The following is a 247793-nucleotide window of genomic DNA, read 5'->3' on the forward strand; positions in this document are numbered from 1 at the left end:
CAACACCCAGCAGCTGCTGCCCCCAGGACTCCTCCTCTCTTATCACCAAGACCTGGGCCTCTGTGCAGCCAGGGTGGGTGGGGCTCTGACACCCCCCACCCAGGGCAGGTTCCCAGAGGGAGAGATAAAGGCTCAGAGTCAACCAGGGACCCAAAGTCAAACAGGAAAATGAAGTGAGTAAACAGGAGACTGGATAAAAGCCAGAGCTATTGAGAAATAGGAAGGGGGGGGGGGCCTACAAGGGGTGAGAGCTTTGGGGAGAGGGGTGCCTGGGTCCCTGAAGAGTCTGGGGGTGGGGAGAGGGGTCATCTGAGTTGCCAAGGGAAAAAGGGAGGGGGCTTCTGGGATTCCTAAGGAGGAAGCAGCTATTGCAAACCAAGATGTCAAAATCTATGTCAGATACTTCTCTTATAGTCTGAGGCACTCAGAGAAATGAGGAGGGGAGGGAGACAGACAATTAGGGTAAGTCTCAGGGGTGATTTTACACCCCCCCCCCCCCCCCCCGCCAATCTCCTCCAAGCTTGACTCCAGAGAGAAACCTTCCCCCTTCAAAATCTGCCATTGCTCTTTGCAGACTGAGTCCCCAGGTGAGATGGGGGTGGGAAATCTTTTATATTTTGTATTTGAAACCCCTGGGACCTTTTTGGTCTTTTCAGGGTGTGTGTGTGAGGGGGGTGTATAGTGTCCTGGACCCTGTGCCTTACTCCATATCATATATATTCTCAGATATCCCACTGATGGGGTAAAGATAACCTGTGGGGACATTTTCTTATGGTCGGAGATGTAGGGAGTGGCTCTAGGGCCAAGCCTCGGTCTGGCCTGTGGCAGGGCCACAAACAAGTCCCAGCCTGGAGGGCAGAGCTGTCCTAGCATAACTAAGCCTGACCTTGTAGCCCTCCCTAATTCCTTCCTAAGTAGCTAATGGGCTGTGGGAGGTGCAGCGAGTGTTGCCAAAACAAGAACATTTGTATACATGTTAATCTACCCTTGTTTTAACCAGACTATAAAATAAAGCATCGGCTTGCAGGCTGGGTCTTTTATGTCCTCATCCAGGCATGGGAGATCCACCGAGCCCCAGCTGTATTCTCTTGTCTGTCTTTTCTTCAATCCTTCACCGCCCCTCCTCAGGTTCACCCTTGGCCATGCTGGAGCAGCTCACGGAGAAACCACCTCTGTCCCACCACTGGCAGCCCAAACAAGGGGTGGTTGTGCATCTGAGCCTTCTGACCTCTCCCTGCAGGCAGGATCTGCAGGGGGCAGATCTGCACTGGTCATACCAGTTCAGACCCCTGGAACCCGCTGGAGGGAATTTACTCTCTGCAGCTAAATTCAGATTTGCCAGCAATTTCTAACTTCCTTCTTACATGCTCTGGATTCCACAAGGGGGTCTCTTTTTTTCTTAAATATATTTTATTGATTTTTTTACAGAGAGGAAGGGAGAGGGATAGAAAGTTAGAAACATCAATGAGAGAAACATCAATCAGCTGCCTCCTGCACACCCCCTACTGGGGATGTGCCCGCAACCGAGGTACATGCCCCACAAGGGGGTCTCTTTACTCCTTTGGGGGAACTTCTCTATCTTGCCAAAGCTCAAGAACATCCCATGCTTCCCTGTCCCTGTGAATGCAAATCCTCACTGTTGGCAGGAGGATCCCAAGTCCTGGTGCTCCATTTCCTGCACTGTTCACCTCACCATTGCTGTGCAGTTCCTTCCTCTTGGTGCACCTTCCCCACAACCTACCTGCTGACTCCTTATCTGGAATCCAAACATCATCACTTTCTGCATGGGTCATTGACCAAGAACCCACGCTGAGGCTAATCTCTTTAATTCCTCTTATATGACACTGGCTATCTGCTCCTGTACTTAATGGAAATCCCCTTGTTTTGTTTTAGCTACTTGGAACTGAGAGTTCTGCTACATCTATCTTCTGTTCTATACCTCCCCACCAATCTCTCTTCCACCCACCACAATCTGACCTCCATGTGCATTAAAACTGTTTTTGCTAAAAGAATGGCCCAATGCACTGGGGAGGAGAGGGAGAAGGGAAAGACAAGGCATGCTTCTGAGAGGGAGAGTGCCTTGTTTAACATTTTATGAAAAAACCAACATGTTTTTCAAAGTGGTTGCACCATTTTACATTCGTTCCAGCAGTGTATTAGTAGAAAGACACTCCTCCATGGGTCTCTGGCATTCCTGCATATTTTGCACGCCCCCCACTGGGGATTGAGCCCACAACCCGGGCCTGTGCCCTTGACTGGAATCGAACCTGGGATCCTTCAGTCCACAGGCCAACGCTCTATCCCCTGAGCCAAACGAGCCAGGGCTGAACAATAAAGATTTTAAAAAATAAAAATAAATTTTAAAAAGAAGAAATAACATGAATTCTAAAAACTTTTCCAGAAAATAAATAGGAACACTTTCTAACTCACTTTATGGTGATAGTATTGCCTTGATACAGAAGCCAGACAAAGACATTACAAAAAAGAAAACTACATTACCCTAGACAGTTTGGCTCAGTGGATAGAGCATAGGCCTGGGGACCGAAGGGTCCCGGGTTTGATTCCGGTCAAGGGCACATGCCTGGGTTGCGAGCTCAATCTCCAGCAGGGGGCATGCAGGAGGCAGCCAATCAATGATTCTCTCTCATCACTTATGTTTCTATCTCTCTCTCCCTCTCTCTCTCTCTCCCTCTCCTTTCCTCTCTGAAATCAATAAAAATATATTTTTTTAAAAGAAAGAAAACTGCCGAAACCGGTTTGGCTCAGTGGATAGAGCGTCGGCCTGCGGACTCAAGGGTCCCAGGTTCGATTCCGGTCAAGGGCATGTACCTTGGTTGCGGGCACATCCCCAGTGGGGGGTGTGCAGGAGGCAGCTGATGGATGTTTCTCTCTCGTGGATGTTTCTAACTCTCTCTCCCTCTCTCTTCCTCTCTGTAAAAAATCAATAAAATATATTTTGAAAAAGAAAAAAAAAAAAGAAAGAAAACTATAAATCAGTATCCCCCATGAATACCGACACAAAAATCCTTAACAAAATATCAACAAACTAAATCCAACAACATATAATAGTAAAAAGGGTAATACATCACAGTCAAGTAGGGTTTATCCTGGAAATAAAAAGTTCCTTTTACATTCAAAAAGTAGTCAATGAAATTCATCATATTAACAGAATAATGATTAAACACTGCATAATCTTATCAATAGATGCAGAAAACATTCGACATACAGATGGCCAACAGCACACCAAAAGATGCTCAACAACACTAATAATCAGTGAAATACGAATCAAAACCATAATGAGATGTTGCTTCACACCTGTCAGAATGGCTATTATAAAAAAAGACAACAAAGAATAAGTGAGGATGGGGAGAAAAGGGAACCCTTGTGCATTGCTGAATAGAATGTAAATTGATGCAGCCACTATGGAAAATAGTATGGAGGTTCAAAATGACCATATGTGCCATATGACCATATTCCACTTCTGGGTATTTATCCAAAGAAATGGAACACTAATTTAAAAAGATATATGTATTTCTATATTCATTGCAGCATTATTTACAATAGCCAAGTTATGGAAGCAACCTTATCCGTGGATAGGTGTCCATGGGTAGATGATAAATAATATGCTTTCTATATGTGTGTGAATATATATGTGTGTGTGTGTGTGTGTATATATATATGTGTGTGTGCATATACATATAGTGAGCAAAAGTAGGTTTACAGTTGTGAGTACACAACATACAAAGTTTATTCTTGTATTATTATTTATTCTTGTATTTTCCATACAACAACTGTAAACCTACTTTTGCCCACTCCTGTATATTACTCAGACATAAAAAAGAATGAAATCTTGCCATTTGTGATAACATTGATGGACCTAGAGTGTATTATGCTAAATGAAATAAATCAGACAGAGAAAGATAAATACTGTAATGTAGGGAGTGCTATAAGGTTAAGGCTCAGACTGACCTGTTGGCAAAGCCACAAACAAGTCCCAGCTTAGAGGGTACAACCCTCTTAGCATAATAAATCTTGACCTTGTGATGCTCCCTAGATCCTTCCTGGGTAGCTAATGGGCTGTTGGAGGTGCAGCAAGTGCTGCCAAAACAAGTGAAATTCACAAGAACATTGTAACTATGGTGACCACTACCTTGTTTGCCTCTGGCTATAAAATAAAGGCTCAGCTTGCCGTCTGGATCTCTCTCTGTGGCCTCAGCCAGGCACAGGAGATCCACCTAGACCCAGTTTATTCTCTTTGTCTGTCTTTTCTTTAATCCTTTGCTGCCCCGCCCCCTCAGGCTCACTGAACCCTTGGCTGTGCTGGCACAGCACACTGTATGATTTCATTTATATGTGGAATCTAAAAAACTAGACAAATGAACAACCAAAAAAAAAACAGAAACAAACTCAGATCCAGAGAACAAACTGATGGTTACCAATGGAAGGGTTGGGGGATGGACAAAAAGTGAAGGAGATTAATAAGTATAAACTACCAGTTATAAAACAAGTCACAGGGATGCAATATACAGCATAGGGGATATATAACTCAAACTAATATTATATTATATGTCAATTATAATTTTCAAAAAATTAAAGTAGATTCTCAATAAATATTTGATAAATTTAAAAAACAATGAATAAATGAATTCTACACAAAGTGATATAGATATGTTCATTATCTTGATCCTGGTGATGATTTCATGTGTGTGTACTAATGCCAAAATCTATCAAATTGTATACTTTAAATATGAACACACAAAAAATATGAACAGTTTCTTGTACATCAACTATACCTGTTTTTATAAAGGTACTATTTTAAATAGCTTGAAAAAATGAAATAGGTATAAATCTACCAAGACATGTATAAAACACATGTATGCTGAAAGTGACAAAACACTAAAGAAGGAAATAAAAGAACTAAATAGAGAGACATACCACAGTCATGAATGGAAGACTCAATATTAACATTAAGATGCGAATTCTCCCCAAGTTGATCTATAAATTTAATGCAATTCAATGAAAACCCCAGTAGTAGGTTTTTCTTAAATATATATATAGCTACATATTAGTATATGTATAATATGTATGTGTATATAGACATATACACACACATAAGGATACATATATAGAGAAAAAGAGAATGATAATGCAAATGTTAACATTTGAACCATTCTTAAAAGTTTCCTGTAATTGGGATTTCAAAATAAAAAAGGTTTCTAAGAGGGTTTGTACTTTATTGTTTTGTCATCTATTTCTTCTTTTAGATATTGCACATCTTGTGAATACATCGCATATGATTAAATACTCTACACCACTTTTTATTAAAACCATGTCATAGTCTATAATGGATGGATGGTTCAAAGTTTATTGAACCAATCAGCTATTGCTAGACATCTACATTTGCTTCTCCCTGCATTTAATCCTTTATCTCATATTCTTGCTACCTTCCGAATGACTCAGACTCCTCCCACACTTCCACCCTGGGACTGAGTAAAGCTATTCATTCCTGGGCCGTTAATAATACTGGGGAGAGAGTGTGCCTAGGCCAGGCAGGGGTCCTCTATCTGCTGTATGAAGCCCACAGATGGATTTTGTTTGGCCTGCATGGTGTTTTTAAGTATTTGAATTTATTGTCAACATTAATGAGATTTCACTTGAAAGTGGATTTTTGACTTCTCTTGAACATCAGATCTGGCAACAATGGGCCCACATTCAGGTATGGCTGTCATGGCTGAAGTTGAGCTGCTCTCTAGACTTACGGAATAGGTTCTCTGTCAGCCCAGTTGACTTTAGTTACTTGTCTGCTCGCGTCTGCATGCCCTCAGCCTCTCTGGGGGTTCTTAAGACCCAGATTTGAGAACACCCTCATTCAAAACAAGAGCTGCATCGGACAAGAGCTGCGTGGGGCTTCTTTTGGAAGTCAATGTAGTTGACAAGAAAGCTCTGAGCTTAAATCAGGAGAGATAACTATATTCAACTGGGCTGGACCTGGCTCTAGTTAAATGACCATGTAATTATTATTATTTTTTTGTTAAGCCATTTGCAAGTATTTATTTAGGTAAGAGATCATAGACCATGTAATTAAATACCCATCTGTTAAGTGACCTATATGGCTAGTTCTTAACTGAAGGATGGGAGGGAAGGTCAAAATGATAGGGTGCAGTTAAAGATGGATCTAACTTGATAAAACTCCCTAAGTGATTTGATATCCACTTCCTTGAGAATGACTAGCTTACCTGTCAAAGATCATCAAATCTAAATAATAATTATTACAGGAGGTTAAGAGCTCAGGCTCTGGATTTGAATCCCAGCTCTATCATTTACTTGCTGCATGATCTTGGGCAAGTGACTTTACCTCTCTGAGCCTCGTTTCTCATGTAGGACCTGAAAAGTAGGAAAACAAGATTTCCCTCTTCAAATCCCACTTTAATCTGAGATTAAGTTAGGATGCCCTGTCATAAGGTAAGGACCCTGTATGAATGTTGATTACTTTTACTATCCACTTCCCAAGGTGGTTGTATTAAATGAGATGACAAACCAGGTATATAGTCAGTGTTTCAGAAATGGTTATTTATTATTATTTTCACAGAAAGTCCAGAGGGATACATTGATTTGTCATTGCCAAAGGGGGAAGAGAGAACTTGGTGATGATTTGACTGGGCTTGGTTGCAATAAAGGCAAACCTCTCACATAGGTTTGAGTCTGAAGCCTGGAAACTGGGAAGATGAGGAATGGGAGACAAGGAGGAAAATGATGGATTCCCTGTGAAGTGATAGGTCTAAACCTGAAGTAGGAATCTGAGATGCCTTTTGGGTAGAGACCTGGAAGACAGAACTAAGAGCTCTCAATGCAAAAACAAAAGAAGAGTTCTCCAACATAGACTGATGAACAAGAACAGAACCAGAAACAAGGAGGCATCGATCGGACTATCGGGCCTCAGAGGGAGGATAGGGAAGGGTGGGGGGAGGGGAGAGAGATCAACCAAAGGACTTGTGTGCATGCATATGAGCCTAACCAATGGTTAAGTTCAACAGGGGGTTGGGGCATCCGTGGGGAGGGGTGTGGGATGGGAATGGGGGGATGAGGACAAATATGTGACACCTTAATCAATAAAGAAATTTAAAAAAAAAAGAGTTCTCAATGCAGAGAAAAAAATGAAGCATTTGTTTTCATTGTTGTTTTCCTTTTTTGTGGAAATAAAATACTAGGACCTTAAACAATGAAGGCAGGAATCATATCTGATTAATCTTTGAGTTCCCTCCGCATAGGGCTGGCACTGAGTAGGAGCCACCAATTTTCTTTGTGACTTAGTAGAAATTACTTTCCTCTGTCTGAGCCTTAATCTCCTTATCTGAGAAATAAGAAAAAGCATACCTACTTCTGAGAGTGTTTTAAGAATTCAGAAATCATGGTTTGGAAATTGCCTGGCTAGAAGTAAATGGTGCCTGGTGTGACAACTCACAATACATCCACCAGAATGGAAAAAAATTTTTTTAGGACGGACAATATTAAATGTATGCACAATTGGGTGATAGTGTAAGTTAGTATAGTTTGACAGTATCCACTAAAGCTAAACACATACCTGCCTTATGACCAGCAATCTTGAATATATTCCCATATGTTCATCAAAGAAATGTACTAGAATATTTATAGCAACAGGATAACTCCAAACGGGAACCTATTCCATTTTAGGCATATTTTGTATGGAAACCAGACATAAATGAAAATGAAAGAACTATTCCTATACACGATATGAATTTTGGAAACATAATAGTAAGTAAAGGAAGCCAGATATTCAATACACACTATACAGGCCTATCGGGAGTTCAAAACAGACCCAATTAATCCATGCCGTTAGAAATCAGCTACGTGATAACTTTCAGAGGAGACGGGTGGCAGAAAGAGCATGTGCAGGAATTCTGGGGGGCTGCTAATGTTTGGTGTCTTGACCTGAGTACTGGTTGTACAGGTGTATTCACCTTGTGTGAATCATTGAACTATAAACTACAAATTGTACATGTCTCTATTTATACTTCAGTGTGGTTTACAGGTACACCTCATTTTTATTGTGCTTTGTTTTACTGTGTCTCACAGATATTGCTTTTTTCTTTTTTTTTTTGAGGTCACACTATTTATTCCCCACACATTACTCTTGTCACCCTGGCTAGCACTCAAGAGTTGGGGCCACCTTGCCTGAGTCCAAGTGATGACTGCAGCGGCGGGTGGTGGCCCTTCTTCCTACTAGTTTCCTATGACACACGGCACTGGGTCAACTTTGCAGGCCAGCGGGGAGCCTCCCACACTGCTGCCAGCACAGGGTCTCAGCTGATTCACCCGGAGACCCCGCCCAAGCAGGGAATGCAGGGGTGTCCACGGTGGCCTTGCGCCTTAGGCAGGCGACCCATCCCTGGCTTGTGTGTTTGCCCTCCCTGGAGGCAGCTCTGGCCTGCTTGGCAATTGCAGGCTGAGGAGGGGGACACCAAGGGCCCCAGAACAGGAGGGGGAGCCCGCTGGGAGTCCATTGGCCAGAACACACAGGCAGGTTGGGACAGGTATTGCTTTTTCAAGTTGTGGCAACCTTTCCTGGAGCAAGTCAATCAGCACCATTTCTCCAACAGCATTTGCTCACTTGTGTCTCTGTCTCATTTTGGTAATTCTCTCGATAGTTCAAACTTTTCATTATTATTATATTTATGGTCATCTGTAATCGGTGATTTTTGATATCAGTATTGTCATTGTTTTTGAGGCACCATAAACTGCGCCCATATTGATGGTGAACTTAAGTGATAAATGTGTGTGTTCTGATAAATGTTGTGTGTGTTCTGATTGCTTCACCGACCAGCTGTTCCCCAACCTCTCTCTCTGTCCTTGAACCTCCCCGTTCCCGGATACAACAGTATTAAAATTAGGTCAATTAATAACTGTGCAATAGCTTCTAAATGTATTAGTGAAAGGAAAAGTCGCACGTCTACCGCTGGTGAAGATGAAGTGAAAATTGTTGAAATGACAACAAAGGATTTAGAATATTACATAAATTTAGTGGATCAAACAGTGACAGGATTTGAGAGGATTGACTCCAATTTTGGAAGTCCTACTGTGGGTAAAATACTATTACACAATATGGCGTGTTACAGAGACATCATCTGTGACGAGTCAATTGATGTGGCAAACTGCATTGTTGTCTTATTTTAAGAAATTGCCGCAGCTACCCCAACCTTCAGCCACCAACACCCTGATCAGTATCAGCCTTTAACATGGAGGCAAGACCTCCACCAGCAAAGAGATTAGGACTCGAGGAAGGCTCAGATGATGATTAGCATTTTTAGTAATATTGTTTTAATTATGTATGTACATTTCTTAGACATAATGCTATTGGACACTTAGACTACAATATAGTTAAATATAACTTTTTTAAAAATATATATTTTATTGATTTTTTACAGAGAGCAAGAGAGAGGGATAGAAAGTTAGAAACATCGATGAGAGAGAAACATCGATCAGCTGCCTCTTGCACACCCCCCACTGGGGATGTGCCCGCAACCAAGGCACATGCCCTTGACCGGAATCGAACCTGGGACCCTTGAGTCCGGAGGCCGATGCTCTATCCACTGAGCCAAACCGGTCTCGGCTAGTTAAATATAACTTTTATAGGCACTGGGAAACCAAAAAAAAAAAATCATGTCACTTGCTTTATTTCGATATTTGCTTTATTGTGGTGGTCTAGAACCAAACCCAGTGTCTCGCAGGTATACCTGGACTTAATCACTGTAGCTGGTGTGGCGGCGACAGTGTATCCCGGGAACCAGAAGCACTGGCTTTGGGGACAGACAGATTTGCGGCCCGTGATCTGGCCTTTGTGACTGGCAAGTGGCTTCAGGGCTCTAAGTCTGTTTCCTTCTTTGTAAAACAGGAAACAATGTCAAGATTCAATTAGTTGATGCTCAGAATGTAACCGGACAATCAGTGGGTTCTGCCTGTCACTACTGGAGCCAATTAAGCAGGGACAGGGTTGAATCATATATGAGTGTTTATTCCAATCCTGCCGGCAGTGTGGGAGAGCAGCAGGTCATCCACAGAAATCTGCTCTGCAGCCCTCTGCGCCCCCCACCCTGGCCCCCCCCCATAAACCAATTGCTTATATGGGGTAGGACAAGGATTACATGGGGAAGTAGGGATTACAGGCATGGGGAAGTGGGCTATGCAGGCTGGGGCGGGACTCCATTGTTTGGGCAACAAGGCTGTTAATCTTTCCATGATAATATATTGGCCGTTCTTGAATGAGAATGGCTCCAAGGTTGACTCCCAGGTCCCGGGGGGTGTACAACTCCTAACCAGGTCAGAATGTCCTTTTTTTAAACACAAGGCATTCGTGGTTCACAGAGCGTGATAATATGTCCCATAACCAAAGCTAGTCCCCAATACTCTATTTTGTGCCCTAACAATAAGACTTAAGTACAGGGCCTAGCATAGGGCTGCAGTTCCCAAGGTAAAGAACAAAACTCGACCCAGTACATTTGTTTACCGAATTGGCTTTATTAGCGATTTGTGAATTGGGCAGCATCTCACCTAGCAACTGGAAGGGCACTCAGGTGAGGTGTAAGGTTTTACTAATGGAAGGTTTTAATAGGCAGAGAGATGGTGGGACTAAGAAGTTAAAAGAGCAGACTCTTCCAGGCCAGGAAACTCCTGGGAGAGGCTAAAACTGCAATTAGGTTAGCTACTAAGTTTTGGCTTGGTAACGGGTCTAGCAAAAACAACTCCATTTTGGATCCTTCCTTCCTTCCTTCCTTCCTTCCTTCCTTCCTTCCTTCCTTCCTTCCTTCCTTCCTTCCTTCCTTCCTTCCTTCCTTCCTTCCTTCCTTCCTTCCTTCCTTCCTTCCTTCCTTCCTTCCTTCCTTCCTTCCTTCCTTCCTTCCTTCCTCCCTTCCTTCCTTCCTCCCTTCCTTCCTTTTTAACACCTGCGCGACCCAACTCCTGGCACCGCTGCCTCACCTGCCTGGGGCACACTCGCCTGGGGCACACTCGCCTGGGGCACACTCGATTCATCGATAACGCTAAGCAGGGTCTGCGCCCCCGGGTCACACGCAGGGCGAGCCAGGCCTTCTCGCCCCTCCGGGGACAATCCTCCGGAATCCTCCGGCGCAGCCCACGTGGAGCTCCCCAGAAAGAAGCCCCGCCTCCAAAACAGAGCGGAGAGACTAGGCCACCAAACCCCCGGCAGATTTCTGACAAGCTCTTCAACCCCAAGAGCAACAGGGGGCGCCCTAACTGGTTTGGCTCAGTGCATAGAACATCGGCCTGCGGACTCAAGGGTCTCAGGTTCGATTCCGGTCAAGGGCATGTACCTTGGTTGCGGGCACATCCCCAGTAGGGAGTGTGCAGGAGGCAGCTGATCGATGTTTCTAGCTCTCTATCCCTCTCCCTTCCTCTCTGTAAAAAATCAATAAAATATATTAAAAAAAAAAAAAGAAAAGAAAAGAGCGACAGGGACGCCCGCCAGGTGGCGCTATGCAGGCTGCTGCGCACGCGCACCGCCTGCCGGAGGCTCGGAGAGCGCCCGGCGCGCCTGGGGGCGGAGCCCAGGGCCACGCCCTCCTTTCCCTCCGTCCAACCCCGCCCGTGGGCATCTTAAACTACGTTTCCCACCATCTACCTAGGCCCGCCCCTTCCGGTGGCGGCAGCGGAAGCGGTGACTGGGTCAGACCACACTCCGGCGGGCTTGGTCACTATGGAGGAGATCGGCATCCTGGTGGAGAAAGCTCAGGTCCGGTGGGGGCTCGCGGGGACGGGGCGACACTGGTCTGAGCGAGGTGCCGAGTGGCTGCAGGGATCCAGCCCGGGTCGGGGTGATTTCGGAGCCCTCAGTGGCAAGTTTTGTGCCGTTCCGAGGCCTGGGCGGCCCAGCGATGTTAGGAGGGGAGGAAGGCTCGGACCGCGGGGCCAGGGGGATGAGTGCGTTAGAAGTTCTTGGGGCGGAGTGATGGAGAGATCTAGCTGGCAGTGCCTAGTGGCCTCCGGGCCCGGCGGGGCTGGAGGTGGGTCAGGTGGTGAGTGCTGTGTGGGACTCGGCTGTGGGGCTGAATGGTGCCGGAGGCTGGACTGGGTGCTGACTGATGGTCGGGCTTGATTGGCGGTGGAGGGCCAATGAATAACTGTGGTCTGGCCCACGGACATTGGGGGCCTACCGGGGGAGCTGGATGACAGGAGAGCCTAATTATTGTGAGTTGGGGTTCTGTGACACGAGGGATCTTTTGGGGGTAACGGTAATTCCAGAACTATTTGAAGGCACGGTGACTTAGCCTGTGTGAGAGCCATGTGACGTTAGGAACCTGTTGAGGGGGGGCTGGAGGGCATTGGAGTCTGATAAGGAGTTGCTGAGACATTTAGGCCCTAGTTGGGTGACACTTGGGGACATGTTACAAGTGGCATACGGTAGCAAAATATCTGTGTGGAAGGCTCGTTGACGTAAGGGTCCTACAAAGGGGCTGGAAGTTTCCAGGGTCTATTTAGCGGGGCTGAATGATGTCAGGAGCCGGCTAGGGAATGAGCGACTTCATGGTTAAATCAGATTTTTTTTTTCATGCGGGGACTCTTCTTCCAACCTGTGTTTCCCACCGTGGTCTAGGATGAGATCCCAGCACTGTCAGTGACCCGGCCCCAGACTGGCCTGTCCTTCCTGGGGCCTGAGCCTGAGGACCTGGAGGACCTGTACAGCCGCTACAAGGTACATTCAGCCCCAACCCAGGCCCTGCACCGGGCCCAATGTCCCATACTCCCGCCACCTTCCCCGACTCCCTGGCTCAGCGAGGCCTAGAGCCACCCCCTCCCCTCCTCTCCCCTTTCTGCTCACAGAAGCTGCAACAAGAGCTGGAGTTCCTGGAAGTGCAGGAGGAGTACATCAAGGACGAGCAAAAGAACCTGAAGAAGGAATTCCTCCATGCCCAGGAGGAGGTGAAGCGAATCCAGAGCATCCCACTGGTTATCGGGCAGTTTCTGGAGGCTGTGGATCAGAACACAGCCATCGTGGGCTCCACCACAGGTATGGGAGGGTAGGGGGGGCACCTCACTCACTCACTGGCATGTGCCCGGAACTGGGCTAGGGTTGTACAACAGAAAACAAGGCAAGACAGTGTAATGGTGTTTTTCAGAGTATTTTGCAAAAATGGAACTAGCTTTTACATTCTTTCCCTCTGTTTGTATATATGTAATTTATATAGTAAAAGTTTGACCAAATGGTATGTAGCCTTACAATGAGTGACATCCTCTAATTGCCTTTCCATCCTGTTCTAGTCTTTTACTTTAAACCATGTTCTGGTCATGACTCTCTAAATTGATTTCATGACCACTTCTGGGTTAGGACCTGCACTTTGAAACCATGGGTGAAATGTTAAGAGATTGGGTTCTGGTCAGGACTCAGTATACAGTAGCTGCTGTTATTAACACAGGTCCAGGCCTTGCCTTGATAATGGTCACTGACTCTGTATCTTATCTGGCTTTCTTGCTTCTGGCCGCTGCTCCTCTGGACCAAGCCATGTCCTTATAAAGGTTGTAGGGAAAAGTGTGTGGTTGGGCCTGGAATTGGACTGATGGGCTGATAGTGAAGTAGTGAAGGGAGGGAGAGATCCGTAATGTGTCTCTGACCTTTGGACATAGGGGGACAGTGAGGCTATCCCTGAAGTGGCCACATGGTCAGAGGAGTAGATTTAGAAGGAGACAGTGAGTGCAGTCCAGGAGATCACAGGGAGGGCCTGGGTGGCTACTGGACAGCCAAGCCTGAAGGTCAGGAGAGAGGCTGAGTCTGGAAAGAGATGTATACATCACCACCATCAATGGACAAAGTGGACTGGAGAGGTGAGATAAGTCTGAGTGAGCAGGAAAGAGTCTGGTACAGAGATCTAGATGGGAGGACTGAAACAGGGCAGGACCCAGGGGAAAGAAGAGAGATGGGTAGAGGGTCATAGTGACTGATGGGCTATGGAGGGAAGAGGAGAAAAGTCCGGGATGAAGCTTGGGGCTCTTGCTGGTGACTAGGGACTGGGGGCCTGCCTGAGACAGATCCAGGAGGAGAAGGACAGTTTGGGGGGGAGATGTGAACACATAGGGACACAGTAGGTGAGAGATACACGAAGGAAATCCGGGGTGGGGCGGAGGGGGGGATTCCAGGAGTTCGCTGGTCACCGGGTCTGTGTGAACATGGGGGACAGACTAGGGGAGGCAGGCTAGAGGTGGGGGAGCAGCCTGGGGATGAGTGAGAGATACTGGTGGCCTGGACAGCACAACTGTGAGGTCATGGGGAGAGGACAGTTCCGGCACTTCTCTTTTTCCCTGCTCCCTTTCTGTCTTCCTCCCAAAGGCTCCAATTACTATGTGCGCATCCTGAGCACCATCGATCGGGAGCTGCTCAAGCCCAACGCCTCGGTGGCCCTCCACAAGCACAGCAACGCCCTGGTGGATGTGCTGCCCCCCGAAGCGGACAGCAGTATCATGATGCTCACTTCAGGTGAGGGGGAGCCTGGGGCCGGGGAGGCTGAGAGGACCCTGGGCACCAGGCTGGGAGTCCCAGCTCTGCTCTCCCCCCAGACCAGAAGCCAGACGTGATGTATGCAGACATCGGGGGCATGGACATCCAGAAGCAGGAGGTGCGGGAGGCTGTGGAGCTCCCGCTTACACACTTTGAGCTCTACAAGCAGGTGAGGGACTGGAGGTGTCAGGGAAGGAAGAGGCCCTGCTGAGTCTCATGTTAGTGACAGGATTCCCTGGCTCATCCTTCTTTCTCCACTTCTGCGTTTCAGATCGGTATCGATCCTCCCCGAGGCGTCCTTATGTACGGCCCACCCGGCTGCGGGAAGACCATGTTGGCAAAGGCCGTGGCTCATCATACCACTGGTGAGCTGCTAGTCCCTCCCAGAGCTCTGACCTTCTGGGCTTTTCCCATCTGTCTCTCTGCTCTCTCATCCTCCCCAGGAAATGGCACAGCACAGTGATTTAGAGCACACGTTATGGGGTCAAAGCCCCATTGTGCTTCTTAGTCATTGGCTGTGCAGTCTTGGACAGGTGACTTTACCACATGCCTCAATTTCCTCATCTAATAGAAAACTCCACAGCATTATTGTGAAAAATAATAAAGTAAGTCAGTGTTTTATTATAGTGGGTTGTGACCCATTAGGAATTCCAATTCATGGGTTGCATCCAGCATTTTAAACAATGAAACAGAACAGAAGATATAAGAGTTTATCCCATACTAGTGGCCCGGTGCACGAAATTCATAATCCCTCAGCCCGGCCTGCACCCTCTCCAATCTGGGACCCCTCAAGGGATGTCCGACTGCTGGTTAAGCCCCGATCCCATCTCGCAATGGGACATCTATCTCACAATCCAGGACCTCTGGCTCCTAACCACTCACCTCCTGCCTGCCTGCCTGATCGCCCCTAACCACTCTGCCTGCCGGCCTGATCACCCCAACTACCCCCCCTTCTGGCCTGATCACCCGTAACTCCCCCACCACCACCAGCAACCTGATCGCCCCCAACTATCTCCCCTGCTGGCCTGATCACCTCCAACTGCCCCTCCTGCCAGCCTGCTCGCCCCCAACTGCCCCCACTGCCAACCTGCTTGCCCCCACTGCCCCCACCCCCGCCAGCCTGATCGCCCCTAACAGCCTCTGCCTCAGCCCCACCACCATGGCTTTGTCCGGAAGGACGCCTGGAAGGTCTCCTGGTCTAATTAGCATATTACTCTTTTATTAGTATAGATAGGAAGATGTCATACTGTTTTGAGAAACTTGTTTCACACACACGTGCACACACACATATATATATAGGGTGTCCCCCAAAAATGTATGCACAGTCTAAATGATTATAAAGTCAGTGTTTATTAACATACAGTCATTTACAAAATTGAAAAGGATCTATAGAAATGCATAATTTTTTTTGGTCAATGTCCTGTTTTCAAACTGATGACCATTCTGGTCCAGGCACTGCTGATAATGTGAACATCAAGAATCATTTCATTCAATATTTGTTCGCCCGCAGTTCGTTGACAGTTGCTGGTTTTGTACCATAAATTTTATCTTTTATGTATCCCCATAAAAAAAAAAAAAAAAAAAAAAACAGTATAGTGGCACCTTAGGATAAATTTTCTTTGTTCAAAGCTTAGTTTGGCTTCACCCATTATTTCAAATCAGTTAAACCTGAAAAGGAGTGAAAATTAAATGAGTTGTCAGCTGCTAAAGTGTGTATAAATTTTTTTGGACACCGTATATATTGTGGTTGTTTATAAATGTATTCCTGTAGGTTCCAGGCAGAATGTCTGGAAATCAATGTATTGCTATTTATAAAGCCTAAAGACAGGGCTCAGCACATCTTAAAAATCTTCATACACGTGAGGCAGGGAGCAGTAGAGAGCAGTGGTTTAGCAGTGGGTTTTTTGGACCAGACTGCTGGGTTTGAAATCTGGCTTCCCTACAGCTACTTATGTAAGTTAGTTTATGTAACTACTCAGTAAGCTAACCTCTCTGTGACTCCCGTTTCCTATTTTCCTGGGTGGTTCCGAGGATGAGGTCAATATAAAGCTTTTAGAAGCTTACCTGGCATATAGTAAGTAGGCAGTGAATATTAGCCATTGTCAAGATTGTTCATTTGCTTAGCAGTTCATTTGACTTCTGCTCTCCAATGCCCGGTGCTGGGATATGACAATGAGTCAAACTTGTCCCTGCCTTAGAGAAGCTCCCAGCCTTGCTGGAGAAAAAGAACTAAACACTTATAACTTAGTCATTTAGTTAATATTTACTGAGCACCTAATACGTGCTAAGCTGAGTTGTAGGTGCTGGGAACATGGCAGTGAACAGAGTAGAGTCTCCATTCCTCATGGTCATGGAGGTGGTATCTTAGTTGGGGAAGCTCTTGAACAAATAAGTGAATAGATTATGTCACGTGGTGCTAAATTCATGAAGAGGAACAGCTAACAGAATAAGGGACAGAGAATAATAGAGGCTGCAACTTCTCATGTTAAACTTTAAGAAACAAATTAAAAACGAGGGGCCCAGAACAAACCTGTTTTCAACCCCACTGCTAGTTGTCGATTATGTCAGAAGATGTGCCTGTGGGCCCTTATTGCAAAGGGGAAGTCGGAGCCCATGGTGAGGTAGCATGATTCCTTTGTGTATGGCAGCCTATCTGCTTTCTTACTGATTTTACAACTGCTCTACAAATCAGATTTTTTTTTCTTTTTTTTTTTAAATATATTTTATTGATTTTTTTACAGAGAGGAAGGGAGAGTGATAGAGTTAGAAACATCAATGGGAGAGAAACATCGATCAGCTGCCTCCTGCACACCTCCTACAGGGGATGTGCCCGCAACCAAGGTACATGCCTTTGACTGGAATCGAACCTGGGACCTTTCAGTCTGCAGGCCAACGCTCTATCCACTGAGCTAAACTGTTTAGGGCTCAGATTTTTTTTTCTGTATCTTGGTCCATGCATGTCTCGAGCTCTTCTCCACAGATATGTTGAGGCACAGATGCATTTGTTCTTTGTTTGTTTTTATAATGTGCTGATAGTTAAAAGTTGGACCAAAAAAACAACACATCTGTGCACAGGGTTCATGACTTGTGCTGCTGGGTTGTTACGGGATGCAAGCAGATGGCTGGTCCTTGTCGCTGGATCTGGGACCCAGTCCAGGGTGTAAGAGAATAACCTGGCTACTTGGAATGGGCATCCAAAGGAGGGGCTGTTCTCAGGAAATCCCCAATTTCAGTTAAAGCAGAATGGCCCTACAGGAAGCCCATCCGCATCTAACCGTTGTCATCCTACTATCAGCTGCATTTATCCGGGTCGTGGGCTCGGAGTTTGTACAGAAGTACCTGGGTGAGGGCCCCCGCATGGTCCGGGATGTGTTCCGCCTGGCCAAGGAGAATGCACCCGCCATCATCTTCATAGATGAGATCGATGCCATCGCCACCAAAAGATTTGATGCCCAGACAGGGGGTGAGTGTTACCCAAATAGGGTCTGGGGTCTCGGACAGGCCTGTCGTACATAATGCCCTGGACTAACTGTTGCATACTCCAGCTGACAGGGAGGTTCAGAGAATCCTGCTGGAGCTGCTAAATCAAATGGATGGATTCGACCAGAACGTCAATGTCAAGGTTCGGGGTTTGGGATGGACAAGGGCAGGTGTGGTATGAGAATCGGGAAAGTAGGGCTGGCATGTGAGGGGGCAGTTTTGGTGGGAAGGAGGGTGTAGTGGGGAGAGAGGTCTGAGCCAGCCTGTTTCCAATGCCAGGTAATCATGGCAACGAACAGAGCAGACACCCTGGATCCTGCCCTGCTGCGGCCAGGACGCCTTGACCGTAAAATCGAATTCCCCCTCCCTGACCGCCGCCAGAAGAGATTGATTTTCTCCACTATCACCAGCAAGATGAATCTCTCTGAGGAGGTTGACTTGGAAGATTGTATCCTGCTCTGGAAGTGAGGGGAGGGCCACAGTTCGGAATGGGAATTGGATCTTCACCTCCACCTCTGCCTTCACCATGACCCAGATTGTACGGGGGCGGGGAGGGGGGAGGAGGGACACCAAAGTCCTGGAAGGAGTGGTGGTGACAGACAGCCCCAGGATGACTTCCTGCTCCAGGCATTCGCCCCCTCATGCAGGGAATGGTTTCCTTAACTCACCCGCTGCAGATGTGGCCAGGCCAGATAAGATTTCAGGAGCAGATATCAATTCTATCTGTCAGGAGGTGAGTGATGGTTTTTCCCTGGATCCAGGCGTCCTGGCCGCAGAGGGGGTGAAGATCCTTCCTCTTTCTGATCACTCTATTGCAATCCTGTCCCTCGTTGCCTCCCTGGGGTAGTGGGCCCTGCTGTCTCTTCCTCCACCATCACTGGGGTGGGGGGTGCGGGGAGTACATTTTAACTCTCGTCCCTTACAGAGTGGAATGCTAGCTGTCCGAGAGAACCGTTACATTGTTCTGGCGAAGGACTTCGAGAAAGCATACAAGACAGTCATCAAGAAAGATGAGCAGGAGCATGAGTTTTACAAGTGACCCCTCCCCTAACCACAGGACCCAGGGACTTCCCTCACCTCCCCAACCTCTGCCCCCAAACCAGTTCTCCTTTCTCTTTACCCAGGGTTGATTTATTCAATAAATACACAAGTTGAGTCAATCTAGTTTCTTCTTTTTTTTTTTTTAGTTTCTTAGCAGTTTAACTCCTTTAGTATCCTGGACCTTGAATAGGATCCTCTGTGCCCCTCCTGTTCTGACAGATGAGTGGGGGAGGTACAAGGCCTGGGCTACAGCTTAAGAAGCAAAGAACTCAAAATGACTTCAGAAACGTGGGGAAAGGGAAGGAAAGTGAACTTCAGATCACAGCCTTGACCACAAAGTAAAGCCCCGTACATCTTCCACCCCCATTTCCTACAGGTAGAAGACCCTTTGAGTCTTTGGTGAGCCCTGCCTTCCTCACATTCAGGGAATACCAATGAAAGACAAACCCACAGTCTCCCTGAGCAGGGATGGGAGGATATAAGAGGGGAGGTTGATTGTCCAGGATCTGTGACTATCTCTGGTTCTTGTCCATATTGTCTTGTCAGGGTATAGATGCATTTGGTTGGACCAATTCCCACTCTTGAGGTCTCTGTTCAGATACCTCTCCCTCTGGGCAGCCTTCCCTGGTGCCCCAGTTTGGGAAGGAGCCCTTCCTGTGTACATCCCTGGCATTATGCAAGTACTCTGCTTGGCTAGACTTTGTCATGTGCTTGCCTGTCCCCCAGACTGAAAGCCTGTATAGGAGTCAGGGATTATAGCTTGACCACACAACAATTCCAGTCTCAGTCAGCACTTACACATGGTAGACATTCAGTTGATTGAACAAATATATGAATGTCACTGTATACTTAGGAGCAAGATGGGAAGAAGGTGTATGGGGAATCATGAATCATTGAAGGACAGGTGATTCCTCCATTAATGGGCAGAGCAGAGAAAATTCTCCTTCCTGAAACCTCACTAAAAGGAGACTCACAAGGACACAGCAGAGAGGAGATGGTAGCAGTGCAGTTTTGGAAAGAGGCAGATCTGGGGAGGCATGAACCTGAACTAAAGGGAAGCACAGAAACGGATTCCCAGTTCAGAAATCAGAGGTGCCAGGTTCTGAAGCGGGGCTGGAAACAGGACTACCTGACAGGTTATATAAGAACCCGAATTCATACATCCAGTGTGATTAGAACCTGGTGTGTACTAAGTAAACAAGCTGTGTGATTCCAGGCCCATGACCCTTCTCCAGCCTGGCTGAAGACCTCAGGTTTATTCGGAAAATGCTGACGCAGTGATCTCTGGGCCAGTGGGCCTGGAGCATGGATGAGAGGGGGTTCCATGCTCAAGACAGGATTAAGTGAGAGCCTGGGCAGGCAACTGAAAGCTCTTCTGAGGAAATGGCAGCATGAGAGGAAAGTGAGCTAGTAAGACACCTGAAGTGAGCTAGTAAGACATCTTTCACAGTCAGTCGCCATTAATACCTAAGACTGATGAGTTCACAAAAGCATATAATTTAGCAACACGGAACTAAATTTCCAAAGAAAGAGGATGGGAAGTCATCGCCTCTTGGAAGCAGGGAAATAAGGGGTGAGGGTGCCATGGGAATGCGTTCTGTTTGTTTCGTTCTATACTTTCTACAATATTTGACCTTTTTATTTTTTAAATATATTTTTATTGATTTCAGAGAGGAAGGGAGAGAGAGAGAAACATCAATGATGAGAAAGAATCATTGACTGGCTAGCTCCTGCAACTCCGGAATGTGCCCTGACCAGAATTGAACCCTGACCTTGTTCATGGGTCAACACTCAACCACTGAGCCGTGCCGACCCGGCAATATTTGACCTTTTAAATGAGGCACTTAAAAATCACAGAAAAAAGAAAAGGATCTTACAAGCCAGTAGATACTTGGAAGGAGAAAGATAAAAGAGAGAAACTGGCCAAGTGACCAAACACCCTAACAGGGAAGGGTAGAGATTGGGCAAAGCTCATGCTGTGTACCAGAGCTGGGACTACCTCTGGGAAAGAAACTGACAAAACCCGCCTCCCAGCTCCTGCACGCGCGGCCTCAGGGCTGCACCCACAGATGCATTCGGCGGCCCAGCACTGTGGCAGTCGCCCAGACAGCACCCGGGTGTGAGCTCCCCTCGTTACATGTGTGAGATTAGAGCAGATGTGGCCTGGAGGCGATTTTCTCCGTCTATCTGTGGTGTCTCATGAGTTCCTTCTTCCCCAGTCCTGCAATCTCCCAAACAAGGCTCCTGAGGAAGAGGGAGTTGTTGCACACCTGAAAGTCCAGATCCGGTGAGTTGGTATTTCCTCTTTGTTCGTACCTGCATTTTTGTTTTTAGGAAATGGAAACATTGCGCCAGGCTGGTGTGGCTCAATGGTTGCGCATCGACCTATGAAGCAGGAGGTCAGGGTTCAATTCCCAGACAGGGCACATGCGCAGGATGCGGCTGGATCCCTAGTGGGGGGCGTGTAGGAGGCAGCTGACTTATGATTCTCTCTCATCATGGATGTTTCTCTCATTCTCTCCCTCTCCCTTTGTCTCTGAAATCAATAAAAATATATTTTAAAAAAGGAAATGGAAACATTGCTTTTATTTTCCTGAAATGTCCAGTGGCCTATCCTAGGCCTTTTTTTCCCAGTGGCTGATGGCCGTGTAGATCCTCTCCTCATTGGCCTTCACATGCTCCCTCCTCATTTTTCAGTTCATTCCTCTACACTCACTTTTGTTGTTGTTGTTGATATTGCTGTGTTAATCCTCACCCGAGGATATTTTTTCCATTGATTTTTAGAGAGAGTGGAAGAGAGAGGGAGAGACAGAGAGAGAGAAACATTGATGTGCGAGAGACACATCGATTTGTTGCCTCCAGCATGTCAGGGAACCAGCCTGCAACCGAGGTATGTGCCCTTGACCAGATGCACTCACTTTTTTAAAACAGTAAGAAATGCTTATTCTAGAGTCTAAAGGTAAAGATTTGTTTTATTGAGATTAGTGTGGAATCACATCATTGACCCCCAAAAACTCAGTTTAAAAGTGAGGCAAGATCAGTCCTACTTGGTTTGGCTCAGTGGATAGAGCGTTGGCCTGCGGACCAAAGGGTCCCAGGTTCGATTCTGGTCAAGGGCACATACCTTGGTTGCAGGCTCCTCCCTGGCCCAAGTCTGAGCTCATGCAGGAGGCAACTAATCGATGTGTTTCTCTCATATCAATATTTCTCTTTCCCTCTCTCTTCCACTCTCGGGTGAGGATTTAAAAAAAAAAAAAAGTAAGCAAGATCAAAAGTGGTTTAACTAGTGTCAGTAAGTGACATGAACATCTGCTTTTTAAGGCTTTGGGGAGCAGGAATGTGATTGGAAGTCTGAGCATGGAAATCTGTGTCATCATGGGCAGGGGTTTTTCTAAGGAATCAATGGGTTGAGATTTATTTCTGTTTATAAAGAGTTTGTCATTAAAAAAGTACACGTGCCCTGGCCGCTGGCTCAGTTGGTTGGAGCATGGTTCCATACACCAAAAAGTTTGTGGGTTCGATTTTTTTATATGTTATTATTGATTTCAGAGAGAAAGAGGGAGAGAGAGATAGAAACATGAATGATGAGAGAGAATCATTAATTGGCTGCCTCCTGCACGCCCCCTACTGGGCATGGAGCCTGAAACCCAGGCATGTGCCCTGACTGGGAATTGAACCCTGACCTCCTGGTTCATAGGTTGACGCTCAACCACTGAGTCACACTGGCCAGGCGTGGGTTCAATTCTTGGTCATGGTGCATACCTGGGTTGCAGATTCAATCCCTGGTCTAGGCACCTTTGGGAGGCAACCGATCAATGTTTCTTTCTCACATCGATATTTCTCTCTCTCTCTCAAATCAGTAAACATATCCTCAGTGAGAATATTTTTTAAAAAGTACACATGAATAAAGTAATATTGTATAGTTAAGAGTATGGGATTAATGCTCATTTTTTTTTCAAAAAGAATCATTTATTTAGTTATATTACATGAAGGACTTATGAAGAAAGTTAAAATAGCCCCAGCACCAGTATTAATATTTAGGGAAGGTTTATTTTAGCAAAATTTTTCTTTGCACCTGTTTGTGTGTGTGTGTTTCTGCAGAATAGAAATTGTACTCATTGAACATTCAAAGGACACAGAGACTCTGCCCTGGCTAGTATGGCTCAGTTGGTTGAGCGTCGTCCTTTGCATCGGAAGGTCACAGGTTCGGTTCTCAGTCAGGGCACATGCTGGGTTGCAGGCTTAATCCCAGCAGGAGGCAGCCAATGGATGTATCTCTTTCACATCAATGTTTCTCTCTTTTTCTCTTTAAAATCAATAAAACAAACAAACAAAAACAGAAGACACAGACTGTCTATCTCCTGTTTAGAAAAACTGATTCTGTTTAACCATAGGTTTCTTATACTTTCACTAGAGGCCCAATGCACGAAATTGGTGCAAGAGGCTGGGTCCTCGCAGCCCTGGCTGCCTCGGCCCTCACAGCCCCAGCTTTGTCTGGAAGGTCGTCTGGACGGTTGGTCATTCCTCTGTTCGGCCGTTCAGTCAATTTGCATATTACGCTTTTATTATTATAGATGAATATAGGAAAAAGAGGAAAGTGCTAGTGAACCCCTCTAGTTTGATTAACCTTCTAGGTAACACCTTTTAGGGTTATATAAATCAATTAAGAGTAATTTTTATAGCACAATTTATCAAATAAAATAGGCCTTCAGATGCATGCATATAAGCATAACCAATGGATGCAAAACACTGGGGGTGAGGGCATGTATGGGAGTGGGGTAGGGAGGGGCAATGGTAAGATACGTACACATATAATACCTTAATTTAAAAAATGGGGGGAAAATCTTGAGACAAATAAAAATTGAAAATAAATAAATAAATAAAATAGGCCTTCAGGATTACCCATTTTTTAGATTTTAAGGTTGCTTTCATAGGACATAGCAATACCCTCTCCTGTCCAAGTATCTTTATATATAGAGAGAGATTGATTTCAGAGAGGAAGGGAGAGGGAGAGAGAGATAGAAACATCAATGATGAGAGAGAATCATTAATTGGGTGCCTCCTGCACTCCCCCTACTGGGGACCAAGCCCTCATCCTGGGCATGTGCCCTGACTGGAATCCAACCGTGGCCTTCTGGTTCATAGGTCGACACTCAACCACTGAGTCACAATGGCCGGGCCCAAGTATCTTTTAAAGCCCCATTATGCAAATAATATTTTGTAGGACAGATTTATAATAGTAGAAATCAAAATAAGATGGTAATAACTATAAATATTTATATAAACCTTTACATAGGACAGGAGAATAAGATTGAAACTCTTATTAAAGTTCTCCATTTAATGTCTTATTAGGTTCTTTTGGTAAGTTTTATGTTGAATAGCTAAAGGCCCGGTGCACGAAATTTGTGCATGGGTAGGGTCCCTAGGCCTGGCTGGAGATCAGGGCCAAGCAGGGCCTTCTGGCTGCTGGCCGGGGCCTGCCTTTGTTCTGTCCACACTGCTCCCTGGTGGTCAGCACATGTCATAGCAAGCAATTGAACGCTCGGTCAAATTCCCGAGGGGACACTTTGCATATTAGCCTTTTACATATATAGATGGTATCTCCTCTTTGGTAGCTGTAGGGACAAGAGTAGACTTCTTAAAATATTTTAAATGTCACTATGAAAAAAAGAATGGGCATGAGACTCAAATTTTAGTACATTGGGAGAGCTGCTATGCAGGAAACACCCCTATGGAACAGTGGAACTCTGGTGCTCAATATGCCAAATTTGTGGGCTCACTTCTTGGTCAGGGCACATACAAGAATCAACTAATGGATGCTTGAAAAAGTGGAAAAACAAATTGATGTTTCTCTCTTCCTTTCTATCTCTCTTAAAAAAAAAAAAAAGAAAAAAAGAAGAAGAAAGGAACACCTGGGATTCCAGCAGCCTTCCATCTCACTCAGTCACAATCACTGTTGGTTTTCACAGCCAGAACTTAACTTCTGGGGTGAGGGGCCTGGTGTGGGGGCTGGGACCCCTCACTCCTTAGGGTGGACCTCTGCAGCTGACAACCCCCTCCCAATTTTAATCTGACACACATGGGTGTGGGACCAGCCCCTTCTGCACCTCTGTCCCTCTTACCAGTCTTGATGTGGCTTCTTCTTTATATCCTTAGTTGTAGGACTTCTGTTCAGATAGATTTCAGGTGGTTCTGAATGGTGGTTGTTCTGTAGTTTAGTTGTAGTTTTGATGTGGTTGCAGGAGAATGAGAGTACTGCATTTACCTACGCTACCATCGTGACTGGAAGCTCAGCCATCTGCCCCCTTGAAGACTCAGTTTTTCTGTACCATCAGAGGCTTGGCCCATTCTTGTTATTTTGTTAAAAGAAAAATATTAATTTCATTGGGAAACTTTGACTTTATTAATTCCTCGACCCTTGGATAATTATGTTATCTCTTTATATACAGGATATTTTATATAGGTACTCTATTTTTGAAATACTAATTTCCTTATTTTTTCCTACATGACACAGGCTTGAACCCCGGTTTACCTGCTTGCTATGTTGCCTCATTCCTAAAAGCAGTTTTCCCTCTTGAAAATACATTCAAAACAATGGGTCTCTCATTTCAGATGTCTGTGACATTCAGGGATGTGGCCATAGAGCTCTCCCAGGAGGAATGGGAATGCCTGAACCCTGTACAGAGGGCCTTGTACAGGGATGTGATGTTGGAGAACTACAGCAACCTGGTCTCATTGGGTAAGGATAAGTGTGCAACTAATTTACAATCTATTTTCTGGAATATTCGTTTTTTCCATTGTTGGATTTCAAAGCTGTGTTTAAGAAATCAATTGACCTTCTGCCCCCTATTTCAAAATAAATGGTTTGAATGCTGTTGGATTGAAAATGAATGCTTTCATTAAAAGCCTTCCTCTTCCCCATCTATCAGTGACCTTCACTCCTCCTTCTGGCCCTTCCTGCAACTACCTATTTTTCTAAATTATTCCCAAATTGGTTTCTACAACATTTTCAGAAAAGCCAGCTTTCATTATATTTTTATATAATGTGTATGCTCAGAATTCCTGTAGCTGCTCTGTGTTAATGTCTGGACCACCAGCAAAGAAATAGCTAGTCTCTAGGGTTCTGTTTTTCTTTGATCATCAAAAGAGCCTCTACATTATATAGTGGTGGATTGAGTTATGATATTCATTTAAAATTTAATCAAATGCATCCCTAGAAAAGAAGTCCTAGAAAAGGGGTCTCGTTAACATACTTTGTTACAGTCTGTGAAGTTTCCTAAAACTCTCCTAAGTTCTTCCTCAGATATTCTTTCATTGGAAAAATGCAAAATTGATAGGATTCCATCTTGAATAGCCCTCAGGCAATCATCCACAGGTGTGGCAAGAGTTTTTTCAACAGGGTGGGGCAATTGCTTCTGCCTGGAGACTAATTGTTATCCTCAATCTCTTAATGGGCCTCAGAAACTCTGCAATGTGGGGCAAGATGTTTTCCAATAGGGTGGGTGTCAACTGTCTTCCCCTTGGCAAAGCCCCCTCAATAGCAAATGTCTGTCTCTATGCAGTCTCCACTTTCCGTCCTCTGTTATAAGGGTTCTCTCCAGTGAGTCTTCAGTTGATTATTCAGGAAGTTTTTCTATATTTTAATTGTAATTCCAGTTTGGTCCTGGGAGTGTATCTATTCAGCATCCACTTACACCACTGCCATTTTTAATCTCCTGGCCAATGTATTCACTGCGGGGGCTTCCATCCAGAACCATCCAGAGAAGCCAACTCCCCTGGATACCAGACTCACACAAAGTATATGATAAATGTTTCTTGCTTTAAACTGCCCTTTTTAGAGAAAACATTGCTGTTGTGCATATGACCACCAGATGGCGCCTGGATTCCAAGGATGGAAACGTAAAGGCTGCCATTATGCGAGGTAAATTCAACATATTGTAGTCCTGAAGGCAGCTGATCAATGATTCTCTTTCATCATTGATATCTATCTCTTTCTCCTTCCCCTTTCCTCTCTGAAATCAATAAAAATAATTTTTTTAATAAATCAAAATGTATCACAGTCCTAATAAAAATGTCATTAGACAATTTGATTCTTAGGTTAATTTGGAAGGATAATGGGCAAAAAAGGAGGGGGAGAAGTGAAGTGTTTTTAATACCAGATATTAAAAACAATACAATGTTATTAGTGCAGAAATAAGCATAAAGATTAAGTGAAGGACTAGAAAACCCAGAAATAGAAACAATTGCTTATGGAAATGTATTATATGATTGTATAATAGTTTTTAATTTAGCGATGGACTTTTTAAAAAACACATTTTTTATTTTAGAGACGAAGGGAGAGGGAGAGAGAGATAGAAACATCAATGATGAGAGAGAATCATTGATCGGCTGCCTCCTGCACGTCCCCTACTGTGAATCAAGCTCACAACCCAGACATATGCCCTTGACTGGAATTGAACCCGGACCCTTCAGTTCACAGGTTGATGCTCTATCCACTGAGCCAAACCAGCTAGGGCGTGATGGACTTTAGAGAAGTTTTTAACATAGTAGGGTCAGAGCAACTAGATAACCAAAAAGAAGAGCTTGAATCCATTTCTCACACTGGTACCAGATTAAATCCCAAGTGTATCAAAGATCTAAGTGAAAAAACACAACCTCACAAACAATAAAAAAAAAATTCTGGTGAGTCCTGACAATAGGGTAAATTTTCCAAACTATTCATCAAAATCCAGAAGTAATAAAAGAGAATTTTGTTAAATGGCCAAACAAAACTGAAACCTTTGTGCTGTTCCAAAACACAAACCCTCCAGACACAAGTTGAAAACTTCAGATAACAAAATAAGAAAAATATGTTCAACTTATATCACAAAGGACTAGTATTCCTAAAATGTGAAGAGCATCTAAAAATTGAGTGGGAAAAGACCAAGAAATCTCTTAAAACTGGGAAAGATATGTGAACAGAGAGTTAACTTAAAAAGAAATGCAAATGTCTCCACATATATAAAGATATGCTCAACTTCATTCATAATAAAAAAATTAAAACTGTACTGAAATCCTTTTTCTCACCTACCTGACTAGCAAAAGTCTAAATGTTTGACAACACTCCATTGGCAATGCTGTGGGGAAAGAGGGATTCTCACACTTTGCTGGTGAAATGCAAAAAAGTAAAAAAATAAAAACAAAACAAACAAAAACCCTCATCTAGGATTCTATTGCAAAGACCTGCAGATGGAAAAATAAAATGCCACATAAGTGTGCTTCTTCATTGCAAAAAACTGGAAACTTTTGATGTGTCCATCTATATATATATATAAAAGGCTAATAGACAAAGTGTCCCCTCGGGAGTTTGACTGGGAGACTGAGAGTTCGATCGCTTGCTATAATGTGTGCTGACCGCCAGGGGGGGTGCAGAACAAAGAAAGGTCCTGGCAGGCAGCCAGTAGCTGGCAGCCAGAGGCCCCCATCGGCCCTGATCACCTGCCAGGCCTAGGGACCCTACCCGTGCATGAATTTCATGCACTGGGCCTCTAGTGAATAATAAAGTACTGGTTAAATCAACTATGCACATCCATAGAAATAGAATACAACAGAGCTGTAAAAAGAAATATATTAGGATTATATATACACTAGAGGCCCAGTGCATGAATTCGTGCACTGGGTGGGGTCCCTCAGCCTGGCTGGCAATCGGGGCCAATTAGGGCCAGCCAGGGGAGGGACCGTGGGAGGTTGGCTGTAGGAGCCCACTGACCACCAGGGGGCAGCTCCTGCATTGAGCATCTGCCTCCTGATGGTCAGTGTGCATCATAACTACCAGCCAGTCGTCTGGTCATAACGGTTACTTAGGCTTTTATATAGATAAGGCGGGGGGGCGGGTAGTTACCTCCAAGATTCAGTAATTCCTCACTTAATATTATCAATAGGTTCTGTGACTAAGCAAAACAGCTTATAATAAAATCATTTTACCATGAATTAATTGATATAAACAAGAATTAATTTCTGAACATTATATAAAAAACGACATTGATTAAAATGATGTTATTCAAGGATCTGCTATATAGTTAAGTGGAAAATAAAGCAAGTTGCAAATTGGTGTGCAAAGTATGCTACATTTTGTGCAATGACAATGTATAGGGCCTTCCCTAGTTGTCTGGGACCTGGCCCTGAGTGATTAGGACAGACGGATAGTGGCCCAGAGCCTGATAGAGGAGGTGGTGGGGGTACGGGCTCTGGATTGGTTGGTTTGTACATGAAAAGCATCCTCACTGGTGAATCATTTACTGTCTTTAGGAATTGGCTAGTCCTGGCTGGGGCAGTACCTCCAGAGTCAGCAAGGCCCCAGATGTCAAAGCATCAGATTAGAGGAGGGAGGCTGGTTAATACACCTCCTTGGCCCAGCCAGCATGGCTCAGTGGTTGAGCTTTGACCTACGAACCAGAAGGTCACAGTTTGATTCCCAAATCCTGGTCAGGGCACATGCCTGAGTTGTGGGCTCGATCCCCTGAGTGGGGCATGCAGGAAATAGTCAATCAATGATTCTCATCATTGATGTTTCTATCTCTCCCTCTCCCTTTCTCTCTGAAATATATATATATATTTTAATACACCTCCTTGGCCTCTATACTACATTTGACCCAGCTTCTTGAACCTCCCTCATTCCTCCCTTTCTTTCTTTTTTTTAAAATATATTTTATTGATTTTTTTACAGAGAGGGAGGGAGAGGGATAGAGAGTTAGAAACATCGATGAGAGAGAAACATCGATCAGCTGCCTCCTGCACACCTCCTACTGGGGATGTGTCCGCAACTAAGGTACATGCCCTTGACCAGAATCGAACCTGGGACCCTCTATCCACTGAGCCAAACCGTTTAGGGCATTCCTCCCTTTCTATAACTCCTCACCCCTCCCACTCTCCTCCACCTACCCTGCCTGTCCCTTCTCAGTGTCTATTCCTACAACACCTGGCTAGGGGATCTCCTTCTCATGCCACTTGTCTCCCTGGGGAGATGTGTCCAGGCCCATGGCTTCAGCTGTCACCTAAATGCTGATTATTCCCAAATCTCAGTTTCTATTCAGACCTCTCTCCTAAGCTCAAGACCTTAGAGCCAACCACTTCCGGGATGTCTGCAGCTGAGTGTCTCACTTGGAACCTGATCAAATCCCAAGGCAAACCCAGCATCTCCATTGTCCTCCCCCGCCCCACCCCTCCTTCTATAGTGCCTATATTTTGTGAATGGGCACCACAGTCTACCTAGGTCCCAGGCCAGAAACCCAGGCGCTGTCCTGGACTCCTTCCTCCTCCCAAGCAGTAATCAAGGCCTTCTGAACGTCTTCTGTCACCTTTTCTCACCCCACCCCCCACGGCTCTGGTCTGAAGAGTCTCCACCTCTAACTGGTATTACTGTAGCTCTGGGTCAGTCAGGGTCCGGTGAGGAGACAGAAGCCACACCAGTTACCAGCTCGATATAAAGTTGTTATCTAGATAACTGACCGGGTGAAAAGAGAGCTCGAAGGCAGCAGTTCTTCGACTTGAACAGACTTGCCTGGAGGACTTGTCCAAGTACAGACTGCTGAGCCTGACACCGAGTCTCTGATGGGTCTGGGATGGGCCTGGAGTTTTGCGTCTCTAACCAGGTCCCAGCTGATGCTGACACTGCTGGTCTGGGGACCGCACCCGGAGACCCACAGCTCTGAGGTATCAGGGAAGTAACAACTGCAGGAAGCAGCGGAGCTGGGGGAACAGACTGCGCCTGGCGCCTGGCGCTGACGTTGCTGATGGAACTGGTTTTGCAAGTGTTAGAAAATGACGAACTGGATTCAGCTGTTGCTACAGGAAGGCACTGCCAAGGCTGCCGCCCGCCCGGGAAGTGAAATGTCGCTCACAGTAACAGCTGGCCAGTCCCTTCTGGGGGAGGTGTGCAACCGTGCAGGGAAGGGGTTCCCGGAGGCAGGACTTTCAATGATAAAATTGGGAGAGTCCTGGGCAAACCGGGAGGAGTTGGTCCCCCTGCTGCTGACGTCTGCCCTTGACTAGACATTGAACCCATGATCCTTCGTGTGTGGGCTGATGCTCTAACCATTGAGCTACATGGGCAAGGGCACAGCTGTGTTATTTTCACAGCAGTGCTGTATTATTGTTGAGCTGTTTGCACTAAAGTTTCCTTCACCGCACCCCAAATTGGGGATTCCTGTTGGCATCTGAATTGGGCCATCGTCCATCAGCTGGCACTTCCAACTTTTACCTTAACTAAAGCCAGCTCCTTCCCTGGAGATAATGACTACAATCCTAATTGAAGGCTCTTCATTCCCTGCACTTGCCAAACAGCTCAAGGTCGAAAGCAGTGGTTCTCAACCTTCCGAATGCCGCGACCCTTTGATACAGTTCCTCACGTTGTGGTGACCCCCAACCATAAAATTATTTTCGTCGCTACTTCATAACTGTCATTTTGCTACTGTTATGAATCGTAATGTAAATATCTGTGTTTTCCGATGGTCTTAGGCGACCCTGCTAGCGGTTCTCAACCTGTGGGCCGCTGCTGTAGAGCCTAAGACCATCGGAAAACACAGATATTTACATTACGATTCATTGACAGTAGCAAAATGACAGTTATGAAGTAGCGACGAAAATAATTTTATGGCTGGGGGTCACCACAACACGAGGAACTGTATTAAAGGGCCGCGGCGTTGGGAAGGTTGAGGACCCCTGGGCTAAAGGAAGAGAGAGGTAGTATGCCTGCCCTGTCCATCCCGTGTAGGCTGGGCTCTGCTCCACGTCTTCACTCACGGGCGCACTCATTCACGGGGCCGCCTCTGAAGCATTGCCAATCACATGGCAGAGAGGAAGGACACCTGGACAGCCATGAACTGGCTCTTGATGCTTTCACTCATGTGTCACTTCCGTTCACATTTCATTGCCTAAAGCAAGTCATATGGCCAAGGCTGATATCACCTGGGGAGACTCGGCAAATACTGTGAACCATGGTACACTCTGCCATCCCTTGGTACCCCAATGCTGTTTACAGATATTATTCCTTCTCCATATTCTTTTTTTTTTTTTAATGTCCTGTTTCCCATAGACAGGCCTCCCAGAATAACATGTGGACCCTCTCCTCGCTCTTCACCGTCTTCCTACAAACCTGCTAAGGCACACTTTGCTCTTCTCTGTCCTGACCCCATATCAGATCCTTTAGGATGTTCCAGAGTTTCTAAGTCTGTCACTTTTCTCAGTCCCCACAAAAGCTACCCTCTTCCAAGCCACCGTCCTCTCTCGCCGGAACTACTACTGCCACAGCCTTGCAAACATGATCCACCCAACAACCTGGGTAGACCGAGTCACACTACTAAATCCTTCTGTAGTTTCCATCGGCCTTCAGGGAGAGTCTAAAATCCTTACCCTGAAGAGCGCTTACCCGCAGGCTTCTGCTTGCAGCCTCAGCCCTGCCACAGTCCAGCCCCTGGGCTTTTTCAGTACCTTGAACTGACACTTGAATTACTTTAAGGCTTTGATAACATGGTTCTCTTTGCCTGGAACTTACTCTCTCACCGTCCTCTTCATCTTTCAGGTCAACTTCCCCACTGATGCCTTCAGATCTGGTTGGTTCTTTCTGCAGCGCCCTCTACTGCCCCTTTGTCATATATAAAGGGTGGGGGAGCCCTAACTGGTTTGGCTCAGTGGATAGAGCATCGGTCTGCGGACTGAAGGGTCCCAGGTTCGATTCCTGGTCAAGGGCATATACCTTGGTTGCAGGCACATCCCCAGTGGTGGGTGTGCAGGAGACGGCTGATCGATGTTTCTCTCTCATCGATGTTTCTAACTCTCTATCCCTCTCCCTTCCTCTCTGTGAAAAATCAATAAAATATGTTTAAAAAAAAAAAGGTGGGGGAAGAAATGAATAAAGGTTAACAGATGGAATAATCTGTGACTGAATTAGCCTCCTGACTTAAGAGGCAGAAGAGGGCTGGGACACTTGTTTCTAGACTCATCAGACATCGCTCTCTTCCTGCATTTGCCTCTATGTCTGCAGACCTCATAAAATGCCTTCTTCACCCATACCTATCGAGAGAAATCTGGTTTCAGGAGAGAGTGCTTCTTCCCTCCTCCCTCTTTCTAACGCCTGCTGCTCTCACCTCTCCCCCAGTCCTTCTCAGCACATCCCACAGCTCCTCTAAACTAAGTCATCTGGAAGCGATGGTAACATCACCAAGAGGTTGCCTGTCCTCACGTTCCTTCTTGAGCAGAAGGCCGTGGATGACACCCTGAAGAGAGAAGCGTAATGACGCATGATGAGACACATCCTCGGCCTGGGCGGCTCCCTCCGTCTGCCAACCAGACTGTACTGTGGGGGTGACGGGAACCGCTTTGGAAAGGCCCCCAGGTGCAACCATGGTTCCTCCCTCTGGGCTGAGATGCTGTCTGAGATTATGGCATGGAAGACAGTGTTAGTCTGTGCAGGAGGCTGCAGTAACCAAGTACCACAGACTGAGTGACTTAAGCAACAACAGGGACTTATTTTCTCACAGTTCTGGAGACTAGACAGCCAAGATCAAGGTGTAGGCAGGTTTCGCTTCTGGGGTCTCTCTCTTGGGCACACACATCCCTGGCGTCTCTGTGCTCAAATACCCTCTTCTTACAAGGACACCAGTCCGATTGAATTTGGGCCCATCCCAGCAGCCTCATTTTAACTTAATCATATTGTTAAAGGCCCTGTCTCCAAACATTAGGGGCAGAAATAGAATAGTGGGGACTAGCTATAGTTATAAGAAATATTTTAGTATATGTGCTGCCGAAGCGAGCACAAGTTATAAGAAATATTAATCATGCTCTGTTAACCATAACTGTTCTGTCCTGATTAGAGAAAGCACCTTCTGACCTTAGCTGAGAGTTGTATGCCCCGGATATGGGAGTTAACCTTGAAATGCAGTCCATTCTCCTTTTCTGAGAACTGCCTATCATCATGAAAAGATGAACAACCTTCTTGCTGAAACAATCTGGTTTTAGAGGTGCCTACCCTTTGCGATCCCCAGCCGGCATTGACTGTAACCTATAACCATTATACCTTGTCTACTTCCTCATGCCTGCAATTCCTACTACTTTCCCGTGTAATCTTTGCCTTTCTACCCAATATAAGCAGCTGGCTTATTGGGGTGGGGGGTGGGGCTGAAGCAGATTTTCATGGATCACCTGCTGATCCCTCATACTGTGGACATTATTGGAATCAACGCTCATACATGATTCAACCCTGTCTCTGCTTAATTGGCTCAAGTAGTGACAGCACCCAGACCCATTGGTTATCCAGTTTCACAAACAGAGTCATTTTGAAGCACCAAGGGTTAGAGCATCCACATATGATTTTGTGTGTGAGAGTAGGTGGAAACGATTCAACCGTAACAGACATTCCTTGGTTTTAGGATTTACCAGTCTTTTGGGGCAATGAATAAGGGCAGTAACTGCTGGATGAATAAGTAAATGGATTTGTTGTCCATGAAAGCAAGGGACAGGATATAATTAATTTAAAAATGAATGGGTGCAATTAATTATATGTAAATTAGCTCTCTACTTCAGTGAAGGACTGCAGAGGAGGCATGGGGCCCAGACACCCAGGTTCTTCCTCTCAGCTGTCCCACTCTTGAACTACATCCTCACAGACTGAAAACAAGAAGCATGAGCCCAGAGATGTAAAGAGAGCTCTAGGCTCATCACTCTTCTGGGGGTATCTGCCTTAAGCCTGGGTCTAATAGGCCGTTCTCACAGAAGAAGAACCCTGGGACTCAAGCAGAGGGAGAAGAAAGGTCAGAGACCTACATAGAACATTCCAGAACCTGAGAGCCAACCCTGAGTTTGTGCCTTTTTTTTTTTTTTAACCTTCTCCTTGGAAAAAGATGGCGGTAAACTGTTTGTCTCTGCCTCTCTAATGAGTAAAGTGAGAGAGTTTCCCCTGAGAATTCCTACTAGGTAATGGTAAGCCCACAATCCTGTGGGATTAGAACCTAAATGTGTACTTCCTGTGTAGCCAGAATGACCTCCAGGCAACATTTTAGAATGTTTCCAAGTCAGCTATTCTCACAGGTCCATGGTATAAGCAAACACTAACTCTATCCAGAGAAATACATTTTAAACTCAGACTTGAAAGAATTTCCACAGATAAAATCCCAAGGAACATGAGTTCCACAAACAACAAAAGCAGAAGCAATAAATCTCAGCCTCAGACCTACAAATGGCATAAATATTGGAATTATGAGGTACATGATATAAAATAAATACATTAAATTTTTATTTTAATTTTAATGTTTTATTTTTTTATTAATCCTCACCTGAGGATATTTTTCCATTGATTTTTAGAGAGAGTGGAAGGAAAGGAGGGAGGGAGAGAGAAACATCGATGTAAGAAAGACACATCAATTGGTTGCCGCCCACACGTGCCTCAACCAGGGCAAGATCAAACCTGCAATCTAGGTACATCCTTGACCGGGAATCAAACCCAGGACCCTTCCATGTGCTAGCTGACTCTCTAACTGCTAAACCATCCCGGCCAGGGCAATATATATTAAATTTTTTAAGAAATTAAAGATGGAAAAAAAAAAGGAAAGAAATTAAAAATGGAGCTGAAACCGGTTTGGCTCAGTGGATAGAGCGTCGGTCTGCGGGCTGAAAGGTCCCAGGTTCGATTCCGTTCAAGGGCATGTACATTGGTTGCGGGCACATCCCCGGTAGGGGGTGTACAGGAGGCAGCTGGTCGATGTATCTCATCGATGTTTCTAGCTCTCTATCCCTCTCCCTTTCTCTCTGTGAAAAATCAATAAAATATATATTTTAAAAAAAAGAAATTAAAGATGGAGTTTGAAAACTATTGAAGGAAAAGAGACTATCAAGATTGATGAGGAAGATTTGAATAAGAAAACTTAGAAATTACTGAGGTGAGAAATTAAAAACCCAGTAGAGCCCGGCTGACATGGCTCAGTGGTTGAGCATCAACCTATGAACTAGAAGGTCACGGTTCAATTCCCAGTCAGGGCACATGCCCAGGTTGCAGGCTTGATCCCCAGTGTGGGGCATGCAGGAGGTAGCTGATCAATGATTCTCTCTCATTATTGATGTTTCTATCTCTCTCTCCTTTCCCTTCCTCTATGAAATCAATATATAATTAATTTTAAAATGAATGGGTGCAATTAATTATATGTAAATTAGCTCTCTAAATAAATCAAAATAATATATATATATATTAAAACCCAGTAGACAAATTAAATAGATTATATCACAGCAGAAAGGAAAAGAAACTAGAAAACAGTATTTTAAGAAGTTACACAGGTTGCAGCACAGGGGACAGAAGGAGGGAAATTACAGACAATGGGTTAAGAAATATGAAACAGAGTGGGAAGGTCCAACATACATCTAATTTATGTGGGTGTTTTTAATGATAGAAGGGAGAGAAGCACATTTGAAGAGATAATCTGAGAATTTTTTAAAATTGATGACTATTCCTCAAATTTAGGAAATCCAATTAATCCCACACAGGATATTTAAAAATAGATCTACACAAGACATAGAGTAAACCTTAGCACACTAAAGGGAAAATCATCACCATAGCCAGAAGTGTTACTTCTTATTTCTCAATGGCAATGGGATAATAGTAGCCAGAAGACAGTAGAATGAGATACCAGAAGTGCTGAGAGTGCTGAAATAAAAGAACTGTCCCTCAGAATTGTATGTGCAGCAAAGCTACCTTTTGAGAGCAAAAATAAAATTATTGTTTAGATACATCAAAAACTAGGGAACAATTCCTAAGATACCCTCTTCCAAAGAACTTCTAAAAGATAAACTTCAGAAAGAACGAAGAAAATTTTAGACTGAAGGTAGGAAACGTAAGATAGCCTGTCCGGTGTCTCAGTGGTTAGAGCATTGGCCCACAGACCGAAGGGTCCTAGGTTCTATTTCCAGTCAAGGGCACATACCTCGGTTGCAGGTTCCCCAGCCCTGGTTGATCAGGGCGCATGTGGGAGGCAAACAATTGATATGTCTCTCACATCAATGTTTCTCTCTCTCTCCTCCTCCTCCCTCCTTTCCACTCTCTCTAGACATCAATGGGAAAAATATTCTCAGGTGAGGATTTTTTTTAAAAAGAAACATAAAAATGTATGGAGAGAAAAAAATAGGAAACCAAAGTGAAAGGTAAACATATATTTACTCTATCAAAAGTATAGCAATAACCCATGGACACAGACAATAGGGTGGTGACAGCTTGGGGTGGTGGGTGTAGGTGGGCAATAATGGGTCAATGGGAAAAAGGGGGGGACATATGTAATACTTTAGTTTTTTAATTTAATAAATCTTTATTGTTCAGATTATTACAATTGTTTCTCTTTTTTCCCCCATAGCTCCCCTCCACCCGGTTCCCACCCCACCCTCTGCCCTTACCCCACCACACTGTCCTCATCCATAGGTGTATGATTTTTGTCCAGTCTCTTCCCGCAACCCCCACACCCCTTTCTCCCTGAGAATTATCAGTCCACTCCCTTTCTATGCCCCTGATTCTATTATATTCACCAGTTTATTCTGTTCCTCAGATTTTTTTATTCACTTGATTTTTAGATTTGATAGATATGTATTTGTTGTTCATAATGTTTATCTTTACCTTTTTTTTTCTTCTTCCTCTTCTTAAAGAATACCTTTCAGCATTTCATAGAATACTGGTTTGGTGGTGATGAACTCCTTTAGCTTTTTCTTATCCGTGAAGCTCTTTATCTGCCCTTCAATTATGAATGATAGCTTTGCTGGGTAGAGTAATCTTGGTTGTAGGTTCTTGCTATTCATTACTTTGAATATTTCTTGCCACTCCCGTCTGGCCTGCATAGTTTCTGTTGAGAAATGCGCTGACAATCGTATGGGTGCTCCCTTGTATGTAACTAACTGCTTTTCTGCTTTTAATATTCTCTCTTTGTCTTTTGCTCTTGGCATTTTAATTATGATGTGTCTTGGTGTGGTCCTCTTTGGATTCCTTTTGTTTGGGGTTCTCTGTGATTCCTGGACTTGTAAGTCTATTTCTTTCACCAGGTAGGGGAAGTTTTTGGTCATTATTTCTTCAAATAGCTTTTCAGTATCTTGCTCTCTCTCTTTTTCTGGCACCCCCATAATTCAGATGTTGGTACCCTTGAAGTTGTCCCAGAGGCTCCTTACACTATCTTCATATTTTTGGATTCTTTTTTCTTTTTGCTTTTCTGGTTGAGTGTTTTTTGCTTCTTTGTATTTCAAATCTTTGACTTGATTCTTGTGATCCTCTAGTCTGCTGTTAGATCTCTGTATAATATTTTTTATTTCAGCCAGTGTATGCTTAATTTCTAGTTGATCCTTTTTCATATCCTTGAGGGTCTCACTAAATTTATTGGCCTTTTCTAGAAAATTCTTGAAAAACCTTATAACCATGATTTTGAACTCTATATCTAGTTGATTGCTTTCCTCCATTTCTTTCATTTGTGATCTGTTTTTTTTTTTGTCTCCGCATTTTGGCTGCTTCCCTGTGTTGATAGAGTGGCTTTGTGTGCTAGGTGTCCTATAGGGCCCAGCGGCTCAGCCTCCCCAGTTACCTGAGGTAGACACTCTTGGTGCACTCCTTTGTGGGCTGTGTGCACAGTCTTGTTGTAGTTAAGCCTTGATTGTTGTTGGTATCACTGGGAGGAATTGACCTCCAGGCCAATTGGCTGTGAGGATCAGCTGTGTCTATGCTGGGAGAACTTCTGTGCTGGAGACACCCTTATGAGACAAGACTTGCAAAAGCCTCTGTGCTCAGGTTGGATGGGGCAGAGTCTCAGGGAAGAGCAGACAGCATTGGTTTCCCGTCAGCCCTGCCCTAATAGGCCCCTGTGTCTCAGTGTCCCGTGGTAATCGCTGCAAGCATCTCTGAGAGAAAGCCACTCTCGAGTTCCGCCCACTGCCAGACAATCCAGTTTCACCCCGTATGAGTCTGGATCCCCAGAGTCTCGCCCGGAACTGGAGTTCAGAGCTGTCGGGAGCTTTTGTCTCCCTCCCGCTTGAGAAAGCCAGCCGCATACTCAGTTGCCAGCCTTTTCTGCGCACGCGCACGCGCACGCGTCTTAGTACCTCTGCCTCCTGCAGCTCCTCTGAGTCTCAATGTGCTTTTCTCTTTCCTTCTAGTTGTAGAATTTCCACTCAGCCAGCCTTCCTGTGGTTCTGGATGATGTCCATTTTGTCTTTTAGTTGTAGTTTTGAAATTGTTGTGTGAGGCAGCAGTTCAGGTGTTTACCTATGCCGCCATCTTGGTTTCTCCCATATGTAATACTTTCAACAATAAAGATTCTTTAAAGTACAGCAATAATGTCAAATGTTAGTGTTAAAAAAAAAGAACCACAGTCAAAGAACTTATAAATGGAGAGGATTTTGTTAAATACACATAATGTTAGAGTAACCACCAAATGAAGAGAAACTAAGTATAAAACTTTCAATATAGTAGAGAGGGGAAATGGATTTGTTGGGAGGAGACTCGGGCCAAACAAAGGCAAGAAGCTTAAGGAAAATAATAGAGAAAATGAAACAAGGGTGGGTAGAATGACTGGAGAACTGGGGAGCAGATGAAAGCTTCTTTGTTCAAGGTTAGGTGAAACATGACATTGTTTGGTTGTTAAATGGAAGATCAACTATGTATAGAAAGGTATGTATGGATGCTGAGTAGTCAAAAGGATGGATGGACTGTATAGGTTACTAATTCATTGTTTCTTAGCCCAACCTCACCCATTTATACTGGGCTTTGTGTTGCTGAGGCTGGGAGTCTACAAATCACATTTCTCCTTTGCCAGATGGCTCCCTATTAGATTTTGCCAAAAGAGAGCACAGAACGAGACAAGAAAAGTTCCTGCTGCTTCCTGTTTTGCTCTCTGTTCCTGTCTGCACCATCCCATGGCTCTCCCCCCTCACAGTGGCAGTGGCCTCCTGTTTTCTCCATACTCCCAGTCTCATGTTCTGTCCCCGACATACCAGTACCAGCTGTCTGATGGCCCCTTGTCAGAGGTCTGGGTCTTGGCTTCACAGGAGTATCCATTCAGCCTTCTAGATTCCATATCCCAACCTCATTCCTTTGTTGCCCAGGCTTAGAGAATGAAAACTGACTTCTGCATTTATTATCTTTGGTTAGTACATATTCCCACTTTGTCATCTCAGCATCAACTTAACCAACTCCTTATGTTGAAGTCTGTCTGCTGCTACTAGTAAATTGATTAGTTCAGTTTCATTTTTCTTTTTCTGACCAAGCCCTGACTGATACAGATATAAATATTTTTAAATAATAAAATAGCCCAGCTGGTATGGCTCAGCAGTTGAGCATCAACCTATGAATCAGGAGGTCATGGTCAGATTCCCTGTCAGAGCACATGCCCGGGGTTGCAGCTTGATCCCCAGTGAGGGGAGTGCAGGAGGCAGCTGATCAATGACTCTTTCTCATCATTGATGTTTCTATCTCTCTTTCCCTCTCCCTGCCTCTCTGAAATCAATAAAAATATATTAAAATAATAATAAAATAAAATTTTGAAATATATAAACGAATACATTTCAAAATCTTGACAAAATGGATAAATTTCTGCAAGCATAGAAAATGCCAGTACTGAAATAAGAGAAAACAGTAAACTATGGCTAGGCCGATAACTATTAAAGACCTTGAAATTTTAATTAAAAGGAGCTCCAGAAAGTTTAACAAGGGAGTTCCACCAAACCTTCAAGAAACAAATAGCACCTGCAACATACAAATCATTACAGGAGAAAAAAAAATTATTTTATGAAGCTGGTATATCCTTGATTCCTAGACCAAATAGGGACAATTTGGGGAAAGAATATTAGAGGCTCATTTGACTGTCTAAATGTACATACACTTCCTAAATAAAATATTAGGTAAGAAAATAAAATAATGTATTAAAAATAAAAATAAAACATCATCAAGTGGGTTTTAGTAAGCAAACATTAACAATGCAATAAATGCATTCCATCCTATCTAATAAAGAGGGAATATGCTAATTGACCCTCATGCCATTGGAAAGATGGCAGCGTCCACAGCCAATAAGGAGGGATATGCTAATTGACTGCCTGCCCTCAGAGATGACGGCACTTGAATTATCAGAGGGAACACTTTGTAACCTATTTAAGTGTTTATCGCTATGCTGTACACCTGAAACTAATATTTTTAATCAAAAAATAAAATTAAACATAAATAAAATAAAACAATTGTGATGGCATTTTTTTTTTTCTTGTGTGATGGCATTTTTATTTTTATTTATTGGTTTCAGAGAGGCAGGGAGAGGGAGAGATAGAAACATCAATAATGAGAGAGAATCATTGATTAGCTGTGGAATGGCATTTTTAATCATGTTTTTGTTTTCTAATTTAAAAATCTGCCTTTGATTCTTGCCTTGTCGTTTATAGTTCTGGACCTGGACTTCACTCCTCTATTCGTCATCTGTAAAATGGGGCCTTTGCAAAGATTTAATGATACCAAGCATGCAAAGCACAAGTTGTACTTTAAGCCCTCTCCACCCCCAAACCCTCAGTCCAGTGGTCGGCAAACCGTGGCTCTCGAGCCACATGCGGCTCTTTGGCCCCTTGAGTGTTCTAACGCCACTTCTTCAAAATAGACTCACCCAGGCCGAAAACCGACTTCTGCGCATGGGCCACGAAGTTTCAATCGCACTGTATGTGCGCGCCCACACGTGGTATTTTGTGGAAGAGCCACACTCAAGGGGCTCGCGAGCCGCAGTTTGCCGACCACTGCTTCAGTCCAAGTTCCTTTTATGGGAGAAGAGGATTGTCCAGGGTATGAGTGCTGACTGCGGAGGTAGAGGACACCATAGCTGGAGAAGAAGGCAGAGGTGGCTGTGTTATCCCCAGGGGCAGTAAACACATCCTCCCAGCCCTGTCTTCCCCTCCGAGGCCTTACCATGGGTCAGACTCGGAAACCCGAGGTTTGTGGGCTGCCTCCCGCTGTGCGGGTCCGAGCGCGGACTACATTTCCCCGCGTGCACTTCGGCACCCCCCCCCGCCCCGCCCCGCGCACGCGGCCGTCCCGCGGGGACCGCGTCCTTGCTTCGTTAAGAGGCTTGGGGCAGTAACCATCATTTACGCAGCTCCTATCTTTCGCTTTGCGAAGGGCATCCGTCACCATCAACCCCACCTTGGACCCCGGCCCCCCGCAGGGTCTGTGAGGCCTCCAGTGCTTTTGCTCTCCTTCAGACGTCCGGCTACCGGGTCCCAGGGAGGATCCGAAGTCAAATTTCTCCCCCGGAGGGTTCCTTCGACCCACGAAATTCCCACAGCGGCCCGCGGCTGGCAGCGGGGTTCTGGGGGCTAAGGGACTGGGGCGGGCCTCGAAGCCGCGCGGCGGGAGACTACAACTCCCAGGCGGCACCGCGGCGGCGACGTTCACGTCACTCAGGCACCGCCCGCGGCCCGGGGAAGCGGCGCGGGCGGGGCCGGGGGCGGGGACGCGGGCGGGGGCGGGGGCCGGGGCCGGGGCCCACCCGGAGGCTGGTGCAAAAGATGGGGTCCGCCGGGCCATCCCGCGCGTGAGGAAGCCTAGGGGCGCGCCACCCCGTCCCGGGCGGGGCGGGCGCCCCACGGGCCCCGCCACTCCCGCCCCGCCCGGCAGTTGTGGCCCGGGATGCGGAGCCGGGGGCCGCCGGTGGTGCTTCGCGGGGTGAGAGGCGCCGGGAAGGGGGCTGCCTGCTGCCCTCGCCCTCGTCCCCCACCGGCGGGCCCCGGAAGGAATTCGGGGGCCGGGCGGCTAGGCCTTCTTAGCGCCCTGACGTTTGAGGGGGACCGGTGAGCCCGCCGCCTCACCCCCGCCCCGCCTGGACGGCTGAATCGGAGCGGCTTCTTCCTGCTCCTGCGGAGGGCCCCCAGCCATGGCCCCCAGGAGCCCCCTAGCACCTGCAGGGACTGCCCCCCACCCCGGCCGCCTGGGCCTGCCCTCTGCATCCCGCGGGCAGCCCGTGTGAGCGGCCTCCGCAGCCCCCGCCCCTCCCCCATGGAGGAAGCGGAGGGGGGCGCGGCGGCTGAGGAGTGGGGCACCACCCCCGCGGGGCCCGTCTGGACCGCGGTGTTCGACTACGAGGCGACGGGCGACGAGGAGCTGACCCTGCGGAGGGGCGACCGCGTCCAGGTGCTTTCCCAGGACTGTGCGGTGTCGGGCGACGAGGGCTGGTGGACCGGGCAGCTCCCCAGCGGCCGCGTGGGCGTCTTCCCCAGCAACTACGTGGCCCCCGCCGCGCCCGCCGCGCCCGCCGGCCTCCAGCTGCCCCAGGAGATCCCCTTCCACGAGCTGCGGCTAGAGGAGATCATCGGTGTCGGGGGCTTTGGCAAGGTCTATCGGGCCCTATGGCGTGGCGAGGAGGTGGCCGTCAAGGCCGCCAGGCTGGACCCTGAGCAGGACCCGGCAGTGACCGCAGAGCAGGTGCGCCAAGAGGCCCGGCTCTTCGGAGCTCTTCAGCACCCCAACATCATTGCCCTCAGGGGCGCCTGCCTCAGCCCCCCACACCTCTGCCTGGTGATGGAGTATGCCAGGGGGGGCGCACTGAGCAGGGTGCTGGCAGGTCGCCGGGTGCCCCCTCATGTACTGGTCAACTGGGCTGTGCAGGTGGCCCGGGGCATGAACTACCTACACAATGATGCCCCTGTGCCCATCATCCACCGGGACCTCAAGTCCATCAACAGTAAGTGGTGTCATCCCCCCCCCCCCCCCAAACCTGCTTCCATAGAACTTTAGGAGGCCAAGCCTAGGTGGTGGGAAATGGGAATACCAGCAAACACCGCCTGGGACAAGAAGGGGCAGCAGGAAACCTTCGGAGCCGGGTGAGACAGGCCTTGCCCCATGGAGGGAGGAAAGGGTGGCTCAGAGAGGTTGAAGGACTCCCTGCCTCCCAGGCTAGAGTCACAGTAGCTCAATAGATATGTATCTGTAAACACTGTGACAGACCCTGCATTCCCAGTGTGAACAGGAATGCCCTCAAGGCACCCCTGCCCGACCAGGACACCAGAATCCACCAGAGACAGAGAGAACCTGGCCTGGAGTGAGGGTTTCTCAACATGGGCACTAGTGACGGACGCCTGGGGAGGGTGATCATAGGGTCCGTCTTGTGTGTGGTAGGTTGTTGAGCAGCCTCCACGGTCTCTACCCACTAGATGCCACGAGGCATTCCTCGCTCCAACCCCACCTCCAGTTATGAAAAGCAAAAATGTCTCCAGACATTGCCAAGTGTCCCCTGGGGGGCAAAATTGCCCCTGCTGGAGTCCGCCTATGCCTCTGGTCCAGCTAGCTGAGGCAAACTGGAAAAGATGAGGAAGGAGGAAAAGGAGTGTGCCTTATGTAAAAGCTTCCGGGCTGCCAGGCCTATCACGGGCTCTCAGAAGTTGATTGGTTGTTGAATGAGGACCGAGGCCTGGTAGAAGGGAAGGTTCCCGAGGACCCACATCTAGATCAAGGAGCTTCTCGTGATGTCAGCAAATATTCACCGAGCACCTATCATGTGGGAGCAAAGCAGGGACGAAGATGGCCATGATTTCTGCCCTAATAATACCTACAAACAAGAGATTTCATTCATTCCCAGAGATTTCAGGAGCACCTGTTGTATGCCAGACCCTGTTGTGGGTCTTACGGATACAGCAGGGGCAAAATCCTCCTCTCCTATCTTCCTCCGTCCCTTCTCACTTCCTCTCATTTCTGCATTTATTTATTCATTCTTTAGTTTGGTGTTTACTGGGCTGGATCATGTGCTAAGCTAGAGGGATCAATGAGAAATGAGACCTGCATGTTCCCTGCCCTCACATGAACTGTGAAGGGCTCCCCTTGACCCTCACATCTCATCTATTTCTGATCCCTGTCAATTCTACGTCTTGAAATTTGTTTGAATCCATCCCACTATTTTTGATAAGTTTGTTGCTATGCCCCTCCCCCCCCACCACCACCACCTAGAACAGAGAGGTGAGTCTTCCTTACCTCCCAGGCCTGGCATTCATAGACTCAACAGAGAGCTACCTAGAGTTCAAGGTGTGCCAGGCCCTGAGCCATGGCTGGGGGATGAAGCAAGACATAGATGGTCCCTGCCTTCATAGATGCTCGAGCTCTACTCCTCGGAAACGCTGGGTAAATGGAGGCAGGACTACGGGCATGCTCCTCTTGAAGGCTAGGGCACCTTCTAGGTTCTTCCTCACCCCTGCTGATTTCACAGCCTGCAGCTGGGTATAAAGACACCGCTCCCACACCCCCAAGTTTTTGTGTAGCCAGTGCCACCCGAACAGAGGGTTGGTAAGACTCTAGGCCAGGACTTCCTGCTCCGGCAATGGGCCTGCTCCATGCCTGAGACAGAGGATACAGGGCCTCCACAGCACAGCTTCCCCCAGTCATCCTTCCCTAAGGAGCTCCTCATCTGATGTATCGCACGCACTGGTTCTTTCAACCAATAATTCTTAAGCAGAATTAAGCATACTAGGCACTGTCCGAGGTCGGGGATTACAGAAGTGAACAAGGCAAGATTCCCCCCTTATGGAAGTTACAGTCTAGTGAACAGAAATAAGTGATTGATATTTATAATTTTTTAAAAATATTTTTATTGATTTTTTACAGAGAGGAAGGGAGAGGGATAGAGAGTTAGAAACATCGATGAGAGAGAAACATCGATCAGCTGCCTCCTGCACACTCCTTACTGGGATGTGCGCGCAACCAAGGTACATGCCCTTGACCAGAATCGAACCTGGGACCCTTCAGTCCCCAGGCTGACGCTCTATCCACTGAGCCAAACCGGCCAGGGCGATATTTATAAATTCTTAAAAATATATATATTTTTAAATTTACTTTATTGGTATTTTACAGAGAGGAAGGGAGAGAGATAGAGTTAGAAACATCGATGAGAGAAAAACAGAGAATTAGAAACATCGATCAGCTGCCTCCTGCACACTCCCCACTGGGGATGTGCCCGCAACCAAGGTATATGCCCTTAACCAGAATCGAACCTGGGACCCTTCAGTCCGCAGGCCGACGCTCTATCCACCGAGCCAAACCGGCTAGGGCTAAAAATATTTTTAATTTTTTTCAGAGAGGAAGGGAGAGGGAGAGCGAGAAACATCAATGATGAGAGAGAATGATTGATTGGCTGCCACCTGCATGTCCCCTACTGGGGCTCGAGCCCACAACCCGGGCATGTGCCCTGACCGTGTCCTCCTGGTTCATAGGTCAGTGTTCAACCACTGACTCACACCAGTGATTGATATTTAGATAAAGTTTCAGAGAGTACCCAGCTCCGAAGGAAATAAAGCAGATTAAGGATGGGGCAGAGAGAGCTCTCAGCTGGTCAGGGAAGGCAACATTTGGACAGAGACCTGAACCAAAAGGATCCAGCCTGACAAAGACGTGGGCAGGGCAGAGGACATGAGGAGGGAAGGAGAGACTGCAAGACCCAAGGGGTTGCAAGAGTAGGAGTGAGGCAAAGGTGGAAAGGTAGGCAGGGGCCAGATCCTGTTGACCTTGGGGGCTATGGTGAAGACTTTGGGCATTTTACTCAATGTAGTGGATGCCATTAGAAGGTTTTAAGCAGGGGAATGACATGATCAGATATATTTTTTTAAAGGGAACTGATTTAGGCCCAGCCTGGAAGGTACAGAAATAAAGTGTATGACCATGGGATTGTTCCCTCTGTCACAGGATCACTCCACAGACAGGAGCGGTGGGGACCCAAGAAGGGAGTATTTCTAGTAGTTGGAGTCACAGGCTAGAGAGTCACGAGAGGCTGCCAGGAGGAGGTGGCATTTGAATCAGGCTTTAAAATATTGACAAGATTACCAGCTATGTGACCTTGGGAAATGTACTGATCTCTCTAACCCCCAGTTTCTTCATCTGCCAAATGGACATGATGGTAGAATTACCTCATTGTTATTGTGACTGGAGAAGTAACTGGGAAGGGTCAAAGATAAAGGTGGAGAAATAAGAAACAATTATGGTGGCATCACACACTAACAGTAATAGCTAACACTCTTAAAGGACCTACTGTTGCTTCAGGCAATAAATCTTTGCTACAACCCTGTAAGGTAAATACTATTATTATTATCATCTCCATATAAGAGAGGAGAAATCTTAGTGTTAATAAAAATAAATTATACAAGGTTATGCAGCTAATAAGTGGCAGAGCTGTAATTCCAACCCAGGCTGTACACTGTACACTTTGGGGCCTTTGTTTGATAGAAGGTAGTAGAATATCATAGCAGTTAAAAGACGGGGCTTTGATGACACATCTGGGCTTTACCTCACCATTTTTAAGCTGTGTGATCTTGGCCAAGTGACCTCATTGCTCTGAGCCTTGGTTTGCTAGTCAGCAAAATGGGTTGCTTGCTAGTTAATTTATGTAAATGAATATAATGAAATGAATATAAGTGAAACACTTCATGTAGTTCTTGGGGTGCTTAGCACTGTGCCTGCCACATAATAGTGTCCTGATAAACACCAGCCATGATTATTATTATTAGTATTGACGGTAGGCAGCAAGTAAGTTGGAACCATCATGCACTAGCAGGCCAGCTGGAGGGTAAATGATGTAGGCGGCATCAGCTGGAGAGGCTTTGCTCTGAGGACCTCATCTTCCTTGGACCAGCAAGGCATGTTCTGCTGATGGCAGAAGTGCAAGAGGGCAAGCCAGCACACGAGGTGACTTAGGGCCTAGGCTTGGCACCCTCACTTCTGCCTCACTCTACTGGCTAAAGCAAGTCACATGGCCAACCCAGAGGAAAGGATGGGGAAATGCACTCTTCGTCTTTAGTGGGAAGATTTGCGAAGTCATGTGGCAAAGAGTATGCACAGAAAGGAGTAGAATTGGGGCCATGAGTGCAGTGACCACAGGGATGACAAAGACAAAGGAAACCTTGTTCATCCCTTTGGCTCATGGTTTGTAGCTTCTACTTCTGGGGAGGTTGGGAATTCAAGGCCTGGACCAAGGCGAACCAAGGCCTTGGCCATCGACCTTTTACTGAGCTCCCCAGCGTCCAGGATGGAGTCAAGAAGTACTCCTGGAAGCTGTAGGGATTAGACCGGCCACTTGAGGTGGGGGGCAGAAAACAAGTAAAAAGAAGTCCAGCTGAGGCAGGGCCAGGACATGCAGTCTACAGCCCTCCAGATCTGGGGTGACCCCTTTCTCCCTATCCCACAGTCCTTATTCTGGAGGCCATCGAGAACCACAACCTCGCGGACACGGTGCTCAAGATCACGGACTTCGGCCTCGCCCGAGAGTGGCACAAGACCACCAAAATGAGCGCGGCGGGGACTTACGCCTGGATGGCCCCGGAGGTTATTCGTCTCTCCCTCTTCTCCAAAAGCAGTGACGTCTGGAGGTGCTGATGGGGCTTGGGAGGCCTCTTGGAAATGGGGGAGTGAGCAGGGGTGAGGGCAGAGTTGGAGGGACAGTCTCCCACTGAAGCCAGGTTCTGGGCCTGGCAAAGTACTGGCCACGTCAGACCAATAGACAGGCACCAAAGCAGGTCTCTGCTCTGATAGCAAAAGTGGCAGCTGAGGAGGCCTTGGATTGCAGTAAAACACAAACACAAAAAAGCAAAAGCAAAGATGTAGAGATTGATGTTGTCAGCACTAAAGGCCCTTCAGACACCATCCATTACAATTACACAGCCCCAACTTGTCAAACAGGAAGTTGAGACCTTTGGAGACAACCATTCATGCATGCGCCCATCCATCCAACTGCGATGGGTGCTAGGGATACAGCAGAAATAAAAGCAGACACATTCCCTGCTTGCAGGGATAGTAAACAAGTACATGAGAAGCTGAAAAAAAAAGGCTGTTTTTAAGAAAATTGTAAAGTAATATTAAAAGATAAGTTAATTCACCAGAAAAAGTGTCAGATAGCATTATGTGTCAGGAGGTTGACGGAAAAGAACTCTGAAGGCTGGAGGACTTCTTGCAGAAGGCTTTTATGAGAAGTGATAATTGAGCTGCATCCTGGATGACAAGACAGAGCCAACTGTGCAGAGTTTGGGGGAAGAAGCTTCCCAGGCAGAGGGAACAGCTCACACAAAGGAGGTGCTGTGGTGAGAATAAGATTAGTGGAACCAGAAACAGCTACGAGGCCCTGGGCGCTTGGCTAGAGCAGACAAGGAGGAAAGGGATAGGAAATGACGGAACGAGAGCTGGAGGGCTTCTTGGATGAGGCACCAGACTCGGGTTTTATTCTAAGCATAATGGAGCGCCATTAGAGGCATTTATGAATGATGCGATCTGGTTCAGCCTTGGAAAGGCTGCCTCCAGTTGTAGGGTGGAAAATGGATTGTAGGGGAAGGAATGGGAGTGAGAGGCCAGTGAGGAGGCTGTTGCCATCACCAACAAGACTTTGCGGTGGCAGCAAAGCTCTTTAACCCAGGCATTCATTTGTGGTCCCAGACATTTAGCAGAGCCAGGTTTCAGTGGCAAGGAACAGAAACCCCAAAATAAAAACAAGGCTGAAGTTTTTGCTGTCATGTGAAGCCAAGACTGATGCAGTGTTAGAGATCCAAGGTCCTATGTCAGGGCTCCTTAATGGGGGTGTCGTTGACATTAGCAGGATAACTCTTGCTTGTGTAATACTGTCCTGTACTTTTCAGGACAAAGGTATCCATGGTTCGAAGCAGCCCAACATCAGTAGCACTCCCCGGTCGGTCACCGTGACAATCAGACATCCCCACAGGTTTCCAGGGACATAGGAAAGGTGGAGGATCATGCCGCTAATTATAAGCCACTCTTACGTTCCTCCACCTTGCATGGCCTCCATTCCCAAGTTCACTTCATGGTCCAAAATAGCTTCTTGAGCTCCAGCTTTTGTGTCCACATCCCAATCAGTAGAAAGGAGAAACGATGAGGGGGCACCTCCCTTAAAGGATCCTTCCTGGAAGTGAGTTGCACACTACACACCCTCCTACATCCCTCTGGCCAGAACCAATGTCATGTGGACATAATGAGCTGCAACGGAAGATGGAGAAATTATCTCAGGCAGCATATGCCCAGCACAAATTCACCAGCACTGCCGCTGAGAGAGAAGGGGAGGCTGTCAGCTGCATGAGGGCAGGGGTCGTGTCTATCTTGTTCCAGCGCCTAGAACAGTGTCTGGCACAGTGTGGATACTTCATGGGGGTCTGTTGAATGAATGCACGTGTGGATATGGGGGACATGGTAGGCCCTGCACACAGCAGTCATCACGATCCAGAGGAGCACAGCTTACTGGAGAGGATGGGCACGCAGGTGGTTGCAGCAGAGATGCACGCTCTGGTGCTGTGGAGCATGAAGGACATTGCCGCGGGCATCAGGCAAACCTGAGGTTGAGTGTGGCTCTGCTGCTTACTGCTGTGTGACTAGGTGAGCAGCTTAACCTTTCTGAGCCTACAACTCTGCTCATCAGATAAAGCGGGGGTCATACCAAGACCTGCCTTCCAGGGCTGTTGTGAGGATTACTGAGCGCCTAGGACAGTGCTAGCCGTAGGAAGTACTTTATAAACGTTAAAGAGTGTTAACTTGTTTTTATGGGCAAGTGCCAGAGGTTCTATGGGAGCATAGAGGAGGGACCTCCAACCCAGCTTTGGAGGCTGTGGAATCAAGAAAGGCTTCCTGGGAGAGGGAGCACCTGAGCTGAGACTTAAGGGACAGTTACACAAAGGGAAAAGTGTTCTTGACAAAGGGAACAGCCTATGCAAAGGCCAGATGTTAGGAAGAACAGGGCTTGTTCAACTCAAGTGTGGCTGCAAGATGAAGCTGGGTAGATATGCAGGCTGAGAGTGCTTACAGGGGAGGCTGCAGCGGTCACCGAAGGTCAGGGCTAAGAAGGGTGGATTTGCTCAGTGGGCACGGGGGACCCACTGAAGGTTTCCAGGCAGGGGCAGGGGAAGAGAGAGCAAAAGCAAGACATCGGAGAGCAACGTTAGCACATCTATTTGAGATCAGGGCAGTGGAGGTCAAATTAGATTGTTGTGGCCTCTTTGGCCAGGCTGGATGTTGGGGTGAGGGGGGCGCACCAGGGAACTGGAGGCAGGGCTGGGGTATAAGAGGATTGGGGTGGATTGTGGCATCACCCCTCCCTCTCCCCCACCTGCAGCTTCGGGGTGCTGCTCTGGGAGCTGCTGACGGGTGAGGTCCCCTACCGTGAAATCGACGCCTTGGCTGTGGCATATGGCGTGGCTATGAACAAGCTGACACTGCCCATCCCCTCCACATGCCCCGAGCCCTTTGCCCGCCTACTGGAGGGTGAGCCAGGGCCCCACGGAGAGGGAAGGTTCAGTTTGGGTGGCAGGGGCCCGTGGGTCCAGACCTCGCCCCTTCACACTCATCTATACCAGTCGGCCCAGGAGTGAGAGAGAAGGGGCTGGACCCATCAGACAATGACTCCCCCACAGTTGGCTCCATGGACCCCCGACCCTTACTCTGGCCAGGCCCACAGTTCTTGAGGGCAATCTTTAAGATTCATTGGCCCTAGGATCCCTCCCTGATCGCTGATTCTACCAGCAGTCAGAGATCAGGTCCCAGAGTTTCAGAGTGAAATATTGCCAGGAGTTTGGGTTTGAATTTCTCCCCCTCAGCTCCATGGAAGCTGTCTGTGTACAGCCCCTTAAAGTCCTGCCTTTCACTGAGCGGGCTGATGCCCCCGAGCATGACCCCTGACATCTCCACTCCCACCCCAGAGTGCTGGGACCCAGACCCCCACGGGCGGCCAGACTTCGGCAGCATCTTGAAGCAGCTTGAAGTCATAGAACAGTCAGCCCTATTCCAGATGCCACTGGAGTCCTTCCACTCACTGCAGGAAGACTGGAAGCTGGAGATTCAGCACATGTTCAATGATCTCCGAACCAAGGAGAAGGTGAAGGCGAGGGGCAAGGTGGTGGGGGAGGGACAAGACCCCTGAGTTCTGATGCCTTGGGTGGGGTAGAGTCCCTTCCGAGCCGGGGCTCAGGGACCCTTTTTTGTCTAAGAAAAGACAGCCTCCTGTTAGGATTAATAAGAAAAAGGCACCCTGCCCCGAAGTACTTACAAGTGATACTACCTGAAATCTGGGATTAGTTTTAAATACTACAGCAAAATGAGAGGGGAGAGGTGAGAAGGAAGGGGAAGATTTGCAAAGTACAGACAATTGTTGGATGATGGGCGCATGGGGACAGACTATTCTCTCTGCTTTCATGGATGTTTGAAGTTTTCCTAATTGAAGAGTTAAAAAATTAAAAATCAAAGAGAGAAAAAAAAAGACATTCTTTCTTTGGGCTAACACAGTCCCCGGCCCTGGCACCCAACTTTTGTGCCCCCAATTTGCTCACACAAGCAGGACACTCTTGGCAGGGCCCCAGCCAGACCCCTCAGCCCTGGGTTCATCCTAGGGGCCGAGAAGCCAAGCCCCTCCCTCAGCCCCGTCTCCTCTCCAGGAGCTCCGCAGCCGTGAGGAGGAGCTACTGCGGGCGGCCCAGGAGCAGCGCTGCCAGGAGGAGCAGCTGCGGCGGCGAGAGCAGGAGCTGGCGCAGCGTGAGATGGACATCGTGGAGCGGGAGCTGCACCTGCTGATGTGCCAGCTGAGCCAGGAGAAGCCCCGTGTCCGCAGACGCAAGGGCAACTTCAGGCGCACCCGCCTTCTCAAGCTGCGGGAAGGCGGCAGCCACATCAGCCTGCCCTCTGGTACTCCTGTCTGTCAGCTGGGAGCGTCCCTAACCCAGAGCTTATCGCTTCCTTTTTTCTTTACTTTTTAAAATATATTTTTTATTTATTTCAGAGAGGGAGAGTGAGAGAAACATCAATGAGAGAGAATCATTGATTGGCTGCCTCCTGCACACCCCCTACTGGGGATTGAGCCCACAACCTGGGCATGTGCCCTCGACCAGAATCAAACCCAGGACCCTGTCCGCAGATGCTCTATCCATTGAGCCAAACCAGCTAGGGCTTTTTAAAAAAATATTTTTTAATGCTAAATATCACACACACACAAAAACCACCAAAAAAACTGTACAGCTTAAAGCAATATATAATCACCCGCATGAAAGCAGAGACCCTACAGCCACCCAGGTGCCCCTCCACGTGCCCCCTCCAACGCCCTGCAGCCCCTGAGAGTAACCCGTCTTGACTTTCAGGGCAGTCACTTCCTTACTGTATAGTTTTGTCTCCCAACTATTTGCTTAATATCTTTTACTCTGCCTCGTTTTCCTCCTTGCCAATAATTTGTTGAGGCTACATCGTTTATCCTGTAGCATTTCCCACAGTCTAGATTTTGCTGCTTGAATTGCCTGGGTTTCACTTCACATGTCCCTATGTCTCCTGAATTTCCTATAAATTGGTATTAGGTTAAAGTTCCAGTGGTCGGCAAACTCATTAGTCAACAGAGCCAAATATCAACAGTACCACGATTGAAATTTCTTTTGAGAGCCAAATGTTTTAAACTTAAACTTCTTCTAACGCCACTTCTTCAAAATAGACTCACCCAGGCCGTGGTATTTTGTGGAAGAGCCGCACTCAAGGGGCCAAAGAGCCGCATGTGGCTCGCGAGCCGCAGTTTGCCAACCATGGGGTTAAACCATGTGAAATTGCTGATGTTCAGCCATTTTTGATCTCCAAACAGGTTTCACATGGATCTCAAGGCTTAATTAGTTTCACGTTTAAGTTTGATTTTTTTTTTTCTTCAAAGACTGCTTCCTGGGTGATACCAGAGGCTCATTATGCTGGTTGTCTCTCTCTGATGTTACAGCCACAGTACAGTGCCTAGAACAGCACCAGCTCACAGAAATGCAAGCCACATGTGTGATTTTAAATTTTCTAATAGCTACATTAAGAAAGGGAAAGAGCCTGGCCTATGTGGCTCAGTGGTGAGTATCAACCTATGAACCAAGGGGTCACAGTTGGATTCCGGGTCAGGGCACATGCCGGAGTTGCAGGCTCGATCCCCAGTTGGGGGCATGCAGGAGGCAGCCAATCAATGATTCTCTTTCATCATTAATGTTTCTATCTCTCCTTCTCTCTTCCTCTCTGAAATAAAGAAAAAATACACACACACACACACACACACACACGGGAAAGAGAAGTGAAATTTTAATAATTTATTTAGCCCAATATATCTAAAATGTTATGGTTTCACATGTAATAAATACAAGAAAGACTTGTCAAAGGAATATTCCTTCTTTTTTCCATACTAAATGTATGAAATCCAGTATGTATTTTATATTTACAGTGCATCTCAATCCAAGGGCTGAATTTTCATCAAAAATACTTGACCTGCATTTAGACTTCATAAAATGTTGAAAAAGCAGATTTATACACCAAAGTTGTTCCATACATGCTTGTTTCTAATGACCAAATTTGCATATTCACCTTTAAAAGTAAAGTTAATTACAGTTAAATAAATAAAGGTAAAACTCTCCAGTTCCTCGGTTGTACAAGCCACATTTCAAGTGCTCAGTTGCCACATGTGGCTGATGGCCACCAGAGTGGGCACTCAGGCCTAGGTTCTTAGTGCGGGCAGCAGCTCTCAAACCTGAATGTGTACCGGGGTCCCAGGAGCGCTTGTCCCTCCAGTTAGACCGATGTGCCTTACCCTCAAGGCGCTGATGCAGGAAGGGCCGGGACGTGCATTGCAGGACGCTTCCACTCAGTGTTGATGCTGCGAGTCTGGGAGCCAACTTGGAGAGCCACTGCGTTACAGAATACAAAACGGTGGCACTGCTTCTGTGCCTCTAGAGCCGTGGTCGGCAAACTGCGGCTCGCGAGCCACATGCGGCTCTTTGGCCCCTTGAGTGCGGCTCTTCCACAAAATACCACGGCCTGGGCGAGTCTATTTTGAAGAAGTGGCGTTAGAAGAAGTTTAAGTTTAACAAATTTGGCTCTCAAAAGAAATTTCAATCGTGGTACTGTTGATATTTGGCTCTCTTGACTAATGACTTTGCCGACCACTGTTCTAGACTCTAGAATCTAGAGGGAACTGCCCTTCTGTACAGGGAACTGCTCGGGTGACCCATGGAACCGTTTGCTCAGGGAAGTCTCTGTTTTGCAGGCTTTGAGCACAAGATCACAGTCCAGGCCTCTCCAACCTTGGACAAGCGGAAAGGGTCTGATGGGACGAGCCCCCCAGCAAGCCCCAGCATCATCCCCCGGCTGAGGGCCATTCGCTGTGAGTACCTCCCGAGGCCCTGGCCAACCCACCTGTCAGCAGACTTCTCTGAGCACACTCCTCGCACCAAGCAGGGAACGAGACAGGCAGGGTCCCCGCCCTCATCCTCATGGGGAAGAAACAGACAGTGAACACATCAGCGAGCAGACAGGGTCACTCTTAGGGATAAGCACTGAAAGGAAACCAGGGGAGGGAATAAAAGAGAAGAGTTGCTGTTTTGTCAGGAGGGCCTGTTAGAGGCGCCGGGGTTTGAGCAGGGACTAGGTGGTAAGGAGCAAGAGAGACATGCAGAGATCTGGAGGAAGAGTGTCCCTGGCAAAGGGAACAGCCACGGCAAAGTTCCGGAGGCGGGAACAAGCGTGGCACGTGTGTAGGCCCGAAAGGCCACTTGGCTGGAGTAGAATGACTGGGGTGCAGAGCAGTAGCTGTGGTCAGGGGTTCAACAAGGGCCAGATCATGCTGGGCCTGGAGAGCTGGATAAAGAACCTAGATTTCACTTTAAAGGTGACAGGGAGCTCTGGAGGGCTGTGAACAAGGCAGCGATGTGATAACACATACCTTTCCCTCTGGCTGCCATGGGGATGTGCACGGTAAGAGCGCAGGAGACAAGTGAGATGATGGGGCTGAACCGGGGTAGGGCCTTGGAGGGAGAGATGGTCACAGTAGGGGCTGCCTGGCAGAGGTGTGGCGCATGGGTTTGCTGATGAATTGGAGGCTATAGGGCTGACTCCCGACTCTGCTCTGCCCCATCATTCACCCCCAGCCTTGCCCCACACACTGTCTCCTGCACACCTCTGTTTGGGCACCAGCTTTGTGCACCAGGCCTGGAGGTCATTCTCATGGGGGACACAAAGACCAATGGCAGCCATGCGGGGGAGTCAGTACTGGTATCAGGGTGCATCCAAAGTGTGGTAGGAACAGAGAAGACGCAGGCTTCTGACTCTCCAGGGAACAAACTACCACAGAGCTGGAGGCTTGAAGGGCAAACAGCCAACCCCGTCAGGGAAGGGCCTGAAAAGGCCCAGGATTCCCGGTGAAGGGAACAGCCTGTGCAAAGGCATGGAGGTGTGAAAGCACCCCCTCCCCTCCCCCCCGGGAATCTGTGGACATGGGGTTCCAACCATGGCACTTACACCGCTGCCTGCATATCTCCACTCCAGCTCTCCTCCCTCTGGCCCTCCCTCCACACCAGCCACACTGGCCTCCGGGCTGTTCTGTGCACATTCCGTGCTGTCCAGTCTCAGGGCCCCGGCATTTGCTGTTCCCTCTGCCTGAAATGCTCCGCTCCCTTGTATCTTCCTGACTCCCTCACCACCTGGTCTTTGCTCAGACTTCTCCTCCCACGTGAAGCCTTCCCCAGCCACCAGGCCCTTTCCTGCATCATGTTCCCTGCGGCACTTGCCACCTGCACAGGTGACTTACCTGTGGGGAGTCTCGTTGACCATCTGAGGGCTGGGGGTTTGTCTGCGCTGTCCACTCCTGTCTCTTCAGCACCTGCCACAGGTCTTGGCAGAACAGGTGCCCAGTAAACACTTGAGAATGAGTGGATGATTGAAGGGTGAGGCTGTGAGGAGCGATGGCAATGAGGCTGAGGAAGTCAGCTGGGAATGACATGAAGGGCCTTGAATGCTGACTGAGGAGCTGGGCTGGCGTCCTGGGCCGTGGGGCGCTGTGGAAGGATTTCGAGCAGAGAAGGGTCATGATTGGAGTTAGAGTCCAAGATCCCTGGAGCTTCCAGGTGGAGGAGGAATCCCAGGTGGGGAAAGTAAAGCTGGGAACCCAGCGGGGACAGACGCTCCAAGACCCAGTAACCAAGTGGCTTTTCTCGGCCCAGTGACCCCTGTGGATGGCGGTGGCGGCGGCAGCAGTGGCAGCAGCAGTAGTGGCAGTGGTACCTGGGGCCGCAGCGGGCCCCCAAAGAAGGAAGAACTGGTTGGGGGCAAGAAGAAAGGCCGGACCTGGGGACCCAGCTCCACCCTACAGAAGGAGCAGGCTGAAGAGGAGAGGTATTGGTGGCGGGAGCCCACCCCGTGCCCCACCCCAGGCCCGTGGCCACCAGAAGGCCCACCCCCCGCCCCAACTCTGTCCCCTGCAGGCTGAAGGCCCTAGGGGAAGGAAGCAAACTGTGGTCATCCAGCGCCCCCAACCTGGGCAAGTCCCCCAAACACACCCCCATCGCCCCGGGCTTCGCCAGCCTCAATGAGATGGGTAAGAGGACCAGGGTGCCTTCCCAGGGGAAGGGAGAGGACAGCCCCTGGCTGGAGGGGACACTGCCAAGACGAAGGGGTTACCATTCCCCAGGGTTTCGGGGAGGGAGGGATTTCACTGGGCCCGAGTGTGGAAAGCGTTCCCAGAAGGGGGACAGCTCCCCCCCCTGGGGTGTGGGCATCACTCCCAGGGTCAGGGGGCTTCGGGGAAGTAGAACCGAAAGCCATGCTTAGAGGACCTGGTGGGCTTGCTGTTTGAGGGATCGTTGGGGGCAGTCCCTTGCCGCCAAGTCCCCAGGGACCGCCTGGAGTCCAGTGCCGGCCCTCTCCGGTTGCAGAGGAGTTCGCGGAGGCAGATGGAAGCAGCAGCGGGCCCCACTCCCCCCACAGCACCCTGGCCTACCTCGAGGTGCCGCTGCCCACCCAGCCCTCCCCTGGCGCGCCGCTGCCCCCCACACCCACCCGATCCGCGCTGGGCGCCCGGCGGAGGCGCTGCGAATTTGCGCTGCTGAGCTGTGCCACGCTGCTGGGCGCCGTGGGCCTGGGCGCTGACGTGGCGGAAGCGCGCGCAGCAGATGGTGAGGAGCAGCGGCGATGGCTCGACAGCCTCTTCTTCCACCGCGCTGGCCGCTTCCCACGGGGCCTCAGCCCGCCTGCACGCTCCCCTGGACGCCCCAACGCAGCCCCCGCCGGCCCTGGCCTGGCGCCTTCGGCCACCCTGGTATCGCTGTCCTCCGTGTCCGACTGCAACTCCACGCGTTCACTGCTGCGCTCCGACAGCGACGAGGCCGCGCCAGCCGCACCCTCCCCGACACCCTCTCCTCTTGCGCCCTCGCCCAACACCAACCCCCTGGTGGATCTGGAGCTGGAGAGTTTCAAGAAGGACCCCCGCCAGTCACTGACGCCCACCCACGTCACAGTCACTGCCACACGCGCTGTGAACCGCGGGCACCGGAGGACCCCGTCGGACGGGGCGCTAGGGCAGCGGGGGGCGCCAGAGCCCACAGGCCCCGGCCCTGGTGAGTGAGGCACCCTGTGCCCGGTGTGCAGAAAACGGCCCTTCTTCCCTGCCCTTCCAAGGTCTGGTGCCCCAGTCCAGCTGCCACCCCTAAGATGCCAAGGTGGCCATCTCCTGCTCAGCAGGGGGAGGAAGGGGCTGTGTCCCCCTGGCCCTCACTGCTAGAGGCATTGTGGGGCCCCAGGTGACTGTGACAGGGATGAAGCAGAGGTGGCAAACTCTAATGCCCACAGGGGCAAGCAGGTGACATTAATGGCAGCAGTAACTAGAGCTAACACAAAAATTATAGCCACAGTCATGGCCAGGCCCTGTTCTCTGTGCCTTTGTAGACCCTGCAAAGGTGATGGAAACAAAAGGAGTTAGGTACCTACCTCCCAGCAGGCACTGAGCTGTTTCTCCATTGTTTTTATTTGACTTACTCCCACCTTTGTGGGAGGTGCTGTTATCCCCATTTGGAGCTGCTGTCAGGCCTCAGGCCTCTCCATAGCCCTGAGCTCTGTCTGACCTTAGCCCAGTGTGAGAGAGTTGGGAGGGATGAGGGCTTTTTCTCCAGCAGGTTTTTTGAGAAAAGTCAGAAATTCCAATTTTCATGTCAATGCTCCTGGCTTTTCAATACCACCCTCCGCTCCACCTCACTCACCTCCTCTGATCCTCTCTTACCAGGCCCTCGAGATCCCCTGGACTTCCCCCACCTGCCTAAACCCCAGGCTCTGTTTCACACCCACCTCCAGCCCCCCGAGTTTCCTGGCCGCCCCACCACCCTGACCTTCACCCCGAGACCCCGGCCTGCTGCCAGCCGCCCCTGCCTGGACCCCTGGAAGCTGGTCTCCTTCGGCCGGACACTCAGCATCTCGCCTCCCAATAGGGTGGACATTCCAGAGAGCCCCGGGCCCCCCAGCATGCAGCCCACACTGCTTGACGTGGACATGGAGGGGCAGAGCCAGGACAGTACAGTGCCCCTGTGTGGGGCCCGTGGCTCCCGCTGAGGCCTGCGCACTGCCACCTGCCTGGGCAGCCATGAATGTAGTACCCCAGGCCCTGCCCCAGGCCACAAGGCAGGGGAGGCCCTGGATACTCTATTTATTGGGGAAGGGGAGTGGGGAGAACACTTAATTTATTCCTTTGTACCTGTGCTCGCCCTGCAGCATGGGGGAAGGTGGGCAGGGATACTCAGGGACAGGGCACTGTGGGGGATTTGGCACAAAATGCAGCATTAAAGGTAACCCCTGCCCCCTGCCATGCTTGCTGTGTATCTTTCCCTAATCCTGACTCATCCCCAATGGGGTGTCCCCCCACCCTTGCTTCCTCCTAGGCCCCTCTGGATTTCTGAGGTCCAGAGGGTGAGGCCCAAACCTATGTCCCCTCTCTGGTTCCCACAAGAACATCACACACAGAGGTTATGATAAGTTCTTTACCAGCAAACACATGAGTCAGGAAAGTTACACAGTGAGGTGGGGAGAGAGGGGGAGGGGGAGGAGGGGCAGTCCCCATAGGGTGGCCTCAGCCAATGACATCCCGAGGCTGGGCCCCACTGTCTTCCTTCTGCAGGCTGCACCGGCTCATCTTCAGCTGGGTCAACTGGATGTAGCGTAGGACATTGGTGTCTGCGGGGACGGTGGGCAGGGCATTATCTGGGTGTCCTGGGTGACGTCTGTAGCACCTCAGTTCATACCTCACTGTCCCCAGCCTTCAGTGGCTCCCCAGCTGGTATTGCCAGACCCCTTCCTCAAAAGCCCCAGCCCCCACAAGGGAGGGGTAGGTCACACCTCCAGAACAGCTTTGCTATTCCCCTGCCAGGAATGCTCGGCTCAGATTCCTGTTATACTCTAACCCTCCAGTGACTTCTGCGCAAAGCCTGTTCCCCAAACCATTTACCTGCCTCCACTCCCCTGTACAGCCCAGGTCATGCAGGCTGGGCTCCTCCTCACTGGCTCTTAATACAAAATCTCATGTTGTTCTCTCTGCACCCCAACACACCCAGAGGGCAGGGAGCGAGTCTCCAGCTCTGCCTTCCCTGTCCCACCCCAGCAAACGCCCTGCCACTTCCCACCGGGGGTCTAACTCCCAGCAAGCGCTTCACAAGTGGTGGCTGGGAGAACAGGTGGGTGTGGGGGTGGGTGTGGGGGTGGGTCAGTGAGGGAGTGGATGGATGAATGTGTGTTGGGGGGGGGGGGGCATGGAGTGAGTGCATAGGGAATGGGCTAAATGGGAAGCACCAAAGTGAGTCGATAAATAGATGAGAGGTGGTGGGTGGGTGGGTGAGTAGGAGGAGGTGGAGGGAGCTGTGCCCTGGCCTTCCTGCCCTGTTTGCTCTGTTCCAGCCCCTCTCCCTGCTCCGCCCAGCCGCCACCCCACTCACCTGTGGGCTCCCGGTTTCGGGCCTCCTGCAGGTAGCGCAACGCATGCGCATAGTCACCCAGATGGTAGAAGGCAATGCCAGCGCGGTAGGTGGCCTTGAAGTTGCCCTGCTGCTTCTCCAGCACCTTGAGACAGTACTCGCGCACCCGCTCGTAATTCACCAGCTCCGACTGCAACAGGCAGGCTGCGGGGGCGCCGGGACCGGGGCTCTCAGAGCCTGCCGGCAACCCCAGACTTCACATCCCCGAGGGAACCCCCCACCCTGTCGCACGGCTGAGCCGGGCCTAAGGGCTTTTTCAGGCCACCAGGGGCTGCCGAGCCTCTGACCAATCAGAATGGAATCAACCTGCACTGCCGCTAGAGGGTGTGAAAACAGACTAGAGCTCAGGCTATTTTCGTAGGGGGAGGGGGGGAGTACTGAGGCCGAGCTCAGGTGAGGGATGAGGCTTTAAATGGTGCATCCAGGGCAAGGCTTTCTCACCTGAGGTTCGCGGTGGCAGCCCAAAGCCCATTTCCTGCATCCCAGCTCCTTCCATCCCGTGGTCCCCTACTTCCCCAAGCCCCCTCTTTGATAAGTCCTGCTGTCCCCGCCACACACACACACAGACCCCAGCGCCTCCGCTCACCCCACCCCGCCCAAGGCTTCAGGATTGCCCCTCACTCCCACCCCGTCACAGAAGCACCCTCTGCGCTCCCGACGGCCGGCCGCATACCCGTGAGAGAGTCATAACATTCCACCTCCGTGTTCTCCACCAGGCGCCGCTGCTCCTCGCTGAGGCGGGCTGGCCCCGGGCTGGTGGGGGGCCCGGGGGCGGGGGTGGGCAGGCCTCCAGCGCGGGACCCCTGCGCCGCCTTCAGCTGCAGCAGCGCGCGGTGATACTTGCCAATGGCTTCCCGGAACTTCTTCTCTCGGTAACAGCGCTGACCCTCCGCCTTAAACGCCACAGCGGCCCGAAGGCTGCTATCGAGCGCCGCGCCCAGGCCCCCCGACGGTTCTGGGGCAGGACCAGGCCGAGCGGAGCCATGACGGGGACCCGGGCCCGGCGGGGAGAGTGCGGGAGGTGGACGCGGTGGAGGCTCCGGGGCTGCGCTGAGCATCAGCACCGGGGACAGCGCGCCGCGCTGCATTGTGGGAAACTCCTGCAGACCGCTGCTGCAGCTATCGCTGCGCCCCGGCGCGGGCCTGTCCCCACCCTTTCCCCGCCCCTCACCTCCGGTGGCCGACTCCGGCTGCCCCCTATGGGTCTAGAGAAACCCCTCAAGACTTCCCCACGCTTTTCTTCGAATCAGCCCCAGCCCTCATTCTCCAGCCCACCTTTTCCTCCTCTCCACTCACCCCACGCCCCTACCCTTCTGCCTGCTCTCCTTCCTCGTGCCCAAAGCTCCCAAAGCTTTCTAGAAGGAAAGGGTACGTCTGGGGAAAAGAACAGGAAGATTTCAACCTCGTGAAAAGCTGGTTTTCAGCCCACGAGGCATTTGGCATGTTGGATAAGGATACAGGCTTTGGAATCAAGGTGCCCAGATTCAATTCCTGGGTTTTTCCTCACTAGTTACATATGACTTGGACAAATCACCTAAATTACCCAGGATTCTATATCCTCCTCAGTAACATGGAAGGGACAATGATAGCAACTTTGAAACTCATTTGTTTATCTATGCAACAGGCAAATATTCACTGATATCTTTTCTGTGCCAAGCTTTGGGCCGGGCGATGCTGGGATATAGCGGGGAAGGAGGGAGCCTCGGGCCCTATCCTCATGGAGCCTCTAGTCCCGTGAGGAGACAAACCAGTAGCCAGTGACAGCCCAGAGTGGGCTAGCCTGGGAAGCTCAGGCAAAGTGGTCAGGGCAGGATGGGGGAGGTGCAGGCAGAGGGCCCAAGCCCCGGATGGAGGCCACACAACAGGCTCTGAGGGCCCCGAGGAGGTGTCTGCCCTGGACTGCAGTGGTGAGTGAAGACAACATTTGTCATGAATCAATGGGTCTCCTAGAGGAGGAGATAACTATGAACAAGAGAGATCTGCTTCTCGCCCTCATCGAGCTCACTGGGTAGAAAAACCAGTGGGAATGCAGGTGACAGCCCAGAGTGAGTGGTGCAAGCATAGGAATGAACAGAAAATAAAACATGTGAGAACCTTTGGGAAGAAAAACTGAGGCTGAAAGAGATGGCTGTCCTTCCGCTCGCCTTAGCCACTCACTTAGCAGTGGGACCTTGGGCAAGCTCCTCACTCTGCCTCCACCTTGCCTTCCTTCTGTGCAACGTGAGGATTACAGGTGAGCTTGCTTCAGAGTAGTGGCAGGGACTGAATTTTGCAGACAAAGCACTTAGCACAAGGCCTGGTACATGCTTGGCAACTAACAATCTGTGTTTATCATCGGTGAGACTATGAGATAGGTGAGCATAAGTGTCTGGCTCTGAGTCAGCATCCATATTGGTTGTTGAATGAATGAATAACTTTATGTATTACACCCCCCACCCCCACAAGACCCTAGCTTGGTCCTCAGCCCCAAGAACCAAGCTTGTGCTTCCATTGTCCCTTTCCCCTCCCATCCCACATCTCCCCCAGGAGGTCCCATGGCAGGCCCCACACCACATCCCCCAAACCTGAACAAGGCACCTTCCATTCCAATAGCAGCATCTGCTTTTACCTCTTATTGCACTTTGCTGAGTGAGGCTCTCCCCCATCCTGTCCAACCTTGACCATCTTAGGACAGGAACTTCTCTTCCCTGCACCTTCAAAACCTGGCTTGGTTAAGAATCTAATCTTCCTGCAGTTGAATTCCAGAGCAGTGAAGTCATCTTTCTGTACCTCAGGTGTGTTTTGTTTTAATTAAAAACATGGCGATCCACTGATTGATAACAAATATTTTCTGAGCACCTACTAAATGGCTAGGTGCCGGGGATTTGGTAGACACAGGGCCACTGCCACTAACTCACAGTCCTGCTAGGGTGCAATGCTGGCACTTTCGCAGCACCTACTAGGTGTCAAGCAACGTCCTAAAACTTTGTGAACATTTAACTTACAATCTAAATACACCACAATGAAGTTAAGTAAATCAGATCCCACTTATAAAACTCTTGCTATCAAAGACCCATAAAGCCACAGATGACCCTCGCAGGCGATGTGTTGGGCTTGTGCAACCATTCAAAAATATTGAATTAGTTGCCAACATAGGAAAGCAGAGGTATTTAAGGAATTGCAGGTTTTCAGCTTCACTTGAACAAAATCTGAAAACCTGGTAAACATCTAGGTAGAATTCATGCCTGGGGCAGACATTCTGTTTCCCATAGCCCATCCCTCCTAGATTCTTCCCAACTCTGAGACGGAGGGCCATTCAGGTTGCACTGGAATTTTCCTCTTCGCCTCCCTGTCCATCTATCTCCCGAAAATGTTGGCGCTTGGGATCCCAGTTTGATCTTGTTGAGCCTTCTGGGCGGAAGCCCACCAGTGCCCCCTCGCGGAAGAGTTCGGAATTTCATCTTTAAGGAAGTTAGTGAGAACATCCAACCCAAGGGATGAGGCCCGGAAAGTAACCAATCAAAAGCAAGAGATGGACCAGCATTTGACCAATAAGGACAGAGAGCGCTCGGAATAAAAGAAACTCTTTTATTGAAGTGGGAGACAGACACACATTGAGTCTTTTTTGACGGGTTTCGGGGCTCAAGGGGGTCCCGGCTGGGGACAGCAGAGCAGGCGGGCAGCAAAGAAGCTGGTGCCCCGACGCTGTGGCCTCGCATACTTGAGGAAGATGGCAGCACGGCCGGGTGCGGGGCCTCGGAGCACCGCGCGGGCCATGCACGGCTCCAGCGGGTCCAACTCCGCGGGGCTGCGGGGGAAAGACGGAGAAACTAAGATGGATGCAAGGGGTGGCGGTGGAGATTACCTGTCCTCGGAGCTGGGGCTCGAGGCGGAGAAGACACATTGACTTGGGCCCCCGGAAACCTTCCAGGGCACGTGGCCCATCATCCAGACTAGAAAGTGACTGGAGGGGCCGGCAGACCCTCGATTCTCCCCACAGGACGCAGTTAGAGAACGCCAGGGCCCTGGAGGAGGGAAGGACTGGGGCTGAAGATGGACTGGCATCCAGCTCTACCCGGTGGGCGCGGCTGGGAACAAAGACAATTCGCCCGGCCCCTTGGTGGCATGGTTAACAGGGACAGGGGCTCTAGCAGCTAAAGGGACACCTCATTTGCGGTTAGTGGCTAGCAGACCTCTCATTCTCAGCCCTGAAACACAGCTAGAGCATCTTGCGGGCTTGGGGAGATCCTATATTCCACCCTAGACAAGATTAAGGGTCCCCAAATCTGGACAATACCCCACTCTCTCAGACCCGCCCAGAGAAAAGCAAATGGGATAACCCAAGGCTAGGCAAATACCCCATTCTCTCTTACACCCAGAAAACTCAAGTCTGGGTGCCATCGTGCCCTCCCCCCAATAATTATTTCTCACTCTCTGAGACAGTAAAGACAACGATCAGGAAGGCAGATCCTGAAGCCACCACCTGGGTTGGGGGGGGGGGGCCCTCCTCTGTGGCCATACCTGTAAAGTGCCGGCTCCAACCCAGAGCCCGCCTCGTGGAGCACACGGTGCGCCAGGCTCAGCGCCGCAGCTGCGCAGCGACTGGGCTCCCACCCAGCTGCCTCGACCTCCAGTAGAGACAGTTCCAGGAAGTAGGTGGCAAGAAGTATCACCTGCCAAAGCATCATCACCTGCCAGATCGTCAGGCCACGCCCCTAGCCGCGCAGGCCACGCCCCTGCTCCCCTCCCCTCGCACCTGGGGTTTGCTCCCGGCCAGAGCAGCCAGTAGCTCCAGGCAGAGGAGTGGACCTGGGTGGTGCAGGCGGAAATCCAAGCGGCTCAGGATGCGGCGCTCGGCTCGCAGAAGCTCGGCCTGGGAGAAGGAGCCAGCGCCCAGGAGGCAGAGGGAGGCGGGCTGCGGGTTGGGGAGGAAGAGGTGGGGGAGTCTTGGACCTTGGCTGTTACTCCCTGCCCTGGGTTCGGGTCCGTCCCCGTTCTGGACCTCAGTTTTCTGGTCTGTAAAATGGGACTATTGATGTGTTGTGCGGAAGTCTTAGGGAATATGGGCTTCGGAGTCAGAAAAACCTGGATTCGAGCTCAAACCCTACCACGTCCGCACTGTGTGACATGGACATTCAGGGCGCTCTGAGACTCAGTTTCTTGATCTGTAAAACGGGGATATTGCTCCTACTTCACCAGGCAGTTGTGGTAATGCACCGAGTTCACACGTGCTAACTGTAACGACTCACTAAGGATTATAACTACGTAACCAAGTCCAAGTCCCAACTACTTGACTTTGGGCAAATGTCTTCCTCTCTCTGGGTCTTAGTCTCCTGTTAAAAGGACACACGGACAGCCCCGACCTCATCAGAGCTACTGGGATTCCAAGACAATATGAAGTGTTTGCTGGGCACGGTGCTTGGCACACAGTTCAGCCTGTGCCTGCGGCCAGGAGAAAGCGCGCCCTCTCCTGGCCCCGCCCCGGAAGTACCTCGGGAAGCACGCACTCTTCCATTTTGCACGCCACGAACAGGCAGGCCATGCCCAGCAGCTGCAGGCGGTGTAGGCGCACCCGGCTGGAGCGCAGGTAGGAATCGAGCAGGTGCACGGCCAGGTAGAGCGTGTCCCCCGCCAGGCCCAGGTACTCCTGGGGAGGGGCGCAGGTTACACTCAGGCTGCCACGCAGGCCCAGCCCCACCCCCTTCTTGGTACCTACGTACATGCACCTGGACCAGCCAGTCCACCACGAGTGCGCGCATCTCTGGGGTCACGGTGCGGGGCAGGGTCGTCTGGGGCAGCGCAGGGCACACCTGGGGTTAGGTAGGGACGGCCTAACTCTCCACACCTGTGCCGCCGCCTCGCTCCTAAACGCCAGCCCTGGGTGCGGCAGCCTCCTCACACCTGGTGGAGGCAGATGATGCGCTCCTCTTCCGTCACCATCTAGAACCCGGGACTCTCTCCTGATGTTTCCCTAGCCACCCTCCCAGCGCCCTGCCACAGCATCTCCCCCTGCTTCCCAGGCAAATCCATCCTCAGAACACCCGTTTTCTAGAGTATAAGCCTGACCAAGGAACTCCCAGCTTACAACACTTCCCCGGCTTCCAGGACCCTCAGGAGAAAATCCAATTCCTCTCAGACTCTCCCAGGCCCCGTCCTTGCTCCAACATCACCTCTTCCCTCTCTCTCCTCACACTCCAGCTGCCCCAGCCTTCTTTCGGCCCTGGGCTATGCCAACCGTATCCCTCCCTCAGTACCTATGCAATACGTACTATGCCCTCCACCTGAAATGGTCCCTCCCCAGCTCCTGGCACTGCTGACTTCTGTCATTCATGCATCAGCTAAAACGTCCCTGACTCTTTCCCTGTCCCATCACTTTATCTCCCTCATGTTACTTCCACTCTGGAGATGGCTATGTTTCATTGTGTATTTTGTTTGTCCACACGAACAGGGATTTCTGTCCAAATCCCAGCTGTGTCTCAGCTCGTCACAGAGACCCTGGCCCCGAAGAGATGTTCACAAGACGCGTGTTAAATAAACTCATCCCCTGAGCGTTTCCTCTGACAGCGTGTCTCGGCCTGTCTCGGTCTTTATGGCCCTTCTGAAGTTACACTACACTTGCTTTGCCTTCCACAGTGAAGACAGACTATTCATCACCACATGCCCGGCGCCTGGAGCATGCTCAAAAACAGTTGTTAAAGTTACTTTGAAACTCTGTAATTCGTTAAGGCACAGGGAGGATAGAAAAAAACATTTGTTGATAAATTGCTAAATATTTGTTGAACGAATAAGTGTGAGGGACGAGTAGGAGGGGTCTGAAGTACCAGGGGAGGAACTGCAAACAGCCTGGGAGGTGGGAACAGTCATTCGAAGGTAACCGTTTAGGAAAAACCAGCCGGGAACCTGGGGTGGGGTTGGGAAGGGGCGGACAGGCTGGCCGGGAGGGAGTTCAGAAATGCCCATCACACGGGCTCTAGGCGAGCCCGGCCGCTCTGGCCTGGGCCAACCCACCCCCTCGCTGCCCTCCGGGCTGGGGCGGCTTCCAGGGAGTGTCCCACCCGCCTCACCATGACCTCGGCGAAGATGTCCCCGGCGTACGCGCGTTCTCCCTGCAGCCCCAGCGCGCTCAGAGCCTCCTCCAGCCCCGGCGGCGCGCGCCGTCCCGCGGGCCTTTCCGGGGGTCCTGGGGCGGCGCTCGTGCCCGCGGGGACGTTGTCGGGGACTGGGGCGCTCGCAGGCTCTGGGTCAAGGGAGGCTGCCGGACTCTGCAGGGGAGAAGGATTGGGGTCAGCGCCTGGAGCGCCGGGAGCGGGACCCGGGCTCCCGTAGCTCACCAGCATCTTCTAGGCTGGCGTCGAGGGCGAAGCCAAGAGCCCACCTCTTCCTACTGGAGCGAGGATCCGCGCCGCCGGCGCTTTAAACAAGTCTGGGCGCATGCGCGCGGAGTAAGCTTCACCTGGGCAGGCGGGCAGGTGCGTGGTCAATGGCGAAGAGCACTGCAGACCCTAGAGGGTCAGGCAGCTGGGGTCCAGCTCTCATCCTCCACTTACCGCATGGCGAGGAGTCTCCTGGAGCCTCACGCTCTTCTGCTATGAAGTAGGGATTGTTTCCATTGACCGTTGTCCCGAGGATTTTCTAAGACTGTGTTTGTTAAGTGGCCAGCTCGGGGCTTAATAGAATCAAAGCTTAGTTCATAGGAGCTACAAGTCACTTCACCACTATGGAGAGAAGGCCTCTGTGCTCCGGGCAGTGGATTCGGGGTGAGCAAATCCCCTGTAGCCGCCGCCTGTAGGCCCAGAGCGGCGGGCGGTGGGGAGAAGGCGCCAGGATCGCTGGGCCTGGCCTGGTGCAGCAGCTCCTCGCTGCTCTCCGTCCCGGACATGCCACAGGGATCCTGTGCACACCCGAGCCAGGTCTCACTTGGCCTCTGCTCCGAACTCCATTGCAGCTCCCATCCGCTCAGAGTGAAAGTCCACGAGGTTCTACGTTATCTTCCCACAGGTGAGCACACACCTGTGCGCTCATCTCCTACCCGACCTCCCTCACTCCTCCCTCTCCCGCCGCACTGGCCTCCCCGCTCATCCTCAACCTCACCTCGGGGCCTCTGCTGTTCCTCTGCCTGACGTTCCCTCACCTCAGATACCCCTCACTTCCTTTAAGGTGTTCACTCAGATGTCACCCTCTCCATGAACAGCATCGCCCTGAACACGTCCTGTCCCCATCTCTGTACTTATTCTCTCCCTCCTGACTAGAACGTGAACCCCATGAGAGCAGGCGTGTCTGTTTTTCATGGCTGTGTCCCCGATGCCTAGAACAAAGTATCTGCTAATGAATGAGTGGAAAGGCTGGGTTTGTAACTTAGAGTTGTCTGGAAGGACCTCTTGGAGGTGACATTGGAGCTAAAATCTGGGAAAGGAGCCAGGAAAGCAAAGGCCGGGGAGATGCCCCAAGTGGAGGGCACAGCGGAGTCAGAGAGGCTGGCAACGCAAACAGAACGAGATGCTGGACCAATGGCTGCCTGTCATACATACAGTGCAACCAGACCCCTCCCCCACCAGGTCCCGTGGGCCCTCTCTAACCTCATCTCCTTCTGCTCTCCGTCTCCTCCCCTCCACTTGAAACACCCTGTCCTCTTCATGGTCCTTAAACACATCAGGCACCCGCCTGGCTCAGGGCTTTGGTGAGCTGGTGGTGAGAACCGGGGTATTTACATTCTCCAAGTGTCTCTGTACAATACACTAACTACAAAGAGACGTTGTAACGTGACCGAGGAGACACCTGACCAACGCCACCTTAACCACCTTAACCATGGGAGTAGTCACCCTGCTCATGGGCTGTTTGGAACCGCCCGGTAAGTTGCACTGAGAAGGGCACATCATTTCTGGGAATTCCTGTCAAAATAGCTTGAACATAGCCATAAGAAAGCATCAGGCAGTAACCCCTCATTGAGGGGCATTCTGCAAAATAACTGCCCGTGAGCTTCAACCCTGACAACGGGGCTCAACAGCGAGCCGGACTGAGTCACGAGCCAGGAAATTGTTCCCTTTTTGGTACACAAGGACATCAGTGTGACCACTGCAAAGCCTGATGAAGGTCTGAGAAGAACATTGTTTCACTGTTAACGTCCTGACCTTGATCACTGGGTTGTGGTTGAGACAATGTTCTCATTATAGGACAGATATGTAGATGTGGAGGGGGAGGGACTAGAGTAAATGTAAAACACTGTGGGAACCTGCGTGGAGACAAGACTTACTTGTACTTTTTAAAATAAAAAAACAGCTTTATGAAAAGTTGCAGACATAGTAGTGTTCCCAAGTACCCCACACCCAATTTCCCCTATTAACATCTTATACATCACTAGAGGCCCGGTGCACGAAATTCATGCACTGGGGGGGGGGGGGGTCCCCTCAGCCCGGCCTGTGCCCTCTTGCAGTCTGGGAGCCCTCGGGGGATGTGTTCAGTCGGACATCCTTAGCGCTGCCCAGAGGCAGGAGAGGCTCCCGCCACCGCCGCTGCACTCACCAGCCGTGAGCCCTGCTTCTGGCTGAGTGGTGCTCCCTGTGGGAGCACACTGACCACCAGGAGGCAGCTGCTACATTTAGCGTCTGCCCCCTGGTGGTCAGTGCGTGTCATAGCAACCAGTCATTCTGCCATTTGGTTAATTTGCATATTAGCCCTTTATTATATAAAAGGATTAGTGTGGTAATTCGTCACAATTTAATGAACCATAGAAATGTTATTCAAGTCCATGCCTTATTCAGATTTCCTATCTACCTAATGTCCTTTCTCTGTTCTGGGACCCCATTCAGGATACATTACACTGAGTCTCCTTGTCTCCTAAAGCTTTTCCTGGCTGTTTCTCAGGCTTTCCTTGTTTTGAACCACCCTGACAGTTTGAGAACTAGTGCAGGTCTTTTGTAGAACATCCCTCAGTTGGGATTTGCCTGGTGTCTGTTTTCTTCTAGACTGGGGAGTCTGTTCTAGAGGAAGGCCACAGAGACAGGGTACCATCCTCACTGCATCGTATCAGACACGCTGCCAACATGACTGTCACTGCTGTTGACTCTGATCACCGGCTGATGTGGTCTTTGCCAGGCGTTGCCCCTCCTCCACTGTACTCTTTGGAAGAAGTCGCTCTGCAGCCCACACCGGAGGGACATGCTCCCTGGAGGCAGAGCATCTACAGGAAGTATGGGACTTCCGTACAGATCTGGCTGTCCTCACCACTTTGGGTATAACCAATACTACACTATTTTGGTGCTCGAACTGCGTTCAGCTTTGGCCACTAGCAGCTCTTCCCATTGGCTCCTGTGTCCCTTTACATGCCATTAGTGAGGTTTTCTTTTCTTTTAGGTCCTTAATTCTGGGCACGACTGGATGCTCCAGGTTCATCCTGTGTATTTCCTGCTCTAACCCTAGAGTCATTTTAGCACTATTTTTAAAAGTTTCAAAGTTTTCTACCAGTCTGAAATGATTTCTAATCAACGTTAGAAATACGTGAATCACACTTTTTTGGAAAGCCATCTGACACATTAAAATGCAGCAACCCTGGAATGTAGGCCACAGAAATGAAAGCACAAGCACAGTAAGGGGGTTGTTATGTTTCCTTCAGTACTGTGGGAGCAGCACAAACCAACAAAAACACCTGGAAACAAGTAAATCCTTGTCAACAGGGGAGCAGACTCAGCTGAGGTGTGTCCACCCTGAAGGACCCTGTGAAGTGACTGGAAAGCATCACAGCCACGTCCACAGGAGCTCCTCCAAATGAAGGGACTAAGAAAGAACCTCATCGTTACCGGTGACCCCACGTCCTCCGAATGAACACGAGGTGGTGGGAGTGTGGGTTCCATGTGGCAGGACACAGCCCAGGGGCGTGGCCGGATTACCTGGGAGGAGAGCTGTACCGGAGCCAGCCTGTCGCGATGCCACGCCCATCTGTGCAGAAGGTGACTGAGAACCTTCAGGGCCCCGGGTCTGGGATCGGGTGATTTTTACCTCCTTCTGCACACTTTTGCTTTGTTGCATTATTCTTTACACACACACACAAAACTTGTGACATTTTCTACATGCACATGACAAAAAACAGATGACTCAAAATTTAATTCTTCTAATTGGTAAAATTTTATTAAAATCTTTTCACCTAAAACTCCCAGTTTGGGAGAAGTCCTACAGGAATAAGAAGCACCACTGCATCTAAGGACATTAAGTTCAATGGAGGAAGCAGCTGATTAACCTACAGGAATCTGCCCAAGGACTGTGACAGGTCCCCAGGGACAGACCACACGGAGAGCCGTGACGGTTCTTGAAAGGACTCTCTAACACCGGCCCCTCAGACTACGACTAGAGGGGAGGGGAAGGCTTTTCTTCATAAGCCTGTTTATCTGATTCTCACCAAGGCATACTTTTATAATTAAAAAAATGTCCATATGAAATTAGGAAGAAATCCAAAAAATTCCTCAAGTCTTGGACGCAGGAAACAAAGACTTCCTGGACTCAGCTTTTCTGCTCCCCTCACTTAAGACCTCAAACACTCCGTGTGGGAAGCCCCAACAGCTTCTGCAAAACCGGCCTGCAGTCCCCTGTGCGTAGCACGGAGCCTGGGCCCCACGTCTGGGAAGGGACTCAAGCAGGGGAACCAGCTGTCAGAGGACTCCCGAACGAAGGGGCTGTGGCCCAACCTGAGGTGCTCCCAGCTGACAGCCACCACAAATGCGTGGTAGACCAAGGAATCTGTAGGGAACTGGGGGCCTGGAGGCTCCCAGTTTAGCATAAATGGGGGCTGGGGGTGCAGATGCACAGGCAACGCCTGCTCTAGGGCTCAAGCACCTCGGGAGTGAACATGCTCCCTCTCAGCCCTGCCAGGGCCCAGTGACCCCTCACATACCTTTTTGTCCAGAGCCACCTGGCCCTCCACCCCATCTTTTTGCCTAACAGTTCCTGAGCACCTGGGGTGACCTCTGTCCACCACACCCCACCACAGGCCCCGAGTTTCCTAAACTCAACAGCTCCCACTCCCAGCAGTCCCCTCCCTCTCCAGCCTGAGCGGACACCACCTCCCCCCCCCCGCCCCCGCCCCCAGGACGCCTTCTCTGCCTCCACAACTTAAAGGGCCCCGACAGCAATGGGAGCGGGAGGCAGGGGGCACTTGGGGCCACTCCATAAGCAAGGCAAGGCCCAGGTGGTGGGCCCGGTCTGAAACGAGTCTTTATTGCTTGTACCGTACAAATATGAGGAACAGGGAAAGGCCAGTGGGGAAGAGGGAGAACTGTCAGATAAATGACATACACACACAAAAAGGAGAGACCTCCCACCCCCCAGACCAGCCCCACCCCCCCCAGATGTCTCTCTGTGAACTACCTAGTACAGGAGGTGGGAAGATCAAAACCACAAAAGTTACGTTCCAAACACCCGGAGATGCTGGTGGGGAAGGGGGAGAGACAGTGCGGCAAGGGGACCTCACGTGTGGCTCTCCCACTAGGCCAGCACCCCTCCCCCTGGGATGAAATGCTGGGGTCAGGGCCAGGGGCCCGAGTCCACACACATACGCACACACACCACACACCTGAGGCCGGGACACGCTTGCTCACACACATACATACCCAGCACACATGCACACACACACACCCCATGTGCACTTAGATGCACAAGGACACCAACAGCACACAGTCCAAGCACGCACGCACGCGAGTGCCCATAGCACTGACACGTTCACCTTAAGGCTGCAGAACGTGGGGCTGGGGGAGGGGGGTGGCCTGGAGCCTCCTCCTCAGAGGCCCCACCCCAGTACGTACCAGAGACACCCTTCCCCGGCCCCTCCTCAACCAAGTTCATGGGGCCCAATACTGTCTCGGTGCGAGATGTGTAACAGCCGAGGCTGGCACCCCTCCACCCCAGGCAGAGAGAAGGGGCAATGCTGGCCCCCATCCTGGGAGGGGCCAGGGCCAGGCCCAGGTCCAGCAGGAGGTAAGGCTGGCTGGAAGGAAGCCCTGGTAAGGCACGGGGCTTGGGGGTGGGCAGACTAGGCCCCAATGTTCCTCCTACTTCGTCCACAGGGTCAGGAGAGCAGCGTGGGGCACAGGGAGGCAGCGTCCATCCCCCTGGCCGCTCTGGGTTCCCCACCAGGTAACCGACCCCAGCCCGAGGGAGCCCTAGACCTCTGCTCCTGCAGCTCCCGAAGGCCCCGCCTGGCCCTGGACTTCACTGCTTTTCCGCTGCTGTGTGGGGAGGGGCTGGACTGTCCCCTCACCAGGCCACTCGGAGCCTGAGGACAGGCACGGAAGGCTGCCCCAGAGCGCTGTCCGCATCTGAGGGCGGCACAGCACACAGCAGGCAGCCTCAGGCAGGCCCCCGACTTCCGCTCCCACTGGGACTTGTTCATCAAAAACCAAAATCTTCCCAGCTGCCCAAAGGCCAGGTCCTGGGGCCGCGGCACAGTCTCCCCAGTCCTGATCTGGGCGCAAAAGTGAGGGCAGACAGGGTCCTGGAGGCAGGGCCACTGGGTCCACTGAGAGGAGTTTGGCAGAGGGCTGAAAACTAGAAATGGGGGGAAGGGGTGAGGGGTGGAGATGCAAACAAAAAAGACGGAAAAAAAAAACACAAAAAGACGAAGCCCCCGGCGGCGTCGGCAGCCATGCATGTCCGTGGTGGTGGCGGTGGCGGTGGCGGCGGTGGGCAGGCGGGCGGCACTGCTCACTCGCGGATGCTGGCCGAGTAGGAGAACTGGGGGAAGTGAGTCCGCTGGTCCAGGTCAAGAGAGCCCAGGCTGTCATCTGCAGGGGTCAGTGGAGGTGGATTGGGAAGACGGGCTTTCAGAGGGCCCAGCACCCCGGCCAGACTCCCGGGGAGGGGGACAGAGGGGAATGAATCTCAGGAAGGACCACAGGCAGAAACGCCAGCTGGTGAGGTGTCCACAGACTTCCTCCCCGACAGAGACCCTGTGGTCATAGCCTGGCTCCCAGGTCTTGGAGCTGCTCACTCAGCCACCTCGGCATCCCACCAGCTCCCTGCTCTCCTCCTCCTCCCCTTCCACACCGGTCTGCCCAGACCTCTTTTGCCCAGCTCCTGCCCAGGCCACCACTCCCACCCACACAAACCCTCCACATGCAGCCAAAGGTCTTGCTGAAACCCTGATGCAACCCTGTTCCTCTTTAAAAAGCCCTTCCACAGCCCCTGTACAATCGCCACTCCTCCCAGGGGACAAGACCCTCCTGCTCGTCCACGCCCTCTCCTCTCGCCTCCCCATCTGCTCTGACCTCTGCAACGCTCTCATTTCTAGACGTCCCACAGCCATTCCTTCTGCCAGGACTGAGTCTCACTGCCACGTCTCCCCCTCCCTGACCTGCAGTCAGGCATTTCCTCCGAGTTTCCCCAGTCCCTGTGGTCCTACACACTGTCCTGACCACTCTGGGCTGCCACCCCACCTGGACTGAGCGCTCCCTGAGGGCCAGGCCCAGGGCTATCTCCATCACTGCCTTGTCTCCAGCAGAGCCCAGCACTGGGCGGGTGAGAGTAAGAACTCAAACAGCTACAGAGTCAGTGAATAATCCGGCTCCAAAGACCTGGGTGGTCTGCGAATACAACTATGGATCTGCCATCTCGGTACCGACGACTCCCCAAGCATCTCCTACCCAGACCTCTGCCTGGACCACAGGGACAGGCTGGACCCAGGGCTGTGGTGAGCTCACTGGGCCCGCAGACGACTAAGAGCAAAAGCCCTGCGAGCTTCCTCCTGGAGAACTGGGTCAGCAGCAGACGCCCTCCACCGCCCGGCCAGCCCACAGGACGCGGGCCGCAGACACTCACAGCGGTCCGGGGGTGTGATTGTGATGGACTGGGCAGTGAACTCATCATCGAAGTACCTGGTGTCGACCTCAGATGTGACCTGAGGTTTGAAGGGTGGTGGGAGCTGTGGAGGAGAGGAGCCCAGGCTCAGGACCCGGAGGCCAGGAGGCTTTGGCCCAGGCCACCACAGCGGCCGAGCGCCTGCTGAAGCAGTGGTGGTGGCACTCACCTTCTTCTGTACCACATCCTGCCAGTTGATGCTGAGGAAGAACCTGTGCTCCATGACCTCCTTGGCATCGCTGGGCCCCCCGCCGAGCCTGGGCAGAGACGGCCATGAGCACCCGCCTCCCGGGGCAGCCAGGTTCTGGGAGACGCTTTCGGTGCAGGCCTGGGCCTGTGACACGCAGGCCCTGAACAGCCTTCACAAGCCTGTCCCGGCCACAGACCCCCGCCTCGCAGAGGAGGAAAGTGAGGCCAGGAGGGAACGCGTGCCTAGGGCCAGAGCCAGGACACTGCAACTGGGGCCAAGACCAGAATGTGAACCGAGGGGGCATTTGGCCACCTCACATCCCGGCTCTGCCACGTATGACTGGGCCACCATGGCCAGGGCAGGGTTGCCCTGCTCCTCAGCATCCCCATAAAACAGGGGAGTGCGGGCAGAGAACCAGGCGGCCTGACCCCAGGGAGCGCTCCAAGTGCCAGCTGTGGGGACCACACAGCACACCCACCAGTGCGTGCGCCTGTGGGCGCTGCCCCTTTGGGCGGAGGGAGCAGCGGCAGCAGGTGGTGCTGGGCAGCGCAGGGCAGTGGCCAGCCCTCACCTCTGCTTGGGGTCCTTCTTCAGCAGCCCAGCCAGCAGGGACTTGGCCTCGGGGCTGAGCGTGCGCGGGAAGCGGATCTCCTCCATGAGGATGAGCTCGAAGAGGCGCTCGTGGTCCTGGTTGTAGAAAGGCAGGCGGCCGCACATCATCTCGTACATGACCACGCCCAGCCCCCACCAGTCCACAGCCCGGCCGTAGTCGTTGTCCTCCAGGACCTGAGGGGGAGGGGCAATGAGGGGCCAGGCCCATACTCTGGGGCCTAGGAGCTGACTGGTCCAGTGGGGACAAGGCTCTGCCTGGGGCTGGGGAGGCCAATCTAAGGAATTGGAGCCCGGCCCTCAGAGCGTCTAGGTGGGGGAAGCACCCGGTCCCGGGGCCCCGCCTCCCTCAGCATCACAGCCCCAGACACCTCGGGTGCCAGATATTCGGGGGTCCCGCAGAAGGTTTTCATGGTGGCCCCATCACTGATGCCCTCTTTGCACAGGCCAAAGTCAGTGATCTTGATGTGGCCATCTTTGTCCAGCATGAGGTTTTCCAGCTGTAGGAACAGTCAGTGTATCAGGAACATGTCTTCCCGGGCTTCCTGCCACCTCCCTGAACCCCACGTGCCAGCCCTGCCCTGGAAGGGGCTGTCACATCACGGGCTCCAGGCTGAGCTACGGGATACACCCCAGCACAGGGTTAAGCCCTCACCCTCTGAGGCTCACACCTCCCCAGTCCCTGGCCACCCCTCAGGGGAGCTGAGTCCTGTCCCAACCTGCCTCCCCTCCCCTCCCCCACTTTGGATGGAGGGACAGTATCTCTCTCCTTTTTCCTAAACGTCACACAATGGGCCATTTGGTGGGCCTTTGTGCAACCTCCCCCAGGTCAAGACAGATCACCTCCAGTCCCTCAGACACCCCATGTGCCCCTTCCCTGTGACTAGCCATCCCCTGCTCCAGACAGAGAAGTAATTTTACTTCCTTCTCTCTTTTGCAGTTTCCCCTGCCTATACCTACACCTGTCAACACAGACTCGTCCTGTCTGTTCTGGCTTTCCCAACGTCAGCCTGTGGGACGTATCCACGCTGCTGTGTGTGGCTGAGTGTGGTCTCTTTAACTGCTGTGCAGCCCGTGTGCGAGCACACCACCTGGACTTCATCCATGTTCCGACAGCGGACCCCTGGGGTTAGGATGACTAGTGCTGCGAGGAGTGTGTCCACACTCTGAGGTGCACACAGGTACCTGTTCCTGTGGTGCACACGCCTCGGGCACAATGGCTGGCTCACAGTGCGCACGCGTCCACTGCTGGTGGCTGCTGCAAACTGCCCGCTAAAGTGCCTGCACCAGTTTACACCCTCCACTGCTCAGCAGCCTCTGCCCACAGGAGGCTCAGAAGGGACCTGACGCTGGGCTGCCTGCTGTGGAACCACTACTAGGGGCCAGAGCAGAAGGGTTTGAGCCCCAGAGGGAGCTAGACACAGGCACGTGGACAGGACAGACCCTCCCTGGTGGGGGAAGCTCGGCCTCCCTGACTCCCTGGGGTGAGTCCTGCATGTGTGCCCTGGGGCAGCCGGGCCCTCCACAGGAGGCGGCCACGCACTCACCTTGATGTCGCGGTACACCACATCCCTCGAGTGCAGGTACTCCAGGGCCGAGACGATCTCTGCACCATAAAAGCGGGCCCGCTCCTCCGTGAAGACGCGCTCCCGGGACAGGTGGAAGAACAGCTGCCGGAGGAGGGAAAGGGGACAGGACATCAGGCCCCTGGCCCAGAGGAGGGAAGGATGGAACCCTGCCTGGCGGTCCAGGGAAAACGTCAAATCTACTCCATGAACCGGCAAGTGACAACCAAAAAGGACCAACTGAGAGAAGAGTTCACGTGAAGGACTGGCCGCAGGGAGAGAGGGGACCGTCCTGGGCCATCCTGCATGAAGGGGATAGTGAATGAGGGAGTGACAGCAAGGAAGCAGAGGACACAGTCATGAGCAGGTGGCCACAGCGGTGAGCCCAGAGGGGCAGACGAAGCCCACGGTCATGAGGCAGAGTCACACCGCGAGAGAGGAGGAAGGGTCACGGAGTGGGTGCCAGCAAGGGGCTGACTGCTCTGCACAGACTCGGGAAAGCAGAAGGCCTGCGTACGCTTTCTCTGCAGGTCATCCTCCAAGAACATCCGCCACACTGTCGTCCAACCTCCCGCACAGCCCCCTCCACCCCGCGGGACCTCGGCGTGTGTCCTACCCACGGGCTGTGTGAATCTGAGCAAGCCACTGACCTCTCTGAGTGTTTCCCCACCGGTAAAGTGAAGACGGTGATGCCTTCCTCAAGGAGCGGGGGACGGGACCAGCGGACCCCGGTAAGTCTCCCCTACCCTCCATCTCACTCCCCCCACACTTGGGAACGAGACACCCAGATGCCAGGCGGGGCAGCGCAGCTCACCTCCCCACCATTGGCGTACTCCATCACGAAGCACAGGCGGTCATGGGTCTGGAAGGCGTACTTCAGCGCCTGCGGGGAAGGAAAGTGGCTGGGGCACCGCCGATTCAGCCTAGACACTCCCCCGCTGGCCTGGCCACAGGAGTCGGGCAGCGGGGTTCAAACCTCAGCTTCGCCTTTTGGGGTATGTGAGTGGGCTCATGGCCCTGGGGGCCGGGAGAGGTTACTAGGCTGAACAATCTGTCCTCTGCCTGCCACTGAGCTTCCAAGAAGCAAGGTCAGGAGAGAGACTATTTTGAGCAAGCAGAGCCATTTCACATCTCTCTTCCTCCTCTATTTTACAGTCAAATGCATTAAGCGCGCGCACGCTCTCTCCCCCTCCCTCTCCCTCCCTCCTCCCCCCCCCCCCACACACACTCACACACACACACACACACACACACACACACACACACACACACACACACACGAGGTCTGCTGGCTGGGAGTTGGAGCTGATCTCGACCTGGAGCTGGCCCCAAAGACGGCTTGGACAAGCGATCTGCCGACGAAGAGTAGCTCTCACACTGCTCTGAGGAGCTCTAAAGAGGGTTGCTCAGAACCCTTCACTGCTCCTCTGCTCACAACTCCACTGTTTCCTGTCTGCTGCATGGAAGTACCTCGGAAGATCTTATTTGAACAAGTATTGTGGCTTAACAGAACACCTAGAAAGCAACTGAGGTACAGAAACAACCCATAAGCCATCCTCAACCTGGTCCATTTAACTAATAGCTGTAGCCCAAAGAGGCATCATCTGCTCAGCGTAAGTTGACAGGCAGCACAATGATACATCTGCTTCTAGCATTACATTGTAAAATAAAAACAAAAAATAACGTTCCCATTTGACCAGCGGGGCTAAGTGCCTCGAACTCATAAAGACGGCCGCCATGCTCCCTGGGCCATCCTGCAGTGTCACTGCACCTGTCGTCTGAGGTGCTGACATGACGCCATTGTCTAGGAAGAAGCTGCCACCTCTGGGTTTTGGTTCAGGCCACCTGGGGAGCCCAGCAACACCTGGCCCAGTCACCTGGCCAACACTACGTCTGTGCTTCCCAGCAGCAGGGCTGGGCTTGCTCCCAGTCTGTCCAAAGGGGCTGGCCTGGGGCTCCCCTGTGCACAGGTCTGAGGGAGTACCACTCACAGTGAGGAACGGGTGCCTGGTGTTCTGGAGGACCCGGCTCTCGGTGACTGTGTGGGCGACTTCATCCTGCAGACAGAGAGAGGCCAGGTGAGGGGTTGGTGGGCGACAGCACGCATGCCCCCAACCTAAGGGATGGGGCAACATCTTGGAGAAAGACAACTCCGTTCCTAGCCATTATGCAGAGCGAGAAGGGCAGGAGTGGCACGTTACCATCCACAAGCCCTAAGGAACAAGGGACCACGGCAAGGACACTCAGTGGCTTGCTCTCAAAACCACAAGGCGAGAGGCTGATGGGGACTTCACAATGAAGGGATCAGGCTGTCACCTCCCGAGCCCACAGGACAATTTTAACACCCCTAAGAGGGAGCAAGCAGACATCGTGAGATCCCTGAGGCATGTCACAGGCCCAGGGAATCACCACCTGTAAATGTTCTGCCAGAAGAACTCGATCTAGAATTAGGACTCCAGGCTGTGGAGTAACGGTCCTGTGTGGTCCCCACAGGGGCAGCATCAGTGTCACCTTGGAACTGGAGAAAAGCGGATTCTTGGGCCCCTCCTCGGACCCACCAGGAACAGAGTGGGCCCAGCAGTGGTTGCACAAGCCCTCCCGCTGACTCTAACACAGGCTCCGCAGTCACCAAGAGCTGCTGACAGTCCTGAGCCACCTACAGCCCAGACATGCCTCTCCCTCTGGGAAAGTCCATGCCCAGGGCACAATTGGTAACAATGGCTGAAGACATTTTTGATTGTTACAACTCAGGGGGAAGGGAGCTACTGCTTTCCTGGGTGGAGACGGTCACTGCTCCACACCACAGTACACAGCATGACCCATAGCAGAGAACAGTCAGCCCAAATGTCTGAGGCTGAGAAACCCTGCCTTGGACAGTGACATTGGGATTGTTCATCTTGTTGAACATGGCCACAGTACCACAATTATAGTATTTAAAATCTTCACCTGTGGAAGATACCTCTCCAAGTACGTGTGGGTAAATTATACGCTGTCTAAAACATGCCTTAAAATACTCCAGAAGAAAGAAGGGGGAGGGCAGAGCTAACAAAACAAGATTGACCAAATGTTGATCATCGTTGATGCTGAATGAAGGCTACATGGGAGTCCATTATATTTATTTTTCTTTTAAAAATTTTGTGTATGTTAGGAATTTTCCATTTAAAGAAAAAAAAAAAAGAATAAAATTCCATTCCTGGCCAGCCTCCTATTGAGACACCCTGAGCCAAGCTCCCACCCTCATGGCCTATGGGGACACCTCCTTTCAGGCCTTGACAGTGCCTGCTGGATGAGGCCAGTCAGACTCTCCACATCCCTCCCCAGGCGCCCAGAGCGTGGGGTGGGGGCTCAGCAGGCAGGCCAGCCGGGGGATCTACAGGACTGAACCCAGAGGAATGGGTTGGTGGAGAAATGAGACGTTGGCAGCAGAAGGCACAAGTAAGTGTCCCGGCCCTGTGTGTGTGTGTGTGTGTGTGTGTGTGTGTGTGTGTGTGGCGCCCCCAGGCCAGCCAAGGGCAGCCTGGGAAGCACCCACCTTGGCGATGATGACCTCCTTCCGCAGGATCTTCATGGCGTAGTAGCGGCCGGTGGCCTTCTCCCGCACCAGGATGACTTTGCCGAAGGTGCCCTTGCCGAGGAGCTTGAGATAGTCGAAGTCATTCATGGTCTGCCAGGGATGGGGAGAGAGCAGGGCCATCAGTGCAACTTGGCACACGGCCCGTGGGAGAAAATTTTCACAAAGGAAAAGGAAAATCAAAGGACACTGTTGCCAAAATGCTCCAGCATGAGCAGGAAGGAGGCTCTGGGCAGCAACTGCTGGTTCTGAAGTGGCCTTCAGACCAGGGCTCTCTCTCCCAGCACTCAACTCTCCCAGACATGAGGCCCTGGGAGGGCTCTGATGTGGGGTGAGTGGGTCTTTCTTGTTGTTATTAATCCTCATCTGAGGATAAGGATATTTTTTCACTGATTTTTTTTTTTTTTTTTTTTTAGAGAGAGTGGAAAGGAGGGGGAGACACAAAGAGAGAGAAACATCGCTGTGAGAGAGACACATCAATTGGTTACTTCCCACACAAGCCTTAATCAGGGCCAGGGATAGAGCCTGCAACCGAGATACGTGCCCTTGACCAGAATCGAACCCAGGACCTTTCAGTCCGAGGGCAGACGCTCTATCCACTAAACCAAACTGGCTAGGGTGAGGGGTGGACAAGTCTTAATGACTTCTCAGGAGGAGGTGGGCACAGAGCAGCCCTGGGGCATCTACACCGTGAGATCACCCATGCTACAGGGCAGTCATGGCAGGGCCGGGGCCCCTCACACTTGGCATGGAAACCAATGGTGATAGGGCCAACCTTGTAGGGGCGGCGAGCTCACAGACGGGCAGCTCTGCCCCCCAAGCACTTACCACCTTGGCCCGTGCCTTGCTAACTGCCACTTCCATCTCCTCAGCTGCAGAAGAGTCACTCGGGGAGCCACACTTGTATTCCATGGGGTCCTCGCCTGGGCCCCGCTGCTTGAGGCTGTTGGCGACCATCTGGATGGCCCGCATCCACTCTTCCCTGTGTGGGGACAGATCAGGAGAGCCATGAGTCCTGGGCAGGAAGGCCGGGGTCCCACCATCTCCAAACACCTTTGGGCATTTGGGGCACAATCTGTCTGAGCTGGGGAGCTGACAGGACCTCTGGGTGGGAGAGAGCAAGAGTGCAATAAGGACAGAGACCATCTATGTCCCAGGAATGGCCACCCGAAGTCAGGCAGCCATTAAATGATCAAAGAGGGGCAACCACCTTCTTTCTCAGCCCCCTGAAAATGAGCTGCCACCCTGAGCCCTGAATGAGGAAGAGACAGTGCTAAATTTCTTCCGAACAAATGACAAGCTCAAGTGTACAAGTGACCAATGTTTTGTTAAAGAAAACCAAGAGTAAAAGGAAGCATTCATTAGCCAGAGAAGCTAAAGATCTTAAAAGGCAAGAGCCACCGACCTAACTCCCTGGAGGGGGCTCTGCCAGGAGGACTGGTCAGGGCAGAGGTTCCCACTGGGGCAGGGGCGTGGAGGAGGAGGAGCAGTCCCAGCAAAAGGGAGCCTGGCTTCAGAGCAATTAGCTAGTCTGTTGTTCATGATTTAGGATTCACTGGGGAAGAGTTTGCTTCAGATATTTGCAAACTGTTCTGTCTGGAGAGAGGGGAGAATAGGTAAAAGTGACCAGAGACAAGAAGAAGAAGAAAAAAAGGAGGCTGAACAAAATTGTCCACACCCCCCATTTTTCACCCACCCCACAAATTTTCTTTTTCACTCCACAAATTTTTAAGTGGCAGTATCTGTTGAAACCCCTATGGATTTTGCTTATGTCTATAAAACAGCCACATGAGCAGCTGGAAAAACATAACATTTGCTAGGAATACGAGAATTCAGGGAGCACAAGCAGGCAACCTCCCAAATCACAGCGATGTAAATAAGCCCGAGAATTGCCCTCCCCCCGCTCCCCCCACCCACCAGGCAGCATGTGTTACCGTCTGTGCTCCTGAGGCCCCTGCCCAAGGTCATGCCGGGCCAAGCCGGGCCACCCTGCTGTGCTGCTCGCCTGGGAGTCTCCATTTCCACACACACCGAACAGCACTGCAGGTGACCCCTGACTAACCCCCTGCGAGGCTGAAAATCCACTTAACTTTATTTTTTATCCTCACTCAAGAATATGTTTTTATTGATTTTTAGAGAGAGAGAAAAGAAGAGGGGGAGAGAGAAAGGGAGAAAAACACCCATCAGTTGCCTCTAGTATGTGCCTTAACTAAGGATCGAACTGCAACCTAGATATGTGCCCTGAGGGGAACTGGATCTGCAAACCCAACTGCAAACCTTCAGTGTAGAGATGACACACCGACCAACTGAGCCTCCTGGAGAGGGCCACGTACTAACTATTAACTCCCCAAAACTTAACTACTAATACGAGCCTATTGTTGACTGGAAGCTTTACCAATAACATAGTTAATTAAAACCTATTCTGTGTGCTATATGTATTATACACTATATTCTTACAATAAAGTAAACTAGAGAGAAGAAAATCGTAAGGAATCTTGGCAACAGTATTGAGCTCACAGGGCTCTGTAAGGTGGAGAGGGAACATCCTGCAGCTGAAAGAATGAGGCAGTTCTATTTGTGGACTTGGAATGACCTAAGATATCTTAAGTGAAAAAGGGAAGGTGCGGACAGAGCATAGTACCATGCTATTGGAGTTAGAAACAAAACAAAAGGAATTTATGCACACACGCTCACATAAGCGCAAACACCTCATAAGCACAAACACCTCTGAAAAGGATGGTCTTGATACAGGGCCCTGGTTGCCTCTGGGGAGAGCACTCACCCTTCCTCCTGCATTACACATGGGGAGCACACCGAGGCCCGGTGCACAATCAGAGGGAGTACGCCCAGGCCCGTGCACATCCCGATGGAGCTCACTGAGGCCGTGCACATCCCGATGGAGCACACTGAGGCCCAGTGCACAATCAGAGGGAGCACCCCAAGGCCCGGTGCACAATCAGAGGGAGTACGCCCAGGCCCGTGCACATCCCGATGGAGCTCACTGAGGCCCGTGCACATCCCGATGGAGCTCACTGAGGCCCGTGCACACCCCGATGGAGCTCACTGAGGCCCGTGCACATCCCGATGGAGCTCACTGAGGCCCGTGCACACCCCGATGGAGCTCACTGAGGCCCGTGCACACCCCGATGGAGCTCACTGAGGCCCAGTGCACATCCCTATGGAGCTCACTGAGGCCCGTGCACATCCCTATGGAGCACACTGAGGCCGGTGCACACCCCAATGGAGCTCACTGAAGCCCGTGCACACCCCGATGGAGCTCACTGAGGCCCGGTGCACAATCAGAGGGAGTACACCCAGGCCCGTGCACATCCCTATGGAGCTCACTGAGGCCGGTGCACACCCCAATGGAGCTCACTGAAGCCCGTGCACATCCCGATGGAGCACACTGAGGCCCGGTGCACAATCAGAGGGAGCACCCCAAGGCCCGTGCACATCCCGATGGAGCTCACTGAGGCCCGTGCACACCCCGATGGAGCTCACTGAGGCCGTGCACACCCCGATGGAGCTCACTGAGGCCCGTGCACATCCCTATGGAGCTCACTGAGGCCCGTGCACATCCCTATGGAGCACACCAAGGCCCAATGCACACCCCGATGGAGCTCACTGAGGCCCGTGCACATCCCTATGGAGCTCACTGAGGCCCGTGCACATCCCTATGGAGCTCACTGAGGCCCGTGCACACCCCGATGGAGCTCACTGAGGCCCGTGCACACCCCGATGGAGCTCACTGAGGCCCGTGCACATCCCTATGGAGCTCACTGAGGCCCGTGCACACCCCGATGGAGCTCACTGAGGCCCGTGCACATCCCTATGGAGCTCACTGAGGCCCGTGCACATCCCTATGGAGCTCACTGAGGCCGTGCACACCCCGATGGAGCTCACTGAGGCCCGTGCACATCCCTATGGAGCTCACTGAGGCCCGTGCACATCCCTATGGAGCACACTGAGGTCCGTGCACATCCCTATGGAGCTCACTGAGGCCCGTGCACATCCCTATGGAGCACACTGAGGCCGTGCACACCCCGATGGAGCACACTGAGGCCCGTGCACATCCCTATGGAGCTCACTGAGGCCCGTGCACACCCCTATGGAGCTCACTGAGGCCCGTGCATACCCCAATGGAGCACATTGAGGTCCGTGCACATCCCTATGGAGCACACCAAGGCCCAGTGCACACCCCGATGGAGCACACTGAGGCCCGTGCACATCCCTATGGAGCACACCAAGGCCCAATGCACACCCCGATGGAGCACACTGAGGCCCGTGCACATCCCTATGGAGCACACCAAGGCCCAATGCACACCCCGATGGAGCACACTGAGGCCCGTGCACATCCCTATGGAGCACACCAAGGCCCAATGCACATCCCTATGGAGCTCACTGAGGCCCGTGCACATCCCTATGGAGCTCACTGAGGCCCGTTGCACATCCCTATGGAGCACACTGAGGCCGTGCACATCCCTATGGAGCACACCAAGGCCCAATGCACACCCCGATGGAGCTCACTGAGGCCGTGCACATCCCTATGGAGCTCACTGAGGCCCGTGCACATCCCTATGGAGCTCACTGAGGCCCGTGCACACCCCGATGGAGCACACTGAGGCCCGTGCACACCGCGATGGAGCACACTGAGGCCCGTGCACATCCCGATGGAGCTCACTGAGGCCCGTGCACATCCCGATGGAGCTCACTGAGGCCCGTGCACATCCCTATGGAGCACACTGAGGCCCGTGCACATCCCTATGGAGCTCACTGAGGTCCGTGCACATCCCTATGGAGCTCACTGAGGCCCGTTGCACATCCCTATGGAGCACACTGAGGCCGTGCACATCCCTATGGAGCACACCAAGGCCCAATGCACACCCCGATGGAGCTCACTGAGGCCGTGCACATCCCGATGGAGCTCACTGAGGCCCGTGCACATCCCTATGGAGCTCACTGAGGCCCGTGCACATCCCTATGGAGCTCACTGAGGCCCGTGCACATCCCTATGGAGCTCACTGAGGCCCGTGCACACCCCGATGGAGCTCACTGAGGCCCGTGCACATCCCTATGGAGCACACTAAGGCCCAATGCACACCCCGATGGAGCACACTGAGGCCCGTGCACACCCCGATGGAGCTCACTGAGGCCCGTGCACATCCCTATGGAGCTCACTGAGGCCGTGCACATCCCGATGGAGCACACTGAGGCCCACTGCACAATGGCTCAGGCAGGCATTTCTCAACTTGTTTCACCCTGTGCCCTCTTTGGAACCAATTACAATATAAATTCCTGTGCCTACATTAATATTTCTGTATTTTGAAAAATAATTAACTTTATCAGATCATAACTGTTTTCTTAGAAAATTAACAATGCGTATTAAAAAATCACCAATCTCCTAAGAGATATGTTGATATATATATTTTTAAATGTCTCTATCTCATACACAGAGACTGTCACATGAAAAGCAGCAAGTTGCCGACTAAGATGCATAGCTCACGCTTGTCTTTGTTTATAAGGGAGAACACTGACAGCCCATCAACAGCAGCCTGAATAAACCAACACGCACCCGCACCACAGGAGCTCTGGAAGCAGCTCCAAGGGACTCCTCTGGAGCCACCTCTCTGGGCTGCCGAGTTGCTGATCAGGAGCATGGGATCCAGGGCCACACAGGCTGGGGCTCAAATAGTAACTCTGCCACCAGGCAAGCTCACCCCTCCCAGTCCGCCCCCCTGTGCGGTAGGCTGGGGACACTGCGATACTGGTGAGCTGCATGTGCAAAGCACCGCATACGTAGAAAGTGCTCAACTCAAGAAATGCTAACTACATCCACCTTGACTCAGCTGCCCAGCCCCACAGGGATCCTAGGGACCCTCAGGGATACAGAAGGTTGGACGAGGGTAACTAGGGCTCTCCCAACGCCTGACAAGCTCCCCATCCTGTTCCAACTGGACCGAGGTTGCAAGGTTGCAGCACTCAGAATTCAGAGAAAAAGCAAGGGCCTTGGTCCAGGATATTCCTCAAGGGTTTGCAACATGGTGTCTGGGGCAGAGGGGAGCTCCCACCCAGAGTTGGAGCTGATGTGCCTTCCATGCCTCAAAAGCTCCCAGGGGAACCAACCTCCTTCCCGCCAAGAGACATGAGAACAGTAACAGCTCCACAGAAACCACCTCATGCCATCTCTCTTAAGAGCAGTGGAGGAATGGGCATACTTCTGATGTGGAAACTGAGGTGCACGGTCACCTTGGAGGGCACACAGCCAGGCTGTGGTGGAGCCACCCGGCTCCTGGCACCACCCCACTGCTCCCTGATGAAAGCTACCGCTTCCCAGGAGAGGCCCAGGGAATGAGCAGGGCACTCTCCCACAGGCTCGGGAATAAGGAACACCATGTAACCGAACTCAGGAGCCAAGGGAAGGAAAGCCACGCCTTGGGACTTGACCTTTTCGAGAGGGACCTCCCCCCCCTCCAAGGCAGCAACACAAAGGCCTTCCACTCACACAGGTGCACTCTATTTCTTTCTTTTTTTTTTTTTTTTTAATATATTTTATTGATTTTTACAGGGAGGAAGAGAGAGGGATAGAGAGCTAGAAACGTCGATGAGAGAGAAACATCGACCAGCCGCCTCCTGCACACCCCCCACTGGGGATGTGCCTGCAACCAAGGCATATGCCCCTGACCGGAATCGAACCCGGGACCCTCCAGTCCGCAGGCCGACGCTCTATCCACTAAGCCAAACCGGTTTGGGCCACTCTATTTCTTTAATCCACACCCCAAGATATATGGGTTTGTTTTTTTCTGGCCTGAAATTCACCAAGCCATGTTTTTTTTGTTTGTTGTTTTTTTAGAGAGAGAGAAACATCAATGTGAGAGCACAACATCGAATGGCTGCCTCCTGCATGTCCCTCATGGGGATCAAACCAGCACAGTAAGACGCTCAACCAACTGAGCCACACCGGCCAGGGCAAGATATGTTTTTATTTATTTTATTTTTTTCCCAGAGAGACAGAAAAGGAGAGGGAGAGAAAGAGGGAGAGAGACGGTGTGAGGGAGGGAGAGAGGAAACATCATCGGCTGCCTCCCTTACACACCTAAACCAGGGGTCAAACCCACAACCTGAGTGTGTGCCCTAACTGGGAATCGAACCTGCCAACTTTCAATGTACAGGGCAATGCCCAATCAACTGGGGCTTCACTGTTTCTTTAATCCAAGGTCATACACACACAGTGAGCATTTTAAAATTTGTAAAAGGACACTTTACCGGAGGTAACCCCATGAGACCTCCTGACTCCCCTATGAAGTCGGTATGATGAACTTCCTTCTATGAATGAGGAGGCTGAGACACAGAGAGGCTGACATGCCCCGTTACACAGCCAGCAAGCAGAGGCCCAGGGACCCAGGGGGCCCTACCACCCCCAAAGCACTTCTCCCCTCAGGGGAACTATCAGGAGCCTTCCTATCCCTCACTTGGGCTCTGAGGCCAGGAAGACACATTTGGTGGATCCAAGCTCCCCCAGGCAGCACCAGCTGTGTGCAGCATAGACTCGGAACCCGGGAGCCAGAGCCTGGAGCTCAGCTCTGCTGCAAACCAGCTGTGCAGGGGGCTGAGTGGCCTCCCTTCTCCAGCCTCTGTCTGCCTCCCACATATACTCGGCATCACACAGTGGCTGGGCACACAAACTCTGGAGCCGGGTGGCCTGGCATGATCTTAGGTCTGTCCCTCCCGGCGGCAACACTGGGTAGGTGATTTAACTTCCCTGTGCCTCAGCTGCTGCCACGTACAGCAGGGACCAGAGGGTTGTGTAAAGGTGCAATGCCACCTGACAGAAAGCATTAGGGCAGTGCCTAGCACAGCAAGTACCTCAAGGAGTGGTTGTAAGAATTGGCCCAGCCAGCCAGCCAGCAATACTTCCTGCCTTCTGGGCGCCAGCCTGGTTCTGGGCACTGAGGCTGCAGCAGAAAACAAGCCCCATGGAGCTCCTAGCCTGATGGAGGAGATAAGTGTATCAGGTTTCCAAGGCAGGGGTTAGAACGGGAAGCTCCTTCTCAGAGGGTGGTCTGGGAAGGCCTCTCCGAGGAGGTGTGTCTAAGCCAGGGCTTGAAAGAAGTTCCTGGAACATGGGCAATCCCAGCACCGAGAAGAGGCACTGGGCACCTGGCTATGAAATGAAATGGAGGGAAGGAGGCAGCCAAGCAAAGTGCCAGGAGGGAAAGGAAGCCGTGTGGCCCTGAGCAGGAGGGAGCCGGGGTGTTCTAGAGCTGACAGAGAGGGGCATGGAGCAGATGAGCGTAGGACGGAGGACAGGCTCATCCCAATAGGCTGCATGTGCCGCTGTGTTAAGATTTACATCTTAACATCATGGGAAGTCACTGAAGGTTTACTAGGGATGACAGGACCCGATTTCTGTTTTAAACCAGCAGCTGCTGTGTGGGGTACAGATTGGGGCAGTGAGAGGGCATGAGCAGACCACAGCAGTTCTCCGGGCAGAGGAGCTGGAGAAGAGAAAAGGTGCCAACAAGCAGGATTCCATGGGGCAGCCCCAGGCAGGCGCTTTCACATTTACTTCCTCCTTTGCTCCTCATGACAGTCAGGGAACTGAGCCCCGCTGAGAACATGGCACAGTGCTGGTCTGACTCCAGAGCCTGGGCCGCAACCCCGAGATACCCAGCTGAGCAGGATTCAGTGCACCCCAGAGGGAAGCCCAGTAAACCAGAAGTGGCAGGTCTATCCTCAGCACACAGGCCTGTCCTCTTCACAGCTTCAGGAGTAACAACTCACTGCTGGTCTGATGACGGATCGGGGCCTCTCTCCCTCCCAGGCCGTCCTCTGACCCAGAGTGGTGTTTACAGCTGGAGGACATCTGAATCCCCCTCTGTTCACAGATACCCTCAGGTGGCTGAGTTGGTCGATCCAGACCCAGCTTTGCCTGGTGGCGAAAACCCAGGCCCTTCAGATCTTTCGCTTATTCTATAATTCCCTGTGCCTCCATTTCACTATCATCATCCCTGTTTAACAGGTGAGGAACTGCCTCCTAGAAATGTTCTGAGGATGAGTTAATATATGTAAAGATCTTAGGACAGGGTGTGGGCCAACAGAGAATTAGTTTTAGTTATCCTTTATTCATTCCACAAGCATGTACTGAACACCTATTCATGCTCCCAGCACATATAAACATACAGGTGCTATGGAGGAGGACAAGCAGGGGAAGGGTAACAGAGATGTGGGGGAAGGCAGAACACTCTGAGACGGTGACATCTGAGCAGAGACCTCATGGAGTCAGGGAGAGAGTCCTAATGACATCTGGGAGAAGAAGACGCCAAGCAAAGGGAACAACGAGTGCGAAGGCCCTCAGGTGGAAAGTGCGTTGGGCCTACTTCAGGAACAGTGAGGAGACAGCGTGGCTACCGGGAGAAAACGAGGCAGGAAATGATTGTGGAGAGGGGGCCAGACCATGAAGGACTTTGTAGAATACCGTATTGACTTTGTAGTTTATTCCAAGTGGGACTAAAAGCCACTCAGCTTTCTAAGAAGAGAAATTACATTATAAGATTTACATTTAAAAGATCACACTAATGTAATACACTATTAAGCATACCTGCCAAGACCAGGGGTCTACAAACTTCTGTAAATCGCCAAACAGTAAATATTTTAGGCTTTGCAGGCCACATGGTCTCTATCACAACTATTCAACTATACCACAGTAGGGAAAAAGCATCCATGGGCATGGTCATGTTCTAATAAAACTTTATTTACAAAACAGGAGGCTAAGCTATAGTTTGCCAACCCTGCTCCAGACTTAATTCCTGGTTTACAGGAAATACGGGTATAGAAGACCAAAGTAAACAGTGCCAAAAGTCAGTAAGATAACATGTCCATAGTGTGGCATTCTACAAGACAACTAGCCTGGTTTACCTAAAAAAACACACAACACTATCATGTGGGGGAAAGAGAAAGACCTGAACTACATTAAAATAGGCCAAAGAGACATGTACCTTGAATAAATCCTGGTTTACAAAACATTTTGAGGACAATTGGGGAAATCCAAGTATGGCATGGCTATGGGGAGGATGTTACTAGATATCATATATAATAAAAGGCTAATATGCCAATCAAATGAATGGCAGAACGACCAGTCGCTATGATGTGCACTGACCAACGAGGGGGCGGGGGGGGGGGGGGGGGGGTGGGGGGCAGACGCTCAAAGCAGGAGCTGCCCCCTTGTGGTCAGTGCACTCCCACAGGGGGAGCACCGCTCAGCCAGAGCCCGAGGTGGCAGGCGCCTCTCCCGCCTCCACAACAGTCGGACATCCCCCGAGGGTTCCCGGACTGTGAGAGGGCGCAAGCCAGGCTGAGGGACCCCACCCCCCAAGAGTGCACGAATTTCGTGCACCGGGGCCTCTAGTATATTATAAAGAATCACCTCAGGCGTGATAATGGTACCATGATTCTGTAGGAGAACGTCCTTACTCTTAGGAGATGCCTGCTGAGGTGTTAAGGAGGTAAGTGTCATAATATGAACAGAAGTTCAAGATTCAGCATGAGGCAAACATGGCAAATGCTGAATTGCTGACTCAGGGCACAGGAATCTGAACCTTTTTTTTTTTAATCTTTATTGTTGAAAATATTACATATGTCCCTCCTTTTTCCCCTGGACCTTCATTTATTATACTAAATGTGCATTAGAAATAAGTTGGCAGGGCGGGGCTCAGGGGATCCCTCTAGCTGACCAGGAGAGCCAACTGGGGAGCAGGAGAGGCTACCAGGAGCAGTGAGCAGGCCACTGCAGCATCTAGGCAAGGACCAGCCACCAGTGTGACCCCTGTCGGCTCTCTGTCGCCACCCCTCACCTCTCTCCAGGCTCGGGCCTACGTGGCTGGGGCAGTGAGGACAGCCCATAGCAGAGCAGGCTCCCTTTCACTGGGTTTCTGGCTCACGCCTCCCTGGGTTGAAGGTCAGGAAGCTGGGGGTTTGCTTTCAGAGCAGCCCCAGCCCCACCGCCCTATCCCCCAGTCTTGAGAAAGGGACTTCCCCACACTGAAGGGCATGGTATCTTATTAAAATGAAAACCAGAGCCGGTCTCTTGCCTAAGCAAACACTTCGCCAGCTCCCCACTGCTCCTTTCCCAGGCTTGCACACCATGTGCCAGGTACCGCTGAATCAAGGGCTTCCTGTTTGTCAGCCCCCTGAACCTTTTAGCGACCTGTGACAAACCCCAACTACGTCACCACCTGCCAAGCCCCCTGGGGACCTCCACCGGGAGTCCAGGCCCTGGCTGAACTCACCAGCTTCAGGGTTCTCCCCTCCTCCCCTTCCAAAACCTCTGGTGCTTGATTCTTTGGTGACACAAAACCCTCGATGTTCCTGGAATGACAAGGTGTCCCTCCTCCAGGCCTCTACATGTGCTGGTCCCTCTTCCTGGAGTCACATTCTCCTTCCTACCTCTGTGGCCAACGCCTTCCTACCTATACTTCCAAAACTCCGCCAACCCTCAGGTCCTACGTATTTATTGGTCTGAATCAGCTTTTACTGACAGTCTGTTTTGGTTCCCAGTTTTCAGCTGAGTAACCTCAGCTGGCCTGAGATGGTAATTCTGTTCCCCTTGAAGGGGCGAATATATTTTTGATCTTGGGAAGGTATGCAACAATAATCACAGTATAGATTGTGGCATATGTCTTGTGATATTATTTTGTGTATGCTCCAGAAATGCACTAAGAGTATAGCCACTAGTCATATGTGGCTATTTAAATTAATTAAATAAAATAAAGAATTTTATTCCTCAGTTGCACCAACCACATTTCAAATGCACCACGGGCACCCACTTGGGCACTGCAAGTATAGAACATTCCTATCACAGCAGAAAATTCTCTTGGATGGCACTGTTTTAGGGTTCTCCGGAGGGTCGGCTGAATCCTCACCCCAGAGACAAGTTAAAGGAGTATTTCTCAAAGAGAGGCTCACAGGGACAAAGTGGGAGGAATATTTGCCACTCATTACAAAGGGCTAAGCTCCTAAAGCACAAAGAGCTTTCAGAAATAAATAAGAAAAAGACTACCCAATAGAAACATAGGCAACGGATATGAGCAAGCAGTTCAGAAAGAGAAATTCACATGGCCCCTGAATATATGAAAGGAACTCTAACCCAGAGGAAAGGCCAATGAAAACCACCCTCAGGTGCCATTTCCCACTGATCAGACTGGTGAAAATCCAAACATCTGAAAAACACAAAGCTGTGGATTCTTAGACATAGCCTCATGGGAACATTTCTAACATTAAATACATGTCCCCTACAGCCCAGCAAGCCTCCATCTACGAATTCATCTTGCAAATTTAGCAGCACATATGCCCACAAGACAAGCACAGGTACTGCACTGTGGCGCTGCTTGTACCGAGCCCAAGGTTGGAAACAAGCCCAGTCACCATCCATAAAGAATTGCTCTACAAACTTGGGAGCACACAAGTGCAGCTGTTTGAGAAAACAAAAATGCAGCAGCAGCTCACTATAGACTGAAGCAGGAGCATTCCCCAAGACAAGTTCAGTAAAAGAGCTCAAGTGCATGTACTTTTGTGTAACAAGGAAAAACCAGGGGAGTCGGGCGTGAAAAGCCCGATTGGAGTGAGCGAGCCCGTCCCCCTGGAAGAAGCTCTTGGAGGGCACATAAGAAGAGCAGTTAACCTGGGGGTGGGGTGGGGCGGGACAGAGGGAGAGGGAAGCTAGACACCTCCCTTATACTGTGTGATTTTTAAACTAGGCAAACCTATATCATCTCTTCTGATTAAGTCTCTGACCGCCTGCCTCAAAAGCAAGGGAGATGCGCATTAACAATGTAGCTCCCTGACCCTCCACCCATCTCCAGATAATCAGAGGCCCTGATGTGGCCTGAGCTCCACCTGTTAAGAACTGGGGTACAGGGGAGTCTGTCCATTTGGACCCCTTCCCCTCATCAGGCCTGCCACTCTCAAAGGGCAGCCACACAGAGGCTCAGACTCGCCTCTCATCTGGAGAGTCTACATGGAAGGTCCTCTCGATGACTGTGGTCCACTGCAAGCAGCGTATGACAAACGTGTTGGGCCGCGGTCTCTCCGTCTTCATCAGCTGGCATTCTGTAGGCAGAGGAGGGACAGAGACGGGAGGGTAAGGGGACAGCCCTGCTGGCCTGCAGCCCACATCCCCTAAGCCACCTCCTGCGTGCCAACTGCATGCCAGATGGTGTTAAGGACACCTTAGTGACAGAGATAGCTCTGGACTTGCCCCCATGGGGCACAAGATCGTGTGTGTGTGTGTGTGTGTGTGTCTACTAGACAATGACGGCTCAGTGGTCAGAACTGTGATGGGGGGACCTAGGGGCATCTTCTTCTGGAGGAAGGGGCATTCTACACTGAACCCTGAAGGAAGAGGGAACATGGTCAGTCAGACAGATGGGTACGTTGTGTACAGAGACCGGAGGTGCCAGAGGGCCCAGCATACTTAGGGAATGGCAGATTCTTTTTTTTTTTTAATTTTTCATTTTTTTATTAAGGTGTTATATGTGTACATATCTTACCATTGCCCCCCCCCCCCACACTCCACTCCCATACATGCCCTCACCCCCCAGAGTTTTGCGTCCATCCATTATGCTTATATGCATGCCTACAAGTCCTTCGGTTGATCTCTTATCTCCCCCACCTCTCCCTAACCTTCCCGCTGTAATTTGACAGTCTGTTTGATGCTTTACTGTCTCTGTATCTATCTTTTGGTTCATCAGTTTATAATATTTTTTATTATCCATAAATGAGTGAGATCATGTGGTATTTTTCTTTCATTGACTGGCTTATTTCACTTAGCACAATGTTCTCCAATTCCATCCAGCTTGCTGCAAATGGTAAGAATTCCTTCTTTTTATGGCAGCATAGTATTCCATTGTGTAGATGTACCACAGTTTTCTGATCCAGTTATCTGCTGACGGGCACCTAGGCTGTTTCCAAATCTTAGCTATTGTAAATTGTGCTGCTATGAACATAGGGGTACATATATCCTTTCTGATTGGTGTTTCTAGTTTCTTAGTATATAGGGAATGGCAAATTCTGCTCATGGTGTGAGGAGCAGGGAAGCGAGACTGGCTGGAGAGGTGGGTAGGGGCCCGCCTGCAGGGCTCAGGAGAATGGTGAGAATCTGGACTTTGTCCTGAGGGCAATAGAGGGCTATGGAAGGCTTAAATAGGGAATGGGCATGGATAGATTCAAACAGATCCCTCTAGCTGCCATGTAGAGGATGAGAGAGGATGGAGGCTGGGAGCTCAGGGAGAAGGCTGGGGCTACACAGAGTGGAGCCATGGAGAGGGGAGGAAAAGGCAGATAGACAGGCCAGAGGGAGGCAGAGAGAGGCACCTAGGATGAGGCCGAGGCCTGTGGCCTGAGGACTAGGAGACAATAGGGCCCTCCCTGAAAGGAGATAGGGAGTGGGAGGTTGGGGGAGGAAAGGGGAGACTAGATGGCCAATTTGGGACATGGTGGACCTAGGGGACACCCAGGAAGAAATGAGGAGGAAGCTGCTCAAGACAGGCTGGAGTTCAGGTGAGAAGCCAGGACTGGCAGCAGCCATGTCAGAGTCACCAGCATACGGGGAAAACAACCAGGACAAGGCTTAAGCAGGACAGAGGGGACCAGGACTGGGTTCCAGAGACAGTGGGTAGGGTGAGACTTGACAAGAGGCTGGAGCAGGAACTAGGTGGGAAAGAATGGTGGTCTGTGCTAAGGAGTGACAGTGGAGATGGGGTGTCTTTGAAATGTGCTTAGGATGTGGTAACCAATCAGGTCAGCAGGGAAGGAAGGAAGCGGGGGGTGGGGGCAGAGAGATGGAGGCAGGACAAGGGCTTTGGGCCTGCCAAGCTTCCACTGGCCAGGGTCCAGCTGGTAGGCATCACTTCGGATACCACAGAGGGGATGGAGGATGCGGCGTTAGCCCTGCGGTCAGCTGAAAGGGCGGCCATGGATGCCTCTAGTTTAGAGGGACAGAGAAACAGGCTATTACCAGAATGCAGAGGCTCGTGATCCCAGCCAGACCCCAGGGCCTGGCCAGCAGCAGCTAGAACCACAGAGGCAGTGCTGCCTGGGGGCGAGGCTGGGGAAAATGTCTGGTTCTTCCCTCTTCCCACTTTACCTCACCCAACTGACACACAGGAGGAGCAGGGGAAGGGGAAGAATAGGGCAAACGGTCCAAGAACAGCCGATCCCCATGTGCCCGCAAGACCAGCCAGTCCTCCTTGGAGCACCCAAACTCTGGCCCACCCACTTGCCCTAAGACGTACCCGCAACGGAGAAGTTGTTTAAAGGGGGCAGGGTCTGGTCAGGGGCCTCGGGCCGCTCCTTATAGCCAATGAAGGAACCATCACTCTTCAGCAGGAAGTACCGGGGCCTCCACGTCTTGATGTATTCACCTGAGCAAAGGTAGAGGAGAGGGAGAGAGGTCAGGGCAGACAGCCCGGTGTAACAGCGCCTCACAAGGGGCGCCTGGGTGGGAGGAGGGTGGATGAGGGTAGGCAGGAGAGTGCCTCTCCAAGAGAAACCCTTGAGGGAGCCCCTGCTGATGAAGGCTGGTGCCGGGCTGGGCCCAGTGATTAAGAGGTCATGCCTGGCAGGAAGGTGCCTGCTGCAGTGGCCCAGGTCACCAGCTGCCTCAGCGTGTGGCCAGCAGCAAGCCACCCTTGCCAGCACGTGGCCCAATCCCAGGAGAGGCCCAAGCTTCCAAACACACATGCCCTGTGGCCCTGTAAGGCCAAATCCCATGGGCTGGTATTCACCAGTACAGCCGTGCAGATGGATCAAATGTCACAACACTGTGCCAGGCCGGGTATAGCTGTTGCTGTGCCCTCCAAGTGTCCCTTGGCCTCTTCTATTTGTTCTAACCGTGACTATCCAAGCACCCCGTGTATATATGTGTGTCCGTGTGCGCATCAAGAACCCACTCCTCACAAGTCTGCTGAAGAAAATGAGATGGGCTGCGAAATAGATGAAGGAAATTAAGAGGCACAAACTTCCAGTTATAAAATAAATAAATCATGGGGATATAAAGTACAGCATAGGAGATACAGTCAATAAATATTGTAATTACTTTGTAAGGTGACATGGTAACTAGACTTATCATGGGGATCATTTCATAATGTATGTAAATATCAAATCCCTGATGTACAACTGAAACAAATAGGATAGTGTAAGTCAATTATGTGTCAATAAAATAAATAAAAACTTTTCAATAAAATAAAATGTTATTTAAGTCCTCAAAAAATAGAGATGGTGAAACAAAACTTGTACATAAATGTCCATAGCAACATTATTCATAATAGTAAAAAGTGAAAACAACCTAAAAGTCCATCAACTAATGAATGGATAAACAAAACATGGCATATCCACATACTATAATACTATTCAATCATAAAAAGAAACAAAATATGAACACACGCTATAACACAGATGAACCGTAACTAAAAGAACCACAGATTAGATTAGCATATTTACACAAAATGTCCAGATTAGGCAAAGCCATAGACATGAACAGCAGGGTATGACAGCCTCACAAGAGGCACGTGGGTGGGAGGAGGGAGGACAGGAAAGCAGGCAGGAGCACGGTAATAAAATGTGTTAATATTAATTGTGGAGATGGTTGCACACTCTGAATACTAAAAGCCACTGAACTGTACAGTTTAAAAGGCTGAACTGCACCCGGCTGGCATGGCTCAGTGGTTGAACATCAACCTATGAACCAGGAGGTCACGGTTCAATTCCCGGGCAGGGCACATTCCCAGGTTGTGGGCTCGATCCCCAGTCTGGGGTGTGCAGGAGGCAGCAGATCAATGATTCTCTCTCATCATTGATGTTTCTATCTCTCTCTCACTCTCTTGCTTTCTGAAATCAATACAAGTATATTTTTAAATAAATAAATAAAAGGCTGAATTGTATAGTATGTAAATTCTACCTGAAACTGTTAAAAACTATGCAATCACCAGCATAAAGCCTCCAGCTTAGGGCTCAGCACACACCGCAGGCACTCAATAAATGCTCTTATCATCAGCTTACTTTGCAAAGAGTGTGCCAAGCCCTCAACTCACATGGCACATGTGAAATAGGATGGCAGGGTGGGGATCTGGCTTATATTTGCTGTGCGGCCGCCAGTTAAGTCACTTCACTTCTGAATCTTTATTTCCTCTTAAGGGGCTATCCATTAAATGACACTGATGATGATATAAACATTATATTGGTACTTTGTGCCACATACTGTCCTAAGTATATCTTACAGGTTTTAACTTACTAAATTCTTTCAAATTTAGATACTAAATGATTTCATGTACATAAAGTTCAAAAACTAGCAAAACTCCAAGTTTAACCACAATTTAAAAGGATTACGCACCATGACCAAGCGGGTTTTATCCCAGAAATGCAAGGGTGGTTCAATATATGAAAATCAATCAATTTAATACACATTAATAGAATGAAGGAAAAAAGACACATGATCATTTCGATTGAGGCAGAAATAGCATTTGACAAAATCCTACAACCTTTCATAATAAAAATACTCAGCAAACGAGGAATGGAAGGGAAGTTCCTCCACATGATAGAGAGGATCTGTGAAACACCCGCAGCTAACATCATACTCAGTGATGAAAAGACCGAAAGCTTCCCCTAAGATCAGGAACAAGACAAGGATGTCCACTTTCACCACTGGTATTAAACATGTTATTGGATGTTTTAGTCAGAGAAAAATAAAACGATAAAAGGCATCCAATGTGAAAGAATAAATATAACTATCTTTATTTGAAGACTAGAGGCCCGGTGCACGAATTTGTGCACCAGTGGGATCCCTCGGCCTGGCATGTGGGATCGGGGCTCTCCAACATCCCCTGAGGGGTCCTGGATTGCAAGAGGGTGCAGGCCAGGCCTAGGGACCCCACCGGTGCACGATTGGGGCTGAGGAGGGACGCAGAACGTTGGCCTGCCTTGGAGGGACCTCAGGAGGGCTCCAGGGCGTGTCCGGCTCATCTCACTCAGTCCCGATCAGCCGGACCTCAGCAGCAAGCTAACCTACCAATCGGAGTGTCTGCCCCCTGGTGGTCAGTGCACATCATAGCAACTGGCCGACCAGTCGACTGTCTGCCCCCTGGTGGTCAGTGCATGTCGATTGGTTGAATGGCCGACCAGTTGACCAAATACTTAGCATATTGGGCTTTTATTATATAGGACTAGTGGCCTGGTGCACGAAATTCATGCACGGGGGTGGAGGGGTGTCCCTCAGCCCGGCCTGCACCCTCTCCAATCTGGGACCCCTAGGGGGATGTCCGACTACCGGTTTAGGCCCGATCCCACCCTCTCGCAATCCGAGACCGCTGGCTCCTAACCACTCACCTGTCTGCCTGCCTGATCACCCCTAACCACTCTGCCTGCCAGCCTGCTCACCCCCAACTGCCCCCCGCACTGGCCTTCTCGCCCCCAACTGCCCCCCCCCACCGGCCTGCTAGTCCCCAACTGACCCCCCTGCCGGCCTGCTCACCCCCAACTGCCCCCGCCCCACCGGCCTGATCACCCCCAACTGCCATCTGCTTCTGACCTGATCACCCCTAACTGCCTCTGCCTCGGCCCTGCCACCATGGCTTTGTCTGGAAGGTTGTCCGGAAGGTCTCCCGGAAGGTCTCCTGGTCTAATTAGCAATATTACCCTTTTATTAGTATAGATGGCATGATCCTATATATTTAGAAAATCACAAAGAATCCACAAAACAATTACTAGAGCTAATAAACAAATTCAGCAAAAGAACAGGCTAATCAGTTGTGGTTCTATATACCAGCAGTAAACAACCCAAAAAAGATTAAGACAACAATTCCACTTACAATAGCATAAGGAGGTAAAAGATTTATGCATTAAAAACTACAAAACATTGCTGAAAGAAATGATATACCTAAATAATTCAAAGACATCTTGTGTTCACAGATTGAAAGATTTGATATATTTAAAATGAAAACACTACCAAAGTGATCTAGAGTCAGCACATCCCCTAACAAAATTTCAACATCCTTTTCTGCAGAAATTGAAAAGCCAATCCTCAAATTTACATGGAATTCAAATTCACATGGCAAGGGACCCCAAATAGCCAAACAATATTGAAAAAGAACAACAAAGTAAAAGTACTCATACTTCCTGATTTCACTACAAAGCCACAGTAATTGAATCAATGTAGCATAAAGATTGACCTAGACCAATGGAATAGAATTGTCAAAAACAAACAAACAACAACAAAAAACAACCATGGTCAACTGATTTTCAACAGGAGTCTTAAGACCATTGAATAAATGGTACTGGGACAACTGAATATTCACATGCAAAAAACAAAAAACAAAACTAGAGTTGGATGCTTACCTCACACCATATCACAGATACAAAAATTAACTCAAAAGGATCTACTTAAATATAAGAATTAAAACTATAAAACTCTTAGAAGAATACATTGGGGTAGATCTTCTTGACCTTGGACCTGGCTGGGTAGCTAAGTGGGTAAGAGTGTTGTCCTGATACGCCAAAGTTGAGGGTTTGTTTTCCAGTCAGGGCACATACAAGAATCAACCAATGAATGCATCAGTAAGTGGAACAACAAATCAATGTTCCTCTCCCCCTCAATCTCTCTCTCCCTTTGGTTCTCTCTCAAAAAAAAAAAAAAAATCAATAATTTTTTTTTTTAATTCTCACCTGAGGATATGTTCTTCATTGACTCTAGAGAGAGGAAGGGAGAGCGGGAAGGGGCAGGGGAAGGAGAAACATCAATGTGAAAAGCATCCACCAGCTGTCTAGTTGCCTCCCCTACCAGGGATAGAACCCACCCACAACCTGGGTATCGAACCTGTGACCCTTTGCTTCATGGGACAACACTCTAACCAACTGAGCCACACTTGCAGGGCTATAAAAATTTTTTTTTTTATCTTCTTGGCCCTGGATTTGACAATGGATTTTTAGATATGACATCCAAAATACAAGCAACCAAAGAAAAAATAAAGTAGACTCACTGAAATTAAAAACTTTTATGCAAAGAACAATATCAAGAAACTAAAAGGACAAAAAATGGGCAAAAATATTTGCAAATCATATATCTGATAAGAGTTTAGTATCTAGAATACATAAAGAATTCTTATAACTCAACAACAAAAAGACAAATAGCCTGATTATACAATGGGCAAAGAACTTGACTAGACAGTTCTCCAAAGAGATAAAAATGGGCAACAAGCACAGCAAAGATGCTCAACATCATTAGTCATTAGGGAAATGCAAATCGAAACCATGAGATAACTCTTCACACCCACTAGGATGGCTGCAATTAAAAAAAGAAAAGAAAAAGAACAATGTTGGTGAAGATGTGGAGAAACTCAAATCTGGTGGAAATGTAAAATGGTGCAGCCATATGGAAAAGTTTGGCACTTCTTCTAAAAGTTAAATATAGAATACACTGAAGATTATAAATATATAACCCAGATTATTTACAACTACATGTTATCTAATTGTATAGACTTTTAGTATATAAATATAGGATATTAGATCTAATTTGTGTAATTTACATAAATATGGATTATAAATATAGAATATATGACCCAGCAATTCCATTCCTAGGTGTATACCCCAAAGAACTGAAAACAAGTACTCAAATACTTATACACAAATATTCACTGCAGTACTGTAGCCAAAAGGCAGAAATAACTCAAATGTCCATCAACAGACATATGGATAAACAAAATGCTATATATTTGTACAATGGAATATTATTTGGACATAAAAAGGAATGAAATACTGATCCATGCTACAGCATGGATGAACCTCAAAAACATTATGCTAAGTGAAAAACGCCAGACACAAAAGGCCACCAATTGTATGATTCATTTACATGAAATATCCAGAATAAGTAAATCCATAAAGACAGAAAACAAACTGGTGGCTGCCAGGGGTCGGAGGGGGAATGGGAACTGAGTGCTTAATGAGTACAGGGCTTTCTTTTAGGGTGATGAAAATGTTTTGGAACTAGACGGAGGTAGCGGTTACACAACACTGTGAATGTACTAAAGGCCACTGAATTGTACACTTCAAAATAGTTAATTTTGTGTTATGTAAATTTCACCTCAATTAAAAAAAAACAAAAACAAAACTCGAAAACCTCACTTATGCTATTGGAAATTAGGAGAGTTACCGCTTGGGAGTGGCAGGGGCTTCTGGAGACTGTCTTGTTCTATTTCTTGATCTGAAACTAGTTTGGGGGTGAGCTTATGATCCAGGCACTCACCTATAGTGTTTTATGCTAAGAACAAGCTAAGAAGACAAAAGAAACCTAGAAGGAAAGAAAAGAACATTCCCACAACAATCCCAGTTTACAAATGAGGAAACTGAGGCACAGAGAGGTTCCATTACTTGCCCAAGGCTCATAGCTGTTGACCAGAATAGCTAGGATGGAGCCAGGGTTTGCTTTGTCCATGCTCCTGACCACAACACTGTCTGCCTCTAAACTGGCAGACAGGACCAGGCCCGGTGGAAAGGAGACCAGCACATAGCATGTGTCACTGCAATAACAGTGCTCTTGCTCTCACTTCACCCATTCCTTGAACAGACCTTGCTAGGCAAGAAGCAGCCTGTGGGTCAGGCCTTGAAAGCACTGGTTCAAAGTCAGAGGACGCAGCGCTGCCATCTTCTCAATGAAACCTCCAGAGTCGGTCTTCCTGCTTAGTCTCAGCGTCCTGGTAAGAAGCCTGCCTCACAGGCAGCTAAGAAAATGCAACAAAATCAAGCTTGCCTACAGCACAGCCCATGCCTGGCACAGAATGGGCACAAAGTAAACTGGGACTGCTATTATTGTAACCACCAGGGGTGGGATGGTGCAGGTGCCAAAACAGTTGCAGTCAGCAGAAGCCACCTTGCCTTGCACATCTCTGCCAGCTGCTGCTCAGAAGCCCAGGAGTGAATTATATGAGTGTGGTGCAAACCCAAGGCAAGTGTGTCCCAGGTAGGCCATCTCAACAGCTCATCTGGCCTCCCTGCAGCACAAACGAAGACAGTGAAGGCCTGAGAGGGGCTGAGGTCCACTTACTGCTATCAGCAGACCTGGACTAGAGACAACCCCCTCTCCCTCCCCCTGCACAGTCCTCCAGCCACCTCCAGGGCACCCATACCCTAGCCCACACCCATGGGCCTTGGGAAAATCAGGAGCATGAGACTCTGGCCCACAGACCACAATGGTGTCCCCCTCACCGCACCCCACCCCCCACCCACACACACACAATCTCAACCATTCATTCAACAATCAGTTACTGAGCACCTACTGCATGCCATGTCTTTTCTAGGCACTGGGGCTACCGCAGCAAACAAGCTGGATCAAACCCCTGCCCTCAAGGAGCTCACAGCGTCAGAGGCCTGCATTGTTAACCCGTTTTACAAATGTGCAACCAAGGCTCAGAGGTGACAGCTTACTCACAGTCACACCAAGCGGAAGTGGCAGAGCCAGGGTTAGAACCCTGACATCTGCCCAGGTTCAGAAAGTTCCATCGATGGCCCCAAACACAAGGCCCAATCTGAGAGGTAGACTGACATGTCCTGAATGACACCCCTGTCTTTTGAGGGCAAGAGGAATAGCTCTCCCCTGCTCAGTCTGATGGGGAAGGCCTGGCCCTGGGGAACTGCCTCTGCCCCTCATCACTGCGGTCTGCAGCCTGGGATAGGGCAGGAGGGGTGGGCATTACTCCCTATTCCCTAAAGGCCAGCCCCATCAGCCTCCCTGCCCTCTTCAAACATGCCGGTCCACTCCCCTCTCCACTCACGGGCTGTCCCCTGCACCCTCATGCTCTTGCCTCAGTTAGCCATGGGGTTCACTCCCTTGCCTCCCTCAGCTCTTTATTCAAAAGGCCCACTCTCAGCGAGGCTCTCTCTGGACACCCCATTTATGACAGTGTTCACAGCCCCTCCTTTACATGTTGCTTGGTTTTTCTCCATGGCACTTACCACCAGTGGACACAGATGCCTACTCCAGTGCCACTGCCCTCCCCATTAGATGTAAGACATGAACATGAAGACGGGGATTTGCCTGTTTGGCTCACTGCTATATACCCAGTGCCTAGATACGTGCCTGGAGCACGGCAGCTGCTCAATAAATGTCTGCTGAATGAATGAAAGTACACAAAGAGCAGCTATCAGCAGGCCTGAAACCCTCCCTCCCTAGAGGAAGATCCAGGAAGGGAGGACAGCCTGCCTCCTTCTCCTCAGTCTGGACAAGCCAGCTCTCAGCACTGCTTCTTCCCAGCTGCACGCAGCAGCAGAGCTGGTAAGTGCCACAGTTTTGTGGACAGGCAGCCCGGGATCTAGGGGTCTAGTCTCTTAGTCTTTACCCAGTAAATAACTTCAGTTCTCTGGCTTGGCTGCTCACCAGTACAACCAGATCAGGTCACACCACGATTCACAACCTCCTCGGCTTCCAATCACCTAGAGAGTTCCATTGTGCCACTTCCTCCTGCTCTCCCTCCCTCACTCTCTGCTCCAGCCACACTTCCACCTTTGTCCTTGCTGTCACCCTTACCCGGCTCCCTTACCTGCTCCAGCCTCTGTTCATCTCCTCTGGACGACTTCCCCTGACCACCCATCTCTCTCCAGCCCCTTCCCTCTCAGAGTTCCTATTTTCACAACAGTACTTATCACCACTACCATCACATGTCTGCATATTTGTTTGTCTCCACCTCCCAATGGGATGGAAACTCCCTAAGGCCACCACACTGTCCCCAGAGCCTGGAACACCCTGGCATACCCCACACATTCGATGAGTATTTGCTGAATGAGTGTGTTACTTCAATTAAGTGACTTCCCTTCTCTGAGCCTCAGTTTCTTTACCTATAAAATGGGGCTATGAATGAAATCACTAGTGCAGAAGCAGAGCTCAAGGCTTGGCCTGTGGGCTCATGCAGAGTATCTAGGTAGACCTGGAGACTTGGCCCAGGCAGAGCCACAGCTCCCCTGCCCAGACTGCTGCTGAAGGATTTCACGAAATGGGTGGTAAAGAGCTACTGGCCGGGATGCTGGCTCTGGGGGGCTGTGAAGACCCTGCATCTCTGCTTCTCACAACATCAGCTGCCAGGAAGAGAGGGAGATGGAGAGGAAAAGGGAGATGGAGATTGGAGGTGGGGAGATGGGGGGGGGGAGAGAGGGAGAGAGAGAGAGAGAGAGAGAGAGAGATGCACAATCCCACAGGCACAAGCAGCCCCTTACCACGCTTGTGGAGCCAGCCTTCTTTGATGACGGACACCTCGTTCATGGTGGCAGCGTGACACGCTGTCACCGAGCTCAGGACAGTTCAGGGCAGCAGGACATGCAGGAACAGAGCACAATCTGCAAGACAAGAGAGAAACTCATCATAGTTGGAGGGAGATTGGGCCCCAACCCCTTCCCTGGGGACCTCCAGGCTCTGAGGCCCCTGTGGATGCTGTTTGTTCTGCACGTGGTGAAGCCAGTGAGAGTGGGAGAGCCCTGCTCCTGGGACCCAGTGGATGGGAGTGGGGGAGGGGGGATATGGCTGTGTCCCCAGGGACCCCAATCTGGGGGGGGGGGTAGTAAGGACACAACCCTGGCCACAGAGTCCTACTCTGCAGGGATCAGAGCTCCCTGCCTATGTGCAGGCCAGACCCTGTGCTCAACACCCACAACACCCACTCTGAGCAGAGGCAGCCCACCCACCCACCCTCACTCCAGGCTGGGATGGTGGTAAGGGAGCTCTGGCCCCGCCCCCAGCATCACTCCCAAGCCCCAACACTGAGGGAACCTGGATGAATCAGACAGCCCTGGACACCTGAGGGAGTGCTCAAAGCCAAAAGCATCTGCCTGCCACCCCCCAGCACACACACACTCTCACTCACTCTCCTTTCCAAGCCAGGCCAACAACCTGCCATCTTTAGCAAACTAAGTACTCCCACTCCCCCGCGACAGGCCACCCCATGTCGCTCGCAGCCTCAGGTCCCTCCCTGTCCCTATTTAAAAAAAAAAAAAAAAGAGGGCATCAGGTGCTCCAGGAAAGCAACCTACTGTGCAGACACTTGTCTGGGGCCCAGAAGCCAGTCCTGGGGGCTTGATCAAGGCCCTGGTCCCTTCCCCAAGACCTCCCTTTCTGTCCTCAGGGACCAGCAGCTGATAGACTGACAGACGCCGAGGCTGCTGATTCTGTCTCAGGTTCCCAGGCGGGCGGGTGGAGGGGAGAAGGGCGGGAGGCAACCACCAGCTGGGCCCCTACCTGGAGCCGCAGGCCTGGATAGCAGCCATGAGCCCAAGGCGCCTTTTCGCCTTTCCTGGCCTAGGGTTATTTGCGGACAGCAGGTCAGGAGCTACGGTGGCCCCCAGAGAAGTGGCAGCTGGCTCTAGGGACACTGTGGGCATCAGCTTTCTCCCGTGCCCCAGGGGAGCTGGTGGGCCGGACACACGACTGCCTGGCATGTGACCGTGGCAGACTGCCGGGCCGGGCAGAGGGAAGAAGGTAAGTGGCAGGAAGCAGGGGGAAGACAAGATGAACAGTGACGGGGAAGTAAACAGCGGGCTGAGAAATCCTGTTCTGAACTCCAACCTGCAAAGGCAGGGCCAGAAACAGCAACAGGGGCTCCCCTCACCAGCAGGCATGACAGGCACCCCAAAGGACTCACACCCCATGAACCCAATACCCAGGACTGTCAGGCCTTCAATCCTAAACATCCCACCAGTCTGTTTTACTCACTAATGTGGCCAGTTTCTCCACCCAGCCCTCCCTGGGTCTGGCTCAGGTCCAGCGCTATCCTTTCCCAGCAGGGTCCCGCTATACCTGCTCCCTAGACTCCTCCCCTTCCATCCGTCCCTCATTCCACAACTAGTAGGACCCTCAAACCTAACCCTGTCCTTCCCCTACTCAAAACCCTCCCATGGCTTCCCACTGGCCTCGGGAAAGAGACAAGTTCCTAGGCTTGGGATTCAAGGCCCTTCAGGACCCGGCCTCCGCCCGCCTGTACTCCACTGTCTCCTACCCTGCTGACCAGGGTGGGCCCCACTGCCCAGCCACCAGCTTCCTAACCACTTCTCCCACGGGGCCCCGCCTTCCCTCCCCTCCCATCACCTCCTCTCCTCTCCCCTACCAGCCTTCTCCCTGGCTTCTGGACCTCTGCACTCAGCCCCTACATTCCATCTAAATCCGGCCTTCTCGCCCTGTGAGCCAAGAGGCACCTAGAAAGCCCTCAGTGAAGGCTAACGGCCATGACAATGATTACAGCTGGCACCACCTCCCCAATCCCTCTTCCCCCATCCCACTCTCTGCCTGCTTGTCACTTAGGCCCTTCCCTGGCTTCCATCCCCCACACCTTGGTGAGTTCTCCCTCCTCGAGGTCTCGGCTGAACCAATTCCTCCTCCAAAAAGCCTTCCTGACCTCAGAAGCTTCACTGGGTGCTCTCTGTGCACTTCCTCAACCAATTCTCCCCACGCCTACTGGGCTCACACAGTGAGCCAGCACAACGTCTGGCAACTACTGAGTACACAATGAATGAATCCAAGTCTCCCCAGTAGACCCCCTCCCCCAGCCCAGGACCAGACACAGCCACAGTACCACTTCCACAGTCTAACCATGCCACCAAGTTGTTTGAGGGTGGCCTAAGCTCTAGAGACTATCCTGGGTGCCAGACATAGAGCATCACTAAGACGTAGTCCCTGCCTCCATGAAGCGCACATTTCAGTGGGGGAAGCAGACACATAACAATGGCAGGTGGTGGGGACCCCGCGGAGAATAAATTTAAAGCAAGAGAAAAGGATGGCAGGGAAAGGCGCTATGTTAGCCACATGCTGTGGGGGACATGTGAGCAGGCGGGAGTCCTCATATGTAGGGAAAAGAATGTCAGGCAGGGGAACAGCAAGTGCAAAGCCCCTGAAGCAGGAAGGAGCTTGGTGAGCATGGAGAACTGCCGAGGGGTCCACGTGGCTACGGGGTGGGAAGCCAGGAGAGGTGCGTGGGAGAAGACTTAGGGCCTGGCAGCTGTGGTGGGAACTCAGGGAATTCCTCCCCAACACAGGGGCCAATATTGCACTTCCCCAGGAGGGAGTTCAGTTTGGAATAGTTCCCAAAGGGCTGGGATGGACCCAGAGTCCAAAGGAAGGGTGATGTGGGAGGAAAGGACAGGGCCTGGTGTCCAATCTCAGCACTCCTCTCCCCTCCCCTTCCCAACCCAGCAACTTCACCTCAAGGAGCCTCCATGATTCAGCACTGACGCACCCAGTGTGTACAAAGGTTCAGCCCGCACGCAGCCGAGCCCCCGAGAACCCCCGAACACATGGCTGCCATGATCGGAAAGAGAAGTGAAGGCAGCCACGTGTGACCTGGAGTGGTCAGGGTTGCAGAGTCCGGGAGTCACTGCCAGCTGCGTGGCTGTGAGCAGGGTGACAGCGTTCCCATGGAGTCTCTCTTAAACGCTCCCAACCACCCCACCAGAGAGGCAATGACCACACCTAGGGCAGGCAGAGGCACAGAGAGGGAAAGCCGGTTACCTTGGGTCTCCCAGCTAAGCAGTGGTGGAGGCCCTGGCCCATGCTCGGCACACCAGAGTCACTTTTTACTTTCTCATTTCAGCGACTAAGAGCCGGCAGTAGCTTGGGCTAGGGCAGGGGGAGGAACTGGAAGATCCCTAGTCGTCCCGCCTGGATCCTGCCCTGTCCTCCCACTGAGGGTGGCGCCTCAGCGGAGGTGTCTGTGACGCAGTCCTGTGATGATGAAACACCAGGCACCTCAGCCAAGAGGGTGGCCTGCTCCCTGGGAGCTGCGATGGAGGTCAGCGACCAGCCTCCGGAGGCCAAGCGTCCGCACACAGGGGCCTGCCCCGGCCAATGACTTGAAAGCAGCATGCCCCGCAGCGGGGAGCACCTGCATGGCCCCATCCCCACTCCCTGCTGCTCCCGGGGCTGTCGGGATCTGAGTCTGCGGAAGCCTGGGCCAGAGCAGTAGCTGTCAGCTAGAGAACCACCTGGGTGAAAAGAACAAGGGCACCTCACAGGAAGGGACACCGCACAACCCAGGAACGCTCCATCTCATTCGTTACCGGGAAACGCAAGTTAAACCCACTCACCAGGAGGGCGACAGCCATGGTAAGGAATAGCTGCTAGTCGGAGTATCACAGGGTCAGCCACTATGGAAAACTGCTTTTCAGTAAGAACTAAAACTCAACACATGCCTACACCATAACCCAGCAAGTCACAGCCCCCAATAGAGATAGTGTATTTGTTTACCAAAAACCATGCACTAGCATGTTCCTAGCAGCATACAGTGACCCCAAAACTGGGAACAGATTGGGTGTCCACCACAAAAGAGTGGATAAACAAACCGAGGTAAATTCATACAACAATAAAAAGGACCAAACTACTGACACATACAACAGGGATGAAGTGTAAGAATGATGCTGAATGACAGAAGCCAGACACAAAATAACACACCAAGTAAGGGTGCATTCATGCAAGTGCAGAACAGGCGATGTAAACTAGCGATGCCTTTCTAGCTTGTGAACTAGGCAGAAAGAAAATCAAGAACAAATATCCACAAGTCAGGAGAGCGGTGAGATTTGGGAGTAACTGCGAGGGGGCGCTATTTCTGGGAGCTGCCGATGTTCTGTGGTGATCACACCAGGCTCTGCTTTGCAGTCACTTGTTATACCATACCGGATAAAATGCATTTAACATATTTTTCTGTATTTCCTTGGGGATCCAGAAGATACAGGGGAGCCAGAAGTGGGCCTCCTGGCTTCCAGGACTCCCCTGACTCCAAGGCTGGTCTGCCTGGATTTTCCCCTCAAGAAGGCTGGATCACCAATGAGTGAGGAGGAGGAATCTGGAGTCGAGGGTCCAAATTTCAACCCCAGGCTCTGCAGCTTTTAGGCTATGTGGTTGTAGGCAAGTGCACCACAGTGCACCCATCTGTATAACGACCCAGACCCTGCTGGAGGAGGGACAGGCACCCCAGGAGGGAACAGGGAAGCCCAGAAAAGGTGGGGGGGGGGGAGTGCTGGAGTTTTAGGGAGTACATTTAACTTTGCACAGAAGAAAGCTGAATGGGAACGAGACTCACCGTACTCTATGATCAGCTCTGAGCAGGGAGGAGGAGGGAATGAACAGGGGGTTCTGACTGCACTGGCAGGTTTTATTTTTTTATTTTTATTTTTTTTATTGATTTCAGAGAGAAAGGGAGAGAGACAAACATCAATGGTGAAAGAGAATCACTGATGGGCTGCCCCCTGCACACCCCACTGGGGACCGAGCCCGCAGCCCAGGCATGTGCCCTGGCCTGGAACCAAATCGAGACATCCTGGTTCATAGCTTGACGCTCAACCACTGAGCAACACTGGCTGGGCAGGTTTTATTTTTTAAAGCAGTCACTGAGTACCTGGGTATCACTCACTTACTCTATCATTTGGTCTCAAACACTGTATAATTAATTATTTTAAAATTTCTTTAAGACATTTTTACTTCCATCTGTCTTATTTCTTAATGGTATCCAAACTGTAGCTCCTGCAGAAGCTGTATCTCACAGCGCTGGGGGTCAGATTCACGAGAGGCTCCATATGGTGATGCAGGGCCAAGCGGAGAGAGGCCCTGGATGACGGCCGTGTCCTAGCTGGCAGTCTTGGGAAGGGTCCGTCCAAACCTGTTTCCTCATCTGCAAAATTAGCTGGGTGGTTCCTGCCACTCAGTACGGTTGTGAGGCCTAGATGAACTCTAGTGCTTCTGTCCTCACTCCTATAGTCTGGGGCCCTGGGCCCACCTGAGTCAGAGCCCATCCCTCCTCTGCTCGAACCCTCTGGTGTCCCCATGTAGCCCAGCGTAAAAGCCGAAGTCCTTAACAGGAGCCCCAGGACCCTATGAGGTCTGCACTGTCACCCCTTTACTTCTCCAAACACATTCCATTTCAGTGGTACCTGCTCACACCCCTACTTCTGGGCCCTCGCACCTGCTGTCCCTGTCAGGAGGTTCTTCTCCAGGCATCCCCACAGCCCCGGCCCACTTTCTTCAATCTCTGCCCACTGACTTTGAGAAGCCTTCCTAACATCCTTAGACAAAAGTACATCCATCCTGCCTCCCGTTAACCTTCATTTTTCTCCATAAGCGCTTATCGTCACTCACGTGGTTGTACATGTTTACCAGTGTATCAGTTTATTGTCGACCTCTCCCCACTGTGATGTCAGCATGGCAAGGGCAGGAGCTCTGGTTACCTTGGGCAGCACTGGATCTCAAAGCCTTGCACAGTACAGTGCAGGGTACACAGTGACCACGTAATATATATTTGTGGAATGAATGTGTACCAAGTAAAGCTCTGTGCCCAGAACAGGCTCAAAATAAGTTAAATTCATTTCTTTGCCATTTGTCAGATCCTTTTTCTCTCGCCTCCTCTTCCTGACCTGCTTTCTACACCAGGCAGCAGGACAGATGGGATGAGGGAGGCAGAAGAGGAGGCTGAGGCTCTGCGTCTCCAGGCACTTGCGAGAGAAGGGTGAGAGCTCCTTCTTGGCGCTGGGATACCCTCCGGAGCTCCTTCACCTGCCTCCGATCTGCGCCTCACCTGCAGCTCCCAGAGGACTTGCTCAGGAAATAACGTCAAGGATCAGCATCTGCTTGCGGGAATGGGGAGGAAAGGCACGCGGTGGGCAGAGGGAAATGACTCCCTCCCTCACTCTCCATCCGCAGCTCCGCAAACTGCTACCGTGTTTATAAGAGCACTTTAGCAAAACTGATCATGTGGAAAACACGCATGTCCTTGGAGGAACTTCTGCAGAAAATGCTTATGACAGAGCACAGAGGTGTTTCTCAACCCCAGCAATAATACTGTTTGGAACGGAGTAATTCTGGCTGCGGGACTGCTCTGTGCACGGCAGGAGGTTTAGCAGCATCTCGGGTCTCTGCTTGCTAAAGCCAACAGCACACCCTCCCCTGAACTGGGACCATCAAAAACGTCTTCAGACAATACCAAATACTCCCTGGGTCAAGCCACCCCTTTGGAGAACTGCTCTTCTGAGAGTATTCTTGCTGGACTCGTAAAACCCTGGAAGCAACCTAATGTCCACAACAGGGGTCTAGTATTGTCATAATGGTTCGTATGATGTTACTACTAAAAGAGGGAATGCCCATATAGCATTTACCACATGCCAGGCACACCTTAGTGCTTTGGACATGCAAATTCCACCCTCACAGCAACCCTGTGTCCACCCCCTGGCAGACACTTATACTATTAGCTCCATTTTAATGAAAAACTAAGTCACAGATGTGAAATGACTTGCTCCCATCACTGGACCAGAATGTATGGAGCTGGGATGGGACCCCAGGCAGCCTGGCTTCCCCACCACAATGCACCACATCATGGCCTCTGGAGTGAGGCAGACTCAGACTCAAGTCCCTGCTCCCTGACTTTACAGCCTTCCCAAGTCTCCGTTTCCTCCTCTGTGTAATGGGGCTGTGAGCAGTACCTCCTTCAAAGGCTCATTCAAGGAAATCGCTCAGCACAGTACCCAGCCCTCAATGAGGGTCCAACTGACAGAACACAACATAGCATCTCATGCACAAGAACCACTTGATGGGCTGACACTGACCATCAGCATTCAGTGTGCCCACCAAGCAAGAGAATATCCAACCTGATCCCTTTTCTGAAACAAATGTCACCTCAACTCTGACACACATTTTTTCACCTGCTGACATTACTGAGATTGACATGCATCTGACAATTCATGTACAAATTTCATCTAAAGCATCCTTTTCAGAAAAGCAGTTATACGATCAACAATGGAACTTATGGGAAACAGTATCACAGACTGGGGGGCAAGAGACAGTCTATGTTTAACCATCACATGCAGAGAAGGAATTGTGCCCAAGAGCCAATAGAGGAAGAGTAATAGGTCCAGCAGTCAGGGAGGCCTCAGGAACCAAATGCATTTCAACCTCAGTTGTGAGGTTGGGCTGTGTGACTTTGGACAAATCACTTCCCCTTTCTCTGCCTCAGTTTCCTCATCTGTATATTAGATATAATAATAGTACACACTGCCAAGGCTGTTGTGAGGATTAAATGAGTTAATTCACATTAAGTTCTTCAAACAGAAGCCAATACAGCAACTGCTCATCACCTTTCCAGTATCACTATTTCCTCTGATGGGTGGAGACCTAGGGACCTTCACTTCCTATATTACACATTTCTGTAATATGTGAGTTTTTTTACCTATTCCTCCTTGGTAAGAAGGCAGCATTAAAGATACTTTTTTTCCTCTTAAACAGCACACACTCCCCCCAGCTGCCCCATCTGTTTACTTGGAGCAGGTAGGACTGGAGGCAGACTGCAGATGTGGGTGGGTGGCAAATGATACCGGGACAAGAATAAGTACCAGAGCAGATTTCTTCTCTTCCCTGCCACCCGCCCCGACACCTACCCCCTCACCCTGCCACCCAAGGCCTTACAGCACCCACAGAAATTGTGTCGATTATTTGGGTCTAAACATGCTGAGAGCACCATACCACAGTCAGAGGGGCCCCACAAACACTCTGCCCCTCCCCCGCTCAGGGGTCACATCCCAGGCCTTTATGGAGGCCACACAAGTACATCTGAAAGTGGCCCCTCCTGTTCTCCAGCCTCAGGGATCACTGTGCTTCCCCCACACACACTGTACCTCTCAGTCCCTGAACACTCCTTGCTCTTGCTCACCTGAGGGCCTGTGCACGTACTAGTCCATCCCCCCCCTGGCACACTGCTCACTCATCTCTACCTGCTAAATCCTCCTTTCCTCAGGGGAGCCTCCCAACAGCCCCCTGGCCTACAACGATTCAGACTCAGAGCTCAGCCTTCCTGTCCCCTCACAGCACTTACCTCTACTGTGCTCAGTCACATGTATGATCATCTGAGTATCGGTCCCCCCCGCCCACCTCCCACCCCCGCAATGGAGAGCTCCACAAAGTAGGGACAGGGTCTGTCCTGGTCCCCACTGTGTCCCTAGTCACACCCAGCACAGGGCCAGGCCCAGAGCATTCACTAATGCAAGGTAAGGGTGGCAAACAGAACCACAGCTTTTGAGCTCAGTGAAGGTGAAGCAAAAAATCCTGCATTCATTTATTTTACAAATAGGGCACCCATGCTGTGTCAACACTGCTCTGGTCACCAGGGAGGCAGCAGTGACCAAAACCAGAACTCTCTGCCCTGGGGGAGCTTACAGTACAGGGGTGGGGATGGGGATGGGGATGAAGGGTGGTCAGGCATTAAAATAAATAAGTAGGCAAATTATACAGTATATCAGAAGTTGACAAATGCTATGGAGAAAAGCAGCATATGGAGGACTAGGGGCTGGGAAGGGGGCGAGGGTTTCTGATTTTGTATACAGTTAGCAGGAAAGACTCATGGAGATGGTGAAATCTGAGCAGAAACCTGAGAGACTGGGCAGCCATGTGGAGACCTGGGAAAGAGTGTGCCAGGCCCAGGAAGAGCAGTGCCAAGGTGTGGCCGGCGTGAGACACAGTCAGGAGGGGGTGGAGGGGAGTGAGGCACATATGGCTACAGAGGAAGCTAGGGGCCTGGCTGGGCAGGAACTGGGAAGCCACCATAAGGGCTGTGGCTATTTCTGGTAGAGGGATGGGGAACTGTCGGCTTGAGGAGCAGCAGCAATGGAATCCCCTGACCCCAAGGAGGCAGGGGCTGTACCACAGCCTTCTTCTTAGGAGTTGACCCCAAAAGAAGCCCTGTGCACTGGCCTGACACTCCCACCACCTGGCTCACCTGGGGACCATGAGGACATACTCTCTACAGATGGGGAAACTGAGGCTGGGAAGGATTCAGTGAGTACCCAAGGCCAGGCAGCCAGGACACAACCAAGACTGGATCACACTGTCCTAGCTGAGACTCCTCTGCCTCCCTCTGCTCTCACTCCCAAGACACCAAGCCCTCCCACCTCCTAGCCAGCCCGCCCTTACCATCCGACACCCTGCAGACCTGGGCTGTCCCTGACAAACACATGTGCATACGTACTTACGCACGCACACACACAAACACACACACACACACACACACACACACACACACACAGCGCCCCCAGCCTGGCTGAGGGGTTCCTCCCTCACAGGCACTGTGCCACAGCATCACCTGCTGCCTCCCTGGCCAGCAGCTCTGAGGCAGGGTCTGGTGGCCTGCGTCCCATCCCATCAACAGGACACCTGGGAGCAAACAAGCAGGGTTCCATCCACAGCTAGCATTTCCTGAGTACTCACAACATGCCTGGTCTGGATTAATACCAACCTCACAGCCACCCTGAGAGGTAGATGCTGTTACTATCCCCATTCTTCAGAAGAGGAAACTGAGACCCAAATCACATGGCCAAGATCACAGGCGAGTGCAGGAGTTGGCTGATTTAGCCAGCAGAACTTCCTGTAATAATGAAAATGTGGCTGCTATGGAGCAGATTTTGTGGATGACCCGCTGCTCTCCCATACTGCCAGCAGTATTGGAATGAACACTCATATATGATTTTTTAAAAAAATGTGGCTGCTATGGCTAGTACAACCAAAGAAGTGAATTTTCACTTTTATTTAATTTTAATTATTTGAACTTTAAGTGGCCCCACATGGCTAGTGGCTAACAGATTGGAGATTCAACTCTGTAGAACCTGTGCTAATGAAGCAGCAAGAGCCTGAAGGCAGGAGGGGTGCGGGAAGGGGAGCACCATGGCGCTCACAGGCTGGAGGGGCCAACGAGAAGCACCCACGCAACGGCCCCCTCGAGTCCTGACACACTCAGCCCAGCGAGCCCAAACCCACACCGGAGTCTGGTTGATTCGCACCCTGACTACTACTTCTAGGCTGCGTGAGTCACCCTGAACCTTAGCATCCTCATCTATGAAACGGGATCTTAATACAACCTGACCCAGGATATACATATGTTATTTCAAAAGATGTGTTTTCTTGCCCGGCTGGCATGGCTCAGTGATTGAGCATTGACCTCGGAACCAGGAAGTCATGGTTTGATTCCTGGTCAGGGCACATGCCTGGGTTTCAGTCTCGATCTCCAATAGCGGGCGTGCAGGAAGCAACCAATCAATGATTCTCTCTCATCACTGATGTTTCTATCTCTCTCTCTCTCCCTTCCTCTCTCTGAAATCAATAAAAACTTTTTCTTTTTTAAGATGATTTTTCTTACCAACCCAGGGTCATCATGGGGACCCAATGAGTCATGCTTCACCCACAGCTGGGGATGAGGCCAGCATTTTGGAAGACAGGCAGCAATTACACAAAGGCGAACCCCAAAGTCAAGGGACCACCTGAGCCTCAGTCAGTTAGCGCTATGGAAGTGGCAGCTCTGTGAATACTGTCACTAGTTGACTAAAAGAAATTATCCAGGTGATTTACAACATGCCTATATTAACTTTCTGAAAATATCATCTAAATGAAAATACAGTTTAAAAAGTACACAACCTGCAAACACTATCTCAAATCACATGCTCAACACCCGCGCGGCCACCCCCATGTCTTTAGAAACCAGACTGCACGCAGGACCTGTGCCCTGCCACCCTCCTCTCTTCTGCTCCAGCCCCAGTAGCCTATTCCAAGTGTTACCACCACATCGAGGTACCTTTCCCGTGCTGCAGCCTTGCCTGGCCCACTCCTTTGGGCTTTCATGTTCATGGCCTGATGCCTCCCCTCAGGAGCTTTCTCCAAGCTCCCCTCCTGCCAACCACGGCCACCTAGATAGATCTCCGTTCCCTTCCTCAGCCACAGCCACACTGAGCTCTCGAAAGGCAAATGCTACTTCTCTGCCTCCTCCACTAGACTGTGTGCCACTCCCTGGCATCCAAAACTATACACGGCACATAACAGGGACTCAGAAACTATTTGGTGAGCAAATGGAATATACAAATGACCAAAAACAGCCAAGGGCTGACACCAGAGGCCATTCAGGAACCAGACGCCAAGGGCAGAAGGTGGGGAGTGCCTCCCACCCTCACCCCTTCCGCCTGGCTCTGGGGAAGGAAGGGACTGGCCAAGGCCAGGGCTCCATGAGCATCGGGGGTGGAGAGAGGCCGCCGCATCCATCTCCTAAGCAAGCATCAAATGGAGCAAATTCAGTCATTTCTGGGACAACTGAGGTCTACTTTGTGCCAGCTCTACCTAGGAGAAAAGAAAGCAAAACGATCACTAAAAATGACAGAAACCACCCCAGAAACAGTGATCATGACACTGGCAAGAGGCAGAAAAGAGTCAGTCTGACCCCAGCCAGATAGAGTTGGGTTCAAATTTTATGCCTGTCACCTATGAACACTTTGGGCAAATTCAATCCCGTCCCTGGGCCTTCCTGTCCTCACGGGTGAAAGGGGGAGAACAGCTGTGCTGAGCTCCCTGGTTGTGGTGAGTACTGGTGAGAGCACCACAGAAAACCTTGGAGCGGTGCCTGGCCTCGAGTACGTAGTTTTCTGTGCCACAGATTCCTATCTACAAAATGGAGGTGACTACTACCCACCTCCCAGGCTACTGTGCGTCTGCGCTAACATGCACCAAGTGCTCGGAGCCATGTCTGGCTGAGCAGGGGCTCAGCAATGACTAATTTTTCAGTGCGGAGTGCTCCCCAGCAGGGAACCTCAGCTAACTGGCCTGCCACCCCCTCCCAAGGCTCTAAGCACAAACCCACTCTGCCCACCAGCACGCCCAGGCTGGTGCATCCAGAGCCCGTGCTGCTCTCAGCCTCACAACCTCCAACCGCGGAGGCGGCAGCAGCTCGGCTCCATCAGCACCGTCTCAGGAGGCCCAAGACGCACTCTCTAACGCGTTAGCTCCGATTCCTCCCTCCAGCCCTGGCAGGAAGGGACCCATTTCAGCTGAGCAGGATGCACCTTAGAGCAGTGCTTCCCAACCTTTTTCGGGCCATGCCCCACCTAAGCATCTCTGAAATCCTGATGCCCCCCTGTGGCACACAATTCTTATTCAAAAAGTGAGCTCCTATTCACGTGCAGGAAGCCTAAAAGGCCATTAACTTGGTCTAAACAAGCTTCCAAAGAACGTGGCATCCATGAAAGAGAAAAATAAAAAAAACGAAAGGATAGTTAAAGTACTGAGGAAGAAATCACTAAGAAATTATTAAAAAAAAGAATATGAAGTGATATGAAAAATAGCAAGTTTCAAAACATAATAGAAAACTGAAATGCATAAATATGTCACAGTATATATTTATATACTGTATATGAGGCCCCTAGGACCCTAAGAAATGCAAAAAGTTCACTGTTAATAACTCATTCTCGAATTGCCCCCCTTAAAAATCAAATTGCCCCCCGGGGGGGGTGCCCCACGTTGGGAACCACTGCCTTAGAGATGAAATAATGTCCCCAGGGATCCCCGTCACCCAAGGGGGGAGCCAGGAGTAGAGTGCACACCCAGGCTGGCTGCCCCAGCCCAGACCACTTCACAAGGAGCCACCAGAAGACCACCTGAAACCGGGCTGGGAGGGGTTAGGGAGGGGGCAAGGGAGTGGCAGCCACCCGGTCCATTCGGAAAGGGCCCGTGAGGTGACAGACCAAGACAGGCTTAGAGTTCTGGCCTCACCCTTAGAACATCTGTGGACGAGCTTCCTGGGCAGGACAGCTTCCCGCAGGGACCTCTGACATGTCTCCCCTCAGCCAGCCCTGGCTCGCTGCTCCCTGCTCCACAAGCCCAGCACAGCTGGGCCTTGCTGTGGGTGCCGAGTTGGCAGTGGGTCCTGCCCCCAAGGGGGCCAGGCTGAGATCCCACCCCACCGCCCCTCCCACACCCGTTCCCTCTCTCCCTCCCTCCTGGTCCTGCTCCCAGGGCCGTCTCCCCAAGCTGGGCCTCTCACTGCTTGGCTGGTTGTCCAGAAGAGCCTGCCACGGAACCACCCCAGCGTGCAGCCCAGAGGCCTGGTGGTTGGGAAGTCAAAGAAGAGGCCCAGGAAGGGGTGTCCCCGGGTCCCCCAGAGGCTTGGAGATCAACTGCAAAGGACATACTTTCTCCATCCTCCCAATCCAAGGAAATTCTGAGACCCCAAGCATGTGCTCTGAGGGGCTCTACTCCTTCCGGGAAGACACGCCAGATCGAGCCTGGGGAAAACAACAGCAAGGTCTTGCTCACTGTGCTAACCCTTAGGACTGAGGCTCAGGTGCAGAATTAGAAGCTCTCCTCACCCACCGTTACCAAGAGCCTTCCTGGGCCGGGGGCACTGTCCAAATTCAGAGCTTGGTCCCAATATCGCCAGGTTGGGGGACCCAGCACAAGTTACCGAGACTTTCCAGGCCTCCGTTCTCACCACTGAGAAGTAAGAATCATAGCTAATTCCTCTTTGATCTGAGGGGTCCTCATTAAGTCCTCCCATGGCTCCTTCACCACACACCAGTCCCTACCTACACGTCACCTCCTCCGGGAGGCCATCCTTGACCATCCCAGCTAAAACATACTATCAAAGAATAATAAAGAAAAAATTAAAAATGAAGTCAATCAATAAAACATACTAATATACCCACCCTCTCCTTCCCCTGACCCCATTCTCTTTGCTTTCCTAACACTGATTGCGACTTAACGTCCTATCACAGGTGTGTTTGCTGGGCAGCTGTCTCCACTAGAAGGTAGGCCCACAAGGCCTGGTCTCCCAAGTTCTAGAGCAGCACCAGGAACAGTGCAGGCTCTCGAGCACAAGCTGAGTGGAAGGCAGAAGCAGCAAGTATGGTTTTTATCAGGTGTTACTATTGTTCTGCATTGTTACTTGATATTAGCCCAACTATCTGGGTTGGGAGGGGTGGGCGGCAAATCAGCCCATTGAGCCTCCCCCCATCTGTCCCCAAAGGGAACAGCCATGGGCCCTGGGGAACACAGTGTGAAAACCACAGAGGGAGGCGACCATCAGGCCTTCAGCATTTCTAAGGCAATGATTCTACTCAAGGGGGAAGTAGGAGGCATGTGAAACTCCCTGACTGGCTCTAAAATCTATCCCTGCCTCAGCCAGAAGCCTGAGAACCTCTCTTATGGCAAAAGGCACCTGCTAACACTCTACATCTGACCAGTTTGCTCCTCAGGGTGGGCTGCAAGGCTCTGAATGACCCAGCCCCTGGCCCCCCCTCCCCTTCCCTCCCTCACTCACCCAGCCCCTGCACCTCACCAAGCTTGACCACCCTGGGTCTGTTGCACTGTTGTCTTCCCCCCCCCCCCACCCCCCGCCCCATAACCCAAGGCTATACCTTCTCCGCACGTCTCCTGGTCAATCTCAGAGGTTTCCTGCCAGCCCAGCTAAAGCACCAGTCACACCTGATTTTAATTCACTGCCTAGCCCCTCTCTTTACCCTGTCCCTAGTTTTTTCACCAAGGGTTTGTCTCCCCTGACTCCGTGGGGGTAGGGCCTTTGTCAAGTACACCCTGTATCTCCAACACCTGAAGCGATGCCTTTCCTCAGCTCCGCAATGCCTTCAGGATCAAGTCCATCCTTCTCGACTAGACCTACCAGGCTCTACGAAGCCTGGCCCAAATCCATGAACACTTCTCCAACTCTCCCTACCCAACCTTCCACCTTACAGCCTTCAAAAAGCCTATTCTTCATCTGGGCCAAGGCCATCCCCACCACTCCTGGTGGCTGTGGTGAAGACTCAAGAAAAAACACATGTAAGAAGGAAGAGGAGTTAGCAGAGGCCGGCATCTGGAAAGGAGCTGGAATTTTTACTTCGAAGGGACTCTGAGCAGCAACTATGTGGAACATAGATGGGCCCAGGGCACTGCATTTGCCAGTTTTTATTTGATTATATGGCCCTCCCACTCCCAACCCTCATCTTGAAACCGGAGATGCTCATTTGGGCCAAGTCCTCCTCCTGATGTTATCTGACAAGGCTCTGTAACCTGAAAAGGGCCTTCAAGATTCCAGCAGAAACAATAAGACTTACAATTGCTAAGATATCCTAGGGCTCACCATGTGTCATATACTCTTCTTCGATATGTTACTTGTTATGCCTTCCCAATTATGAATGCTTTCCACAAATTAACCCATTAAATCTTCACAACAACCTATCAACGGAGAGTTATCATCATCTTATGACACAGATGGTAAAAAGGGCTCAGAAGGGTTGAGGAACCCGCTCAAGGTCACACAACCAGCAAGTGAAAGGGCTGAATTTGAACCCTGTGCTCTGATTCCCTTCAATGCAGCTCTTTATAGAGGTTACAGATCAAGACACCAGATTCTTGGATCCTAGCTGGGCCAAGCTGAAAGGCTGGATAGCAGGGTGCCAGAAAGAACTGGGAATAGGGGTGGGGGGTGCGGAGGTGGGGGGGTGTTTGAAGCCCTCGGTACTGCTGACTAAGCATTTACACAGTGCCAGGCACTCTTGGAGGAGCTTCTCATGAATGAACTTCTTTAACCCTCACAATAGCCTGAGGTGGTTGCTGTTTTGAGCCCACTGCACAGAGACGATCACTGTGGCCCAAATCACACAGTCAGACATGGAAGTGCCAGAACTGGCATACGTGCCCACTACACCATCCTGTGTACAGACCTCTAACAAGGTGCCCTGGTAGCTGGGTCACCCCCTGCGTATCACTCTGTCTTTCCCCAGTTCCCAGCACATAGCCTGCCCTGGTTGATAAATGCCCTGGCTCAAATCTGAAGAGGGACCAACTTCCACCAGCAAGCCAGGACCGCTGGACTGGCTGCCAACAGAGGTGCTCACAGTAGCTCTATGCAGCTGGCAGGGTCCAGGGCAGGAGCTTTGAGGTGACAGAGACCCACTCCAGCTTGGGACCCAGTGAGCTAGGAGTACATGACACCAAGGACAAGCCGACAGGCATTCAAACCCCGGCTTGACCCCCTAGGTCTGAAGGACCTAGGGCAAGGTAATTACACCTCTGAGCCCCAATTTCTGACTCTGCGAAATGGACAGAAACACCGTATTCACCCCTGGGTACAAATAAACCAATGTCCCAGTTACTTGTTGACAAGAGGTTCACTCCGAGGCCCAACAGGGCCAGGGATTCACATCCCAACTCTACCACTTCTGGCTGTGAGACCTGGGGCAAATCACTTCACTTCACAGCAACTCAGTTTCCTCATCTGTAAAACAGGCATCACACTTCTCCTTACCTCATAGGGATCTATAAAATGGACACAACCAATACCCAGCCATAGAAGTATTTTGAGATTTAAATTAGATCATGTGTATAAAAGGCCTGTCACATGCCTGACATATGGTGAATAGTCAATAAACACTGGCTATTCACTAGCTCTGGAAATTATCTGCCTCTCTGTGCCTCAGTTTCCCCTTCTAAAATGGATCATAACAACAGTACCTATGGTTCTAGGATGTGAGTATTCAGCCAGTTAATCCATGTGAAGCATTTTAAACAGCATGTGGCACACAGAATGCTCTCCATAAATGTCAGCCATCAATCCCATGGTTATTGTTTTTATTGCTGCTGTTATCCCCATCAGGCAAACCCTCTAAAATTAGCAGAAGGAAACCAGAGAAACAAACTTCTAGAGGAGAAAAATTCTACAGAGCCCCCACGGCCTTGAGGCCTTGAACAGCCTCAGCAACCATTCTCTCCCCAGAAACCACAATCCAGGAAAGCCCACCAGCTTCGAAGCTGATGCTGTAGACCAGAAGCAACCGCCTGTCCCTTCTGACCACATCACCAGCTCACATTTGCTGGGTCAATCAGGGACTGCAGCCTGCCTTCAGGAACTCCAGACCCAAGTGCAAAGGTTACCAGGCAAGCCAAGGTCACAAGCTGGCCTGGAGAGAAGGGGCAGTGGCCTCCCATCTGGAGTTGGCTGCTCCAAGCACCCACCCAGCAGCCACAGTGAGGAAGCAGAGCTGTGGAAAACTTGGCTGTCCCAAGTCCTTCAAAAGAGCAGTCTTCCTCCCTGGCTCAGGCTGGGCCAGGGCACCCCCAACACAAGTCCCCTTGGCTATGCAAAGAGGAACAGCTGGGAACACAGTGCTCAGCCTCATTGCTGCCTAATGGTGAGGCCAACTGCTATCACCTGGTAGGGAGCGTAACCACGATGGGCGCCTGGAATGCTAACCAGGGAGACACAGCCTCACTGAGGACAGAGGGGCCTGCTGTGTGGGTGGTGCCTGGATCCTTCACATCCACCGTCAACCAAGGTCAGGCCCTGACTAAACTGCCCATGCTTGTCTGAGGCAGGAAAAGGGGACAAGATTGAATGGCAGCCCGTGGAGGACCTAAGTACTCCGGTCCCCGCCTCTTGCTGAGCCCAAGTGGCCTCCAAATTAGAGAAAGGGGGTCCTCAGAATCCCAAGGAGCAAGATGTCCCCAGCCACCTTGCCCTGGGAGAGAGGTGTCCCACCAAACACTCCTTCCTCCAAAGTCTTAAGTCCAGGAGTACAGCTCCTTAAATCCAAGCTCAAGACCCCTTCTGCTCCCTAAATGAAGCCAAAAGCTCAGAAAACTTCCAACAGTGGCTTCTAAGACATCTCCCCACAACCCATAGAAAGATCGAACCTGCCACAGAGGTGTCTGTCCCACACCCCTTACCAGTAAAATGGTGTGATAATATGAAAGGGTTCATGAAATGGTGTGATAATATGAAAGCAGTTGTGTCCATCCAGTTCCCCACCAAAGTTAAGTTCAATAAAGGATGATCCTCCTCCAGCTCAGTGTAAACCCCAAGCCCCACCCACCAAACACAGAGGCAGAAGCCCCTCCTGATCACTAGCGTCACTGTCCTCCCAAAACACTGCCCTAGCACCCACCTGAGCCTGCCCTGTCCCTCACTCCAAGACCCTAAACATCACAGTCCTCCTACTTGGATGTACGGCTGTGTTCTAAGGGTGGCTCCCCCGCAGCACCCAGTGGTATAACCCAGACGGCACTACCAGGACCACACTTGGTACAGCTCCCTCCCCAAAACCCCCCACCTCGCTCAACGCGTTACTGGAACCGTTCCCACGTCTCCGAGTAGGTACAGCCTCCTACGCTGGGTAAGGCGCGCCCCTACAATGGCTTAGCGCTCGCCCACCAGGCACGCTCTCACTTCACACCCCACGAGTTCAACCCCAAGCCCACACATGCTAGGGCGCGCGTCCCTAGCCCTTCAGTGGTTCGGTCCTCGCACTTGGGTAGGCGTCTCCTCTCCCCCCCCCCCCGCCGCTTCAGTGGTACGACCCGCCGCCCCCGCCTCTGGCCCCTCAGGGCTAGAACTACCGCCCCCGCGCAGCCGCCCACTCGGTCCCGGAAGGGGGGGGGGGGCGGCTCAAGGACCGCGATCCCCGCCCGGCAGGCACTGGTGGTACGGCCCAACACGGCACTGAGGGGGGGGGACCGGACGAGACCACCGCGGGGGGGGGGGCGTTCGGGGACACGCACTGGCGCACTCACCTGTCACCGGCAGCCGCCCAGCCTCTCCGGCGGGGCTCTACTCCCGCCCATCGCCGCGCTGCGCTTGGTCCCGCTCCTGTGTTTCCTGCCGGCGGTGGCGGCTGCGGCAGCAGCAACGCCTTCTCCGAGCCAGACCCAACGGCTCGCGCGGCGCGGCCCCCCCGCCCCCTCCCCCGAGCCCCCGCTTACCGCCCCGTCCCACCCTCTGGCCGGAAATACCGCCTTCTCCCGCCACAACAGGAACTGACGTAGAAGCGAGACCTAGACTCGGAGAGCGCTAGAGCGCAAGCGCAAGGAAAGGGAAGAGGCGGACTCAGAGCCGAGCGCCTTCGTACAATAGGCGAGTTTGGGCCGGTGTGCGTTAGGGATGTGCCTCGCGCAGGCGCAAGACGGAAAGAACGGATGGGAATGAGCAGGCGCTGTAGCTGACTGACGCCCGCTTTCCCCAGAGGCTCGCCGCAGTGATGTTTCCCGGCAGCCCCTGTTCCTTATTTGCATAGGCTTTGATCTCGTTTTACGCGGCGCTCGCTCTTCTTCCTGGGTTCAAGGCTCTTAAAGAGCCCTGGACTTGGGGGTCAGGAGAGGTTGCCTTTTCAGTATGTCCCTCATGGTTGAGCTCAGGCTCTGAAACCACACAAACCCAGCTTTGCATTTTCTTGCTGGGCAGAAGGCTGGACGGTTTTTTTTCTGTGCCTCAGTATTCTCATCTGCAAAATGGAAACAGTCATATCTATGTAACTGGGCTATTGGACTATTTTATGTAAACAGAATAGTTTATATCAATTAGACATTCTAGGACTCCAAAATATTCTTATCTGCTCATCACAGATGCAATTAAATATGGAATATCACTTTTTTTATGGGGTAACTTGGACCTACAAAGGCCTTAAAATCACCCTGCAAGAGGAGAGTTGCACAAAATTCTGACCCATTTATTAGCTGTCTAGAGGCCCAGTGCACGAAATTCGTGCATGGGGTGGGGGTGGGGTGTCCCTCTGCCCAGCCTGCACCCTCTCCAATCTGGGACCCCTTGAGGGATGTCTGACTGCCCGTTTAGGCCCGATCCCACCAGGACTCACAATCCGTGACTGCTGGCTCCCAACCTCTCACCTGCCTGCCTGCCTGCCTGATTGACCCTAACCGCTTCTGCCTGCCAGCCTGATCACCTCCTAATCACTCCACTGCCAGCCTGATCGACGCCTAACTGCTCCTCTGCCAGCCAGGTCACCCCTAACTGCCCTCCCCTGCAGGCCTGGTTGCCCCCAACTGCCCTCCCTTGCAGGCCTGGTCCCTCCCAACTGCCCTCTCCTGCCGGCCATCTTGTGGCAGCCATCTTTTGTCCACATGGGGGCGGCCATCTTGTGTGTTGGAGTGATGGTCAATTTGCATATTACTCTTTTATTAGATAACTAGAGGACCGGTGCATGCATTCATGCATGGGTGGAGTCTGGCTGGCCTGTCCCAATGGGGCCGATTGGGAGCTGTGGGAGGTTGGCCGGCTGGCCTTGCTCTGGGATCAGGGGCAAAGGTGATCAGGGGCGGGGCCAGCTGGGGGGAGGAGCCACAGGAGGTTGGCTAGCCGGCCCCACCCCCAATCGGGCCTGTTGGCCGGCCACAGTGGGCATCATAGTGACTGGTCGTTCCAGTCGTTCTGGTCATTCCGACGTTCTGGTTGCTGGCTTTTTATATAGAGAGATATGTACCAGACAGCTGTGAGACATCTGACTCTCAATCCCTTCTCTCGTACAGGTTGAATAGAGCCTGTTAGATTGTGAATTTGTGTTCTAGTATACCACACAGCTTGGCAAGTATACGTTGGTTAGTGCACACTTCCCCTAGAAGGCCTGGTTGGGATTGAAGAATCCTGGGTTCACCTAAGTGTGAGAGTGTCTTGCACAAATCCTGCTCAGGGGTGAGCCTTAGATAAACCTAATGCTGGAACTAGCCCTTAACTACGGGTTTCCAGCTTGGAACTCACAGCCCTGTATTCCTAATTCATGGTGTTGCCCCATCTCAGTGTTGATAACTCTGACCAATGCTTACGCCCCCACAGCCCTGACCATTTCAGTCTTACTATCTGGTGACGGGTTTCTCTCCTTCACTACAGCGTCCCAAGACTGAAAAGACCAGGACAGCCTCAGTCATCACTGTGTACTTAGCAAAGGGCCTGGCACAGAGTGGGCCCTTGGGGAATATTTGTTTCAAGAATTAGCCCTTCTGCTCCAATCTAGGCTCAAGGTTACTGTGGCCTGCCCTCTTTGCTCCTCTGCATGCTGAACAGCTCACAGCCCATTCCCCTACCTCTCAGTCTTCTTGGGCAATGCAAATCCCAGCCCCTCCTAGGGCACAGGATGGATTATCTCACTGAAAGCTCCAGTGCACTTGTGTATAAACCGTTGGAGTCCTAGTAGTCAAAGGTAATGACTTTCAAACTATTTTAATATAGACATATGTGTACTGACAGTGTAATGAAACAAAAGTCACCAAATACTATTTACTCTTATGAATGATGCTCTCTGATATTTTTTTCCAGTGCTGTTTGAGACCCTGTTGAACTGATTTTTCTGACCCACTATTGGGTCATACCTTGAAGTTTGTAAAACCACTAGTCTGAAGGTGAACAGTTCACTGGCTTTGGAGATGGGCAGGCCCTAGTTCTAATCATGCCTTTCCTATGTCCTTGTCAAAATAACTTCACTTCTCTGGCCCGGCCAGTGTAGCTCAGTGGATAGAGCACCAGCCTTCAATTCCTGGTCGAGGCACATGCCCAGGTTGCGACTCGATCCCCACTTGGGGGCATGCAGGAGGCAGCCGATCAAAGATTCTCTCTCGCCGAAACCAGTTTGGCTCAGTGGATAGAGCGTCGGCCTGCGGACTGAAAGGTCCTGGGTTCGATTCCATTCAAGGGCATGTACCTTGGTTGCGGGCACATCCTCAGTAGGGGTTGTGCAGGAGGCAGCTGATTGATGTATCTCTCTCATCGATGTTTCTAACTCTCTACCTCTCTCCCTTCCTCTCTGTAAAAAATCAATAAAATATATTTTAAAAAATAAAATAAAATACATTGCACTAAACATTTAAAAAATACGATAAAAAAAGATTCTCTCTCATCATTGATGTTTCTCTCTCTCTTCCTCCCTTCCTCTCTGAAATCAATAAAAAGTATATATTTAAAAATATACATTTTTTTTTTAAATCACTTCTCTGAGCCTACCTTTCCTCATTGCAAAATATCAATAGAATGTATTTAGCAGTTGTTACGGGGCAGGTTCTGTTCTTAACATAGTCCTGCTGGTGCTATCCTGCTGCTATCAACATAATCTCAGAGGTTCGTGCAGCAGTACTCTTCCCAGGACCAGTTGGGGGTAGAGGTGGAATTTGAACCTGACAGTCTGATACAAGAACCTGTGTTCTGCACTTACGTCATGCAGAACAATGGGAAGTATTGGCCCTACTCTGGTCCCCTGTGTTGCTTTGGGAAACCCCTTAATTAGGATACTCAGCCTCACTCTCTCAATTTCCACATCAAGGGTGATTGAGGAGAAAATTCCCTAAAACCACAAATGGTTCTCGACCCTCTAATCTGTTCTGCGAACTTCCCTCCCATAGCTATAAATATGGGCTGCCTGCGCATTTTTCTGGGGAGAAGGGTTGGTAACTTTTCATCTGAAGTCTACTCAAAGGCCTCTCAATTCAGAAAAAAAATGACTAAAGGATCCTGCCTTGAGGGATGAAGAAGGCATCTCTTCAAAGCCCCCTTATGTCCCCAGGGAGCAGACATCAGCCCCTGGAGTCCATTTCAACCCTTCCCACAAGAATTTGGGCTCCCAGTGGAGACTGGACAAGCTGCAGGGACCGGACCAGCTCTTAGGATCCCCAAGTGGGGAGGCTCCTACTCCATTCCCAGGAGGCCTGGGGGTCTATCCCTGGCAGTGGTGGAGGTGGCCATGAGGCGGGAACCCTCCCTGACACATGGACACACGGGAGATGAAAGCAAGAGGAATGAGAAGTCCCCCTTTCTTCATCCTACACAGAGCTTTTTCAGGGGAGAAATCCCATAGCATTGACCAAATTCTCAAAGTCTGGCACTGTTAAGAACAAGTTTTTATTTAAAAGCCTTTCCTGCGTTATACAGAAATGTTGAAATATCTTTGACTCCCCAGCCAGAAGTTACTAAGTTCCACCCTAGATGCTACTGTTTGGGGAAGAGCCTTTAAAGTCATTTTAAGTGTTTGGCAGAAGTACAGATAAGGCTCAGGGGTTCTGTAAATGTTGGTTCCAATGTTCTTTTCATGAAATATGGTTCTCTTTCAAAAATTGTAATAGAAGACACCATGCACATTCAATTTTTTAACACACAGGAGATTCCCAGGACATTTTGGTGGTTGTGCTATGCTAATGCACTTGGGGGCAGACCTTAGAGTAAAACTCTTTCTACCCTCATTAAGACTGAACACCTGTGGATCTGCTCAAACACACAGATGGCTTCCCCTCCCAGGTGGGATACGAGCTAAAGACTTCACCATGGCCTTCGGGATCCTGTGATCTGCTCCTGCCGATCTTTCTAACTTCATCTTAAGCTACTCTTGCCCTTGACCACTATGTTCTAGGCACACTGGCCTCTCCTGTGCCCCTCTAAGAAGACAAGCTTATTCTCACCTCAGGGCCTTTGCACTTGCTGTTCCTTTTGCATGACTGGCTCCTCCTTGTTTTTCAGAACTCAGTTCAAATCTCACCTCTCTGGACTTCCCCTGGCCATCCCAAATCCAAAGAGCCAGGCTGTCACTATCTCTTTAGACTTTCTGAATCCCCTACCTAGCATTTAACACTAAATAATTTTTTTGTCTATTTTATACTTGTCTTCCCCCAAACCAGAATATAAATTTTCCCAGGAGGACAAAGACCTTGTCATGGGCACCACTGTCTTCCCAGCTCCTAGAACAATGCCCAGCACATAGTTAGGAATTGGGGATCCAGAAATATCTGTTGACTGACTGTGGTTTTAATTAGGGAGGTTAAAGTTCTGAACTGGGGTGATTTTTACTTCAGGTTTGAACTTGTCTACTCACAAAAAGTTGAACACATAGTAATAATCTCTTCACCTTCATTGAAGAACTCCTACATAGCAGGCACAATGCTGGGAACTATACATGCCCTTGTTAAATGTTCCTGCAGGCAGACGTCTATGTAAAGCCTATTTTGCAGAAGTAAATTTAGGCCCAGAGAGGCCAAGTATCCCACAGACAGAATACTGTGGCGCCTAAATCCACTCCCCAAGATGTCTCAGGCCAAGCCCACACTTTAACCCACAGCACTGGACTTAGCCTGCGTGGGTCCAGAGCTGAGATACAGTAAAGTCACTTTATAGTAAGCTAAAGTATGTGGATTTGAAACAGCAAAGTACTTAAAACACAGTTTCCCAATTTATTAAGAAAAATTGAGACGATATGAATATCATCTCTTTTTTAGGTCATCAGGAAGGGCATCATCGTCATTCTGTTGGAGCATCATCCTCATACCCCAAGATTGCCAGTTTGATCCCTGGCCAGGGTACATACAAGAGTCAACCAGTGAGTGAATGCACAAGTAAGTGGAACAACAAAACAATGTCTCTCACTCCCCCCCCCCCGCCCCACTTCCTCTCTCTCTCTAAAATCAATTAATAAAAATAATGCCCAGCCGGGGTGGCTCAGTGGTTGAGCATCGACCTATGAATCAGGTCACAGTTCAATTCTGGTCAGGGCTGTCAGGGCACATGCCTGGGTTGCAGGCTTGATCCCCAGGAGGCAGCCGATCAATGATTCTCGTATCATTAATGTTTCTATCTCCCCTCCCCTCTTCCTTCCTCTCTGAAATCAATAAAAATATATTTAAACAAACAAACAAACAAATAAGATTCTTTCACAGCGGCTCTACGAGGTGATTGATAAACTCTATTTGAGCTGTTGCCACAAGATGGCACCACATGCGCTAGTCATCCAGGCTGGAGCCCCTGCTGAGTTGTAGGTTGGCGTCGGCCGCAAGATGAGAGGCCTTTGCACGGTTATTTAAACATTCACTCTTGAAAAGTAAACTGAAACCACTCCTACAAGCACCACCAACACGTTTTGTTGGCAGTTTCTTTTGCTGTGCAGAAGCTGTTAGTCCCATTCATTTATTTTTGCCTTTATTTCCATTGCCTTTGGGGTCAAGTTCATAAAATCTCTAAGACCAAGGTCCATAAGTTTAGTTCCTATGTTTTCTTCCATGTAATTTATTGTTTCAGGTCTTATATTTATGTCTTTGATCCATTTTGAATTAATTTTCGTACATGGAGACAAATAGTAGTCTAGTTTCCTCCTCTTACATGTGGCTTTCCAGTTTTCCCAGAACCATTTATTGAAGAGGCTTTCTTTCCTCCATTGTGTGCTTTTGGACCCTTTATCAAAAATTATCTACCGTATACATGTGTTTTGGAGGTTTTTGTTGTTGTTGTTAATCTTCACCTGATGATATTTTTCCATTGATTTTTTAAAAATTTAATTTAATTTTTTTCCATTGGTATTTTTAAAGAGAGGGGGAGAGACACAAGAAAGAAAAACATTGATTGATTGCCTCCCACATGTGCCCTGACTGGGCCCACGGAGACTGAGCCTGCAACTGAGGGACGTGTCCTAGACCAGAATTGAACCCGTGCCCTTGACCGGAATTGAACCCAGGACTCTTCAGTAGCAGACTGATGCTCTATCCACTGAGCCAAACCATTGGTCTCTGTGTGTGTTTTTCTGCCAATATCATGCTTTTTTATTACCGTTGCTCTGTAGTATAATTTGAAGCCTGGTAGTATGGTACTTTCGGCTTCGTTCTTTTTTCTCAGGATTGCTTTGGCTATTCGGGGTCTTTTGTGGTTTCATACAAATCTGATGATTTTTTATTCTATTTCTTTAAAAAGAGTCATTGGGATTTTGATGGGATTGAATTAAATCTGTATATTGCTTTGGGTAATATGAACATTTTAACTATGTTGATTCTTCCAACCCATAAATACTGAAACAAAAAGGCAACCAACCGAATAGAAGTATTTGCAAACAATAGCTCCAACAAGGGGTTAATACCCAAAACAGATAAAGAACTCATATCACTCAGTATCAATGGGCAGAGAAAAAAAAATGGGCAGAGGACCTGAAGAGACACTTCTCCCAAGTAGACATACAAATGGCCAATAGATACATGATCAACTTCACTCGCTATTAGGGAAATGCAAGTCCAACTCACAATGAGATACCATGTCACACCTACTAGAATGGCTATCATCAATAAGGCAAGTAATAACAAGTGCTGGAGAGATCATGGAGAAAAAGGAACCTTCATTCACTGCTAATGGGAATGTAAACTGGTATAACCACTATGGAAAACAGTATGTAGGCCCCTCAAAAAATTAAGAATAGAGTTACCATATCACCCAGCAATCCCTCTTCTGGGTATCTACCTGAAAATTTTGAAAACATTCATTCACAAAGATATATGTACCCCTATGTTCATTGCAGCAATATTCACAGTGGCCAAGACATGGAAACAATCCAAGTGTCCTTGGATAGAAGATTGGATAAAGAAGAAGTGGTGCATATATACAATGGAATACTACTCAGCCATAAGAAAAGATGAAATATTGCCATCCGTAACAACATGGGTGAACTCTGGACATATTATGCTAAGTGAAATAAGTCAGTCGGAAACAACTAAGACCCATATGATTTCAGTCATATGTGGGATATAAAACTGAAACTCATCGACACAGACAGCAGCATGGTGGTTACCAGAGGGAAGCGGGTGAAGGGGTAGTAAAAGGTAAAGGGGGCAAATATATGGTGACAGAAGATGATTTGACTTTGGCTGGTGAGCACACGATGCAATATACAGGTCATGTATCATAGAAATGTACACTTGAAACCTATATAATGTTTTAAAACAATATCACCCCAATAAATTTCATTTAAAAATTAAAAATAACCCAAAAGCGCAACATGTGATCGCAATCAGATTCTGAGCCAGAGGGGAAAATGGCAATAAGGAACATTATTGGGAAAATTAATGAATCTGGGGTTTAGATAAAAATATTTTATCCGCCCTAGCCAGTTTGGCTCAGTAGATAGAGCGTCGGCCTGCAACCTGAAAGGTCCCAGGTTCGATTCCAGTCTAGGGCACATGCCTGGGTTGTGGGCTCCATCCCCAGTGGGGGACTTGCAGGAGGCAGCCGATCCATGATTCTCTCTCATCATGGATGTTTCTATCTCTCTCTCCCTCTTCCTTCCTCTCTGAAATCAATAAAAATATATTTTAAAAAATATTTTATCCATGTTAAATTTCTTTGATTTGATAGTTGTACTATGTTTATGAAAGAGAATGTTCTTGTTCTTAGGAAATATGCACTGACGTATTCTGAGGTAAAAGGGCAGGATATTCTCCAACCTAACTCTCAAATGGCTCAAAAACACAACATATGTATATGTACCTATGTATGTATGCATGCTTACAGAGAGGAGGAGGGGAGAGGAGGGAATAAGGCAAATGAGCAAACAACTGGCAAATCTGAATACAAAGTAGATAGAAAACACTTGTACTATTCTTGCTACTTTTCTATAAGTTCACAATTATCAATATGCAAGTCGACCAAACAGCAGAACGACCCGGTCGAGCGGGTGGTGCCAGGCCAGCCAAGGCAAGTGCCAGCAGGCAGAGGGAGGGGATAGCGATGGGGAGGGGGGTGGCGTGGTGATGGAGGGTGGGCTGGCCACTCACTCAGAGGGAGGTCAGACTGCAGCTTAGGCCCGCTCCCTACAGGGAACAAGCCTAAGCTGTCAGTCGGACATCCCCTGAGGGCTCCCAGAATGTGAGAGGGCGCAGGCCGGGCTGAGGGACCCCCCTGAGTGCATGAATTTTTATGCACCAGGCCTCTAGTATAAAAACAAAGAGTTACCCAGCCCTGGCTGGGTAGCTCAGTTGATTAGAGCTGAGGTTATGGGTTCAATCCCCGGTCAGGGCACACACAGAAGCAAACAATGAATGCATAAATGGGTGGAGCAACAGGTCAATGTTTCTCTCTCCCTCTCTCTCAAATCAATCAATCAATAAAATAAAATAAATGTTACCCAAAATGCTCTTTTTTTGTAGCCCATGAGAATGTCATAAAAGGGTTTCTTATGTGGTGGTTCTAATTATTGCTGGTGCTGAATATCTTCCCTGAAAACCATCAATTTCAGAGATAAAATTAGATAACACTGTACCAGGCACTGTTTTAAGCCCTTTAGGTGAACTGACTCATGTAATCTTCACAATCACCCTGGGACGTAGGCGCTACTATTACTCCATCTTAGTGAAGCGGAAACTGAAGCAAAGATTACACAGCTGCAGAGGTCAAGCTCTTAATCCTAACAGATCATCAAGAAGGCCACACGATCTCCAGGACATCTATGTTGATCACTTAGGAGCAAGCCCTGTGCTCAATATGAGGAGCAGAAAGGCAGCTTTAGGGGATGATTTTGGAACAATGAATTAGGTTTATGTGTTCTGAACCCCTGCCTCAACCTGAAATCAAGTCTATGCAAAAGTAACCAAAACAAAATAAGAGAAATAAAGTGGCTGCTGATTCTGATGTGACTGAACCTGCTAGATGTTAACACTGGAGGGAAAATTAGAATGTTCTTCAAACAACTCTGATTATTCTCAATATTTACTTCTAAGTACACAAATGGCATAAATTCAAACTTATAAAACATAGGTACTCCCTTTTACCCTGCAATTTAACTCCTAGGTACTTACCCTATGGATATGTTCACACATGAGTAAAATGTGGTATACACGAGAGGCACTGTTTTAGAAAAAGACTTAGAAACTACGTGTCCACAAAAAGGGACTGGTTTGATACATCAAGGTGCATACACACAAGGGAACACTACGCAATTACTTTAAAAGTCAGCTCTTTCCAAAAAGCACAGTAAAATAAGTTTAACATGGCCCAGGCTGTGTGACTCGGTGGTTGAGCACTGACCCATGAACCAAGAGGTCACTGGTTTGATTCCCAGTCAGGGCACATGCCTGGGTTTCAGGCTCAATCCCCAGTAGGGGGCATGCAGAAGGCAGCCAATTGATGATGTTTCTCTCTCATTTGATGTTTTTATCTCCTTTCCCTCTCCCTTCCTCTCTCTCTAAAAATCAATTTTAAAAACATATTTAAAAGATGTTTAACATCATTAGCCATCAGGGAAATGCAAATCAAAACCATAATGATGCAATATTATTTCACACCAACTAGGATGGCAGTAATAAAAAAGACAGGTGGCAAGAATATGGAGAACTCAGAACCCTAATGCACTGCTGGTGGGAATGTAAAATGGTGCAAACACTTTGGAAAACAGTTCGGCAGTTCCTCAAATGATTAAAAATAGGATTAACATATGACCCAACAACTGGACTTCTAGATATATACCCAAAAGAATTGAAAATATGTCCACACAGAAGTTCACAGAGGCATCTTACCTAATAATAGACAAACATGTAAAGTGACCGTACCTCCGCTATGCCCACAGCCAATCAGAGTGAGTATGCAAATTAACCCAACAAAGATGGAGGTTAATTTGCATACGTACCTGGGTCCCGGGAACATCCTCGGCACCCAGGTCACTCTGAGCCGGCCATCGGAGGGGAAGGGGGGGGTCCCTGCCCAAGCCTAAAGCCTGGGCGGCCCGAGCCGGCGATCAGAGGGGCAGAGCCGGGGGGGGGGGCCTCCTGCCCAAGCCTAAAGCCTCCGGTTAAGGCTTTAGGCTTGGGCAGGGGCCGAGCCTGCAATCGGAGGGAAGGGGAAAAAAAAATCAATGGAAATATATCCTCAGGTGAGGATAAAAAAAGAAAGAAATGTCATATCCTATGAAAGACATATCTTGAAAATGCCTAAAGAAAGTTGTCATTTTTTTCATGGTGAAGGGACTGGAGTCTGTGTTGATGAAAATACCTTGGCGGCTGCGGTGACTGGCAGTGGCTGCAGCAGTGGGGAGATGGGGCTGGTGCCTTCCCCTGATCAGCCCGGTCACCTAAGCCATCAGTAGGACATCCCCTGAGGGCTCCCAGTATGTGAGAGGGGGCAGGCTGGGCTGAGGGACCCTTCCCCCAGTGCACGAATTTCATGCACCGGGCCCCTAGTTATTCATAATAGCCCCAAAGTGGAACCAACCCAAATATCCATCAATAAAATAAACAAACTATAATACACACAATGCATTATTATTCATCAATAAAAATGAAGTACTGACACATGCTACAACATGAACCTTGAAAACACGCTAAGTGAAAGAAGCCAGACACAAAAGGCCACATATTATATGACTCAATTTATAGGAAACATCTGTAAGAGGCAAATCTATAGAGACAGCAGATTCATGGTTGCCAAGGGCTTGAAGTGGGGGGCAGAGTATGGGAAGACTTGGGGAATGATGGTTAAGGAATGTGGGGTTTCTTTTTGGGGTAAAAACATTTTCTAAAATGTAGTGATGAATGCATAATTCTGTGAATTGTGTCCTTTAAGTGGGTGAATTGTCTGGTATGTGAACTATATCTCAAGAAACTGGGCTTTTTGTTTGTTTGTTTTTTGGTGTGTTTTTTTGTTAATCCTCATCCGAGAATATTTTTCCATTGATTTTGAGAGTGGAAGGGAGGGGAGAAACAGGGAGAAACATCAATGTGAGAGACACATCGACTGGTTGCCTCCCACATGAGCCCCGACCAGGGCTTGGGATCGATCCTGCAACTTAGGTAAGTGCCCTTGACTGGAATCCCTTCAGGCTGCAAGCCAATGCTCTAACCACTGGGCAACCGGCCAGGGCTTAATAAAGTGGTGTTTTATTTTTTTAAAAAGCTCTTTCTGCCCTAGCTGGTTTTTCTCAGTGGGTAGAGTGTTGGCCTGCAGATTGGAGGATCCCAGGTTCGATTCCGGTCAGGGGCACATGCCCAGTTTGCGGGCTCGATCCCCAGAAGGGGCGGGCAGGAGGCAGCCAGTCAATGATTCTCTCTCATCATTGATGTTTCTATCTCTCTCTCCCTCTCCCTTCCTCTCTGAAATCAATAAAAATATACTAAAATTTTTTAAAAAGCTCTTTATGTGGTTGATACCACCTGACATTCCTACTGCAGGGTACATACTCCCATTTCTCCACATCTTCCCCAACACTGAGGCTTGGAATATCTTGTCAGTCTACTGGGCACAGAACAGTCTTATTGTATATATCCTTTTGTACCTTTGAATTTTGTACTGTTTGCATGAATTAATTTAAAAAGCACTTAAATGCTAGTAAATTATTGCTTTTCTGTTTTGTTTGCTTGTTTGTTTTTGCTTTTCTGTTTTAAACATGCTTCCTATAATGGGTTTCTATATTAAATCTCATCCATAGATCTTGGTTTCTAATACTATTCTACAATAAAAGGCACTAAGGCTCCTTGTAGAAATGGCTCACTCTAGGACCAGGCCAGGACATATACAAGATGAGCCTGGAGTACCTATAGTGCCAGAAACTAAAGAAGTGCCAACAAACAAACTCCCCCCCCAAAAAAATACCCAGTACCCAATGATGGAGGTATGTCAAAGGGACACAGGAGAGAACTGAAAGAACTCCCAATGGCCACAGCTGAAATAATGTAAACAATGAAATAAATAAGGTAGCACTGGGTTACAACCCAAAGTCTAAAATAAACATCCATAAGTCCATACTGATGAAAAAAATAAAAGATTGAATAAATTAATACATAGGAAGAACAGACAAGTCTCCCTGGCAGAAGAATTCCAGATAATTCATGTGGGTTTTTCCTTCAAGGACGTAGAGCATGAGCCCCCCAACTCCTACGTGAGGGCTGTGCGGACTGACTTCCTTTCAGAGTCCACATGGAGAGAAAGAACAACTTTATAGTGTAGATATCTGACAAATAAATGGTCGGTAATCAAGCCAGGTGATCAAGGTTAATGAAAACAGTGATAAATCATGTTAACAGTATGCACCCTAGACATAGGGTGACAAAATGGCACTTTACCTCTGAGCTCTTCCTCTGAACAACATGTAACCCCACTATAATCAGGAGAAAAAAATCCCTATTAAGAGCCATCCTATAATACACCTGACCAGTATTCTTCAAAATGTCAAGGTCATACAAATAACAAAAAATAATAATAAAGCAAGAAAAGATTAAAAAACAAAAAAAAAACTAAATGTCAAGATCATAAAAAACAAGTCTGAGAAACTCCCACAACCAGGAGGAGACTGAGACACAACACCACCTCGTTTGCCAACATAAATGTAACACGGTATCCCAGAACAGAAAACGGTGTTAAAACTACGGAAATCTGAGTAACTATGGACTTCAATTAATATTAAGGTATCCATATTGGTTCATTAATTATAACAAATACATCATACTAATTTAAGATACCACTAATAGGGGAAATTGGATGTGGTGTACATGGGAACTTTGTACTAAATGTACTCTATTTTTTTGTAATTCTACTAAAACTGTTCTAAAAAATAAAGACTGTTCCTGTTTGATGAAGTTTGCAAAGGCCTGGCTTGGAGTTCACAAATTAGATCAAGTTCAGGGTAGGTAATGGTCAGGCCTTCAAAGTCAGGTCTATAGGAGCAGAGCTCACCAAACTAAGTCAGCTGAGAGCCCAAAGGTCACTGTGACCCAACTCCTTGCACATCTCACCAAACCAGGCTCAGGCACTGGAGGAAGGGTGTTGGATCTGGCCAAGACCTTGCCGCCGCCGCAGCACTGCAGATTCCCGTCTTGCTTTGCATCCACTGGTGGGAGCTGCCAGAAGAGGTAATGTGTCCAGAGGTAACCTCATCCAAAGACCACATTCAAAGACAATCACCCGCCTGCGCTGGCTCAGATCTGGCTTTGTGATTTAGCCAGAGCCATGGGCTCATTGCCCCTCCACTTCCATGTCAGTTTACAGCATGAGAATATGAAGTCCCTGACCTTCATGGTGATCCCCTGGCCCTGAGGAGTCAACAAGTCCATCAACTTAGCAAAGCCTTTTAGTACTTCCTGGCAGAAGTCAATGTTAGCTCTTAGCATCTCCTGTCCCGCTTCCTCCAGCACTCTCCAATTAAATGAGTCCAACTGCTCTTAAGTCCTTTGGGAATGGGTGATAAATGTATAAATAAATCACTTGAAGAATGCCAATAGTCTTGGGGGAGAGCCTAGTTCAGATATGCTATTGATCCAGTAGAGTATTTGCACTGAATTGCTGTCATTAGAACTCTTCAATTTCACCACTGAAGGGACTCCACGTGAGAACAAGGTTATTCCTGCAGCTTTTCACATAATAGCAAGAGACTGGACACAACTTGAATTCCCTTCCAGAAAGAACTGGTTAAGTAGAGTAGGCCATTAAGATGTGAGTGCTTAGCCCGGCTGGTGTGGCTCAGCGGTTGAACATTGACCTATGAACCAGGAGGTCACAGTTCAATTCCCAGTCAGAGCACGTGCCTGGGTTACAGGCTTGATCCTGGTTGGAGGCATGCAGGAGGCAGCCAATCAATGATTCTCTCTCATCATTGATGTTTCTATTTCTCTCTACCTCTCTGAAATCAATAAAAATATATACTTTAAAAAAGATGTGTGTACATGTCCCTCTGCGCGTGTGTATGTGTGTGTGTGTGCTGGCACACACATACACACATCTCTGGCTGGAAGAATTACCAATACATTGGTGACAGTAGTGGCGCCTCTGAGGAGAGGACTTGAGGGCCAGAAGACTCAAGAAGAAACTTTTCACTGTAAAAGCCTTTTGTATCTTTTGCATTTTGAACCATGTGTATTATTTATGCTCAAAAATATTTAAGAAAACCAGGGGGGGAAATGATGCATCGCTGGGGTCACAGCTGTTGGGCTGGTTTGGGCGTAATCACCAAATGAAATGAGTGGGACACTGGGGCTCTAGAGAGGCTGGCAGCAGAGGAGGCATCCAGCTTGGGTCCCTCTGGCCAAGGGTGGCAGGATGGGATGTGACTCTCATGGCCCATGGCATACCAGAGCTGCAAATGCTTGAGCGCAAGTTGACCAGGCAGGGAACACAGATTACTCTAGAAAATCCAAAACTACTCTCCTAGGACCGCCCTTACCCTTTCCAAAAGAACCCTGTGTCAAATCTGTACCTGAGACAGCACACAGGGTAGGGGATATGGGGCCAGGATCCTGGTCAGCTCCCTGACGTCTAGCCCAGGCTGGGTGAGGTCACTCTGGCTGGGTGAGGCCTTCCAGTCTGCTTCCCTCTGAGCCTCTGTGCAGAGCACAGTGACATGACTGACCCACGCAGGCAAACTGCTCATGGTCAATGAGCTATACATTTGTTTACATTATCGTAGTTCCTATTACACATCAAGAAATTACCGTGCTCTTAAATTTAGTAACTGAAACACTTCCAATTAACCTTGGCAGTTGATAAAATTATCCATGAAGTGGGGCGGGGGCAGGGGGATGAAGAGCAGCAAGGCAAGTGCATGTGTGTGTGAGCTCCTCCTTATGGCTCGGGCATGAGGGAGGACTCTGCAACCCTGGCATCACCACCACTTGCTGTCCCTCTGAGGTCCAGCCTCAGTCCCATGAGGGCCAAGCCCGGGCCCTCACCAGGAGAGGGGTCTATGGCTGCTCTCTCTACCACTGTCCCTCATACTGAAATCCAGCCCTTCACACCCCAGGCCCAGTGCTTGGGACACTGCCTGACACACAGTAGCTTCCCAATATGACATTACACCCAAAAAAACTAAAAATAAATGGGTGATGGGTTTGGGCAAACAAAAATAGATCTGGAGATGGATGGTGGTGGTGGTGGTTATACAACAATGTGAATGTACTTAACACCAGTGAACAGTATATTTAAAAATGGGCCTTGGCCCGTTTCTCAGGGGTTAGAGCATGGGCCTGTGGACGGAAGGGTCGCAGGTTTGATTCCCAGTCAAGAGCATGTATCTCAGTTGTAGGTTCCCCAGCCCCAGTAGGGGTGCTGGAGTGAGGCAACCAATCCATGTATCTCTCTCACCTCAATGTTTCTCTCTTTCTCTCTCCCACTCCTCCTTCCCTTCCACTCTCTCTAGTAATCAATGGGAAAAAATACCCTTGGGTGAGGATTTTATTTTTTTTTAAAAAAAAGGTTAAAATGGTAATTAAAAATATATATATATATTATTCTTATTGATTTCAGAGAGGAAGGGAGAGGGAGAGAGATATATAAACATCAATGATGAGAGAGAATCATTGATCGGCTACCTCCCACACGTCCCACACAGGGGATCAAGCCCGAAACCCGGGCATGTGCTCTGACTGGGAATCAAACCGTGACCTCCTGGTTCATAGATCAACGTTCAACCACTGAGCCATGCTGGCTGGGCTAAAATGGCAAATTTTATGTTATGTATATTTTACCACGATAAAAAAAAATGGATAAGGTTTAATCTCATCTCCACCTGCTCTACGGTCTCTTCCAAACTCCCCACCACTCTTTGGTGACCCCCTTATCAGACCTGTTCTCTAAATGGGAAGGGGCCCCATGCTCCTCTGGGGCCTCCCCTCTCTTATGCTCCTTTTCAGCTGGTGTCGCCAAGCCCTTGGCTTTGAACACAACAGTACCCTCAGAGTGCCCCGAAGCTGCTGACCTCCAGCCCAGGTGGCCCCGAGCCCCAGCAGCCTGCTCACCTGTCAAGGTGAAAGCCGAAAAGCCGAGTGCCCTCCCACCCAACCCGCTCCTCCTTCCCTGGCCTCCCGGCCTCACAGAGTACCTTCCTCTAGGTGCTCAAGTCTCCCATCCAGGAGTGACCCATGCTTCCCCTCCTTCCCTTACCCCAACGCCCAGTCTCTCAGGGCACCCTGCTGCTCCTCTGAAGCACACCCGAGGCCATCCATTTCTGGCCTCCCCACCACCAACCTTCCTTTCTCCACAGGCCACTGCCTCCCTGCTCCACCCCACCCTTCCGGCAATTTATCCTCCTCCCAGGGCCACAGCCAGCTTCACAGAAGGCAACTCAGATCATTACTGCCTGCCTCAAACCTCCCCAACTCCTCAGTGCTCTGGGGGGTGATGTCCAAATTCCTCCCCCAGAGTCGGAGAGCCTCAGTATCCCCCTCCCCCACCTGTGCTGAAGGGGAAGTCCCCCACTCCTTGCTGGCCACATTGGCCTCTGCGTTCCTTGTCCAAGGCAGGCCTTTGCCCAGCCGTTTCTTCTGCCTGAACACTCCTCTTGAACTTTATGTAGCTGCTTTCTCATTCCCAGCTCAGCCTGTCACCTCCCCCGAAAGGTCTTCTTACCCCCAACATCTAAAGAGGCCCTGGTCTGCCCTAGCTGGTGTGCGGACGCCTGCAGACTGAAAGGTCCCTGGTTTGATTCTGGTCAAGGGCACATGCCCAGGTGGCGGCATGATCCCCAGTAGGGGGCGTGCAGGAGGTAGCTAATCAATGATTCTCATAATTGATGTTTCTATCTCTCTATCCCACTCCCTTCCTCTCTGAAATCAATAAAAATATATTTTAATATATAAAATAAATTAGTAAAGAGGCCCTGGTCACTTTCACTCATCCCTCAATCCCGTGGTCACTTCACTGCCCGTCTCCCTGGCTGGAGCAGTCAGCACACGTGGGCAGGGGCTTGTCTGTCTTGCTCACGGAGGTCCCAGCTCCCAGAGCAGGCCTGGCACAGAGTAGGGGCTGTACAGCAGCGAACAAGTGGAAATCAAACCCATGTGAATCCCTCACCTTCAAATGGAGCCTGCAACTTGGAAAGCCACCAACAGAGAGAGAGACAGAAACAGGTGAAACCTAGGGAGGGGGAGGGCAGAGTGACAGAACCGAGGCAGCTTCCTGGTGAGGGGAGGAGGCCCAACTACACACCGACCGCGGCCAGTACTCCCTCGGACATGGGCCTGCGGCAGAGACATGGCCCACGTGTGCCGGGAGCCTGACATTCAGAGACAGAGCCCAGCTCTTCACTGCGACCCCTCCATCACATGCTTTGTGTGAAAAACAATCCTGTGACTCACCTTGAAGGAGGGGAGGAAAACATTTGAAAGTCAAAAATATATTAAAACAGCTATTTTCTTCTCTCGGCACTGGCCTCCCTTCCCAGTGCCCCTTGCCCGCCACCCGCCACTGCCTTTCAGAGAGAAGATGCCCGGGGCAGGAAGACGGAGGTGCCCCTGCTGCGGCCCAGGGTCTGGGGAGGTCCCTCCAGCCTGGGAGTGAGGCTGCTAACAGTCTCAACAGGCTCGACGCCACTGCCGACGAGGGGGCCGCTGGGAGGCCGGAGGTGCAGGAGGGTCAGGCAGGATGCAGCGGACAGTCGGGCCTTACCACATGGACAGAAAACAGAAGATAAATGAATGGAGTGAAGACAGGGAGAGAAAAAGAAGTTAAAGTTGGGGGGTGGGGGCCAGAGGAGTGATGGGAGGGAAGTCAGGAAGTGGCAGGGTGGGGGGGGGGATAAGGGGGACCCCCCCCCGGGCAACATCTGCTCCTGGGGACCAAGAGGCCGAGAAGCTGGGGTTTGAGGCAGTGGAGGCTGCTGAGAAGGAGGGAGGGAGCGGGTATAGGAGAGATAAAGGGCACTTGGCACTTGGGAGAGGTAGAAAAGAGGGCCCTGCCAAGGCCACGGTCGGAGAGGACAGAACAGAGGACACGAGAGAAGGGAAAGTCCCAGAGCGGCAAGGCCAGGCCACAACGACCACCTCGGACTCAGTAAACGGGATGCATCCCCACAAAGCTCGGGCCGGGCCGAGTGCCTGAGGGAGGCCCGCAGTGCCGTCCGAGGCTGGGCCCTGGCTGGAGACTGATGGAGTCAAGAGCCTGGAGAGGGGCCTGTGCCCCACCTGTGGGCTAGAAGGTCCTGCGGCCCAGTCTTTTGAACACGCTCACAGTGCCTGCATGGTCCATCTGGGCACCCAGGCCCTCGCTGGAGCTGCTCCCCCGGGGCCCCAGAGTCCTCTTAATGGTGACCTTGACCTCGGCTGATGACTTACTCTTGGTGCTCGTGACCTGGCTGTCCTGGGCCTCGGGCACAGGGGCAGCCTTGCCCAGTCTCTGGATGACGCTGACTTTGGACAGGGACCCTGGGCGGGAGGGAAGGGCCAGGCGCCGCACTGTCGGGGTGTTGGCCATCGTCGCTGAGCTCGTGGCCTTGGCTTTGACAGTCAGCACCGGCTGGGGACTGGCCTTGGTCGGGCCCGGGCCTAGCTTCTTCAGGACCCCGGCATATTGGAGGACGGAGCTGCTGCTGTCATTGTCGCTGTCCCAAGCCAGATCCTCATCCATGTCTGGGGTAGCCCCGAGGCGGCTGAAGACTCCCGTGGGCTGTGGAGGTCAGAGACAGGACAAGTGAGTCATTTAGTCATTCAGCGTGTAATAACGGACAGCTGCCTCATGTGCCTGCTGGCCTCCGAGATCGAAGTTGAGAGAAACACCCATTGGTGACACATAGATATTGGCAAGAGCCATGACAGGGAGGTCCAGGGAACTGGGGGGAGCCCAGAGGAGGCTCCTGACCTTGGGTGGAGGTCAGGAAAGGCTCCCTGGGGAAGGGACATCTGAGATGAGATCTGAGAGCTGACCGGAAGTGGGTCTAGTAAGGAGAGGAGAAAGCACATGCCACAAAGAGGTAAGACCATCAGCTAAGGTTTACAGATGAACAGGAGAGAAAAGACAAAGTTGGTCATGACTTGACAGATATTTTCGGAGTCCTGACTCTGTACCTGGCCCTGTGCTGGGTGGTGCTGGGGACACAGGGGTGCCCAAGACAGGCCTGGCCCTGTCCTCAGGGGGCTCACAGTCCAGAGGGGAAGACAGACCTGGCACTGGAAATGACACAAGTAATCCTCTAATTACGACAGTGATCCATTCTGTGGAGGGGAGGAGGGTGCTGGAGAGCAGGAGACAGGGAAGCCTCGTCTCTTCTCGGAGTTCAGGGAAGCTCTCGGAAACACCAACATTTAAGCCAGACCCTCAGGACTGAATCAGCAGCAAAGGGAGCAGCTGAGTCCCCGAGGCCGGAGTAAGAATCACTGCAGCACTGGCTTGGGCCAAGCTCTTGACGTGGCTCCGTCTTCAAGCCACATGACCCTGAGTGCCATTACCATGCTCATGCCAAGATTCTAGGAAGTGAGAAAAGGCCAGAGCGGGTGAGGCCTGGTGGGTGAGGGGTTGAGGCAGCAGATGCAGCTGGAGACACTGAAGGGTGCTTACCACGCCCCAGACCCCATAGCACCATGCAGGTACCTCTCACTTAATCCTCACGGTCACCCTATGCGGTGGCTGCTATACAGGAAACCAAGGTAGGAAGGGCATAAGTGACATGGCCAAGGCCATGCAGCCAGGCGGTGGCAGATTCACCCCGTGCAGCGGGCCCAGGCGGGGTGCTCCTACGCACGCACCATGCCTCGGGCCTGTGACTGCAGGGCCAAGGGGAGAAGAGTGGGCTTGCAGGGGGCGGCGGGCGGCCTGTCCGGTGGCAGCACACGCTGCTGCTGTGGGAGAAGGGCTGCAGGGGTTCTCGGTAGCCGCACAGGGACCAGTTAGGAGGCCACTGCCCTATCCAGACAGGGAGAGGTGGCAGAGCAGGCAAGACAGATGGCGCCATCCGTCTGGTGACTGCCTAGAATGAGGACCGTGGGGCGTCCCTGAGACAGGGCCCAGGAGAGGGGTTGCTTTGGGGGATGAAGCTGAAGGTGGTTTGGGACAGGGCAGCATCCAGGAGTCAGCCAGACCCCAGGACTGGACGTCGGGACAGGTCAGGGCAGAAGACAGGGAAGCCGCCAGTGCAAAGAAGGGAACTGAGGCTGGAAAGGCAGGTGAGATGGGCCCAGGGTGTGCCAGGGGTGAGATGTGGGAAGTGTCAGGAACAACACCCAGGGAGGACAAGAATTTGAGAGCCCCCCCCCCGAGTGGCTCCCCAGTCTCCAACTCACTTTATTGCCCGTCGTGGTGTCTGCCTTGGTCTCGGCACCGAGGCGGTCGAACACAGACGTCCGGTGGAGACCTGGAGGGAAGCAAGGCCATCGTTCAGCACCTGCTGAGTGGCCCCTGTGGCCCAGACCCGGGTGAACATGTGCAGACAAGGGAGGGGACAACATGGCAGCCTGGACCCCAAGCAGCGCTGGTACAATAGGCACAGACTGGGCCCAGTTAGGCTTTGTCTACACTTTTTGGTTAACACTGACCTTAACCCACTAGCTTCTGGCTGGTGTCCGCTGTGGGAAGGATGAGCTAAAATTGACATGTGTTCCTTGTACCTCGTACAAGTTCATCAAGTGTGTGTGCAGGAAGAGTTCTTGATCACTACTCGGGCCTCTCACTCTTTTTGGGGTCATAGGCCTCTGAGAAAATCTGATGAATAGTAACAAGTTCTCTCTCTAAATAACAACCTAAACAGTCACCAACAGAATGCTTGATACGATATATAAATACTGTGGAAATATTAAACAATCATTAGCAAGAATGCGCACAGCCGTTCCTCGGTATCTGAGGGGGACTGGTTTCAGTACCGCATGAGTACCAAAATCCGCGAAGCTCAAGTCCCCATATAAAATGGCACAGTATGTGCAAATCATCTCTATTTCCATGGTGTTAAAGCCGGGTACACCTACTTATCACTATGTCATTCACAGGGATCAAGGGTAGCACTCAGCACGTGGCAAATTCAAGTTTTGCTTTTTGGAAATTTCTGGGCTTTTTTCCCCCTTGAATATTCTCTTTTTTCCTTTTTTTGTTAATCCTCACCAGAGGATATTTTTTCCCATCAATTTTTAGAAAGAGTGGAAGGAAGAGAGGGGTAATGGGGAGGGAGGGAGAGAGAGAGAAACATTGATGTGAGAGAGACACATCGATCGGTTGCCTCCCACATGCACCCTGATTGGGGTGGGGATCAAACCTGCAACCCAGGTACATGCCCTTGACCAGGAATCAAACCCGCAACCCTTCGATGCACTGGCCAGTGCTCTAACCACTGCGAACACCAGCCAGGGCTTCCCTGAATGTTTTCAATCTGCAGTTAGTTGAGTCCACGGATGCAAAACTCATGGATACGGAGGATGGACTGTAGATGTACATACACTAAAGTGAAAAGACCTCAATAGAAGAGTAATAGAATAATACCTACAGGATGATGCTACACATTTAGAAGGAAAAAAACGCCCATATGTGTGTGGACATGTATACAGATGCAAGTGAGTTCATGGATGTTAGTCTGGAAAGGTTAGCAACAGGCAGGGAGGTGGGAGGGAGGGAAACAGTCTGTTTTCACTGTACATGGCTTCTGCATCATCTGAACGTTTTCCCATGAGAACACAGACTACATTCTGAGTCCACAGAGCGCCATCTCCGTACTACCAAATACAAGCTGCAGCGCTGGACTGAATCTCAACCAGACCCCTCGGGCTCATAATGACAGTCCCCACTTCTTGGGGCACCTGCCCTCAGCCAGGCACAGCACAGCTTTAGAGGCAGCCATCACCAAATCCATGCCCCTGAACCCTCCCCACCCTCACCGTGAAGAGCGCCAGGCTGAGGGACTAAGCAGACCTGCAACACTAACCTCAGGACACCAGGGCAGAGGTGGAGACCTACCCCCTCCTCCATGGCTACCATCGCTGTTCCCTTGGTCCAAGGTCCCCCGGGTCCCTTTACAGCCTGCTTCTCAGCCAATGCCAGCGCGATGAGACCAAAAGGGAAACGCAGGCTATGCCAGCGGGCACCCCTGCCAGGCCAGTACCTTTCGCCGCCTGCTGTTGCTCAAGGATCTTGCGGGTCCGGGGGGTGGTGCCTTTGGGCATGTTGATGATGTATTTCCCCTCCATCTCGGCAGTGACCCTGCGGCGCTTGGTGGGGACAGTCAGGCTCTCCTCTTCCCGGCGGGCCAGGGCAGCTGGGGAAGAGGGTGTGGCTGAGCGCTTCTAGGATAGGATGTTCTCCCAGGATAGGGACCAGATGCCCTGCAAAGGGCACATATGTGCCCTTCATCTCCATGCATCCGCATGACTGGAACCCCTTATCTTCCCAACCACCCCTATCACCACTGACTCTGAACCACCGGGAAACTCAGATGAGAAACTCAGAGGTCTGAGCCAGACGGGGCAGAAGGTCCTCGGAAACCCCAGGCTGCGGTGGGCCTCCCACTCTCTGTGGCTCTGTCCACCCCAAGCAGCTCACCTCCCAGCCCAGACTCCCCTCAGACCTGGGTTGGGAGGGAAGGTTACAGAGCCCCACCAGGTAGTGGTTTCACAGGTGTGCTCACCTTTCAAAAACAAATCAAGCCGTAAACTTACAAGCTGTATGTAACTAAATTTTAACTCCATTTTCACAAAAAAGAATCCCCTCAAATGTGTCGAGGGGAAAGAGTGCCAGTCCCTCCCAGGCTACCTTTTCAAACTTTGGAAAGTAATTTTAACTTTCTTTCTCATGGCACGCAAATCACAAGGCCAGAAGGGGGATGAGGCACTTGCAAACGCCCCCAGCAAAAAAGGGAGCGTGCAGGGTGCCAAAGAGGTGGACAGGGCATGATGGGGCTGGGGGTCAGATTACGAAGCCCCCTCCCCGGGCCTCAGGTTCCACTTGTGCCAACATCACGTTGTGGGATGGGTCCAACAAAGGGGGAAAGTGGCAGCATAGAGAGGGCTTGACAGCCCTAAGGCCAGAGTCCCAATCCCAGCTTTCGAGCTGAGACCTAGAAGAGCAGAGGCCAGCCTGGGAAGTCTGCAAAGGAAGCACGCTGCAGAAGAAGGGGACACGGGGCAAAGGCCCCACAGTGGGGAGGAGCCTGGATGGGGCCGGAGGCAGCGAGCAAGGGAAAGGGACACAAGACAGGAATCCACTTAGGACTGGATTTTATTGCTGGGATAATGGGAAGCCCTGGAGAGTTCTAGACAAAGGTGTGAAAAGATCTGGCTGAGGGTTCTGAAAGATCCCTCTGGCTGCTGAGAGGAAACAGTAGCTTCTTTACCTTTGACCCCAGGCATCAAGCACAGGGCCGGCACAGTGCGGGGCTCAGTGAACATCTGTTAGAAAAGACTGAACCACCCACAGTCAACAGTACTGCTGTGTACACTTACAACTTGGTTAAGAGGGTAGACCTCATGTTAAGTGTTCTGGCCACAATAAAATAAAATTAAAAAGACTGAACCAAGCACTGAGTGAGATCCACAGTGCCCCTGTGCTTACATGCACCATCTCAAGTGCTTCTGACTGTCCTCCGGGTAGGGTACCCCCAGCCCCATTCTATAGACGTGGAAAGCGAGGCCCCCGGACGTGCAGTGACTTGATCAATGACAAACCCTTTGAACCTGGTGGCCTTCAGGCACTCACAACGCTGGGAACATGACCCCCATCTACCAACCCATATTCACCTCCAGCTCCTCCCACCACCTGCCCCAGTGCCCTCACCGGCGGCCTTGGCACTCTTGGCTGCCATCTTATTGGACACGGTGACGGAGATCTTAGAGGTACTGGTATCTGGCCGCCTCGGGGGAGTTCCAGGTGGGGAGTCTCGGTTCAAGCTGTTGGCGATCATGCGGGAGGCGGCTGCAGGGAGGAAAAGGAAGAGTCCAGTGCAGTGGGCCCTGGGAGGGGGGCCGGCTGGAGGCCAGCCTTGGGACTGAATGGGGAAGGAGCAGCCAGAGTTCCTCTGTGGCTGTGCTGGCCTCCTGTGGGGATGCCTGAGGGTTGGGTGGGCCAGTCTTTCCAGGAACTAGCCTACCCCTCCCTGCCCTGAGGGTCTTTCCGGAGACCCAAGACCAGACTGGTCCCTACCATACTTCACCCATCAGTTAGTGATGCAGCCCCACACAGACCTTGACCCTCCCCTCCACGCTGCACTTCAGCCAAGCCGTTCCCTCGGCCGGGCGCGCCGTTCCCGGAGTACCAACAGGTTTGCTCGGCCCCTTCACGCAGGTCTCCTCTCACGTGGTCTCCTCAGAGAGCGCTTCCCGGACCACCCCATCCACCTGCCCTACACTACACTTCCTCTTCCTTCATAGCCTTTACTGCTGCTCAACGGTAAGTGACAGTATTTGTTTACTGGTGGATTCTCCCAGAGCATGCAAGCTCCCTGAGGAGACTCTGCCTGTTCCCTGCTGTATCCCCAGTGCCCACAACATGTCTGGCACTTCACAGCCCTCCATAAGCATCTACTGAAAAGATGAACACTACCACCCACTCCCCAACATCTGTGCTAGACAGACCCTACTGATAACCAACTATACCGACAAGGGAACTGGGATTCAGAGTGGGGGTCACTCAGCCAGGCCTGGGAATGTGGGTCTGGCTCCAGCTGGGCTGGGGCAAGAAAAGCGGTGACCTCCCCCTCTGGGCGTGGGGACAGTCTCTGATGGACCCTGTTTTCTGTAGAGCAAGAAAGGGATGCCCTAGGGCCGTGGTCGGCAAACTGCGGCTCTCGAGCCACATGCGGCTCTTTGGCCCCTTGAGTGTGGCTCTTCCACAAAATACCACGGCCTGGGCGAGTCTACTTTGAAGAAGTGGCGTTAGAAAAAGTTTAAGTTTAAAAAATTTGGCTCTCGCCGAAACCGGTTTGGCTCAGTGGATAGAGCGTCAGCCTGCGGACTCAAGGGTCCCAGGTTCGATTCCGGTCAAGGGCATGTACCTTGGTTGCGGGCGCATCCCCAGTAGGGGGTGTGCAAGAGGCAGCTGATCGATGTTTCTCTCTCATCGATGTTTCTAACTTTCTATCCCTCTCTCTTCCTCTCTGTAAAAAATCAATAAAATATATTTAAAAAAAAAAAAAATTTGGCTCTCAAAAGAAATTTCAATCGTTGTACTGTTGATATTTGGCTCTGTTGACTAATGAGTTTGCCGACCACTGCCCTAGGGTATAAGGTGAGAGCTGTAGCATGTGTAGCATGTAAGGCTAAGTAGCAGAGGCCAATCCCAGCGTGGGAGGGAGACAGTCGGAGACACGTATCATCATGGCAAGTTAGCACCATTTAGGCAGAGGGAAAACAACTGTCTCTCCTGAATGTTAGCATCAGGTGCTTTGTGCTCTGCCATCGTGACTGCTGCCCACACGGTGTCCCGTCTGTAAGGTCATTCAGCTGTACTGTTGTGATCTGAACCCTTTCCTGCATGTAAGTTGTAGGAGATGTTTACAGAAACGAACCCCCAATTTGTTCAGCCTCCCTTGACCATGCCTTTGGGTAGGCCCTGCCCACAATGACTCTGGGTTGAGCCATGTAACTGGCTCTGGCCAATGGGACAAGAGCAAATGTTACACAAGCAGAGGCTCAGAGGTGATCTGAAAAATGGGGGCTGCCTTCCTATGCTGCTTTTGGGAGTCCTGCAACCACCCTTGTACGGATGAGCCTGAGCTAGCTGCTAGGAAATGAGAGGCATGTGCCCAAACTGCCCCTGTTGACATCAAGCCAGCCATCAGATGTGTGTTGAGGTCTCCTAGATCAGCCATCGAGACCAGCTGAGCTGGCCCAGAGCAGAAATGACCAACCAAGTCATAAAGCCATGGGAAAGAAATGTCGGTGTTTGAAACCAGTTTTGGGGTGGCTTGCTAAGTAGCAAAGGCTAACAAATATGCATGTTACATTTTTTAGGTGGTTTTTTTTTTTTAGGTTTATTTTTTATTTTTTTTAATGTATTTTATTGATTTTTTACAGAGAGGAAGAGAGAGGGATAGAGAGTTAGAAACATCGATGAGAGAGAAACATCAATCAGCTGCCTCTTGTACACCCCCTACTGGGGATGTGCCCGCAACCAAGGTACATGCCCTTAACCGGAATCGAACCTGGGACCCTTGAGTCCGCAGGCCGATGCTCTATCCACTGAGCCAAACCGGTTTCGGCAGGTTTATTTTTTTTAATGTATCATAATAATAAAGAAACAAAAGTAAAACTAGAGCCGGTTCTCACCATTCACTGGTTCCACATTTTCAAATTCACCTCTTCACTAAAATTTACTTGTAACCCCCAAAACTAACACTCACGGTGCCTCTGTGGTCATTCACAGACATGCACAGAATGGGGAAAAACTTGAGTCGCCCAACACCCACACTCCCAACTGAGGCCAAACAAGCCACACGCTGTGTTCTTGTTTCAGCTCTCATACTGTCAACAAGTGGTCTATGGTTGTGCTGATAAAAACGGCCCCTAATGCCGAAACCGGTTTGGCTCAGTGGATAGAGCGTCGGCCTGCGGACTGAAAGGTCCCAGGTTCGATTCCGGTTGGGGGCATGTACCTTGGTTGCGGGCACATCCCCAGTAGGGGGTGTGCAGGAGGCAGCTGGTCGGTGATTCTCTCTCATCGATGTTTCTAACTCTCTATCCCTCTCTCTTCCTCTCTGTAAAAAATCAATAAAATATATTAAAAAAAAAAAAAAAACGGCCCCTAAGCACAGCACTGAAGTGCTGGTCTGTGTTCCTAAGTGCAAGGAGGCACTGATGTATGTGCCTCATGGAAAAAACACCTGTGTGAGATCAGCTCCGTTCAGGAATGAGTTATAGTGTTACTGACCACAGTTCAATGTTAATGAATCAACAATATATAGTAAAAAAGTGTCTTTAAATGGAAACTCGCATAAAAGAAGGTTCAGTATTGATCAGCTAAGGAAAAATGTGGTGATCCGAGGTTTGCAGGAACCTAACCTTGTATTGCCGGTAGGAGCGTGATTCAGTGTCCACTAATTCGGTGTTCGCAGTGACTTTGCAGGACAGAACTACCACCAGCCCCTCATCACCCAGTGGATTTTTCCCTAAGAGAAGGGGGCCTCAGATGCCTTTGCTGCCGCCTCTGCAGACTCCAGGTGTGTTCCCTTCACTGCAGGAGGGTGAGAATGAGCAGATGGGACTCACCACTAGGGGTACCTCGGCGAATCTCGCCCGGGAGGGGGCTAGGGTTGCAGGGCACCGACTCAGTAGCAGCTTTGCACATGTCCTGTAAAAAAAAAAAAAAGTGCCTGGGTTACCAGGGGGACGGGGCATCAGGTGAGGGAACAGGGGACTCAGAAATCTAAACCAAACTAGGGGTATCAGAGCTGCTAGAGAAAAGATTTCAAGACATTTCACTCCTAACCAGGAGAAAACAGACAAACCCTAACTGAGGGACAGTCTACAAAACATCTGACCAGTGCTCTTCAAAACTGTCAAGGTCATGTTAAATCACTATGTTGACACCTGAAACTAAGACAATATTGTGTGTCAACTGTAATTGAAAAATACGTTTAGCCCTGGCCAGGGAGCTTAGTTGGTTAGAGCCTTGTCCCAATAAGCTAAGGCTGTGGGTTTGATCCCCAGTTAGGGCACATCCAGGAAGTGCATGAATAGTGGAACAGCAAATCAATGTTTCTCTCTCTCTCTCTAATAAATTGTTAAAGAGAGAGACAAAGAAGACATTAGTCAATGCAGTGAGGCATCCTGGAACAGGAAAAGGGTATCAATGGAAAATGAATGAAATCCAAAAAGTCTGTAGTTTAGTTAATGCTAGCATACTACTGTTCATTTCTTAGTTTTGACAAATGTACCATCACTATGTAAGATGTTAACATGAGGAGAAGCTGAGTGAAGGACACACGAAACTTTCTGTACTATTGTTGGAACATTTCTAGAAATCAAAAATTATTCCCAGATTTAAAAGTTTAGCCCTAACCGGTTTAGCTCAGTGGATAGAGCGTCGGCCTGTGGACTCAAGGGTCCCAGGTTCGATTCCGGTCAAGGGCATGTACCTTGGTTTGCAGGCACATCCCCGGTAGGGGGCGTGCAGGAGGCAGCTGACTGATGTTTCTCTCTCACTGATGTTTCTAACTCTCTCTTCCTCTCCCTTCCTCTCTGTAAAAAATCAATAGAATATATATATTTTTAAAAATAAAAGTTTAAAGAAAAAGAAGTGTGGCTCTGTGACCATCTCCGTGATAACGCAGAGAATGCCCCTGGCTGGAGAAAGCCCGCACTGCAGGGGCTTGTTCTGGATGGGGGAACTATGAGGACCATCTCTGGGATGGAGGGAGCTACTGGATATGAGAGTAACCCAGCAGCCACTATGTGGTAGAGTGGAGTGCTGGAGTGCAGCTCCGAAGCAAGTTTCCTTCTTGGTCAAGTGTAGGGAGGAGCAAATGAGTTAATAAGTATAAAGGGCAGCGACAGCCTGGCAGGCATGGCAAGCACATGGTAAGTGTTAGCAATCGTAACGTCACAAGCACGTCATGCCAGACCTGGCACTCCTTGCCACATACACTATTTGGTAGATGGCCAAAGCCACCCTATGCAGCAGGGTGTGCGAAAAGCCTGTTTCAGAGAGACTCAGGGAGGTGAAATCATTAGTCTAAAGACATTGTAACCAGAGGGGCCAACCAGCGGGGCCAGTAATGAATGGAACCACCATACTGTTGGCCAAGTGACCAATTGGATCCCACATAGGAAGCTTCTGTCCTGGGGACAGAGAAGAATCCTGGTCATGATAATTATATTAGTAAGATGACAACTAGTAATAGTAACACGGAGAGCTCTTACTGAAGCCCTACTGTTTACACTGTACTAGGCTTTACAATGTAATATTTACAATCACCCTGCAAAATAGGTTTGCCTATGTGCGCACTACAGATGGACAAAGGCTCAGAGAGGTTAGGCAATGTGCCCAATGTCACACAGCAAATGCAGAACCAGCCTTGGATCCCAGGTCTGCCTGCCTTTGCTTTTAAGCCTCCTGTCAGCTCTGCCACTGCCCACCCCCCCCCCCCAACCCTAAACCCAGGAACAGAGAGATGGCACAGAGCACCCACCTGGCGGTGTACCACCTTGGCATGCTTGAGGATGGCAATGATGTCGCCCACCACAGTCACGCCCAGCTCATTCATGATTTCCTTGTTAAGATCCAGCAGCATGCTCTTCTGGATCCTGTAGGGGAGGGTCAGCAGTGAGGCCACGGTGGACCAGGGCGGGTGGGCCAGCCAGCTCCCTGTCTCCTCCCACCTCTCCCCGAGTTTAGCTCATCCCCTCGGTGCCCCTTACCTATTATCCACAAACATCACAGCGTAATTGACAGCAGGTCCCGGAGGAATGCCGGCTTCCTTAAAGAACTGGATCCACTCAGAAGTGGCTGGTGGGGGTGGACAGGACTCATTACATTATTCTCTTTAGAGAACAGCCACAGCAAAACCACAACAGCAATGGCTCCCACAAATTAAATGCTTATCAAATGCCAGGCCCTGGGCTGAGTGCTTTACACAGATGATGGAATTACGCCTGCCTGACAACCTGTGGTTAAGCAGCATTGACTCCCCCACTTTGCCAATGAGGAAGCAGGCAGGGAGAGGGTGGGCACCTCGCCCCTGGCTTACTGTTTCCAAACTTCCTTCTTGTTTTCTTTGGTGTGACCTTCAAATTGACCCTGCTCTGTTAGGCCAGGTGTTAGGTAAGATCACTGATTTCAAGTAAAATCTTTCTTTTCTTTTTTAATATCTCTGAAACCAGGATCTATCTCACAATCGATGGTGTGCCACAGTTGTCTTTTGTGGGGTTTTTAAAAATATATTTTTACTGATTTCAGAGAGAAAAGGAGAGGGAGAGAGAGATAGAAGCATCAATGATGACAGAGAATCATTGATCGGCTGCCTCCTGCACACCCCTACTGGGGATCGAGCCCCCAACCCCGGCATGTGCCTTGACAGACCTGTCGGGGAGTCAAACTGTGACCTCCTAATTCATAGGTCGATGCTCAACCACGAAACCACCCCAGCCGGGCTGCCAGTTTAATTAGCAACATTTTTTTTCTTTCTCATGATACATAATATTACATCCAACATTCCCTGCTAGTTTGTTTATTTTAATCCTCACTCAAGGACATGCTTAGAGAAAGGGAGAGGAAGGGAGGGAGAGTGGGGGAGGGGAGAGAAATATCAAATCAAGCCCGAAACCCTTCAGTGCATAGGATGACACTCCAGCCAACTGAGCCACACTGGTAATAATTCCATTTATATGAAACTAGAGGCCTGGTGCATGAAATTCATGCACGATGTGGAGGGGTGTCCCTCAACCGGGCCTGCACCCTCTCCAATCCAGGGCCCCTCGGGGGGTGTCCGACTGCTGGTTTAGGCCCGATCCTCAGTCAGACATCCTTCTCACAATCTGGGACCATTGGCTCCTAACTGCTCACCTGCCTGCCTGCCTGATTGCCCCTAACTGCCCCCCCCTGCCAGCCTGATCACCCCTAACCACCTCTGCCTGCTTGCCTGGTCGCCCCCAACTGCCCTCCTCTGTCAGCCTGGTCGCCCCTAACTGCCCTCCCTTGCTGGCCTGGTAGCCCCTTACTGCCCACCCCCCACCCCCCGGCCTGGTTGCCCCCAACTGCCCTCCCCGGCCCCCCCAACTGCCCCCGCCGCCTGCCAGCCTGGTCGCCCCACACAGCCTGCTGTTCAGTCATTTGGTCGTCCCTCACTAACCCCCCTGCCGGCCTTGTCGCCCCATGCAGCCTGCCAACCTGCTGTTCAGTTGTTAGTTACTGTGACAGCGTCCCAGACAATTTGTATATTCCTCTATTATTAGTATAGATGTCCAGAAAAGGTAAATCTAGAGATCCATAGAGGTAGAAAGTGGATTCGTGGATTCATGGTGCGAGGGTCCGGGGGTGGAGGGAGTGGCTGCTAATGGACATTGGGTTTTTGGGGGGAAATGAAAATGTTTTGAAAGAAATCGATTGTGGTGATGGTTGCACAAATCTGTGAATAGAAAAAGATATGTAGCCCTAGCCGGTTTGGCTCAGTGGATAGAGAATCGGCCTGTGGACTCAAGGATCCTGGGTTCGATTCTAGTCAAGGGCACATGTTTCCAAGTTGCGGGCTCAATCCCCAGTGGGGGGTGTGCAGGAGGCAGCCAATCAATGATTCTCTCTCATCACTGATGTTCTATCTCTCTCTCCCTCTCCCTTCCTCTCTGATATCAATAAAAATATATTTTGAAAAAAGAAAAGAAAAAGATATGTATATAAACTTCTGAATTGTAGCCTTTAAACAAGTCATTGTAAAAATATGAACTGTATCTCAATCAAGCTCTTAAGGGGGGGAAAAAGTACCACATAGGTTGGGAGTAGCTAGCTGCCTAAAGCAAAAGGAACTGCAAAAAAAAAACTATGCCCAGGATTTCACATGCAATAACCTCCTTAATCCTTATTACATCTCAGGTTGTAGGAAGTATTAGTATCTCCATTTTACAGGTGAGAAAACTGAGACTCTGAGAGGCCATGTGGGGGATCTGCTGGACTTCAATACCCAAGTCCTTTATGGCTAAACGAGGCTGCAGGAGGCAAAGATACAGAGAAGAAGTGGGTAGGCCTTGAGCAGGCCTGGCCCCACCTCCATGGTCCTCACAGTACAGCTGTTCCTGCCTGTGACCGGCCCTCCCTCCCCCACCACGTCTTCCCCAACAAGGTCAGACCTCAGAGAGGGCAGTGGGGAGAGGGGGCCCCGGAGAGAAGTCCACAGACTCACCCATTGTCACTGAGACCATTGTCGCCCTGGCCCTCACGCCGCTCCCTGGAGCCTGGAAGAGAGAACAAGGGGAGAGGGCCCAGGAGTTGCCACCGGCTGTGAGTGCTTGTCCCTCTCGCGCTGCCCGTCTGCCTGCCAGAGGAGCGTTCCTGGACTGGGGGCTCAGAGCCCAGGAATAGCCTGGAGCAGCTGGCAGGAAGTCAGCCTGGGACAGAGCTGCCACCACAACTATCCCTTTTGCCTGGGACAAGGCAAATGTCCACAGCTCTATTCCACACACCTCAAAAGTTTCTAGCTAGAAAAAGAGAGGAAGGAAAAAGAGAGGGGAAAAGGACAGCCCCTACCCAAGACTTTAACCATAAATACTCCATCCATTTATTCATTCATTCAAAAACTGTATGCTTCACGCCTACTATGTGTGAAGCACCGTTCTAGGAGCTAGGGATACTGAGGTGAACAAAAGCATGGAACCTGGCATTTAGGTAAGGAAAGGGGGAAGGGGGACACAGAGAGGAAACAAGCAGAACAGTTAAGATGTGGTGTGTCAGCCCGGCCGGTGTGGCTCAGTGGTTGAGCATCAACTTATGTGCAGGAGGTCACGGTTCGATTTCCAGTCAGGGCACATGCCTGGGCTTTGGGCCTGATGCCCAAAAGGGGGCATGCAGGAGGCAGCCAATCAATGTTATTTTTGTTGTTGTTGTTGTTGTTACAGAGAGGAAGGGAGAGGGAGAGAGTCAGAAACATCGATGAAAGAGAAACATCCATCAGCTGCCTCCTGCACACCCCCTACTGGGGATGTGCCCACAACCAAGGTACATGCCCTTGACCGGAATCGAACCTGGGACCCTGGAGTCTGCAGGCCGACGCTCTATCCACTGAGTCAAACCGGTCAGGGCCCAATCAGTGTTTTGCCGTTTATTCTCACATTGACGTTTCTCTCTCTGTCTCCCGCCCCCGCTCCCTTCCTCTCTCTCTAAAAATCGATAAAAATATTTTTTTAAAAGGAAAAAAAAAAAAGGGTGTGGTGTGTCAGAAAGCCTTTAGTGTCACGGAGAAACCTGGAGGGCCTGGGAAGAAAGAGGTTGCAATCCTAAAGAGGGTGATCAGGGAAGAACACTCTAAAGTGACATTCAGAGACCCAACGGTGGTGGAGGAGTGAGCCATGTGGTTTTACAGAAGAAGAGTGTTCCAGCGGAAGGTAAGCCTATCTGAGCCAGGAGCCCATCTGACATGTTGGAGGGGCAGCAGCAGCTGGCCTGGCTGCAGTGGAGTGAGCAGGAGAGTGAGAGGAGACAAGGGCAGACAGGTGGGGCACCAAATCATGAGGGGCCTCAGAGAAGAAATGAAAAACCAATTTTCACCTAAGAGATTAGCAGGTGCTAGAAAGGTGTTAGAGACACATTAGCACCAATGAAAACTTTCTCCCGGACAGACGTTAATAGCAGCACTGAAAAGAAACTAACGGAAGTAACTTTCTCTCCTGATGATTCAATGCTATCTGACTCCAGGAACATCCGTCCCAAACTTCCCCCTTAGCCCTCATCCTCTTCTCTGACCCTGCCGTATCCTCCATTTCCTCTGCCCTCATCCTTCACTCTGCTCCCTGCCACCCACCCCAGCCCCCAACTCTGATCCTTCGCCCTCATCCCCGTCCACCTCCTCTATGGGGTGCAGAAGGCCCTCTGTCCAGCACACTCCATCTGTCCCCCTCCCCGCCGCATTCTGATGGCTTAACAGAAGCAGTAAAAGAGTAAGGACTCTAACCAGACTGCAGGGTTCAAATCTGGCTCTACCACTTACTAGCTGTGTGGCCTTAGCAAATTACTTTTCCAGTCGAGCTTCAGTGTCCCCATCTGTAAACTGGGAAGATACAAACTTTCCTTACCTTAGACCAGTGGTCGGCACGCTCATTAGTCAACAGAGCCAAATATCAACAGGACAACGATGGAAATTTCTTTTGAGAGCCAAATTTTTTAAACTTAAACTTCTTCTAACGCCACTTCTTCAAAATAGACTCGCCCAGGCCGTGGTATTTTGTGGAAGAGCCACACTCAAGGGGCCAAAGAGCCGCGTGTGGCTCGCGAGCCGCAGTTTGCCGACCACGGCCTTAGACAAATGCCGTGAGGGCACATGAGCTTCTGTGGATGAAGCGCCTGAGACGCTGTCTGATGCTCACCAAGTGTGGGCTATTCTTAACGCCCAGGCCTCCCACCCCAGCCTCTCCTCTGACACTCAGGGCCTTTGCCTACCTCCCAGTTTTCACACAGAAGGTCACTTGTGCCTGGAATGTTTATCTTCTCCCGTTCTCCTGGCAAGCCCTTCTCCACTCTGCCTTGCTGCTGCCTGCTTTGTGAAGCTCCCCCTAAGTCCCCCACACATGAGATTCTCTCCTCTGCCCCCATCGAGGATTTATCCTGCCTTTCCCCGGCTCCTGCTGCATCCTTCACTGATGAACATGATCACCGACATCATCCCACCCTGTACTTGGCTCTCTAACACCCACTTCCCCTCCTGGATTTTACTACTGGACAAAGATAACATAACTGCCTCTCTCAAAGGGCAGGGCAAGGAGAGGCTTCAATAAGTCAGGCAGAAAAACATCTCATACACCAGCCAGAGCCAGGCATATGCTGATGCCTCACACCCTCCTCACGAGTGAGGACTAGTATCAGACCCATTTTAATCAATGAGAGAAGCCAGCTCATTGAGGTGCATTTGGCAAATGCCATGTCTAGCAAATGGCTTTACTGGGATTCAAAAACAAGTTCTCCCCGATTCCAGTGCCCATGCAGTAGCTCCTACTGAATGTTCACGAGCCAGGGACTAAGTATATACATATCTCAGTGATTCCTCACAACCACAGGGGAAGAAAGTAAAAATGATCCCCACGTTACAGATGAGAATGGCAGCTCCAAGATCACACAATAAGTAACTACAGGGCCTGGACTTGAACCCAAGTCAGTCCAATGGCTATGATAATGCTGGCCAAGGGCTTCCGATGAGCCAGGCACTATGACCTGTCTTTGCAAGGTTTCAGTTAATGCTTACCAGAAGCCTTTAAGTACTGGTATCCTCCTACAGCCGCAGAATTCCCTGCTGGACTCAGTTTCCTCTCTCCACCGTTAAAAGCCCATCTCCAGCGCTGACTCTCTGAATGGTGAAAATTATAACATTAATAATAATGGAAAAATGACCACTCCCAAAACTCAAGTAATTACCATATACCAGATAACCTGTGCTAAGCCCTTAGAAGGCATGGATCCAAATCTTAATTTTCCACTTCCTAACCCTGACTCTGGGGCAAATGGCTTAACCTTTCTTTCTTTTTTTTTAAATTGGTTTCAGAGAGGAAGGGAAAGGGAGAGATAGAAACATCAGTGATGAGCGCAGCCGGCATCGCTCAATAGTTGAGCGTCAACCTATGAACCAAGAAGTCACAGTTCGATTCCTGGTCAGAGTATATGCCCAGGTTGTTGCTATCTCTCTCGCGCTCTCTTCCTCTCTGAAATCAATAAAAACATATTTTTTTAAAAAAAGAAACATCAATGATAAGAGAGAATCATTAATCAGCTGCCTCCCGCACACCCCACACTAGGGGTCAAGCCCACAACCCAGGCATGTTCCCTTACCAGGAATTGAACTGTGACCTCCTGGTTCATAGGTTGACGCTCAACCACTGAGCCACGCCGGAGCCGGAGCCACAAAGGCAGGGCAACATTTCTGGATTTCACGTCCCTCGGTTATAAAATAAGAATGATAAGAGTATATATTCTTAAAGGAGTAAATGAGTTCAAAAACACCAAGCACTTGGAATAATGCTCAACAGGTGATATGTGTATGAGTTCATAAACACCAAGCACTTAGAACAGTGCTCAGCAGGTGATATATGTGCATTAAATAAAATAAATCAATCTTCAGTGAGCTAGGAAAAGGAAAGGACAGTCACTGACTTATACCAGTCCTATGCAAGGTGTGAGCTGGGGACAGAGTATTAGGTAAATTGATGAGTTCCTGACAATATGGAATCACACTCCATTTAATGGACTGTTCTGCTTCCATTGTATTTCAGGTTAAGAGTTCCTTCTCAAGGCCAGCCAGGCCAGTTTTCATTAGGATAGCAAATAACTTTTCCTTCTCCAGTTAACTGACTGGAGGAAAATGCATCAGTAGTTTTAAAGAAAAAGAAAAACCATGGGATTTGGAAAATTTGTAAGTGCCAGGATGTCGATGTCCCTGACTCCAGATTCCAAGTTGTTCCTGTTGCTGTCTTTGAGCTTCCTTCCTCCTTTCACTTCCTGGGAAGTCGCAGCTACAACAATGACTCTCAAAATCGTTATTATGAGTCTACTGAGTTCTACTCAATACTGTCCCAGGCCCTGTGCTAGGAGCTTTACACGCACATTTCATCAGCATCCTGACAAGGACCCGATGATATTCGGACTGTTCGCCCTCACTGCATAAATAAGGTTCAGAGAGGTGAAGGCACAGGCCCACTGCTACAACGTGGAGCTGAGACTTGAACTGAAATCTGTTGGCTTCCAAGTCCAACAATCTTTCACGTCCCCACATCCAGATCTTTCCCGCCAAGCACAAGCATCATCATCAAAACTAACAATAATAGTATATTAACGAGTGAGCACTGTGCCAGGCGCAGAGCGAGGGGCTCCGACAAGCGCGAGCTGACTTCTCATTCCAAACCACACAGAGTCAGATACTGGCCCCCACTCTACAGAGGAGGAAACTGAGGTTCAGAGAAAGAAGTCGTTCATCCAGGACCACAACGCAGCGCCCGCGGGCCTGGATGCCATCCATCCCCACCGTTGCCGGCCCAATCCCACCTCTCCCGGCCCACGCCTCACCTGGCCCTCGGGGCCCGCGCCCACTCGCGCCGCCCGCCCGCCCCTCCGGGCGGAACCAACTGTCAGGCACCCCCCGCCCCTGGCCCGGAGGTCCATCCCGAAAGCACTGCCCCTGCCGCCGGAAGCCGGGCTGACCCGCCCGCGGCCGCTCTAGCCACCAGGGCCGCCACCAACGAGAGTGAGGCGGCAGCCGTCACGTGATCGCTCTCGGTCTCCCAGGCACTTCCCTCCGCTCTGCACTAGCGGGGAGCGCGTCCAATCAGAAGCGCACAAGCGAGGCCCGCATTCCAGCCGGAGTGCGCCTGCGCACAGCGGGGGTGGTGGGGCCCAGCTCCAACACCGAGGGTTCGTGCCTGGCTGGGTCCTGGAGTGGGAGCCGGGCAGTGCAGGTACTGTGCGATCTGGGGGCGCGGCGCCTCCGCTGCCCTCCTTGTGTTGTCACCTCGTGTCGGTAATGCGTCTCTACCCTTATGTTGTTCTCGGTCCTTTTATATCGCCATTCCTCCCGCTTAAATTGTCACCACCCCCCCTCTGTCGCTATCACCTTCCTTCTGTCGCCATCAACCCCCTTAACTCGCTGTTGTCCCCTTTAAGCGCCCGTTGCCACCATAGCTCACAATTGCCCCTTGTAGTCGCCATCGGCTTCTTATGTCGCCGGCACTCATCTTGTGTTAATATGTCTTGATATGAAATCCTCACTTCTCATAAACGGTCATCATATACCCGTGTCACCTGCGCACGTCTCCTGTCACCCTCACTTTAAATCGCGTTCATGTTATCCTCGCCCCTGTGTCACCGTCTCTCCCACGTCACGTTGGCTGCTCTAGCTGTCACCGTCCACGCCTCATGCTTCTGGTTTTCCCCCTAAGGAGCCACCTGCCTTACAGGGTTCTTTCCCTCCCGGTCTCCAGCATTTGCCCGTGTCACATACTCACCACCATGCGGGGTGGAGCCCATTACCTGGGGAGAGCCAGAATCCAGCTCCACCACTAAACTTCTGGGTAACCTTGGCTACCAATCACACCTTTGCAATCCAAGCTTCCTCGTCTATGAAATGCACACAAGGCACCTACATCAGGGTGATTGGGAGGACTCTGCCAGTTTATTCTTGTGTTATGTCCAGCTTGACATGGCAATTTGGGCCAATATTGTTAGTAACCATGTCACTCTCACCCTCATCCAATCACCCTCGTCACCTCCTCATTGTTTCTCTCTCCCTGCCCCGACTTCTTCATCATTGCTCCGGCGTCAGTCACACACCCTGTACCATGCATGATACCCTCTGCCATGGCAGCCACCCACATCACGATCTCCACATTGTCCTCACATCTGCCACAGCACCACACTTGAGGGGGTGGCCCATCAGCCATCACGAATCTTGCTCACGTAAATAGTTAATCCTTCTCTCTTTACCTTGTTGGATTGAGTGATCTCTACCCAAAAAAAATTCGAGCATTACAGTGGTGTGAGTTGAGGAGGGCATGGTGAGGGGGAGACTATAGGTAGCTTAGACCCAGACCTCCCTTGACTTCTAGAATTGAGGGTACAGAGAGTTGAGGCAGGTCCCACCACACCTCAGTCAAGCGTCAGCAACCCTGAGTCCCCAGGTGGAATGGTAAGGATCTTATTTAGTCAGCGGGCCTGCGTGCCGCAGTGGAGGACAATGGCTACGGTGTGTCCCTGGGGTCTGAAACACCTGGTTCCAATCTTGATTCTAGCATTTTTTTTATTTTTTATTTTTTAAAATATATTTTATTGATTTTTTATAGAGAGGAAGGGAGAGGGATAGAGATTTAGAAACATCCATGAGAGAGAAACATCGATCAGCTGCCTCCTGCACACCCCCTACTGGGGATGTGCCCGCAACCAAGGTACATGCTCTTGATCAGAATCGAACCTGGGACCCTTCAGTCCGCAGGCCGATGCTCTATCCACTGAGCCAAACCAGTCAGGGCTATTATATATATGTATGTGTATATGTATACACACACACACACACACATACATATACATATACATATACATATATATATATGTATATATATATATTTTTTTATTTTTTTTTTAGAGAGGAAGGGAGAGGGAAAGAGAGATAGAAACATCAATGGTGAGGGAGAATCATTGATCGGCTGCCTCTTGTATGCCCCCTACTGAGGATTGAACCCGAAACCTAGGGCATGTGCCCTGGCCGGGAATCAGATTGTGTGACCTCCTGGTTCATAGGTTGACGCTCCACCACTGAGCCATGCCAGTCGGGCGATTCTAGCATTTCGTACTTAAATAGTTGCATGACCTGGGCAGATAGCTTAATGTGCCTGTGCCTCAGTTTCATTCCTGCAACACGGGAATGAAAACACAAGTTATTCACTCTCAGCAACTGTTTAGAAAGCATGTTCTACATGCCTAACCCTGTGCTAGGCACTGGGCACATGTCAGTGAACGAACCTAGAGATCTCTGGCCCCATGGAGTGTACAATCTAGCAGGGAAAAGAGACAATCAGACAACAGGTAAGTAGATTGTAGGGTGTTTTAGGAGGGGGTGGGACTGCACGATAAAGGCTGTAGTTTGAAATAAGGAGGTCAGAAAAGGTTTTCTGATATGGTGATGTTTGAACAAAGACCCAAATTAAGGGAGAGTGGCGTGGCTGTCCCTTAAGGCAGAGAGAACAGCAAATACAAAGGCCCTGAGGGGAGAACAGGGAATATTGAAGGGGTAGCAAGGAGGCCAGTGAGGGAGGAGAGGGCTGGAGGATGTCGGTGGAGCCCTGAGGGCCGATCAGCTTGGCTCTGAGTGAGGTGGGCGGGAGCCACTGGAGGATTTGGCGGAGGAGAGGGACACCATTTGATGTGACATGATGTGACCCAAAGCAGCAGCCAAGTACCAAGGATGGATTGGCACGGTCAGCCTGGTTGGAAGGTGCGCCAGAGTCCTCTTACAGCTGCACGCATACCAGGATGCCCTTTCTATTGGAGGAAGCTTCTAACGGCCCTCTCAAGGACTGGGAGGGGGAGGGATATTGGTAGTTTTTGAAGGGCCAAAGCCACCTCTGGGTTCATTTGCTGTTGGGGAGGGGGGAGGGGCGGGCATCTACAGAGCTGCAGATAAAATAAACAGCAGGAGAGGCACCTGTCGGCCCCGCCGGCCTGAGGCAGCCTGAGTTCAAATCCTGGCTCCACTGTTTCCTGGTTGTGTCCCTTTGTGCCAATGACTCCATCTCTCTGCGTCTTTAGTTCCCTTATCTGGTAAATGGGGCTTTAAAAAAAAGAATTACGTGTATAAAGTGCTCAGATCAGCGCCTGGCTTAATAAACATAAGGAGCCCTACCTTCTAGCCCCACATCCTGCACAGGCGCAGGCCTCCCTCAGAGCTGCAAGGAGCAGACGTTCTGTTTCTCTGCGCCACGAGTCGCTCTGTCCGTGTAGCATCCCGGAACAGAACTGAGCTCTGTTCAAATTCCCGGCCAGCAAACCGACACTGCAACCTAGGGAGCAATTTCCCCGAGCCTGCCCCGCATCTGAAAACCCGGGATCATAATGCGTTTCCCCCCAGATATGTTGTGTTATTTTTGAATTCAGATACCCACCATTTTCTGTTGCAATGCCACCATTCTCCTCCCTGCTTTCTTTTTCTTCAAGACACATTTTATGTGTCACTCATTGACCTAGGGTCTCACTCCCCCCTGCCCCCAAATGCCATCTTTACCAGGGATTTTGTTTCTGTTCTATGCTGCATCTTCAATTTCCAGACAGGGCTTGTCAGCAGGTAGTCACTGAATAAATACAAGCTGAATACCTAGATGAACGAACTGGCCACTGAGCACCTGCCATGTACTGTCCCTGTGTTGGGTGGTCATGGGGACATAGACGTGACTGAGACAGCCTCGCTCTGCCCTCATAGGTGTCACAGTCCAATGGGAGAAACAGCTCCGTCACCAGGCAGCGACAGCCCAGAGTGGTCAGGGCTAGGATGGAGAACCTCGGGGGACTGTCAGAGCCCAAAAGGGGTGCCTGAACCAACTAGGGGGTGAGGGAGGGCCTCCTGGAATAGATGGTACTCGAGTTGATAGGAGTGAGCAAGATGAAAGGAGAAGCTGTGGGAGAGTTGGTGGTGGAAGTGGTTTCAGTTCAAGGAACCGAAAGATATTAAGAATGGCTGGGTCATCAAGGATGGCGAGAGTAAGTTATCAGGGAAGATCGTTCAGGACTCGGATCCACAGTGAGGACACTGGGGGCCCACGGAGAGCTTTGGAGTGGGGATGGGAGACAGGTCAGACTCGGAGGGGGATTAGAAGGGTTGAGTGAAGGCTGGAAAGGAGGTGGCCAGGTTGAAGCCATGGGAGAGAAAAGGGGCGGGGGAGGGAGACCCTCAGGAGGCCACGTGGACACATGCGGGGTCGGGGGGGGGGTGTCTAGGACGAAGCCCAGGGCTCCCTCGGAGTCAGGGAGGGGTTTCTGGAGGAGCTGGCACACAGGCTGAGACCTGAAGGATGGCTAGGACGGCTGTCCTTGAAATGGGGACGCGGAGAAGGAGCAGATTTGGGAGAGATGCTGAGGGGAGTTGGGGACATAGTGGGTGTAAGGGGGTTGGGGACACCTTGAGGGAGGTGTCTAGAAGGCCATGAGACTTGCAGAGCTGGAGTTCAGGGAAGAGGTGAGAGTTGGAGATGGCTTTGGTGTCCGAAAGGGGACCTGAGTCTGCAATGGTGGGGTCCCTAGAGGACACGGCACTTTGTCCTGAAGGTGGTGGGGCCCACAGAGGGATTTTGAGCAGGGAGGGGACAGCTTAGACTTTTGAGTTCCAAGTCAGAAGTATTCACCATTCACGATGGGTTTTATTTTCACCTATTTAATTGTTTTTCAGACCAGGTACCTTCTAGGGAGGAGTCTTTGGAAATAAAGGTTCTACTGCTAAAACAAAAAAGTTTACAAAAACCAATGCTCTGTTTTGTTTTCTGTAGACTTAACCACAGACAGTGGATTGTTCAGTCCAAAGAGGTGGGCATGATCAAGGGAAAATTGGCTCCTTTAAACCCGAGAACATTTCTGTTTGAGCCACATGGAAGGTCCATGGGTTTGTGGGTGTTTCCTGGGGTGTGGCCTGTCCGGTGCCTCAGCAGCTACGCGGCCCCCCGCCCTCCTTTGCACTCAGACGGCTTGAATCAACCTTGAATTCTACCCTCAGATTGAGATGCCGTGACCTGCTCCTACTCCGTCTGTTCTGGGCTTAGAACACAGCTGCTTATCTAAGAAAACCTTTTCTCAGAGATTTCCATTCTATTCCATTTCTCCTGTTTTTAACAGACATTTCTTGAGTTGTACGTATGCTGGGCACTGGCAGGGAGTGGGGGCAGAGGAACAAACCAGACCCAGACTTGGTGTTTCGGAGGACACACAGATTACCTGTGATCAAATAGGGGACATGCAGACCTCACAGCCCGCTTGTGTCGGAAGGTTGCTGTGATACCCGCCTGCCGCGGACGGATCCATTGACTTCCCAGCAAATGTGAGGTTGGTATCTAAGTCGCCCACTGTCTGGGAATGAAAGTGAGGCTCAGAGAAGGGAGCCTCTTTTCCCGGTCACACACAGAGCTGAGACCTGGATGCCGGGCTCTGGGACTTTGAGATCCACCCCATATACCATTTGGCGATCCCCCCCCCCCCCCCCCCGCCGCTGTGCCCCAGGCAGTGTCTAAACTGTAAGACGATCCCATTTTATAGATGAGGCCAGCAGGGCTCAGAAAAGTAAGGCCCCATGCCTGAGGTGACTCCCGAAGAAAGTGACAGTGCGGGACTTGAACCCTGGACTCTCCAATCCAAAGCTGTGGAGGAGGGATCACATCTTCCCCAGCCCACCCCCTCACAGGGCAGTGGAGTGCTCGGGGAGCTGGACTAACGCGTCTCAAAAGCCTTGTGGGTTTTGCTTCCTCCTTTCCTGCGGTCTGTGGTGTCACAAGCAGGGAGGGCACAGGTCAAGGGGACAGGACAGTCCATGGGCTGGAGGGGGGAACGCTTGCTGGCAGAGGTGCAAGGAAGGGGAGCATAAGGACCAGCCTGGTCATTGCACCGGAGGGCCCTCCCCCCCCACCCCCCACCCCCCGCCGTGGGGGCTTCTAAGAACCTGGGGAACCAGGAGACCAGCTGAGGACAACGCCGGCACCTGCCAGCCTGGCTCTGAGCCCTGCTGCTCCAGCCCTTCGGTTCCATCCTGCCTGCTCCCCCTGGGATCTGGGGTGGGCGCGCCGGGTACTTCTCCAGCTGAGCTCTGTCCTTTTCTGAAGACTAGAATGTGGGGGGAGGGCACTCCAGCTAGGAGCCTGAGCCTCGTATTTTAATTTCCATAGAAGTCCTATGTGCATTTTAAAAATTAAAGAGCAACTGAACTGCAACCACCGTGGCTGGGGTTGGGGGTAGTAATGATGCCTATTTTCTTTTCTTTTTTTTGGCTGTTAGCCTTGACACGTCACATTTAATCAGAACCTCTTACATGCCCATTCTGTGCACTTGATATGTATTAGTCCTTTAGTTTGAAGGATCCACCTGGATAGATTTTTTAAAAATATTTTTTATTGATTTCAGAGAGAGAGATAGAAACATCAATGATGAGAGAGAATCATTGATTGGCTGCCTTCTGTATGCCCCCCACTGGGGATTGAGCCCGCAACCCAGGCATGTGCCCTTGACTGGAATCGAACCTGGGACCCTTCAGTCTGCAGGCGGACCCTCTATCCACTGAGCCAAACCAGCCAGGGCCATTCATTTTTTTCTTTATTCCTGCTCTTTTCCTCAAATTTGCTCCTCCTCCATCTTCCCTAGCTCAGCTACCAGCATCTCCATCCTTGGGCTGCTCAGGCCCAAACCCCTGGAGTCGTCCTCAACTCCATCCTTTACCTGGATTCTGCATCCAATTGGATTAGAGATCCCATCAGCTCCACCTTTAAAATATAACCAGACTCCATCCAATCTTCTCCTGGGGGCTGTCCCCACCCTGGTCCTGTCCACCTTGTCTCCACCCTGGTCTCCCTGCTCCAGCCCCTGTACCCCCTTCCCCAAGTCTGTTCACCACACAGCCAGGGGGGACCTGCAGACCGCGCCAGCTGCCATGGCAGCGGTAACAAGCGACCACCATCGCGGTGGTTTAAAACAACAGAAGTTTCTTCTTGCAATTCTGGAGGCTAGAACTCCAAGATGAAGGTGTTGGCGAGGTCATGCCGCCCTCCCCAGGGCTCGAGGGGAGGTTCTGTTCCCCGGCTCTCCCAGAATCTGGTGGCTCAAGGCCTATCTGGGTTTACGGCTACGTCACTCCACTCTCTTCTGTCTCTCAGAGACACCTGTCCTTCCATTTAGGGCCTACCCAGATAATCCTTAGTTAGATTAGATGTGCAAAGACTTTTTTTTCTCTTTTAATTTAAATTTTATTTTTCAGTTTACATTTAATATTATTTTGTGTTAGTTTCAGGTGTACAACCGTATACAACCATATACTTCATCAAGTGTTCCCCTGATATTCCCAGTGCCCACCTGGCATCATGCAGAGTTACTACAATATTACTGACTGTATTCCCGATGCTGCACTTTACATCCCTGTGGCTATTCTGTTACTACCAATTTGTACTTCTTTTTGTTCGTTCGTTAATCCTCGCTGGAGGATATTTTTCCCATTGATTTTTAGAGAGAGTGGAAGGGAGGGAGCGGGGGGGAGAGAGAAACATCGATGTGAGAGAGACCCTTCCGTGCACAGGCTGACACTAATCAGTTAGCCACACTGGCCAGGGCCCAATTTGTACTTCATAATCCCTTCGCCTTTTTCACCTCCCCTCTGGCACCCATCAGTCTGTTCTCTGTAAGGACCCGTCTTCTAGGTGTCACATTCACAAGTTCCAGGGGTCATGCCCACGTCAGACAAATCTATTTTGAGGCCACATTTCAGCCCACTACAACACCAAAGGCAGAACCCTCCTCTGCTCAGGCCCTGTCCTCACCATGGTCCAGGTAACCCTGTATGATCTGCTCCTGTCACCCCCCAGACTCATTTCCTCTGCCTCTCCTGCGTGCCTACTTTGCTAAAGACACACTGGCCTTCCCTCTGCTTGGAACACTTCCCTAAGGAAGTCCATGTAGCTCCTTCAAGTTTTTTTCTTAGGTATCTCCTTCTCTGAGAGGCCTTCCCTGACTTTAATTAAAATTGCAAACAACCCCAACCCCACCCTTACCCCTATCTCTCCTCCCTGATTCTCTATAGTACTTACCCCTATCCCTTACCCCTATCCCTCCTCCCTGATTCTCTATAGTACTTATTACTATAATTTACATATAATTTACTTGCTTTGCTTTTTGTCTGTCTTTCCTCAGGTCTGTTTTGTTCACAGCATTATCGCCAGGGCCTAAAACAATACCAAGTACACAGGTACTCAATAAATATGTGTAAAATTCATGAAGAACCTTATGAAAAGCAAGTGCTATTGTTACCATGCCCATTTTGCAGATGGAGAAACTAAGGCACAGTTGCATTGTCATTTTTCAAGGCCATACAGTCACCTAAGTGTGGAGGCTCATATAGGAATCGGACGTCTGGCTCTGGCACCCACCTCTCCAGTACTAGTGTTTAGCTTTGATGAAAGTACAACAGAAGTTACAACTAAACCCCTCCTTACAGTCCCTGTAATCACCATGGAATTACCATTTCAGTGAACTCCCTGTTTTCTTCCTATTTGGGGTTTATTAGAGGCATCCCTAGGCTCAGTGTGTCCAGTCCTATCCCTCACCTCTCCAAGCCTCACTGCTCCCTCAGTTTTGCTCTTGTTCACCTCAGCTTTCCTAATTTCACATCTGCTGTCCCAACCCTTTCATCTTAACACAACATTTCTCACCAAGGCCTTTGCAAATAAATAAAAGGCAAGTCCTGGCTGGTGTGCTCAGTGGTTAGAGTGTCAGCCCAGGGACCAAAGGCTCCTGGGTTCAGGTTCAGGGTCAAGGGCACCTACCTGGTTTGTGAGTTCACTTCCAGCCCTTGGTGGGGGCACATGCAGGAGGCAACCAGTCCGTGTGTCTCTCACATCAATGTTTCTCTCTTTTCCCACTCCCTCCCTCCCCTCCACTCTCTCTGAAAAGCAATGGGAAAAAATATCCTCAGGTGAGGGTTAACAAAAAAAAAATAATAAAAGGCAAAAGTTGTTTCCTGCCCCATACCTCCTCCCCCCACCCTGAAACCCTGCTACGAACCACCTCTAAGACTGTTATCTCCTTGTTGTCTTCTGCTGCTGGGGATCCCAGAATAACCTTGGTCTGTTGCCATTTCTTGCTGGATCCATTTGCCCCGTCTCCATTCGTCTCCATTCGTCTCCCTGCAATGAGAGGATGGGTCTCGCTGAGCTCTACCTTCCCCAACCTGGGATCCTGAAAATACAAACATTAAAATGCAATTCTCACCCACCCCCAAGTCCCACTCTCTAGGCAACCACGTCTGATGCTCTTCTCTCAAAAATATACTTTTCTGCATTTATCTCTTAACTTCCTACCTGGCTGGGGGGAGGGGATCCTGCCCCTCTTTCATTGACAGAAGTGGGTGGGGAAGGGTTCTCCAATTTATATCTGCAGTGATGGCCTTAACCCTCCTTGGGAGATAAGAGGGTGAGAGGTGGGAAACCCAGCCTATCCTGCCAGCCAGAGCCTGGATTCAGAAACAATTTTTTTTTAAAAAATCCCTATCAGTTGGCTTTTAAAAAAATGATAAATCAAGTAAAATAGACTCCAACAGAAAACCCACCCTGCTCTTCCCACCCAGAGCGTGGGCTGTTACTCCGCTTTGATGTCTCCATTTTATAAGTTTTTAAACATTAACGTATGTATTTATGTTTGATGAGGCAATGCACGCCCGTGGTACAAAACTTCACAAGGTCTGTAGACGAGAAAAGATGCGGGCGGAGGGGGGGGGTCCTTTTTTTTCTTTTTTTAAAAATTCTCACCCGAGAGTACGTTTCTCATCGATGGTAGAGACGGGGAGAGAGAAACATCCCTCGGCTGCCTCCACAGCGCGCCCCCCGGATCAAACCGCAGCCTCCTCGTTGGAGGCAGGAGGCTCTAACCAGCCCAGCCGCCCGCGGGGACGGGGGGGGGGGGGCCTTCCTTTACCTGTGGCTTCCCTGCCTACTACGGGGGGCTCTGGGGTCGGGTGCAGCCCAGTCCATCCCCCAGCCCTGTACTCTCCCCACCAGGCCAGGTAGGCGGAACCACACCTGGGGCGCCGGCCCCCCCTGTCCCTGCGCAGGCTCCCTGCTGCAGTGGGCGGAGCCTCCTCGGTCCCCGCCCCCGCCTTCCCCTCGCCCCTGTTCAGCCTGTTGGGGCAGAAGCTGGGGCCCCGCAGAGTGAGCAGCTGCAGCCCGCCGACCGAAGCCGAGGCCCCTCCGGGGTAGGGGAGGGGAGAAGGGCTGGGGGATGGGCTGGGAGCTGGCGGGAGGCCCAGGACGGTCCTGGGCTCGCGGCCCGAGCTGGCTGGTGGGTACCTGAGGGTCAGAACCCAGGAGCCACCTGGAAAAGGCGCCCTGGGTAGGGAAAGCCAGGCACAAAGATCTGGGGCTCCGCCGAGCTGACCCCCTCCTAAGCTGTCTCTTTGGGGATGTCGAGATGAGAGCGCAGAGAAGGAAAGGCGCCCGTGGGTTGCAGAATGGACACTAAACGGGCGGCCGCCGCGTATTGTTGGGGAGAGAGCAGAGGCGTCAGAGCTCGAGGGATTTCGAAATCCCTGCTGACCAACGGTCTGCTTCCTCCTTCTGGGCTGGCCGGCTCCGTGCCAGTGACCCCCGTGATCGTGGACAGAAACCCAGTGGATCCCGTGACCCCCAAGACTGAGCAGCCTTCTGTGGTGTCTTCCAGAAGCCCAGGACACCCCCACACAGTGCCAGCTTTTGTTCCCACAGTGTGGAGACCCTGATACACCCACTTTCCTACCTGCACTCTGCGTGCCCGCTGGCTGCCCGGCAAGATGAAGCCTAAACTGATGTATCAGGAGGTAGGTGGAGGGGGCCCCAGTGGGGAGGGACTGGGTACAGTGGAGAGTAGGGGCTCCCGTGTGTCACCCCCAAACCATCCTTGATGTTCCCCAGCTGAAGTTGTCTACTGAGGAGCCCGCCAGCGAGCTGCCCCTGAGTGAGATCGAGGCGTGGAAGGCTGCCGAGAAGGTAGGAGCCCAGTGCCACCGTTGGTCTGTCCCGGGCGTGGGCTGGGCCGTGCCCCCTGGGCCGTGCCCCCTGGGCTGGCTGACCCCCTCTTCTCACAGAAAGCCCGCTGGGTCCTGCTGGTGCTCATCCTGGCTGTTGTGGGTTTCGGGGCCCTGATGACTCAGCTCTTCTTGTGGGAATACAGCGACTTGCATCTCTTCGGAGCCAACCAGCCCCCAGCACCCTGCTATGACCCCTGCGAGTAAGTGGGGAAGTAGAGAGCCTGGGATGGTGCGGGGAGAGGCCCTGACCAGCCAGGCACACTCGGACACGCCAGGAAGGGCCTGCTCGCGGCATCACCCCGTGCCCACGACTGGGAGGTGACTGCAGACTCCCAAGTGCACCGTCACAGGTTCTTCCCTGCATGCCCACCCCCATGCCCTGACACTGTTCCCATGGCAGCCACAGCATCATCTCCTGTCCTGGTCTGCGAAGAGACAGGCACACACGGACACACACTGCATCACCTGTCCACATCTGTGGGCAGGCGTACACACGGACATCCACATCCACACCTTCCTTTCACGCCCCTAGGCAGACAAATGCATGCATTCAGAGAATCGACTACAGGCACACGCGGTACACAGTCTTCCATCCTGTGTGGGCAGACAGGTGAGCTGGTGGTCAGCTATGCCCGATACCAACCGCCCTCCCCCGTCCTGCAGAGCGGTGCTGGTGGAGAGCATCCCCGAGGGCCTGGACTTCCCCGAGGGTTCCACGAGCAACCCCTCCACCAGCCAGGCCTGGCTGGGCCTGCTCGCCCGGGCCCACAGCAGCCTGGACGTCGCCTCCTTCTACTGGACCCTCACCGGCAATGACACCCACATTCAGGAGCCCTCTGCCCAGCAGGTAGGTACCTGGCAACCGCGCCCTGGTGGAAAGCAATGGGGCAGTGAGAGGCATTAGGAGTGGGGTGAAAGGGGTTTCCCTGCAGCCCAGGAGACAGGGAGGCATGTCTCATGCAACGGGTTGGACACAGGTGTTTGGAAGCAACTGTCTTCACGTGGCCCTCTGGACCGGGAGTGTTGGTCACCGTCACCTGTAGGCCTTTGAATGTCGGGTGTGGGTTTGGTCACTAGGCATTAGGCTGGCAGATGGCACTTACTCACAAGCTGCCCCGACCCTGTCACGCCGAGAAATGGAAGAGCCGGGTGAGGAACAGCCCAGCCTCTAGCCAGGCTGCCGCTTCCCTCGGGCAGGTCACTTCCGCTCTCAGCCTCAGTGTCTTCATCTGTGGAATGGGGCCAGTCTGTTACACCCACCCCTCAGGAGGATGAAACGGGCTAATCCATGCAAATTATAGCGTGGTGCCTGACACAGTCAGCCCTTTATAAGTGTTTGTTATTATTAGATTCTTGTTATGGTCGGCAGACAAACTTAAAAACCATAAAGCTTCAAGGTTTGGGAAGGAACAGTCTAGGCGGATCACCCCTTCATTGAAAAATGCAGAAGTTTCCCCCCTTTTTTTTCTCTTTCTGCTGCTGCTTTCTATGAGAAATGGGCTTAAATTTATTTACACTGTGGGGCTCCTTAAGCACTACCTGAAAAAAAATTACAAAAGTTAGAAATGATAGGTACTCGCACTCCTTGCTGGTCCCACTGGAGTGGTTCAAAGCACAAGCACAGGAGGGGAGATATGGGGGGCGGGGAAAGGAGAAACAATTGTAATAATCTGAACAATAAAGATTTATTAAAACAAAAACAAAGAACAAGCACAGGCCAAGGAGGCAGGCAGTCTGAGTTCAAGTCCTGCTTCACCATTGAATCCTCCGGCTGCTTCCTCATCGGCACCTCGGGGATGTGACCCAGACTTGCCTCCTCAGTGAGAGTGGTGAGAATTCAGTGAGTTCAACGTGAAGGGGCTTAGAACAGGCCCCTCTCACAGTAGGAAGGAGGGAATCATGGGCTGTTACTATTACTGCTGTTGGCATCACCAAGCCTCACCTGTGCCGTCCCAGCCCCCCAGCCCAAGCCAAACCCTCAGTGTCCTGTGAAGTGTCTGGAGGCCCCTGTGGTACCAGGCACTGACACTTCCAAGGTGGGATCCTGGGAAGGTCCCTGGAATGGCACAGGAGTGGCAGGGAGGCCCTGACGAAGCCCAGAGCGGCCAGTTATTAAAACAGATAAAGGTTTTAATGTCTTAACCTGTAAAGCCATCCATCCCTAGGCATACAGGCTAATATAAAGCCGCTCACTCCTGATCTCATCTGGAAGCCCGGTATCAAAACAACCCCATGGGCCCTAACCGGTTTGGCTCAGTGGATAGAGCGTCAGCCTTCGGACTCAAGGGTCCCAGGTTCGATTCCGGTCAAGGGCATGTACCTTGGTTGTGGGCACATCCCCAGTGTGGGGGTGCAGGAGGCAGCTGATCCATGTTTCTCTCTCATCGATGTTTCTAACTCTCTATCCCTCTCCCTTCCTCTCTGTAAGAAAATCAATAAAATATATATTTTTTAAAAAACCCATGGGGGTGCTGTGTGGGGTTGGAGAGCTGGCTGGACCAGCTCCTCAGAGGCTCTCCCCCCCACCCTGTACCCCCTTTCCAAGGGTGAGGAGGTCCTCCGGCAGCTCCAGACCCTGGCACCTCGAGGTGTGAAGGTTCGCATTGCTGTGAGCAAGCCCAGCGGGCCCCAGCCTCAGGCGGACCTGCAGGCCCTGCAGCAGAGCGGTGAGTTAGGGGCTGCTGAGCTGGGCTGGGCCGTCCACGCCAGCCCGTGACCGCCACTCCTGTCGGTTGCAGGTGCCCAGGTCCGCATGGTGGACATGCAGAAGCTGACCCACGGCGTCCTGCACACCAAGTTCTGGGTGGTGGACCAGACCCACTTCTACCTCGGCAGTGCCAACATGGACTGGCGCTCCCTCACCCAGGTCTGCCTGCACCCTGCCCACCCACCTTTCCAGGCCACTCCCTGCTCCCTGACACCCCTCTTCAATCCCAGAGTTCTCTCTCCAGTCCTCCATGGCTTCCTTCCCACTTTCCACCAGGGAAGTCCCCAAATCCAGCCCTCTACTGCCCTCCACCTGTCACAGAAGCTTGGGGCTCCCTCTGGTCCCCAGTGACCTCGGCCAGGCCCCCTACAGGCCATTCAAGGCCCAGTCCACCCATGTGGGCTTCATTATTCATTCTCTGGATGCCTCCTCTGAGCCCAGCTCTGTTCTGGGTAATGCTGGGAACACGGAGGAAGCAGATGGAGCTCTCAGCACTCCCAGCCCAGTGCAGAGACAGGCCAGTCACCGGGTAGAGTCAGCCCAGAGGAGTCAAGGCTGGGGTGGGGGAAGCACAAGCAGAGAGGTCTGAGCCAGGAAGGGGGCCCCAAGCCGGGGTACCAGAAAGGCTCTCAAAGGAGGCGATAACTAATCTGACAACTGGAGGGTCTGTAGGAACCCGCACAAGACAGGACAGAGGGTCCAGCTCAGGCAGGGATCATTTGCTCAGCGCCTAATCGCACCAGCTCCTTGGGGAGATGCTGAGCATACAGCCGTGGCTGAGACGTCCCTGCTGTCTTTCCTCCCAGTCCCATGGGGAGATGGGTTTGCCCCCAGAGAGAGTGATGAGGGAAACCCAAGGGACCGTGAGAGCCCGGAGGAATGCCTGAAGCAGCCTGGGCAGTCAGGGGAGGCCTCCTGGAGGAGGAAACTAGCAGCTGAAACCTAAGAATAAGCAGCAGCTCCCTCATTGGAGGGGAGAAGTGACAGCATCTGCAGAGGTTCAGGAAACCTGGAGCTCTAGGATGACATTGATTTTCATAAAAATGTGACTAAAGATATTAGTCTTGAGTCGAGTTCATGCCCATTCCAGGGCTTTAGATGGAGGTCTGGGGGTGTGGAGCTGAGGGGCAAAAAGAAGGGAGAGAGCCCAGCTGGCCTGGCTCAGTGGTTGAGCATCGACCTATGAACCAGGAGGTCACGGTTCGATTCACGGTCAGGGCATGTGCCTGGGTTGTGGGCTCAATCCCCAGTGTGGGGCGTGCAGGAGGCAGCCAGTCAATGATTCTCTCTCATCGTTGATGTTTCTGTCTCTCCCTCTCCCTTCTTCTCTGAAATCAATTAAAAAATATACAGGCAGTCCTCAGGTTACGTCGGACTCGATGTACGTCATTTTGTGGTTACGTCGCCATCTCCCATTTATTAAAAAAAAAAAGTTCCATCATTTCGACGTCTGTACATATGTGCTTTGTTTTTTATTATTTATTTACCACAAGTAAAGGTCAGGAATTGTCATCTTTCTTTTAAAATTTTTTTATTGTTTCACTTCATTACTGCTGTGTATGTGCTCCCTGTGAGTGACGTAGGTGCTTATGTAGGTGGGTTCCGACTTACGGCGATAATTGCGTTACGTCGCGCCGTAGGAACGGATCTCCAACGTAACCCAAGGACCCACTGTATATTAAAAAAAAAAAAAAAGAAGGGAGAGAGGGGGTTTTGAGGGGCATGGGAAGGAATGGGGGCTGCTGTGGACATGAAGCCACTCCCCCAGGCCCAGCACTTCCCTCCCACAGGTCAAGGAGCTGGGCGTGGTCATGTACAACTGCAGTTGTCTAGCCCAAGACCTGACCAAGATCTTCGAGGCCTACTGGTACCTGGGCCAGGAGGGCAGCTCCATCCCGTCAACCTGGCCCCCATCCTATGACACCCTCTACAATCAAAAGACACCAATGGAGATCTGCCTCAACGGGACCCCTGCTCAGGCCTACCTGGCGGTGAGTCTGAAGGAAGAGCGGCCCATCACACCCTGGCCACGTGCCCTCACACACGGCCTCCATCCAGCCCTGCCCAGGCATTGGTGGGGAGGAGGTCCGGACCACTAGCCCTCACTCCTGCTCGCTCTACTTGGTCAGGGGCCTGGGCTGTAGCCCAACCTCACGAGGCCTCAGTTTCATCTGGAAAATGTTGACAACCTCTTAGGGCTTGCATGGACCAGCTCTCCCTCCCCATTAGCCCTAAATCCAGTAGAAAATTCCGTTCCTCAGTCACACTAGCCACGTTCCCAGTGCTCAGCGGCCACATGCAGGAAGTGCAGGTACAGAGACATTTCCGGCGCTGCAGAAAGTTCTGCTGGACCACGCCGGCTGTCTCTGTGGCAGATCCTGAGCGCTCTAGACCAGGCCCCGCTGTTGTGGGGCTTGTTTTGTTTTGTTAATTCTCATACAAGGATATTTTTCCATTGGTTTTTTCAGAGAGAGTGGAAGGGAGAGGGAGAGACCGAGAGAAACATCGATGTGAGAGAGACACACCGATTGGTTGCCTCCTGCACTCTAGGGATTGAGCCTGCAACTGAGGTATGTGCCCTTGAGCAGAATCAAACCTGGGACCCTTCAGTGCATGAGATGATCTCCAACCAACTGAGCCACACTGTCCAGGGCAAGGAAGGCACTGCTCTTTTTAGCTATTGATATTTTCACTAGTTGGGGTGGCCAACCTCGTCCCCTTCAGTCCCCCCAAACAAGTCACCTGGCCAAGCCCAGTCATTGTGTGTGTGTGGGGGGGGGGCCATACAACGTGTATGGATGCTGGGGTCCTATACTCCAGTGGTCTCCCACAGGGGATTGAGGGTTCCCCCTCTCAGAACCTGAGTTTGCTCACCCGTCCTGAGGCTGGAGAGAGCTGGGTAAAGGGCCTGGTGTGGCATGGGGGTCTGTGAGTGAGTCAGGGATGAAAGCGATTAGATCAGAGGTCCTCACACCTGAGCGTGCATCAGAACCACAGGGAGTGCCCTAGCGGTTTGGCTCAGTGGATAGAGCATCGGCCTGCGACTGAAGGGTCCCAGATTCAATTCTGGTCAAGGGCACATGCCTGGGTTGCTGGCTCAATCCCCAGTAGGGGGCGTGCAGGAGTCAGCTGATCAATGATTCTCATCATTGATGTTTCTATCTCTCTGTCCCTCTCCCTTCCTCTCTGAAATAAATTAGAGAGAGAGAGAGAGAACCACCAGGAGTGTATTTCACCAGATTCCTGGGCTCCCCCCCAGCACCCTCATTCAGTCTGCCATGTGTAGTGAGGCCCACAAACTTGCAATTCTAAGTTCCCACCAGTTGATGCTGTTAGTGCTGGATCGGGGACCTTTTGTCTTGAACCCACTGGGTTAGAGCATAAATTCTGGAACCAGGCAGCCTGGTTCAAATCCTGGCTCCGTTGATCAGCTGTGTGACTCAGGCAAGTCACTCGCCCTCTCTGAGTCTCAGTTTCCTCACCTGTGAAGTGGACGTCACAGTCATCCTCCCCCTTCATGGAGGCTGCGGATTCAGCGAGACCGCAGGACCTGGCTAGTGACAAGCTGTCTGTACACGGGTCCATTGTGATGGCACCCCTGGCATGGCACCTGTCTTACCTGCCCCCTCGCCCCCAGAGTGCGCCCCCACCGCTGTGTCCGAGTGGCCGCACCCCAGACTTGAAGGCTCTGCTCGACGTGGTGGACAATGCTCGGAGTTTCATCTATATCGCAGTCATGAACTACCTGCCCACCATGGAGTTCTCCCACCCGCGCAGGTACTGCTGGTGGGTGGACAGGGAGCCCCTGGCGTGGGAGAGGGAGTGAAGGGGCCCAGACGGCAGGCAGTGGAGCCGAGGCACAGGGACAGAGGGAGGTGAAGCGATGGGGAGAGGCAGAGAAGACAGAGGTAACAGGGGGAGGGGCCTGGGTGCTCCAGACAAGGGCAGAGGGGTCAGAGAAAAGGATGAGAATATTGGGGTCAGGGGGATGAGATGGGGACTGGAGGCCAGAGACAGGGGGTGCAGGATTTCTGGAGGTAGGAAGCAGGGAGCATGGGCCGGAGACAGATGAGGGCTTGAGGAATGGGGGCTGAGCGTTTTCAGGTTTGGGGCGGCAGGGTTGGGGGGCCTCAGAGAAAGTAGTAGGAGCAGCAGACATGATGATGGAAAGCCTGGGTTTGGGGGGCAGGAAGGGGAGCCAGAATCAGGGTGTAAAGGATGTGGTATTTAAGGAGGCAGGCCCGGGAGTCAGAGATGAGTGGCCTTAGGGCTTGGGGGCTCTCAGAGCTGAAGCGGGGCCCAGGCCTAGCTCCATAAAGCTAAGAGTGAGGCTTGTGGGTAAGTCCATCCTGTGAGTCCATCCTATGACCCCTGCGAGTCATAGGGCCTATGCCCTATGACTCGCACATGGCATACCTCTGGGCTACACCTGCATGCAATCCTGCCTGATCCACCCTCACCTCCCCCCGCCCCCCCAAAGGTTTTGGCCTGCCATCGACGACGGGCTGCGGCGGGCTGCCTACGAGCGGGGCATCAAGGTGCGCCTGCTGGTCAGCTGCTGGGGTCACTCCGACCCGTCCATGCGAGCCTTCCTGCTCTCCCTGGCTGCCCTGCGCAACAACCACACCCACTTCGACGTGCAGGTGGTAAGCACCTGCCACAGGCCACGCCTCAGCCCCTGTGCTGGGCGGCGCTGGGCACGTGGTACTTGTGGAGCTCACCGAACAGAGACAGCCCAGCGCGAACCGTGCGGTGACGGGGAGACCGTGCGTGAGGCCCAGATTTGGGCGGGGGTGGGGGCGGGCAGGGTAGAGGGTGAGGGTGGGATGGGAGTGCCCAGAGGAAACACCTGCCCGGCCTGAGGGGTCACGGAAGGCTGTCTGGACAGGGGGACAGCTGAGGTGAGACCTAAGGGACCATTCTAGAGGAGCCCCCCTGGGAGTCCTTCTAGAGGGAATGGTGGCAGGTGAAGCAATTGGGCCCTCCCAGCCGGCGCTGCCTGGAAGCCACCCCTCCAGACCCTGTTCTGGCCCTGTGGGTTTCACGGATTCCCCAGTCCTACAGACCTGCCCCCACCCCCCACCCCATACCCCGGGGAGTCTCTAACCCACTGCACCTCCCCCTGCTTTCCGTCCTCCCCGCTCCCCCAGAAACTCTTTGTGGTCCCTGCGGACAAGGCCCAGGCCCGGATCCCATACGCCCGCGTAAACCACAACAAGTACATGGTGACGGAGCGCGCCGCCTACATCGGTGAGTGTCCGGGCCCCGCCAGCGCGGTGGGAGAGGGCCCGGCACTGCCACAGGCCCTGACTCTGCCCCCTGCCCTGCAGGAACCTCCAACTGGTCTGGCAGTTACTTCACCGAGACGGCGGGCACCTCGCTGCTGGTGACACAGAACGGGGAGGGCGGCCTGCGGAGCCAGCTGGAGGCTGTTTTCCTGAGGGACTGGGACTCCCCTTACAGCCACGACCTCGACACCTCGGCTGACAGCGTGGGCAATGCCTGTCGCCTGCTCTGAGACCCGGCCCAGCAGACAGGCTGAGGCCTTCAAGGCCCCCACAGACCCAGATGTCCTGGGTCGTGGTCCCTGTCCCCGTAGCCCTGCTTCTGTCTGTCCCGTTGTGGCTCCACAGACCCCCTTGCTCTCCCACCTCTACCTTCGCCCCCGGCGGCCTGACGCTGTGGCCCCAGATCCCAGCTGAGCTGGGGGAGGGATCAGCCCCAGAAGAAGTGGGGATGCATGCTGGGCCAGTCCCCCGGCCTCCCCCACTTCCCAGGGCTAAGAGGGCCCAGGTTCTGAAACGAAGTAAAAAACTTGTCTGTACAGTCTCCGCCTGACTGAGTGGTGTGAGGTGGGGTGTCGGGATCGGGGACAGCCAGCATGGGCCTCTGGTGGGGACATGAGCATGTACACGAGCTCTTAGCGTGTGCTGGAATGTACCTAGCACATAGCATGTGACTGGCATGTGCTGAGTCTTCAGCAGGTGGCCTGCCATTGCTGAGCATACAGCATGTGGCCCACTGGTTTAGCATGTGCTGAGCTCGCAGCGTGTAACCACACAGGCTGGCATGTGTAACTGGCATGGGCTGGCATGGGCTGAGTACGCAGTGTATGACGGCGTGGTTGGTGTATGCCGAGCGTCCTGTAACCAGCATGGGTTAGTGTGTGCCCCACGCTCGGCATGCTCCCAGCAGGTGAACCATCGCCATATCCCAAGGGTGGACTCGAATGTCTGAACCCTGGAGCATGCACCAAGTATGAATGTGCACCAGCCAAGTGCATGGCCAGCCTCTCATGACAAGGACAGGTAAACAGACATCTGGCAAGCTTGGATTGGCACCTGCTGAACACCGTGTTCTGAGGGTGGTTCTCGTGTGCCTGTGTGCCAAGCACTTGGCCATATTTAGGGATCGGGTCCGTGTGCCAAGCACAGCCTGTCCCAGTGTCATGGTAGCCCAGCCTCCAGCCTGAGCCAATGGCCAACTGTGTGCAGCATCAGAGAGCAGGCCTGGCAGCAGCCTGAACACCCCCCATCCCCGCCCCCAGCACCAGGACAGGCGTGAGGCAGGGCTGTGAACAGCTCTTTATTGAAATAGGCAGAGACAACAGGGCCAAGACGTGCTCAGGGCCAGCGGGGTGCAGCGCCTTTCCGTGCCCCTCTGACGGAGGGGGCCACAGGCCAGACACCCAGGCCCTCCTGTGTTTGGGGGGTGTGTGCAGGCATGCACTGCGGGTGGGGGGGATGGGGATTTCTGGATAACTGTTTCTGTAAGAATTTGTGGGTTCAGGGGATGGCTCTGAGGAAGGGAGGCCAGCCCAGCTAGCTCAGCCACCAGCGATGGGTAGAGGTGGGGTCACCATCAATGCTGCCCGCCGACATGCTGCAGAAAGCTGGTGGCCCGGGGTGGACCGTGTGGGTGGGTATGGCGGGTTGGGAGCCCCTGAGCCCGTGGGCCCCTGATGCCCTCCAGGGTCCAGTCTGGCTCACTAAGCCATTCTCCAGGACAGGCGCTGGGGTCGAAGAGCTCAGAGCTCGGCCTCTGTGGGGTAGAAGAGAGGGCATCAGCCAAGAAGCCACCAGCCTGCCCCTCACGGACACCCTCCTGTCCCCCCCGAACCCTTGTCACTTCCTGAAGACGATTCTATACCGTTGCCATCCTCGTCACATCCCGGGGCTTCGATGGTGTGTGCTGAGGTGTGTGAGTGTCTGCGGGGGCTTTGTCACATCTTCCTGAGGGCGGGTGAGTGTGTGCTGGGCCTTTCTCCCTTCCTCCGGGTGGATTACCGTGCCCTGCGTCTTCACACAGCCCGACGGCATGTTAGTGTGTGCAGAGCCGCGTCACATCCTAGTTATAGCCTGAGTCTGGGTCAGCATGTGTGGAGCCTTGTAATATGCTGAGGTTGGGCTAGTGTGTGTTGGTATTGCTAACATTGCTAACAATTGTGGGAGCTATTGCTAACACGTGTGGGGAGCCAAGGCCAGGTTCACACACACACACACACACACGCCGCCCCCCGAAGCTCTGGGGGCACCCCTGACCCCAGAACCACCTGCACCCTCCCGGCCCACCCGACTCACCTCAGCATCCATGTCCTTGATGTCTGGCCCATCCCCGTCCCGCTTCGGGATGGTGGGCGGCTTGGCGGAGGCGCCGCGGTGCTCGCCCTCTGCCCAGCCGCTGCCCCGGCAGGGCCCCTCGTCCTCGGGCGAGGCCTGGCTCAGCCGGATGAGGTTGCTGAAGTTGGAGTCGGACTTGGAGCCGGTGGGCGGCTTGCGGGCCTTGTGGCGGCCGACCAGACGGCTGCCGTAGAAGGCCAGGATGGGCTCGGGGCCCGGGTCGGGCGCCCGGAGGCCAGCCACCGCGGCCTTGAGTGGGGCCAGCGCACTGGGGGTCTCCGCCCACAGCCCGTGGCCCGCCTCCTGCAGACTCAGGTCGTCCAGCTGGTCGATGGCCCTCTGCATGCCCGGTGCCTTCTCCTCGCGGAAGAAGGGCCCGCTGCCCGCCACGCTGCCAAGACCCACGGCCTCCTCCTCCTCGGCCAGACGGTAGTAGGGGGGCCCATCCTCCGAAGCGGCCACCACCGGCGTGGGGGGCTTGCCCTCCACCTGCAGGGAGAGGCGGCAGCTGCGCAGCGACAGCTGGTAGTAGCGGGTGGTCTCGTGGGCGCTGCGCAGCTGCTGCATGGACACGAAGGGGTGGCGCAGGGCGGCGCTGGGGCTGATGCGTTCGTGCGACTCCCAGGTCAGCATGCGCTTAATCAGCTCCACCATGCTCTTGAGGTCGGCGTGCTCGGCCAGCGCCTCCCGATCCTGGAAGGTCAGCCGCCCAGCCGCCCCGCCGCCGTTCACTGTCTCAATCTGGTCCAGCGACTTGAGCATGTACTTGCGGCGCTCCAGCGGGCGTACCTGGTGGGACACAGTGGGCAGGGGTTGACGCCACGCCTAGGCCTTGGGCCCCCGTCACTCCTGTAACTCCCAGCAGGCCCTGCAGTCTGGCCCGGAGCTCTCCTGCTGCTCTGAAGTCCACACATCTGAATCCTGATTCCAGTCCCGCCTGTGATCTGACTTGGAGCCCTCTTGCTGCCGGGAGGGCCAAACCTGGTCCCTCTAGTCGAACCCAGAGCCCCGTTCCTGCTGGAAGTACACCTGCCGATGTGTTTTGGTCCTCCTGTCATCTAACCCAGAGTTATCCCTCACTCAAGTTTCACACCTCATCCCAGACCTGCAGTCCTCCCCGAGCTGTGGGCCCAGCCCCTGCCAGCGAGCAGCTAGCAGAGGACTAAGCCTCTAGTCCTCCTTGGAATCGAACCCAGGTCCCTTTTGCTGCTACAGCTCCCACACGCCATCCCAGGCCTCCGGGCCTCCCAGTGGTTGAACCTCCTTGCCACACTAGTTTGGCAACCGCCAGGCAAGGAGCCCTTAGAGGAGCTGCCACATCCTTTCAGTCTCGTCTTTGGCCGCACCCAGACCCCTCGGTGACAGGTCCTGCCGCTGACCCGGACGTCCAGTGCTCGGCTGTCTCACCCGGACTCCGCACAGGTGCGCTGGCCGCAGCCGCAGAGGTGGCAGACAGGCTGCCTTCAACGTCCGGTCCCACCTGGGCCTCATTTCGATCCCTCACACTGCACGGGTTTGCCTGACCCGGATCCGAAGCTGGCAGAGGGGCCACCCTGCCCTTTCGGTCACACGTGTGGTGTAACCCAGATCCCTCCTGCTGCAGCAGCCCCCAGGCTGACCCTCAAACTTCCAGCCCCACCAGTTGGTCTCGTCCAGACCTCTCGTGTGGCAATCCCCACAGCTGACCCAAGCTTCCAGACCTCCCTGAGGGCTCACCTAGGAGGGAAATGCTATTCTCGTCTCATTTTATAGATGAGGAAACCGAGGCACAGAGAGGTCAAAGACATCTGTCCAAAGTCACACACCTTGGAAGACAGAGCACAGAGCTCAGACTCAGACACTTACTAAATACAGGCACTTTTTAAAAAGTGCTTTAGATGTATTAACTCTTTTTTAAAAATATTTTTTTACTAGAGGCCGGGTGCACGAAATTCGTGCACGGAGGGGGGCGGCGTGTCCCTCAGCCCAGCCTTGCACCCTCTCCAATCTGGGGACCCCTCAAGGGATGTCCGACTGCCTGTTTAGGCCTGATCCTGGTGGGACATCCCTCTCACAATCGGACATCCCTCTCACAATCCAGGACTGCTGGCTCCCAACTGCTCTGCCTGCCTGCCTTCCTGATTGCCCCTAACCCCTTCTTCCTGCCAGCCTAATCATCCCCTAACCACTCCCATGCCAGCCTGATTGATGTCTAACTGCTGCCCTGCCAGCCTGTTTGCCCCCAACTTCCCTCCTCTGCTGGCCTGGTCACCCCTAACTGCCCTCCCCTGCAGGTTGATCACCTCCAACTTCCCTCCCTTGCAGGTCTGGTCCCTCTCAACTGCCCTCCTTTGCAGGCCTGGTGCCTCCCAACTGCCCTCCCCTGCTGGCCATCTTGTGGTGGCCATCTTGTGTCCACATGGGGGCAGGATCTTTGACCACATGGGGGCAGCCATATTGTGTGTTGGAGTGATGTTCAATCTGCATATTACTCTTTTATTAGGTAGGATTGATTTCAGAGAGGAAGGGAGAAGAAGAGAGAGATTGGAACATCAATGATGAAAGAGAATCATTGATCGGCTGCCTCCTGCATGGCCCCTACCGGGGACCGAGCTCAAAACCTGGGTATGTGCCCTGACAGCCCTAACCGGGAATCAAACCGTGACTTCCTGGTTCATAGGTCGACGCTCAACCACTGAGCAGTGCTGGCTGGGCTAGACTTTTTTCTCTTTATGCAGCTGCCCCCCCACATTGCTGCCCTCATTGCACCTGCCCCCTACCTTGGTCTCGGCCAGATAGTCAGCCGAAGACTTGAGCTGCCAGGGGTTGGCGGCGTCAGGGTGGAGGTTGCGCTTGAAGAAGTGGTGGGCCTTGCGGGCGGCGTGCAGCAGGTGGGGCTTGGGCAGGCCCTGGGTCTCGCAGATGTAGCGCACCTGGTCATACTCGTTGTTGCCAGGGTAGAGCGGCCAGCCCAGGTGCAGCTCGGCCATGACACAGCCCAGCGACCACACGTCCACTTTCTCACAAAAGGGCAGCCCCAGCAGGATCTCGGGGGCCCTGTAGAAGCGCGACTGGATGTACGGCTCCTTCACGTAGCGCACCTCGCTGAAAATGCTGGCCGAGCCGAAGTCGATCACCTGTGTGGAAAGGGAGCCCAGCAGGCAAGGCGTGGGGTGAGGGCAACAGATCTGGGCCTCGGCGGGCATCTCTCCCCAGCGTCTGTCTGCGTCTGCCATCTGTCTGTCGCTGTCTGTCAGTCTTACCTCTCGTGCCGCTATCTGTCTCCTCCAGCCTTTGCCTCTGCTTTGTGTGTGGGTGTCTCTCTGTTTCTGTTCTCTCCACTAGAATGTATGTCTGTGGGCATGAAAACCCCGCTCCTGCTCTCTCACCCCGCACCTTGTCTATCAGCAAATCTCGTTGGTTCCACCCTCTGAACAGATCAAGAATCTGCCCACTGTGCATCGAAGCCACAGCCCCGCCTGATCCTACCTCCATCACTCCTGCCTCGACAGCTCTCCCTGCTCCCGCCCTCTGCCCCCCAGTCTGTTCCTCACGTGTGCTCTGAGAGACCCTGTGAACACCGGAGTCGGGTCACGTACCTCCCCGCTCAGCATCCTCTTGTGGCTTTACTACATCCTGTGATAAGAGCCAAAGCTCTCACCACAGGCCCGAGGCTCCTACCATCTGCCCATCTCCTCTCTGCCCTTATCTCCTCCCACTCTCCCCCTCACTCACCTGCCCCAGCCACAGGAGTTCTCACTCTTCCTAAATATGCCAGATACGTTCCCCGCGAAGGCCTGAGCCCTGGCTGTTTCTTCTGCCCGGAATGCTCTTCCCTTGGATGTCCACATAGCGCCCCCCCCCCCCGCCCCTTCCTAGGTCTTTACTCCACTCACCTTCTCAGTGAGGCCTCCCCGCAACCATCCTATCAAAAGCCAGCACCCCTGCCCCTCCTCGTCCCCTTCCTGGCCCTCTGCTTTTCTCCACGGCCCTTATCGCCATTTCACAAACTATATATTTTATATTTTTATTGAGTTCATTGTCTTTTTTTAACCAACTAGGATTTGAGTCCCATGAGGGCAGGGTTTTGTCTGTTCACTGCTGAGTCCCTAGTTGCCTTGAACAGCGACTAGCACAGAGCAGGAGCTCAGAATGAATGAATGAATGAATGAATTATTTTTAAATCTATCATTGTCTTTCTGTCTCATTTGTATCTCTTGTTCTTTCTTTGCCACTTCATGGCTTGTCTGTGTCTCTCCTCCCTCAGGGTCTCTCTCCATGTGTGTCTAAGTCACCCACCAGAAAGACACCTCCCAGCAGCCCAGGTCCTCCTCATTCTCAGCACTGTTAACACCCACACAGGCCTGACATCCATCAGCACTGACTCCCCAGCAGGGCTGTGCTGGGAGGGGCCACGGGCACAGTGGTGACCAAAATGCCTTGGCCCTGCTCTCACGGCGCTCCTGGCTCCTATCATCAGGGGACAGTAACAAACCCAGAAACAGCCAGAAGGTCAGGGGTGGGACGGGGAGCCCAGGAGCTCTGACAGGGTCAGGGGTGGGACGGGGGAGCCCAGAACCTTGCACCCAGCACAGGGTCAGGCCCAGAGCAGGCATTCAGTAAGTGTTGGTTGACAAGCAAACTCACGGTGACGAGGTATGGCACTGCCATCCTTCCAGTTGCTCAGGCCAACAGGCTTTTGTGCCCCCTCAAGTCCTCCCTTCCACTTCATATAGGATCCATCAGCAAACCCTGTTGTCTCCACTTCCCAAATCTACTCGGACCCACCCGTGCCCCTCCTCCCACCCCTCCCCCCCACAAGTCTAGTCCCGCCCAGCCACGTCTCCCACCTGGACGGGTGCGGTCACCCCTCCCCGTCTTCCTGCTCCTCACAACCAGAGCGTCCAGGGCTGGGGAAGGCTGGGAGGAGACAGAACAGGAGACGCTGCCACCCAGGGGCAGCCCCTCACCTTGACCCTGAAGGGGCAGCGGGTCTGGTCCACCAGCATGATGTTCTCAGGCTTGAGATCGGCATGGATGATGGCCAGTTCCTTGAGCCGGGCCAGGGCTCTGAGCACCTGCAGGGTGACCGTGCGGATGTGGCGGGCGGGAAGAGGTGCAAAGTTGTTCTCCTTCTGAAACTCAAACAGGTTTTGCTCCAGCAGCTCAAAAACCAGGTAGAACTTGAGGGCGTCGTGGAAGAACTCAAGGAAGCGGATGACGTGGGCCTCCTCGGGGTCCAGGCCCCGCATGCAGCGCAGCAGCTTCAGCTCGTTCTTGATGATACGGTTGCGGTAGGCGTCATTCTTGAGGATCTTGATGGCCACCATCTCGCCCGTGCTTCGCCGCCAGCCCTTGGCCACCTCCCCAAAGGTGCCCTTGCCCAGCACCTCGATGATGTCGTAACAGTCAGTCTCCGACTGGATCGTGGCCATGGTGCCCCGGCCTCCAGACACCACCCTGCCACCACCTCTGCCCCGCCTCTGTCTTGGAGGCCTCCGGGCCGCCCTCTGCCTCTGTCCCCGAGGAACCCCCAGTGGGGGGAAGAGAACCTTACTCGTGCCTACCCCTGTGAGGTTTGCCCTCACCTCCCGGGCACCTCACAACCCCCTGGGCCACACGGGGAATATGCCAAGAGTTGCACCCCTCCCCCAAAGCCCTCCTGGCTTGGGACGAGGGGCCCCAGGCCCCCCCAAATGGGTTCCAGCGTTGCTGAGTGGCTCCAGTTCTGTTGTTGGAGACCTGAGCCCCTCGCTGGAATGGGGGGTGGGGTGGCAGGTCAAGCCCCCTCCCCCACCCAGAGGCGGAACCTTGAAGAGGTTGGACAAGTAACGGATCCACCGAGAGGGGAGTCTGATGGTGGACCTCAGGCAGAAGCAAGGAACATTCCCAGACAGAGGTGAGAAAAGGCAGGTTTTCCTAACGAAAGGGAAGAGAGTGTGTGTGTGTGTGTGTGTGTGTGTGTGTGTGTGTGTGTGTGTGTGTTTTCAGAAAGTACCTGCCCAGCCTGGGCTGACCTGGGGGAAGGTGTGGCCGAGGTGGATGCAGGTTGTGTGCCAAGCTAAGGAGTTTGGACATTGTTCTGAGGGCACTGGGGAGTCACAGCACTGCCATCCTTCCAGTTGCTCAGGCCAACAGGCTTTTGTGCCCCCTCAAGTCCTCCCTTCCACTTCATATAAGATCCATCAGCAAACCCTGTTGTCTCCACTTCCCAAATCTATTCGGACCCACCCGTGCCCCTCCTCCCACCCCTCCCCCCCACAAGTCTAGTCCCGCGAAGCACGGGCGAGATGGTGGCCATCAAGATCCTCAAGAGGGCTTTTGAGCGTCAGAAAGCTACTTGTGTGAAGAAAGCTGAATTAGAGGGGGCACGAGCGGGGGCCCTGAGCCTGGAGCAGGCCCAGGTGGCAGAGGTTGGGGAGACAGGGAAGAGGCTTGTGGATGAGACATTCAGGAGGCCAGGCCAAGGGACTGACAAGTTTTGGGGGGAAGGAGGGAGGTGTCCCTGAAATGGGGACATGGACAGAAGCACTTTGGAGGAGAGGATGCTAAGGTCAGGTTAGGGAATTCAATATTGAGTGCTTTAGAAGCCTTATCCTTACAACACACATTTTATTTGTTTGTTTGTTTGTTTTTGATTGTTTTCAGAGAGGAAGGGAGGGGGAGAGACAGAAACATCAATGATGAGATTCATCCTTTGGCTGCCGCCTGCACACCCCCCACTGGGGATGGAGTCCAAAACCCAGGCATGTACCCTGACCAGAAATTGAACCATGACCTCCTGGTTCATGGGTCAGTGCTCAACCACCGAGCCACACTGGCTGGGCACACCAGACATTTTAATAGCTCCATTTAATGGAAGAAAAAAGTTGGGTGCCGGAGACAGGCTTGGACCTTGAGAAGTTTGGCTCTATGCCGAAACCGGTTTGGCTCAGTGGATAGAGCGTCGGTCTGCGGACTGAGGGGTCCCAGGTTCGATTCCGGTCAAGGGCATGTACATTGGTTGCGGGCACATCCCCAGTCGGGGGTGTGCAGGAGGCGGCTGGTCGATGTTTCTCTCTCATCGATGTTTCTAGCTCTCTATCCTTCTCCCTTCCTCTCTGTAAAAAAATCAATAAAATATATTAAAAAAAAAAAAAAAAAAAAGAAGTTTGGCTCTAGAGCCAAGCTCTGAACCACTACCCCACACGTCCTCCTAGTGCCCAGGAGATGTCCAGGGGAGGCCTGTGGAGGCCAGTGGGTGTCCTCGTGCGCTCAGAAGAGAATTTGGGAACTGTCACCCAGAGGTGAGGAGCAGACGCCTCTGGGAGGGTGACAGGCCTAGGATGGGTGTGGGGGTGGATGAGGGCCTGGGAGGAGCGCAAAGGGCTCAAGGAGAGAGAGGAGTGCAGAAGAGAGGGGAGTGTCCAGGACGGAGGAAGGGGCCTGAGAAGTCAGGACAAGGGAGACAGAGGAAGCCCTTAGCGGGATCACAGAGAAGTCCTTTCAGACGCTGGACCGGGATCCACGGTGGGAGGAAACCCCACATGCTACGGAGCTGAGCTGGTCAAGGGGCGTGTGTGCCATGAGGGCAGGTAACTCCTGCATGTTTGGCGGAGACAAAGAGAAAGCGTGAGACAGGGTAGTGACCTGAGGGGGGCAGGCTTGAAGGGAGAAGGTAGTGGAGTAAGTGGGGGGGTCTGTGACAACTCAAGGGCATGGCCCTTCACCCTCTGGGATGGGAACAGAGTGGAGGGGTGGGTATGGGGGCATCAGGGGGAGATGTGGAATTGAAAAGCATGTCTTCCTAGTAGTCTGGGGCATGGCAGAGAGATGGGGGAGGGGGAGGGTGTCTGTAGGCCCTGGCAGGAGTTTAGGGGCATAAACCCGGAGTGAGGTTGGGTCCCTGGGAGCCCAGATTGAGCACCCAGGACCTAGTCCTAGGAGGCAACCGCATGTCTTGAGTGGAGGCTCTGAACCCAGGAGCTTGGAGAGGGCCAGGAGAGGCCTTCCTGGGTGGGGCCGGGTGGACCAGGCTGTCAAACCAGCCGGACAGAAAAGGAACAGCCAGGACGCAGAGGCGCGCTTGTTGGTGGAGAAGTGGCCAGCAGAGGGCAGGTGGGTAGCAATCAGTCTGCTCTTAGGGCCCCATAGGGCTGTCCTGGCCTGTGTGGGGTTCCCCAGGGCAGGCGGAGTCCCCAGCAAGAGGGGTCCTGCCGCTATGCTCTGCTGGGGAACTCCCCAGAGTCCTGCTCAGGGGCTCCTGAGGGGCTAGGACAGGCCCCCCTCCCACTAGGCCCATCCGAAGGCCTCCCTGACTCTCCTCAGACCAGAGATGGCCTGTGTCTCCCCACACAGGCTCCTTCAGGCCAGGATCACGTCCCCAGCTCCTTCCTTCTCTGGGATTCCTTTCTCTGCACCCTCCCTTACTCCCCACACCCTCCCAATACACAGAGAAGACCAGACACAAGGCCACCTCTTGATTATTTATTCACATGGCTTGGCAAAATAGACGCTCTTGCCAATGAGCCAGGCAGGACACCTCCGCGCTCCTGCCCTCCGAGGGTTAGTGCTGGTTAACTCACACACAAAGGGGTGGGGGGTGGGGCGGCAGGAGGGGGGCTTCAGATGACAGCAGTCTGAGTCCCCTCCATCCTGGTGGGGCCGGGAGCCCCTGTCTCCGAAAACCCCACGCTGGGCAGGCGGACCCGGAATCCACCCTCTTCGCGGTCCCGGCTCCCACTCCGGGCCTTGGGGCTTAGGGAGACCCTGGGGAACCGGAACCTGGGGGACTTCTCCCCGCCAGGAGACTTGGAGGCTGCCTCGCCCTCCTGCCCCCGCGAGGCCTTGGAAGAAGTGGCCAGGCCCACGCGAGGCAAGCGAACGCGTAGGCGGCCACGGCGACCAGAAGCCCCTTCCCGGCTGCCCTCCTCTTCTTCCTCCTCCTCCTCCTCCTCCTCAGGGCTGGGGGAGCCTTCCCCAGCAACAGCCTCGCTCTGGCTGAAGCCCACCCGGGGCAGCCTGAGTTTCGGGCTCTTGGCCTTCTCGCCCTCCTCAGCCCCCTCCCTGGCCCGCACCAGGCCAAACCGGGGCAGCCGAACCTTGAGCTTGTGTCCGGCGTCTCCCTCACCTTCTACCACCTGGTACTCAGCGTGGCTGCCCATGGCAGGAGGCGAGAGCTCCAGGTTGGGCAGGGAAAGGTGGAAGGACCGGTCGCCCCCTGGGGGCTGGTCTCCAGGCCCCCCGACCCCAGCCCCAGCTCTGGCCCCCAGGGTGGGCATCTTCAGCCTCAGCCCACCCTCATCTGTGGCTGCCTCGCCCACCTGCACCTCTCGGCTCAGCCCCACATCCAGCTCAAGCTGGGGCACTGTCACAGTGGGCATCTTGAAGACCCCCTCTCCCACCAACAGCTCACCCCCCTCCCCCTTGGCTTCAGGCAGAGACAAGGTCACCTGAGGCACCTGCACCCTGTAGCCTGCTGTGCCCTCTGCTGAAGGGGCTGCCCTCTCAGCCTGCTGCCCCGAGGTGGCCCCCAGGCCAGCCTCACCAAATCCGGTCAGCTCCACCTGAGGCAGGGAGATGCCCAGGGGCATCCTCAGCACCCCCTCCTGGCCCTCGGTGCCTGCCTGCCTGGCTGTGGACACTTGCAGGCCTGATAGCCGTGCCCCGCTGATGGCCACCCGCCCCTCCGCCCCCACTTCCTCCTGGGCCCCCAGAGTCACCAGCTCCACCTCGGGGATCTTAAGCTGTCCAGCCATCAACTCTGCCTTTTCTCCCGGGCTAACACGCCCACCCTGGATTTCTACCTCCTTCCCCCGAGCCAGCCCAAAGGAGGGCATCTTCAGTTTGGGCATCTTCATCCTCCCATCCCAACCCCAGCCCTTGCCCTCCAACTCAGACACCCCTGGCACTAGTTCTCCAGCCTCAGTGTCCCGGGCTCTGACCCCAAACTTGGGCAGGGTAAACCTGGGACCCTTGAGCTTGAAATCGGCCCCTGCCACCTCCACCTTGCCCGTGGGCAGATGGGCATCCAGGCTGAGCTGCGGAATGGACAGATCGAGAGCGGGCAGCAGGCCTGCCTCCCCGACCCCTTTAGCTTCAACCTCAGTGCCCACCCGAGCCTTGGGGAGCGCGATGGCGAACTTGGATGCCTTCAGCTTGGTGGCTTGCCCAGCCCCCTCAGCCTCTGCCTTGGCCGCCTTTGGCCCCGAGAGTCCAAACTTGGACAGGGAGAACTTGGAGGTGGGTTTGACTTTCATCTCCATCACCTCTACCCTCCCTTCCTCGACTTCCACTGTGGGCAGCTGTGGAGTGACGATCTCAACAGAGGGCATCCGGAAGGCCACTTCCCCAACCCCGGCTGCCACCTTGCCCTCGGCCCGTTCCACCTTGCCCTCTGCCTGTGCCACCTTGCCTTCTGCTCGCTCCACCTTGCGCACTTCAGCCGCCGGGACCTGCCCCTCCAAGCTGAGTGCTCTTGGCAGGTCCAGCTCCACCGAGGGCAGCGTGAGGGAGGGGACGCCCCCACGAGCCTCGCTGTCCACCTCTGGCTGTAGACAGGGCAGCGTCACCAGCTTCCCTGAGACCTCAGCCCCTGCCCCGCCTGGCTTGCTTCGTGACGGGGACCCCGCCCTCCCGAACCTGGGCATGGTCATCTTGGGCATCTTGAAGCTGAATTCCACGCCCTCCACCTTCTCTGCCCTGGCAGCTTTGGGCTGCGCCTCTGGAGCCTTGGGCAGCCTCACCTCGGGCGCCTTCGGAAGCTGCACCTCTGGGACCTTTGGCGCCTGCATCTCTGGCAGCGGGATCTCCGGCGCCTTCGGCAGCTGCACCTCTGGGAGTCGCATCTCGGGCACCGCCATCTCGGGCACCTTCGGCAGCTTCATCTCCGAGACTTTGGGAAGTGCCACCTCTGGGAGTCGCATCTCGGGCACGGCCATCTCGGGCACCTTCGGCAGCTTCATCTCCGAGACTTTTGGAAGTGCCACCTCTGGGAGTCGCATCTCGGGCACGGCCATCTCGGGCACCTTCGGGAGCCTCATCTCCGAGACTTTGGGAAGCGCCACCTCTGGGAGTCGCATCTCGGGCACCGCCATCTTCGGCAGCTTCATCTCCGACACTTTGGGAAGTGCCACCTCTGGGAGTCGCACCTCGGGCACGGCCATCTCGGGCACCTTCGGCAGCTTCATCTCCGAGACTTTGGGAAGCGCCACCTCTGGGAGTCGCATCTCGGGCACGGCCATCTCCGGCAGCTTCATCTCCGAGACTTTGGGAAGCGCCACCTCTGGGAGTCGCATCTCGGGCACGGCCATCTCGGGCACCTTCGGCAGCTTCATCTCCGACACTTTGGGAAGCGCCACCTCTGGGAGTTGCACTTCCGGGAGGGCCGCCTCCGGCACTTTTGGGAGCTTGACCTCAGGGGCCTTGGGGAGCTTCACGGCGGCGGGCCCCTTGACCTCAGGTGCCGAGACCCCGAGGCCAAAGGAGGGCATCTTGATGGTGGGCAGCTTCAGCTTGCTCTCAGCCACGGCTTCAGGGGCCGTGGGCCGGGCCTCCAGGAGAGAAAGCCCGAAGGTGGGCATTCGAAGTCTGGGCCCCTTCACCCTGACCTCAGGGCTGCCCTTGGCCTTGACCTCAGCTCCTTCCTTTGCTCGGGCCCCAAAGCGGGGGAAACTGAGGCGGGGCATCTTCAGGGCCACCTCAGGCACCTCCTCTTGGGGCTCCATCTCCGCGCCCGGCAAAGCCAAGTCCACCCCCACCGAAGGCACCGCTACGTCCAGGGTGGGCACCGTCAGTGCTGCCGTGGCCCCTTCCCGGGTCTCCAGACAAGGCAGGGTGGGCAGACTGGGCAGCGAGGGCAAGGCGGGCAGCTCCACTTGGGGAACCTGAATCCCTACAGCCACGGGCTCCACAGCGGGCGCCGCCGGGGCTCCGAGCCCCAAGGTTGGCAGGTGGAGGCCAAAGCCAGTGGCTGCTTCTGCGGCGGCGGCCTCCTTCCCCGGTCCCTTAGGGGCCGGGCCCCGGGGGACCCCCACCTCTGTGCCTGGCAGCCCAGGCCCAACCAGCTCCAGCTGGGGTGCTGTGAAGCGGGCCCCCGCCGCCACCTCGGCCTCCGCTTTGGCTTTTCTGGGGGGAGGAGCGGCGGCAGCCAGCCGAGCTGCCTGGGCCTCTTCGGCCACTTCGCGGACGCGCAGCTGAGGCAGCTGGAGGCGCCGGCGGGCGGGAGCAGCTGGGACCGGACCCTTCACAGCCTCGGCCTTGAGGCCCCGGCGCAGACGGGAGAACTTGGGGAAGGAGAATTCGACGTCAACGGGGGCCAGATCTGCAGGGACCCCCAGGGCCCCAGGCACCACCAGCTTCTTCTTCTTCACAGGGGACAGACTCTGGATGTTCTGGGGAGAGAGGAGAGAGGCGGGAGGCAGTGGGACAGGGAGGCCTAAGGTGGACGGGGGGAGCCCAGGCTGGGGATGAGACGGATTCAACGTTTTGTCCCCGAGACACCATCCCCACTTCCTGCCTGTCATTTCACCATACCGCCCCTGAGGGCGAAGATACTCATTTAGCACCTTACAGGAGTCAACAGGAATGTAGAAGCTGGGACCCAGGACTTCCAGGTCCTCATTCAGGATTTTCCTCAATACCCTCACTCTAGAGACGGGGAAACTGAGGCCTACGGAAGAAAAGAAGCTTGTCCAGGGTCACTCACTCAGCAGTAAGCGAGGAGCCGTCAGGCGGAAACCTGGAACCCTGATTTGGAATCCCCTGGTTCAGGACCCCTCACAAGCCTGGAGCTGAAAGTGAGGATACCTCTCCAAAGCGGGTGAGGGCCCTGGTCTGGGGGGGGGGGGGGGGGATCCCCCACCCAGGGAGGAGTTTAGGGTCACAGAACAGGAGGCGGAGGGTGGGATTAGCGTTGGGTTAGTGACAAGACAGAGGGCAAGGCTGGCCCGCGGTGTGAGGGAGTAGGGTTCATGGCGCAGAGACGAGATCGCTGGGACAGTCCAGCGCTGGGGCCGGGCTAAGCACGCGTACCAGCTTGGCCACCTTGGCCCGTGGGCCCTTGATCTCGTAGCCAGACACGGTCCCAGGCCGCAGCGCCAGGTCCCCGGTGGGCACAGTGCGCTTCAAGCAGAAGGAGACCTTGTACGGCTCGGCGCATTGCAGCAGGCGGAGTGCGTCCTCGTACTTGAAGTTCTCAAAGAACACGCGGGCGCTCAGCAGCTGGTCCCCTGCAGGAGGTGAGCAGGGCATCTCGCAGCTCCACCCACGCCTGGTTCCTCCCCTTCCCTGGAACCGGCATGCGGCGAGACCCTGCTCAAAATTTTGGCTCCCACCTATCCCAAGCGCAAGATTGAGCAGCAAAGCAGCTCCTCCCTGTTTGAAGTGTGTGTGTGGGGGTGGGGGGGGAGAACACTTAAGAAGGACGCCCGCCCCCCACCCTCTTAGCTCTGCCTCCCCACTGAGCAAATCCACACCCATTCAGGCCACGCCTGTCGCCTTTCCATTCCCCTCTCCAATCCTCACATTTCAGACCCCTTTTTAAACAGTTAAACTTTATAGTGACAATCTTCTCTTCATCTTTTGCCAGGTTTAAAAATGTGTACAGAGCCAGGCAGGCGTGCCTCAGTGGTTGAGTGTCGACCTATGAACCAGAAGGTCACAGTTCGATTCCCAGTCAGGGCATATGCCCGGGTTCCAGGCTGATCCCCAGTGTGGGGTGTGCAGGTAGCAGCCTATCAGTGATTTTCTCCCATCATTGATGTTTCTACTTCTCTCTCCCTCTCCCTTCCTCTCCGAAATAAATCTATAAAACCCTAATATGCAAATAGGCTGAACAGTGGAACAACCGAACAACCAGTGGCTATGACGTGCACTGACCACCAGGGGGCACGTGCGGAACATGGCGGGCATCGACAACAGGCGGCAGAGCACAGGGTGTTGGCTATGGTGGGATGGTGGAGCAGGTGAGTGGGGTCGCCAGACCAAGGCGGGGCGCCGGTCGCTGTCATCAGGGCGAGCCTCTGTTGGTTACTGAAAATTCTTTGCTTCCCTGCACCGAGGTCCTGCCCGGCGCTCACACCTGCTGCCGGCACCGGCCCGCTCGCACCCACTGCCAACACCTGGTGCTGGCCCTGATAGCTCAGTGCTGTCAGCAGGTGTGAGTGGCAGCTGCCAGCCCTGATTGCCCCTCAGGGCTTCTCCAATTACCCCTGCTCCTGAGGGGTGATTGGGGCCAGCAGCTGCCTCTCACACCCGCACCCGTTGCTGGCACTGGCCCCACTCGCACCCACTGCTGCTGTCAGCCCCAATAGCTCTGCACCATCAGCAGGTGAGAGCGGGGCTGGCACCGTCAGCGTATGGGAGCGGCAGCAGCGGTGGGAGTGGGGCTGACGGTGGGAGCGGCGCTGCCGGCAGACAGGGCCGGGGGCCATGGCGGGAGGGGCCGGGCAGGGGTGCGGAGAATGGGCCGAGACCTGCCCCTGTTGCAGCCCATAGTTCCTTTCAAGGTGCATGAATTCATGCACTGGGTCCCTATCCCTATATAATAACACCCTAATATGCAAATTGACCAAACGGCAGAACAACTGGTAGCTGTGACGCACACTGACCACCAGGGGGCAGACGCTCAAGGCAAGAGCTGCCCCCTGGTGGTCAGTGTGCTCCCACAGGGGAGTGTCACTCAGCCAGAAGCCAGGTTCATGGCAGCGCTAAGGAGCCCGGCAGGCGGGTGGGAAGGAGCGAGAGGCCCTGGACTGCGAGAGGGCCTAAGCCGACAGGTGGACATCCCCTGAGGCGTCCCAGACTGTGAGAGGGTGCAGGCCAGGCTGAGGGACCCCCTCCCCTCAGTGCATGATTTTCGTGCACCGGGCCTCTAGGGGAAAAAATGTATAGAGCTGTGAAGAGTGGGGAGATGGGATTGTCAGGGAACTATTCTGGGGAGAGGGCTGGGCATTGGAGTCCACAGATGAATCAAGGGGTCCCCCAGCCTCTCTTCTGTGCCCCGATTTGGGGGACATCTGTCTACAGAGTTCAGGGCCCAGGGCCCTAGCATTTAGAGGGCATGACTGTCCGGAGAGGAACTACATCAAGCAGGAGGAGGAGAGGGAAAAGAATGAAGTTTCCATGCCCAGCCAGTGGGCCCAGTAGTTAAACGTTGACCTATGAACCAGGAGGTTTGAATCCCGGTCAGGGCACATGCCTGGGTTTTGGGCTCCATCCCCAGGTAGGAGGTGTGCAGGAGGCAGCCGATTGATGATTCTCTCTCATCATTGAGGTTTCTATCTCTCCCTCTTCCTTCCTCTCTGAAATCAATAAAAATATATACATTTTTTTAAAAAATGAAGTTTCCATGGGTGGAGGTGGGAAAAGGGACAGTCAAGAGGCAAAGTTCTGGGGAACCAAGACCAGGAGTTTTGGATCTGGATGTCAGTGGAAGTCAGCACCTCACCCCTACTCGTAAAACTCTTCCTGACATGGTTCTTCTCCCTAGAGGCTCAGGTTCCCTCTCGTCAGTCACCTTACACATAGCCTTTCAAATTCTTCCTGCTAGTGTCTGCCCAAGTCCTGTCCCCCACTGTCCTCTCCATCTGCCCCTCAGCACAGCTGACATCACACTCTCCCCAACCTGTGCCATGAAGCCTTTCTCCCCTCCCCTCCACCTGCCGCCACTCCTTTCCCTCAGAACTGGCAGAGGGGGCAGGCCAAAGAAAGGGAATGGGCAACTGAGGGGAGAAGCTGTTCAGACGCAGAAGACAACTTCCAGAACCTTTCACCCCATTACTCACACACACACACACACACACACACACCCGCTCCTGTGGTGATTTACTCCATTCTCCACCTGTTCCTAGGAATGAACTGTCCCACTCCTGGCTCAAGTCAATTCCTCCAGCAACTGTCCCCGCCCCCGCCCCCCCACCATTGTTTTGTCCCTCTCTTCTACATATTCCTATCAGCATGCCCGTGGTTCTTACACATGAAAAGTTGTCATGACATCACTCCACCTGGAGCTCCTGCCCATTTATCTCTCCATCTTAGTGGCAAAATGCACTGGGCTGTCTATCTGCATTATGTCTGCTTCTCCAGTCACACTTGTGATACCCCATCCCACAGCCCTGAACCGTTCTTCTCAAGGTCCCAGGCATTGACCTCTTGAGTAGCCAAGTCCAATGGTCAAGTTCCAGCTTCCTAGGATGGTTCCTCCCCATCCTCCTGACCTCTTAAAGACACACTAACACAGAGTTCAGGCCTTAGACCCCTTAATCCACATGCCCTACTCACCCCTTTGGGAAGCTCATCCAGATTTAGGAGTTTAAAGGTCATAAATATGCTGACAACTCCCAGGTGTATCTCTCCAGCCCAGCACTCTTCCCTCCATCCTAGACTTATATATCCAACGGCCCTTCCACGTCTCCCCCTTGAGGTTCAAGAGGCATTTCTCGTTTAACAAATCCAACCTGTTCTGGTCTTCCTCCAAAGCTCCAGCCCCAGGATTCCCCATTTGTAAGGCTACCATCTTCCTTGACCCCCGCTCTTTCCATCACACCCCATATCCAGTCGTGAAGGCTCCTCCTCCAAAATAAATCCAGCATCCACACCCTTCTCTTCACCTCCAATAATATCCCTTGGCCCCAAGCATCACCATCTCTTTCCTGGGTGATCACAATAGCCTTTTTGTTGGCCTCCCAACTCCTCACCCCACTCCCCTGCAGTCTCCTGCTAATATACTAGTTCAACACAGTCAATTCTCCACGCACAGCCCTCCCAGATTAAAATCAAAAGTCTCACCACGGCCCATAAAGTCCCCTAAAAACGTCCCTCCCTCTCACCTCTCTGGCCTCATCCCTTAATTCCTTCTTCACGGACTATTTTGTCCACACTGGCCTCCTTTTTCTCCCTCCAGCAAGCCAGGCACTTCCCCACCTTGGGGTGTTTGCACTGGAATGCTCTTCCAGATGGCCACACAGCTCACCGCCTTACCGCCTTCGGGTCTTTCTTCCCTTCCTGGCTCACCCTATTTAAAAATTCAGCTTCTTGCCCTGACTGGTTTGGCTCAGTGGATAGAGCATTGGCCTGCGGACTGAAGAGTCCCAGGTTCGATTCCAGTCAAGGGCATGTACCTTGGTTGCGGGCACATCTCCAGTTGGAGGTGTGCAGGAGGCAGCTGATCGATGTTTCTCTCTCATCGATGTTTCTGACTCTCTATCCCTCTCCCTTCCTCTCTGTAAAAAATCAATAAAATATATATATAAAAATTCAGCTTCTTCCCTGGCCTCTGTAGCACATATTGCCTTCTAACTTACTATATACTTTACCTTTTTTTTTTTTTTTTTTGCTTAAATATGTCTCTCCCCACTAGAATGGAAGCGCCCTGTTTTGTTCACTTCAGTAACCCAAGCACCTAGAATACTATATGGAAATAAAAGGCCCTTAAATAATAGTTGTTGCATGACTAAATCACATCCGTCTCATCCATGTTACCTAAGACATCCCTTACTCAGCTACCCTCCCCACCCCTCCACGTGGTTAACTCCACCTCTTTTCTCCAGCCCAAACAACAAAAACAATAACTAGCACTTACAGAGTGCTTACTATGTGCCACTTAGCTATGTGCTAAATGTTTTCCAAATGCTGACTCACTTAATCTCCATAATAACCCTATGAGGTAAGAACTAGAATTATTCCCAATTTAGGGATGGGAAAACCGAGGCACAAAAAGATCAAAAACCAATAAACCGCAGCTCTGAGACAAGGAATCTCCACTGGGAGCAGCTGCCAAGCCGAAACACAAAGCCCCGCCCCACGGACCTTAACCCCGCCCCTTGGTACCCCGTCACGCTCGGGCCCCAGGGCAGATTCCTAACCCCGCCCCCGCGCAAAGGCCCCGCCCCCGCGCAAAGGCCCCGCCCCATCTCCCGGCCCCGCCCACCTTCCTGCAGGCTCAGGCTCCGGGCTGCGGGCGAGTCCTCGCGCAGCTCGCGAATGTAGATTCCTTCCTTCCCGCCGCCCGCTACGTTGATGCCGCTGACCCCCGTCTGCGCCTCCGTCTCCACGATGATCTCCACCAACTCCGCCCGCCTCAGCTCCTGCGGAGGGCAGTGAGGGGTCGCCATGGGACGCCAGACCTCGCCCAGAGCCCGCCATCGCGCTTAGAAGCGTCTCTTAAACCATTCCTTGGGGCACACGTCCCTCTGCGAGGATCAGGCTGGTCGTGCGGGCCCACCCACGCTGGCATCTCCCCTTTAAGGAAACCCGGGGGGTCGCTCGTTCAGTGGGGCTCGCTGCTCTCCCAGAGTCCGTCCGGGAGGGCGGGGCGGGGCGAGGGGCGGTGTGGGGGGGGACGGGGGAGGGGGCTAGAGAAAACCCGGGTCCTGACCGGGGTGGGCCTGATGGAGAGGGAGAGCTATGGCCGGTTTGGGAGGGTGGGCTGTGGGTGTGGGGCTCCCCGTTAGAGAGCCCCTGCGGATGGAGCGCACCAGAGTGGAGGGGCCAAATACATGAGGGGTGTGGCTAGAGTGTCTGTGGTGGTGGGTGGGGACCCACAGTCTCAGGAGCTATGGGGAGGGGCTTTAATAACAGCCGAACAGGGTTGGGGGTGAGGATGGGCTCCCAAAGAATGGGCTGGACCCTTAAGTGGGGCGGGGGTGGGGCTGACCTCCTTGGAAACATGCATGCGCGTGAGACTGTGCCCTATTGTGGACTCTCTGACCCCAAGACCTGCAGAACGCCCATGGGAGAGGGAATCCAGTGAAAGGGGGGTGCGTGGGCAATGAGCGGTGGACCGGCAGACATGGTATTCTTGGTATTTACTGTCAATGGTGCTGACCTGGCCCTGGCCCAGCTGCACACTGTGGGATTCACATCTGGACTTCCCCAGAAGAGGCCGTGAGAGACCTCCGTTCCACAACTGTCTGGAGACCCAATCTGCTGTCTGTCTCTGGGAGAGAACTTGGCCCTCTCTGGGGCCCGTGTCCCTACTGGAAAGTTGGGTAAGATGGGTGTACTAGGAGGAGCCTGGTTGTGAGCTGAGACCTGAAGCAACAGGCATCCAAACGGATGCTCTGTTGGGCAAGGCGTCCAGGTTGGTGAAGACTGGAGTTGAGCCCAGGGCTAGAGAGGGGAAAGCAACTCTGGACCAGATGCCCCCCAGCAGTGGCCCTGAGACGAGAGGGTTGGGCAGAGAAGGGGTAAGAGGAGTTGTGGTGAAGGTAGCAGGGAGCAGGATAACCATCACCACCACCCTTCGGCCCTGGTCTAAGCATTTCCTGTGTGGGATCTCATTCCATCCTCCCCACAGCTTGGGCAGTCACAGAGGGGGACACAGAGGGTCAGAGAAGTGAAGTGACTTGCGAGTTAAGCCACTGGGCCTCAGCCTCAGGACTATAACCTCAGAGCCCATAGACTATTCTGCAGCAGTAACCTCCTTGCACTTCCCCCCCACCCCGGCCTTCCCCCCCCCCCCCACTCAGCCAGCTTGACTCCTATAAAAGGGGACCCTCTCTGTGCCTGGCACCTGGTAGAAGGCAGTCAATGCCAACGCTTTATCTACTTAACAGTGACAGCAGCTGAGAGGAAAGGAGGCTTCCTAGGTGCCAGGCCTTGTGCAAACGGCGTGTGTGAGTCCTCAACACCCTCAGAGTGGGGAGACCCATGCCCGTCTCACAAATGTGGAAACAGGGCTAGAGAGATCAGGTCACCTGCTCAGGGCTGCACAACTGAAGTGGTAGGGTTGGAATTTAAACTCATAGGTCCAGCCCTGTCCGGTTTGGCTCAGTGGATAGAGTGTAGGCCTGTGGACTGAGGGTCCCGGGTTCAATTCTAGTCAGGGGCATATGCCCGGGTTGCGGGCTTGATCCCCAGTAGGGGTTGTGCAGGAGGCAGCCGATCAATGATTCTCTCGTCATTGATGTTTCTGTCTCTCCCTCTCCCTTCCTCTCTGAAATCAATAAAAATATATATTCATTTAAAAAAAATAGCAACTCATGTGTCCAAACCCTGTGTCCTCAGCCCTTGCACCATCCTGCCACTTCCGATGAAGGGTTCCTGCTACATTTTCATTAGCTCATGATTAGGATAATTCCATCCTGCTCCAATGAATTAGCGGATTTGAATCTCAGTCTGTGCCAGGCACTGTGCTAAGCACTTTTCAGATGTTAATTTTTTTTTCACAGTGACCCATAAAATAGGCCCTGCTGCTATTTCCATTTCACAGACAGGAAGACTGAGGAGTCGGGGAGTGTTTCCTTGCTGGCCTAGTCTGTGCCCTCCACCCAGGCCCCTTGGAGGACGTGTGGGCACTCACCTCAGCACTCCGGCTCCTCACCTCCATGGCGCTGCTAGGAGTCACCTGGGCCCCAGGCTCCTGCCTCCTCTCTCCCTTCTTCTGCAGGACCAGCTTCAGTTCTGCATGGAGCAGCTGCCTCTGAGCCTGCGGGGCGCAGAGATGGCGGTTTGAGGCCAGGGGAGGATGAGGAGAAGAGGCCGGGCGTAGAGGGTGAGGTCAAGGTAGTATCAAGGGGAGAAGGGCCCCCCCAGCTGTCCTCTCACCGCTGCCTGGGCACAGGCACCCCCTCCTAACAGGAGCCTAGCCTGGCGTGCTGCACCGTCGTCTGTGGGACTCGCACCCTTTCTCTGGGGTCTTGCTGCCTGCCAAGGAGAGACAAAGGCATGAAACGCCGGGCAGGCCATGGAGGGGCAGGGAGGGGCATGTGGCATCCGCCAGTGCTCACCTCGGGGTCACCTCCTGGGGCTTCCTGGGTCCCGGGCTCTACGAAGAAAAACATGAGCATTACTCTTAGCTAACGCCACGGATTGCTTCCTGAGGTCCCGGCCCTTCCTCCGCTCTGTCAATACTCTGTCCCCAGAGCACAGGTGGGGAAACCGAGCCGCAGGAGCCCTTACCCAAGACGACGCAAAGCCAGAACTGGCTCCTAGGCCTTTCTGACAGCAGAGCCCCTGAGGCCAAAACCTCCATGGGCCGAGGGGGCCAAAGGCACGATAAAATAATGATAACCATCCCATGCACTCCCCGGGGGCAGATCCCCACACCTCTCCGCGCCCCAGTTTTCTCATCTATAAAATGGCACGACTGAGAGCACCTCCCTTGCAGGGCTGCTGGGAGAGTCCAATGAGCTACTAACCATAAAGTGTCAGGCACCTGGAAGTCACTTCATAAGCACTTGCTGTTATTACTAAGAATTTCCTGTGGTCCTGATCTGTGTCAAATGTTCCACAGCGGTTATTGCATGTGGACCTCAGAACACCCAAATGAGCTCAGTACGCTATTGAGCCCATTACAAAGAGGATGCCTGAGGCCGGGAGGAGGGAAGCCACCTGCCCTCATCACAGACTTGAACTTGTCTGAAAGCTCCAGCCCCGTATTCGGATAATAACGAATGGTATTGAGTGCTCACTCTTTGCCGGTCCTGTGCTAAGACCTCTACTTCCCACCTCAGCCCAAGAACCTTGCTCTCGGTCACACAGAGCTAGATCAGTCTGGAGCCTGCCCTCAAGCCCTTCTGGGGGAAGGGGATTGGAGATTATGTCCCCCTTGTCTCCCCCCAGCTCTGGTCTTGTCTTCCCAGCCCCCACCTGGCATGCCAACACGCCAACCCCCACTCCCAAGGGAAAGGTCAGGCCTCACGCGGCACATTCCCTCCAACAATGGCCCATCTTCTGTGCCCAGTCACATTCCACCCCTGCCCACCCACCCCAGCCACACAATGGCCCTTCATCGCCCACCAGTGGCCAGGAGGGAGGACACAGGGACCCCCTCAATGTTCCAGCTATGCCCACTCCATTGGCTGCCCGCCCCCTCCCCCCGAGTCAGAGAGCTCCTCTCTGGCTCTGTTAGGGGTCTGGGTCTCCATGTCCTTTCCTGGCCTCTCCTCTGAGCCCCAAGTCCCTCCAAGCAGGGTTAGCTTCCATCCGGGCATTTCCTCTAAACTGGGCCCTGTGTTGGCACCCATAGACCTTGTAATCACCCTGGATGTGGTGGCTGTTTTAGGATTGATTGGAAACAGGCTCAGAGAGGGGAAGTGACCTGTCTGGGGTCACACAGCTAGCATGTGTGCCCTTGACCCCAACCCTGCACCTTCACGAGCATTGGTGGCCTTGAGCACTGGAGGAGGCCCAAGAAGCAAAACAGCTGGGGCAGGAGCAGGGCTGGGCAGGGCAGGGGCAGGAAGTGGGGGTTGTGAAGGTGCCAGAAACAGGCACTTTTAGAGGGACCTCCATGGTGCCAACTGAGCTGGGCAGGCACTTTATAGACAAGGCCTCATGGTACCCCATTTTACTTGATGAGTAAATGAGGGCTGAGAGGGTGTCCCAGTGACAGAGCCGGGACTTGAACCCGGGTCTAAGAAGCTAACTCTGAGTCCCTGATGCAGTATAGCAGCCTGGGTCGGGGGTGGGGGCGGCCTGGTCCTTGTAGGAAGTAGTGGAGATGGAGGAAAGGATCGCCTGGACCACAAGCTCCCTGCTTCAGGCAGGGCATCGAGGGTCACGCCCAGGGGCTGGCACAGGAAGCTCAGCAGGGGTGGGGGCACGAGAGTGCCCTACTCCCTCATCCCTGCCCAGGACAGCCGCCAGCCCAGGTTATATTTAGCCCCAACTGTGCCCTTCCTGAGCCACGTACCCAGCCCCCGGAAGGAAGCCCACCCCACCCAGGGCACTCTGTTCCCAGCTCTGCCCATCCTACTAGGCAAGGGAGGAAGCGGTGGGGAGGTTCCTTGGGGCATCCCTGGCTTGCGTTAGAGGAAGATCTAATGGGGCTCCCATGGTGAATCAAGGCAAGGCAGGACCCTCCTGATGCCAGCAGCCACCTCTGGAGCAGGTCCTCTGGTGCGATCCCGGTACATTCCTAAGCTTGCAGAATTCCGAGTGCCCATTTCTTGAGCACGTACCATGTGCAAAGATCCTTCCCTGGATCATTCGATTCTCACAACACCTCCCTGGAAAAGGTACAGCCTAGATGGCCATTTAAAATGCCACTCATGCCCTTCAGAGTGGCTGGGGTGAGGGGCGCTGGGCCCTTTAGCGGAGCTGGGCCTGCTGAGGAATCCTCCAGCTTTGCCCTGTGCACCCTCTTATCCCTATGGCTGGCGACAACCTCACTCTCCCCACTTGGAGCCTCAGCTTCCCTAGCTACCAGCCATCTGGTGCCCTCGGCAGTGGGATGGGGATGTTGACCTGACCCACCCAGGACCCTAGACGTAATCTGAGGCCATCTGGTGAGGCTGAGGGGCGGCATGGCCGGCGGCTGCCTCGGTCACTCCCTGCTCCAGCACTTCTGAGGCTGGAACACCGGGGCACGGTATCTCACCTCTCGGGGCCTCAATGTTCTCATCTGTCAAATGCAGCCAATCAGAATGGTTTTGAAAATTGGTAAGATAATTGCAGGTGCTTAGGATATAGTAGGTGCTCGGGTCAAGTAAACTAGTCTCGGACAGCAAGCGAGAGTCCGGGCTGTGCTTCTCAGAGTATCTCACATCCAGCCTTTGCCCACCGGTGGCTCCGCACTCTTTCCTACCGAAGGGGAGCTTTGGATGAGGAACATGACCTCCCACCCGGATCCGCGCTGCCTCCCAGCACACTCTTCCAGGGACCACACTGCTGCTCTGCCCCAAGCATCCTTGCCCTACACGCAGCAACTTCTCTCCCTCCCGTCCGCCCTGTGAGGTGGCTTTCGGCAGCCCGTTTTGGAGAAGTGAAGTGGAGGTACACAGGGTGAAGTGTCTTGTCCGAGGCTGCCCAGCCAGAAAGAGAGGAACGTTGGGATTGGAAGCCAGGGTCTGGCTTCAAAGTCTGTACCTTCAACTCCTACAACATGCCGCTTCCTGAGCCCCAGGCACCCTCCCAGCGCCTCCCAGGACCCTGGGTCCCATTCCCGAGGCTTACTAGCCTGGCCAGGAAGGGAACTGGCTGGCTGATCTCTTACCACTGGGCCTCCAGACACCTCCAGAGCAGCTCCCGTCCCTGGTCTGCTCAGCCCCAGCCCCAGGCTGGGGGGGAAAAGGAATGGGGAGGGAAGAAGGGGGTGACCCCAGCCATTGGCTGCCCAGGCATGACATCACCAGGGGTGGGGGTAGGGAAACAAACATCCCCCCCTTCCCAGCTACATTCACTTGCCTGGGGGTGGGGAGCCACAGACAGCTGTGCTCCCTTGTCTGGGGAGAGACTGCCACCGTGAGCCCCTGCTCTTGGGCTTTGCACAGCTACCGCCCCTTGGAGACTGAGCCCCCCACCAGCATGAGTTCCTGGCTTTCAGAAACAAGCGTGGCCCCCCTGGTTCCTGGGGCCTCTAAAGTAAACTTCCACTCCCTCTCCCAGCTCAGCCACCGCCTGGCTATGTGACCTTCCGCAAGTCACAGCATCTCTCGGGGCCCCAGTTTCTTCGTTTCTAAGACAGAGAGTAAAAGTGCTCACCCTCAGGGGTTTGTTGTGAAGATTAGATGAGTTAAAAGAGGCTAAAAACCTTTTAAAGAATCTGGCACAGAGCCGAAACCGGTTTGGCTCAGTGGATAGAGCGTCGGCCTGTGGACTGAAAGGTCTCAGGTTCGATTCCGGTCAAGGGCATGTACATTGGTTGCGGGCACATCCCCGGTGGGGGGTGTGCAGGAGGCAGCTGATCAATGTTTCTCTCTCATCGATGTTTCTAGCTCTCTATCCCTCTCCCTTCCTCTCTGTGGAAAATCAATAAAATATATTAAAAAAAAAAAAAAGAATCTGGCATAGAATGAATGCTACTTATAAATATTTTGCATTCTTATCCATACAAATCAGGGGGCCAGCTAGCCTTGTCAGTGGGCTTTTGGCCTGAGTGAGCCCAGGCACAGGGGAGTCCCACTGCTCTGCCCAAGGGAGTTGCCATTTGGGGGGGACACCTACCTTGTGCTAAATACTGTGCTGGGCACCCAAAGCTCTGCTCCTGGAATCAAGGGTGCACGGTGGGTAAATTATACCCACTTTTTAGCTAAACAGCCAGGAGTGGTGGATCTGGGGTCCAGCTCCATTTCTGTTGGACCCCAAAGACGCTGCAACACTCTTCTGTCCCCTCATATAACAGACAAACAGGCTCTGAGAGGACACCCGTGACCGCCCACAGCAGGTTGTTGGTAGCACTAGAATTTGAGCCCAGACCTGACCAACCCCCAAACCAAGGCCTCACCCTGATACCCCGGCCCCCAGCCCCCGGCCTGCCCTGACTCACCAGGCCCTGGGGGGCGGCATAGGAAGCACAAGTACCCCCACATGCCCCTCGCACCCACCCGGCTGCTGCCTCGGATGTTCACAGCTCTCTGAGCCCAGGCCCGAGGCTGGAGCTGCTGTGAGGCCGGGGATTACCCCCAAAATGCACATCAGCAGCTTCTGCCCCATTGTCCAGCCAGGCGAGGCCACCAGGCCCTTTGCTCAGCCGGCAGCCTCCACCCTCACCCCAGCACGGTGGGCCCTCTGAGGAACTGTCCCCTGGACTGCACTGCATATCAGGGCATAGGGGCCAGGTTGGCAGGACCCCATAGGACAGGTTGGCAAGATCCCAGAATGCTCGGGGCCTCCTCTCTTCTCTCCAAAATGCCCCCTGCCCACTCCCAGCCACCGGAGAAGGCAGGAATGTGCTGAGCTCTGGGAAAAGCTTTCCAGGCCTGGCAGCCAGCAAGGGTTGGGGTGTGGCCGAAACCCAGCCAGAACCCTCCTCCCAGGAGGGGTGGAAGGGACAGGGCGATCAGGGCTGCTGATGGGCCTGAGGAGACCCTCAACCATTGCAATCTCTGCCCCCCCCCCCCCGCCCCCGCACCCCTCGCTTTCATTGATTTATTCATCTGCTCATGTATTCATTCAAAAAACATTTGATGGGCCCTAACCGGTTTGGCTCAGTGGATAGAGCGTCGGCCCGTGGACTCCAAGGGTCCCAGGTTCGATTCCGGTCAAGGGCATGTACCTTGGTTGCGGGCACATACCCAGTGGGGAGTGTGCGGGAGGCAGCTGATGGATGTTTCTCTCTCATCGATGTTTCTAACTCTCTATCCCTCTCCCTTCCTCTCTGTAAAAAAATCAATAAAATATATATTTTTTAAAAAAAATTTTGCTGGGCTCTAGAGACACTGACACACCTACATTCACTCCGGGGTTGGGGGAGACTCAGGAAAGGATTCCTGGAGGAGGGGACATCTAAAGTCCAGCTGAAGGGTTGAGACAAGGTGGGCAGGGGCTTCAGGTGGAGGTACAAACACGAGCAAAGCACCAGCGGGGAGAAGGGAGCCGTCCTTGATCCCACGTCCGCGGTCGGTGAGCCCCTGGTCCTGTGCCCAGCCCCACGCGGAACGGTGCTGTGGACACCAAGATAGCCCGGGCCCGATTTCACAGAGTTCACAGCCCAACCGGGGACAGACCCCAAATGGCCAGGGCTGTGATGGAGTCTCACAGGCAGAGAGGCCAACCAGGGCCTGACGGGGAGCCCAGGACAGGTGCCGGCTCCAGCCGAGGAAGGGGGGTCGGGGAGGCTTCCCGAGGAAGGGACACGTGAGCGGACACTGGAATGACTGATGGGAACTGGACGAGAGAAGAGGGAAGGGAACAGCTGTATGGGCAGAAGGGACAGCCTGTGCAGAGCAGCCGAATCCAAAGAGAGTTCAACACACAGGACATGTCCAGGAGCTGAGAGCTGTGTCCTTGCTCATAGCTGCCCCAGGACCAAACATGCCCCTCCTTTAGCACCCCCCCCCCTCAGTTATACTTTCACCAGCTACTCGCAGACACCTTCTCTGCATCTATCCCTGGGCCGGGCAGTGCTGGGGACACAGTAGTGACAGGGACTGCCCTCAAGAACTCACAGTTGAAAGGGGACAGACATTAAAAAAAGTGATCAACAGCCGAAACCGGTTTGGCTCAGTGGATAGAGCGTCGGCCTGCGGACTGAAAGGTCCCAGGTTCGATTCCGGTCAAGGGCACATGCCTTGGTTGCGGGCGCATCCCCAGTTTCTCTCTCATCGATGTTTCTAACTCTCTGTCCCTTCCCCTTCCTCTCTGTAAAAAATCAATAAATATATATATATTTTTTAAAAAAGTGATCAGCAGAATGAGTCTATTATTACACACCGACTTAAGTGATATGAAAGATGGGTCTGGGTCTATCTGCAGGGCCTGGCGTTGTGGTACTATCAGAATGATCAGGGAGGGCTTCCCGGAGGAAGTGACATTTGAACCGGCACCTGCAGGATATGTTGGGGAGCACATAGGCTTGGCTGGAAAGTTGTAAGGAGGACATTCTGATAAAAGGGAAGTGTGTGGAAGGCCGCCTGCCCAGTTTATCGGAATTCCGACTCAGGGGAGTGTCAGAGGCAGCGCCCCTGATTATCCCTTGACCTTTCCAAACAAGCCCGTGCACAGGCAGACCCCCAGGTGGTTACTGGAATCCTATGCCTAATCCCTGGGTGCCCGTGCCTAAGGACAGTGTAAACACGTGTCCTCCCAAGATTACTCACCTACTGATTGTATCTAAAGAGAAAAATTCCAGCCCCAACTGGTTTGGCTCAGTGGATAGAGCGTCGGCCTGTGGTCCCAGGTTTGATTCCGCTCAAGGGCATGTACCTTGGTTGCGGGCACATCCCCAGTAGGAGGTGTGCAGGAGGCAGCTGATCAATGTTTCTCTCTCATCCATGTTTCTAACTCTCTATCCCTTCCCCTTCCTCTCTGTAGAAAAATCAATAAAAAATATTTTTTTTAAAAAAAAGATAAAAATTCGCCGAAACCGGTTTGGCTCAGTGGATAGAGCGTCGGCTTGCGGACTCAAAGGTCCCGGGTTCGATTCCGGTCAGGGGCATGTACCTTGGTTGCGGGCACATCCCCGGTAGGGGGTGTGCAGGAGGCAGTTGGTCGATGTTTCTCTCTCATCCATGTTTCTAGCTCTCTGTCCCTCTCTCTTCCTCTCTGTAAAAAATCAATAAAATATATTTAAAAATAAAAGAAAATAAAATAAAAAATAAAAAGATAAAAAATCCAATGAAGGCCTAATGAGGCAGGTAATAGAGGCGGCTCTGGCTACTAAAGCCAGCCCCCCCCCCCCCCCCCCCCCCCCCCCCCCGCAATCCTCTCTTGCACAGTCAAACTGTGTCTGAGTAATCTGTTCATCTGTCGTTCAGGGGCTGCTGGTCAGCCCCAACCAGGATACATAGGGATTCATGCAGAGCTGTGAGTGGTAGATAAAGGAGAGTGGGTTTCAGGCAGAGGGAATAGTCTGTGTGCAAAGAGCTCCTTTGAGAAATTGGAGAGTGTGAGGGAAAGCTGAGGAGAGGTCATCGGGGTCATGAGGAGGGGCTGACACTTTGTTCTGCGAGCCCTGGGGACCTACAGGAGGCACAAAGTCAGAGCTGAGTTTTAGTTAAGGGTGGAGTCAGACTACCGGCCAGACTGGAGTGGGGAAGAAAATCCACCCTGTCTGCTCAGGGTCAGACAGACCCGGGAGTCTGCTGCACGCTGTCCTGCTTCTCTCTGTGTCTCAGCGGGCAGACACCCTGGCTTGTTCCCGTCGCAGGTACCCCGCATCCCGTCTTTCGTCTTCAAGTGAGCTGTGAGCTGCCCTTTAGCAGGTGAAGGAAGCTTCCTTCCCTGGTCTGCAGCGCTCTTTTGTCGTAAATGGTATGTCTCTCTGAGTGCTCCCCTGTGTCTCTGTCTCTCCCTTGGTCTCTGTTTTCATGTCTGAGCTCTGTGTCTCTTTGTCTCGTCGTCGCTGTCTCTATTTCCTTCTCTGTGTCTCTGGCTTTCCCTCACCCGAGAGGGTGTGGCCATGGGAAGTGGAGTTTAGAAGTTGGCACCAGTGTCCCGGTTCTGGCCAAGGCCACCTCAGTAAACACAGGACATCCTGTAGGGCAGGGGAAGGAGGTGGATGCTTCTGCTCGGGGACCACCCGCTCCCCACCCAATCTGAGCTGAGCAGGAGCCAGGTTTCCCGGGGCGGCCGAGGGAAACGAGCCTCACCTCCGTCCTCCGTGCCTGCTCCTGCCCCTGGCCCTCTCGACGGAGCCCCATCCCCAGGGCCAAGCCACGCGGATGCTTTGACACACCATGTCCCTCTCTGGCCTTGGTGTCAACTGCAGACCTGGCCCACCGTCCCCCAGTCTCCCAGCTAGAGCCGAGGTCTCATCCTAGGCTCCTCCTCAATCACAGCTCCTCAGTCCTCCACCTCTCCCCACGCTGCTCCGGGCCTCCCCTCTGTCTCCTGGCCTCCCGTCTCATCTCATCACTACGACGATGTGCACGTGGCAGCCAGAGAGCTCCCTTTACCCTACTGCCTTCAGAGCGAAGTCCCTCACCCCTCCCGCCCCCTCACTGACCTTATCACTTGCCCCCTCCTGCCAGTCAAACCCAGCCGCCGGCAGGTCCCTGAAGAGGTTGTAAGGTCCCTCACCTCCTAACTCTTGCACATGCTGTTCCCTCAGAACAGCTGCTTGAGGTGGGCACTGTCACGGGTCCAGCTTAGAGATGAGGACGCTGAAGCACAGAGAAGTTAAATTCTTTGCTTAAGGTCACAAGCCCCGGAATGGCAAAGCTGGGGTTCAAACACAGGTGGTCTGGCTCTCAACAGAACCACTGCTCTACGGCTTCTTGCGCCGACAATCACTGACTACGCATCATCCGGCGTCCATGCTGGGACTGCACATCCTAGGGACTGTGCACAGGGGGGGAAGGTGAGCCTTGGCGGGTGCAGGGTTCAGGACCTAGAGGACTGGGACAAATTCTGGGGGCCTGGAGCAGGGGAGAGATGTGGTCAGATTTTCCTTTTAGGTAGGGCCAGGCACATAGTAGGTGCTCATAAATCTTTGCTGAATGAGAGAAGGAAAGGAGGGAGGAAGGGATGCAGGGAGGGAGGGTGAAGAAGACCAAGGACAGGAAGTGCGTGTGTGAGGGGGGAGGGGGTCCCTGTGAATGCCCATGGAGGCCAGGGAGGGGAGCTGGCCTGGGGAGTGTGGTGGTGGGAACACACAGAGGCTCTGTGAAAGGCAGCAGCCGCGCCAGGGCTCGCAGCTCAGCGAGGAATGGTGTGGGCCCTGGAATCTGCTGGCTGAGGTAGTGTGGCTTCCTGGGGTTGAGCCTGAGGACAGAAGTGCACCCCAGAAAGTCAGGGAGCCTGTACAACCATCCAGAGGTCAGACATGGGGACAGCGGGGCCGGTCCTCGGGCAGGAGCTGTTCGTAACCCTGAGGGCCCCAGAGGAGCGGGGACCACAGCTGATCTAGCCCATATGGTGCTTTGGTACAAAAGACCTTCCCCTTCCCCGAGGCACTTGACCTCCATCTGCTGGGAAACAGTCATAATAAACGTGTTCGTGCGCGGTGCCCACGACGTTGGCGGCAGTCCCTTCACTGCGGAGTCTCTGTGCCGTCCCCAACCTCTGCAGCGGTGCCCGAGGCCCTGGGGAGAGGCGAGCATCCCTGGCCAAGGAGGCACAGGGGGCAGATGGGGAGAACGGGGGACAGAGGGGTGGGCTGTCTGCATCAGGAGGTATTACGGAGCACCCTGCACGTTGGCGCTGGGAGACATCAGGAACAGGCCCCCACAATTGTGTAAACAGGGGGCATTGCTGACCCCACACGGGGGGATTCCTGAACCACTCACTGGGCAGATCTCCGGAAAAATCTCAGGCAGCGGCATCACAGACCCCCCCAGACTGGGCGCCAGGGGGCATTGCTGAGCTCGCCTAAAGTCCCCCAAGAACTGGGTCGGGGTCCAAACGGAGTGGGAGTCCCATTCCCCAGGGGTTGGAGCCAGGCACCCGGAAGACCTTCAGCCTGGGCGCCAGCTCCTGGCGAGCCATTTCCCCTCCCCTCCCAGGCCGCCGCATCCACTTCCAGAAATGGGCACGACTTCCTCTGCCCCTCCAGGAAGCTCCGCTGCGCCCGCCCCTTCCCGGCCCCGGGCGGCCCGCCTCCCCCAGCTCCCTCCCAGCTTCAGCCTCCCCGAAGCCACTGGGCAGAGGAGAGGCGTGGGTTCTCCACGATCCCAGTGTCCCTTCGCCGGCGTCTCCCCCCCGTCGAGGCCCAGCCCCGCGGGTCACCGTCTGGCATCTGCTCCTCCCCCCGGGCCCTCCACCCAACCTCCCCGGCCCGCACCCCGGGCCCTGCCCTGCCCCCACGGCCGCCAGGAAGGACGCCGCCCGGGTCCCCAGCCAGGCCTCTGAGTGCGCGGCCCCTCCCAGCGCGGCCAGGAATGCGGCTGGACCGCGGGGGCGGCGCAGACGCCCGGCGCTCGGCAGCCAGCCTGTCCCGCGGGCGGGCGGGCAGGTGGCCTCAGCTCTCTGGGGCCTGAGTTTCCTCTGGAAGGAAGGCAGGGCGCCTGCCACTTCGGTCAGGCCTCCAAACCCCGTGGCTTTATTTCCGAGCTACCTCTTCGCTGCCCAAATTCAGATTTGAGACCTGGGATTTTCTCTTTCTTTTTAATATATATATATATATTGATTTCAGAGAGGAAGGGAGAGGAAGAGAGAGATAGAAACATCAGTGACAAGAGAGAATCATTGATCGGCCGCCTCCTGTACACCCCCGACTGGGGACAAGAGCCCACAATCCCGGCAGGTGCCCTGAACAGAATCAACCCGTGACCTCCTGGTTCATAGGTCAACGCTCACCCACTGGAGCCACGCCCGGCCAGCTGGGCAGGGATTTTATTTTTTAAAAGTGGCTGGAGTCTCCCTCTCTGTCACCGTTTTCCTGGAGAGCTGCCTCTGGGTGCTCCTTGGAGAGGCTCCATCCAGCCTCCAGCTTTGTGCTTTTATTTCTGGCTCATTCTTTTGCCCCCACCCCCACCCCCCAGGACACACAGGTAAGGTCTAGACTTCGTTATTGAAAGGTGGCCTGGGCACACCAGAGAAACCTGGCGCAGTACCTTCCGGGGAGTTCTCAGGCCAATGAACCGGTAAAGCTCATGGCTTGAAACCCACCTCAAGTGATGATTTCCTGCAGCCTGTTCTCAGCTGTGAAGTGGGGATAATAAAAATGCCCATCTTGTCATGAGGAATAAATGAGTTAACGCGTGTCAAGTGCTTGGAGCCGTGCAGTACACAGTCCAGAGTCAATAAACGTTAAAAGGTTATTATCTCACCCTTGCCTTAGCCCAGAGACAAAGAAACATACAGACTTGCTATTTCCGAGGACTGGTTTTTAATTTCAAAAAACTGGTTGGGGTCTCTTTCCACACCAGGGAGAACCATATTCCAGGCTATGACCTCAGGGGAGTCAGTCCAGCACTAGGCCTGGTCCAATCACAATCCAGCCACCGGGCCCTGCCATTCCATCACGAGGGCTGATCCCAGACTCCTCCCATCTGCCTAAGAGAAGGGGACCAAGCTGTAGCTGCCCATGACCGATTCTGTCTCTCTGAAGCCCCCATCTCTGTCCTAGGGGAGCCAGCCATGTCTTTCCAGGAGAGTTGGTTCAGCCACCAACTCTCGGTTTAGTCACCAGACACCCTCCCAGCCCCGGGGTCAGCGCCCTGGCCCCGGTGGCCGCTCCAGTGCCTGTGTGCCCACCAGCACGTCCATGAGGTAGTCCAGCTCAGTTTCCTTCAGCTCAGTCTCCTTTAGCTCCGGAGCGTCCTCCTCGCCTGGCCCACCTTCAGGGCCAGGTTTGAGGCCCTCAGAGGCTGGCGCCCAGAGTTCACTGTCGTACATGGAGGTGTCGATGTCCTCAAACAGGCCCTCGAGCCCATCGTCTAGCAGACAGCTAGTGGCTGGGTCCAGCAAGTCCAAGGAACCCAGGCTGGGTGGGGCTCCCCCAATGGGGCGGCCCTGTGGCCCCTCTTCTGCCAGGGGCTGGGGTGCCTGGCTCAAGCCCTCAATATGGCTGAGGTCCTCCAGGAGGCTGGCCATGGATGCCGAGAGGGCGGCGTCTGAGCTGGCCAGCAGGTTGTCAGCCACGCCAGGGGCTGCAGGCAGGCTGGGCACAGGCGGCAGGGCAGCTGTGGGCACCATGGACGCCTGGATGCGCCGCAGAGTGTTCACTACCAGCACGAGGTGCCGCAGGTCTGGCTCACTCTGCCGCAGGCTGTGGTGGAGCTTGAGCACTGACAGGTCAAAGAGCGAACTGGAGGCCACGGCCGGAGGGGCCTGTGCCACGGCTGGGTGGTCAGAATCCAGCCACCAGGTATCCACTGCCAGGGCTTCCTCCTCCTCCTCCTCCTCCTCCCGCTTGCGCTTCAAGCCCTTGCTCAGCATCCTCTGTGGGGAGGGAAAAGTCACTGAGTTATGGAAAGCCAATGTTAAGTTCAAATCCTGGCTCTGACGAATGCTGTGAGCTCTTGGGCAAGTCACTTAACCTCTCTGAGCCTAGGTTTTCTTAGGGAATCTTTAAGATATGAATGATATTAATATCTACTTCCTAGAACAAAAACACTATGCCCTGGCTGGTGTGACTCAGTTGGTTGGAGAGATGTCTCGTACACCAAAAGGTTTCGGGTTTGATCCCGGGTTGGGGCATGTACTGGAGACAACTGATTGATATTTCTCTCTCTCACCCTTCCTCTCTCTCTGGAATCAGTGGGAACAAATCCTTGGGTGAAGATTAAAAACAACAACAACACTACAACAGTGCCTGGTATATAGCAGTTTCTCATATTAATAAGTACTATTATTAATAACTATTATAATTTATTTCTTCAATGAACCATATGAAGTGTTCAATATTCAACCTTTTTCTTTTTTTTACTTACAAAAGGGGCTGTTTCACATAGTTTAATCTAATATGTATTGAGTACCATGCATTAGACAATAAACTAACAAACACAGGAAATGTACAGACGGTGCTAGGAAGTTCTGGGGAGAGGTCAAGAAAGGCTCCTCTGAGGTGAGCCCTCAAGCATAGGAGTCCCGAGGAATAACCAGGGGGAACAATCTGGGAGGAGAGAACAACAGCCGAGGCAAAGAAAGACCCTGCCCGAGGCAGGATGAGCTTCAACTGGAAGGAAAAAAAAAAAGGACCAATGTGGTCAATACACAGAAGTGACAAGAGTAGGAGTGGGGCGGGGCGGGGAGGTGGGCGGCAGAGACACGAAGTTGCGATTTTATTGTGAGGGTGGTGGGCAGTCACTGAGGGTTTGAGCAGGGGGAGTGGTGGTGTGAATTGATTAGGTTTCCAGAAGCTCCCCCCCTTGGCTACGTCAAGGAAGATGGGCGTGTGGAGAGAAGGGGGAAGAGATCCATTCGGAGGCTACTGCACTCTTCGGGAGGAGAGATGACGGTGGGCTGGAGCAGAAGATGGTAATGGATATGGAAGAAAGTTGGTCGGTTCAGGATTTATTTGGGAGGCAGAGTGGACAGAGCTTGCCAGGAAATCCTGATGGGCACGGGGATCACGGAGAGCAGTGAGAGGACCTACACTTCCCCCCACCCCCCCGGGTGGGGGGTAGGGGGTGGGGGGGTCCCTGGAGTTCTAGAGCCCGGGCTCAAGCTGCGTTGTGGGGCGGGCAGCCGGCAGGGTCCAGTCCCCGGGCCCTTGTCCAGCAGGACCTTAACCCCTCACACTACTCCGAGCTGAGTCCTCGCCTCCTGTCCCGTAGACCTGCGAGTCCCAAACCGCAGGAATTTAGCCCCCGACCCCGACTCCGCCCCCCGCGCCCCCTAGCGGCACCAGGCGGGCCTTCCTCCGGGGATTCCGGCCCCTGAGACCCAGGGACCCTCCAGATCCCCCGCGTCCCGGCTGTCGCTCTGCCGGCCGCCGGAGGCCGCGCAGGCCGGGGTTCCGGGCGGGCTGATCTGCGCTCTCTGCCTCTCTCGCTACCGGAAGGCAGTGGAGGCGGCTCCTCCTGAAGTGGCGGCGGAGGCGGGTGAGTCACGCAGCCGGAGCCAGGGAGCCGGCTCCTCCGCCCCCTTCTGGGGCCGCGGCGTGATTCACCCGGCCCGGCCGAGGCGGACGGCGCTTCGAGTCCAGCATGTTTCCCTCCCGGCAGCCCCGGCGCACACCTGCCGGACCCGGGGATCGAACCTGCCAAAGGGCCCGCTCCGGATACCCCTTCTTTCCCTACCCAGACCCCTTCCCTTCATTTACATACCCAGCTCAGCAGCTGCCAATCAGAAGGAAAAGGGAGCCACCCGCAGCCAATCAGGAAGCGGCGGCGGCACCATCGCTCGCTGGCTCTCCTCCTGCGACCGGCGCCTGGGTCTGGAGACGCAGTTCTGACTCCGGCGCAGGACTCCCGGCGCCTGACTACTCTTAGTGCCCGCCCCCTCCCGTGGCGGACCCGCCCCCCACCTGGGATTGGCCCTGGCCGGCGATGGGCGGAGCCTGTGGGCAGGTTTCAGGGAGGGGAGGTTGGCTTCAGGGAAGTTGGCTTCAGGGCGCATGCCCTGGCGGCTGCAAGAGGGGAGGGGACATGGGAAGGCTACTTGCCCCGGCAGTGACAGGGAGGGGTTTTTAGCCTTCCAAGGTGCGGACCCTTCACACCTACCCAAGCACCTGCCAAACCCCGCAATTGAGCTTCTTAGGCACCCGGCCCAACAGGGGATCTACACTCTAGGCCAGATCGGCCTTGGTTGAAATTCGAACTCACCACAGGATGTGTGACCTTAGAAAGTCTTGACCTATCTGAGCCACATGAAGTCTGTTCAATGGGGATCTTCTTGCTTACCCCTTACAAAATTAAAATAAGATGGTATTTATAGGAGCATTGTACCAGACTCAGCAAATGCTGGTAGATGGACTCAGTTGTGGGAGTCAAAAGGCAGGAGTGGAAGGGGGAGGGGGATGCCACTGGAGTCACATAGTAGGCTCCATTCCCTAAGTGTAACCTTGGGCAAAGGTTTTAATTCCTTAGAGTCTCTCGATTTCCTCATCTTTGTTAAAATGAGGGAAATAGCGTTGGGGCAGAGGATTGTTGTGGATTAAGCAGAATAATTTGTGCAAAATGCTGAGTGGTGCTCATGTCCTTTTATTAGTAGTAATGGTGGTTGTGGTAATAGCACAGGCAACTTAATTCAAGTGGGGGACACTCAGGGTGGCATATAGGTGACAGGAGTTTAATACTTGTCAGATAAACTGACAATGGGACTTCTTCAAGTAGCTCGTTTGCTAACTCTTCTGGAGCTGTTGGGAAGAACTGTTAGTTGTGAATAACGCTCCTGGCAAAGTAAGCTTTCAAATATACTAACTATACTGTGCAGCATTTTTTACAAGATATGGAAGCAATCTAGGTGTCCATCAGTAGACAAGTGGATAAACAGGATGTGGTAATATCCAACCTGTATAGAATTTTTATGAGTTTATTTGTACCAAACTGAGGACATATGCCAGGAAGCAAGATCTCAAATGCTCCAGGGAATGACAGTTTGCAGTTCCTTTTATACATTTGGATTTAAGGAGAGAGCATAACGAAGATTACATGAAGGTAGGAAAAAGCAAGGCGGACATTGGATTACAGGATAGTTAACAATGTCCTCTCTTGAGGGTAGTTATACTTCAGAGGTGTCTGAAAAAGAGGCATTTCGAAGGTGTGTTAACCTAAATGCACAAGAACAATGGACAGGGCAAAGATAAACCTTTTATAGACCTGTGGTGTGACTACCCCCCATGACCTGTTCACTTTCTGTCACTAACTTTGTCAGATTTATTACATAGCCCCCTTTTCATTACAGTTCCCCCTTTTGGTCATAAATCAATCCGAAGGACGCATTGATGGCCAGCTGTTTTGTTGGGTAGCGTGGTCTAACAGCGCTAGGAAGGCTCATTCCAGGAAGTTTCAATATCCAAGTTGAATTGCTGAAATGGTGAACCTTTGACAGTAGAGCAATGCCCCAACTATGAGGTGTGAATTGAGGCTGAATTTTCCCAAAAGGGAAGGGCAGGTAAACAGAAGGCACTCAGGTCTTATGAGCCTTTATTACAAAAAAAATTTTTGGCCCTGGCCAGTATGACTCAGTTGGTTGGGCATCGTCCAGTGCAACAAAAGGTTGCCAGTTTGATTCGGGGCTCCAGACAGCTGATTGATGTTTCTCTTTCTAAAAATCAATTTTTTATTTTTTATTCTTTTTAAAGGAATATTTTTCTTTTTTAATATAGTTTTATTGATTTCAGAGAGGAGAGAGAGGGAGAGAGAGAGAGGGATAAAAACATCAATGATGAGAGAGAACCATTGATCGGCTGCCTCCTGCACGCCCCACACTGTGGGGGTCGAATGAGCTACAACCCGGGTATGTGCCTTGACTGGGAATCGAACCATGATCTCCTGGTTCTTAGGTTGACATTCAACCACTGAGCCACACTGGCTGGGCAACAATTTTTAAATCTTTAAAAAAAACACCTCTGGATCATTTCTTTTTTTTAGCTTAAAGATAAAATATTTCTTTCCAGTTATGACCCACCAATAAAAGAAAGTTAGGTTCACAGATTTAGCTCTTAACACTAAGTGAACTGGGAGGCAAATTTACATCCATCAGATACAACTTTTTAAAGTTCAGGCTATCATGAAAGCTTGCAACATATCACACATTGCTGTGTATTCTCTAATGACAGAATACCAGCAATGGCTGACAGCAAGTGGAACGTGTGAAGTGTTTTTAATAGCAGGTGTTTTCTATATGTTGCTAGAAATCAAGAGGTTTATAAACATGTTACTTGTCCAGAAATGAGTTAAAATACTTGAAAGTCTAAACACACTGACATGTTACAATTTCAAGAGGAATCAATAGTTCACATGGACTAAATTAATACTGGTAAATAAAACTTCAGTTATTTCTGTAGCATGTCTGACCACCTTCTGAAATAAAAATGCCATTTAAAAAATACTTGCCTCTGTGTAGCAGGTATGTTTGTGAATATAGAATTATATTAGACATTAATACCAGCACAAAACATGCTCAGCATCAGAAGATCCAAAATACCAGCACAAGTTATTGGATCATTTCTGCCTGGTGAACTATCATGATCTGAGTTTTGCTGTCTGTCTCAATATACATAATGGAATATTACTCAACTATGAAAAATAATGAAATTTTAAGATTTGCAATAGCATGGATAGACCTAGAGGGTATTATGCTAAGTAAAATAAGTCAGAGAAAAATAAATACCATATGATTTCACTTATTTATTGAATCTCAAAACAAAACAGAAACCTAAGGATACAGAGAACAAATTGATGTTTGCCAGATGGGAGCGGGGTGGACGGGCAAAAAGGTAAAGGGGACTAAGAAATACAAACTGCCAGTTATAAAATTAGCCACAGGAGGTAAAGTATAGCATAAGGAATATAGTCAATAATACTGTAATCACTATGTATGGGGTCATTTTGTGGTGATCACTTTGTAAGGTATAGTATAAATACCGAATCACTATGTTGTACATTTTATTTTATTTTTAAATATATTTTATTGATTTTTTTACAGAGAGGAAGAGAGAGGGAGAGAGAGTTAGAGACATCGATGAGAGAGAAACATCCATCAGCTGCCTCCTGCACGCCCCCCACTGGGGATGTGCCCGCAACCAAGGTACATGCCCTTGACCGGAATCGAACCCGGGACCCCTCAGTCCGCAGGCCAAGGCTCTATCCACTGAGCCACACCGGCCAGGGCTGTACATTTTAAATTATATAATATTGTATGTCAATGGTAACTGAAAATATATTTTTTTAAAATGCTAACTATACTAGTTGGCTCAAACCACGATTACCAATGGATGCTCAGAGCTTCGGGTGAAAGGTGAGTGGGGAACGGGATCTAGGCAGGCGCTCCGAGGCGTCACTGCCCAGGTTACTCGCTAACTGCAAAGAATAAATACCTTTTTATGATGTGGAGATGCGGTGCTCACCACTTGAATCAGGCAATGACACTCTGCATCCAGCACAGTGGACACCCTGGCGCTGGGGCCACCTGATGTGATCACAGGAAGTACACAGCATTCGCTGTGGAGTCTCCCTGTTGGAGTGCACCAACTGAATCTCACCCAGCCTCCAGACCCAGACTTCAGCTTATAGGAAGCAGGAACAAATTAAACATGAACACAGTCAGACAAATACAGAATGCAGGATTCAACTGGGCCAGTCCACCAAAAATTCAATGTTAAGAAAACACAAAAAGGGATTAATGAGATTGGGGAGGATGTTCCAGAATAAAAGGTACTATATAATTCGTTCATTACAACCAAATGAGCATGTGAACCTTCCCTGAATCCTGACGTGGGGCAGAGGGGAGGGGGAAACAACTATGAAAGATATTTTTAGGAAAATTGGGGAAATTGGAATATTGACCGATAGTACATCATATTATGAAATTTCTTTAGATGTGGAATAGCATTGTGGTTGGTAGGTGAGTGTCCTTAATCTATTTTTTAAAAATTTTTTTTATTGATTGATTTAAGAAAGAGAGAGGAAGGGAAACACCAATTTATTGTTCCATCTATCCATGCATTCATTGGTTGATTCTTTTTTAAAAATATATTTTTATGGATTTCAGAGAGGAAGAGAGAGGGAGAGAGACATAGAAACATCAATGATGAGAGAGAATCATTGATCAGCTGCACACCCCCAACTGGGGATCGAGTCTGTAACCTGGGCATGTGCCCTTGACCAGAATTGAACCCGGGACCCTTCTGTCAGCAGGCTGATGCTCTATCCACTGAGCCAAACCAGCTAGGACTCTTTTTTTAATTTTTAAAAAATTTATTGATTTTTAGAGAGAGAGAGAGAGAGAGAGAGAGAAACACTGATTTTTTGTTCCTCCCATCCATGCATTCATTGCTTGATTCTTTTTTTTTTTTTTTAAATCTCTGTTGTTGAGAGTATTACAGATGTCTTTCTTTTTCCCCCCATAACCCCATCCCAAGCCTTCACCACCCTATTGTGTGTCCATAGGTAATGCTTATACGTTCTTCAGTTTATCTCTTCCTGCCCCCTTCCCACTTCCCTCTGAGATTCGTCAGTTTGTTTCATGTTTCCATGCCTCTGGTTCTATTTTATTCATTAGTTTATTTTGCTCATTAGATTCCTTGTTCATTTATTTTGATTTTTAGATTCAATTGTTGGTAGCTATGTATTTATTGCCATCTTATTGTTCATGTTTTTCTTCTTTTTCTTCTTCTGTTTCTGCTCCTGCTGCTTCTTACTAACTGCTTTTAAGATTCTCTCTTTGTCTTTAACCTTTGGCATCTTAATTATGATGTGTCTTGGTGTGGGCCTCTTTGAGTTCCTCTTGTTTAGAACTCTGTGCCTCCTACACTTGCAAGTCTGTCTTTCGCCAGGTGTTTTCTATAAGTTGCTAGGTAGGGGAGGGACATTTTCTGTCATTATTTCTTCAAATAGGTTTTCAAAACCTTGCTGTCTCTCTTCTCCTCCTGGCACGCCCATAATGCAAATGTTGGTACGCTTGAAGTTGTCCCTGAGGCTCTGTACAGGATCATTGCTTGATTCTTGTGTGTGCCCTGACCTGGGATCGAACCCACAACCTTGGTGTAAGGGGATGAGCTCCAACCAACTGAACTACGGGGGCCAGGGCAAATGTGTCCTTAACCTTAAGAGATGCCTGCTGAGCTATTAGGGGTAGAATGTCATGCAATGTACTCTCCAGTGGTTCAGCAAAAGAAATGTATATACGCAGATAAAGAAAACTTAAAGTGCTAACAAATCTAGATGGAAGGGTACTCAAGTGCTCTGAATACATACTTTCTAAAAAAAAAAAATATTTCCTACGTGCTTGAAAATTTTCATAATAAAAGGAGGGTACAGCCCTAGTCGGTTTGGCTCAGTGGGTAGAGTGTCGGCCTGTGGACCGAAAGGTCCTGGGTTCGATTCCAGTCAAGGGCTTGTTTTTGCAGGCTCCTCCCCTTCCTGGGCCTTGGTCAAGGACACGTGCAGGTGGCAACCAATCGATGTGTCTCTTTCACATTGATGTTTTTCTCCGTCTCTTCCTCTCTGTTCCATTCTAAGAATCAGTGGAAAATATCCTTGGGTGAGGATTAAAAAAAAAAAAAAGGAGGATACAATGCTAATTAGAACCAGGCCCCCCACAAGGCAAATTTTTATAATTTTCCCCCCAAACCTATGTTTTTGGGCGGGGGAGGGAGGAAGCCCGGAAGCTTGCTCCAGGTCATACTAGTACACTGAGGAAGAGCTCACAGGAGTCATTTTACTAACATCTGTTTACTGAACACCTACTCTGTGGTGCGCACTGCTGTTGAGGATGGGGGTACAGCACTGGATAAGGCTCACAGGTCTCACTTCCTGCGGATTAGGGGAGAGGGTGGAGAGAGAAAGAACTATGAAAAGAGGTGACATGGAGTAGAGGAGTAAGGCTCTGTTGGAAGAGTCTGTGCAAAAGCCCGAAGCGGGAGTGCGCTTGCTGTTGGCCGGGCAGGGAGACCGGTGTGGCTGGGCTGTGTGCTGTCTGGAGGAGTCAGGTAAGGTCCCAGGCCCTTCAGGGCACTCTGTGGACCCTGTGTTTCCTGCCGAGTAGGATGAGAAGACTCTGGAAGATGAATACAGGACGAAGATGATCTCTGCTTCCCTTCAGCGACTTGAAGAAAACAACATAGGATGGCATTCAGAGAGGGGCCTGGGGGGAAGTGTCTGCAGCCAGGTGGCCCGGGAGGGGGAGAGCCGCCCTGAGGCGGTGACCTTGGAGCTGAGACCAGCAAGCGGAGAACGAGCTAGGAACTCGAAGGGCTGGGGGAAGGGAGAAGGAGGGTGGTGGGGCCTTGAGAAATGAAACCAGAAGCGAAGCCACCGGGCCCAGCAGGCCTGGGAGGAGCCTCCGCCAGCTGGGGAGGGAGGGGATGGGAGGGGCGCCCCGCCCCCGCGGCCTCCCGCCCCGCGCCCCTTCCTCCCCCCCCCCCCCCCGCCCGCCCCGCCTGGGCCTCCGGGGAGGAGGTGGCGCCGGGCGGGCTCCTGGCTGCCGCTGCCTCGGGGTATCCCGCCCAGGCCCGCCCAGGGAGGGGGGTGAACAGTGGGTAGGGACCTGCCTCCCTGGCCACGCCCGGAGGTGGCCGCGGCCCATCCCCCACCGAGAGATGGTGGGGGAGGGTTAGAGAACGCGGACTCTGCCCTCAGGGACCCGGTTCTCTCTCCGCTGGGCCAGCCTTCCCCCTCTGTCTCCGGTTCTTTGAACCGGGCAGGAGCTGGGCCTCTCTGAGCCTCAGTTTATTTATCTGTAAAGTGGGTGCTGTTGACCTTACTGTGGTTATCGTTGTGACCGTTAAAGAGACTCGATTTAAACGTGAGTCGGATCTGGTTCTCCTTCTGTCCAACACTGTCCCATCCATGGCTCCCATCCCACTCAGGAGAAAGCTCACGTCCATCCTGTGGGACTCCCACAGACCCTACACACCATTAGTCCCCCTCAACTCCTGGTACTCTCCGCCTTGCTCACTGTGCTCCAGCCACACTGACCTCGTCAGGGTCCCAAGACTCTCCATCATGCTCTGACTTCAGGGCCTTTGCACGGGCTGTTTCCCCTGATGGGATCAGCCCCGCCCCCCGCCCCCCAGATTCACTTGGCTCACTTCTCTCCTCCTTCAGGTCTTGACTCAAATCACACCTTTTCACTGATGCCTTCTCTAGTCATCCATCCACATGGTGACACCCCCATCGCATTCATGCTTTTTCTCTACGTCATTTATCACCCCCTGACGGACTGTACATGTTACTTAGTGTGTGTGTGTGTATTTCAGCCTCCCCCCACTAAATGCTTTATGAAAGCAGGAACTGCCTGTTTTACTCATGTGCCAGGAAAAGTGCCAGGCCCACAGGAGCCACTCAATAAATGTGAGCAATTTTGAAACGGGAATCCTTGGTGTGCATAGGCCCCCTTTTACACACTTCGCAGGATGGCTCAATGAGGCCAGTATTCCTTCAGGTCCTGAGGTCTGGACATGCTGGTATGTTTAAAGGATGGTAGAGCCGAAACCGGTTTGGCTCAGTGGATAGAGTGTCGGTCTGCGGACTGAAAGGTCCCAGGTTCGATTCCGGTCAGGGGCATGTACCTTGGTTGCGGGCACATCCCCGGTAGAGGGTGTGCAGGAGGCAGCTGGTCGATGTTTCTCTCTCATCGATGTTTCTGGCTCTCTGTCCCTCTCCCTTCCTCTCTGTGAAAAATCAATAAAATATATTTAAAAATAAAAAAGGATGGTAGAGAAGGATGTGGCTGGAGCATAGGCGTGAGGGAGAGAGTGTTGAGGAGATGAGTGCTGAGAAGTGGGAGGGAGCAGTGGCCATAGCTAAGTCAGTTTATTTTTTTCAACAATAGCAAAAATAATTTACTGAGCGCCCACCTATGCCAAGCATCGTTCTGTGCACCAGGGATACAGCTGGACTAAGACCGACAAAACCCCTTTCTCTGAGCTTCCAGTGGGCCAGGAGGCTAACCATAAACAGGGAACAAATAACTGGAGATGGGGAGGGTGCTGCTGAGAAAGTCAGACAGAATCGGATGGGGTGTTGGTGCATCTGGACATCAGCTCAGGGAAGGCCTCCCTGAGACGCATCCTCTGGGGAGTTAACAGCCATGCAGAGGCCCCAGGGTCAAAATGAGTTTGGGATGAAAAGAGACCAAAATGGCTGGAGGTGAGGGAGGGCGGAAGGGGAAAGTGGGCCAGGGAGGAGCAAGATTGTCAGGTCTCACAGGCTTTAGTGAAGTTGGGGTTTTCTTCTGTGTGAGAAGTCACTGCAAGTTCCCAGTAAGACCCATATCAAGATGTGGACATGATGGGCCTTCGTGAGGTCCTCGTGGCCACCCGCTTTCTTGACTGGCACCCACCTGTTAGTGACCCCACTGCTTTCAGACTTCGATGCAGTGCCCCTCTCAGGGTGAGCATCTGGCAAAATTCCCCTTTTCCTTGCCTGTGGACTAGGCCAGTGCGGTTCCTCCTTGCAACCCTTCCAGAAAAGTCCCTAAAGCTGTGTAAACTCACTTGCTGCCCGTCAAGCCTTGGTGGAGGCACAGCCAGTGCAGTAGCAATGTCATCACATTGTATCTTCCCTGGTCTTTTCCCCCCCTCATTCTCACCGGCCTGGGCTGGTACCTCCCAACAAATCCTTAGAACTTTAGCCTGGGCTGTGCTTCCTTGCCAATGCTATTTTTTCTCCTCCCGGCCTCAGCAGCACATTTCATACAATGAAAGGGTTGACTTTGAAGTGCCAGAAAGCCCTATCTTTTTTACATATGTTCTTTTTTTTTACATATATGTTCTTTTTATTGATTTCATAGAGGAAGGGAGAGGGAGAGAAACATCAGTGATGAGAGAGAACCATTGATCGGCTGCCTCCTGCATGCCCACACTGGGGATCGAGCCTGCAACCCAGGTATGTGCCCTGACCAGGAATTGAACTGTGATCTGCTGGTTCATAGGTTGATGCTCAACTACTGAGCCACACCAGCCGGGCTTTTTTTTTAAATCCTCACCCAAGAGTGAGGATATTTTTTCCATTATTTAGAGTAGAAAGCGGGGGGGGGGGGGGGGAGGGGGAGAAGGGAAAAACATATGTGACATGGGGGGCAAGGATCGAAACTGCAACCCAGGTACATGCCCTCGATTGGGAATCAAAACCCATGACCCTCCAGTGTGCAGGCTGATGCTCTAACCACTGAGCAAGGTGGCCAGGGCAAGCCTTATCTTTTGACACATAATTCATGTGACTCAGTTTCTCTCTCCTGTCTACCCATGTGGCCGGGGAGTATAAATCTACCAAGAAGACAGTGAAGAACCAGGCTCTGGAGGTGTACGGAGTTTTGAATCCTAGCTTCCCTGCTCTTACTAGCTGTGTGACCCTGAACAAGTGACTTAGCCTCTCTGAACCTCCTATAGTCAACATGATTATAGTATCTACTTCTATATAACTGTGAAGATTTAATGACTTAATTCAAATAAAGTGTGTAGAACAGTGCTCTAACAAGCACTCAATAAATGTTACATTTAATGGTATACCTGCCCCAACACTGACAGGGAAGGGTACAGGTGTCTAGGAACTTACCAGGTACCTCCCACTGACCCACTGTTTACAAACTTTAGGCAATACCATCCCTTCCAAAATACTTTTATTAAAAATAATAATAATAATTACAATAAAAACCTACCCCCCACCCCACCCCCAAACCACCACAAAACCCGCCTTTCTTTTAAATAACGCGGCACGGAGCAGTTTGGTTTCCACCTATTGCACGTGGTCCGGCCTGGTTATACATCAGGAGGCTGCTGGGACTGGGGTCCTGCCAAGGAGGTGGGGGTTCAGCCTTGGGGGAGGAGGCCAGCCCCTCCTACTCCTTCCAGGTCCAAGAGGCAGAGTCTCTGTCATTCTTTGACAGGCCCAGCTTCTCTTCCCTGAGGCCCCAGTGGTCACAAAAGGAGTTAAGAACTGGAGGAGAAGGCAGAAGAAATGTGGCAGTGGGAAACCAGACTCCCAGAAACAGAGTCTCATTAAGGCATTTGGAACAGATAAATTAATTCAGGATGACCCACCTTCACAGAAGGCTTTGGTAACCACACACACACACACACACACACACGCAATACAGTTTATGGAACCCTGATATGGGAGGAAAGGAGGCCAACCACTTACAGCCTCTACCAACACACACACACACACACACACACACACACACACACACACACTTGCACCCAGGGATCCAGCCCACTGAGGCTGAGATGTGGAGGGAGCACCCTTCAATCATCCAAGTTTTAGGATCCCAGGATGATTTCCATGATGTGATCTAGTTCATTCCACTCCCAGGACCCCGGGGCACAGAAGAAGTTGTGAGGAGGCTCCGGGGGGGCCAGTGCAGGCTCCTTCTCCACGGTGGATGTGTCAATGTCCAGGAAAAAGTCATCCAGACCCGAGTCCCCCAGGTATCGAGAGCTCAGAGCTTCTAAGAAGACTGGATCGGGCTGGGGCAGCTCTTCGTTCTGGGGACCTGGGGGAGCCACTGGATTCTGAGGGGTCTCGGTCTCGTCCATGGAAGTCTCCAGCTCCCTGAGAATAGAGCCAATGGTGGTTGACAAGGAGAAGTCCTCCTCACCCAGGAAAAGGGGCTCGGGGGGCAAGGCAGGCGCCGGAGCCAGACACAGCGCAGCCTGAAGCTGCTGGAGGGTGTTATGGATGAGGACATGCCTTCGGAGGCTAGGGGCTCGGGGCCCGAGGCTTCGCTGAACTTTGTCTAGGGAAATGCGGAGCAGGGCTTGCTGGTAGCTTCGAAGGCCTGCTGGACTCCAGTCCCACTTCTCATCCTCCTCTTCTTCCTCCAAGTCGGAGTGTTTCCTCTTCAAGCCTCCTACCATGATGGTGCCCTGTGGAAAGAAGAGAAGGGGGCAAGTCAGACACAGTGGGGCTGGTTCAAATCCTGAATCCCCTGCATGGTTGTTGTTGATTTTTAATGATCTGAACTTCAGTTTTTGCATCTACAAAATGGAGGTAGTATGAATCCCACTTTGTAGGTGACTAAGACAAATAAGACCGGGACATAGCTGGGTTTGAATCCCACTTACTTGCCTGGGTCGCCCAGAATAGTGAGTTTTCCTTCTTGAAACGCAGTTTCCTCATTTGCAAGATGAGTATCCTAACTCAAATCCTTTTGAGCCTTAAAGCTATTCTTTCCACAGTACTCATTAAAAAAAAAAAATTACTGATTGATTTTAGAAAGGGAGGAAGGGGGAAAGTGGGAGAGAAACACTTGTTCGTTGTTCCACTTATTTAAGCGTTCAAACCTTCCATTCAACCTTGGTGTATGGGGGTGACGTTCTAACCCACTGAGCTACCCGGTCGGGCCTTCCACAACACTCATTTCTTCAAATGTGACACACACGAGACAGGTGTGGAACACAGAGACCGAGGCTGGAAGCAGGGAGCCCTCGGTTTGAATCCCGCCTTTCACGCTGCTCACCTGCGTGATTCTGGGAAGTGAGTGACATTACCTCTCTGGGCATCAGTTTCCTCACCTATGAAACGGGGACTGTAAAAATTCTCACATCATCAAGGAGACCCCACGTGTGCTATGCACAGGGCTCACCACACAGGAAATGCTTACTGAACAAGAGTTAGCTGCCATTTATTAATTCAATAGTTTTACTTATGGAGTGCCTGCCATATTCAAGCCACCGGGAGCCCTGTTTGGGCACCTCACCTACTTTTCAAGACTCTCCTTTCAGAGTCTATTTCGACCCACGGTGTTTTCCTAACTGAAGGAGCGCGCTCCCAACGGGAGGGAAGGGGCCTTCCTCATTCCCTCCGCCCTCGCCTGAGGCTTCCCCCGACGGGAGGCCCCACAGAAAAACTTGCTAGAACTCGATTCACGCCAAGCCCCACCCCTCCCGACCTATCCAATCAGACCTCGGTCCCCCGCAGACCCCGCCCCCTTCACGGAGCTCCCTTCAGCGGCCAGCCACGCCCCAACTTGGTCCGAGGGCTTCTGGGAAATGTGGGCCCACAGCCGCCAGGTACGCACGTAGCCGGGAGCGTGCACTGCAATCCCCAGGGAGCTCCGCACGCCACAGGAAGAACCTCCCCCACCCTCCCCAGGGCATGCGCACAGGCGCCCGGGGCGGGTGGGGGAAGGGAACCCGGACGTTCAGCTGCCTGGCGCCGGCAGGGCCCCGCCCTCCGCTGCTTCCAGGGCTGCGGGTCAGAGCTCCGCGCCCGGAACACCCCTCCCCCCACCCAGGCTGCAGCTCTAACATGGCTTTCTCCCGATCTTTCGGACCCCAGAAGGCCCTGGAGTCTTCCCCCAAACTGCGCTCGCGTCCAGGGACCCGGACGCCAACACATCGTTCAAAGACTCCAAATGCTCTCCCATCCACTCCGTTTGGGACACTAGGTCTCTTCCATTTTTGAGACCTTTCGCCTATTCTCCTGTCTTTCAAACAAACTCTCGACTTCACCTCCAACCCCCACTCCCCCCGGGGCTCCAAGACCTGAACATAGACCCCTCCCCAGCACCCTCTCTCCCCCACTGCGTCTGGGAAACCAAGATTGCTTGCCCCAGGTTCTCTGGCTTCCCCAAATGCCCGGGATCCCCGCCCCAACCCCTCCCACCTTTTCCAGAACACCAGAGCCTCGACTTCAACCCGTCAGGGAGACCCGGAATTGCCCCAATCTCCCGATTCCCTGCCCCAAAAGTTCCTTCCCCGGTTCTCTCGCTTCTCCAAATACCGCAGGTCCCAGCCTCAAACTCCCTCCACTTGAAGGTCCTGCCCCAGCAACTTCGCCTCCAGCCCAGGATTTCGAATGCAGTCTCCGATCCCCAAACCCTATCCGTCCCTCTGAGTCTGCGCTCCCCACTCCCACCCAGAGCCCGCCTCCACAACTCTCGGGGTGCGCCTCCACCTCCCCCCAACCCAAGGCAGTTCTCAAGCCGGGCAGCCGCCCCTCACCTCGGCTGCCAGGTTCACTCCTGGCACATCCGCAGCTTTGCGACCCTCCAGTGGTGGGTAGGGGCCTCGCTCGCCTCCCGGGGCCTCTCGCTCTGGCCTCGGGCTCACCCAGCTCCGCCCCCGAGCCGAGCCGCGAGCCGCGATTGGCTGGAGTCCTGCCCGCCGCGGGGCGCGGACTGGCTGGGCGGAGCTAACCCTGTCACCCGGAGACGGACGGCCCGCCCTCCCTTCCCCGGCGTCCGAGACCTTTTAAAGAATTCCGACTCCCCAGGGGGCGGGGCCGCGTCTGTGGGGTGGAGGGTGGCGGGGACATCGAAACTGTTTCCTTCCAATCGGCGGCTGTCCTGGCTCGCGCTCGGTCAGCACACCTCGCTGGAACCCTTTATGCCAAGGCCTGAGCCCGCGCAGAGCGAGACCGGCTGCCGCGCCGCCTCGCTCCGCTTCCCGGGAGGGCGGGGCGCAGCCACCAGCCGCGGCCGCGAACCTGCGTTCCGAGGTCGGGCGCTGCGGGGAGGATGACGCCGCCCAAGGCCAGCCAATAGTTTCGCGCGGCGCACGTTGCCTGGGCGATCGCAGCCCCTCCTTTCGCTTCCCCTGTCCTCCGGCCCCTCTCTACACTTGACCGCTCCGCCCCGTTCATCTTCGGGACTCCTTCGGCCGGTCTCCCGGCGGCCCGTCCGTCCCGCACCCGCCTGGCGCCCCATCCTGCCTCCCCCCGGATGGCACCTGCGCTGCTGGAGACGGGTTCACCGCTCCCCGCTCCCCTGGGTGCAAAGTCCAAACTCCTTAACTTTTGCCACAAAGCCCTTCACGGTCTGGACCGAGGCACATTCCTTGCTCCCTACCATCCTGCCACACCAATTCGTTTTTTTTTTGAATTGGCTTCCGGTGCCCTCCACCACCATGAACACAGATATTTTGTGTGTTTTCTCTGCTTTATCCCCAGTGCCTACAACAATGCCAGCTGCATAGCAAGTACTCAAAAGTGAGACTTAAAGGGGGTCCAATGAGCACACCACACAGTATACAGCTATTGAACTGTAATGTTGTACACCTGAAATTTACAAAACGGAATAACCGCTGTTACCTCAATACAAATTAACTTTAAAAAAAAAGATTTCTGGATAAATCAATAAAAAAGAATTTAAGAACATTTGTAATACTTTCAACAATAAATTAAAAAAAAAAAAGAATTGAAAAGAAAAACGTTTCTGGACCTTTCAACTTGTTTCCCCATTCTGAAAATAGACCTTCCACCCCCAGGCTGCCTCTCATCAGAAACCATGTCAAAGGGTTCCTCTTCTCGGGAGCCCTCCCTGACGCTCCGGGGTGGGTTGGTTCTCATGGTATCCTGTTTTCCCCACTGAAACCCTGACCCCTCTGCCCATGCCTCCCTCACCCTTTCCCTGGGCCGTCACCATCTGGACTGTGGACTCCCTGAGGATAGGGACCAAGGTTATCCCGGTCACCAACTGTATGGTCACAGCAACACCTAGCAGAGCGCTGGACACAAGCAGGCATCCAGGGAAAATGTGCTAAATGCCCAGACAATGTGGCAGAATGAAAGAGAGGGCAGGAATGCAACAGTGCCAGTGCCCAGAAAGTTTGAACGAGTAGTATCCCCCCCAACGCCCCCCCCCCCACAAGTTTTCACCAAGAGGAGGGGGGAGGCAGTTTTCCCCAGGCTACCCCAGACCAGTTCTCTCTGGTTGGAATTTGACAACCAAGTCATCCTGCTGTTTGCAGAACCAGTGTAAGGCGAATGGGTTTTGTGAGTGGTGGACGTGGGGGTGGGGTGTTGTGTGGGAGCTGGGAAGAGGGTGGAGGTGGGAAGAGCGGAGCCGCTCTCACTCAGGCCTGGGAAAGGTGTCTCTGGGGAACAAAGGCAGGGACAGTAGGTTCCATGGGGACATGATGAAGCAGGGACAATTCTTCCCCCTCCCCTCCCCAACCTGTCCCTCCTCCAGGATCCTCCTCTCAGGGAGGCCCCATTGTAACCTGGTCCCCAGGGTACAGCCCAGTTTCCTCGAGGTTGCCACCTTTCCCTCCCTCACGGGCCGTCCACTTAGGCTCTGCCCACTCTCTTCCCCTCAAGGTTTCTGCCTGGTCCCCCTGGGCTCCCAGCTTCCACTCTGGTCCCCTTCCCACCCACCTTCATACAGTAGCCAAGGGAAGCTTTATAAAACCCAAACCTGACTGTTCCCCCGCCCCCGCGCCCCCCCCCCCCCCCCGCCTTCTCCCCTGTTCCAGTCCTTGCATAAAACCTCAGGATAGAGCTTAAACTTTTTACAATGACTCTGCACAATTTAGCATCCAGGGAACAGCCTGTTGGGCTGACCACTCCTCACCGCTGAGAAAAGTATGATTAACTGTAGTTCTTCATCTGCCCTCCAGCCTCCTGGCCTTTGCTCATGCGGTTCCTTCTGCCCAGACGCCATCACGCCTTAGGACCGTCTCCTGGCTCCTTCTTACCAAACCAGGTTTCAGGTAGGACCTCCCCTCTTCAACAGAGCCTTATTTGCTCCCCAAGTTAGATCAAGTATCCCCTCTGGGTTCCCACAGCCCCCTGTGCTTCGCCTGGCCACCGGGGGTTGTCGCTTCAGACGGTGAGATAGGTGAAGGCAAAGCTCACAGCTATCTTGGTCACCACTGGGCCCTCACAGTCACCACTAGGTCCCCAACACAGGGCCTGGGTGCAGAACAATAAACTGCAAACTGAGGAAATGAAGGAATACCCCGAGGATCTTACACACAAGGCAGACGGAGACACGGAGATACCCAAAGCCAGAGTTGGAACTTCTAGCATAATCTGAAGCTCTTGGCTCACGCTTTATTGCTCCCTTCCTTTGCTCCACCTTCTCCAGGATGCTGTCCTCCTGGGCAGGGACAGAGCCCTAGTCATACTGGTGGGAGGGGTAGGTTCTGTGCCCATCATACATATCGGTGGTGAGGCAGCGCAGCATGAAGTGGCCTAGGTCATGTTTGGAGATGACTCTTGAGGGCCCTCGTCCATCCAGGGTCACTGTGTAGGCCCCAGTCAGTGGCTGGTCTCCTGCAGAATGAAGACAGAGGGGCGAGTCAAGATGTTCTTTCTTGGCTCCCCAACGTGATCACTACAATGGCCCCAGGGGGCCTACAGTGTGCCCGGCCATAATGGCATTAAGAGCCATGTTATGTGAAACCCTTCCCACGTGCAGAACACTAATCTATACCCTTTATGTCATTAATCCTGGAGACCTACTATGTGTCAGGTGCTGGGCACCCAGCAAGGGACAAAACAGAAATTCCTGCTCTCAGCATGTAGCCACTTGCTAGGTAAAGACAACTCAGAAGAAAGTACAATACACAGTATGTTAGACGGGGAGAAATAAAGCAGAGAACGGGTGAGGAACTACTCGTTAATTCTGTTTTATAAATGGGGACATTGAATCTTGGAGAGAGAAAGCCACTTTCAAGGGGCAAAGGCTAGGTTTGCCGTGGGTCTCTCCATCTGGATGCTTTCCTATCTCCGGACCCCTCTGGAAGGACGGAGTGGCATGTCCCAGGCATGGGACTGGATTTCGTAGGCAGTGGAAGAACGTATTTTTCTGACTTTGTGACTATGGAGTCAGTGTCCTGATGCCAGGGGTACAACCAGGTCTTTCTTAGACAGTGGAGACAGCAGACAGGCATGATGGGCAGTTACAGGGCATCTAGTGGCTCCATTATAATAATTAAAAAAAAACAAAACACTTGCCAGTGACCAACTTAATTTAGGGATCAAAGGCAGCGTACCAGTGCAGGGACAACCTGGAACCGTGTGCACTAAGAAACACACACCCTCATGGCACTCCTACCAAAAATGTTTAATTTGCATCTGTGAGAACATAACCAGAAAGCCAGAACGGAAGGCATTTAAAAAGACACCAGGCCTGGTTCATGTTACAAGAAACATAAAAAAAAAAAAAAAAAAAAAAAAAAGATATGAAGGACTGTTTCACATTTAACATAACATAGCAACTAATTACAATGAGTGAGCCTCAATTGGACCCTGATTTTGGGGGAAGGGGGAGATTAGAAGATATTTTTTGACAATCGGGGAAATTTGAATATGACATAGATACTAAATGGTATGATAGAGTTCAGGTTAATTTTCTTGGTTCAATAACGGTCCTTTGGCTTCTACACAAATGTTGTTCTTCTTGGGAGATGTCGATTGAGGTTCTCGGAGTGAAGTGTGACAATGTCTGCAACTTACTCTTAAATGGTTCAGTCAAAAATACTGTGATATGTGTGTGCGTGTGTGTACATGTGTATAACATTAGGTACATGTGTAGATAATTGATAGATAGCCAGTTAGATATAGAAAAATAGGGCAAAATGCAAACAAGGCAAAAATGTTAAAAGCTGAACCTAAATAAAGAGTTTGAGTGTTCAGAAACATTTCATTCCTTCAACTTCTCTGGAGGTTTTATAGTTTTACATGCACACATACAAAAAACTTTGAAAAGTACTCTGTGTTAAAATAACTTTTAGGCATGACCTCTCCGGGTACTTACTTCAAACCTAGCAGGTCAAGAAGTAATGGGCAGTTACAGGGCATCTACAGGTGAGACGAGGAATCTGAGACTCAGAGGCCAAGGGCTGGAGTTTTCACCCAGCTTCTCCACTAGGCAGCTTCTCCACTGAGTCAAAGCTCAGGACCTTGGTATCTACCGGGTCCTGATACAATCCCTTCATTGAATCTAAACACTGAACCTTAATGGACCCTCTGGGGTATGTCATCCCTCACTCCTGTCAGGGGCCCCAGAAAGCAGAGGGTGAAGCAGAACTATTCCTCCAGGTCAGGCCTTTGGGTCTTTTCCTTGCTGTTCCTTATCCCAGTCCTCTCTCCCTCAGCGCAGGAAGCCACCTCCTTTAAGAGCCTACGTTTCCTAAACGGCAACCATTACTGCTCCCTTCACCGTGTTTGTTTCTTCACTCACTGTAGCACTGCCCGCCAGCAATATCCGGCTCCTATGTGGCCTGTGAGAGACAGTCTGAGCCTAAAGCAACTGGAAGGCAGCTTTAGGCTCAGACTGCGGGGTTTTGTCCTATCTTGATCTCCCCCGCTAGAAATGTAAGCCTCAGGAGAGCAGAGGCTCTATTGCCAGTGCTCGTCATGGCGGCCAGAATGAATGGCTCTCTCCCTGTGTCTGACTCCGTCTCTCGGTGTGGATTCCAGACCCGCTAGGGGGGGAAGAGGGCACAGGTGAAGTTCACTGGTTCCCTCCACAACACCATCATGAGAGGAGGTTCCCCTGTATTAATTCACCCAACAAATATTTGCTGAGCACCTCCTATATGCCAGGTCCTGATCTAGGCGCTAGGAACACAGCTGTGATCTAACCAAGACAAGATCCGTTCCTCCAAACAGTGGGCACCCTAGTGAGGGAGACACGCAATAAGTAAGAAACGATGACGCGGAGTGAAGTATGAGCCCCCGTCCGTTGCATCTGGGCCTGTCCTAGGAACTCGCTTCTAATAAACAGAATGCAGCGGCAGCAGCACTGAGGTCTGACTGTAGGGGAGGCTACATACTCGTGGCATCAACCACAGCAACTGGGCAGCCTCAGGTGCGAGCCTCCCTGAGCCTAGTCAGCCCTGGGCACTGAGTCAGAATAAATGAGAATGGTTTGTTCAACAGAGATAACTGAAAAAATGTTAGAAAGGAGAATAAAATCAAGCAGGAAAGAGGACAGGAAGTGTGGAGGGGAAGGTTTGCAATTTGAGGTGAGCCAGGCGAGGCCTGGTAGATGTCCCCAGAGGACAGGAGGGGGCAGGCCGGTGGCGACACTGCTGCTGGGTCCTGGCCCCACTCACCTATGTGGGGCGGCATCACGGCCACGTACTTCAGACCCGAATCCTGCAGCACCTTGTGCATCCGGATGTGGTCATCGGTCACATCCCGTAGTCGTGGGGGCACCTTGGTTGGGTCCCATAGCAGGAAGGCTGGGAGGACACAGGGCAGGGTCAGCGGAGGCAGGACAGCCTGGCCAGGCCCTCCGTCTGCCAGGTTAGTGTCAGGACAAAACCCCGCAGGGGCTCACCGCGGCCTTCCAGTTGCTTCAGGCTCAAAATCTCTCTCTCTCCTAGGCCACAGACGAGCTGACCGCCTCCCACCCCACCTGCTTCTGTCCGCTGTTCTCCCTGCCTCTGCCCTCAGCCTGTTCCCTGAATGCAGCCAGAAGGGGCCTGGGAATACCCGGAGGGGTTGGAGCTCATCCATGGCTCCATCTCACTCAGGGTAAATGCAACTCCCCATCAGGGCTCACAAGGCCCCACCTGACCTGGCCCCATCAGCCCTCTGACCTCACCCCTCGCCCCTTCACCAGCTCTGCTGAAGCCACGCTCTGGCCTCACAGCCTCCACAGCCAGGCTGACCCCGCTGCCCAGAGTCCCGCTACCTTACCACGCAGCCCTCCCTCATGGCGCTTCCCTTTCTGGGAGGCACTGGTGTGAGGAAGCAGGTGAGGAATGCGGCTGCCGGAGACAAGACAGCCCGGTCTCACACACCCGCTCCGCAGCCACAGGCTGTGTGAACCTGGGGAAGCCAATGGGCCTCCACTCCCTTGGCTATACAAGGGAGACAGCTTCTACTCACCGAGCACCTGCCACGTGGCACCACGAGTGAACTCAAGAGTTTTGTGAGGAGGAAGCGGCATTCATCTCTAAGGCACCCACATGGTGCCTAGCACACAGTGAGTGCTCAGTAAATGCTACCTGTTAGCATCGACTGCTCGTGATGTACCCTGCAGCCTTCAGTTTGGATTACTTGGGGCAACTGTTTTTTTTAATGCTCATCTCCCATAACTGGAGAGCTCTGTGAAGGCAGAGGTGTGGTCTGTGTACCCACAGCTCTGTCACTTCCCCTAGAACTCTCCTTACCCTCATCTCAGGCTGTTAGGTGCCTCCTCTGGGCTTGAAGTCCTCTAGGCTGCCCCCTATCCTGGCCTTGACCTCTCTGCCTGGGCCTTTGGGGTCTGACTTCTCTGCCTTGGCTGCCTCCCCGCAGTCGCGGCCCTGACAACTGTGGCCTGTCACTGTTTGATGACCGCTCTGTTTACCTCTCCCCTGTCATCTGTGAGATCCGTGAGTGTAGGGCCCAGGGCTGTTTTGGTCACCACTATGTCCCTGGCATCTCCCAGCAAGGTCCAGGCACACAACTGGTGCTCCATAAATGCACAGTCACTTGAGATGGCTCCAATGCCACCTTGCAAGGGCCTTTGGGGCTGCCATTTACCGCGGCCCCCACCCCCACCCTTCAGCCCCATCCCGGTGACCCCACCACCCACCCGAGGTGCAGGCCACGACCTTGTCCACACCATGGGCCTTCATGGCCGCCACAATGTTCTGGGCACCCTCGGACATCACTGTGGTGGGACCTTAGAGGGGACAGAGAGTGGCTGTCACTGGTGGGTGGCGGCGGCGGCGGCGGGGGTGGCAGAGGTGGGGCAGGGGGTGGGGGAGGTGCTGGGGGCCGAGGTGCAGGTGGGGGCCGTGGGCAGAGGGGGGGCCGAGTACTGAGGTCATTGCCGGTGCCCAACAGCACGATGACAGCGTCCTGCCCGGCCACAGTCTTGTCCACGTCGGCTGCCTGCCGAACATCGCCCACCACCACGTGGGCTGGCTGGGGCCCCTCCGAGGGCAACCTGGAGGAGTCCCGCACCAGCACCGTCACCTCATAACCTGTGGGCAGAGAAGGGCAGAGAGGCAGGTCAGTAGGCTCTCGGGCTGGCACTCCTGGGCTCCTGGAGGGTTCCATGAACCCTCCAATAAATACATCCTCTGCTCCCCTGTTCTGAGGCAGGGGCCGCCAAACATTTTTGCTGGCATACCGGCCGTTGATATTGAGGTAGTTGTTAAAATTGGGCCATTCCTTCATGCCGGTTCATAAATAACCTGCACTGATGCCTCCAAGGGCCTCCCTGGCCCGCCCCCCCCCCCCCCGACTTCTCCACCCTCTGGCCACTGAAGGGTTAATGTCTGGTATCACACTGGCATCCATAGTCCTGGAAGAAACTGAGGCACAGAGGAAGACATGAGTTGCTCAAAGGTTGCCCAGTGCTGGAACTGGTGCCCCCAAGCCTTATTTCTGCAGGGCCAGGCCCTGCCTTAGTGGCCATTAAAGATTTTGAACATTGCCTTGGTATGTTTCCACCCAAAAGAAATTTTGATAACTCGTGTCTCCCCTCCCCCACATACATACCCATTTTAAAGTTCACAACCAACACAATTATCCTTTTTTTTTTTTAACAATGACAAAGGAGGTTCGTGTTTGGGTGTATTGCAAATGGTGATATCTATATCACTACAATAGGCTAACATGCAAATTGTCCCCTCCAGAGCTGGACTGGGAGACCGGGAGTTTGATTGCTTGCTAAGACATGTGCTGACCACCAGGGGGCAGCGTGGAATGAAGGCAGGCCCGATTGGCCCTGATCACCGGCCAGGCCTATGGACCCTACCCATGCACAAATTTCATGCACCGGGCCTCTAGAAAAAAATAAAATGATCAATGGTAGGCTCTGTTATGGACTGATATGTCCCCCCAAAGTGATGGTATTTAGAGGTAAGTAGGTTTAGATGAGGTCATGAGTGTGGGCCCTGTGATGGGATTAGTGTCTTTAGAGGGAGAGGAAGATAAACCAGAGCTCTCTCTCCATCATGGAAGAAAGACATCTGCAAGCCTGGAAGAAGGTTCTCACCAGAAACCACATCAGTTGGTACCTTGATCTTGGACTTCCCAGCCTCCAGAACTATGAGAAACGCATGTATGTTGTTTAAGTCACCCAATTTTTCTATAGCAGCCTGAGTCAGCCTCTATATATCATTCTCCTGAAAACCGAACCACAGCTCCTTGAGAAATGGCTGGTGGGCTGGGGATGGGCAAGATGAGCCTGGAGCGTGCACTGCCCCTGGGAAGGCAGTGCTTAAATGATGGGGCCATGAACTCAATGGAAACACATCGAATATATAGAAATCGGTGAGTTCATAATGATACTAACAAAGAAACCTCATTGGTCATCACCTATCAGAGGATTAATCTCTTACTCGGAGAATAATAAAGGAAGAGGAAAAACAATGAATTTGTTGCATTTCTATTGATATCTGTCATCACCATTTCAAAAACAGTGGGAGATTTACACTCTGGGCAATGATGATGATCGTGATAAATAATATGTATAGAGCACTCACTATGTGCCAGGTGCCAAGTGTCTTACCAATATTAACTCTCTTCCATATTTAGTCCTCAAAGTAACCCTCGGCTTGAATTCCAGCCTTACCACTAGCTAGACATTGGGCAATTCACTTACCCTTCATTTGTAAAGTGACACAAATAAAAGTCTCTACATTATAGGTTTGTTGTAGGGTTAAATAATATTTACACAGCCATTTTGTACCCATTGAAACTAATGTTTCATCAATAAAGCACTATTGCTTAGAGGTTAAAAAAATAGAACTAAAAGCTTAACGTAGACAATTGATATTGGACAAAGGTGGCAAGACCATTCAATGGGGAAAGAACAGTCTTTTCAACAAATGGTGCTAGGACAACTGGATACCCACATATAAAAGAATGAAGTTGGATTCCTACCTCATACCATATATGAAAATTAACGTAAAATGATTCAAGACCTAAATGTAAGAGCTAAAACTGTAAAACACTTAGAAGAAGCATAGGCATTAATCTTTGTGACTTTGGGTTAGACACCTAGCTACAACACCAAAAGCACAAGCAACAAAAGAAAAAAGAGATACGCCATCGAAATTAAACATTTATGTACTTCTAAGGACACCATCCGGAAAGTAAAAAGACAACCCACAACGTGGGAGAACAGTTTGCAAAGTGTACCTCTGGTAAGGGACTTGTACTTAGAATATGTGTATGAAAGAATTCCTAGGTCCTGGCCGTTGTGACCTAGTTGGTTGGGCTTCATCCCATGCATTGAGAGAGGTCGCAGGCTGACTCCCAGTCAGGGTACGTGCCTGGGTTTCAGGCTCCATCCCCAGTAGGGGATGTGCAGGATGCAGCAGATCAATGTTTCTCTTCCTCTCCCTCTAAAATCAAAACATTTTTTAAATATATTTTTATTGATTTCAGAGAGGAAAGGAGAGGGAGAGAGAGATAGAAACATCAGTAATGAGAGAGAATCATTGATCGGCTGCCTCCTGCATGCCCCACACTGGGGAATGAGCCTGCAACCTGGGCATGTGCCCTGACCGGGAATCAAATCATGACCTTCATAGGCTGATGCTCAACCACTGAGCCATACCAGCTGGACTGAATTGTATATTTTAAAGGGGTGAATTGTATGGAGTGTGAATTGTATCTTAGTAAAGCTGTCATAAAAATACAAAACTAAAGCGATGCCAGCTGGTGTGGCTCAGTGGTTGAGCATGAACCAAGAGGTTACCAGTTCAATTCTGGGTCAGGGCATACGCCTGGGTTTTGGGCTCAATCTCCAGTAGGGGATGTGCAGGAGGCAGCCGATCATCCATGTTTCTATCTCTCTATCCCTCTCCCTTCCTCTCTCTCTCTCAAATCAATAAAAACATGTTTTTAAAAAATCACATGATCTCATTCAAAAGGAACAAAATAAACTGATGAACAAAATAGATCCAGAGACATAGAAACATGGAACAGACTGTTGAGTCTCAGAGGGAAGGTGGAGGTGGGTGGATGGGAAGAGATTAACCAAAGAACTTATATGCATAACGCATGGGCACAGGCAAGGCCTGGGGGCGGGGGGCGAGCTAGAAGGGGTAAATTGTGGGGGAAGGAGACATCTGTAATACTTTCAACAATAAAGATAAATATAAAAGAAATACAAAACTAAAACAAATGAAAAGTTTAGGAGAGTGCCTGGCATAGGAATGAGTGCTATATGGGTGCTGGCTGTTACTATGCCTTTTTTTTTTTCCTACTATGCCTATTAATCATCTCACAATGACCTAACTGGTTTGGCTCAGTGGATAGAGCGTCGGCCTGCAGACTGAAAGGTCCCAGGTTCGATTCCGGTCAAGGGCATGTACCTTGGTTGTGGGCACATCCCCAGTAGGAGGTGTGCAGGAGGCAGCTGATCGATGTTTCTCTCTCATCGATGTTTCTAGCTCTCTATCCCTCTCCCTTCCTCTCTGTAAGAAGATCAATAACATATATATATTTTAAAATCATCTCACAATGTTATTTCCTGGCCTGGTGTAATCCTCCCAGGCTCTCCCGACCCCTGTCACGTCTTCTCCAATCCAATTCCACGTGGCAGCTAGATAGAGGCTTCCAGAGAAGTGATTCCCCCCCCCCCCCTCAACCCCTCACATCACTCCTGTGATACCGTGCCCTGAGATACAGTCATCATGGCAACCTTTAAGGCCCCCCAGGATCTGGCCTGTCTTCCTTCCCACCCTGTGCTGGGGCAGCTGTCCTCTTCAACCACTGCATGTCTTTCAGTTCCTCAAACACATGATGCCGCCTCCTGGCCTTTGCAAGCGCTGAGCCCTCTGCCTGGAACACCCTGTACCCTCGCTCCACAGGCCCCGCCAGCCACGCGTGCCTCCTCTCTCGTGGCCCTCCTTACGCTGACCGGGAATAAACCAAGCGTCCTATGGGTCCACAGACTGTGTCGTATTTGCCACCACCTCCCTGACTTTCTACAAACACAAAAGCACAGACTCTAGTTCTGCCACTTACTGGCCGAGGAATCTCAGGAAACCCCTTTTGGTCTTCTCTAGAAAGTGAAGATCGTCAACTTTGTAAGGTATATGAATGTCTAATCACTATTCTGTGTACCTGGAACTAATATAATATTACTAGCGGCCCGATGCACAAACTTTGTGCAAGGGGCTCGGCCCTCGCAGCCCCAGCGGCCTCCGCCGGCCCTCGCAACCCCGGCTTCATCCGGAAGGTCGTCCGGACGGTTGTTCTGCTATTCGGTCTAATTAGCATATTAGCTCTTTATTATACAGGATATGTCAAGTGTAACTGGAAGATAAATACATTTTCTTTTAAAGAAAAGAAAGTGAAGACCACAATCCCGTGTCCCCATCCCACGTGACCACCTTTCCTAAGGGAAGGACACAACACCTGTGCTGCCCTCACCTGCATCTGGGAGGAGCAAGGGCTTTCGGGTGCCAATGTGGGCGCTGCTTAGCTGCCACTGGATTGGTTAAGACAGATCCTGGTGAACTGTGGGTATTTTTTGGGGAAGAACAAGGTCTCACAGACAGTGAGAACTTGGACACATGATCTCAGCACGAGGGTACCCATCAATGCTACATTATTGGTGATTAGTGACATTTGAGAAGTGCTGTGCTAAGCTCTTTCCACAGATAAATGTGGGTTTTCCTCTCGAAATTTTTAACACAACCAACATTTAAATTTAAATATAAGTCAGTGGCTACCATACCAAACAGTATGGGTTTACACTTCCCAGATTTTACCCTTTACAAAGAATATGAGCATTTGTAAGGTATTTACCAACCTTTTTTTTTTAATCTCTTTAGTTTTCTGTTTTTTATTTTGAAATAAATTCAGACCTATACAAAAGCTGCAAGACCTAGATTTTCATATTGCTTTTACTTTACCCTTCTCTATGTCTGTGTGCACATGTTTATACAATATACTTATAACATATAATTATGTGTGTATATACATATATTTTATATGTACATATATAATTATATATAACATATATATAGTGTTTTCCTAACTAGTTGAGAGTAAGTTTCAGAGATAATGCCCCTTTTAAGCTTTTTTTTAAATCTCAAACCTCAATACAAAATATATTTCACAGCCTAATCCTGTATATACAAACCCATAAAGCCAATATTTAACATGTGATACATTCAGATATTGTTGTAACCAACTGCATATATGTAGAACTCACTATGACCCACAGTTTGAAAGGCACCAGATCGCAACAACCTTACAAGGTAGGTATTCTTCTAATGCCTTTTGAGGATAGGGGAACGGAGGCCATTTTAGGTAACCGGGCCAGGATCACACAGCCATGATCTAAGTTCATTCAGTCAAGGAATGCTTATTGAGCACCAGCTACGTGCTGGACATGGTTCTAGGCACTTTCCATATATTAATTATCTAATCATCTCAAGACCCCAGGGCAAATGCTACTGGTTTCATCCCCACGTAACAAATACCTAGGTACGCAGACAAGGCATTTGGCCACACAGGTGGTTGGTTGAGTGGCAGAGTTGGGGTTTGAGTGTGGGCAGGCTAGCACCAGAGTCCAGGCCTGTTAAGAACTCGGCCCCATAGAATCACTGGGCTAATAAAAGCCTAGCTCATTCAACAGCAAGGCTCTCAGCTGTGCAGGGTCTTGTCAGAGCCACCAAGAGAAGGCAAGGCCTCCCAAGCCCCAGCTCTCAATTCCCCACGATGCAGCCCCAATGGTGACCAGCAGGGTGGATGAGCAGACTTCAGTGGAACTCAGGATTAAGGAAAAGGTAGTAACGTGGGAACCAAATCCTCAGAGTGACTCAGCACTTTCCCCCCTTCCTTTAATTATTTTTCCCTGTTGACTCAGCACTTCTTACTTCTCCTCTTACTTCCTCCCCCACAATTGTTTATCAGCAAATTTGTCTCTCCCCTCCCACAAGTTAAGATCCAAACTAGGGGGGAGGGCAGTGGGCCGAGTGGGGATTCTTCAGGCAGAGTGCCTCCAAGAGAGGGCTGAGCTAGGAGACAGCAGAGAATGCAATCCTGGTGGCCTCCACCCTTTTGGGGCACCCAGATAGTCCGTATCTTCAGAGTCACCAAGACCCGCAAGGGTGGGGCCCTATATCTGGAAGTCTCAGGCCTAGCTGGGTGTTGGTGAAGTCTGGACAGTGGGAGCAGAAGGCTGCCCAACTATGCCCTTTCCCCGGTGAACTCTGAATATTCAGCCTCACTGACTTTCCGGGGTCCCCAGGTCTTCACCCATGTTTCTGTGACCCTCTCTCCATTAGATGGTCTCAGAACCACACCCCCCCCCCCCCCGACTTTCCAACCTCCAGTCTTGGTGTCCAAGCCAAGAACCAGTGGGCTTTTGGTGGTTATGAGCATGGGTTCAAATCCCAGCACTGTCACTTTCCAGCTATATGACATTGGGCAAGTCACTCTCCTGGCCTCAGTTTTCTAATCTGTGAAGTAGGGTGATACTAGATCCCACCCCACATTTAGTGCTGTGAGGCTCTAACACGTGTGAAGAGAGGGAGGTGGTGGGAGGCAAGCGTTGCCAGGCTTAGTAACCTGTATACTCTGGGTGTGCTAACCACCACCACCACCACCACCACCACCTCCACCTCCACCACCACCTCCACCACCACCACCACCTCCACCACCTCCACCTCCACCACCACGGTAACAGCACATGTCATAAGCGCCTGTATTTAAACTTGTCATGAGTCCCCCAGCCTCCCAGGACCCATTCCTCTTCCTTGAACTCACAAAATTGGATCTCATAGCGTCCCCCACTTCTAACACTGGGCCCTTGGGGTCCTCACACACCACGGCACGGATGGCCCGCCCCAACCTCGGCCAGACCCCCCGACGTCCCCTCCTAGTGCTCTGCCTGTGCACCCCGTGACATCTCCCACCCCCCGCCCCAGCGCATGCCTGCTTGCACCGCCTGAGCCAGCGTGGTGAGCCCGGTCCTGCCGGTGGCGCCGAAGATGGCAATCTTCTTTACGGACATGCTGCGAGGTCGTGGGGGTGGGAGCCTGCGGAGCCTCGGAACGCGCGGGAACCGACTGGCTGCCGGGCCGCCCTCTGCGCCCTTCTCTAGCGGGAGGGGCGGGCGCTCCGGCTGCGGGGACCACGCCTCAGCCCGCCCCCCGCGCCCCGCGCCCGGCGCCCCGCTCGGGCCAAGGGGCGGGGCCACCGGGCCACCCCTCCGGCCAGAAGAACAGAGGGGGCGGGCCGAGCGGGCTCAGCTCCGCCCTCCGCCCCGCCCCGCCCCGCCCCTCCTCCCGCCCCTTAGGCTGGGGGGTGTGGCCACACCTGATTCGCACGAAATTGCGGGCCCAGTGCCCCGCCTCCGCGCTCTGGGCCCCAGGGCGGGGCGGGGCCAGGGCGGGCCACGCCCACCGGACTCTCGGCGCTCACGCCCCCTCTCCCCTTTCCCAGGGCCTGGAGGTGGGTTGGGACTCACCCGGGGCCCCAGGGCCTCCCCAGGGGAGGAGGGGAGGGAGGACAGTGTGGGTGTGCGGGTGTGACACTGTGTCACTGCGTGTCTTTGTGTCGGGGTGACTCTGGGTGACTGTGAGTAGCCCCAAAGGAGAGCATGGTTGTGGGGACACCTCTAGGCAGCCTGGGTGTGTAACACTGCAGGACAGGGGGAGACTGTGTGTGACTCCACGTGGGGGAAGCCTTGATACGGTTCTGTGTGACCTTGTGGTGACACTCTGGGTGACAGGGTCGGCCTGTGATGCTTGCTACATGCATGCAGACCATGGGGGGGCATGGTGTGAGTGTGCGCCTGTTAGACTGTGACAGTGTGACTCTGCATGTGTCGTGACAGGATGTGTGACACTGTGACCCCCTTTGAGTGCGGGGCCGTTACTGTTGTGAGGCTGTTTGTGCGTGTGTGATAGTGCGGGATGTGTGACCCCGGGTGAGTGTGGTGAGTTTGAGTGTGTACAAGGGGCTGCAATACTGTGTGACTGGGAAGCTGTGTGTGACCCGAGGATGCAGCACT

General features: G+C 52.0%; 12 protein-coding genes across 30 annotated transcripts; 3 read left to right on the forward strand and 9 right to left on the reverse strand.

Moving 5' to 3' along the window:
- Positions 1-11678: 11678 nt before the first annotated feature.
- On the forward strand, positions 11679-19161 carry PSMC4 (proteasome 26S subunit, ATPase 4). Its single transcript, XM_008139597.3, has 11 exons — positions 11679-11764; positions 12626-12724; positions 12853-13039; positions 14354-14500; positions 14581-14690; positions 14793-14886; positions 17817-17984; positions 18067-18143; positions 18281-18449; positions 18679-18734; positions 18927-19161. Exons 1-11 carry the CDS (start codon positions 11729-11731, stop codon positions 19038-19040), a joined length of 1257 nt encoding a protein of 418 aa, XP_008137819.1. The 5' UTR covers positions 11679-11728; the 3' UTR covers positions 19041-19161.
- Positions 19162-42525: 23364 nt separating this feature from the next.
- MAP3K10 (mitogen-activated protein kinase kinase kinase 10) lies at positions 42526-59629 on the forward strand. Of its 3 annotated transcripts, none has more exons than XM_054710521.1 (10): positions 42526-43737; positions 48217-48397; positions 51136-51284; positions 51719-51894; positions 52451-52697; positions 55057-55173; positions 57008-57179; positions 57269-57381; positions 57641-58399; positions 59062-59629. In XM_054710521.1, exons 1-10 carry the CDS (start codon positions 43053-43055, stop codon positions 59382-59384), a joined length of 2922 nt encoding a protein of 973 aa, XP_054566496.1. In that variant the 5' UTR covers positions 42526-43052; the 3' UTR covers positions 59385-59629. The 3 variants fall into 3 exon arrangements, with proteins under 3 accessions (XP_054566496.1, XP_008137818.2, XP_054566498.1); XM_008139596.3 differs by having other exon boundaries at positions 57719-58399; XM_054710523.1 differs by having other exon boundaries at positions 51136-51167.
- Positions 59630-59818: 189 nt separating this feature from the next.
- On the reverse strand, positions 59819-61884 carry TTC9B (tetratricopeptide repeat domain 9B). The gene is made up of 3 exons (XM_008139595.3): positions 61470-61884; positions 60758-60940; positions 59819-60002 (listed from the first exon to the last, which is right to left on the reverse strand). The coding sequence occupies exons 1-3, from the start codon at positions 61882-61884 to the stop codon at positions 59899-59901; spliced, it is 702 nt and encodes a 233-aa protein (XP_008137817.2). The 3' UTR covers positions 59819-59898.
- Positions 61885-64343: 2459 nt separating this feature from the next.
- Positions 64344-68157, reverse strand: CCNP (cyclin P). The gene is made up of 7 exons (XM_028142689.2): positions 68107-68157; positions 67840-68037; positions 66496-66585; positions 66267-66422; positions 65532-65690; positions 65297-65448; positions 64344-64583 (listed from the first exon to the last, which is right to left on the reverse strand). Exons 1-7 carry the CDS (start codon positions 68110-68112, stop codon positions 64418-64420), a joined length of 927 nt encoding a protein of 308 aa, XP_027998490.2. The 5' UTR covers positions 68113-68157; the 3' UTR covers positions 64344-64417.
- Positions 68158-72958: 4801 nt separating this feature from the next.
- On the reverse strand, positions 72959-125093 carry AKT2 (AKT serine/threonine kinase 2). Of its 5 annotated transcripts, none has more exons than XM_008139592.3 (14): positions 124909-125091; positions 105795-105914; positions 96836-96964; positions 94541-94652; positions 82377-82530; positions 81510-81641; positions 79969-80034; positions 78792-78860; positions 77960-78082; positions 76784-76912; positions 76375-76589; positions 75783-75870; positions 75575-75677; positions 74419-74541 (listed from the first exon to the last, which is right to left on the reverse strand). In XM_008139592.3, the coding sequence occupies exons 2-14, from the start codon at positions 105838-105840 to the stop codon at positions 74462-74464; spliced, it is 1446 nt and encodes a 481-aa protein (XP_008137814.1). In that variant the 5' UTR covers positions 105841-105914; positions 124909-125091; the 3' UTR covers positions 74419-74461. The 5 variants fall into 5 exon arrangements, with proteins under 5 accessions (XP_054566729.1, XP_054566730.1, XP_008137814.1 ...); XM_054710756.1 differs by having other exon boundaries at positions 74477-74541; positions 75631-75677; positions 124909-125092; XM_054710754.1 differs by lacking the exon at positions 75783-75870 and having other exon boundaries at positions 72959-74541; positions 124909-125092.
- A 5122-nt stretch (positions 125094-130215) lies between these two features.
- C21H19orf47 (chromosome 21 C19orf47 homolog) lies at positions 130216-162326 on the reverse strand. 3 transcript variants are annotated; one of them, XM_054710759.1, is made up of 11 exons: positions 162260-162326; positions 160449-160550; positions 157401-157452; positions 154927-155014; positions 154698-154812; positions 152776-152857; positions 149348-149485; positions 147681-147833; positions 145879-145949; positions 143938-144268; positions 130216-130449 (listed from the first exon to the last, which is right to left on the reverse strand). In XM_054710759.1, the coding sequence occupies exons 3-11, from the start codon at positions 157417-157419 to the stop codon at positions 130400-130402; spliced, it is 1047 nt and encodes a 348-aa protein (XP_054566734.1). In that variant the 5' UTR covers positions 157420-157452; positions 160449-160550; positions 162260-162326; the 3' UTR covers positions 130216-130399. The 3 variants fall into 3 exon arrangements, with proteins under 3 accessions (XP_054566734.1, XP_054566733.1, XP_027998486.2); XM_054710758.1 differs by lacking the exon at positions 130216-130449 and adding an exon at positions 143000-143267; XM_028142685.2 differs by lacking the exon at positions 130216-130449 and having other exon boundaries at positions 143179-144268.
- A 239-nt stretch (positions 162327-162565) lies between these two features.
- Positions 162566-182010, forward strand: PLD3 (phospholipase D family member 3). 8 transcript variants are annotated; one of them, XM_054710820.1, is made up of 13 exons: positions 162570-162648; positions 167674-167767; positions 173129-173264; positions 173359-173433; positions 173532-173674; positions 174138-174321; positions 176020-176140; positions 176213-176340; positions 177972-178172; positions 179819-179958; positions 180662-180827; positions 181332-181431; positions 181512-182010. In XM_054710820.1, the coding sequence occupies exons 3-13, from the start codon at positions 173238-173240 to the stop codon at positions 181697-181699; spliced, it is 1473 nt and encodes a 490-aa protein (XP_054566795.1). In that variant the 5' UTR covers positions 162570-162648; positions 167674-167767; positions 173129-173237; the 3' UTR covers positions 181700-182010. The 8 variants fall into 8 exon arrangements, with proteins under 8 accessions (XP_027998481.1, XP_054566794.1, XP_054566795.1 ...); XM_028142680.2 differs by lacking the exon at positions 167674-167767 and having other exon boundaries at positions 162566-162648; positions 173173-173264; XM_054710819.1 differs by lacking the exon at positions 167674-167767 and having other exon boundaries at positions 162569-162648.
- A 749-nt stretch (positions 182011-182759) lies between these two features.
- HIPK4 (homeodomain interacting protein kinase 4) lies at positions 182760-189480 on the reverse strand. Its single transcript, XM_008139588.3, has 4 exons — positions 188750-189480; positions 186560-186916; positions 183762-184589; positions 182760-183222 (listed from the first exon to the last, which is right to left on the reverse strand). The coding sequence occupies exons 1-4, from the start codon at positions 189212-189214 to the stop codon at positions 183043-183045; spliced, it is 1830 nt and encodes a 609-aa protein (XP_008137810.2). The 5' UTR covers positions 189215-189480; the 3' UTR covers positions 182760-183042.
- Positions 189481-192242: 2762 nt separating this feature from the next.
- Positions 192243-209011, reverse strand: PRX (periaxin). Its single transcript, XM_054710627.1, has 7 exons — positions 208969-209011; positions 204488-204525; positions 204306-204404; positions 204061-204186; positions 201688-201844; positions 196791-196987; positions 192243-196150 (listed from the first exon to the last, which is right to left on the reverse strand). The coding sequence occupies exons 1-7, from the start codon at positions 209009-209011 to the stop codon at positions 192383-192385; spliced, it is 4428 nt and encodes a 1475-aa protein (XP_054566602.1). The 3' UTR covers positions 192243-192382.
- A 6882-nt stretch (positions 209012-215893) lies between these two features.
- Positions 215894-218928, reverse strand: SERTAD1 (SERTA domain containing 1). Its single transcript, XM_008139586.3, has 2 exons — positions 218795-218928; positions 215894-216965 (listed from the first exon to the last, which is right to left on the reverse strand). Exon 2 carries the CDS (start codon positions 216960-216962, stop codon positions 216234-216236), a length of 729 nt encoding a protein of 242 aa, XP_008137808.2. The 5' UTR covers positions 216963-216965; positions 218795-218928; the 3' UTR covers positions 215894-216233.
- A 9883-nt stretch (positions 218929-228811) lies between these two features.
- SERTAD3 (SERTA domain containing 3) lies at positions 228812-232245 on the reverse strand. 3 transcript variants are annotated; one of them, XM_054710486.1, is made up of 3 exons: positions 232081-232245; positions 230458-230649; positions 228812-230001 (listed from the first exon to the last, which is right to left on the reverse strand). In XM_054710486.1, the coding sequence occupies exon 3, from the start codon at positions 229990-229992 to the stop codon at positions 229396-229398; it is 597 nt and encodes a 198-aa protein (XP_054566461.1). In that variant the 5' UTR covers positions 229993-230001; positions 230458-230649; positions 232081-232245; the 3' UTR covers positions 228812-229395. The 3 variants fall into 3 exon arrangements, with proteins under 3 accessions (XP_054566461.1, XP_008137807.1, XP_054566462.1); XM_008139585.3 differs by lacking the exon at positions 230458-230649 and having other exon boundaries at positions 232081-232242; XM_054710487.1 differs by lacking the exons at positions 230458-230649; positions 232081-232245 and adding an exon at positions 230200-230444.
- Positions 232246-234855: 2610 nt separating this feature from the next.
- BLVRB (biliverdin reductase B) lies at positions 234856-246954 on the reverse strand. 2 transcript variants are annotated; one of them, XM_054710618.1, is made up of 5 exons: positions 246713-246954; positions 239623-239787; positions 239424-239483; positions 237922-238050; positions 234856-235132 (listed from the first exon to the last, which is right to left on the reverse strand). In XM_054710618.1, the coding sequence occupies exons 1-5, from the start codon at positions 246789-246791 to the stop codon at positions 234975-234977; spliced, it is 591 nt and encodes a 196-aa protein (XP_054566593.1). In that variant the 5' UTR covers positions 246792-246954; the 3' UTR covers positions 234856-234974. The 2 variants fall into 2 exon arrangements, with proteins under 2 accessions (XP_054566593.1, XP_054566592.1); XM_054710617.1 differs by having other exon boundaries at positions 239394-239483.
- Between the last annotated feature and the right edge of the window lie 839 nt (positions 246955-247793).

Source organism: Eptesicus fuscus, chromosome 21 (assembly GCF_027574615.1).
Source record: "Eptesicus fuscus isolate TK198812 chromosome 21, DD_ASM_mEF_20220401, whole genome shotgun sequence".
NCBI classification, from domain to species: domain Eukaryota; kingdom Metazoa; phylum Chordata; class Mammalia; order Chiroptera; family Vespertilionidae; genus Eptesicus; species Eptesicus fuscus.

Coding starts and splice junctions, on each gene's coding strand:
- PSMC4 (XM_008139597.3), top strand. CDS start 11,729: ATGGAGGAGATCGGCATCCTGGTGGAGAAAGCTCAG. Junction 14,501..14,580: donor TATCATGATGCTCACTTCAG/GTGAGGGGGAGC, acceptor CTCTCCCCCCAG/ACCAGAAGCCAGACGTGATG. Junction 14,887..17,816: donor CGTGGCTCATCATACCACTG/GTGAGCTGCTAG, acceptor TCCTACTATCAG/CTGCATTTATCCGGGTCGTG.
- MAP3K10 (XM_054710521.1), top strand. CDS start 43,053: ATGGAGGAAGCGGAGGGGGGCGCGGCGGCTGAGGAGTGGGGCACCACC. Junction 52,698..55,056: donor CCACATCAGCCTGCCCTCTG/GTACTCCTGTCT, acceptor TCTGTTTTGCAG/GCTTTGAGCACAAGATCACA. Junction 58,400..59,061: donor GCCCACAGGCCCCGGCCCTG/GTGAGTGAGGCA, acceptor CTCTCTTACCAG/GCCCTCGAGATCCCCTGGAC.
- TTC9B (XM_008139595.3), bottom strand. CDS start 61,884: ATGCAGCGCGGCGCGCTGTCCCCGGTGCTGATGCTCAGCGCAGCCCCG. Junction 60,941..61,469: donor ATGTTATGACTCTCTCACGG/GTATGCGGCCGG, acceptor GCGCCCCCGCAG/CCTGCCTGTTGCAGTCGGAG. Junction 60,003..60,757: donor CCGAAACCGGGAGCCCACAG/GTGAGTGGGGTG, acceptor CCGTCCCCGCAG/ACACCAATGTCCTACGCTAC.
- CCNP (XM_028142689.2), bottom strand. Junction 66,586..67,839: donor ACATCTTCGCCGAGGTCATG/GTGAGGCGGGTG, acceptor ACCTAACCCCAG/GTGTGCCCTGCGCTGCCCCA. Junction 66,423..66,495: donor ACTGGCTGGTCCAGGTGCAT/GTACGTAGGTAC, acceptor GCCCCTCCCCAG/GAGTACCTGGGCCTGGCGGG.
- AKT2 (XM_054710754.1), bottom strand. CDS start 105,840: ATGAACGAGGTGTCCGTCATCAAAGAAGGCTGGCTCCACAAGCGTG. Junction 80,035..81,509: donor AGGAGGTCATCATCGCCAAG/GTGGGTGCTTCC, acceptor CTCTGTCTGCAG/GATGAAGTCGCCCACACAGT. Junction 75,678..76,374: donor AAGAAGGACCCCAAGCAGAG/GTGAGGGCTGGC, acceptor TCTCCTCCACAG/CTCCCACCACCCTTCAAACC.
- C21H19orf47 (XM_028142685.2), bottom strand. Junction 152,858..154,697: donor CCAAGGTGGTACACCGCCAG/GTGGGTGCTCTG, acceptor TTTTTTTTACAG/GACATGTGCAAAGCTGCTAC. Junction 147,834..149,347: donor CAAGAGTGCCAAGGCCGCCG/GTGAGGGCACTG, acceptor CCTCTTCCCCAG/CTGCCCTGGCCCGCCGGGAA.
- PLD3 (XM_028142680.2), top strand. CDS start 173,238: ATGAAGCCTAAACTGATGTATCAGGAG. Junction 173,265..173,358: donor CTAAACTGATGTATCAGGAG/GTAGGTGGAGGG, acceptor GATGTTCCCCAG/CTGAAGTTGTCTACTGAGGA. Junction 180,828..181,331: donor CCCACTTCGACGTGCAGGTG/GTAAGCACCTGC, acceptor CCGCTCCCCCAG/AAACTCTTTGTGGTCCCTGC.
- HIPK4 (XM_008139588.3), bottom strand. CDS start 189,214: ATGGCCACGATCCAGTCGGAGACTGACTGTTACGACATCATCGAGGTG. Junction 186,917..188,749: donor GCTGCCCCTTCAGGGTCAAG/GTGAGGGGCTGC, acceptor CTTTCCACACAG/GTGATCGACTTCGGCTCGGC. Junction 183,223..183,761: donor TCAAGGACATGGATGCTGAG/GTGAGTCGGGTG, acceptor TCTACCCCACAG/AGGCCGAGCTCTGAGCTCTT.
- PRX (XM_054710627.1), bottom strand. CDS start 209,011: ATGTGGGGGTACTTGTGCTTCCTATGCCGCCCCCCAGGGCCTG. Junction 201,845..204,060: donor TGAGGAGCCGGAGTGCTGAG/GTGAGTGCCCAC, acceptor TGCCCTCCGCAG/GAGCTGAGGCGGGCGGAGTT. Junction 196,988..201,687: donor GAGCCTGAGCCTGCAGGAAG/GTGGGCGGGGCC, acceptor CACCTCCTGCAG/GGGACCAGCTGCTGAGCGCC.
- SERTAD1 (XM_008139586.3), bottom strand. CDS start 216,962: ATGCTGAGCAAGGGCTTGAAGCGCAAGCGGGAGGAGGAGGAGGAGGAG.
- SERTAD3 (XM_054710486.1), bottom strand. CDS start 229,992: ATGGTAGGAGGCTTGAAGAGGAAACACTCCGACTTGGAGGAAGAAGAG.
- BLVRB (XM_054710617.1), bottom strand. CDS start 246,791: ATGTCCGTAAAGAAGATTGCCATCTTCGGCGCCACCGGCAGGACCGGG. Junction 239,788..246,712: donor GGCTCAGGCGGTGCAAGCAG/GCATGCGCTGGG, acceptor CTCTGCCCACAG/GTTATGAGGTGACGGTGCTG. Junction 238,051..239,393: donor GGTCGTGGCCTGCACCTCGG/GTGGGTGGTGGG, acceptor GTGTCCTCCCAG/CCTTCCTGCTATGGGACCCA.